General features: G+C 59.1%; 11 protein-coding genes across 23 annotated transcripts in view; 3 read left to right on the top strand and 8 right to left on the bottom strand.

Moving 5' to 3' along the window:
- Positions 1 to 21,976, bottom strand: part of RRM1 (ribonucleotide reductase catalytic subunit M1) — a 516,096-nt gene extending 494,120 nt beyond the window's left edge. The window contains exons 1-19 of one of the 2 annotated variants that reach the window (XR_010743030.1): positions 21,910 to 21,976; positions 21,081 to 21,169; positions 19,407 to 19,584; positions 18,861 to 18,961; positions 18,207 to 18,266; positions 17,291 to 17,330; positions 15,982 to 16,144; positions 15,124 to 15,265; positions 13,620 to 13,703; positions 13,204 to 13,365; positions 12,608 to 12,687; positions 11,421 to 11,622; positions 10,831 to 10,980; positions 8,671 to 8,892; positions 7,742 to 7,818; positions 6,735 to 6,870; positions 5,662 to 5,757; positions 4,521 to 4,709; positions 2,473 to 3,602 (exon numbers count right to left, since the gene is read on the bottom strand). Coding sequence is in view for 1 of the 2 variants with exons in the window: in XM_066314210.1 (XP_066170307.1) it covers positions 3,417 to 3,602; positions 4,521 to 4,709; positions 5,662 to 5,757; positions 6,735 to 6,870; positions 7,742 to 7,818; positions 8,671 to 8,892; positions 10,831 to 10,980; positions 11,421 to 11,622; positions 12,608 to 12,687; positions 13,204 to 13,365; positions 13,620 to 13,703; positions 15,124 to 15,265; positions 15,982 to 16,144; positions 17,291 to 17,330; positions 18,207 to 18,266; positions 18,861 to 18,961; positions 19,407 to 19,584; positions 21,081 to 21,169; positions 21,910 to 21,928 (2,376 nt within the window). In the remaining variant the exon portion in view is untranslated. Of the gene's footprint in view, positions 1 to 2,459; positions 3,603 to 4,520; positions 4,710 to 5,661; positions 5,758 to 6,734; positions 6,871 to 7,741; positions 7,819 to 8,670; positions 8,893 to 10,830; positions 10,981 to 11,420; positions 11,623 to 12,607; positions 12,688 to 13,203; positions 13,366 to 13,619; positions 13,704 to 15,123; positions 15,266 to 15,981; positions 16,145 to 17,290; positions 17,331 to 18,206; positions 18,267 to 18,860; positions 18,962 to 19,406; positions 19,585 to 21,080; positions 21,170 to 21,909 lie in introns of those variants that run through there. The other variant, XM_066314210.1, reaches the window with a different exon arrangement.
- Positions 21,977 to 26,792: 4,816 nt separating this feature from the next.
- On the bottom strand, positions 26,793 to 108,727 carry STIM1 (stromal interaction molecule 1). Of its 9 annotated transcripts, none has more exons than XM_066314202.1 (13): positions 108,685 to 108,727; positions 108,089 to 108,264; positions 77,379 to 77,512; positions 72,111 to 72,225; positions 67,426 to 67,537; positions 66,344 to 66,459; positions 58,614 to 58,791; positions 50,684 to 50,861; positions 46,288 to 46,455; positions 44,730 to 44,830; positions 43,766 to 44,001; positions 37,689 to 38,070; positions 26,793 to 29,906 (listed from the first exon to the last, which is right to left on the bottom strand). In XM_066314202.1, exons 2-13 carry the CDS (start codon positions 108,216 to 108,218, stop codon positions 29,357 to 29,359), a joined length of 2,400 nt encoding a protein of 799 aa, XP_066170299.1. In that variant the 5' UTR covers positions 108,219 to 108,264; positions 108,685 to 108,727; the 3' UTR covers positions 26,793 to 29,356. The 9 variants fall into 9 exon arrangements, with proteins under 9 accessions (XP_066170299.1, XP_066170305.1, XP_066170303.1 ...); XM_066314208.1 differs by lacking the exon at positions 108,685 to 108,727 and adding an exon at positions 41,440 to 41,520 and having other exon boundaries at positions 108,089 to 108,673; XM_066314206.1 differs by lacking the exon at positions 108,089 to 108,264 and having other exon boundaries at positions 77,379 to 77,509; positions 108,685 to 108,703.
- Positions 108,728 to 111,553: 2,826 nt separating this feature from the next.
- Positions 111,554 to 119,061, top strand: RHOG (ras homolog family member G). Its single transcript, XM_066314189.1, has 2 exons — positions 111,554 to 111,628; positions 117,835 to 119,061. Exon 2 carries the CDS (start codon positions 117,864 to 117,866, stop codon positions 118,437 to 118,439), a length of 576 nt encoding a protein of 191 aa, XP_066170286.1. The 5' UTR covers positions 111,554 to 111,628; positions 117,835 to 117,863; the 3' UTR covers positions 118,440 to 119,061.
- A 1,958-nt stretch (positions 119,062 to 121,019) lies between these two features.
- On the bottom strand, positions 121,020 to 138,899 carry PGAP2 (post-GPI attachment to proteins 2). Of its 2 annotated transcripts, none has more exons than XM_066314234.1 (6): positions 138,747 to 138,899; positions 135,337 to 135,510; positions 133,407 to 133,659; positions 130,790 to 130,884; positions 122,575 to 122,683; positions 121,020 to 122,106 (listed from the first exon to the last, which is right to left on the bottom strand). In XM_066314234.1, exons 2-6 carry the CDS (start codon positions 135,499 to 135,501, stop codon positions 121,979 to 121,981), a joined length of 750 nt encoding a protein of 249 aa, XP_066170331.1. In that variant the 5' UTR covers positions 135,502 to 135,510; positions 138,747 to 138,899; the 3' UTR covers positions 121,020 to 121,978. The 2 variants fall into 2 exon arrangements, with proteins under 2 accessions (XP_066170331.1, XP_066170330.1); XM_066314233.1 differs by having other exon boundaries at positions 130,778 to 130,884; positions 138,747 to 138,898.
- Positions 138,900 to 139,172: 273 nt separating this feature from the next.
- On the top strand, positions 139,173 to 178,712 carry NUP98 (nucleoporin 98 and 96 precursor). Of its 3 annotated transcripts, XM_066314192.1 has the most exons (33): positions 139,173 to 139,347; positions 142,706 to 142,803; positions 143,592 to 143,693; positions 144,252 to 144,431; positions 145,136 to 145,275; positions 146,793 to 146,900; positions 147,478 to 147,661; positions 148,495 to 148,658; positions 149,349 to 149,486; positions 150,046 to 150,133; positions 152,326 to 152,418; positions 152,775 to 152,915; positions 153,839 to 153,972; positions 156,130 to 156,317; positions 157,160 to 157,276; positions 158,321 to 158,622; positions 159,914 to 160,027; positions 160,694 to 160,832; positions 161,532 to 161,709; positions 162,631 to 162,795; positions 165,538 to 165,711; positions 166,704 to 166,854; positions 167,751 to 168,174; positions 169,320 to 169,549; positions 170,482 to 170,751; positions 172,538 to 172,695; positions 173,392 to 173,535; positions 174,713 to 174,855; positions 175,340 to 175,561; positions 176,282 to 176,523; positions 176,983 to 177,137; positions 177,510 to 177,621; positions 178,276 to 178,712. In XM_066314192.1, the coding sequence occupies exons 2-33, from the start codon at positions 142,731 to 142,733 to the stop codon at positions 178,485 to 178,487; spliced, it is 5,385 nt and encodes a 1,794-aa protein (XP_066170289.1). In that variant the 5' UTR covers positions 139,173 to 139,347; positions 142,706 to 142,730; the 3' UTR covers positions 178,488 to 178,712. The 3 variants fall into 3 exon arrangements, with proteins under 3 accessions (XP_066170289.1, XP_066170288.1, XP_066170290.1); XM_066314191.1 differs by lacking the exon at positions 178,276 to 178,712 and having other exon boundaries at positions 177,510 to 178,237; XM_066314193.1 differs by lacking the exons at positions 139,173 to 139,347; positions 142,706 to 142,803; positions 143,592 to 143,693; ... (4 more) ...; positions 149,349 to 149,486; positions 178,276 to 178,712 and having other exon boundaries at positions 147,500 to 147,661; positions 177,510 to 178,241.
- Positions 178,713 to 179,785: 1,073 nt separating this feature from the next.
- Positions 179,786 to 182,381, top strand: CHRNA10 (cholinergic receptor nicotinic alpha 10 subunit). The gene is made up of 4 exons (XM_066340242.1): positions 179,786 to 180,103; positions 180,326 to 180,471; positions 180,738 to 181,695; positions 181,808 to 182,381. The coding sequence occupies exons 1-4, from the start codon at positions 180,043 to 180,045 to the stop codon at positions 182,290 to 182,292; spliced, it is 1,650 nt and encodes a 549-aa protein (XP_066196339.1). The 5' UTR covers positions 179,786 to 180,042; the 3' UTR covers positions 182,293 to 182,381.
- A 19,297-nt stretch (positions 182,382 to 201,678) lies between these two features.
- LOC136373380 (olfactory receptor 52I2-like) lies at positions 201,679 to 203,239 on the bottom strand. Its single transcript, XM_066338291.1, has one exon. It carries the CDS (start codon positions 203,237 to 203,239, stop codon positions 202,286 to 202,288), a length of 954 nt encoding a protein of 317 aa, XP_066194388.1. The 3' UTR covers positions 201,679 to 202,285.
- An 11,944-nt stretch (positions 203,240 to 215,183) lies between these two features.
- LOC136374858 (olfactory receptor 52I2-like) lies at positions 215,184 to 216,649 on the bottom strand. The gene has a single exon (XM_066340251.1). It carries the CDS (start codon positions 216,518 to 216,520, stop codon positions 215,582 to 215,584), a length of 939 nt encoding a protein of 312 aa, XP_066196348.1. The 5' UTR covers positions 216,521 to 216,649; the 3' UTR covers positions 215,184 to 215,581.
- Positions 216,650 to 228,684: 12,035 nt separating this feature from the next.
- Positions 228,685 to 231,422, bottom strand: LOC136374868 (olfactory receptor 52I2-like). Its single transcript, XM_066340259.1, has one exon. It carries the CDS (start codon positions 229,858 to 229,860, stop codon positions 228,922 to 228,924), a length of 939 nt encoding a protein of 312 aa, XP_066196356.1. The 5' UTR covers positions 229,861 to 231,422; the 3' UTR covers positions 228,685 to 228,921.
- Positions 231,423 to 242,509: 11,087 nt separating this feature from the next.
- On the bottom strand, positions 242,510 to 244,627 carry LOC136374875 (olfactory receptor 52I2-like). The gene has a single exon (XM_066340262.1). The coding sequence runs from the start codon at positions 243,984 to 243,986 to the stop codon at positions 243,048 to 243,050; it is 939 nt and encodes a 312-aa protein (XP_066196359.1). The 5' UTR covers positions 243,987 to 244,627; the 3' UTR covers positions 242,510 to 243,047.
- Positions 244,628 to 256,686: 12,059 nt separating this feature from the next.
- LOC136374885 (olfactory receptor 52I2-like) lies at positions 256,687 to 258,321 on the bottom strand. Its single transcript, XM_066340273.1, has one exon. The coding sequence runs from the start codon at positions 258,064 to 258,066 to the stop codon at positions 257,128 to 257,130; it is 939 nt and encodes a 312-aa protein (XP_066196370.1). The 5' UTR covers positions 258,067 to 258,321; the 3' UTR covers positions 256,687 to 257,127.
- Between the last annotated feature and the right edge of the window lie 4,606 nt (positions 258,322 to 262,927).

Here is a 262,927-nt window from a genome sequence, read left to right on the forward strand (position 1 = left end):
CGGAGCTCTGAGTGCCACCTCCAGGGGACACCCGCAGGGATGGGCACTCCAAAGCTCCCTGGGCAGTGCCAAGGCCTGAGCACCCTTTCCATGGGGAAATTCCTGCTGCTGGCCGAGCTGAGCCTCCCCTGGGCCAGCCTGAGGCCGTTCCCTCTGCTCCTGTCCCTGTGCCCTGGGAGCAGAGCCCGACCCCCCGGCTGTCCCCTCCTGGCAGGGACTTGTGCAGAGCCACCAGCTCCCCCCTGAGCCTCCTTTTCTCCAGGCTCAGCCCCTTCCCAGCGCCCTCAGCCCCTCCTGGGGCTCCAGCCCCTTCCCCTGCTCCTGCCCCTCAGTGATTCTCCTGAAGACATTGAAGAAATGTCTCCATTAAATCCTTCATTTATTTTATTTTATTTTCCTTCCCTGTTACTTCCAAGCCTACCAACCCAAGCCAGCATCTTCCCCCAGCCAGTAACTCCAAAGGCTCAGCCAGGGGCACAGCTAACAGGATCCTTCACACCTCTCCTGCTGTAAATTCCCTTTGCCTGGGTGGGAGTTCTTCCCAGCGTCCCCAACCCCGGGACAAGGAACGAGCGAGGGCAGATTGGATTCGTGGGCAGCAGTGCAGCCTAATGGCCACCACGAGTCACAGCCCGGGAATCGGGAGCTGCTGGAACTGCCTCTGGCAACCTGGGGAGGGGTCCCAGGGATAAACCTGGGGAGGGGTCCCAGGGATAAACCTGGGGAGGGAAACCGGGGGGAGCCTGCACAAAGCTCCTGCCTCGGGAACTCCTCAGCATTTAGCCCAAGCCAGGTACAGCAAATCCCTGCCTGAGCTGGGACAGCCTCAGTGACTCCAGAGCCTGGGGACAGAGCTCCCAGGAGCGTGCCAGCAAGGACCCAGTGCCCTGTCCTGTCCCCACAGTGCCCTGTCCTGTGCCCTCCTGTCCTCCCTTTCCCATTTCCCAGTGTCCCTGTCCTATCCCGAGCTGTCCCCCAGTGCCCTGTCCTGTCCCCACAGTGCTGTGCTATTTCCCCAGTGCCCCTGTCCCGAGCTGTCCCCTCGTGTCCCTGTCCCATTCCCCCACGGCGCTGTTCCGGTGAGGATGTGCCACGGCAGCCCAGCGGGTGGCCCGGCTCTGTCCCCTGCAGTGGCCCCGGTTGTGGTGACAGCCGTGCCCCGGGGCCGACAGGAGCTGCCGGGGTGGAGAGAAATGCCAAGGCCGAGGAAAAGTGGAGCCAACCCCGTGTCCCCGCCCGGGCAGGGAGCCGAGCTGGAGAGGGGCGGGAGCCCTGGGACATGGGTGACCCCAATGGCAGAGCCACGACAGGAACCCGGGGCTGACCCACAGCGAGCCCCGCTCGGGGCCGCAGCTCAGGGGACAACTGGGGACGTTTGGGGACACTTGGGGAAGTCTGGGGACATTTGTGACACCAGCCCGGGACACACGGCGCTCCCAGCGCTGCGGCCGCGCCACCAGCGCCCCCCGGCGGCCCCGAGCGGAACTGCAGCGACACCGGGGACAGTGCTGGGGACAGAACCGGGACCGGGGCCAGTGCTGGGGACAGAACCGGGACCGGGGCCAGTGCTGGGGACAGAACCGGGACCGGGGACAGAACCGGGACCGGGGCCAGTGCTGGGGACAGAACCGGGACCGGGGCCAGTGCTGGGGACAGAACCGGGACCGGGGACAGTGCTGGGGACAGAACCGGGACCGGGGCCAGTGCTGGGGACAGAACCGGGACCGGGGACAGTGCTGGGGACAGAACCGGGACCGGGGTCAGTGCTGGGGACAGAACCGGGACCGGGGACAGTGCTGGGGACAGAACCGGGACCGGGGTCAGTGCTGGGGACAGAACCGGGACCGGGGACAGTGCTGGGGACAGAACCGGGACCGGGGCCAGTGCTGGGGACAGAACCGGGACCGGGGTCAGGGCTGGGGACAGAACCGGGACCGGGGTCACAGCTGGGGACAGAACCGGCACTGGGACCGGGGACAGTGCTGGGGACAGAACCGGGACCGGGACCAGGGTCAGGGCTGGGGACAGAACAGGGACCGGGGTCACAGCTGGGGACAGAACCGGCACTGGGACCGGGGACAGTGCTGGGGACAAAACCGGGACCGGCACCGGGGTCACAGCTGGGGACAGAACCAGCACCGGGAACAGTGCTGGGGACAGAACCGGGACCGGGGACAGAACCAGGACCGGGGACAGTGCTGGGGACAGAACCAGCACCAGGGTCTGTGGGCTCAGGACAGACCCAGGCCGGGCTGGGGGCCGTTCCCCCTCCTCCTGTCCCTGTTCCCGGGAGCAGAGCCCAGTTCCCTGCCTGTCCCCTCCTGCCAGGAGCTGTGCAGAGGGACAGTGTCCCCGTGTCCCTGTGGGAAGCAGCACAGCAGGAACAGCACCAACCTGTTGCCACAGGCGCTCATTTTTCTTCCCACAAGGTGTTCCCAAGGTAGCAGCAGCCACTCCTCCAACATTCCACACTTTATTGAGTTTGGATTCGGGGTGGGTTGTGGTTCGTGAGTTCAATAAATACTGCAGAACTGCCTGAAGCCCCACGGAGTTCGAGCAGGGAGGGAGTACTGGAGCACTAAACTGAGAAGAGGTTTAAAAGATCTAAGAACTAGCTGGAGTGGGCAAGTGGAGCTCCCTGAAGAGATGGCAGGTGACCTTCACCAGTGGCATGTGGCCTCACGAGATGGCACCTGACCTGTGGCCAAGGACAGTACTGGCACCCCGCCAGGAAACTGCCTGGGCAATTAGACTAAACGGGTGAATTTAATGCAGAATAAAATGGAGGGCAGCAGCTCTGCCTTTCCTGGCCCCACTGGAGGACAGCAGCCAGTGCCAGGCTCTGCCCTGGCCAGCTGAGGGCCAAGAGCCCAGGAAGCAACACTCCTTCCCACCCATCTGTTCTTTCCAAAGGCTTTCTGGAAAGGCCAGAGGAGGGGACAAGGAGAGGGAGCAGCAGTGGGAGGAGGCTCTGGCAGGGTGGGGACACTGCAGGTGTGTCAGCTGGACACAGCTGCCCCTGTGCCCTGGCAGACACTGAACACACCTACCCTGCAGGGGTTCCCAGCCAAGGAAAAGGGACAGCCAGGGTGCTGCTCCCTCTGGGACACCAGGAACAGCCTTTGGTGGCTGCAAGGCACAGTCTGGAGTGCCCAGGACAGACCTGTGAGTGGCACCAGCACCTCCCTGTCCCCAGTCCCACCTGAGTTCCATGGAAGGCCACAGCAGAGCCCTGAAATCCCTGGGAAGCCCAGCTACTAAAGCAATCCTCACTCCATGCAAGTGCCTCATCCCTATGGATGGGGAAGCTACACCACCCCCACTCCCAGCCCCAGCATCCTCACGTTATTCCAGATGCTCCTATCCCAGCAGCTCCAGGCAGGTGGAATGGCTCTGCTGGAGCCCTGGGCCAGCCCTTAGGAGCCACACATCAGGCACTCCTCCCTGTTCTCCAGGGAGCACACCATGGCTGCCTTGTTCCTCTCCTTCTCCTCCTCCTCCCGGGACTTGTCCCGCTCCCTCAGCTTCTCCTTGTTGAGGGTGAACTGGATGGGGTTGGCAGCTGGCTTTGTCCTCAGGTAGTACATGCCAGTCTTCAGGCCCTGGGGACACACACAGAGCCTCAGGGCTGCACAGCAGCTCTGCAGGCAGCCCAGGGGAAAACGGGATCCCGGGAAGGGAACAGCCCCTGCCCTGTCCGGAATCACTGAGACCAACTCGCTGTGCCAGAACATATCAGGGCCTGTGTGCCAAACTCATCAGGCCCCACGTGCTGGGACAGGCCCCCCAGCGCCAGGTACAGCTCCTGTGGTTTGGGAACAAGCCCTCCCTGTCCCAAACACTGCCCCTATCTCTTGGGAACAAGCCCCCAGTCCCAGGTAATGCCCCTGGTTTTGGGAACAAGGCCCCAGCCCCAGGTGATGCACTGTGTGTGGGGAAGAACTCTCAGTCCCAGGTGATGCCCCCTCTGAGGAGAACCCCCAATCCCAGCTGATGGCCCATTTATGGGGAAGAACCCCCAGCCCCAGGTAAAGCCCCCAGCCCCAGGTGAGGCCCCCAGCCCCAGGTAAAGCCCCCAGCCCCAGGTAAAGCCCCCCCCAGCCCCAGGTGAGGCCCCCAGCCCCAGGTGAGGCCCCCCAGCCCCAGGTGAGGCCCCCAGCCCCGGGTGAGGCCCCCAGCCCCAGGTGAGGCCCCCAGCCCCAGGTGAGGCCCCCAGCGCCAGGTAAAGCCCCCCAGCCCCAGGTGAGGCCCCCAACCCCAGGTGAAGCCCCCCAGCCCCAGGTAAAGCCCCCAGCCCCAGGTGAGGCCCCCCAGCCCCAGGTGAGGCCCCTCAGCCCCAGGTAAAGCCCCCCCAGCCCCAGGTAAAGCCCCCCCAGCCCCGGGTGAAGCCCCCCAGCCCCGGGTGAAGCCCCCCAGCCCCGGGTGAGGCCCCTCAGCCCCAGGTGAGGCCCCCCAGCCCCAGGTGAAGCCCCCCAGCCCCAGGTGAGGCCCCCTGTGTGGGGAAGGAGCCCCTGCTGTACCTGTTTCCAGCCATAGAAGTGCATGCTGGTGAGTTTGCCGTAGTTGGGCTCAGCAATGTGGATGTTCAGGGACTGGCTCTGGTCGATGAAGGCCCCTCTGTCTGCAGCCATCTTCAGGACAGTTTTTTGGGAGATCTCCCACACGGTCTTGTAGAGCTGCTTCAGGTCGTCAGGAATCTCAGGGATGTTCTGCAAGGAACAGGAGTTTTTCAGTGTGAGAAGCACTGACTGCCCAGATATCCCCATTTATAACATGGAACTTTTCAGTGACTGCTGGGCTTGCAGCAATCCTGACTGGAACTGAGGCTTGTACAGCTGAGCTCTATCCCTGAATCCAAACAGAATCCCAGAATGGTTTGGGTCAGGAGGAACCTCAAAGTTCAGCTCATCCCACCCGTGCCATGGCAGGGCCACCTCCCACTGTCCCAGGTGCTCCAAGTGTCCAGCCTGGCCTTGGGCACTGCCAGGGATCCAGGGACAGCCACAGCTGCTCTGGGCACCCTGTGCCAGCCCTGCCCACCCTGCCAGGGAACAATTCCTGCCCCAGAGCCCATCCAGCCCTGCCCTGGGCACTGGGAAGCCATTCCCTGGCTCCTGTCCCTGCAGCCCATGTAAAGTCAGTCTCTCTCCATGTTTCGTCTTGGCTCCTTTAGGTCCTGGAAGGCCACAATTAGGTCACCCTGGAGCCTTCTCCAGGCTGAACAATCCCAATTCTCTCAGCCTTTCCCTGCAGGAGAGGTGCTCTATCCCTCTGATAAACTTGGTGGCCTCCTCTGGACATCCTGTGTCTGCAAGCACCAAGCACACAGGCAAAGCAAACAGCAAACAGCACACCAAGCAAACAGCCTCAGCTCCCCTCAGCACTCACATGAGGATAGGCTGGAGAGCAGGGCCAGGCTCTGCCCCCAGAGGGTTCAGGCACTGCCCAGGCTCCCCAGGGAATGGGCACTGCCAGAGCTCCAGGAGCCTTTGGACACCCAGGGATGGGGATTGTTTGGGCTCTGGATCAGTGATCCCTGTGGGGCCCTACAGCTCAGGACACTCCCTGCTGTGAAATCACCCCTTTATGCCCATCCTGAGGAGTGGGAATCCAGAAGGAGCAGGAGGTGCCTGCAGGAACCCCTGCCCTGTCCCCCTGTACCTGGATGGAGCCGTTGTTGGCGATGATGTGGTTCTTCATCTCCTCGTTCCACAGGCCCCTCTCCGTGAGATCCTTCAGCAGGTGGGGATTCACCACCTGGGAGGGGCAGAAGACAAAGGTTTTTAAATGGTTGAACAAGATCCTGCACACTCTGACAGGCTGGACAGGGCTTGGTGCAGCCTGGGACAGTGGAAGGTGTCCATGCCATGGCAGGGGATGGAAATTCGTGATCTTTAAGGTCCCTTCAAACCATTCTGGGATTCTGCTGGACATGGCAAATTAGACAGGGGGCAGTATGGAACTGCCTTGCATGAGGAACTCCAAAAGATGGGAAAATGGGAGATCTTGCTGTTGCAGGGCCACTGGCCACACCCCGAGTTCCTAAGGAACGGTGTGAACAATCAAGACTGATGTCAGGAGGGGAAAGAACAGAACAGGGGCAGGCTGAGCACTGGGAACACAGCCACCTTTTCCTGCTGGGACTGGGCTCCCTGGCCCCCTGCCCCACACGGGGAGGCAGGGCAATGATCCTCCTGTTCCACCTCCCCACTCCTGCAGCCAGGAGGGATGGAGAGCCCTGAGACACCCAAAAGGGATGGACACACCTCCCAAACAGGGACAGCCTCACCTTGTCTCCAGAGGGCTCCTTGCTAACTCCAGCCTCCAGAACTCAACTTGTTGCACTCCCTTTCCTAGCTGACAGACCCCTCTGAGCCTGTGGAGCTTTCCCATGGCCCCTTCAGACCCCTGAGTGCTTCACAGCTCCTTCTCAGGACTGGTCTCAGCTACTCTTCCATCACATCACCAACCCCCCTCAGCAGTTATTCCTGCAGCCCACCCTGAGGCCCCACAGAGGTTTTTCCCAGACAAAAGCAGCAGCTGTTTATAATTCCCCCTGTTCCACGGTGACTGTGGAACACACAGAGCTGCACTCCTGCAGCACCCAGCGCTCCAGGTCCCCTGGGTGCTTGGACACAAACATCCAGCTGAACAGAGCCCCGGGCTTGAGGCCTCCCCGTCCTCCTCAGCCATAAAACAGCAGGGAAGGGCAAAGCTCTTCCCCCAGAGCTCACCTGGAACTCCCCTGAGAGCACCCTGCGGGTGTAGATGTTGCTGGTGTAGGGCTCGATGGACTCGTTGTTGCCCAGGATCTGGGCAGTGGAGGCTGTGGGCATGGGGGAAATGAGGAGGCTGTTCCTGACACCATACCTGGGGACAACAGGCAGAGTTAGGGAGCTGCAGCCAAGGGACACAGCACAGGAGAGAGCAGAGAACAGCAGGGACTGGGAAATCCGGGTAACCTGACAGGGAAAAGGGAAGCACCACTGAACACAAGTGGGTCAAGTGGAAGTGGAATTAGGGGCTTTGCTGTTCTCATCTCTCATCAGAGGCTTTCCCAAATGATTCAGTCACGGGATGGGCTGCAGGGAGGACAATCTGCCAGGCACTGCACAATCCACAGCCCCGAGGAACAACTGAACCAGCAGCCCATGAAGAGGCTGAAACCTGTCCACACACAGGACAGTGATTTACCTCACTTAAAAATGAGAGTCAAACAGACAGAGTTAGTCCAGGGCAGGCACTTCCCACTTCAGTGATTCCTGTCTTCAGGATGCTCAAGGCTCAGGATATTCCTTTGGCAGCAGGGAAGAGCCCCCAGGCCAGCTCATGGCTCACTCCTCACTACGTTTGTGTAATGGGAACACAAATCCTCTGCTGGATGCATCCGAAAGAGAATTAGAGCTCAGCTAAAGCAGAGCAGTGAGGGTAGGCTCCTCAGCCTTGGAAGGACAAAAATGAAAGAAAGCCACCCAAAAAACAGCTCAGAGGAAAGATCTGCTGGGGCGTGGGGAACACATGGGGCTGTTTTCACACTTGAACCCTGCCTTTAGTTCTCAGTAGACAGAACTTATCAAATTCATATCCAAGGCCAGGCTGGATGTGGCTTGGAGCAGCCTGGGACAGTGGGAGGTGTCCCTGCCATGGCAGGGGTGGCACTGGGTGGGTTTTGAGGTTCCTCCCACCCAACCCAGTCCGGGTTTTATCTGACATCTACTCCAAACCATGCAGGGCTACTCACTTGGCAATCTTCTCCTTCAATGCCTTCCAGTCCCAAAGGTCAGAGGGGGTGACATTCCACATGTCATACTGAAGGATCTGAGGAACAGTTTGATCCAAATTAGAGAGGGTACTCTTTTCTTCATGTTTTATAAATCCCATTGGAAATGGACCTGCTATTCCTCTTAATTCTTATCTCCAGTTAGATCTCAGTGAAGCTCTGGTATGACCTAACAAACACTCCACCTTGTGACTGATCCAGGGCACAGCCAGCACAGGCTGAGGCTGCTTGTCTTTTTAAATCAGAGAGTCACAGAATATCCTGAAGCTGGAAAGGACCCACAGGGATCACTGATCCAGACCCCAACAATCCTCCTGGGCACCCCTGGGTGTCCAAAGGCTCCTGGAGCTCTGGCAGTGCCCATTCCCTGGGGAGCCTGGGCAGTGCCTGAACCCTCTGGGGGCAGAGCCTGGCCCTACAATCCTCCCTCAATCCCTGGTGGGCAGCTGCAGGCGCTCCCTGGGTGTGTCCCTGGGGCAGGAGCAGAGCCCGGAGCTGTCCCTGCGCTGCCCCTCGGGAGGAGCTGCAGCCCCGGGAGCTCTGCCCTCAGCTCCTCCAGGCTCCACTGCCCCAGTGACCTCGTGGGGCCCCTGCAGCCCCTGCCCCAGCCCCGGGGCCCTCCTCTGGACACTGTCCAGCAGCTTCTGATCTTTTCCTGAGACCCCCAGAAGTGTCCCCAGCACAGGGGTGAGGCCGCCCCAGCCCAGAGCAGAGCGGGACAATCCCTTCCCTGTGGCCAGTGCTGGTGGCCCCGGTGTCCCCAGGACAGGGGTGTCCCTCCTGGCTCCGGGGCACGGCTCACTCAGCTCCCACTTGCCATGCACCAGGTCCCTGCAGGGAACACAGGAGCAGCCGTGCAGACCCTTCCCCTGCCCAGCCCTGGCACTCACCCCCTTGCTGACCGGAGAGCCCTCGTAGGTGTCGTAGGGGCCCTGCTCCTTGGCCAGCTCACAGCTGGCCTCCAGGGCCCCGTAGTAGATGGTCTCGAAGATGTGCTGGTTGAGGAGCTGGGCCTGGGGGCTCTCAAAGGGGAACCTCATGAGGATGAAGGCGTCGGCCAGGCCCTGCACGCCGATGCCGATGGGGCGGTGCCGCCGGTTGGAGCGCTCGGCCTGCGGGGACAGCACAGCTGGGGACGGGACAGCTGGGGACAGCACAGCTGGGGACAGCACAGCTGGGGACAGCATAGCTGGGGACAGGACAGACAGACCAGCACAGCTGGGGATGGGACAGCTGGGGACAGCACAGCTGGGGACAGGACAGACAGACCACCACAGCTGGGGACAGCACAGCTGGGGACAGCACAGACAGACCAGCACAGCTGGGGACAGGACAGACAGACCAGCACAGCTGGGGATGGGACAGCTGGGGACAGCACAGCTGGGGACGGGACAGACAGACCAGCACGGCTGGGGATGGGACAGCTGGGAACAGCACAGACAGACCAGCACAGCTGGGGACAGGACAGACAGACCAGCACAGCTGAGGACAGCACAGCTGGGGACAGGACAGACAGACCAGCACGGCTGGGGATGGGACAGCTGGAACAGACAGACAGACCAGCACAGCTGGGGATGGGACAGCTGGGGACAGCACAGCTGGGGACAGGACAGACAGACCAGCACGGCTGGGGACAGCACAGCTGGGGACAGGACAGACAGACCAGCACAGCTGGGGACAGGACAGACAGACCAGCACAGCTGAGGACAGCACAGCTGGGGACAGCACAGACAGACCAGCACGGCTGGGGATGGGACAGCTGGGAACAGGACAGACAGACCAGCACGGCTGGGGACAGCACAGCTGGGGACAGCACAGCTGGGGACGGGACAGACAGACCAGCACAGCTGGGGACAGCACAGCTGGGGACAGCACAGACAGACCAGCACAGCTGGGGACAGCCCAGCACAGCTGGGGACAGCACAGCTGGGGACAGCACAGCTGGGGACAGCCCAGCACAGCTGGGGACAGCACAGACAGACCAGCACAGCTGGGGACAGCCCAGCACAGCTGGGGACAGCCCAGCACAGCTGGGGACAGCACAGCTGGGGACAGCCCAGCACAGCTGGGGACAGCACAGCTGGGGACAGCACAGCTGGGGACAGCACAGCTGGGGACAGCCCAGCACAGCTGGGGACAGCCCTGCACAGCTGGGGACAGGACAGCTGGGGACAGACCAGCACAGCTGGGGACAGCCCGGCACAGCTGGGAAAACCAGCCTGTAAGGGCCCCAAACCCTCCTGCTGCAGCGTGCCAGGAGCTCTGCACCAACACCTTCCATCCTGCCACTGTCTGCTGAGGCACAGACTGAGTTTGTGAGACCTCAGCACGGACTGTGACTGTTTAACCCAGCAAAGGGAGCCAGGATGAACATCAGCACATTCTGATAAATGAAGACATTCAACAGCAGAATCACAGAATGACTGAGGCTGGAAAATCCCTCTGAGCACACCAAGTCCAACTGTGCCCCAGCAGTGCCAAGGCCACCACTGACCATGTCCCCAGGCGCCACATCCACATGGATATTAAATCCCCTCCAGGGATGAGGACTTCACCACTGCCCTGGGCAGTCTGTGCCAGGGCTGGACAGCTCTTTCAATAAGAAATTTATCCTAATGTTCAATTTAAACCTCCCCTGGCACATTTCCTCGTGTCCTTTTCCTTGCTCTCTGGGAGCAGAGCCAGACCCCCACCTGGCTGCCCCCTCCTGTCAGGGAGCTATAAAACCAACCAAAACGAGTTACCCTTTCTCAGGATCTTCCCAGGATCCTTCTCTCTGTTCCACTTCCCACTCTGTTCCTAATACTGTGCTTCGTGGAAATCCTCACTCATGAAAAAATCCCAGTGGCAGAACCAGAGTGGGAAGATTTCCTACTCTTCACGACAGAGCTGCTCTGGGTTGGAGCTCAGGCAGGCACTGACAGGTCCCACCTGGGAGCAGGTGGCTCACGGAGCTCCCAGCAGGTCCGTGGAGATCCCCTGGGATTCCCTGTGCCCCAGACTGCTGTGGGATTGCTCTGGGCAGGATTCAGCCCCAGCCCAGCACTCACCTCTGGCACAGGGTAGTAGTTGATATCAATGATTTTGTTGAGGTTTCTGACGATGACCTTGGTGACCTCTGCCAGCTTCTTGAAGTCGTAGGTGTGCTCAGGGGTCACGTACATGTTCAGGGCAATGGAGGCCAGGTTACACACAGCCACCTGTGGGCACAGACAGGGAACCACTGGGCACACAGCTCTGCCCCAAACTGCACGGAAACAACCTGCCAAGTGCACCCCTTGGTCCTCTGGCACGTCACAGGCTGTGCAAAAGGTAACAACAGCTCAAAAAAGTTCAGTAGAAATCGGTGTGACCAGAAAAATCCTGCCCCTGCTCAGTCCTACTGCCTGGAAACCACCCTGACACAGAATCCCAGAAGGGTCTGGGTTGGAAGGAATTTTCAAGTCCCATTTGCTCCTTGTCACTTTCCCTTTGAAGGGTGTCCTTGTCATCCCAAGTCCTCCACAGGAGCGGGAAGGGACCCCAGGGTCAGTGAAGAGCTGTGAGTACTCAGGTCAGGAGTTTCTCAGCTGCCTGTTCCCCGGGCAGCAGTCAGACACATCCCAGAGCTGCCCCAGGAGCACTCCCAGCCCACACCCACCTCCTCCTTGCTGGTGTACTCCACGATCTCAGTGCACAGGTTGCTGCACTTGATGGTGCCCAGGTTCTGCTGGTTGCTCTTCCTGTTGCAGGAGTCCTTGTAGAGCATGTAGGGGGTGCCAGTCTCCGTCTGGGACTCGATGATGGCGTACCAGAGCTGCTGGGCCTTCACCACCCTGCGCACGCGGCCCTGCTGCTCGTAGCTGTGACACACACGGGGCCCTGGGTCAGAGTCTGCCCAAGGATGTGACGTGCCTCACAACCGCCTCCAGTGACTGAGGGCTGAGACCCCAGACTCTGAAAGGAGCCCTGGCCTGGCTGAGGTGGAATGTTTGCCAAGTCTCAGAGGACTGGTCTGCATCTCCATGAGAACGGAGTGCAGGAACAATGGAACTGGTCACAGTGGACTGAGCCAAGGCTGCTTGCCCAAACTGGTCTGTCCATACCAGAGCACGGCACGCACGGTGTGCAGCTTGTCCCTGAGCACCCAACCTCAACGCGGGTGGCTCCAGCTTTGGCTCTGTGACTCTCCTTTGTCCCAACCCTGATGCAGGCAGCTCCTGCTTTGGCTCTGGGCCCCTTGCTTTGCCTCAGCACAGGTGGCTCCTGCTTTGGCTTTGTGCCACTCTCTTTGGTCCCCGCCTTGACCAACCCATAAAACCCTGGAGACCCCTGCTCACCTTCGTGATCACCCCACTGGAGAAGATCGTGTCTATGGGCATCTCGGCCTCGAGGACTCGTCCCTCCACCTTGGTAGCTATAATCCCCTTCCCCTCTTTTCTATCTTTCTTACTATTCTCTATTTTCTCTCCCACTATCGCATTTTGGTGGCATTAATAAAGGTGTATTTTTGTTGTATAAACTGAGTTGTCCCCCGCTGTGTCTTTTGTGCTCTGAGATCCTAAAACAAACCATCAGGTTCCCCACATATGTTTGCGGACCCTGACAGATGTCCCTCCAACAGGGACACTGTCCCTCTAGCAGGCTAAAATGGTCACTCAGCTCCACTCTGACAGGTCACAGTGTGAAGGACACAACCCCATCCTCACATTTTTATCCATCTGACAATGAGCCCAGTGGCCACCTCGGAGCCATCCCACACTCCAGTGCCACAGCCCCGGATCCCAGGGGACACAGGCAGCTGTGGGAGAGCACAGCACCACTGACAGCTCTGCTCACTCCTCTCACCTCTCATAGAGCTTCTCAAACTCCTCTCCCCAGACATCATCCAGGCCAGGACACTCATTTGGGCACATCAAGGACCAGTCCTGTAAAAATATTCAGAGGAAATCTTTAGGCACTCTGTTAATTAAAGCTGTGGCTGCCCCTGGATCCCTGGCAGAGTCCAAGGCCAGGCTGGACACTGGGCTTGGGGCACCCTGGACCAAGTGGAGATGTCCCTGCCCAGAGCAGGGGGTGGCACTGGGTGAGTTTTAAGGTCTCTCCCAAGCCAAACCAGTCTAGGATTCTGTGAAAAGCAAGCAGCCATAGGAAGAACAATTCACTGAGAAAATGTTGATGCTTTAAGGAACCCCAGAGCCAAAACAGCCCAAGAGTCCAATAACAAGTCTGGGCTGTAAGATTAAGGCCTGAGGCAGAACACTGAGCTGGAGTTGCCAAGCCCTGCTCTCCACCTGCACAGCCAAGTTCTCAAATGAGCTGCAGCAGCTCTTCCAGGAAGGAACAAGGAGCAAAGCAGCTCTGCAGCCCCTCCTGAGCTCCTTCCAGGGCTGCTCACCTGCTCCTCCACTAGCAGACCTTTTCTGCACCAGCCCAGTTCTCACCTGGTTGGTTTCCACTCTCTTCATGAAGAGATCAGGGATCCAGAGTGCAAAGAACAGGTCCCTGGCTCGCTGCTCTTCTTTCCCAGTGTTCTTCTTCAAGTCCAGGAACTCAAAGATGTCCAAGTGCCACGGCTCCAGGTAGATGGCAAAAGCCCCAGGTCTCTGGGACAGGGAACACAATCCAGATCAGAACAAACTGTCCTTGGAGAGAAACCTCCTGCCCTCCTCCTGAGTGCCCACAACACCCCAAACCAGCTGGGAACTGGGGGGCAACACGAGGGGAACGCCAGATACCAACAAAGGGAAAATGCCCTTTTATGTGTCACCCACAACCACTCCCTGGTGTTCATGGGCCAACCCTTCCCACGTGGGAGCTCTCCCATTCCCTGAGGTTCCCTCTGGAGCCCTGTGAGTACCTTGTTTCCACCCTGATCCACGTAGCGGGCGGTGTTGTTGTAGACCCTGAGCATGGGAACGAGCCCGTTGGAATTCCCGTTGGTCTGCAGGGGCACAGGAGAACCATCAGTGAAAGCAGCTCCCTGCACTTCACAGAACCATCAGTGAAAGCAGCTCCCTGCACTTCACAGAACCATCAGTGAAAGCAGCTCCCTGCACTTTCCTCAGTCTGCAGAGTTCTTGTATTGATTTGACCACCACCAATTATTTCTAGCCCCTTCCCCACTCTTTTCCTGACAAAAATGTCTGTATCAGCTATGTGTCCCAGAGTTAGTAAAATGTCCCTCCTAACTCCTTTCCCCGACATTCTGTCACCTAAAGGCTTGCAGGGTTTACACACACTGTGACAAGAAACCCCAAACACACATCCACAGACGGTCTGTGATTCAGTTATTTTTTTAAGTTTGTTTATATTTTTTTGCAATTGTTTGAGGTTTTTATGAATTGATTTGGAATGATTTGATAAGTTTATGCAACATATTTTTTTAAACTTTTTATACTCATGTTTATGTGATAGTAAAAGATAATTGACTGTTGTTTTGTTTTGGACAGTTGTTTGTTTTATATTGTTAATGTTTATTAACATATTATTTAGTGTAAGAGAAATGGCTTGGGCATGTTTGCTTAGTTAGCAAGTTATGTGGTTTAATTTTGTTAAGGCTTTTTTTGATGTTGTTTGTGGTGAAAGAATTGCAACTGCAATTTTTTGCGTTTTGGTCTAGGTGTGAATATTGTCATTACATTTTGGATTGTATTGTTGGATGGATTTTTTTTAATGTTTTTGCTTTTTTAATAATGTTATGTTGGGTGTTAATAATGAGAGTTTTTTAATGTTGTATGGACTATTTTTGACATTTGTAGGGATTGTGGGCTAAACTTTGTTTTTATAGATAAAAAAGATTTTTTTTGGCAATTGTATTGGAACATGGTTGGATGGTTTGCTTACTATCTTAGTGTAGTTACATCAAGATGATGCATTTTTATAAATTATATGATTGGGAGTGATGTCTATTGTTTTATTTCTCGCCACTCTAGGATAATTAAACTTTATACAAAACTTCATTTTGATTGATTTAAGAATTTTAATTTTTGTGGTTTAAAAGGAGCTATTGGAAGGAAACTTGTTTTAAACATCTTATTGTCTATTGGATTTGAAATGACTTTTAAGATCGTTGGAGGGATGTTACACCCTGGTCAGTTACAGACACAGAAAGACAAAGGGCTGGTGCACAAGTCTCTGCTAACAGACAAACATTGGAACTGTCTGACCAAACAGTGGAGCAAGATCCTCCTTTGGGAAGGGTTTCTGTTAGGAAGCCAAAACGCCGAGGAAAACCAACCTTGCTGCCTTAGGCCAAGGGAGTAGTGAGGGAGGCTGAGTGCTGTGTGCAGTGAGAGGCAGGCCTGGTTTGGCAGCAGAGTGAAAGCTGGGGGCAGCAGGAGTGTCCCTGTGCTGGCACTCACCCCAGCAATGTAGCTGCCCGTGGCCCGGATGCAGCTCACGGCGAGGCCGATGCCCCCGGCAGACTTGGAGATGAGGGCACACTGCTTCAGGGTGTCGTAGATGCCCTCGATGCTGTCGTCCTTCATGCACAGCAGGAAGCAGCTGAAGGAAACAAACGGTTTCAGCAAAGACTGGAAGGAAAAGTGTTTCACCAGGCTGCAAAAACCAGGGCAAACATGGGACCTTCAGCGTGCTCCACAAAGCAATCCCACAGGTGTGGAATAAAGGATAGAACAGAAAACATCAGCAGCAATACTTGTACTGCTGACACCTCTGCTATCAAATATTTTTAATCATGGAATACCCTGAGCTGGAATGGACTCATAAGGATCAGAGTCAAGTTTCTGGTCCTGCACAATCCCAGCCTGGGCATCCCAACTGCTCCTGGAGCTCTGGAGCCTCGGGGCTGTGCCCATTCCCTGGGGAGCCTGGGCAGTGCCTGAACCCTCTGGGGGAGAGCCTGTTCCCAATACACTGATACAACCTTTACAAAATACAATCCTTCTCCTGATATACATGATACCAAAAACCTATCAGTTGTGCTTGCTGCTTCTAGAAAACAATTCCCAGGATTCATTTGGTAACCTGTGGCAGACTGTGCCCATCAGGAACTTTCCAATAGAATACAGCCACGCCAAGGTTTCCATTATCTCTGGAGCTTACAGAAACCTGGGTGCTTTCCCCCGAAGACAGCTAAAACTAGACAGCAGCCGCTTAAATCTTCATGAGCGCCCAGAGGTGCTCATTTCAGAGGCTGTGCTGGAGCAGCAGTGTCCCCTGAGGCCGTGCCCAGGGGGCAGTGAGCAGAGGGGCAGCACCTGGAGAGCTGGGGGCGGTTGGTGCCGGCGTTGAAGAGCGTGGGCGAGGCGTGTGTGAACCAGCGCTCCGACAGCAGGTTGTAGGTCTCGATGGCGGCGTCGATGTCGCCCTTGTGGATGCCCACAGACACCCTCATCAGCATGTGCTGGGGACGTTCTGCCACTGCAGGGACACACAGGGACACGGGGACTTCCGCAGGCTGCCTTGGGAGGGACCCCACAGCCCACCCAGTGCCACCCGTGCCATGGCAGGGCCACCTCCCACTGTCCCAGGGCCACCTCCCACTGTCCCAGGTGCTCCAAGCCCCAGTGTCCAACCTGGGCACTGCCAGGGCTCCAGGGACAGTGCCACCCTGTGCCAGCCCTGCCCACCCTGCCAGGGAACAATTCCTGCCCCAGAGCCCACCCAGCCCTGCCTTCCTTCAGGATAAATCCATCCCCTGTGTCCTGTCCCTGCAGCCCTTGGGAATTGTCTCTCTCCAGGTTTCCTGGGGCTCCTTCAGGCCCTGCAAGGCCACCCTGAGCTCAGCCCAAAGCTTCTCCTGTCCAGGCTGGACAATCCCAGCTGTGGCAGCCTTTCCTCCCAGCAGAGCTGCTCCAGCCCTCTGCCCATTCTGGAGCCTCCTCTGGGCTCTCTGCAGCAGCTCCACGTCCTCCCTGGGCTGGGAATTCCAGGGCTGGGGTAGGTGGGCTCTCACCTGAGGCGGCACAATCCCCCTTTTCCAGCTGCCCACACGGGGGATCAGCCCAGGGCACGGGGATTTTGGGATGCCAAGGCACATGGCTGGGCCATGCCCAGCCTCTCACCCACCCAGCACACCCAGAAAGCCAGGGACAAAGGAGACTCCATGTGACAGTCACAGAGGTCACAGCAGCAAGCTCCAAATGCTGCAGTGGGACACTTGAGAGCCAAAGTTTCCATGGAATCACAGAGGGATTTGGGTTGGAAGGAACTTGAGCTCTCCAGCCCAGCTCCTGCCCAAAGAGCACCAGGCCTGTTTATTCAGGACTTCATCCCATCAGGCTCTGAAAAACTCAAGGACCAATGTGCTCCAGTGCCCAACTGCTCTCACAGAGGAGGGAGAAAACCCCACCTGTATTAAGTTAAATCCAATCAAATATGCACTCCAGAATCCAATTCTGTTTCAGCTTTATGATATGACAACTAATCTCTGACCCTCCTGGTGTCCCAGGATATCCAAGCCAAAGGCCTGCATCACTGACAGCCCACTACCTAAACTTAGCTTTAATTTCATTTAAATTAACTCATACTTTTTAATAAGTTCTCAGCACTAGGAAGAGCCCTTACCTTTGGAGTTGATTTTCAGCAAGTAGGAGCGTTCCAGAGTCTTTAAAAGGGAGGATGGATTTTAGCAGACAGGCAGATTTGAACTCGTTTAAAAACCCTGTAACTCCAAATTCAATCACCTCCACACCCCTCACCCCAGGCCTCACCACCCTTGCACTCTGCTCCTCCTCTCTTTATTAGCTCAATGAGGTGATTAAAACACACAAGTCCACTGGAAGATTCCAGCACTGCTTTGGATTAGAGTGTGGAGCACTGGCAGGAGGTTCCACACTGCCCTGAACCCACAGGGCCTCTCTGGAGCCCCCAGAGCCATGGAACAGTGGAGCCCTAAACCTGAGGCAGACCCAAAGAAAAGCTGGGCTGGGGCTGAGGGCAGCAGAGCAGCCCCTGGGCTGCTGTGGGGACAGGATAAATAAATCTCAGGGTGACACTCTGAGAGAACTGCTCCACTAAGCAATGGGAAAAGCAAAAATCCCTTCTTTGGCTTATTAAGGATTAGAGTAACTCCTTTAGGAATGGCATCCAGCAACACTCAGTGTGATCTGCTGTGAAACCAGCCCAACAGGTAAAACATTCCAGCAGCAAGAAAACTCCATGACTTATCCCAGTGGGCAGCTGCTTTGTGCAGGTCCCCTTCATCTTCCCAGCCCTGCTGCTGTCCCTCCTCCTCCTCTGTTCATCTTTTCCCAGCCCTGCTGCTGTCCCACTCCTCCTCTGTTCATCTTCCCAGCCCTGCTGCTGTCCCACTCCTCCTCTGTTCATCTTTTCCCAGCCCTGCTGCTGTCCCACTCCTCCTCTGTTCATCTTCCCAGCCCTGCTGCTGTCCCACTCCTCCTGTGCCCCCCTGCCCCACTCCAGAGGATTCCACAAGCATTCCCACCCCTCCCAGCAGAGCCAGGGCCAACGTGCCCTTTACCTTAAAGCCAAAGTAGTTGTAGGAGAAGTCTCTGTCATAGATGATGGCAGAGTTGAGGCGCTGGCAGGAACAAACAAAATTTACACGGGGTCACAATGTTATTATTATTATCCCTGTTGGCATTCCTGGCCCCAAAGCTGTGGTGTGTGAGGGGCACCAGAGCACAGGAATGAAGCAGGAACAGCCCTTTCCTCAAAACATCAAAAGCACAGCTCCAACAACCTTTTTTCCCTCAGTTTTGGGGTGAAGTTACTGAAATCTAAAGGGACAACAAGAAACAAAACACAGAACCAAAGGGCAAAAGGAACTTCCCAGCCAGAACCCAAAACTAAAAAACTAAACCCAAATCTCTTCTCTCCCTCCTGTGCTGCCTCACTTTGGTCCAGCACAAGGTACTTTTTATCAAATTAATTATTTGTGCTGATCATGGCAATGGGAACATCCAAAAACCCAAATTTTACTAGGAAAACATCCATGAAGGAAGAAAATTCCTACACCCCCTCTTACACTCTCCACTCATGCCCTGCACTGGTTTCTGTGTTGGCTTTTTACCCTAAAACAAACATGGCTTGCTTAAAGAATAAGAAAAGCGAATTATTTAAGTTTTAAAAATTCAGTGCAGTAGTTCAGAAGTTAAAAAACCCCACAACTTACATCTTTGTTGGCCAGAACTATGTCCAGAGTCTCTTTGGAGATCATTGGGGAGTGCTTCCCGTTGTGAGGGTTGACGTAGGTGTAGAGATCCTCCATGACATCTGTGAGGAAGAGGGATGTGAGCAGGACATGCCCAGGCCTGGCCCTGCAGCACCTGGCACTGGGATTCCGGGATGGAGCAGGCAGGGAATAACCCCTGCAGCCCCTCAAACACACAACTGCTCTTCTGCTCGGCACTGCCAACCTCAACAATCCAAGTCTCTTACAAACTCTGTCAAAACCCCACTGAACAAACCAACGGGGAGCCAAGTGGGTACAACCCGACCTCAACCCATCACAATTTTCCCCATTGCATTTCTACAGCTGCTTTTCCCAAACCCCAATTCCATCTGCCTGGAACTCGCGGGTTTCATCGTGAGTTTCATCTCTGTGGCATTTTCGGCCAGCCTGCGCCCTCAGGAGCCCCTAAACTGAGAGATTTCTGCATCTCTGTGCTCCAAACCTCTCCCTGTGTCTCTGCCCCCGCAGCTGGGGAGGTTCACCCACCACTGAAGACTTTCTTGGTCTCCTTGTGCAGGTTGGAGACGGCGATGCGGGCGGCCAGGATGGCGTAGTCGGGGTGCTTGGTGGTCAGCGTGGCCGCCGTCTCTGCGGCCAGAGTGTCCAGCTCCACCGTGGTCACCCCGCTGTACAGCCCCTGGATCACCTTCATGGTGATCTGTGCCTGCAGGAGGGAACACCCCGGGTCAGTGTCCACTGCTCCCGGCCCAGAGGGACCCCAGCACCCACCGCTGGGAGCAGGGAACCAAACTGGAGCGGACTGGGAGAGCTGGGAATGCTCCTGCAGAGGGACTGGGGACAAGGGCTGAGGGACAGGAGCCAGGGAATGGCTTCCCAGTGCCCAGGGCAGGGCTGGCTGGGATCTGGGGCAGGAATTGTTCCCTGGCAGGGTGGGCAGGGCTGGCACAGGGTGCCCAGAGCAGCTGTGGCTGCCCCTGGAGCCCTGGCAGTGCCCAAGGCCAGGCTGGACACTGGGGCTTGGAGCAGCCTGGGACAGTGGGAGGTGGCCCTGGGACAGTGGGAGGTGTCCCTGGGACAGTGGGAGGTGGCCCTGCCATGGCACAGGTGGCACTGGGTGGGCTTGAAAGCTCATTCCAACCCAAACCCTTCTGGGATCCTATTCTCAATAGGACTGACCAGTCTGTACTGAGCCTTTGTGAACTGTTGCTACTTTTGGTGAGATTTCCAGGCTCCCTGGGAACATTGGCACAGGGTTTGGGAGGGTTACTGCTGGCCTGGGAAGCTTCTGGCACAAGTAGATCCAAGTCCCAAAGGAGAAACTGAGCTCCAGGAAAAGAGGTCACACAGGACTGCAGAGTAAATAAGAATTCAGGGGCACAAGGAGGCAGAAGGACTCAGAAGTTCACTTCTGTCCTCAGCATCAAGTCCCAGTCACTGGGGGAAGTCAGGACACTTCATGCTGTGGTCACCAAGTCACCAGTGTCCTCCTCCTGCTGTCCATCCCAGAGACTTTTGGGTACAGGACCAGTGGCAACTGTTTGACAGGCGGCATTTCAGACAGCAGAATGGATCATGGCAACTTGGGAGTTGGGAGGAGCCTTAACTGGTGACTCCAAATGGCCAAACTGGGTCTGAGACCTGCACAAAAACCTCACAGACATCAGTGGGTCCAATGGGGAGCCATCCTGGCCACTGTCTTTGGAAGGAGAAGCTTCCAAAGTGGGAAGTGGGATCAAGTGGGATCAATGCCCACCCCAAATCAGCTGAGAAAACCCAAGCAGAGATGTGGCAATGGCAGGGAATTCTGTCCTGGTGTTTGACCAGGAGGGGGATCCAGAGCTACTTCCATGAGGCATTGCTCCAGCTTTGCAGACTGATACTGGGAGCAACCTACCAAATCTAAAACCTGGGGACTGGAGCAACAAAACTTTTTTTTTTTTTTTTTAATAGCACCAGGGGCTCAACAGCTTCCTCAAGGTTTGAGGGAAAGGAATTTATGGCAGGGAAAGGGGATTTTCCTCTCCACAGTCTCTGCACTGGGAAGCAAACAACCAACACATTCTGGATGTGCTTCATGGAATCACAGACCACCCTGAGCGGGAAGGGACCCACAGGAACCCTCCAACCCGACACAGGACACGCCGGGAATCCTGCCCGGGCTGCCCCAGGAGCAGTGGGGCCAGGGCAGAGGGCACTCACGGGGTCCACGAAGTCGGCGTTGAGGCCATAGCAGAGCTTCTGGATGCGCGAGGTGATCTTGTCGAACATGACCCGCTCCTGGCGCCCGTCTGGGGACACACACACCAGTCACACCAGTGCTCCCCAGTAAGGACCAGTCCAGCCCCTCCCGTGGGGGAACTGGGTGTGGGATCAGCAGGGACAGCCTGCTTGGCTGGGGTACAAAGGGGAGGATCCCCCTCCACCCCAAGAATTCCCAGATAAACCTGCACAGACCCAATTCCCAGGGTGACCCCCCGGCAGCCCTGGGACCATGGCCAAAGCTCCTGGCACGGGAGCCCAGACAAACAGAGAGGTCCCATCCCTCACTCCTGGTGTCAGCCCCCTCACTCTGGGCTCCCCCCAAAGCTGAGGGGAGCCCATCCCCTCCTCCATCAGACTGAGGGGATCCATCCTCCCGTGCAGGACTCTCCTAAGAGAGAGCGGGGCGCCCCTCTGCTCTCCGTGGGTGCCATGAGGGGGACCCCAAAGGGCGTCTCATCCCCTCACACCGTGTGCCATAAGGTACCCCCAAAGCTCAGGAGGGATCAGGAGGCGTCCCCCCTTGGAAATGGGGGCACTCCCATTTGCTTACCTTGGGCGCCACGCAAGGGACCCCCACAAAGCAGAGGGCACCCCGGTATGGGGAGGGATTCCCCTTCAGGTGCCACGAGGAGCCCCTACAGCCGAGGGGTCCCACGCCCACACCCGGGGTGCCCAGGGCAGGACGGTGTCCCCCATCCCCGGCACTCGGTACCGTGCGTGACCTCCCACAACAGCGGAGCGCCCCCGGGCCGGGGGGAGCGCTCACCTCGCTTCACGACGTGCATGGCGGCGGCGGGTCCCCCTCAGCCCCCCGAGTCCCCTCAGTCCGTCCCGGCAGCTCCGCGCCCGCCGCTTCCCGCGCCCGCCGCGCGCGCCCCGCCCCGCTGAGGCCGCCGCCGCCATCTTGGCCCCGGGCAGCGCTCCCCGCCTCGTCCCCTCCCGCGCCGCCCCGCTCCCGGCGCCGCCGGCGGCCGCCGGAGAACACCAATCCCGCCCCTCATGCCCGTTTTCTCCTCGCTTTCCCCCCCGGGAATCGCCGCCCCGCCAGGAACACCGCGCATCCTGCCCGCTTCAAAGATGGCGGCGCCAGCGCTCCCCGCCCACGGCCGGGGGCGGCGCCGGAGGGACAGGCCGGGGCCCAGGGCGCCAAAGACGGGGCCCGCCGAGGGACAAAACACCCTCGTGCTAGAGCGCCAAAACAGGAATTACGGTCACTTTAATTATCCTCCGTCACGGCCCCGGCGTGAAATGTGCGATTAAACTCCGGATCCGTGCCCAGGGAGGTGGTGGCGTCCCCGTCCCGGGAAGTGTCCAAGGAGCACGGGACAATCCGGGGCTCCCGCGGTCGGGCCCAGGGAGAGCAGGGAAAGAGCCCGAATCACAGAAAGTTCTGTCCCGAGTTCAAAAGCAGCAAAGCTGCACCTGCGGAGCCTCCCGCCCTGGGACACCGTGAAAAACGAGTTCCACTCTTTTAAAAATAATCTATAAGTTAAATAAAAAATTAAGAAAATAGACAAATCAGGAGACAGAACAAGCAAAGCCTCTCGGCCTTGGCACAAGGTCTGTAGCCCACCTCACCCTTATAGGACTTCTGTCTTTAAAGAGAGCTGTGCTGAATATTCAGTAGATGTTTATCAAACATTCTTCTTTTGATCAGTTTTAAGTATTCCCGATCATCTTAGCTAAGAGATTTATTTTGTGGGTGGCTCCACTCCGTCTGGTTACACGGGTGTAATTTTTTTTCTGAGGTTCTCTGGTTCTTTTCATGGGGGTGAGAAAACAGAAAGGATTGAAGGTCCCTTCCACCCAAAGCGTGCCAGGTGAGTGCCGTGAGGGCTCAGGGGCAGCAGGGCACTGCGGGCTCCTGTGCAGAATCCAGCCCAAACACCATCAGCTCCTCTCCAGCCCCGCTGTGAGTGTCCCGGGAAGCTGTGCCCTGGGGAGCCCAGAGTGGAGCAGAACATCTCCAGGCTGTGGTTTGCAGACTCCGAGGTGTCTCTTCCCTCTGATCCCACCTGCCTGCAGGGCTGGGCTGGGCTGCTCCCGCTGGGGGAACAGGAATCAGCCAAATGTGGCACCACACCTGAAATGAGAGAGCAGTGAGCCACCAACGTGAACCACCAACATGAACCACCAACTGAACCACCAACATGAACCACCAATGTGAACCATCAGCCATGAACCATCAGCCATGAACCACCAACTGAACCACCAACATAAACCACCAATGTGAACCACCAACATAAACCACCAACTGAACCATCAACGTGAACCATCAACGTGAACCACCAACGTGAACCACCAACGTGAACCACCAACGTGAGCCATCAGCCATGAACCACCAATGTGAACTACCAACGTGAACCACCAACATAAACCACCAACTGAACCATCAACATGAGCCACCAACATGAACCACCAACTGAACCACCAACATAAACCACCAACTGAACCACCAACATGAGCCACCAACGTGAATGATCAACGTGAACCACCACCGTGAACCATCAGCCATGAACCATCAGCCATGAACCTTGGGCTGAGGCTGACCCCGAGAGGCTCACAGACACAGCCCAGGGCTCAGAGGGGCTGGACATGGAGGTTTTTGTTGCTTGTGGATGGGCAGTGTCCCTCCCGAGGTGACAGTGGTGGCTCCAAGGCAGGTGTCACTGGAGGTCCTCGCCCCCAGCGGGGTTGGGAAGGTGCCCAATGCACCAGGTGAGGCTGGTGCTGCTCAGAGAGAGCCCGGAGAGCCTCCCCTCAGAGCTGGGGCATGGGGAGCGCTGGGAGCCGGGCAGGAGATGGGGATAAGCTCGGGGTGCTGCCTGTTTTATTGGGAAAGGGGCTACAGGAGGAAAACAATCCCAAATGGCATTTTGGTCTGACTGGAGTCCGAGCTGCACCCACAGATGTTTGCCCCTGAGTCCTTCTCCTCTGAGCTTTACCCATCCTCTTATAAATACATATTATATGATTGGTCCTTTGCGAATATTAAAATTAATACTATATGTGTTATGTCAGAAAGTTATGCTGTAATAATATATATATTAAAATAATAGTGTGATAAATATCTTCTTAGGCTGTAGCACAGTATTAAAATAGAAACTACATGATGTAAGATGCTTTCTAGTAACATCTGAACCAGCTCAAGAAATGGGAAAGACAATTAAGAAATTCTTTACATCATCCTGTCTGAGTAGAGATAGCAGCAAGGACACCAAGGACTCCAAAAGAAAGGATTTATTGCCCCTGTTATCGAGGGATTTGTGACTTTGTGGAGCCATGAAAAATTCCTGTGCAAGAAAAAACGGTGGGGGAGAAAAGTTACAACTAAGCAGAAACACCTAAAGTCAAAAGGAATGTTTAAATCGCTGTATGAAATTTATGAATCTGCAATAACCTCTGGTATTTAAAGGAATATTGTTAGGTATTGTAAAGGTCTTTTGTCAGCAAGCTGTGCCTTGGGTGGAAGCACCAGGCACCCAGACCTCTGTCATTTTGCTTTCTTATGCCTCTTATTGTCTTACTGTTTTATTATTCAGCTTTTAAAATGTTAACAGAAGTGAGCTGTGTTTTTCACAGCCCCGCTGTGAGAGCAGGAGCAGGAGAAGGAGCAGCTGGTGGATTTTTCAGCCAGGGGTGCAGAGGAGAACCAGCTGCTGCCCCAGAGCAGCTTCCTCAGGGCCAGGGCAGCACACGGAGATCTGAGACCCTGCAGGAGGGTGAATCCCCTGGGCCAAAGCCACAGAAAGGTGAGGATGGGACTGGAACCTCCAGAGGAACTAAAGTACATCAATCCACACAGACATGGGGTGGAAATGCATGTTTAGTTATAAATAAATAGAGCAATTAAAGTATTAAGAGAAGTAAGAGAGTATTAAGGTAGTAAGAGAAGCCCTAAAGCCTAGTTTAAAGTTCTAGTAACATTGCCTTTTGCACAGTTGGTTAAGTTCTAGTCACAACACAAATAATTCAGCCTTGCTAGATGGAACAGATGGAAATATATATATAAAGTTTGTGTAAGAATTTGCATTTGCCTTCACACATCAATCTGAACTTAGGATTGGACCAGCAAGGACGTAGAAAATCCGTGTAAGTACCTAACTGGCTAAAAATAGAATAAAAATGCACTTCTTTGAGAACACACACAGAGGACTCACAAAAACACCAGTGCTGCTGTTGTTGCTGCTGTTGTGACTTCTACAGACACTGACTTCTGAGGCCTCAGCTGCTGCTGTGGCTGCTGCTTCTGCTTAAAAACTTCACGATAGAAGGTTTCTGCAAACTGCTGCAGACTCTGATCGTTTGCCTTCATGGCACTGATGTAACTTGGCTTTTACAACTACCCAGCTTTTACCCTTCAGGGAAGATGCCCAAAGCTCTCAGCATCAAGGATTCACCTGTGCCCAGCCCTGCTGAGAGGAGCTCTGGGCCCTGTTCCCCCGGGGAAATGGGAAATTGTCCCTGTTCCCCCGGGGAAATGGGAAATTGTCCCTGTTCCCACAGGGAAATGGAGACTTTATCCCTGTTCCCACAGGGAAATGGAGACTTTATCCCTGTTCCCACAGGGAAATGGAGATGTTATCCGTGTTCCCCCAGGGAATTGGAGATGTTATCCCTGCTCCCCCAGGGAATTGGAGACTTTGTCCCTGGTCCCCCAGGGAATTGGAGACTTTATCCCTGTTCCCGCAGGGAAATGAGAAATTATCCCTGTTCCCCCAGGGAATTGGAGATGTTATCCCTGTTCCCCCAGGGAAATGGAGACTTTCTCCCTGTCCCCCCAGGTCCCAGGCAGGATCGCCGGGGACAGCCATTCCCAGCACCGAGGGCAGAGCAGGGACACCGCAGTGCCACCGCCCGTGTCCGGAGCCCTGCCAGAGCCCGCTGGAGATTCCCTGGATGCACACGCGGAGGCAGCCGGCCCTAATGAGTGTTAATGAGTGCTAATGAGCGCCAGGCTAACAGGAGCCAGCCCCAGGGGCTGTGCAGGAGCTTTACCACCCGGAGAGCCTCGGGCAACGCTGACTTCCCCGGTGGAAAAAGCGGATTTCCAGTGTCAACAGGGGCAGGTGGAGGCTGGGATCTCCTCCAGGAGGGTGTTGGTGAGACAAGGGGTGCGGGGATGGAGATGTCAGTGCTCTGCAGAGGAACCCCGGGACCTGCACATCCCACGGGACGGCCGCTGGCTGCCCTTGGCCATCACCACCCCACATCCCGCAGGTGCCAAGTCCTGATCCCAGCGTGTGTTTCTTTATTTTTCCTGGAAACCTGAAAACCTTTATTTTTCCTGTCCTGCACCTCCGAGGTGTTTCTGGGGACTCTGAGCAGGAGCCGCCTGCTGCCCGGGGAGTTGTCACACCTCTTGAAGCAGTCTGGGGCTGGCTGTCCCTGTCCCTGTCCCCGCTGCCAGCAGTGTCCCCACGGCAGTGGCAATGACAGGATGACACGGGGTGGATCCAGCCCCGTGCCCACTGGAGCTGTGATCCAATTCCCACGGAGAGGACGCTGGCAGGGCCCTGCTGCAGGGGGGAGCCGGGGTCTGTCCCCACTGACCTGGCCAGGAACAGCTCCCAGCAGGGCCCAGAGCCCCAGTCCCACCGTGCTGCAAGCCTGGGGAGGGCTGCAAGAAAGACAGCAGCAGCCAGCAGCTCGTAAAATAGACTACATGCTTTATTGGATTGAAAAGTTTTATGAAATGACAAAAAAAAAAACAAAAACAACAAAAAACAAACAAAAACCCCATCTTAAATCAAGAGTTGGCAGATGCGTCAACAGTTGCCATTTGGTGGATCCCCAACCCCTTCTCCAGAAGCATCCACAGGTCTCTGTCACCACAAGCAGCTCTGACCCCGACCCCGATCCCGGGGGACTGCCCATGACACTGGGGTGCCCATGAACTGGGGTGTCCACAGAACTGGGGTGCCCATGAACCGGTGTACCCACAGAACTGGGGTGCCCATGAACTGGGGTGCCCACGGAATTGGGGTGCCCAGAGAACTGGGGTGCCCATGAACCGGTGTACCCACAGAACTGGGGTGCCCATGAACTGGGATGTCCACAGAATCAGGGTGCCCAGGAACTGGGGTGCCCCTGAACCAGTGTACCCACAGAACTGGGGTGCCCACGAACTGGGGTGCCCACGGAATCGGGGTGCCCACGGAATTGGGGAGCCCACAGATTCAGGGTGCCCACTAACCAGGGTGCCCACAAAGCAGGGTGCCCATGGAATCGGGGTGCACATGAACCGGGGTGCCCGTGAACTGGGGATGCCCATGAACTGGGGTGCCCCTGAACCAGTGTACCCACAGAATTGGGGTGCCCATGGAATCGGGGTGCCCCGGCTGCGGGGCCGAGCACGTCCCCCCGTCCCCAGGGAAATGCAGGCACTTAAAAGTCATTGAGAGGAATTTTTAACTTATCCCAAAGCAACAGTGAAATTGTTTAACTCTCACCTACGGAACAAAAAACACCTTTGTAGCCCTTCCTGAATTGTCAAGACACAAATATATTACTCTGGCATAAAGCAAGGCCCCGGGGCCTCTTGGCATCCAGCCTGGCCTCCTCTTCCTCCCGCCATGGTGCATCCTCCTCTGCCTCGGAGGAGCAGCCCCCAGGACGTGTGGGATGGTGGTCTGGGGACAGAGGGGTGCTCGGGACAGGGACCCTGGGCTCGGGGGGTCGTGTGGTGCCAGGGAGCCGCCTCCCGTGGGGTGGGAGTGGGCTTGGGGCTCCCCTGGCAGCCCCGGGGCTGGGGAATGCTCCTGGGGGAGCTGGGACAGGGGACAAGGGCATGGGGCAAGGCTCTGCCCTGGGGACGGAGAGGGGCTGGGGATGGGGCAGGGCTCATCCCTGGGGATGGGGCAGGATCCAGGGACAGGGCTCATCCCTGGGGATGGAACTGTACTGATCCCTGGGGATGGTGCAGGACCCAGGGCTCATCCCTCGGGATGGGGCTGTGCTCACCTGGGGATGGGGCAGGACCCAGGGCTCATCCCTCGGGATGGGGCAGGACCCAGGGCTCATCCCTCGGGATGGGGCTGTGCTCAGCCCTGGGGATGGGGCAGGATCCACGGCTCATCCCTCGGGACAGCCCCAGCCCTCAGAGGGAGGGGACTCAGCCGCAGTCGGTGCCCTGATGGGGACCCCGCAGTGGCCGGGGCTGTGATGGGGACAGCCCGAGGTGAGCCGGGGGCTGTGAGCAGCAGGGTGTGACCCCCAGAGCTGAGGGAGAGCCCCTGGGGGCGGCTCAGGCCGGGCTGAGGCCGGGTCAGGCACAGCCAGGGGACACCCAGGGCAGGGGACACTGCCAGTGAGAGCCTCCTGCGGCCCTCGGGGGGGCACAGAGCCCCGGCAGCCGGCCTGCTCCAGGCCAGGGACGACTCTGTCACGGCCCTGCCACCCAGGCACAGCCTGTCCCCTGCCCTGGAGAGCCCCGCTGTGCCCTGCTCCCTCCCGCTGGCCCTGCCCGGCCAGCACAGGGGACACGGGGACAGGGGACACGCCTGTCCTCCCTGGCTGGCCCTTGTCCCCAGGGTCCCCAGCGGCTCCCGGCGGGGTCGGAGGAGTCCGGGGCGCTGGGGAGGGTTCCCGGGGAAGGGAAGCCGGGGACAGGCGCTGCTCCTCCCGCGTCCCAACCTTCCCGGGCAGGGCGGCGCGGGGACACGCGAGTACCGGCAAGGGCAGAGTCCTCCCCGCGCTGCGCAGCCAGAGCTGCTCGGGACGGGAGCCCCTTCCCAGGGCTGCCAAAGGGACTCGGAGAAATGCGGGAGAACCGGAGTGACCCCGGGGGGAGCGCCCCGAGTCACCCCGGGGGCAGCGCGGAGCAGCCGGCGCCGCCCCGACCCTCCATCAGCCTGTGCAAAAGTTGGAGGAGGCAGGAAAACAAATTAATAACAACAATTTAAAAAAAAAACAAACAAAATTAAAAAATAAACTAAAACCACGTTGAAACCAAACCCAAAGGCCGCGTGGCTGAGCGGAGCAGGAGTAACTGGAAGCCATGCACAGCAAAGCCGGGAGCGCAGCGGAGGGCAGGGGCGCCTCTTCTCCCGGGGGAGCCGGCGGCGTGGCGCTTTTTCGTCTCGGAGACGAGGAAATAAATAAGTTTAAATAGCTCCTCCCGTGCCGGCGCCGCGGGCGGCTCGGGGCCGCGCTGCGCTCCCGGTGCACGGCCGGCCCCGGGCCCGGCGGGACGCGTCCGGGGGATGCTCCCCCTACTTCTTGGGCTTCTTGAAGATCTTTAGGGGGAACTTTTTCTTGCTCTGGCCGAGGTCAACCTCGTCGCCCGTCAGGCTGCTGTCCTCGTCCCCCGGGCTCTTCTTGGCGGCCAGCTGCGGGATGCGGGTGTTCCTGGCGCCGCCGGGCCGGCAGTCAGAGATGGGGGAGGGGGTGTCGGGCTCGGTGGAGCTGGGGCTGTGCGAGCGGGACGAATCCGAGCGGCTGGGCTTGCCGGCCGTCGGCTGGCTGATCTCCCCCAGGCTGGACGACTTCTCCATGCCGTGGTTCGCCGTCATCGTCTTCTTCGTCGCCGCGGGGCTCTCGGGCAGCCGCTCCTGCAGCGCGGCCAGCGCCGGGGGCTCCCCGTGGCGGCCGCCGCCGTTGTGCGTGGGCGCGCCGGGGCCCGGGGGCCCGGGGACAGCCTCCTCCACGGAGCGGGTCAGCAGCGTGGGCCGGGCGGCCAGCAGCTTGGGCGCCGAGCTGGGGACGCGCTGGTGGTCGCTCAGGTGCGGGATGGAGGAGTCGGAGTCGCAGCGAGTTAAATCTCTGCGGCGAGAGGGCGGGCAGAGAGAAGGGGGCGGTCAGCGCCGGGCCGGCCCCGCACGCACCGACCCCGGTGAGCCCCGGCCCCGGCTCCGGCCCCTCTGTGCCCCCGGGGCTCGGCCAGCACCGCCCCGAGCAGCGGGGACACCGGGGACACCGGGGACACCGGGCCGGCGGCTCAGCCCTCCCCAGGGACCCCAGCGGGACCCGGCAGCGCCCGGCTCGGGCCGTCCCCGACCCCCGGAGGGTCCCCCGGCCCCCCACCGCCCGTGCGTCCCCCCGAATCCCGGCGGAGGGACGGGAGGTGCCCAGAGAACCGTGCCCAGCCCGTGCCTACCGGAGACGGCCAACGGGGCCACGGGAGGCGGCAGCGCGGGGGAAATGACAAGTCACAGCTCGCTCCTCCCGGCGGGATGGCTGCTGGCCCCGGGAGCTCCCCGGGCTGCCCGCGGCCGGAGGGATGCGGCCCGGGCCCGCCCTGCCCAAGCGCAGCGATGGGAGGCCGATGGAGAGGAAAGGAGCGGGGAAAGGAGCGAAAGGGGTGACAGGAGGTGGGAGGTGCTGACCTGGCCCTGGAGCCCCCTGGTCTCTGCTCCTGGCACAGAGCCCTGCACAGGGGTCACCGAACCGGCCCGGCTCTGCAGGAGGAGCCCCACATCATCTCCTGGTACCACCACCAACATCAGCCCGGGGGCGGCTCAAGAGACCAGCAAGACAAGGGAAAAGCTCCTCGACAGAGCTGGCACCTGTGAGAGGTCCAGGCACCACTGGGGAGATGTTCAGGAATCCTGGAATGGTTTGGGCTGGGAGGGACCTTAGATCCCATCTCCTTCCACCCGTGCCATGGCAGGGCCACCTCCCACTGTCCCAGGGCCACCTCCCACTGTCCCAGGTGCTCCAAGTGTCCAGCCTGGCCCTGGGCACTGCCAGGGATCCAGGGGCAGCCAGAGCCCCTCTGGGCACCCTGTGCCAGCCCTGCCCACCCTGCCAGGGAACAATTCCTGCCCCAGAGCCCAGCCAGCCCTGCCCTGGGCACTGGGAAGCCATTCCCTGGCTCCTGTCCCTGCAGCCCTTGTCCCCAGTCCCTCTGCAGCTCTCCTGGAGCCCCTTCAGGCCCTGGCAGGGCTCTGAGCTCTCCCTGGAGCCTCTCCTCTCCATGGAGCACCCCCAGCTCTCCCAGCCTGGCTCCAGCCCTCAGAGCATCCCCACGGCCTCCTCTGGGCTCCCTGCAGCAGCTCCACGTCCTCCCTGTGCTGGGCTGAGCAGCTCTGCAGGTGGGCTCTCACCTGAGCCGGGCAGAGGGGCACAATCCCAGTGCCTCCCCTGCTGCCCACACTGTGGGATCAGCCCAGGACACAGGGATTTAAGGTCCCAATGCTCATGGCCAAGGCCTGTGGAGCTTTTCCCACCAATCTCCAGCTCCTTCTCCCCGGGGCTGCTCCCAGGTCACTTCCCAGGCTGTGTTTGTGCTGGGATTGTCCCCACACAGTGCAGGGCCTTGCCCTTGGTCCTGGCTGAGCTCAGGGGGCTGGCACAGGCCCAGCTCTCCAGGGTGCCCCATCCCTTCCCTGCACCCAGCTCTGTGTCACTGGCAGGGCTGCCCTGGAGCCCAGTGTCCCTGTCACTGACGGCGTTTCCCAGTCCTGGCCTCTGAGGAAGCCACTCCTCACTGCTCTGCACAGAAGCGATGGCACCGCTGGAGTCCCAGCAGGGGACAGGCCCAGAACATTCTCCTCTGACTGAACAAGTGCATTTCTGTAACAAAACCCACGGGATGAAGTCGTTCATTCAGCAGGGGCCGAGGTCCAGCAGCTCCACGGGAAGGCACAGAGGAAAAGGGGACCAGAGCCCCTGGGTGGCCAGGGTCAGCCATGGAGAACACCTCAGCTCTTCTCTTCCCCAGCAGCAAAGAGCCCTCCCTGGGCACTGCTGGCATTGTCCTTGTCCTCGCACACGGAGCCATCCCGGGAGAACGGAACAATCCGGATGGTGAAAATCCCTGGGTATCCTGAGAGCAGCTGGAGCTCCTCCAGGGGACACAACTGCCATGGACACCACGTGTGGAGCTCCTCCAAGGGACACAACTGCCATGGATCCACGTGTGGAGCAGCTGGAGCTCCTCCAGGGGACACAACTGCCATGGACACCACGTGTGGAGCAGCTGGAGCTCCTCCAGGGACACAACTGCCATGGATCCACGTGTGGAGCTCCTCCAAGGGACACAACTGCCATGGATCCACGTGTGGAGCAGCTGGAGCTCCTCCAGGGACACAACTGCCATGGATCCACGTGTGGAGCCACTGAGCTCCTCCAGGGGACACAACTGCCATGGATCCACGTGTGGAGCAGCTGGAGCTCCTCCAGGGACACAACTGCCATGGACACCACGTGTGGAGCCACTGAGCTCCTCCAGGGGACACAACTGCCATGGATCCACGTGTGGAGCTCCTCCAGGGGACACAACTGCCATGGATCCACGTGTGGAGCTCCTCCAGGGACACAACTGCCATGGACACCACGTGTGGAGCCACTGAGCTCCTCCAGGGGACACAACTGCCATGGACCCACGTGTGGAGCCACTGAGCTCCCACCAGTGGGTACTGCAGAAGGTCACGGTCACTGTCACTGCTGGTGGCCCATGGCTATCACTGGGATAACTGGGATAACTGGCCTTGGGAAGAGCAGCAGCCATGGAACAGCAGGGCTGAACACGAGGTGTTGGAGCTGACTCCCAAAACATGACACAGCCACACACCTGGGCTGGGACACCTCGGGATGCTGCCACTGCCTGCACATGGAATGTCACTGCCATCACAACCTCCAGCTCCTACAGGGAACTCAGGAATCTCCTGCTCTTCCCAAATGTTTCCTGTTCATGGCTTGCCACACCTGCAAAGGGGAATTTCTGCTGGGAATTCCTGCCAGGACACTCCTCTCCCAGGGAACGTGGCAGAAGCCCCCACCTGCACATGCTGAGCCCTTGCTGAGGTGCTGCTGTGGTAGAACACCCAATTCCAGAGGTTTATTTCCTCCACAAATCCCTGGAAAGTGCCCTTTTTCCAGGGAAACAAGCAGACTGGCTGCAGGGGGTGGCACCAGCCCAATGCCAGGAGTGGCCGGTGCTGGGTCCCAGCAGAGGCAGGACAAGGAGGGAGGCTGTGGGACAGAACCTTGGCACGGGAATGGTGCTGGTGACCAGGATAAGGAACAGAGAGTGACAGATCCTGGCAGGAATGCAGTGCTTGCTCCAGCCTCAGCTCACGGAGGAGCTGGGAGAGCCCTAAGAGACCCAGGGCGCCCTGGCTGGGGATGGAGGCACAGCAACACCCTCTCCCTTCACAGTGTCCCAACTCCACCAAAGAATCTTCTTGTCCAGGAGATCCAGTGCAGCCCTTCTGGCTGCCACGATCCCACGGGGAACATCTGGGTGAGGGTCAGTGACAGAAATCCTTTAAAACAGCAAGAGAGCAGCAAAAAATGGATCTTTTTCCACTGAGGAGACTTCCAGGATGTGTGAAGACGGTGAGTGTTCCTCGCTGGGCTCCGAGAGCTGCTCCCTCTCCTGCAGGTTTCAATCCAGCAGGGCCCAGAGCACTCCTGGCAGCGTGGGGACCAAGTGACAACAGCAGATGGAGAGCCATGCTCTGCTCCAGGAGGATTTTCCTCCCGGAGAGCAGAGGCTGGGAACCCGAGCCCAGGACAGCTGCTCCTGCATGGGACAGGAGGTGGGACAGCAGCGGCCAGGGCAGGGCCTTGGTGACACCACGGCCACTGTGTCACCTCCTGCACCTCTCCCCGCGGCACAGGGGCTGGGGGTCCCTGTCCCCATTCCTGCTGTGGCTGTCTGTGGGATCCTTGGCCCTGCACTGGATGCAGCACGTGGGTTCCACCTCACTGGAGCCCCAGTTCATCCCTCTGGGCTCATCCAGGGGGACTGAAGGAGCTGCCCAAGAGCACGCAGTTCCCGATATTCCAGTGGTCTAAGGTAACCCTGCTCAGACACCATCTCTCCAGCTGTAACTCAGGAATGTATTCCTCAAGGACACAGGGAAGAGCTGGTGACAGCAGTGCCCACCCTGCTGTGCCAGGCTCCGAGGACATCCTGGCACACAGGACACACCCACCGTGCCAGGAACAATCCAGGGGACACCCAACAGACCAGGACACCTGGCACAGGCACCTCCTGCATTCCTACTGTGGCACCCACGGGCTGGTTTTGGGAGCTGAACACCAACGGCCAGGAACTTGGGGGATTTTCTTCAGCTCCAAATGAGCCTTTTCCTGGTGGTTCCCACAAGGAAAGGCACAACAGCAGGGACAGGATTCCCGGATCACACTGGCTGGGTCAGAGAGGACAGGACACCCTGGAGTCTGTGCCAGGACAAGAGGGAGACAAGAGCATTCCCAGGATACTGCCATCATCCTGGATGAGGCTCAGCCAAGACCTGGCCTATATCCCACTAATTTCCATGAGGATTATGCTCCTGAACTGTTACAACACATTTTCAAGAGAAAAAGCTCTCCCAGGACACGGCTGGCCCTGATGGGATCCCAGGAAGGGATCAGAGGAAGCGTTTCTGCAGAGCAGCAGGAGCCCCTGACAGCTCAGCCCTCCTGCAAACCAGAGCAGCAACTGGACAGGGAAATTCCTGGAGCCTTCCTCCACGCCAGGAGTGCTCCCTGCTCTTTTCCATGGATCCAGGCACTCCTACCACCTCCACAGACAGCCCTGCCAGCCCTCACCTGCCTGAGGCAGGATGGATCTGCTTCCTCCCGTGCCTCCTCCCACCCCAGCAGGACCCACCTGAGCCGGGAGGGAGGGAGGGTGAGGAGATGGGGATGGCAAACGAAAGAAGCAGAGAGCGAAGCATGGAATAAGGAAAGCCTGGAGGACAGGAAGCCTGGGAGCGGAGGAGGAGCAGGAGAGGAGCAGGAGGAGGATGGAGAACAAACACCTATTTTTTCCCCAGCCCTGCAGCCCAGGAGGGGTTTGATTTCTCTGGGTCCAGGGCCCAGGAGCTGCCTGGGTGTGCTCCAGCAGCCACCGAGCCCTGGCTGCCTCTGTTTGGCTCTCGGGGCACCCTTGGCCGCGGGCTCCGTGCCTGTAGCACCAAGGCTTTTCCCAAGGGAAATTCCCCAGTCTGCTGTGGGGCTGAGCTTGGCGCAGCCTCAAGGCAAACCCAACAGCATCTTCCTCCCTTCCACCCTGCGAGAGCTGTGAATTACTCATTTCCCTGGATTCCTGACCCTCTCCCTTCCCTGAGCTCGGGCTGCCGCCTCCCTTCCCGGCCGGAGAAGGGGCTGGGCACGGGGATTTGGCGCTACACTCCCATCTCCGTGGGTTTTCTCCACCCGAGGCAGGCACCGGCAGCAGAAAGCTCTGCGCACACACGGCCCCTCCAGCCCCTCTCCCCCCGATCCCGCAGCCGCCTCCGGCCCGGAACCGCTCTGACCTTATTGGCGCCGGATCCTCTGAAGCCAATTGCAAAAGAGAAGCAAAGAGTGAGCGGTGGAGGGAGCGGCTCCTGCAGGGATAACCCCGGCAGGACAACGGAGACAGCGATGGCCAGCCTTGCTCGGGGTGGGGCAGCTCCCGGGAGGTGTTTCTCCTGTGAGCTGTGCCCAGCCCTGGCACCTGCTGGAGCTGGGGCAGCCTCAGGAGCTCCAGCAGCCCCCACCATCGGGGGGCACGTTCCTTCCACCCGGGGAGCCAGCAATCTGGGGCTCTGCTCTGCTCCTTGGACACTCCCTGGCAGACCCTTCTGAGCCTCCCCAGGAGGGATGGATGGATGCGAAGGCCTCGGGGCTATCAGGGAGGAGCAGCAATCCATCGGCAGCGGTGCTTATAGGGGTGCATCAAAGCAGGATCTGCTAATGATGCAGTTGGATAAAACAATGCCCAGCGCCAAACCCGCATCTTTGGGCACCCAACTCCTCATTTCTGCTGCTGGGCTGAGCAGGGATGGATGAGGTGGGGGAGCTCCCTGCTGTGGTGCAGCTGGAGCAAATCCCAGGTGGTCGGTTCTGACTCCACGGATTCTCCTGCACTGACCAGGCTTTGAGCTGGGACAGGGGGAGGACAGTCCTGCTGGCCCCCAGTGGTGACCAGCTGGGCTCTGACCAGGGGAGGTCACACTTCTGCCCTCCTAACGACCTCTGGCATTGTCCCCTTCCCTCCCTGGGGTCCCCACACTGGATCCCGTTTCTCTCTGCCACTCTCAGGGGGTCTGCAGGGACTCAGGCTTTGTCCTGGGCAGGAATTCCATGTGTCACAGGCCTCAGGGAGAAATAAATCATATTTAAACTGCTGTTTTGGACACAGGAGACAAGCCCCAGGCTGCCAGGGTGAGCTCTCCCTCCTGCAGAGTCAGGGAGGCAATGGAAGCAGGGGCCAGCAGCATTCCCAGCTTTTACCAGTCGAAATGGGACAGCTGCAGTGGAACTCCCACTGATAGGAGTTAATTAATTACACTGCTTCTCATCATCCCCAACCAACCATTACTGAATTAACTGAGATGCTGCTCTTTAGTTCTCCATTGTGGAGCAGGTGCAGGAATTTTCCCCTTGGCATTCCAGACTCCAGAGTGTGCCTGGGGCTGCTCAGCTTTGAGACAATGGGGCAGGGAGGGGGTGGAACATCCAAACCAGAGACTGTGAACAGGCCAGGAGAGATCCCAGCACCTGAGGGCAGAGGGCCCCACAGGTGAGGGGATAATGGGACAGCATGCTGGGATGGGTGACGATGTGGTGACTGGGAATGTTTCCCTGCCTGGAGAAATAACGGTGGAGGGACATTTCCCCCATCCTCTGCCTCACCCAGAGACTTCCAGCCTTCTCCCAGCAGTCTGCTCCACAATACTGAGGATTATGTTTTTAATTTTGCCATGGAGAAAGCATGGAACAGAGGTGGAATGACCTGTCCAGGGCCACAGGCAGCTCCTGGCAGGGACAGGATTCCCTGGTCCATCACAGCCTCCCCACTGCCCCTGATCCCTGGGGGATCCCACACAACCTCAGGACTGGCTGCATCCATGGGATGAGGATGAGGGATCTGACCCTGTGCTTGGGACACACAGATTGTTGTCAGGGCCCCTGGAGACTGGGCAGGATTCCTGCTCCTCCCTGTCACCAGCACAGTGAACTGGGACAGCTCTGGGATTTAGGGATAGAGGATAACCAGTCCCTAGGATGTGCCAGCTCTCCCAAGAGCCAACTGAAAGGGACCGAGCTAAAGCCAACAAAAGAAGCTCCAACTCCCTCCTCAGACATTCCTCAGCCAAAACACCCCCATTCCTCATCCCTGCCACACCAGAGGCAGTCACTCCGGAATACATCCCTGAACTGTCCCTCTAGGACTTCTGAAAACCAGCCCAAATTTCTCCAACTGCTGCCTCGTGGTCCCCACCCATCACGTTCCCTTTGCAATTCCCTTGTGAGGACCCCAAGGAGGCCCGGGCTTCCAATCAGGTCGGGTTTGGTGATTAGTTCTGTTACCTCCTCCCATCCCTTTGTTCAGGGGATACCGAGCACCTGGGAATTCTCGTTTGCTCAGCTACAGTAAAACAGCAGAGCCCCTTGGGAACGCCCCTCTGAGCTCATGGGGATGGCCCACGGAATCCTCCTCAGAGGCTCCAGCAGCTCGGGAGAGGAACAAAAGTGGGAAAATCATGGAATAAAGGCCCGAAAGAAAAGGGCAGGAGGAATGTGAGAGAAAGAGCACCCCAGCAAGCATCAGCCCTGAGGCACAGCAGGCAGGAGGCAGCTAGAAAAGAAACAGCAATATACCCAAAGCTCCCAGTGCGACAGCGAACTCCAGAGGTGACATCAGGAGGGGGCAGGTCGGGGATGGAATCCATCTGGAGGAAATAAGAGGTGGTGTGATGGTAATAGATAGGGTGGACATGGCAAGCAGGAGCAGGCGCGGTGGTGGTGGATGAGGAGCAGGAGGTGGAGGCAGGCGATGGGCTGGAGCCGGGCGGGTCGGAGCCGAAGGACTGTCCGGAGCTGAGGCTGTGCATTCGGCGCAGGGACACTCGGCCCGCCCGCACGGGGGCCGCGGGGCCCGCCTCGGGCTGCCCCGGCACGACACTCTCTACCAACCTCTGCGATCCGTGGCCGTGCTGCGGCTCCACCAGGCGCTGCCGGACTGTGCTGGGCAAGGCCGGAGCTGCAACGACACAGGGGGGGAGTGAGGGCACAGCCCGGCCCGCGGGGCTCCGCCAGCGCCCTGACAGCATCAGCACTGTCCCACGGCATCAGCCCTGTCCCTTGGCATCAGCCCTGTCCCACGGCATCAGCCCTGTCCTGCTGGTACCATCCCTGTCCCATGGCATCATTCCTGTCCCTCGGCATCAGCCCTGTCCCATGGCACCATCACCATCCCTGTCCCATGGCATCATTCCTGTCCCACGGCATCGTCCCTGTCCCACGGCATCATTCCTGTCCCACAGCATCAGCCCTGTCCCTCGGCATCAGCCCTGTCCCACCATCCCCATCCCTGTCCCTCAGCATCAGCCCTGTCCCATGGCACCACCCCTGTCCCACGGCATCAGCCCTGTCCTGCTGGTACCATCACCATCCCTATCCCTGTCCCGTGGCACCATCACCATCCCTGTCCCACGGCATCATTCCTGTCCCGCCATTCCCATCCATGTCCCACGGCATCAGCCCTGTCCCACGGCATCATCCCTGTCCCACCATCACCAACCCCATCCCTGTCCCACTGGCACCATCCCTATCCCTGTCCTGCTGGCACCATCCCTGTTCCACCATCACCATCCCCATCCCTGTCCCACCATCACCATCCCTGTCCCACTATCACCATCCTCATCCCTGTCCCACGGCATCGTCCCTGTCGCTGTCCTGCTGGCACCATCCCACCATCCCTATCCCACTGGCACCATCCCTATCCCTGTCCCACTGGCACCATCCCTATCCCTGTCCCGCTGGCACCATCCCTATCCCTGTCCCGCTGGCATGATCCCACCATCCCCATCCCACCATCACCACCCCGCTGCCCCTGGCCCCATCCCAGCAGCACCACACCAGTGTCACTGTGCCACCAGCATGTCCCAGCAGTTAAGGCCCGTTTAATGCAGAAGCAGCTCGAAGCTGGTGCTGAACATGCTGGATTAATGCCCAGCCCATGGAAAAGTCCAACACCGCTGATGTAGGTGCCTCTGAACACCTTATCTGAGCATCTTGCCTGACGCACAGAGTGACTGTGTGATTCATCCCACCTGGAGCCACCACCTGACTCCTGCAGAGCCAAGAACCGGGCACTTCCAGGGCCACTCCACCCTCACAGACATCTCCTGGCTCCAGTCCTGCTGCCTGGGTGGGACCTTCACAGCCCACAGGCAAGCAGGTTGACACTGGCACCTGAAGTTCCACTCCCAGAGCTCAGCTCTGCTCCATTCTGGCTCTGCTGTGCAGGGGCAGCACCAGGAGCAAAGCAGCATGGAATCGTACAGGGAATTGGGTTGGGAAAAACCCTAAAGATCATCTCTGCCCACCCCTGCCATGGGCAGGGACACCTTCTGCTGGCCCAGGCTGCTCCAGACCCCAGTGTCCAACCTGCCCTCGGACACTCAGAGGGACGGGGCAGTCTCCTGGTTGGTTGAAAATATTTGGGTTGAGGATGTGGGGCAGGAATTGCTCCCTGGCAGGGTGGGCAGGGCTGGCACAGGGTGCCCAGAGCAGCTGTGGCTGCCCCTGGATCCCTGGCAGTGCCCAAGGCCAGGTTGGACACTGGGAGCACCTGGGACAGTGGGAGGTGGCAGGGGTGGCACTGGGTGGGATTTAAGGTCCCTCCCAACCCAGACTTTCTGGGATTCATGCCTGATTCCTCCATGCCTGAGCTGGTGACTCTGGCCCCAGAGTGGTCTCACCTGCTCCCAGCCTGTTCCATGATCACTGTGACTGATCAGAGACTCAACTGGAGAAATATTCTCCTCTGGTTGCCAGTTCCCCTTGTTTTGGGGAACCACAGGGGGATGTCCTTTGGAGCCCCAGCACCAGCTCCTGAAGTGTCCCCAAGGCTCCTCGGGATCTCTGCAGCCCTGTGGTCACACCTGGCTGGAACTGGAGCCCAGCAATCCCTGAGCAGCTGCCTGTGCCCCACAGCTGCCCCCAGGGTCACCCCCAGAGCCAGGGGAGGCGCCTTTGCCTGCCTGGAGCCTTGGGAATGCTCCTCTCCATCATGGAAAATGGCATCCCAGGGCTGCAGCCCCAAGCCAACAGGCTGGCTTTATTCCATCCCCTTTATTCCACACAAGATGTTCCTCCTTTGATAAGGTGTTCAGGATTGCTCAGGATTTCTTATGTGCATAAGAAATTAATGTACAAATGGGTTAAAAAGATGCAGAGACAGGAAAGCTCAGAAATGGAGGAGGAAGAGGAGAGCTCCTTTGGGAATGGAAGAACCAGCAATCCCTGCTCTGGAAACTCCCAGCTGGACACACAGGGCCCCTCTGGCAGAATGACTCAGCACTGAAGGATCCACAGGGATATATTTCCAGTGGAAGAAGGAATAAGAAGAAATAATTCTGGCAACTTGGCTGTTTCCACACCCCCAAGGTGAATCCCAGTCTTTCCCACTGCTCAGGTTTGCTGCTTCTTGTTCTCTCAGTGTCCATCCATGAACCTGGAATTTTACACCACTCACATTCTACTGCAAGATTTTTTTTTTTTTTTTCTGCTCCAGACCTGCAATTCCAGTTTGGGAATCTCACTGTGGAGAGTTCACAGGGAGCTGACTGCAAAGTAACTCACTGGGGTGATGGGTTTCTGATACAGGCTTCCTTTTCCCTTGGGCCACACTTTTTTCCCTAAGGATTCCCTGGTTTTTTCCTGGTGTTCCAGCCCTCATTCCCAACTCAGTACTCCCCACCTTTGTGTGTTCTCCTTCTCCAAGGCCAATGCTGTGATGAGCCCTGGAGCACAGGCTGGGACTTCACTTCCCTCCAGACACACGTTTTACCACCATTCCCCAGATCACCTGCCCAGTATGCCAAGGAAAAGGCCTCCCTGCACCAGGCTGGCACGTCCCCCTCCTCTGTCCCACGACAGCTGGGACAGCCAGGAGCCTGTGTGCCATCCCCGTGGCACTGGGGCTGCAGGGGACAGGGCTCCTAGGAGTTAATAAACTGCTCAGTTTATGTAGGGATTGTGAGGGAACACGGCTGTGGGGAGGGATGGCGCAGCAGGGAAGGAGGTGGAATGGGATAGGGAATGCTGTCACCTCCTCCTGGCCTCACTGGGTCCTTAATCTCCACCTGAGGGGTAAAATGGAGTGAGTCCAACCCTCCAGATGCCCTAACTGCACCCAGGGGCACGTGGGAGCTGCAGCTGAGATTCTTCTTCATCCCACCAGACTCTTCCCGGGGTTAGTACAGGTGGTGATGGCTCAGTGAGGACAGATACAGCCATTAGTTCCCGTGCCAGAAAGATGGAAAACTGGTGGATGTATTTTAGTCCAGAAAAAGGCCAGAGGGCAGAATAAAAAAAATGAAAATATAATTGAAGAGAACCAAACCAGGGTATTTCCAGAGGGACTGATCCTCCAAGGACAGCGAGGAGCGGTCGCTGAACCTGCGCCCGAAAAGCCAGGCTGCATCTGGGGGGCACCAGGTGGGAACAGCAAAGAGAGAGATGGGATTTACTGGGAGAAGCACCACGGGTCCTCAGCAGCACATCTGGGCAGGAGAAACTTGGCTCTGCTCTCCTGAGGCAGGGTTTGTACACAAAGGGAAAAAAACCCTACAAGGAAAGGCTCCTTGGCTTTGGGAACTGGAGTGCCCAGTGCCTGCTACAGGGTGTATCACCTGCAGGGAGGAGGGGGACAGGAGGGGACAGGAGGGGACAGGAGGGGACAGGAGGGGACAGGAGGGTGGGCAGGCTCTCTGCCCAGCTCTGGGATGATGGAACTGCAAGTGCTCCCTGGAAATGTCCCACTTGAGGCGTCTCAAGTGCGAAGCAGCTGAGGCTGAACTCAGGGCTGAAGGCTCCCACCTGGCCTAGCTGAGGTCCTCAGGTGTCACCTGGGACTGTCCCAAAGCTCCCTGCCATCTGTGCCCAGCTGGGGCTGTGCCAGGGCTCTGTCAGAGATGGCCAGCTCCATTCTGATGGTGACTGGTGATGACAAAGAGCAGGAGGTCTCCGCTCCCTGCAGCTTTAATGTCCCCAAGAACACCTGACCCCACAAAGAGTGGGACCCAGCCCCATGTCTGCAGAGCCCTGGGAACACACAGGTACCTCTGTTCCTGCTGCACTACCCAAAACCTCCGAGCTGTGCCTCACCCTGAGCCCTCCCCAGCAGCACAGCCCAGGGGATCTGGCACAGGGCACCTCCTGAGCACAGGGTGCCAGCCCTGAGACCCCTCTGCTCGTCCCTCCTGCTCCCCCAAACAGCCCTGCCCCGGATTAAATCATCCAGAGCGGCCCAGAGCAGCTGTGACTGGCCCTGGATCCCTGCAGGTGTCCAAGGTCAGGGCCATGGAGCAGCCTGGGACAGTGGGAGGTGTCCCTGGCCACGGCAGGAGCGGGATGAGCTTTAAGGTCCTTCCAGCCCAATGCCCTCTGTGACCCCATGACTCCATGGAGGTGCCTGGATCAGGGTGCTGCTCCTGTGCCCCCCAGGCCCCTGTCACTGCTCTTCAGCTCTCTCAGTGCAACACCCAATGGGAAACTACTTGGAAAATGCCCTTTTGGGAGAAGCAAGGCAGGATCTGGGCCAGCTGAAGGCAGGAAGAGCAGCCAGGGCTGACTCCCAGCTGCTGCAGAGAGGTGACAGTGTCACCCAGCCCAGGGGCTCAGCACCTGGGGGGTCACAGGGTGATCCATGCTCAGCCCTCCCTCCGTGGGATCTGGGCTTGGCAGAGCAGGGACAGCCACCCTGGGAGCTGATGCCCTTTGTCACTGACAAGGAGGGACAGGAGGTCCCCTGGGTCACCCCAAGCCCTGCACAGAGCTGGGGATCCAGGCTCTGCTCCAGGGAATGTTTAACAGCTCCCTAGGCTGGCAGACTGCTGCTCCCCCCCAGAATGGTGCAGGATGCAGGTCCAGCTGGGCCTCAGGAAGGAGCAGCTTTGAGTCCTTTAATCCCAAAAAAGCGCTCAGGCCACGGGGGACTCAGGATAATCCCTCTTCCTGTCTTACTGCCGTGTCTACCCATGCCTTTGATTGGGGTTTTTTTGGTAAATGCTGAAATCACTGAGCTGACCAGAACAGCACAGATAGAATGAAATTATAATTAACAGTTTCTAAACTACCAGTTCTGCTGGAATTAACAGGCTCCAAACAACCCCAGCAGTGGGGCCTGGCCTGTTAGGGATGCTCCTGACCCTGCTGGACCAACTGTGGTCTTTGGGCATGGAAACCCCGACTTGGATCAATGAATCCCTCCTGCTGCAGGTGAACTACAGATCCAGGTCTGCTCTGTGTCACAGCCACCAAGCCCAGCAGTCACAGCCCCCATTCCCAGGGAGCTCCCAGAATCTCCATTCCCAGGGAGCCCCCAGTCCCAGGGAGCTGTCAGAGCCCCCATTCCCAGGGAGCCCCCATTCCCAGGGCTCCCCCATTCCCAGGGAGCTTCCAGAGCCCCCATTCCCAGGGAGCTGTCAGAGCCCCCATTCCCAGGGAGCCCCCATTCCCAGGGCTCCCCCATTCCCAGGGAGCTCCCAGAGCCCCCATTCCCAGGGCTCCCCCATTCCCAGGGTTCCCCCATTCCCAGGGCTCCCCCATTCCCAGGGAGCTGTCAGAGCCCCCATTCCCAGGACTCCGCCATTCCCAGGGTGCCCCCAGAGCCCCCATTCCCAGGGCTCCCCCATTCCCAGGGCTCCCCATTCCCGGGGCTGACATACATTGGATGGACATGGGGGACACCAGCTCCTCGTCCAGGTCGTCCACGTCGTCGGTCATGATGAAGTGGGAGGGGTTGGGCCGGGGCGTGCCCATCCAGCCGGGGTCGATGTTGAGGGCCGAGGCCAGCGAGTGGATCCCGGGGTTGTTGACGATCTGGAAGCCGCAGAGCAGCTCGATCTGCTGCCAGCGGTGCAGCCGCTCCCGCAGCGCCGCCGTCACCTCGCTCAGAGCTTGTCTGGGGACAGGGACAGACAGGGACAGTGCAGGCACTGAAGGGAAGGCACCCCCTCAATCCGCTGCAGTGCCTGGGGTCAGCTGTGTATCCCGAAATTTGAGACGCTTTTCGTTCCAATTCCAGGAATACAGAAATTTAAAAATGCAGCTGAAGTATCCGGGGTAAATAACAAGGGGGAATGGCTTCCCAGTGCCCAGGGCAGGGCTGGCTGGGCTCTGGGGCAGGAATTGTTCCCTGGCAGGGTGGGCAGGGCTGGCACAGGGTGCCCAGAGCAGCTGGGGCTGCCCCTGGATCCCTGGCAGTGCCCAAGGCCAGGCTGGACACTGGGGCTTGGAGCAGCCTGAGACAGTGGGAGGTGGCCCTGGGACAGTGGGAGGTGGCCCTGGGACAGTGGGAGGTGTCCCTGCCATGGCACGGGTGGCACTGGGTGGGATTTGAGGTCCTTCCCAACTCAAGCCATTCCATAACAATCCCTTCAGCATCCTGCAGCCTCCTGGAACCTCGTTTTGGCAGGACTTTTAATTGCTCCACTGTGATCCCTTGTTTCTCCCAGGTGAAATCAGAAGGTTATTGATGAAGAGGAGCAAGTCCAAGCCCAGGTCATTGGGGAGAACAGGAGTCCAGTAAAATGAGCCCCAGAGCCCCTTGGAGGTGAGGACACCCCTGCTGGGCCAGGGCAGGGAGGAAGAGGGAGGCAGGGATGAGGAAGGTGTTGAGCAGACACTCACTTTGCAGTTAAGATTTTATGATCGACATCGTCCAGAGAGGAACTATGAGCAACATGGAACGTTCCAAAAAGGGTGTTTCGCTTCTTTTTGATCTTCTCAGCCTGGAATATCAATGGAGAAAAGTCACAGGAGGAAGACAACCTGATGTTTCCTCCAGGCCATGGACATCCTGGATGGGCTGAGACAGGAACAGTCCCTGCGGCTGCCTGCACATGTGGGAACGGTGTTGGTACTGAGGAATGTTGTTCTCCCTGACACTGGGGTGAGGAATTCACCAGCAGCAAGTAGCAGGTTGGGGATTTCATGCTCCCTTCTCCCAGTTTCCCAAATACCAGAGAGAACTGGACTGAAAAGGCTGAGTTTTTAGGGCAGAGTGTGAGTCCCCATCCCTGGAGGGATTTCACAGCCCTGTGGATGTGGCACCAGGGGACATGGGGCAGTGGTGGCCTTGGCACTGCTCAGGGAATAGGTGGACTTGAAAGTCTCCAACCCAGACCATTCCATGATTCCATGAAGCAGGTACCTCACTCAGGGAAGGGCTCCCACACACTGGCTCACCTCCCCCATGAACAACGACCAAACACACCCCAGCAATGCCCAAGGGATGCTGGGCTGGGGAAGAATTTTGGTTTGAGGTTGAATATGTGGTGTTGTATCAAAAATTAAAGTCTCCTCCCACAGCTCTTCCATTCCCAGCTCCAGTGGCATGAAGCTGGGACTTAGGAAAGCCAAGGATGTGGATGCAAGAAGTGACACAGCCAAAGGACAACTGTTGGAACATTAAAATGTTCCCAATCAAAGCAGATGAAGGCAGGCAGGGTTTATCCCTCCTGCCAGCTCTGCTCTGTATGGCCACGGGGACGAGGACGAGTCACAACAGCTCCCTGGGCTCATCCCTCAGGGCTGGCACACAAATCCCAGACTGGGAATGCAGTGATGATTCACATCCCCATCTGGGGATTGCACTGCCTGTGTGTGCTCCTCCCCTGGAGCAGGGATTGTGCTGGGAGGGGCAAAGGCTCCTGCTCACCCAGCACCAGGGCAGCAATCCCTGCTCACATTCCCTGGGCTCCGGGCTCCAACAGCACCCAGCCTGGGATCAGCCCACCCTGAGAGCCCACGGCTCAGGAGCATCATCCTCATCTTCACACTCATCCTCAGCCCCTGCTCACACCTCGCTTGTGCTGCATTTCTACAACATGCAAATTTAAGGCATGGAGAGAGAAACTGCCCTTGAGCTGAGAGAGGGCAGGGCTGGCTGGGATCTGGGGCAGGAATTGTTCCCTGGCAGGGTGGGCAGGGCTGGCACAGGGTGCCCCCCGGATCCCTGGCAGTGCCCAAGGCCAGGCTGGAAACTGGGGCTTGGAGCAGCCTGGGACACTGGGAGGTGTCCCTGCCCATATTATGAGCTGGATGAGCTTTAAGGTCCCTCCCAACCCAGCCCATTCTGGGATTCCACAATCCCACAGGACAAAGAAGATGCAGAGGAACCAGCTCTGCGGGCTCCAGTCCCCAAACCTCCCCCAGGGTCCCGGCCCGAGGCCGCTCCAGCTCTCACCCCTTCCTTGGCCACCAGCAGCTGCTTCTCTGCGTTCTGCTTCTTGATGTTGTAGTACTGCACCTCCACCTCGTGGGTCAGCTGCAGCCACTTCTGCAGGGCCTCGGGGGCTGCCCAGCTGCAGTGGGACTCCAGCTCCTTCTCGGCGTTCTTCAGCGCCATCCGCACCTGGGGACAAGTGCCCGGGACACCGTGGAGCAGCCGTGGGGACACAGCTCAGCCCCCCTCTGCTGCCAGCCCCGCTTCCCAGACTGCCTCATCTCAGTCCTGGCAGCAGGAAACGTCCTCTGGAGGAGCGCTGGCATCCTGGGGACAGCAGCAGAGGAGCCACCCACACGCCAGGTTGCTGCTCCAAGCACCAGAACCTCCCACAGACGATTCCTGCCATCCTACAGCTGAGCTCCTTCCTCAGAAATTCCCAGGCAGCACCATGCCGTGCTCCCTCTCCACCCCTTCACATCAGCTCCTCTGCCAGGAGGCACAGGAAAACCCTCTGGAGCCAACGGCACGGTGCATGAAGTTGTTAAAAGGGAATTAGGCTCGGAGAGAGGATGCTCTGGGGGGTTTCTGCAGCCTCTAGAAACCTGTGCAGAGCTTTCTGCCTGTCTGTAAATCCCCCAGATCCTCCTGCGGAGGCACAAGCCCTGAGAGGCCCGTGCAGGCAATCCCTGTCTCAGCACAGCTCCCAGCCAAGCCCAGGGAGCTTGTCAGGAGACAACTTCCACACTGGGGAAAGTGAGAAAAACATTTAGACACAAAACATGTGCTGCTGGTCAGGAAAAGAAACAGCCTGGCTGGATCAGCCATTGCTGAGGTCTCTCCTTCCACCCCAGCCCAGGCTCCTGCACACCCTGACATCCCACAGAGATCCGGGATTAGAAGGAGTGGGTGAGAAGCCAGCTGGGGACACTCTGGGCTCACAGAAAAGCCGTCAGTGGTGGAGACCATCAAGAATGAACCCGTGTCCTGCAGTGCCCACCCTGAGAGAGGCTCTCAGAGCCCCGGGCCTGACAAACCCTGCAGGAAGGGGAGGTGTCCCACCCTGGAGCAGTGGAGGGACAGCACACACAGGGACAGGGCTGGGGCACTGTGCCACCGCGGCACCCCGAAGCTCAGGGGGTGCTGTGGCTTCACACTGTACAACAGCTCTGCCTCCCACCCAAAGCAGCTGGAGAGCTTTCCCTGCTCCTGCAGATCCCAGCCCACGGAGGCAGCCCTTTCCCACGGCGGTGGGCGGCTGCAGAGGAGCGTTTTTGTGAAGGATTGCTCACACTTGGAGCTTTTCCCTGAGTGTGCTCTTCGGCTCGGTCACGTCTCACTGAGCCCAGCCCAGGGAGGGGTTTGGGGAGCCAAGAGCCCCAGAGGACAGGCAGATACCCTGAAATTCTGTATTTCAGCCATCTATCCAGGAGCAGCCCTGAGGCACTACTACCATTTGTGTGTGATTTAGGGTTGCTCAGTATAAAATTGTCTAAACCAGTCCCAGAGTGCCAAATTCAGTCCCAGAGCCCAGACTTTTCCTGGCTTTTCCCATCAGACAGCAGCAGTGTCAGGTGCTGCTCCCACCTCAGCAGAGCTCTGACCATCACCCACAGGCATCTGGGATTTGGGAATACAGAGAAAACACGGGTAGGAAATCTGTCACTGGTTGTTTGGGGTAGAGGAGTGCTCGTAACACCCACAGGAACAATGTTTTTAGGGAACGGTGGGGAAGGGAAGTGCTGTGGAACAGGCAAGGATCAGTGGATAAAATGAGTGTCCATGACCCAAACCCTCGTGGTTCTGCAGGGAATCCGTGCAAACAGGAGGTATTTTGTGTGTCTCCATTCTCCTGGAAAGATCTCTAAAATCTCATTTGGATCACTAAGAGCTGGGGGTGCTAACTGGAGAGGAGAGGCTCCAGGGAGAGCTCAGAGCCCTGCCAGGGCCTGAAGGGGCTCCAGGAGAGCTGCAGAGGGACTGGGGACAAGGGCTGCAGGGACAGGAGCCAGGGAATGGCTTCCCAGTGCCCAGGGCAGGGCTGGATGGGCTCTGGGGCAGGAATTGTTCCCTGGCAGGGTGGGCAGGGCTGGCACAGGGTGCCCAGAGCAGCTGTGGCTGCCCCTGGATCCCTGGCAGTGCCCAAGGCCAGGCTGGACACTTGGAGCACCTGGGACAGTGGGAGGTGGCCCTGCCATGGCAGGGGTGGGGTGGGATGAGATTTAAGGTCTCTCTAAGCCAAAGCAGTCTGGGATTCTATTCCACAGTTCTCTCAGTGTTCTCTGGGTCCGTGGCCTCACTGGGCTCCTGGTCTGTGGAGGCTGACCCAGTGAGGAGAGAGGGATGGATGAAGAACAGGACACTCCTTCATCCCAGACACCCGACTCCAGCAGGACCATCCAAACTCCATCCAAACCCTCTGGCATGGCTTTGGTGATAAGAACCAACCGGTGCAGAAGGAGGTCTGGGTTAACATTCCCTGGGAGCAGGGAGTATGTTGACCTGGGAGGAGCTGTGGGGTCAGAGGGGGTGACTGGTTAATGTCACGAGTGTCCTCGAGCTGCTGGCACGGTGCTGGGGTTACGGTCACACAGTGCTCAGGTGGGACACTCCAGTACTCACCTGCTGATGGACTGAGGAACACAGAGGTCACGTCAGCGCCGCCTCCCCGGGCTCCTTACAAAGGGGAATGCAGGGGGAAGTGGAAGGGGTGAGAGCTGGGCTTCCCAGAGCCGGGGGCTGGCTGGGTGTGAGCACTGGGGCACCTGAGGCCCCACAGCACACTGCCCCAGTGTCTGTCTGTGCCAGGGAAAGGAGGCTCAGCAGCCCTGTGCAGAGGCTGGATAAACAGGCACCGTGGGGCTGGGGGCTGCAGCTGCCCCAGGCAGGAAGGGAATTTGCTGTTTGCACCCCTGCACTGCCCCGGGGCTCCCAGGACACTTGGACCTGCCTTGCCAGGGGAAGCCCTGGATTCCTGCCTTGTTTTCTTCCCCGTCCTCCATGGCAGCAAAAAAGACTGGACACAGCTGGGAGGATACACACATGGCCTTGGAACACCAAGGAACCTCCCTGGCCTATGCAGGTCTGGCTCCCAGTTTCGGTTCAAACTGATCTGTAACTTAGAGCCAGCTGAGAACTGTCCCTCAGGTGAGACAGGAAGCAGCTACTGGGATTGTGGGTTTGGACTTTCTTGTAGGTTTGGGGCAGTAAAGATTGGATACTGGGAAAAATTCCTTATGGAAAGGGTTGTCCAGCCCTGGCACAGGCTTCCCAGGACAGTGCTGGAGTCACATCCATGGAGGGATTTAACAGGATGTGGCAACTGGGGACACGGTCAGTGGTGGCCTTGGCAGTGCTGGGGAATGGCTGGACTTGATGGTCTCAGAGGCCTTTCCCAACCCTACCCTCACACACCCCTCGGATCATGGGAGAACATGGGAAGCAGAACTGAACTCATCCCAATCTGACCTAAAACCATCAACACACATAAAGAGAGACAGTGCGGACTGGGGAGGGAGTCAGAAATCCCAGAGGGTGCAGCTCCAGGGCAAGTCCAACCCCTCTGCTCCTGCCGGGATGCCACAAGGTGCCAGCACGTGCCCTGTCTGCCACTGCTGCAGTGCCTGGGACGTGTAATGGGCACTCTGGAAAAGAGACTTGGGGCTTTTCCTCCACAAAGGGGAGTGGGAAAGCACAGGCAGAAAAGCAGCAACATCACTGGATTCAGAGGTGGTGGAGAGCAGCGAGGACTGGTGTCCCTCAGTAGTCAGGACTGGCTCTGGGAAATGTCTTTGCTGGTGACAGGGACACTGGGCTCCAGGGCAGCCCTGCCAGTGACACAGAGCTGGGTGCAGGGAAGGGATGGGGCACCCTGGAGAGCTGGGCCTGTGCCAGCCCCCTGAGCTCAGCCAGGACCAAGGGCAAGGCCCTGCACTGTGTGGGGACAATCCCAGCACAAACACAGCCTGGGAAGTGACCTGGGAGCAGCCCCGGGGAGAAGGAGCTGGAGATGGGTGGGAAAAGCTCCACAGGCCTTGGCCATGAGCATTGGGACCTTAAATCCCTGTGTCCTGGGCTGATCCCACAGTGTGGGCAGCAGGGGAGGCACTGGGATTGTGCCCCTCTGCCCTGCCCAGGGTGCCCAGAGCAGCTGTGGCTGCCCCTGGATCCCTGGCAGTGCCCAAGGCCAGGTTGGACACTGAGATTGGAGCACCTGGGACCTTAAAGTCCACCCAGTGCTACCCCTGCCATGGCAGGGACACTGTCACAGTGTCCCTGCCATGGCAGGGGTGGCACTGGGTAGACTTTAAGGTCCCACCCAATGCAGTCCTTGTGTGTTTCCATGACTTCCCAGAGGGATGAAGCAGCCCTCAGTGCCACGTCTCTGTGCAGGTGCCTCCCCCAGGTGAGCCCTTACCTGCTCCAGCTCCTGCTCAGCGTATTTCTGCCGGCTGAGCTCGTTCTCGGTGCCCTCGCGCAGCTCCCGCAGCCGGTGTGCCTCCTGCTTGGCAATGCTGATCTCGTCCTGCAGCTTCTTCTCCAGGTGCACCTTCTCCACCTCCACGGAGCGATGCTCCTCCTGCGCCTTCTGCAGCCTGGAACACAGGAGAGGCAGAGCCCACGCTGGGTCGGCTCTGTGGTTCAGGGCTGCCCACCACACCCAGCCCTGCTCTGCTCTGCCGTGGGCATGGCAGGGACACAGCTCACCGTGGCTGGGAAGAAAGGAAGTTGTCAGCTGCTCAGTCTCAGCTTTATTTGTTTATCAAATACTCAGGATGAATTTTCTTCATTTTCGAAAGCACATCCGGCTTTCCTCTGAGTCTCGAATTAAGCTCAATTTTCAGTATTTTCACCAAAGTGAAGACTTTGATAAAGCATGGAAAGATCTGCCAGAACACACTGGACCACCCAGATGGGATGGCTCCATGCTCCTCCCACAAAATCCTGCAAATTCAGACATGTCTTTATCTTGCCTGGAGGTTCTTATTCTTCCCCATGACAGGATTGAATCTGCCAGAATATATGGCAACAACTGAGAAATGGTGGCAGCAATGAAAGCCTGGGTCTCCGTGGGATCAGTAGGATCTTCCCTGAGGAGCTGGCCTGAGCTGAGGCTGCCAGCAAGGCCGTGAGGTTGGCAGGGCAGTAGCTAGGCAGTGACTCTCAGAGAGGATCTGAGTGTCACTGCCCCAGGGGAGACTGCACCCACATGGAAGTGTCACAAGGGGAAGAGGAGAGAGACCAAGAGCTGTCCCAAGGGGAATTCAACAGAGACCAAGAGCTGTCCCAAAAAGACACCACGGGCCAAGAGAAATACCAAAAGGAATTCAACAGAGACACGGAGCTGTCCCAAAGTGAAGCTGACAGCGACAAAGAGCTGCTGCAGACCTGAAAACACGTGTCTGACACCAGCTGGGACGGGCCCTGCACAGGTTTGTCACAGCCCTGCAGTCAGCAGAACCCCCCACACACCGGGCTGGCACAGCCCTGGGTCCTGTCGTCCCCCACTCCCAATGTCCACTCACACAAGTGACACACTGATCATGTGTCCACCTGGCCATGGGGATGAACATCGAATCTGGGGGCACAGTTGAGGGGTCATTACGGTTGTTTTTAGCTGAGCAGGGCAGGGCCGGCACGCAAGGACGGGGCCATCCACAGGCACCTGCACAAGCAGCAGCACCAGAGGCTCGTGTGCTCTGGGCAGGTGACAAGGTGGGCACCGGGCACAGCTGGGACTGCCTGGGCTGGGAGGGCTTTTCCAGCCTCAGGGATTTCAGGGGCTGTGTGGCAGTGATGCCAGAAGAAAGCAAAGAGAATCCCGGGGAAAGGCCCTGCCCTGGAGCAGCAGAGGAGCAGCCCCGAGGCCGGAGGGGCCAAGGCCGGGCTCCAGGCACGGCTGCTCAGCACTGAGCCCCGCGCCGCTGCCCAGCAGCACCAGTGCAGCCCCAGCGCTGCTGCGCCGCTGCTCCAGCGCCGCGTGTGCGCTGCTCCGGGGGCTCTGGCCGCACGGCCCCGGGCAGCTGCCGGCACAGGGATGTGTCAGGAAGAGCCCAGAGCTGCTGCCGCTGCCTCAGCCGGGGCTGCGGCGGGGGAAGCGCTCCCGCCTCGCACAGCGCTGCTCAGGGCAGGAGGCTGCCGAGGAGCACAGGCAGCCCGGCTCCCGGGCACTGCAGCGGCACAGCGGGGCTGGGCTGCCTTCGCTGTCCCGGCTGCACAGCGCTGCTGCAAAGGCCTTCAGCACAGGGCTCTGTGCGCTGGCCTCCCCCGCCGGCCCGGCCGGGAACTGTCCCGCTGCCGCCGGCGGCTGAGCGCTCCCTGCTCCCAGGGCACTCCCTGGCACGGAGGGGAAAACACTTCAGTGCCCGCGAGAGACAGCAAATGGCATCCGGACACGCTTTCCTTGTGCCTTGCAAACCTTACATGAAAAAATATATCAATTCTTCAGTAACCAATCTTTCCGTTCTTCTTTGGTCATTTCTTGGGAGTAATAACTTGTGATTACCATATATTGTGTATTCATGTTGTTATATTATAGTTTGGAATGTAAATATAGAATAAGTAATAAATACAAATCATTTTGAAATTTCATTTATTCATTAGAGCTCATCTTCATTTATGGATTCTTTACTACTCCTATACTCCTACTTCTTACGACTCTTCTTCTTCTTTTCTTCAATGTACTTTAAAATGCAAATTCCTATCAATCTTCTTCTTCTTCTACGTGTATTTAAATTCAAATTTGTATTCCTATTACTCTTCTACTTCTATATTATAAAATTCCTATCCTTCTTCTTCTTCTTCTTCTTCTTCTTCTACTTCTAGTTACCTTAAAAAATCTTATTACTATTCTTCTAGGCATTTTTAAAGAATTATTCTTCTTCTTCTTCTACTTCTTCATCATCATCTTCTTTTTCTTTGTCCTCGTCTTCTTCATTCTCATCATCCTCATCTTTGTCACCCTCATATTCATCATCATCGTCGTCGTCGTCCTTGACTTCGTCATAGCCTTTGTCATCCTATTCTTCTTCATCCTTGTCTTTGTTGTCCTTGTCTTCATCTTCGTTGTCATCTTCATCGTTGTCGTCCTCGTCATCTTCGTCGTCCTTGTCCTCGTTGTCTTGGTCATCCTCATCATTCTCGTTGTCTTTGTTGTTGTCGTTGTCCTCATCATCCACATCTTGTCTTCTTGGTATTCGCTGTCTTCTTCATCTCCTTTGTTTTCTTCATGGTCTTCTTCCTCTTCTTCGTTGTCTTTGTCTTCATCTTCCTCCTCCTGTGTGTGTCCCAACTCCCAGGAGTTTTGGCAGTGCCGTGCGAGCCGCGGTCCTGCAGGGAGGGAGGCTCTGGGAGCAATCCCTGCTCTCGGTGCCCTGACTGTCACTCCTCGGGCCGTGGCCTCAGGCAGGGACACCGGAACAGCCCCCGCAGCGCCCGCAGCGCCCGCCTGAAGCGGGAGGGACGTTTCCTGGGGGCAGCCGGCTGCCCGCGGAGGGCCTGGGCTCCCAGCTGGGCAGGCCGGGGGCTGGGGGGGCTGTGCGGGGCAGGCGACGGGCTCCCTTCCCGCTGGCCTCCCACTGCTGCTTCCCTTTCTGCAGCAGTCCATTGCCCCAGGGCCCCCCGGGCCTCCTGTCGCTGCCCCTGTGCCTGGATCTCCAGCAGAGACTGTTTCAGGGTCCCGCTGCTCATACTCAAGTTGACGTACAGTTGAGCGTGGCTGCTGGCTGGAGTGTTGAAGAGGACTCGCAGCGAGCTCGATGTTCCTGGTGATGTCCTCTCCTCACTGAGGACAGAAGGAGCTGCTGCCTTTTTGTCCTCCAGAGCGAGACGTTTACGGGGCTCCTTCTCCTCAGCAGCTCTGCTCGGGGCAGCAGCTGCCAGCTCGGTGCCCACGGGACTCCACAGGGCAGGAGAGATGCTGGGCCCCACACTCCTGGAAGAGCTGGGTCCCTCCAGGGGCTCCTCGTCACCCAGCAGGCCCAAGGGGCTCTGCCACACGTTGTTCTGGATGGCAGCTTCCCCTTGGGACACCTCTTGGGCTCCGCTCTGCTTCCTTTTGGAAAGCACCTTGTCATACTCAGTAGAACTAGGAGATGACATGGCGTCCAACATCTCCTGCCACTGGGCCTCCACCTTGTCCTGGTGCCGTTTCATTCGGCGTCCGACAACTTTCTTCTCTTCCTCGTCCTCCTCAGCACCATACGTGTTGGGGAAATTCTCTTCCAGCCATTCCAGCACCTTCTGCCGTCCTGACATCTTCTCCAGACATGGCAGTTCAATGGACGAGCTGGAATCACTGTCCATACCCCCAAGCAGGCCCCTCCTTGTCACCTCCTCATCGTCATCTTCTTCCCAAAAGGAGAGATCTTCATCCTTGTCTTCTTCCCATTGAGAGAGCTCCTCTTCCTCGTCTTCTTCCTGCTGGGAGAGCTCTTCTTCCTCGTCTTCTTCCCGTTGGGAGAGCTCTTCTTCCTCGTCTTCTTCCCCTTGGGATAGCTCTTCATCCTCATCTTTTTCCCAATGGGCGAGCTCTTTGTCCTCGTCTTCTTCCCACGGTGACATCTCTGCAACATCACTGTCTTCCCCAGACAGCAGCTCTCTATCACATCTGATATCTTCTGGGGAAGGCTTCTCGTCTTTGCTGCTATCCCCTTGGGACAGCTCTCTGTCACTTCCTCTCTTGCCTTGGGAGGGCTCTTTTTCCTGCTTCTCTTCCCAGGACACCTCCTTGTGACTCTTGTCCCCTTGGGAGAGCTCGTCGTCATCTTCCATTGGGGACAGCTCCTTATCAGTTGGGCTGGCCCCTGAAATGATCACGGCATTCTCTTCCACTGGGGACACCCCCATGTCACTCGTGCTGCCCCCTGCAACGACCTCATCGGCCTCTTCCACTGGGGACAGCTCCTGGTCACTCGTGCTGTCCCCTTGGAAGAGCTCGTTGTCTTCTTCCACTGGGGACAGCTCCTGGTCACTCGTGCTGTCCCCTTGGAAGAGCTCGTCGTCATCATCCTTTTTTTCTGCTTCCTTATCCTTGAGGTCGCTCTCCACGGCACGAGCCCCCGAGGGGATGGGTGGCACAGGCAGCAGCTGCCAGCTCGGGGACACAGGGGCTGTGCCCTCCTGGGCCACCCTGAGCGGGGGCAGGAGCACCCTGGGCACGGGGCTGTAGGGCTGCCCAGGACAGGGGCTGCAGGGCTGCGGCCCCTTCTCCCCTGCGCTCCCCAGCTCAGTGCCCCGGCTCTCAGTGTCCCTGGGGCTCACCAGGCAGGGCAGAGGTGTCAGCCCTCGCAGTGCTGTCAGCGGTGGCAGCGGTGACAGTGGTGGCAGCCTGTCCCCACAGAGGGACAGGGCCTGGCTCCGGCTGCCCTGCGGCGCTGCCTGCGGCTGCCCGACCTGCACCTCTGGGAGTCTCAGGTGTTGGACCGTTTTAGGTCTCACCTTTGGCTGCCCGAGGTGCAGTGGTGGGAGCCTGAGGGGCACGGAGGAGCAGGATGAGGAGGAGGAGGAGGCGTGGGATGGAGACGGCTCCCTTGGCAGGGCAAAGATCCTGGCCCTCTCCATCCACTGGCCTCTCCTTCCTACCTCATCGCTCCCTCTCGGCCTCCTCCGCAGGCTCAGCAGCGGCTCCTGCGTGGGCTGGGAGTTGGGGTTCTCCTTATCCTTGTTCATTTTGAAAACAACTTATATCGTCCACTCGTGTAGACGGACCCAGGGAGCAGCTTCCTCCTGAGAGCGCAGCTCACCTGGGACTGGGCTCCCCAGGGCTCTGCGTCCCTTAGATACCCCCAGAGCCAGGGCAGGGCTCCCTGATGTCACAAGGGGCTCTGGCCACCACCATGTCCCGCATCACAAAGGGCCTGACACCGGGTGCCCCTGTCACAAAGGGCCACCCCCGGCCCCCATCCCCAGCGGAGCAGGCAGGAGCTGGCACGGAGCAGCGCCCGCACTTGTGGCCTGGTGGCCCCTGCTGTGCCCAGAGCCCTGAGGGGCTTTGGCCACGCTCCCACACGGCAGCCCCAGCCCCACGGGGCACAGCCCTGGGTTTGCAGGCTGCGCTGCCCAGGGCCAGCAGACCACCCTCAACAGCAGGAACCAGCACGCTGTTGGCTCCTGGTGCTGGTCTCTTCCACTGTCCTCGGCTGCTCCAAGCCCTGTCCAAGCTGCCCATAGACACTTCCAGGGATGCCACAGCTGCTCTGGGCAACAGGGAGCCACAGTCCAGGAGCTTCCATACAATCAGCTCTTCCTACAATCCATACATCTCCAAAACAGACGTGCCCACTCCTTTCAAGCTTCACTAGGATGTGCCACGACTTGATGATCTTGATGAGTCACTTAATGGACTGGGAAATGCTACTGTTGCAGGATGTTCTCAAAGAAGATAAATAAAGATGAGGAAGAATAAAGACTGGGGTTTGGTATGAACCTTCCCAACTGCTCAGGAGCGTGTCTGAGCTGCCCAGCAAATCCCAGCAGCAGTGGCACTGGAGAGGCATTCCATGCCTTCCAGAGGTCTGCTCAGCACTGAGCTTCACCCAGGCAGCACAGCAGAGCCCTTCAATCTCTGGGAAAGAAGTCTCTGAGCAGAACTCCGGCACAACTCCTCCACGAGTCCAGGAGCACTGGGACTGTCCAGAGTTTTCACTGTTCCTACGGCAGCTGAAGACCCCAGCTGAACCCTGCTGGGCACGGATGAGGCAGTGAAGGAATATTTCCCCTCAGGAGGCCTCCCAGGGTCCCCCATCCATCTCCCAGTCCCTGAGCTCCTGCTCAGTGCCCTCTGTGGAGGACGAGCCCTCTCGAGCTGCTCCGGCTTAAGGCTGTGCCGGGTAGCAGCGGTTTTGTGTTTCTTCCTGAGGGGCTTTAGGGCATTAGTTGAACTTCCCAGGAACATCCACTTGTTTACATGGCTCTGCCCTCGGCAGCAGGGCCCAAGGTCGTTCCCCACAAGCACATTCCCAGTTTGGAGCTCAGAGGGGACACCCAGCCAAGCCCTCCTGCCTTGGACACTGCTGCTCGAGGGATGGACACGGAGAAGGGACTCCTGCCTCCTTCCAGATGCAGAAAAAATAAATCACGCTTTCTTTGGGAGTGTTTCCAAGCTGTAAGATAAAACTCCACACGGCTGTGTGGAGCCAGCTGTGGGCTGGAGCCACAGAGAGGAGTTTGTGCCGGGGGAACGTGCCCAGTGTGGCTCCATCAGCTGGGAGCTCCCCCGGGGCCTCGCTCCCTTCACAGACAGGAACTGGTCCCATCTCACTGTGGAGCCTTTCCAGCAACACTCACGGGCACGATGGACCCTGAAGGCTCTAATGGGCCCCTAGGCAAGAAACGGGACTGCAGACCTGGGGATACACCGCACAGATTCCCAGAACCTGGCTGGCTGCACGTCTCCAGGGCAGCCTGACATCCCTGGGATCCGGGTGCTGGCACAGGGCACTCACCACACCCCGTGCCTGGCCAGGACAAGCACCTGGGATCAAACTCCATGTTCAGAGGAGTCACTGCAAATGCAGCCACCAGCTCATGGGACAGCCTAGTTAAGGTTTATCCTCCCAAACTCCACTGAAACCTCACAGAAAATCATTCCAGCCCCAGACCATTCTGCTCTGTTATTTGCTAAGTCTGCCCTTAAAATATTCCATTGCCAGAGCACCTCACGGGTTTGTCATCACCAGGGCTGAAGGTTCTTCCCTGTCCCAGAAGATCCCTATGTCCAGAGGGTCTCTTATAGCACATTCTCCCATCAGTAGCTTTGCTGGAACCATTGCAGTGATTCCTGGGAGTAGGGACCCCATTCCTGAGGCTGCGGGATTTGATCCATATGCCAACAGCCCAGGTATTCCTATTTAATACTTCAAAGTGATGTATTTTGTTCACTTTCCAAGCAACACCTTCGATTCAGACATTGCTTCCCCACACAGCTCCAAGAATTCAAGAGGGGATGTGTAAATCCTCTGATTGCTCCCACTGTTCCAAGACCCTTTTTCCCCATCAAAAGCCAAAGGTGAAAGAACCTTGGATGACAAATTCCACATGAGCAGGATTGTGTGGCAGGAGGTGGGACCAGACAAACTCTAAGGTCCCTTTGAACCCAAAGCATTCCCTGGCTCTGTGAGTGTGACAGAACACACAGATCTTTACACACAGCCCGGTCCAGGAGTCCCTGCAGGAGGAGCCAGGACCCCATCCAAGCTCCAGAGGCTGCTGGCAGCTTTGCCAGGCCCCTGAGGAAGGGGCTGACTCCGGCGTGAGGCACAAAAAACGAGCATTTCCTGAAATCTAGAGAAACGAGGACCATGCAGGAAGAACTGAGTGCTCCAGCAGGATGGACAACAGGAACCTACCTCTCCTGTAGGTCATGGAGAGACTGCTCAGCCCTGTGGAGACCCTCCAGGTCCTTCATCATCTTCTTCATGTGCTCCTTGGAGTAGCGGTTCTGGATGTAGGCGAACCAGCAGCCGCCCACGCCGATGACGATGGACACCACCAGCATGAAGTCCTTGAGGTGGTTGTGACGAGTCACTGCAAGAGACCACAGACACTGCTGGAGTCAAAGGATCACGGTGACAGACTCCAAAAGGCTTGGCCTGCACCACAGTGGGACAGGAGAGCTCAGGGGAGTCCTACAAGGAATTGTGCTACAGGATTCACCAAGGGAAAAGTTGAGCTGTGTCAATATTTAAGGGGAAAACCAGAAGCTCGGCAACATTTATTCAATTTGGAGACACAACAACAACAAAAAGATGAAATTCCAAATCTTCCAGCTCCAGATTGCCTGGAAATAAGTGGTACAGGGGAAACTACACATACAAACCACTCCAGAAAGGGTGTGATCTCACAGGGCAGCACAGGTAGCTAAGAACAAAATAATTACTTGAAAAAACACAGCTGAGAGCACAGAGCTGAGGCAGCTCAAGTGTCACACTGTCAAGTTGCCAAATTTTACATTAGAATCACAACTCAGTGTGGAAACTCCCTTTTTCAACAGTTAATAAAAAAAAAAAAAAAAGGGTGTTAATGCAAGTGAGAGAATGAAAGTAATTAAGTGGGGGCTCAAGTGCTAAACAAAGCCCAAAAAAATGAGTCAAGCAGAATCTTTTTCCTGTAACTCAACCAAGTGTGTGCTGGAAAAGACACAAATGAAAGAGCAGCTCAGTCCAGTGAGCTGGGACTTAATGATCAGTATCCACTGGTTTGGAACCAAACAACAGGCAATTCACACCAGATACAGGGAAAAATATCTACACTGAGGGGGCAGGCCCTGGCACAGGGTGCCCAGAGCAGCACTGGCAGTGCCCAAGGCCAGGTTGGACACTGGGCTTGGAGCACCTGGGACAGTGGGAGGTGTTCCTGCCATGGCAGGGGGGGATTAGGCACGAGTTGAAGCCCCTCCTGAGCCGAGCTGTTCTCTGATCACAGCTAAAACACCTCTGTCCCACTGGCAGAGCTGGGGGACACTGAATGGGAAAGGCAGAGCACAGCAGGGACTGACCTGGCTCAAGGGCTGCCCAGCAGGGCTGCTGCTCCCCTGCCCACGACACAGAGGCTTTCCCTGCAGAGGAGGATGGACAAGAGCCCTCCCCAAAGGCCCAGGAGACACCCGAGCACCATTTCCCCCACCACATGTGATCCATCACTCCCTGAAAACAGGCAGTGTAAATTCAGCACTCAGAATTAAACAAGGTGAGCGCTGGCCCCGCTCCCCCTCCGGATGGATTAGCACAACATCCTCTTCCGAGGGAGCAGATCCTGGCAGGGGCCTGCATTTCCCTCAGCCTGGATCCTCTCAGCTCCCATCTGGAGAGCAGTGGGGCTGACCCGTTCAGGTGTTTCACCCTCCCACAGCCACCACAGCCCTGCTCTGCCCTGCTGCCCCCACTGTTCCCTGCCCTGGAGCAATCCCTGCCCGTCCCCTCTCCTGCCCCTGGGCCAGCTGTGCTTGGCTCCAGCACAGCACATCTTACACTCATCCTTCCTCTTCACCAGCACTGGCCAAAGACACGTGGATGAGGAAACTCTCAGACACACTCAGCTTGGATGTAAATGCAGAAGCATGGAATGGTTTGGGTTGGAGGGACCCTAAAGCCCATCCAGTGCCACCCCTGCCGTGGCAGGGACACCTCCCACTGTTCCATTCCCCCTTAGTCTGGGACCCCAGAGCAGAGGGGCTCCAGCCCTGGGAGCATCTCCATTTTCTCACCTTCATCCTAGATGTTTTTTTCTGTTATCTAAGCCAAATCAAACCTCCTGCGGCTCCAGACCTTCCCCCATTGTTGAATTCTTTCACCTTCTTTCAAACACAAAGCCCAGGCAGAGCTGCAAACCCAGCAGGAACATCAAGTCCTGCAGTTAAACAGAACAATCAGTCTGTGATAACACTGTGCCTGTTCTCCCTCCTTTCCCAAAAAAGAAAAGGAAATGAGAAGGGCAGAGAAGCATGTTTTCCGTGGTGTACGTGGCTTTTCCTGCAGCCTTTGCAGGTGTAAGGTGTGCTCGGGTCTGCCTGGTGCTGGGAGCAGCCACGGCCACACGGGTGCAGAAGAGGCTGTGCCTGCCCGGCTGCGGGCCAGGGACAAACCCAGAGGGGTTTAAATCACAATAAACTGAACAATCCGAGGCTCCCGCGGTGCCCTCGGTCGGGCCCAGGGCAGAGGAGCAGCAGGTGAAGAGCTCAAATTACAGAAAGTTCTGTCTCAAGTTCAAAAGCAGCAAAGCTGCACCTGCAGAGCCTCCAGCCCTGGGACAGCAGCAGGAGCTGGAGCTGCTGGAGAGATCCAGAGGAGCCACGGAGCTGATCCAGGGCTGGATTCAGGCTGGGAGAGCTGGGGGTGCTCACCCGGAGAGGAGAGGCTCCAGGGAGAGCTCAGAGCCCTGCCAGGGCCTGAAGGGGCTCCAGGAGAGCTGCAGAGGGACTGGGGACAAGGGCTGCAGGGACAGGAGCCAGGGAATGGCTTCCCAGTGCCCAGGGCAGGGCTGGATGGGATCTGGGGCAGGAATTGTTCCCTGGCAGGGTGGGCAGGGCTGGCACAGGGTGCCCAGAGCAGCTGTGGCTGCCCCTGGATCCCTGGCAGTGCCCAAGGCCAGGCTGGACACTGGGAGCACCTGGGACAGTGGGAGGTGGCCCTGGGACAGTGGGAGGTGGCCCTGCCATGGCAGGGGTGGCACTGGGTGGGCTGTGAGGTCCCTCCACCCCAAATCTGTGTGGAATTCCATGTTTCACCTGAAGTTTTGCTATTTTGTGCCGGATAAATTCCTGAACCACAGGAAGAGGACCCCAAAGGGACAGACACAAAAGAAGGAATCACCTCACCTTGCTTAGATTATAATTGTACCACGCTCCCTTGCACTTGGATTAATTACAGAGCTGAAGTGGTCAGACCTGTTTGCTGCAGGAAATGGCAGGGCTGGAGTCTGGCAGCAGGAACCAGACCTGGAGGGGCAGCTGGAGCCTCAGATTTACATGGAAACTGGCTGAAACCTCTGCCACGAGCCAGACACGCACCCCCGGAGCCCTGGGCTGGGAAAAGCTTCAGCCAGCAGCAGGAACAGCACTGTGTCCACTGCTGTGATCCCCACAGACAGCAGGGTGTCTCTGGATTCAGGAGCCTGCAGGAGGACTCCAATCGAGGCTGCTTTTATTCAGTGCTTCTACACCTGTTGTGAACAGAGCTTCAAGAGAGGGGACAAACCCTTGAAACCCTGCACACATCCCACTGCCAGCAGCTCAGAGACCCCCCGAGCCCAGGTCCCCTCCAGAGCCACCTCCCCTGGCCTTGGGAAGGGAGCTGGAAAGGCTCTGCAGCTTAAAAGGTCACCGAGTACTTCCCAAAGCTGCCAGTGGCTCCTGGTGGCTCCTGAAAGGTGTTTTGCAATCCAATCCTGAAGGAACTGGTGTAGATAAACAATCTCTCCCCATGACTGCAGACAAAGCCATTCAGACGACCCAAAACCAGCAACTTTTCCCTTCTGAAAAGGGATAAATCTCTCCCTCAGCTGCAGATTTAAAGTGTATTTCCTCTTCTCACACACCCTGGATATACAGTCAAAGATCCACGGAATGGTTTGGGTTGGGAGGGACCTTAAAGCTCATCCCATTCCACCTCCTGGTGTGAGCAGGGACAGCTTCCCCCAGCCCGGGCTGAGGCGCTCCCAGGCAGGGAGGAGAGGTGTGTGAGCAGCCCCGGTGCCACGGTTCCCTGCACACTTTGATCTCTGTGACCCGGGCTGGGTCAGGCTGCAGGGCCCAGGGAGCTGCAGGGCAGAACAGCACAGCTCCAGCCCGGGGAGCAGGCATTCATTCAGCCAGTACAAGCCATTCACTTGGCCATTTACACAGCACACAGTGACCCTGGAGTCACTGGGCTGGAGCTGCTGCTGGAGGAGCTCACCCAGGGCTCTCCAGCAGCCCTGGCCAGGCCACCACTCACCAAAATGCTTCACCTTTAACACAGACAATGGATAAAAACCAAACTCTGCTGTACAAAAACAGGCTTTTTGATAACTGTGAGCAAAAATGGCTGCCTGTGCAACCCAGGCTGGTGATTTCCCTGCTATGGCTCTGCCAAGCCTCCCCCTGTGGCTCACACCGTGCAGGCAGCTTTCCCAGGACTGGGTGGGAATGGCTGGACAGCAGCCCTGGGGGTGCTGGAGTGGGAGAGGCCAGGCATGCCCAAACCATGACCACTGGGACCCCAAAATTCCCGTGGTGAACCCCAAATGGGCAGCAGGGAAGGGGCATTCCACCCCTCTGCACCCAAAGCCCAGGAGAAAGCCATGCCAGAGGAGAGAGACAAATAGGGAGCAGACACCAGCCAGAGGGAACAAAGAGATGCAAAGGGAGCACCTGGAGCGTGGAGATACACATCAGAGAGCCTGAGATCCTGATAAGGCATCAAAGGAGCCCAGGGCCTCACACCACCCATCCTGAACTCCTTCCCATCCAGCCTTCCCTCCTCCGGAGCTGGGGAATCCACAGCCTGAGTCACCAGCAGAGCCTCAGGACAGGACAGTGGAGCCTCAGGAAAGGCTATCTCTGTCCAGGACGGGATACCAGAGCTCCAGGACGGGATACCAGAGCTCCAGGACAGGATACCGGAGCTCCAGGACGGGATAACAGAGCTACAGGACGGGATAATGGAGCTCCAGGACGGGATACCGGAGCTCCAGGACGGGATACCAGAGCTCCAGGACGGGATAATGGAGCTCCAGGACGGGATACCGGAGCTCCAGGACGGGATAACAGAGCTCCAGGACGGGATACCAGAGCTCCAGGACGGGATACCAGAGCTCCAGGACGGGATAACGGAGCTCCAGGACGGGATACCAGAGCTCCAGGACGGGATACCAGAGCTCCAGGACGGGATACCAGAGCTCCAGGACGGGATAACGGAGCTCCAGGACGGGATACCAGAGCTCCAGGACGGGATACCAGAGCTCCAGGACGGGATACCAGAGCTCCAGGACGGGATACCGGAGCTCCAGGACGGGATAACGGAGCTCCAGGACGGGATAACGGAGCTCCAGGACGGGATAACGGAGCTCCAGGACGGGATACCGGAGCTCCAGGACGGGATACCGGAGCTCCAGGACGGGATACCAGAGCTCCAGGACGGGATACCAGAGCTCCAGGACGGGATAACGGAGCTCCAGGACGGGATAATAGAGCTCCAGGACGGGATACCGGAGCTCCAGGACGGGATACCAGAGCTCCAGGACGGGATACCAGAGCTCCAGCACGGGATAACGGAGCTCCAGGACGGGATACCAGAGCTCCAGGACGGGATACCAGAGCTCCAGGACGGGATAACGGAGCTCCAGGACGGGATACCAGAGCTCCAGGACGGGATACCAGAGCTCCAGGACGGGATACCAGAGCTCCAGGACGGGATACCGGAGCTCCAGGACGGGATACCAGAGCTCCAGGACGGGATACCGGAGCTCCAGGACGGGATACCGGAGCTCCAGGACGGGATAACGGAGCTCCAGGACGGGATAACAGAGCTCCAGGACGGGATAACGGAGCTCCAGGACGGGACACCAGAGCTCCAGGACGGGATACCAGAGCTCCAGGACGGGATACCGGAGCTCCAGGACGGGATAACAGAGCTCCAGGACGGGATACCAGAGCTCCAGGACGGGATACCAGAGCTCCAGGACGGGATAACGGAGCTCCAGGACGGGATACCAGAGCTCCAGGACGGGATAACGGAGCTCCAGGACGGGATAACAGAGCTCCAGGACGGGATACCAGAGCTCCAGGACGGGATACCAGAGCTCCAGGACGGGATACCGGAGCTCCAGGACGGGATACCAGAGCTCCAGGACGGGATAACGGAGCTCCAGGACGGGATACCAGAGCTCCAGGACGGGATAACGGAGCTCCAGGACGGGATACCAGAGCTCCAGGACGGGATACCAGAGCTCCAGGACGGGACACCAGAGCTCCAGGACGGGACACCAGAGCTCCAGGACGGGACACCGGAGCTCCAGGACGGGATAACGGAGCTCCAGGACGGGATACCGGAGCTCCAGGACGGGATACCAGAGCTCCAGGACGGGATACCAGAGCTCCAGGACACAGCAGCAGCTCCCCTGGCAGCAGGCAGATCACTGCCCTCACCCTCAGCACCACAGCAGGTTTTACCCTGAGCACACAGGAGGTGCCAGCAGGACAGTGGCAGATCCCAGCTGCACAAGGCAGGAATGCCAGCCCAGGATGTCTCCAGGCTGCAGAGCTGCTCCCAGAAATCAAGGAAGAGCCTGTTCCTGCTCCAGGGAACTGCCCTGGGATGAGGTCCCTGGGTGAGGCTGTGCTGGGCAGTCTGGGTCACCCAGGCCTGCCTCTGGGACCACTGTGAGCAGACACAGATCCTCCTGTCCAAGGCCTTGGGGGTCTTTCCAAGCCTGGTGTGGGAGATCAAGGCACAGAGGATTCCCTGAACCTCGTGCATCCAGGCCCAAACACAGCACTGAGTGAAGGGTCTGACCTGAGACACTGCAAAAGGCTCCCAAATTTAGAGACCATGAGCAAAAAAGGGTTTGTAGCTTAGACAAAGGTATTAAGCTAGGTAGTGGCAAGTTTTTAAGGTTTTAAAGTTTGGATATAAACGTAGTTACAGGAATAGGACAGAGTTTTAAGGTGTAGCAAGTGAGTTTGGTGTGTGACTATGGCACTGGATGAGGAAGCCCTGCTGGCAGGACCTGTGACACAGTTTAATTGGCCATCCGTGTGAAAGTTCAATCTGTGGGGCAGCAGTTTATTGGCCAATAAACCTTTACAAACACCTTGTAACCTGTGCTCTTGTGACCACTGACCACGAACTCCTGGCGTATGAGGTGAAGATGTTCTCACCTTTCACAAGACTGAGACAATAAATCCTGTATTAAACATCTCCCAGTGGTCCCATCTCTCAATATCCCGATGAGACAAGAGTTTGAAAATTCTACCTAATCTTTATAGTAAACTTAAGAGCATACACTGTATTTTAGAATGTATTCTAAGTAGTGCTTTAGAACATATTTTAAGCTACACTTTAAAAAGCATTTAGTGAATATCAAGCGCTGTGTCTGTTACCCTTCATATACTTTAAAGCAGTACAAGCATCTGAGACCCCTCAGAAATAAAAAGGACTAACCTAAACACAACGAAATACCAAAACTAAAAAAGCAGATAAAGAAAAAAACCCCAGACTCGTAACCAGCAGAAACTAACTTCTTACCTTAAAAAAGTGCCAAAAAAGCCAAAGCAGACACACAAAAAACAAAAGTAAAAAGTTCGATGAGGAAGACTCCATTTCCTTCATCTTCTGAAGACTCTCAGAGGGCGTGGAGTTAATTACCACAGAAAGCCAAGACCAGCAAGGCCAAAGAATAAATATGCACGAAGCAGATTGTACAATCCCATTCCACCATGCATTTGTCAAACCCCAAAGAATAACAGGGGGGCCAAGCTCATTCAGGCGTATCTTTAGTGAAACTCCCCACACAAGATCAGTGAAACACACGCTGCTCTAACCACTCTGAGAGCCCCACAAGCCTCCCTGCTGTCCCCATGCCCCGGGCTTTGGGTACTCACACAGAGGGGGCCCGAAGAGCACCGTGTCCAGGGCCTTGAGCTGCAGCTTCTGCCGGTGGCTGCGGTCGGTCATTTTGAGCACGGTGCCCATCATGGTGGCATTGTTCACTGCCAGCCTGCACGGGGGGGAAAACGAGCTGTGGGCATCCAACGGGATCACAGACACACCAGGGACACACGGGAGCAGGGCACATGATACCAGGACACACCCAGCACTGCTGCTGTCTCTAGAAAACTTGGCAGCAGCGTTTTTAGGACTGGGAAAGGGTGGGAAAACCCAGGGCCAGGCCTAACTCATTAACCTGGCAGCATGAGGGACTGATTTCCCATCCAAACCTATCTTTTGGTGTCCGACCAATCACTAATAACTGCTTTTTAACCAAATCTCTATTGCCTTTACATCCCGTGTCACAGACCATAAAGCACATTTCTCCCTTGGAAGGGATGTGACACACGTTGTGTTGCCTCAGAAACATCCTCATTTTATCCCCAGGTAAACCCTCATTTTATCCTCCCTCCCAGCCAGCTGAAGAGCTCCTTTCTCAGCAACGGGAACCTTTATCCAAAAAAGCTGCACTGAGGTTTTTCAACCCATTGCAAGTTAAGGTTGACTCCCAGCCAGTGTTTCTCCTTCACAGACTCATGGAATGGGTTGGGAGGGATCTGAAATCCCACCCAGTGCCACCGCTGCCATGGCAGGGCCACCTCCCACTGTCCCAGGGCCACCTCCCAGTGTCCCAGGCTGCTCCAAGCCCCAGTGTCCAGCCTGGCCTGTGACACTGCCAGGGATCCAGGGGCAGCCACAGCTGCTCTGGGCACCCTGTGCCAGCCCTGCCCACCCTGCCAGGGAACAATTCCTGCCCTAAATTTAACCCAAATTTCCCCTCTTTCCACTCACAACTGGAGAAGAACAGGAATCAGGCTGGGCAGGGCACATGCCAAGGAACTTCAGGTGATGAGAGGAGCTGACTCCTGCCAGGCCCTGGCTCTTTCCCTGCACACATCCCGTGGGGACACTGTGGGCACTGACCCAGAACATGGCACTGACCTGGGCATGGCACTGACCTGGGCATGGCACTGACCTGGGCATGGCGTGGCCGCTCAGCTGCAGTTTCCTGAAGGTCTCCTCGTACTGGGGCAGCTCCACGTAGGAAATGAGCCACTGAACCACCTCATCCACCGTCCAGTTGTACACTGAGGAGAGCAAAACAGGCCAACAGCTCAGTGTGGGCTCATGAAATATCAGCCAGTCATAGGTTTGGGTTCAGAGGGACCCCACAGCCCACCCAGTGCCACCTGTGCCATGGCAGGGCCACCTCCCACTGTCCCAGGGCCACCTCCCACTGTCCCAGGTGCTCCAACCTCAGTGTCCAGCCTGGCCTTGGGCACTGCCAGGGATCCAGGGGCAGCCACAGCTGCTCTGGGCACCCTGTGCCAGCCCTGCCCACCCTGCCAGGGAACAATTCCTGCCCCAGAGCCCATCCAGCCCTGCCCTCGGGCAGTGTGACACTCCAGACAGTCCTGCAGGACCTCAGCCTGCCCCTCATGGGTCTGTCTCTGCCCAGACTCCAGGAACTCCTGAGGTTCTGCTGCACCTGAGCCCCCACAGACCACACACGGTGTGGGAAGAGCTGCCAGGAGCTTTCCCTGTGACACCTTTCCCAGGGTTAGTTTTCCTCTGTGCTCCCAGCTCCCAAAATTAAAACATGCAACGAGGCCATCAGATAGAGGAGCAGCAGAGGCTCCACCTCCAGCCACAGCACCAGCTCAGCCCTGGCAGGGCCAACACCCCAGGTGCTGGCAGGGGACAGCTGGGATCACTCGGATTTCCATCAGCCAGGTGACCCTGTGGCCACCAAACTCCCAACAGGGAATGTTCCTGCTTATCACATGCCCAAAGCCCCAGGATTCTGAGGTCAGCTCCAAAAGCCTCACCCCCTGCTCCAGATCCATGCCCAGGGTGCCCAGAGCAGCTGTGGCTGCCCCTGGATCCCTGGCAGTGCCCAAGGCCAGGTTGGACACTTGGAGCACCTGGGACAGTGGGAGGTGGCCCTGCCATGGCAGGGGTGGCACTGGGTGGGATTTAAGGTCCATCCCAACCCAAACCAGTCTGGGATTCTGGGATTCCCTCTGAGCTTTGACCATGAAAAGCACAGATGGAGTGATGCCAGAAAAAAAGGATTGGAAGCAGCTTGAGAAAGGATCTGTGGGAGGAGGTGGAGCAGGTGCTGCAGCCCCAGTGAACCAGGTGAACTTTGCTCCTTCACCTCCTCCCCTGGGCATCTGTGCATTATTTTTGGAGCTGTCACACAGCTCCAGAGCCACAACTGAGGAAACCTCGGGAAACCAAGTTCCTTTGCCACTTTGTTGTGCTGTACTTACAGCAACATTCTGAAGGCAAAGGCCACCCCAGAATGCCACATTATTTGGATTGGGAGGAATCCCACCCAGTGCCACCCCTGCCATGGCAGGGACACCTTCACTGTCCCAGGCTGCTCCAAGCCCCAGTGTCCAGCCTGGCCTGGGACACAGCAGAGGTTTTTATTGGACAGAGGTGGCTTTGTTACACTTTAATTTGTCATCCTCTGTCCCTGTCCATGTCAGGGCTGTACACTCTGCTGCAATATCAACCCTGACTGGCCCACGAGCATGAGAACCATCTTCCCAAGCTCCAGGGAGCCCAAAGCCTCCCACAGGGAGCTGAGGGATGAGGGAGAGGAGGATGAGGCATCTGGGAGAGCTGAGGGACACAGGGGAGCTCAGAGAGGATTGAGCTGATGAAGCTGAGGGAGATGAGGGAGATGAGGGAGCTCACAGAGCTGAGGGAGATGGAGCTCAGGGAAATGAGATGAGGGATCTGGGAGAATTGAGGGAGATGAAGGATCTGGTGGGGAAAAGAGGCTCAGGGATGGAGCCCAGAGAGCTAACTGAGTGGATGGAGCTGAGGGAGCAGAGGCAGAGCCCAGTGCTGAGTGGGGACACCAAGGCTCCAGAGGAAGGTGCCATCCATCCCCAGGGACACCGGCACGGTGCCTCAGCTGCAGGGTGGCACAGACAGGGCCACCAAGCCACCCTGCCCACAGGGAGCTCCCTACAGCCCCTGGTCACTGTCCCACCCCCTGGGGGACACCTGTGGCTGTGGCATGGGCAGGATGGTGACGATGGAAAGAGTGGGAGAAGCCACAGGCCCTGCATGGTGACATGGTGACATCACCAGTGCCCTGCCTGGGGCACCAGGACACATCCCAGCCATCAGCACTGGGCTCCTCCAGAGTCCCTGCCTTCTCTCACTTCCACATCCAGAGGTGCTGATTTTGGGAGAAGTCCCTGAGAACCCAACACCAAGATGAGCAGCACCTTGCCCTGCCTCCTCACCCCCAGGGGCTGACCTGGCATCACCTCATGGCTTTGGTGGAGCCAGGCTCACCCAGGGCACCATCTCAGACCCAGCACCTCGTTAAGGGCATCACCACTTTATATTTTGTGATAATTAAGGAGCAGAAATATCTTTTTACTTTCCACATCTGACCAGGACCAGCAGCAATGGATGGGAGAAAAAGCAGCTGCCTGAACACAAATGCAAGAGGCCCAGGCACCCCATCCCTGTGGATGTCAGTGTCCCTCACACCCTCAGCAAGGAGCAGACCTTTTCTACAAGCCTGAGCCCAGTTTCAGCACTTCAGTTCAAACTCCCAAATTTGGCTTCAAATTCCCCTGGCAGTGTTCCAGGCCAAGCTGGACACTGGTCTGGAGCAGCCTGGGGACAGTGGAGTGTCCCTGCCTGGCAGGGGTGGCACTGGGTGGGCTGTGATCCCAAACTCTCTGTGACTCCATCACATCACACCACCCTGCAGAAGAAACCAGGCACTTACTCCATGAGCCAGCTCTACAAGATGATGAAAGGGGAAACAAGAGCAGGAGCTAAACCCAGCCCTGGGACACCCAGGGTGCCAGGGCAGCTCTGCCAGAGACGTGGCAGGTCCTGTGTGTGCCAGGGCAGGGACAGAGCCAAGGCAGAGCAGTAATAAAGGGCCTGGTGAGTGTCAAGGGATGTTCTGCTCCATCCCTTAATGATTTCCACCCTTCCCCAGCTGACAGCAAAACACACTGCAGGCCAAGCCCTCTGTAAACAGCCCTGCAATGGGATAAATCCTTCTCACACCGGGCACTCCTCCGACACAGGAGATACAGGGACTTGGAGTCATGGAATCACAGCAGCCTTCAGGCTGGAAAATCCCTCTGAGCCCACAGAGTCAAACCACCCCCAGCACTGCCAAGGCCACCACTGACCATGTTCCCAAGTGCCACCTCCACGGGGCTGTGAAATCCCCCAGGATGTGACTCCATCCCTGTCCTGGGCAATTGTGCCACTCCTAAGTGATGTGGACACGAATTTTCAACACGTCCCTGCCCAACACCGTGGGAGAGAGTCTGGTCTGGGATACACAGCTCTGGAAGCATCTCACAGACATCACAGACTGCTTTGGGTTGGGAGGGACCCCAAATCCCACCCAGTGCCACCCCTGCCATGGCAGGGCCACCTCCCACTGTCCCAGGGCCACCTCCCACTGTCCCAGGTGCTCCAAGTGTCCAGCCTGGCCTTGGGCACTGCCAGGGCTCCAGGGGCAGCCACAGCTGCTCTGGGCACCCTGTGCCAGCCCTGCCCACCCTGCCAGGGAACAATTCCTGCCCCAGAGCCCACCCAGCCCTGCCCTGGGCACTGGGAAGCCATTCCCTGGCTCCTGTCCCTGCAGCCCTTGTCCCCAGTCCCTCTGCAGCTCTCCCTGGAGCCTCCCCTCCCATGCACAGCCCCACTGTGTTTCAATCCACGCTGCACCTCGATGTCCCTTCAGTGCTCCTGGGAATGGGAGGGACTCTGCACTGCCCACAGCTGCACCCACAGCCCTGGAAACAGAGTACATCCCACCCAGGGGGATTTATGGGCTAACACAGAAAAGTGAAATACAAACAGGACACAAATGAGAAACTGAAATTTCTGTGGCTGATGGGCTGACTAGAAGACTAATATCCAGTATTGCAAGGAGTGGATGTAAATACAGCTCCTCTTTTAGAGATGAGGAGCACTGAAAAAAATGGGATTAATAATATCTGTGGAATTCTGTGTGACAGCATTGGGGAAGCACTTGCCAATTTTAAAATCTTGTTCCAAGACTCCCAGATTTCAGGAACAGCAGGAAGTTTCTCACCAGAGGCTGAACTCCCACCATCTCCCTGGGTGCTGGGATGAATAACAGCGTTTTGGAACAGCTCAAAGTTATTTCTACATGGACTTATGACACTTCCTAGACTTTATTCTCCCTTCTTTTCACTGTGAAGGAGATTTTCAGGTTGAAAAGGTTTCTCCTAAGGAAAACCTGCAGGAAAACTCCCAAGCAGCTCTACTGAATATTCAGGATGTTATCACCCCATTAAAATTCCATCTGAACCCGGGTGTTTGGAGGAGAACCCGGAATTGGAAGGCATTTGGCTCTATTTAACACGCATTTCTGGGGCAGAGGAACAAAACAGTAACTGATACTTTGGTGGCCAGGCTCAGGAGCAGCATTCACAGTTTGGAAGTACCAAGCCCGAGGAAATCCTGGGAATCCACACCTCAATCAGGAAGCTGGAAGAGTACAAGGCCTGGGAGAGGAGGAAAAGCAGCACATTCCCCCTGAGAGCTGCACACTCTGCCCAGGGCATCTGAAATCCAAACTCTTTGGCACTCTTGGGAAAGGATTTCTTGGCTTTTTGTCCCAGTTTTTACCTTCAGATGTTTTCCAGGCCTTCCAGAGATCTTCCACACTGATGAGCTTGTCTTCTCCATGGAAAGTGCTGTGCTTGACTGCTGGGTCATGGTAATTCAAGTCTTCCCTCAGGAACTGGGAGAGGAATTAACAGCAGGGTTACACTTTGCTTCATCTTTCAGGGAGATGAGGAGCAAAAAAAAAAAAAAATCTTGAACAGTAATTCTGATGGGAAATAAAAATAAATCAGAATAGATAATATAAAAAATGGATATATTAGATATTTAAGATATACACATCTATCTTTTATAAAGATGTAAGTATGTTCCTTGCAGTACCCATGAGTATTTCTGTTCCTGGGAAGACCTGCCAGGAAATATTCAGTAAGTAAATATTTTAAATTCATTTTAACACAGAGAAGGCATAATTAATCAGAACCTTGGGTCTTGGGATTCCAGACTTTTTTTTGAATTACAGTACCACCAAAAATTCACCTAACTGGCACAATGGAACCAGCTTTATGCCAATGGAGTAAGAACCCAAAAATTAGTACTGGATTTGATCTGCACCTTCGAATCCAAGCTGGAACAAATGCCGTGGGCAGGAGGAGAGGCAGCTGCACTGAAAAATCTAGATGAATGTCTGTATCCGAGCTCAGTGGGTGCCCAGAGCAGCTGGGGCTGCCCCTGGAGCCCTGGCAGTGCCCAAGGCCAGGTTGGACACTTGGAGCACCTGGGACAGTGGGAGGTGGCCCTGCCATGGCAGGGGTGGCACTGGGTGGGATTTAATGTCCCTCCCAACCCAGTCTGTGAAATCCCCCAGCAGACAGGGAACCACTCACACTGCAGTGCCCAACAGATGGAACCAAGTTAAAGGGCAATCCATAATCACGACAGGATCCCCACACAGGCAGCTTCATCTCTGGGCTGTGCCACGTGCAGCAGGCTGATATCCACAGCCAGCAAACATGCCCAGATCTGAGATGGTGTCTGAACATCACACAGGGCACAGAAAAGCTCCGGGCAGTTTTACATTCCAGGCTCCCTGCAAATCCCCCATAGGCACTGCCCAGCTCCAGCCCGGGGCCCAGCACACACCCAGGGGACAAGAGCAGGGTTCAGCAGGGGCTGGCCCCGGGGCTCCAGGCACTGCCACCCCGCTGGTGACGCCGTGACCGTGGCAATGTCAGCGGTGTCACCGGCCCCGCTCCAGCGCCCGCCCGCAGCACGGTCAGCTGCTGCTCTGTATATTTAGCTCGGGGAGCACAGAAGGGAAAAGTGATCCCTCAGCTTCCCTCGGGCTCACCACGGCCAGAACAAAGGCCAAGGACTCGGCAGAGGGGACGGGGCTGGGGGATGTCCCCATCAGTGAGCAGGGAGGGATGCAGGAGGGGGCTGGAGGAGCTGGGCTGAGCCCACCAGACCCCAAAGAGCCCTTAAAGCCCATTTTCCACCAGTATCTTCTGGGGAAAGGACAAAATCATGGAATTCCAGACTGGTTTGGGTTGGGAAGGACCTTAAAGTGCCACCCAAGTGCCACCCCTGCCACGGCCAGGGTCATGTTCCACTATCCCAGATATTCCAGACCCCAGGATCAAGAATAACTGTGCAGAGGACTGACCTACTAGAAACCACTCAAAAGCAGCACTTCCAAGTGTTAAAGACCCCACTGATCCCAGGTCTGGAGACACCCAAAGCTCTGAGCCCTGGACAGAGGGTGGACCACACCGTTTCCAAGGTCCCACATGGATCATCTCCGAGATCCCACCCAGACCACCCCAGCCTCAGGCAGGCTGTGAATCCACAAGGACAGGAGGAAACTGAGGCAGTCCTGAGTCTCCCCACCAAGTTCAGGGAAAGACAAACCATGGGCAAACCAGCCAAAAGCAACGGGACCACAACCACTGCCACAAGCCCAGGATGAGTTGGGATCACAGTGGGAGGACTGGGAATGGTGATCTTGGTGCTCTGGAGTTGCAGCAGCAGAACCTGGAGCTGCTGGAGAGATCCAGAGGAGCCACGGAGCTGCTCCAGGGCTGGAGCCAGGCTGGGAGTGCTGGGGGTGCTCCATGGAGAGGAGAGGCTCCAGGGAGAGCTCAGAAGGGGCTGGGGATGAACTTGCTGGCTGAAGGCAAAGTCAGCAATGAGCACATTCACCAAATGGGATTTTCTGGAGGGTTTTTTCCCATAGAATCTCCCGAGTTGGAAGGGACCCAAAAGGATCAATAAGACCAAGTCCTGGCTCTGCACAGCCCCAGCAATCCCATCCTGTGCCTGAGAGCATTGTCCAAACTCTCCTTGAACTCTGTTTTGTGGCTTTTTTAATCTGCAGAAACTCCAGCTACTGAAGTGATTTTTCAAGCCTTCCCATCCCTCCCACACCCCTGGATGTGTGCCACCCTCCCTGCCGAGCACCAGCTCCTGCTGTGCTGCAGCCAAGGGCTCCCCAGCCTCAGCAGCTTTCCTGAGCCACCAATCCCACCAAAACTACACACAGCTCCTGTCTCCAGGGCCTCTTCCCACCCAGGGACCCCAGGCAGCAGGAGCAGGGCTGGGAGGAGCCAGAGAAGGACACAACCCTTGTTTCCTGGGGAAAGCAGGCTGGCAGCACCCACAGCCCAAAGAGCCACAGCTGCCTTGGCTGTGAGCGTGGAGACAGGAATAGAGCCCTAATTAGAAGATTTCCCCACGAGGGACAGTTCTTTCACTTCAATCCAGGCCACTGATGTCATCTGAGACTTCATTGAAAATTCACTTCCCAGCAGGAAAACTGCAAGGATGACCTATGGACAGCATGAAGCTGTGGGACAAAACTCCACCCATCATTTATTTTAAAAATACCATTGTCTGTGTGTCCCCTTCTGCCCGGGCAGGGGGTTCAGTCCAAACAAAATCCTCCCATCATTTACCCCCAAAGTGTAGGGGCCAAAATAATCAATGAAAATATAAAGTTCTCAGCCAAGCACAAAAATGCCTGGAAGTGTTCCAATGCAGGCTGGACAGGGCTTAGAGCAACCTGGGATAATGGAAGGTGTCTCTGCCCATGGCAGGTGGTGGAACTGGATGAGATTTGAAGTCCCTCCCAACCCAGACCATCCTGGAAGCCCATGAACCCCGTAAAAGGTTTCAATTTGAGCCTCCTGCATTCTTCCCAATAATCCCCCTGCAGCTGTCCCACCACAGCCCCGAGTCAAAGCTGACTGCAGGGTCCATGTGGGGGAGAGCCATAACCTTGACAGGGAGAGCCCAGCAGGAGCTGGCTCAGAGAGGGAAATTCCTGCAATACCTCACCCAGGGGCTCCAGAGCTTATTGACAGGTGAACTTAATGCAACTTCAACAAAATCTCAGCAGAGGTAAAGCTGCAACTGCATGTATGGAATCCCAGGGACAGGGACTCACTGAGGGGGGAACAGACCTCCAAAATCATTGAGTCCAACTATAAATGCAACAAGCCAAGCACAGGTGCCTTGGGTGGGGACAGCCCCAGCACAGACACAGCCTGGGGGAGAAGGGGCTGGGAGCTGCCGTGGGGAGAAGCTCCACAAGTGCTGGGACCTGAAATCCTTGTGCCCTGGGCTGATCCCTCACTGTGGGCAGCAGGAAAGGGCTGGACAGCCCTTTCCAGGAGGAATGTCCCCAATATCCAACCTGAACTTCCCCTGGATTAATTAAGGCTGTTCCCTGGTCTCCTCCTGTCCCTGTGCCCTGGGAGCAGAGCCCGACCCCCCCGGCTGTCCCCTCCTGGCAGGGACTTGTGCAGAGCCACCAGGTCCCCCCTGAGCCTCCTTTTCTCCCCTTTCCCAGCTCCCTCAGCCCCTCCTGGGCTCCAGCCCCTTTTCCAGTGCTGTTGCCCTCCTAAAGGCAGAGCAGAGGAGCTGGAGCAGGAGCAGCCCTGCCAGGGCTCAGCACGGCTCACATCCAGCCCAGAGGGGTTTGAGGAGTGGCTCTAAGAGCACCAAGGCAGTGATTCTGGAGCCTCCTAGAAAACCCCACTGAATTCCTCCCGGCCTGGCAGTGTCTCAGGGCTCTGGGCACACATTCCCAGTGCTCTCTACCAGGAGCTCCCAATGGCTCCAGTGGGAGTGGGAGCAAGATTTGCTCAGACACAAAACTGCCAGTTCTGCCCAGCCCTAAGGATATGAGGCTTATTCCTACTTCAGTGCCAAGGAGCAGCACACATGGGCTGGAACGGGCTGCCAGAGGCTGCCCCAGCCCCTGGCAGAGGCTGAGCTGCAGCTCCAGACACTCACTGCAGGGAAGTGCCTCCAGGGAAACACCTCATGGGTGGAGGAAATGCAACTGGAACCTTTTCAATTGTTTTCATGACTCAGTCAAGTGGGACTGAGGCAGAGGGAGCAGCCCTGAAAACTGGGAACAGCCACCCCAAACCAGCAGCTCCTGGCACAAGGGATCTGTGCGTGTCCCTGGGGACTGTCCCTGCTCCAGAGGGACACTGTGATGGCTGCAAGAGCAGCTGTGGCTGCCCCTGGATCCCTGGCAGTGCCCAGGTTGGACACTTGGAGCAGCTGGGACAGTGGGAGGTGGCCCTGCCATGGCAGCGGTGGCACTGGGTGGATTTAGGGTCTCTTCCAGCCCAAACCAGTCTGGGATTCTGTGACCTGGGACTGCAGAGCAACCTGTGAGTGGCAACAGCTCCCTGCACCCACGTGCTCCCTCTCAGCTTCCAACACTCTGACTTTGCTGTTTAGCTGCCAGTTCTCCCTAGAAGACAGAATTCCTCACCTCCAACGAGCACCCACCACAACTGAGGCAACACTACAAAGAGCTCTCCCTTCTCCAGCAGACTCATTTCCAATAGTGCTCGTGTAAACAAAGAACAACAACTTCCTTTGTCTTCAATCCTTTATCAGCTGAAATGTCCAAGGCTGACACAACAAAAAGCTGCTCCTTTTTTTGCAGTGAGCACACACGGACTGAAACTGTTTGAGTTGGCTGCTGGAAGAATGCAGTTAACATAAAATCCTGGAATGGTTTGGCTTGGGAAGGACATTAAAGATCACTTAATACCACCCCCTGCCATGAGCAGGGACACCTTCCACCACCCCAGGTTGCTCCAAGCCTCATCCAGCCTGGCCTCGGACACTTCCAGGGATCCAGGGGCAGCTTCCCTGGACAGCAATGGAGTGGCTACAGTGAGGAAAGCCCCAACGTGCACTGACGAAGGGCTGGGACACCACTGGGATCACTCAAGGTGTTCCCCCGGGAGGAAGAGGAGGCTCCAGGCGCTGTCCAGAGCAGCCCCCAGCCCAGCCCTGCCCCACACTGACCTCGTCACTCTCCTCCACGTCCACGTTGCCGTTGGCGTCGTCGTCCATCTGCTTGTGGATGTTGCGCACGGCCTCGAAGCTGAGCTGCTCGTCCTCGTCGTGGCACAGCGCCTTGTCGATGCGGCAGAACTCTGCTGGGGCACACACAGCACGTCACAGAGCAGCACCACCGCCCTCTGCCTGCCCCTGGCACCTGGGACAGGCCTCAGGGGGCCCCTGGGGCACAGCACCCGGCCCCTGGGCAGGGCAGGGCAGGGCAGGGCTGCCCCTGTCACCCTGTCCCCCCACATCCCCCCAGGGCAGGGCAGGACAGGACAGGGCTGGCCCTGTCACCTTGTCCCTCCACATCCCCCCAGGGCAGGGCTGCCCCTGTCACCCTGTCCCCCCACATCCCCCCAGGACAGGGCAGCCCCTGTCACCCTGTCCCTCCACATCCCACCAGGGCAGGACAGGGCTGCCCCTGTCACCCTGTCCCTCCACATCCCCACCAGGAACATCCCACCAGGACAGGACAGGGCTGCCCCTGTCACCCTGTCCCTCCACATCCCCCAGGGCAGGGCAGGACAGGACAGGGCTGGCCCTGTCACCCCATCCCTCCACATCCCCCCAGGACAGGGCAGGGCTGCCCCTGTCACCCCTGTCCCCCCACATCCCCCCAGGACAGGACAGAGCTGGCCCTGTCACCCTGTCCCTCCACATCCCCCCAAGGCAGGGCAGCCCCTGTCACCCCTGTCCCTCCACATCCCACCAGGACAGGGCAGGGCTGCCCCTGTCACCTTGTCCCTCCACATCCCCCCAGGACAGGGCAGCCCCTGTCACCCTGTCCCTCCACATCCCCCCAGGGCAGGGCAGCCCCTGTCACCCTGTCCCCCCACATCCCCCCAGGACAGGGCTGCCCCTGTCACCCTGTCCCCCCACATCCCCCCAGGACAGGGCTGCCCCTGTCACCTCCATCCCTCCACATCCCCCCAGGATAGGACAGGGCTGCCCCTGTCACCCTGTCCCTCCACATCCCACCAGGACAGGACAGGACTGCCCCTGTCACCCTGTCCCCCCACATCCCCCCAGGACAGGGCAGCCCCTGTCACCCTGTCCCCCCACATCCCCCCAGGACAGGGCAGCCCCTGTCACCCTGTCCCCCCACATCCCCCCAGGACAGCTCCCCCAGCAGGGGCTGGCTCCTGCCCACGGAGGCTGTTGGTGTTGGCAGCACCTGCAGCGGGGCGTTTGGGGACAAAGAGCTGGGTGTTTATACAACACGTCAGCTGAAGCCCTTCCCTCCTTCCTGATTATGGAACGGGCTCTTCTGGCTGCTGCTCACGGCATTTGCTACTTCCCAAGCACAACACTTGACGTTTTGCTGGGTGCCCAGGTCCACGCAAGCACCAAACAGGTCTGATGCAGCCCTTCCCTGCCGGGGCAGACCCAGGGATGGGGAATCCTGAGGGAGCTGGGCAGGATGGAGAGCTGGGACCATGCCAAGGGCTGGGGGTGCAGCAGGGCCGAGTGCAAGGTGCTGGGAGAGCTGGGGGTGTGCACCTGGAGAAGAGCCACCTGAGAGCCCCTTCCAGTGCCTACAGGGGCTCCAGGAGAGGCACTGGGGACAAGGAATGGCTTCCCACTGACAAGACGACTGGACAGCGATGACGCCTCCTGCAGAGGCAGGGCTGGTGTCCTGCTGCTTCCCACACCTCGGGAAGTTCATTCCACACTAACTCACGTCTGTCCATGCGGCAGGGGAGGCCAGCAGGGCTGTGGACTGGTGCCCAAACCAGTGAGTGAACCGGGAGCCCTCCCCAGGGCTGTGCTGGCCAGCTGCTGGAGGGCTCTGGCAGTGGCAATGGGCACTCAATCACAAGGGAAGAACACTGGGTGCCTGAGGCCGATTTGGAGAGGTCTGGGGCTCCTCTCCTGCCCTGCAGGAGTTCTCTGGTGGCTCAGAACGCTGGGCTGGGCGTTTCTGGGCCGGCTGCTCCCGTTATCTCCGAGGCAGGCAGCAGGGACACGAGATGGGCTCTGTGTTTATGCTGTCCTTGGACCCGACCCCAGAAGGAGAAACGAAGCCAGGCTAAAAGATATCTCCCAAAATATTCCATGGTTGTCTTGTTCCCAGCCTGTGCTTGTTGTTGCAGGGGAGAACGTGGCAACGCTGTAGCAAAGTTTGGATTATAGGAAGGGAAGGTCGTGTTTTTGTAAAAAATTCACATTAACCCCCTCCTGACCACGGAGCTCCTGAGCCCTGCCTCGCGTCTGTCCAAGGCTTCAAGCAGGGGAAGAGACCTGAAGGGATGAAGAGTGGAAGGGACAAAGGACTGGGGGAGTCAAGGACCGAGGGGATCCTGCCCAGGTTTCCTGTTACCTCAAGGACAGCCCCTGGGGATTTCCAGCTCAAATGCCAGGAATGGAGATTGACTGAGAGCAGCAGCAAGAGCAATAAAACACGGATTTCAAGAGCTGCTGGGTGCTGATAACCAGCTACACCATCAACAGCAATCAAACCAAACCCAGGGAGGAATTTGGTGCTTTCATCAGGACAAAGGAGCCTGACTATGAGGCAGCACACACCCCTGAACCATAACAGAATGGTCCCAGACATTCAGCAGCCAGGGTGGAATATTCATTCCCTGTTATCTCCACGGGCTGCAGCTGCAGGAAAACCCAAATGAAGGAACAAAGACCTGCACCAGCCACTTTGCCTAAGACTGATAGAAGATTAGACCTGAAGATCATAGCAGAGACTCGTCCTTCGGGTGGGAAGGGACCATAAAGCTCATCCACACCTCCCACTGTCCCGGGCTGCTCCAAGCCCTGTCCAAGCAGCCCTGGGATACTGCAATGGGGCTGCTCTAACACACCTTCAGCAAACAGGAGCCTCAAAATGAGTGCGAAATTGGCTTTGTTTAAGTCAATCTCCACAATGTCCAGCCCTGATTTTTGCTCCAGCAGTTTCCCCAAGAGACGCTGGCTGCCCGTTCCTCACAGGGCTGTGACTCTGGAGCCCCGAGGAACAACACGAGCACCTCCACTCCCACCCCACCTCTCTGAGTCATCGGGAACCTTCTGTCTCCATCCCGCTGTTTGGTGGCTCCGCCTGCTCCTTATCTCCCCACTATCAACTCCAGGGGACCTGCCCGTGCAGAACAGAGCGTCCCCTGTCCCTCCCTAGGGGTGTCCTGACGGGCCCTTACCCTGGGCACATCAACATGGGCGTCCTCACGTCCCTCCTGCTTCTCTCCCAGCCCTCCTGCTTCTCTCCCAGCCCTCCTGCCTCCCCTCCATCCCTCCTGCTTCTCTCCCAGCCCTCCTGCTTCTCTCCCAGCCCTCCTGCCTCTCCCTTCCATTCCTCCTGCTTCTCTCCCATCCCTCCTGCCTCTCCCTTCCATTCCTCCTGCTTCTCTCCCAGCCCTCCTGCTTCTCTCCCAGCCCTCCTGCTTCTCTCCCAGCCCTCCTGCTTCTCTCCCAGCCCTCCTGCTTCTCTCCCAGCCCTCCTGCTTCTCTCCCAGCCCTCCTGCCTCCCCTCCCATCCCTCCTGCTTTCCTCCATCCCTCCTGCCTCCCCCCTTCCATCCCTCCTGCTTCTCTCCCATCCCTCCTGCTGCTCCTCCATCCCTCCTGCTGCTCCTCCATCCCTCCTGCTTCCCCTCCATCCCTCCTGCAGCTCCTCCAGCCCTCCTGCTTCTCTCCCATCCCTCCTGCCATCCCCTCCATCCCTCCTGCTTCTCTCCCATCCCTCCTGCTGCCCTCTTCCATCCCTCCTGCCTCCCCTCCATCCCTCCTGTTTCCCCTCCATCCCTTCTGCTGCTCCTCCATTCCTCCTGCTTCTCTCCCATCCCTCCTGCTTCTCTCCCATCCCTCCTGCTTCTCTCCCATCCCTCCTGCCTCCCCTCCATCCCTCCGACCTCCCCTCCATCCCTCCTGCTTCCCCTCCATCCCTCCTGCAGCTCCTCCATCCCTCCTGCAGCTCCTCCAGCCCTCCTGCTTCCCTTCATCCCTCCTGCTTCCCTTCATCCCTCCTGCCTCCCCCCTTCCATCCCTCCTGCCTCCCCCCTTCCATCCCTCCTTCCAGCCTCACATCCCTCCTGCCTCCCCTCCATCCCTCCTGTCACCCTCGGGGCTCGCTGTCCCCACCAAAGGCACTTTGCAGCCCCTGCTCAGGCTCCTGCTGTCCCCTCAAGGTGCCACACCCGGATCATCACAGGACACTGAGGCCTAAGTGCTGAAGGAGAGCTGGAATTCCACTGAGACATCGAGGCTGGAAAAGCCCCTGGACACCAGCGAGTCCAGCTGCTCCCCAGCACTGCTAAGGCCACCCCTGACCATGTCCCCAAGTGCCACATCTGCAGGGATGTGACTCCACCCGTGCCAGGGCTGGACAGCATTTTCCATTAAGGACTTCTTCCCAATATCCAAGCTGAACCTCCCCGGTGCAAGTTGGAGCCATTTCCACCTACCCTGGAAGGCAGTTTGGGGTGGCCCCATAACCCATGACAGAGCTGTGTCCCGTGGTGGCAGTTTGGGGTGGCCCCATAGGCCATGACAGAGCTGTGTCCCGTGGTGGCAGTTTGGGGTGGCCCCATAACCCATGACAGAGCTGTGTCCCGTGGTGGCAGTTTGGGGTGGCCCCATAGCCCATGACAGAGCTGTGTCCCGTGGTGGCAGTTTGGGGTGGCCCCATAGCCCATGACAGAGCTGTGTCCTGTGGTGGCAGTTTGGGGTGGCCCCATAGCCCATGACAGAGCTGTGTCCCGTGGTGGCAGTTTGGGGTGGCCCCATAGCCCATGACAGAGCTGTGTCCCGTGGTGGCAGTTTGGGGTGGCCCCATAACCCATGACAGAGCTGTGTCCCGTGGTGGCAGTTTGGGGTGGCCCCATAACCCATGACAGAGCTGTGTCCCGTGGTGGCAGTTTGGGGTGGCCCCATAGCCCATGACAGAGCTGTGTCCTGTGGTGGCAGTTTGGGGTGGCCCCATAGCCCATGACAGAGCTGTGTCCCGTGGTGGCAGTTTGGGGTGGCCCCATAACCCATGACAGAGCTGTGTCCCGTGGTGGCAGTTTGGGGTGGCCCCATAACCCATGACAGAGCTGTGTCCCGTGGTGGCAGTTTGGGGTGGCCCCATAACCCATGACAGAGCTGTGTCCCGTGGTGGCAGTTTGGGGTGGCCCCATAACCCATGACAGAGCTGTGTCCCGTGGTGGCAGTTTGGGGTGGCCCCATAGGCCCCATAACCCATGACAGAGCTGTGTCCCGTGGTGGCAGTTTGGGGTGGCTTTATAGCCCATGACAGAGCTGTGTCCCATGGTGGCAGTTTGGGGTGGCCCCATAACCCATGACAGAGCTGTGTCCCGTGGTGGCAGTTTGGGGTGGCCCCATAACCCATGACAGAGCTGTGTCCCGTGGTGGCAGTTTGGGGTGGCTTTATAACCCATGACAGAGCTGTGTCCTGTGGTGGCAGTTTGGGGTGGCCCCATAACCCATGACAGAGCTGTGTCCCGTGGTGGCAGTTTGGGGTGGCCCCATAGCCCATGACAGAGCTGTGTCCCATGGTGGCAGTTTGGGGTGGCCCCATAACCCATGACAGAGCTGTGTCCCGTGGTGGCAGTTTGGGGTGGCCCCATAGCCCATGACAGAGCTGTGTCCCGTGGTGGCAGTTTGGGGTGGCCCCATAGCCCATGACAGAGCTGTGTCCCGTGGTGGCAGTTTGGGGTGGCCCCATAACCCATGACAGAGCTGTGTCCCGTGGTGGCAGTTTGGGGTGGCCCCATAACCCATGACAGAGCTGTGTCCCGTGGCGGCAGTTTGGGGTGGCCCCACAACCCATGACAGAGCTGTGTCCCGTGGTGGCAGTTTGGGGTGGCTTTATAGCCCATGACAGAGCTGTGTCCCGTGGTGGCAGTTTGGGGTGGCCCCATAACCCATGACAGAGCTGTGTCCCGTGGTGGCAGTTTGGGGTGGCCCCATAACCCATGACAGAGCTGTGTCCCGTGGTGGTCCTGGCTGGCACCAGCTGCCCAGAGAAGCCGTGGAGGCTCCAGCCATGGAGACATCCCAAACTCACCAGGACGTGGCCACGGAGCAGCAGCTCTGGGCAGCTCTGCCTGAGCAGGGCTGGAGGGGACAATCCCCAGAGCTCCCCTGTAATATCACTTCACTCCAGACCTCTCCTTTTTCATGACACATTCTCTCGAAGGAGGAATTTGTTTAATTTCCCCTGATTTCCTTCTGCGAGGTGCCATTACCTTCAATAATGCCCCCAGCTCGTTAAGAGCCCCTGCAGCACCAGCAGCCGTGGGGACAGCACTAAACAGCAGCTTAATTATTACAACTGTCATTTACATAAGTGCCTTTTATAAACACCGGGAGGGCAGCCAAGGGAAAAAAGCCCTGTATTTGGGGAAAAAGAACTGTTTACATATTTCACCCGTGTCAACAAGGGCTCAGCTGAACTTCCGTGCTCAGGGTTCCTCCCCTGGAACTCGGGGTTTCAATTAAAAAATGCCAAGGACAGCTCCAGGAATTTTAACGAAGCCATTAAACTGCGAGGGATGTATCCAGAGATTTCCATCCCCTGTGGAGGGGTAAGGAACAGCAAGGGGAAGCCTGGGAACCCTGACATCCTGCAGAGCAGCAGCACAGAGAGCAAGGGGAAAAGGGCACAGAACAAATTTCCAGCTCTGATTTCCAAACATCGGAGCCTGATGGAGCTACGAGAGCATCCAGCCATTCCCTCTGTCAGGGAAGTTCTCAGAGGGGTTTTACACTTCAAGCTGACACTGTACAGCCTGTTTACTGCAGAGAGAACTGTCAGCCTCCAGGTCTGACACTCGGCCACAAGCACATGTGAAAGACACATATAAACCCTGTTTTGTCAAGAAATTGTATTGATTTCTCAGTCAGAATTGAGATTTTAGCACATGCTCGTTTTTCTGGTCCTTTTGACCTATTTTCCCTGGCAAACTCCTTCCCTGGGAGGTGCAGAGCCAGGGCACGAAGCCTTGCCCTGGGCAGGCAGGATCCCAGAGGGCAGGGCTGGATGGGCTCTGGGGCAGGAATTGTTCCCTGGCAGGGTGGGCAGGGCTGGCACAGGGTGCCCAGAGCAGCTGTGGCTGCCCCTGGATCCCTGGCAGTGCCCAAGGCCAGGCTGGACACTTGGAGCACCTGGGACAGTGGGAGGTGGCCCTGCCGTGGCACGGGTGGCACTGGGTGGGATTTAAGGTCCCTCCAACCCAAACCAGTCTGGGATTCCACGACCAACACAGACCTCAGCCGTGTTCCCACCTCCCTCACAGTGTGGATGCTCCAACAGTGACTCTCCCAGCAGGTTTGGGATGTAGAACCTGGCAGCTGGAGGGAGTTTGCTCAGAGCAGACCAAGGAGAGCATTCAAGTATCCGCTCAACAGGGAATTATTCCCCGCTCTTGCTCCCGTGTTCCCATCACCCTTGGGACAGCAGGGGCTGGAGCAGCTCAAGAGGGATTCACTGCACTCAGCCTGTGTTCCCCTCCATGGAATCCCACACTGGTTTGGGAAGAACCTTAAAGTCCATCCAGTCCCAGGTGGCTCCAACCCCAAATGACTACAGAAGTTTCAGCAGGAGTTCAAAGAGACTTTACTCCTCTAATGGAGCACCTTGCACGATGCAAAAACCCAAATCCTTGTACCCAACTCTTTAAGCAGTCTAGAAAAAATGTAAATCCAAGCAGAGGTTGGACTGTTTGATCTCTGAGAGACTTTTAAAGAACTACCAATGCCCTCGGGTGCCTCTGCTGGAAGATCCAACCTGAAACGTTCACAAAGCATTTAACAACAGCACCCAGGGAAACAGGCTGTACCCAGCTCCTGGGGCCAAACCCGTCTCCTCTGCCCTGGAAGTCCCCTGGTGCCTCAGGATCAGCGTGACAAAGCCACAGAGGGTCACACAGATGCTGGAGGAAGCCCTGTGTGACCCACGGAGCCTCCCAGCACCACCACAGCTGAACACAGCCAAGTGAGGTTATTGCACAGTCATGAACCTGCACTCAATTAAAACCTTACAATTCCTTCCCCAAATGGGCTCCTCTGCTTGGCACACGCTCAGCATTTATTTACTACCATCAACGCTCTCATCACCGAGGGCAATCAGCCTTTCTCATCCTCTCCATGCACCAATTTACTGATTTAATGTCAGCTCACTGCTTCCAAACATCCTCCCCCTTGCCCAGAGCAGCCCTTTCATCCCTGGCTTCCACCCAGTCTCCCCACCAGAACTTTGTCTCTCCACTTTTCTTCAAGTGCTTCACTCTCTCCACCCCATTAAAACAACACACACCCCCAAATCACACACAACCCCCAAAAAACAAAGCTGCTTTCTGCTGGAGTGGGAACATATGGCACCATCCCATCCCACCCTACGGATCCCATCCCATCCTACGGATCCCATCCCATCCTACGGATCCCATCCCACCCTACGGATCCCATCCCACCCCTGCTCTGCCCATGCTGTCCCAACACACGACCCCCTCTCTCTGTGAACAAGCACCCCACGTCCAGCAGAGTTTTTGGGAATGACTCCACCCTCCCTGTGGCTCCCAGAGCTCCCCAGAGCAGACGTGGGCACCCAGCCTCGGCTGCTCCGGCCTCCGAGTGCCAACTTCCCCCATTTCCTTCCGGAGAGACCTGTCTGCTCCCCTCAGCCCCAAGGCTCGGGGGACATTTCTCCCAGGCTGAACAAATAAGATAACAGGTTGTGTTGGTAGCACCCTGTCGGGCACGGCGGCTCTGCCCACGGGCAGCTCCAAACACCACGTCAGGGCCTTCCCTGGAGGAGCAGCAGGAGCCCAAATATCCCGTGGGCAGGGAAGTTCTAAGGAGCCGAAATAACTGGAGATTGGGTTGCTTCATAACCATGAACCAAGCAATCTGACCGCTGACACATTCCTGCCCCACTGCGTGGAACAAAACTGAACCATTAAAGCTGCAGCCACAGCCAGGGCCATCCAAAACCGATGGGAGAGGAGCAGACAAGGTAAAGGATATGGGGAAATGTAAAAGGATATGGGGGAATGGCTTTAAGAGAGGAGAGTTACGTTGGAGACTGGGGGAACTTCTTCCCTGTGAGGGTGGTGAGGCTTGGCTCAGAGCAGCTGTGCCTGCCCCTGGATCCCTGGAAGTGTCCAAGGATGAGATCTGGAGCAACGTGGGACAGTGGAAGGTGTCCCTGGCACGGCAGGGGTGGCACCAGATGAGCTCTGTGGCTGCTGCCTGCTCAAACCACTGGAGGATTCTGTGATTCCATGCGATGGGAATGCCCTGCAGAGCACCAGAGGAATCCATGGGACTGAGCAATCCTGTGGCACCTGATCCAGGCACTCAGGATCAACATCCCTGCCCTGCACACACACCATTATCCCATGGCCCACACCAGCTTCCCAGTGATTTCACAGGATCCCAGAATGGTCTGGGCTGGGAAGAAGCTCAAAGATCATCGAGTCCCACCCCTGCCATGGCAGGGCCACCTCCCACTGTCCCAGGTGATCCAAACCCCAGTGTCCAACCTGGCCTTGGGCACTGCCAGGGATCCAGGGCAGCCACAGCTGCTCTGGGCCCTCTGGAAGGCTCCCAGTGAGGGGTGGGAAGGACTCCAAGCCCCTCTGAGCCCCGTCCCAGGCGTGAGTCAGCCTCCAGCAGCCCCAGCCCACGGCGCTGAGTGCCGCACACCGGCTCCACACTCATCACCACCGAGGGAGAGGGAAGCTGCTCCAAGTCAGGAAACCACAGAATGGAGGAGTGAGTCATCCCTGCCTCCCAAGCTGAAGACGCCAAGGAAAGCTTAGAAGTCAAAGAAAAACCCACAACGTTCCTGCTGTTCCAGCCCTGAGCCAGGAGACCCACTCCTGCAGCACTGCCCAAAGCCAGGGATTCCCAGTGCCAGCTCTGGGCACCAGCTGTGTGATGCCCAGGGCAGAGAACACCTGGAGCAGGAGGAGCTCCACATACAGAAGTGAAAATTTTGGTAGCTCTGAGAAGCTAAAAGAAGTACAGAATTCCTCGTTTGCATCAGAAATTATGAGAAATCACAGAATGGCAGAAAGGCTCATGTTGGGAGGGTCCTCAAAGCCCACCCAGTGCCACCCCTGCCACGGCAGGGACACCTCCCACTGTCCCAGGCTGCTCCAAGCCCCATCCAAGCTGGTCCTCTGGCACTGGGAAGCCATTCCCTGGCTCCTGTCCCTGCAGCCCTTGTCCCCAGTCCCTCTGCAGCTCTCCTGGAGCCCCTTCAGGCCCTGGCAGGGCTCTGAGCTCTCCCTGGAGCCTTTTCTTCTCTGGATGAGCACCCCCAGCTCTCCCAGCCTGGCTCCAGCTCTTGGAGCATCCCCGTGGCCTCCTCTGGACTCGTTCCCACAGCTCCATGTCCATTCCAAGCTGGAGGCCCAGGGTGCAGAGCTCAGAGCTGACCCAAAATCCAGGCTCACAGTCGGGTTCCATCTCCCCTTCACAGCCTCACAGGACAGCTGAGGGAGCCCAGTGCCCCAGGAGCAACACAGACCTTCCAAAGGGCATTCCCTGGCCTCTTCCCCCTGCTCCCCAACAGCCCAGGCTCCAGGACTCCCCTGGTCCCTTCCCAGAAAAGCTGCTGCATAATTAATCCAAGGGAAGCGGCACCATTCCCACGCTGCCGTACAAGGACAGCTTCTCCCAGTTCCAGCCTTATTTATCCCTCGTGTGCCTCACCAAGAGCTGATGGTTTCCATGTTCACAGGAGCCCTGGAGAGCAGGAAACAGGGTGACAACAGCCTCTGCCTTGGCCAAGGCACACGCTGCACAGTCTGCCTTTCCTACAGCCAGCAGGAACGCGCTGCTCCCAAACCACCCACGCCGTGGGACGCGGCCCTGCTGCAGCCAGCTCCTGGCTTTGCCAGCATCCTCACCTGCCACTGAAGGACAGGGCTCCACGAGGGCATGGCCCTGCCTGTCCCCACATTCCTACAGCTGATCCCGCAGGAAAAGCCTCACCTCGATTATCCAACCTCGGCAACAGCCTGCAACCATCACCTGGGCTTCTCTGGGAATAAAAACCCTTCCCCAAACTCAAGCAGAGCCACTCTCCTGTGTAATTCCCTTCCCACAAGGATCAGGGGCCCAAGGGTCAGCAAAGGGGCACCCAAGGGTCAGCAATGGGGAGACCCAAGGGTCAGCAAAGGGGCACCCAAGGGTCAGCAATGGGGAGACCCAAGGGTCAGCAAAGGGGCACCCAAGGGTCAGCAATGGGGACACCCAAGGGTCAGCAATGGGGGGCCCAAGGGTCAGCAATGGGGAGACCCAAGGGTCAGCAAAGGGGCACCCAAGGGTCAGCAATGGGGCGCCCAAGGGTCAGCAATGGGGCGCCCAAGGGTCAGCAATGGGGCGCCCAAGGGTCAGCAATGGGGAGACCCAAGGGTCAGCAATGGGGAGACCCAAGGGTCAGCAATGGGGGGCCCAAGGGTCAGCAATGGGGAGACCCAAGGGTCAGCAATGGGGGGCCCAAGGGTCAGCAAAGGGGAGACCCAAGGGTCAGCAATGGGGACACCCAAGGGTCAGCAATGGGGACACCCAAGGGTCAGCAATGGGGAGACCCAAGGGTCAGCAATGGGGAGACCCAAGGGTCAGCAATGGGGAGACCCAAGGGTCAGCAATGGGGGGCCCAAGGGTCAGCAATGGGGAGACCCAAGGGTCAGCAATGGGGAGACCCAAGGGTCAGCAAAGGGGAGACCCAAGGGTCAGCAATGGGGACACCCAAGGGTCAGCAATGGGGACACCCAAGGGTCAGCAATGGGGACACCCAAGGGTCAGCAATGGGGAGACCCAAGGGTCAGCAATGGGGGGCCCAAGGGTCAGCAATGGGGAGACCCAAGGGTCAGCAAAGGGAGACCCAAGGGTCAGCAAAGGGAGACCCAAGGGTCAGCAATGGGGAGACCCAAGGGTCAGCAAAGGGAGACCCAAGGGTCAGCAAAGGGAGACCCAAGGGTCAGCAATGGGGAGACCCAAGGGTCAGCAATGGGGAGACCCAAGGGTCAGCAAAGGGGAGACCCAAGGGTCAGCAAAGGGGGGCCCAAGGGTCAGCAATGGGGGGCCCAAGGGTCAGCAATGGGGGGCCCAAGGGTCAGCAATGGGGGGCCCAAGGGTCAGCAATGGGGAGACCCAAGGGTCAGCAAAGGGACACCCAAGGGTCAGCAAAGGGGGGCCCAAGGGTCAGCAATGGGGAGACCCAAGGGTCAGCAAAGGGGAGACCCAAGGGTCAGCAATGGGGAGACCCAAGGGTCAGCAATGGGGAGACCCAAGGGTCAGCAATGGGGAGACCCAAGGGTCAGCAATGGGGAGACCCAAGGGTCAGCAATGGGGAGACCCAAGGGTCAGCAATAGGGGGCCCAAGGGTCAGCAATGGGGAGACCCAAGGGTCAGCAAAGGGGGGCCCAAGGGTCAGCAATGGGGCGCCCAAGGGTCAGCAAAGGGGAGACCCAAGGGTCAGCAATGGGACACCCAAGGGTCAGCAATGGGGAGACCCAAGGGTCAGCAATGGGGAGACCCAAGGGTCAGCAATGGGGAGACCCAAGGGGAGACCCAAGGCAGATGTGGATCCTGGCACACAGAGGAGAAAGCCAAAGGCATGGGAAGAAGGTGTAGGAAAGGAGCAGGAGGAGGAAGGATCTTGTGAATAACACCAGCCCACAAAAAATCCAAGGTTTGTTCTTCTTGGTGCTCCCAGAGCTGTTTGGTTCCAGGCACCAAAGGGCCACAGTTGGGAATCCTGGAAGAAGAACAGGATCCTGGATGTGCCCCAGGGTTGGAATGCCACCAGATCCCACAGGGGACAAGTCCAATGAGATGGCAGGACAAGGGGTTCGAGGTCCATGAGGAAGAAAGACACACCTCTCTGCAGGACAGTGGTCACACCACTCCTGAGGGGGAATCCCCACCTCCACTCATATAGGGGGAGGAAAAAGACTCTGCCCAGAAGACCCCACACATCTTTCCACTGAGTGTCCCCATGAAGGAGCACCCCAAGGCCCAGGTACCTCCTTTCCCCACGGCCAGTCACTGCCAGGGGACAGCACACAGCAGTGGGGCAGCAGAGTGTGAGGAGCAGCAATTTAGGGGCAGCACCAGTGGCACAAAAGAAAATAAATCCCTCTTCTGGCAGGCAAAGATCATTCACACTGGGAAAACAGCAGTTGTAAAATGTTCTCCCTTCCCTGCCAACCACAAATGAGCACTTTGGGTTACACCAGGGCCAGGAGAACGAGAGACTCACGGAATGTCCTGAGCTGCAGGGAGCCACAGGGATCACTGATCCAGAGCCCCAACAATCCCCCTGGGCATCCCTGGGTGTCCAAAGGCTCCTGGAGCTCTGGCAGTGCCCATTCCCTGGGGAGCCTGGGCAGTGCCTGAACCCTCTGGGGGCAGAGCCTGGCCCTAAAATCCACCCTCAATCCCTCCTGGCACAGCTCCAGCCACTCCCTCAGGTAGAAAAAAATCACCCACGGATGGGATGGGCAACCAGCAACGATCCCAAACGTGCTGGTACAAGGCAGGTGTTCCTGAATTCCAAACCTTCTGCCCCAAAGTGAGAGCTGCTGTTTCTTAATCCAGTGGGAAATGAGGAGCCCCCAGCTCTGAGCAGAGCTGTGCCAGCAGTGCAGGAGCCCTGCCTGCCTGGAGCTGCCTCACTGGAAAGGTTGTTACTAAAAAAACAATTGAAAAAGAAAGTCTGGAAATGAGTCACTGGGGAAGCAGGAATAAATTGGGAATTTTACGCTTTGCTACACTGGAAGATGGAAACGCTGCCTTTGGAGGAGTGGGGAGATTCACCCATCAGATAAAAAACACCTCTCCTAAAGTGGCTGTTTTCTGGGGGTGATCAGGGGAAGAGGAACTTTCTAGAACAGACACAGACCAAGAGCAGCACAGGAGCCTTGGGGCTCCTCATCCCAGCAGGGTCCTGGCAGTGCTGGGGCAGCAAAAGGCGACACAAAACACAGAGTGTCACCTCTAGGCCATGAAACCTGGGGGTGAGAGCAGGAGCTGACAAAACCAGGACGGAATCCCAGGATCCCTGGGGCTGGAAAAGCCCTCCCAGCCCAGGCAGTCCCCTCTGTGCCCACCTTGTCCCCAGCGCAGAGCTCTGAGTGCCACCTCCAGGGGACACCTGCAGGGATGGGCACTCCAAAGCTCCCTGGGCAGTGCCAAGGCCTGAGCACCCTTTCCATGGGGAAATTCCTGCTGCTGGCCAAGCTGAGCCTCCCCTGGGCCAGTTCCCTCTCCTCCTGTCAAGGGGGAAGGAGGGAAGGGAGTAGGAGAGGAGGGATGGTGGGAAGCAGGGAACGCCTTCCAGTGACAACAAGGGGTGATTCCATCAGCTCAGCAGCTCCTGAAACCTCCCCCTTGGCCTGCAAACTCCCCATGGAGAGGCAGCTCCACACCTGGCTCCCCTGGGCACCAGGAGACACACGGCCACTTGTCTTTAGGACAGCAGGGATTTCAGTGATCCCAAACTGGAGACGCTCCTTCCCTGAACAAGGACTTTCCAAAATCCTCCAGGCTCTTTGCAGTAATAAAGAGGCTTCAAGAGACAAGCTGGGAACTTCTTGGACAACATACCCTTCATCCTCAGCACACAGGGAAGAGCTCTGGTGTGATGCAACCCCTGTTGCAGTTCAGCACTTTAAAGTGACGTTGTGTAAGCAAAAACCCAAGAAGGAAACCCCCAAACCTTTCCTGAGCCCAGTGCCACCCCACAGCTGCTGCTCCAGGGCCTGTGCTAAACCCAGCTGAACCCTCCCTGAGACTGCCCAGAGTCACCTGGGACACAGTGCAGAGTGTCCAGAAAATCGTCAAACTTGAGCACATCTGGGGTTCTCCCTCAGAAGGGCAGCTCACCCTTTCCCCATCATTCCTGAACCATGATTTAGCTGTGGCTTCCCCCAGGCAGCTGGAGGGGCACTGCAGGGTTTGGAATGGGCCCTTTTTCTGAGCCCTGAGCAGACAGGAGTCACTTTTAGGGGAAGCTGAGGCAGGAAAGGGGCAGTTTTCCAAACCCCAGTCACTGGGAGTCAAACTATGACAGCCCAGCCATGGAATCCCAGACTGCTTTGGGTTGGGAGGGACCCTAAATCTCCCCCAGTGCCACCCCTGCCATGGCAGGGCCACCTCCCACTGTCCCAGGTGCTCCAAGTGTCCAGCCTGGCCTTGGGCACTGCCAGGGATCCAGGGCCAGTGCCACCCTGTGCCAGCCCTGCCCACCCTGCCAGGGAACAATTCCTAATCTCTCCCTGCCCTCTGTCCCTTGTACCATGTCCCTGCACGTGCACCTTTTACTGCCCCAGTGCCCTCTCAGGCCCCAGGGCTGTGGGATGGCTGTTCCAGGTGCTGCTCCCACCTGTCCCACAGCTCACTGTGTGCCCAGATCCCACCCTGCTGCTCCTTTCCCCACAGATCACGGGGCTGGGAGAGACCTCCAAGTCTCCATCCCATCCAGTCCAGCCCAGCCCCAACACCTCAGTTAGAGCATGGCCCCAGTGCCACATCCAGTCTTTGTTTAAACCCTCCCAGGGATGGTGACTCCACCACCTCCTCGGGCAGACCATTCCAGGACTTTATCACTCTTTCTGTAAAAAACTCTTCCCTGATATCCAGCCTGTATCTCCCTTGGCACAGCTGAGGCTGTGTGCTCTGGTTGTGTCAGTGCTGCCTGGAGAAAGCCCAGCCCCACCTGGGCACAGCCACCTGCCAGGGAGCTGTAGGGTGCTAAGGTCACCCCTGAGCCTCCTTCTCTCCAGGACAAACAGCCCCAGCTCCCTGAGTCCCCGCTGGCAGGGCTGGTGCTCCACGAGGAGCCCTGCAGCCCGTGTCCTGTTATCCCCAAGGCCACCCTGGGCACAGAGCACAGGGCTGGCTCTGCCCCCATCCTCACCGGGGCTGAACAAACTGATCCTTCCCAGAGCCCGGCACTGGGTGGGAAAAGCCCCACGGGGCTTCACCCTGGGGTAAATCACCGGGGAAGGGAATTGCTGACAGGAGGCTGAGCTGTGGCCCCGGCAGGAATCCACGGCAGGAATCCACGGCACAGGCAGTGCCTGGAGCAGCACTGCCAGGGCAAAGAAATAAATTCCTCAGGCACCTTGCTGAGCGCTCCATAAATCCTCCAGGCCCAGGGGGGAGAAGGTGGGAGCTCTGTGCACGGCTGAGCCCTGAGAACAGCTCCAGGGCTGAGCCCTGAGAACAGCCCCAGGGCAGAGCCCTGAGCACAGCTCCAGGGCTGAGCCCTGAGCACAGCTCCAGGGCTGAGCCCTGAGCACAGCTCCACGGCTGAGCCCCGAGCACAGCTCCAGGGCTGAGCCCTGAGCACAGCTCCAGGACTGAGCCCCGAGAACAGCTCCAGGGCTGAGCCCCGAGAACAGCTCCAGGGCTGAGCCCTGAGCACAGCTCCAGGGCTGAGCCCTGAGCACAGCTCCACGGCTGAGCCCCGAGCACAGCTCCAGGGCTGAGCCCTGAGCACAGCTCCAGGACTGAGCCCTGAGCACAGCTCCAGGGCTGAGCCCTGAGCACAGCTCCAGGGCTGAGCCCCGAGAACAGCTCCAGGGCTGAGCCCTGAGCACAGCTCCAGGGCTGAGCCCTGAGCACAGCTCCACGGCTGAGCCCCGAGCACAGCTCCAGGGCTGAGCCCTGAGCACAGCTCCAGGACTGAGCCCTGAGCACAGCCCCAGGGCAGAGCCCTGAGCACAGCTCCAGGGCTGAGCCCCGAGAACAGCTCCAGGGCTGAGCCCTGAGCACAGCTCCAGGGCTGAGCCCCGAGAACAGCTCCAGGGCTGAGCCCCGAGAACAGCTCCAGGGCTGAGCCCTGAGAACAGCTCCAGGGCTGAGCCCCGAGAACAGCTCCAGGGCTGAGCCCCGAGAACAGCTCCAGGGCTGAGCCCTGAGAACAGCTCCAGGGCTGAGCCCTGAGAACAGCTCCAGGGCTGAGCCCTGAGCACAGCTCCAGGGCTGAGCCCTGAGAACAGCTCCAGGGCTGAGCCCTGAGAACAGCTCCAGGGCTGAGCCCCGAGAACAGCTCCAGGGCTGAGCCCCGAGAACAGCTCCAGGGCTGAGCCCTGAGAACAGCTCCAGGGCTGAGCCCCGAGAACAGCTCCAGGGCTGAGCCCCGAGAACAGCCCCAGGGCTGAGCCCTGAGCACAGCTCCAGGGCTGAGCCCCGAGAACAGCTCCAGGGCTGAGCCCTGAGAACAGCCCCAGGGCTGAGCCCTGAGCACAGCTCCAGGGCTGAGCCCCGAGAACAGCTCCAGGGCTGCTCCTGAGAACAGCTCCAGGGCTGAGCCCTGAGCACAGCTCCAGGGCTGAGCCCTGAGAACAGCTCCAGGGCTGAGCCCCGAGAACAGCTCCAGGGCTGAGCCCCGAGAACAGCCCCAGGGCTGAGCCCCGAGAACAGCTCCAGGGCTGAGCCCTGAGAACAGCTCCAGGGCTGAGCCCTGAGAACAGCTCCAGGGCTGAGCCCCGAGAACAGCTCCAGGGCTGAGCCCCGAGAACAGCTCCAGGGCTGAGCCCTGAGAACAGCTCCAGGGCTGAGCCCCGAGAACAGCTCCAGGGCTGAGCCCCGAGAACAGCCCCAGGGCTGAGCCCTGAGCACAGCTCCAGGGCTGAGCCCCGAGAACAGCTCCAGGGCTGAGCCCTGAGAACAGCCCCAGGGCTGAGCCCTGAGCACAGCTCCAGGGCTGAGCCCCGAGAACAGCTCCAGGGCTGCTCCTGAGAACAGCCCCAGGGCTGAGCCCTGAGAACAGCTCCAGGGCTGAGCCCCGAGCACAGCTCCAGGGCTGAGCCCTGAGAACAGCTCCAGGGCTGCTCCTGAGAACAGCTCCAGGGCTGAGCCCTGAGCACAGCTCCAGGGCTGAGCCCTGAGAACAGCTCCAGGGCTGAGCCCCGAGAACAGCTCCAGGGCTGAGCCCCGAGAACAGCTCCAGGGCTGAGCCCTGAGCACAGCTCCAGGGCTGAGCCCCGAGAACAGCTCCAGGGCTGAGCCCTGAGAACAGCTCCAGGGCTGAGCCCTGAGAACAGCTCCAGGGCTGAGCCCTGAGAACAGCTCCAGGGCTGAGCCCCGAGAACAGCCCCAGGGCTGAGCCCGAGAACAGCTCCAGGGCTGAGCCCTGAGAACAGCTCCAGGGCTGAGCCCTGAGAACAGCTCCAGGGCTGAGCCCCGAGAACAGCCCCAGGGCTGAGCCCCGAGAACAGCTCCAGGGCTGAGCCCTGAGCACAGCTCCAGGGCTGAGCCCCGAGAACAGCTCCAGGGCTGAGCCCTGAGAACAGCTCCAGGGCTGAGCCCCGAGAACAGCTCCAGGGCTGAGCCCTGAGAACAGCTCCAGGGCTGAGCCCCGAGAACAGCTCCAGGGCTGAGCCCTGAGAACAGCCCCAGGGCTGAGCCCTGAGAACAGCTCCAGGGCTGCTCCCGGAGCCGGTCCCAGCACAGGAATCCCAGCCCTGCTCTGGGATTACAATGCTCTCCCTCCCCTGATGGCCCTGGCAGAGCTCTGGACCACAAAGCACCGAGGGGAGAGCTGTGTGAGCTCAGAGGGGGCTCAGTGCCATGGAGAGGGGCTGGGGGAGCACAATCTCCCTCCTTGCTCCCATCCTGAGGGCTGGCCACGCTGCACTGGGAATATTCCCCACGGGAGCAGTGCCCTTGGAACAACAGCTCTGTCACCAGGAGCTGCCTTGGAACTTGCAACCCCCTGAGCAAAACACCCTGAGTGTGGAACACACAGAGCACAGAACAAAGCTCAGGCTGGATCAAACAGCAGCTGGGAAGAGTTTGGGACCAAGCCGGGGTCCAGCGCAGTGTCCGTGGCTTCATTGACCAGAGGTTAATTACAGACCAGCACAGCTTCCAGAGAGCTGAGGCTGCCTCAGAGATGTGCTTCAAACCAGAGCAAAGTGGCCTTGACTTATTTAAAAAGATTCTTATTCCCAAACACGTGTGGGAGGGACCAAGACTTTCTGCATGACATCAGCCACTGAACTAGAGAACAGCAGCTTCCGTGTGTGAATTAATAATAAAATATTTTCACTACTGGAAAAAAAAAAGTACTTCACAGGACATTATTATTGTCATGAACAGTTTAAAAAAGGTTAAATTCTCAAAAAACCTGCACCTGTTCTTCTTTTGAAAGAGACACCAAAATCCATCCAGTGTCACCTGTGCCATGGCAGGGCCACCTCCCACTGTCCCAGGGCCACCTCCCACTGTCCCAGGCTGCTCCATCCCCATCCAAGCTGCTCCTCTGGCACTGGGAAGCCATTCCCTGGCTCCTGTCCCTGCAGCCCTTGTCCCCAGTCCCTCTGCAGCTCTCCTGGAGCCCCTTCAGGCCCTGGCAGGGCTCTGAGCTCTCCCTGGAGCCTCTCCTCTCCATGGAGCACCCCCAGCTCTCCCAGCCTGAATCCAGAGGGTTCCAGCCCTGGAGCAGCTCCGTGGCTCCTCTGGATCTCTCCAGCAGCTCCAGCTCCTTGCTGTGCAGGGACTCCCAAGCTGGGGCAGCCCAGGGAAGGGGCTTTGGGGCTGGAGCAGAGCAGAGCAGAGCCAATCCCACCCCCCACATCACCTGGCTGGAGCCTTCACCTGCCCAGAGCTTTGGCAACTTCATTTGGAGACAAAAATGAATGTTACTTTTTCAGTCTTGTACTTGCAGGCTACACCAGCTGACATGAAGAAAACCTCCCCAGAAGCCAAAAAAGGAAGTTGAGTTTCTCTCTATCAACCCTCCTGCCCAGCCCCAGCACAGGACACGGCCACTGGCTGTACTGGTGGCATTTCTTCCCCAAGAGCAGAAGTGTCACCTCTGCAGCACGTCCCCCCAGCCAGGACACACAGGACTAAGTTTAGCCACTGTTAGGCCCCAGATAAATCCCTCCTAACCCCTGTCCACTCCCAGAGCCAAGGAGGGACCAGCAAACCAAAGCATCCCCAAAGAGCTCTGCATTCACCCCAACCTGACTCCTTAAACTCATTGTTCAGGGCTGATTCCTTGCAGCTCATCCAGGACCCGAGGAGCAGCAACCCTTGGGTACAGGGGGCTGCAAAAGCCCTGTGAGAGTGTGAAATCCTGGGTTATTTCTGTGGGGCTGGGCTGACTGGGCACTCAGCAGCAGCCACGGCCACGCCAAAGGACTGTGTTTACCGAAGGGATAACTCTGGCTACCAGGGAAGCTCCCTGCCAAATCCGAACAAAAACACACAGGTGACTCAGGAGGACGAGCCCAGACTCCGCGGGATCTTTTTAATACCTCATTAATCAGGAAAAAAACATCCTATAATACCCTCCAGGCAGAAAGTATTTCCCTCCAGCAGCAGCATTAAGGCAAAAAGGAGCCACGAGTCCTCCCTCCTCTGCTGCAAACAGAGAACTGCCCTGCAGCTTCCCTGAAAATTCGTGTCCAAACCAATGACAAGTGGCCCAGGGCAGGGATGGAATCACATCCCTGGAGGGCTTTAACAGCCCTGGGCATGTGGCACTTGGGGACATGGCTTAGCTGAACTCTGCAAGGGCTTTTCCACCTTAAATAATTCCACAATCCTTTCCAGTAAACCCAGCCCCTTCTCACCTTGGGCACCAAAACCTTCCCGAGTATTTCTACCAGTGCTCACACAAAGACTCTACCGAACCATCGACCTTTTCCCTCCTTCTTTCCAACACAAATCCCCTCGTTTCTTTAGGGCAGAAGGTGTCAGTGATTCCCTCCCAGGAATGCTGGATGTGCCCCAGGCTGGGCCACCACGCTGGGTCTCAGCCTCTGCTCTGCCAGGTGACTTCCTGCACAGCACTGGGATCTCTGCCTTCACTCCTGCCTTGGGAACAGGACTGTGGTGCCCCACATCCCACAGCAGCACGAGGTTCAACGTGCAGAGCCTGTGAGGAGCTGGAATCGACATTCCCAGCACAGGGGTTTGGCACATGCTGAAGGAGCCACCTGAGTGAGAGGCACAAGAGCAAGACTTGGGTTTGGTTTAACAGCTCCTGTTCCCTGAGTGAACACCAACCCCAAAGGAATCACAAGAATGAATCCATTACACCTTTTCAGTGGGAGTAAGGATGAGGTGGGGTGAGATGTCCCCTTTCCCTACATCTCAGGGAACCTCCAGCCCAGTTCCACTGCTCCTGGCAGATCCACGAGCAGCACATCCCACATCCCTGGGGGCACCTGAGCTGATCCCTGGCTTTGCTGCTGCTTCTCCCTCCTAGAGCTGGCCTTTGTCCTGGATCCTGCCCGTGTTCCCAACCTCAGCAGGGCACCAGGGCCACCACAGTGCTGGGATTTGGGCTCCCTGTGCTCAGGGTGCCCGTGCAGAGCCCAAACAGCTCCTCCAAAACCCTGAGTGCTGCCAACACAGTAAAGGGCCACAGGTCCTGCAGAGCCCCTGGCTGGGACAGGCTGGGACAGAGGGATACCTCCTCCCAGCAGAGTCCCAGGGAGCAGGAAAGCATCCCAGCCATTTCACCTTGTTAGGCTGAGCAGCTGAAAATAGCTCTGGGATGAAAAACAAACCAGCTGGACAAGCTCTCCAAAGCAGGAGGCTGCGGCCAGCAGCGAGAGGAGCTTTGTGCTGTCCACAGCTCTGTCCTGTGTCCCCAGCTCTGTCCTGTCCCCTGCCCACAGCTCTGTCCTGTGCACAGCTCTGCCCTGTCCCCTGTCCCCTGCCCACAGCTCCGTCCTGTGCACAGCTCTGTCCTGTCCCCTGCCCACAGCTCTGTCCTGTCCCCTGCCCACAGCTCTGTGCTGTGTCCTGTCCTCAGCTCTGTCCTGTCCCCTGTCCACAGCTCTGTCCTGTCCCCAGCTCTGTCCTGTCCCCTGTTCCCAGCTCTGTCCCCTGTCCCCAGCTCTGTCCCCTGTCCCCTGTCCCCAGCTCTGTCCTGTCCCCTCTCCACAGCTCTCTCCTGTCCCCTCTCCACAGCTCTCTCCTGTCCCCTCTCCACAGCTCTCTCCTGTCCCCTGCTCTCTCCTGTCCCCAGTCCCCAGCTCTGTCCCCTGTCCCCAGCTCTGTCCTGTCCCTGTCCCCTGAGCTCTCCCCTGTCCCCTGAGCTCTCCCCTGTCCCCAGCTCTCCCCTGTCCCCAGCTCTCCCCTGTCCCCAGCTCTCCCCTGTCCCCAGCTCTCCCCTGTCCCCTGTCCCCAGCCCAGGGAGCCCAGAGGGCTCAGTGCCACAGCAGCACCCCAGGCCAGCCCGGGGGAAGGGAGGGGTGGCAGGGAGGGCACTGCCCCATCCAGCCAACCTTTGCAGATACCCATCTCGCAGGATGGCACAGGAATGCCAGACATTCCCATTAAGGCTCCTGCTAGGACATGACAAACTCCACGGGTTGAGCCTCACCCTTTGAAGCACGAAACATTTTTTTCTCCTTTCCCAAGAGGAAAAAATAAAACACGGGAGAAAAAATAACCAGCAGCCCCACTCCTCACAACAACTGCTGTCAGGAAAACTTCTGTGAGGATCATCCTGCAGTGTGGGAGAGCAGCACTGAATGCCCCAAAGCATCCCTTTCCTTTTTTTGTTAACCACACAGCCAAGGAAATGAACAGGGAAACTTGTGTACCTCCCAAACCCAGAGTGCCAATCTGCAGGAAACAGCGTGGTCCACGAGAAACCTCTGAGAGCAGCAGGAGCAGAGCCTTGGGATGAGGACAGCCCCCACCAAGAGATCCCTGTGCCAGGTGTGCTGCCACCACCATCCCCACAAACCATCAGCATCTCCAACCCAGTTCCACACCTCTGGAGCATGTCCCCCTGCACGCAGAGGCCCTGCAGGACACTTACGAACTGACTCTCCCCCCAGCAGGCCAGGCTGCAGGAGGACACTCCCTGTTGAAGCTGAGGAACTCTTCATCTGCAGCAGAGGGCCCTCACACCTCCTGGGACACCCAGGGAGCTGGGAACTCTGAGCCCCTGGGTGTCAGGACAGAGATGGAAGGGGCTGCTCTGCACAGCCTGGCACAGTCCAACCCCCCAGAGGCCCTGGGACCATCAGCAGTGTGCTGTGTTTGTGTTTGGGGACAAACCCACCTGAGCCCCAGGCAGAGCCACCGGGATCCACGCAGCCCACAGATAAAAGCATGGCATGGACAAGGACCTCCCTCCTGATCCTTTCCACGGGTTGGGAAAGACAACAAGAGCTCCTCAGTTTGGCAGTTTACGGGCCAGACCCACTGTGAAATCCCAGGACACCAAACTGCTGTCGCCTTCCCAAAACACTCCAAGATGCTCAGACCTTTCATCAGCCATTTCCCCATCAACACTTCACCCCTGGACTCAGATCCAGCTGCAGAAATGCCAACCCCAGGAGGAAGCTCCAGGGGGATCTGCCCTGCCTGAGATGGGATCACTTCTCTCAGCTCAGCCCCAGCAGGTGGGAAAAGCCATCACACATGGAAGTAAGAGGGAATAATCCCTCCACAGCCTGCCTGGCTGGAGGTCTCACCTCACCTGCAGTCCTGGAGCTGCTCTGGGACCAGCACCAGCCCTCCAGGCCAGCACAGGGTGCCAAACCTGGATTTCTCCTCCATCTGCCAAGCACCGGGACAAACCTACCCAGGCATCCTCAACAACAGCAGCTGCTTACTTCCAGGATTACTTCTGTCCCCCACAAAAATTAGTTTCTATCCTCTATCCATCTCTATCCAGTTAGAAAAAAATTTTCCCTTTGGCTTACTCACCCATTAATTATGTCCTGGCACTCTCACAGAGCTAAACACATGCATTGCTTAGCAGCTTTAATCCTGAATTATTCCTCCCTTTCCTGCAATCCAAAGCCTCCCTTGCCTAGGAAGGGGCAGGCTGTTCCAACCAGCAAGCTGTTCCTTTGCAACTCAGAGAGGAACATTCCTCAAGTTCTCCTGTTTATTGTGTTTTTATCCTCCCAGAACAGCAGAATTTACGGCACCAGAGCTCTAAACCTGTAGAGAAGAATTAAACTGACCTTAAAACTCTGTCCTTCAGGGAAAAACAAACACTGGGCTACAAAAATAGTGTCTTTTCCTGCAAGACTTGTGTGTGTTACCAAACATCCCCGTTTCCAGCTGCATTGCTGCTGCTTCCACTTTCTGAGAGCTGCCGGGATCAGCGCTTTCCAAACCCCAGAGGAGGTGAAGGGATGGTGGAGCAGAGGACACACAGAGCTCCTGCTGGGATAAAGTGCACTTCCAGGGAAGTGCCTCTGGATCCTGCAAACGTCTCTTACAGTAAATCTGTGCGAGGTGTAAATAAACACACATAGACAAAAACTATCTCTGCGGGCCAGAGGCACCCGCTGAGGCTGGGGAGAGACTTGCAAGGAGCACTTGGTGGTTCCCAAAGCCAGACTCCACAGATGTCCGTGACACACAGTGAGTTAATGCATTTTCCAAAGTGGAAAAAATAGGTTACTTAAAAATAGGCCCCTAATCCAAACAAACAAGCATCCCGGTACTATTTCATGGAGGGCAAACAAGCAGGCAGGGACAATCCGGGGACAGAACCATGCGCGGCTCCCTAATGACTTCCTCATGCTCCCCTCAAGGTTTTCCATCAACTGCAGGGGACTTCGGCCAGGAAAAGCTCCTGGGCACGGTCCTCCAGCACTCCTGATCAGGAATTCTATTCTTGGGATTACTGCAGGGACCTCAGAGCCCCTCCAGGGCCTGAAGGGCTCCAGGAGAGCTGCAGAGGGACTGGGGACACGGGATGGAGGGACAGGAGCCAGGGAATGGCTTCCCACTGCCACAGGGCACAGTGACAGGGACTTTGGGAAGAAATTGCTCCTTGTGAGTGGTGAGGCCGTGGCACGGTGTGAGGCAGGAGCTCCTCAAGGCTCCCATGTGCTGCAGAGTGACAGAGCAATGGCTTTAATTAACGAGTCCTTCGTCCCTGCCACCACCAGCTCCTAAAACTGAACCACAGCTCTGGAGGTGCCAGAAAATTAATCAGGCACGGCTGCAGGGGCTGGGGAAACGAGGGGGAGGGCAAATTAAAATGTTCCAGAGCCCAGCTTGGATCAGCCACGGGAGCAGAGCAGACGACTCAGCAGGACAGCGCTGCTCCACAGGGAACATCCCAAAATTCCACAGCAAAGAGTCTGGAGGGCAGGAGGGGGAAGCAGCAGGTCCCAGGGCTGCACCTGGGAACAGGGAGAAGGCAGGAAAGAGGCCAGAACCCCCATTATTCACAGCATCCCACACTGGTCTGGGCTTGGAGGCACCTTACAGTCCATCCCACCCGTGGCATCCCACCTCCCACTGTCCCAGGTGCTCCAGTGTCCAGCCTGGCCTTGGGCACTGCCAGGGATCCAGGGGCAGCCCCAGCTGCTCTGGGCACCCTGTGCCAGGGAAGGATTTCTCCCCAGCAGATCCTGACTGACACAAGGAGGGGGGTGGAATCTCCAGCTGGGGCACAGGGGAGCCCCAGACCCGCACCCAACAGCACTAAAGGTCCCATCTCCTGTTTCCAGCACGTTCCTGCCCCTCCAGTGATCCACAGCAGGGCTCCACACAGGAACAGGAGCCAGTGGGAATGCCAGAGCTGCCTGAGGAGACCCACAACTCCTCTGCTTGCTCTGCCTGCTCAGGAGTTCATTTCTCCCTCTCTGGATTTAAAGCAAAGCTAATTAATGAGGGGAAACAGCTTTGTTAGCACTAATCAGCCTGTGCAGCTCGGGCAGCGGGGAGCAGAGTGCCAGGCTGGGCACAGTCCAGCACTGAAGGGTGTCCAGGCCTGGCACCGACCCTGGCCTTGGAACCACCAGGGACACGAGCCACTGCCAGAGCCCTTTCCACCAGCACAGCCTCCAAGTGGGACAGGCTGCAGCACAGGGATAACCTCAGGGAAAAGTGCTGCTTTTCAGCCACCTGCTTGCAGAAAGGGTTTTTTTACTAACAAATCACAGAATCCCCAGATCCCTGGGGCTGGAAAAGCCCTCCCAGCCCAGGCAGTCCCCCCTGTGCCCACCTTGTCCCCAGCCCAGGGCTCTGAGTGCCACCTCCAGGGGACACCCGCAGGGATGGGCACTCCAAAGCTCCCTGGGCAGCCCCAAAATACCTTTTAGTTCCCTTCCCTCCCCAAATCCCAGGCAGACCACGAACTACACCTCACTGGAGGGTACCCCAGCCCCCAGGGCTGTCCTGGACACTCAGCTGTCCCTCCAGGCCCTGCCCAGAGGAGGAGAAATTCCCAGGGAGTTGTGAGGTACCAACATTCCCAGGCAGCCCACGAGCCAAACGCCAACCGAGCAGCCAGAGGAACACAAAGCGCTTTTCCTTCTCACTCCTGTTGGGCTAAGGCTCCACTCCAGACCCACCAAAGCATCCCAGACCCTGCAGCTGCACCACGAGGGCTGTCAGGAGGCTCCTTCCTCACCCATTCACTGCTCCATCCCCTCCTGAGAGCCAAGGATGGAAAGGACAGCAGCACTGCTGCCTCGGACTCCCCAGGTGACGTGTGTATGCCACTGTGGGAAAGGCTGACCCTTAGCAGTGAGATCCAGCTCCCTGCAGCTCCCCCTGCACTGCTCCTGCGGGAAGGGACCACCCGAGGGCCACAGGAGATGTGGACACAGCTGCTCTCCAAGGCAGCGAATACATAAATCTAACAAGAAATTAAATTAAGGTCCTCTCTGTGATCCAGCTGAGCATTACTCCAAGTTTCTGGGCCAAGGAGGGAAGGGAATGAGCTGGAGGCAGCCAGGAGCTCCCCAGCAGCCCCAGTGCTGCCCAGTCAGCCCTGCTCCTCCTCCTCCTCCACATGAGGCCAGTTTGCTGCCAAAAGACAATTTTTCCACCTCTCAGAATGGCAATTCCTCGAGATGAGTTCCATTCCCGAAGGAAGCCAAGGCTGTGCAATCCACCGGGCTTCCAGCTGAGCTGGGGAAGAGCAGGGACTGTTTCCTGGCAGAGTTCTCCAAGGATTGTCACAACTGCTTCACCTCCCTTGCCCAGCCCAAAGCTGCACTCACAGCTGCAACTTCTTCTCATGAAGGTGCACCCCTCAAAGGCATTGATTTAACAGCCAACTCTCCTTTAAAGGCATTTCATCCAAGCAAGGAGGGCACAGCAGGTGGCTGTGCCATGTACTCCCTGTCTGTGGAAGGATGGAGCCCCAGCCTGCAGGATGAGCCACCACTGGGCTCCCAAAGGCTCCACAGAGGCCACCTGCTCAGATGACAAAAGCTCTCACTGCAAGTTTCAAGCCCAAACCCTTCCCCTCCCAAGGCAGAGGTTTTGCAGCAAAGGATTCACTTCCAATGAACCTCTGGGCCTTGGGATGGCAAGGACAGACAGGGCTTGGCACAGCCTCCTCCCCCAGGAATTCAGGTTTTCCCCTCTGGAATCAGGGACAGCAGCCTGTGGCTGCAGCCCCCATTCTCCACTGGCTTTGGCCCACAGGATGTTCCCTGGGTTTAGGAGCTCCAAGTGCCCCAGGCAAACCCAGAAATAGCCCTGGGCACAGCCCTTCAGCTTGGGACACTGTCGGGGTGGGTTTTAAACCACTTAGCTAAGAGCAAAGGTGACTCAAGGAATGTTGTGACCAAGGAATGAAGACAGGGAAGCAGGAGACAGGGCAGGAGCAGGGGAAAGGAAGGAAGAGAAAGAGGAGCTGCTGTGGGGAGAGGAAAAGCTGCCCAACCTGTGCCAACCCTGCAGCAGAGCCCAGCCCTCAGCACCCAAAAACGCCTCAGCCCCAGCACACAGCTCAGAGCGCAGCCCTGAACTGCTGCAGCAAAGGGAAAACCAGCCACGATCCCTGCCTTGCCTCAAGGACGTCAGAACGGGGACCCAACAATTGTTATTGTTATTATTCTTTAGTTAGGATGGCAGGATTTGAATGATCCTGTGGGTCCCCAGGACCCACATCCCTGGGGATGCCAGACCACGGGAAGGAATTCCATGTACCATTAAATAACTCAGGGCAATGAGACTTGCAGCACTTCACATCACTGCAGGGAGATGGGGCAGGGCTGGATCTGCAGGTGGAAGTTGTCAGCACTAAGGGAACCAGGGATGAGCCCCAGGCTCCAAACCCCACCTCTGCACAGTCACTTTTCCTTGGATCTCCTACAAACACACCTGGAAGTGCCCACCCGTGCTGGGCTGCAGAGAGGACAAACCATTAAAATAAAAACAACCCTAAATCCCACAGACCGGCTCCAGGTGCTGTGATTTAAGGAGGAAGAGCCAACTGAGCAGGATTAGTATTCTAAATGAGATGAAATTGAATACTTATGACCCAAACAATGGGTCACAGTTTCGATGGCCCACATAAAACTTGTGAAACACATTGGCCACAATCCCGAGGGTGCTCCAATAAGGACCAGAAAAAGGACCAAACCCCGGCTGATTTGGGCAACAGCCAGATTACAGCAAACGAGCAGAAAGAGGGGGGAAAATAACCCCTGAAAGTGCAGTTTGCCCCCTTTTCGAGGGGTGTGAAAAGGTCCCGGGCCAGGCTGCAGCCTGACAAATTCGGGCTAAAAATAACCAGGGCGGGTCAGACAATGCCGTGGGGCCGCTCACACATCCTGTGACAGCGAGGATCCCAAAGCAGGGGCTGTCCCCGTTCCCTCCTGCCCAGAGCCACACACCTGCTGAACCGGCTCCTGTGCTGCCACTGCAACCAACCTGCAACCTGAGCCCGGCACGAAAAGATTACAGATCAAAGATTGGGGCCTCGATTGCCTCTGAGTGACTCCAAGGCAGGAGAACAGCTGGTTTTCCCTGCGGTTCCGTCACCAACTCGAATTTTCCTGCGTGGATAAACCCACCCGTTTCAAACTCTGGCTTGAAAATACATCCCAGGAATTGGGATCGCCCCCTAACCCTCTATAAAAGCCGCTGATGCAGCCCCTGGGTGAGCAGGGGAACCTCAGCAGCCCAAGGAGTGCTGCAGCTCAGGCTGCTGCTCTCTGCAAACAGCTCCTCGCCTCGCCTGAAAAACTTCCCCGGGGCTGACATTGGACCATTCAAATCCTGCCATCCTAACTAAAGAATAATAACAATAATAATTACAATAAAGCACCTTTGCACGACGGAAAACGTGTCAAATCCGAGCACTTTCACTTTCAAAACGGCGTCCAGCACTCACCTCTGCCTCACAGCGAGCAGCCAACACCTCCTGCTTCCAGGGAAAACGCCAGGACAAGTGTCTCGGTGCCGGCCGAGGACATTCCCCGCCGTGAACCGGGGCAACAAGAGACCCCAGGGGAAGGCGAGGAGCCCTCCGAGCTGTCCCGGGAGGGGACACGGAGAGGGGACACCGGGGACCGCCACCCCGCAGGTCGGGGCTGCAGCCGCAGGCAGCCCTCAGCCCGCCGCGGGTCTGGGAGCCGGCGGTGAGCGGAGCGACCCGAGGCTCTCTCCCGGCGGCACCGGGAATCTCCGGGAGCCCGGGCCCCGGGGCTCTCCGCCCGCCGCCGAGCGCCGAGCCAGCGGCTCAGTCACCCAGGCTGCCACACTCCTGCAGGGCCTCCAAAAATAACCGCAATGCAAATTCCTCGGAGGCACCAACCTTGCTTCACAAGGACTGCGGAGATCCAGTTTCCTCAGCGGAGCAGAGTGGATGCGGAGCGGCCCAGGGCTCGGGGCTCAGGAGCCCCCGGTCCCGGGAGGCACCGAGCACAGGGGACAGGGCACAAGGGACAGGGTACAGGGGACAGGGCACCGAGCACAGGGGACAGGGCACCGGGCACAGGGGACAGGGCACAGGGGACAGGGCACAGGGGACCGAGCACCGGGCACAGGGGACAGGGCACAGGGGACAGGGCACAGGGCACCGAGCACCGGGCACCGGGCACTGGGCACAGAGCACAGGGCACACAGCACAGAGCACCGGGCACAGAGCACCGGGCACAGAGCACAGGGCACCGAGCCCACACGGACAAACAGCGGCCCTGACACGGTGACAGCTCTGCCGGGCCACAGCCCCCGGGCCCGCTCCTGGCCCGGCGACACAGAGCCCAGAGCCCTTCCCGGACAGCGCTGCAGCGCCGACCCCAGCCCCACACCTTCCCCGGCCCCAGAGCCCCGAGTGCAGCCCCGGGAATCCCGGATACCGCCCCCGGGCACGGCCCGGCTGCCGGGAGCGGGGCTCGGCTCTCCCGCTGCCCGCAGCGGAGGGTCCCGGCGGCTCCCGGCCCCACGCGGCTGACCTCGGGCCCCGCCACAAGGACACGGAGCCCACGGGGGGCCGGCTCCCGGCTCCCGGGCCTTTGCGGGCACAGGGGATGCAGAGGCCGGGTCCGGGCTGTGCCGCCGGGGCTCCTCAGCCGGGACTCGCCGGTCCCTGGGGCGCCGGGGAAACAGGTCTGGGGCTGCCACGGCCGGGAATGTCCTCATAAAACAACTCAACAGCGGAACGCTGGGCACCATCCCCGCTCCCTGCCGCCTCTCGTTACCACAGCGCAAACAAGGCGAACAACACGAATAATCTCAAATCCCGCGAAGCGGCGCCAGCCGATGCCATTTAACGAAGAGCAGCGCAACATTCTAAACGAGCTGAAATTTAAAACTTTTGACCCGAAGAGCCGGAGCCCGCTGCAATAACCAGCACGGACCGTTCCGGTCCCCGCGAGGTGCCGAACGGGGGCTCACCGCCGCTCCTGCCCGGAGCGCGGAGGAGCGGCCCCGAAGCGGGGCTGCCGCCAGGGCCTCCCCCGGGCAGCGGCCGAGCCCGCGGGGCGGCCAGGGCACCCGGCCGGCGCTCACCTGCGATGGCCGAGTCGTCCAGGTGGGAGCCGGGGGCCCGCTCGGCGCGGCCGGGATGCTGCAGGAGGAGGAGGAGGAGGAGGAAGAGGCCGCACAGCGCCCGCACGGCCCGGCCCGGCCGCAGCTCCATTTCCGCGTCCCCGCCGCCGTCAGCTGCTCCTCGGCATCGGCACCGGCTGAGGGGCCGCGCGGTGTCCCGGTTATCCCGGCTATCCCGACTCTCCCGGCTCCACCGGCACCGCCGCGAGCCGCGGCCGCGCACCGGCTACCGGAACCCTCCGCCCCCCCCGGGCCGCAGTGGTCGCTCCCAGGACAGCCTCCCCCCCCCGCAGTGGTCCGGCCCGGGACGGCCCCAGTCCCCCCGCGCTCAGCGGGCTCTTCCCGGGGTAACCCCGGCGGCCTCTCGCCTCTCGGCCGGGATCGCTCTTCTTCCCCCCGCCTCCGCTAGCGTCTCCCCGGCCCTCTCCGGCCCTCAGCCGCCTTCTGGCAGCGGTGTCCCCCGGGAAACCCCGCTCTGTCTGTGCCGGGATTGCCCCGTTCCCCCCCCGCGCGGCCGCGGTGGTCTCGCCCGCCCCCCCGCGCGCCGCGCTACGCACCGGGCCCTGGCGCCGCCGCGCGCGCAATGACAGGGGGCGGGGCCAACCGCCACCGGGCCACGCCCACCGGGGCGGGGTCACAGGGCGGGCACGTGGCCGCGCCCCCGCGTCCGCACGGAGCTGGACCGCAGCGACCTCTGGTGGCCACAGCGGGAATGGCCGGGCCGGGGGGCGTCACCCCGACATGTCACACACCCCGTCACACCGCGACATGTCACACACCGCGACATCTCACACACCCCATGTCACACACCGCGACATGTCACACACCGCGACATGTCACACACCGCGACGTGTCACACACCGCGACGTGTCACACACCGCGACATGTCACACACCGCGACGTGTCACACACCCCATGTCACACACCGCGACATCTCACACACCCCATGTCACACACCGCGACATGTCACACACCCCATGTCACACACCACGACATCTCACACACCCCATGTCACACACCACGACATGTCACACACCGCGACATGTCACACACCGCGACATGTCACACACCCCATGTCACACACCGCGACATGTCACACACCGCGACATGTCACACACCCCATGTCACACACCCCATGTCACACACACACACCGCGACATGTCACACACCGCGACGTGTCACACACCTGAACATGTCACACACCCCATGTCACACACCGCAACATGTCACACACCGCGACATGTCCCACACCGAGACATGTCACACCCCCCACGCCACACCCCGATATGTCACACCCCGATATGTCACACACCCCATGCCACACACCAACATATCAAACACCCCAAGTAACACACCCTGATATGTCACACATCCCAATGTGTCACCCACCCCGAAGTGTCACCCACCCCGAAGTGTCACCCACCCCGACATGTCACAGCGCCCTGCTCTCCGGGCAGAGGCATTTTGAGGTCCCAGCACGTGGTTCCCTGTTCGCAGTGTGGTTGAGGAAATTTCATCAACTCCTCGAGCTGCGACACCTCCAGGGCCACGCACCCCCGGTGGCATCGCTGGACTGGTGCCACCAGCGCCCGGAGGCCAGTAGGCTGCGGAGGGACGGGAAGGTCACGTCCTGTCCCACTCCTCACATCCTGTCCCCCTCTGGCCGTGGTGCTCCGAGGAGTGACACCCCTGTCCCCGGAGCAGGTCTCCCAGCGCGGTGCCCCACGCCCCCACTCTGGGCGAGGTGTCCCAGGCTGTCCCCTGTGGGGACCCCCGGGGCTGGGACACGGGGCTGGCTGATGTCCGGTCTCGGTGGGTGCCAGCTCCGGTCCCCGCGCTGGCTCTGGGGAAGGAGCCGGCGGTGGGTGGGGGTCCCACAGCTGCAGACCCCGAGGTGAGGATGGGACAGGCCACTGGCTCCCGGGAAGTGCCTCCCCTCCATCCCGGCTGAGCCACAAGCCCCTCCTGCCCCAGGGACCCCCGTGGGCTGCAGGTGCTGCTGGGGACACCCGGCCCTTGGGGGACCCTCCCAGCACCGGGCTCGTGTGGCCGTGACCCGGCACAGCGCGGGGGGACACTCCCGCAGCAGCCCCGGGACCCCTGCTCCCTTTGGGGTGCGGCAGGGGACCCCCAGTTCCCCGAGGGGCGGCCGGTGCCCCCACGGTGCTGTCCCCACAGCCCCACCTCGAGGCGCTCGGAGGGCAGCGGGTGTCACCCGCAGTCCCCAGGCTCCCCGAGTGGGGGGCTCCCCTCCCTGGGCACCCTCTGCCCCCAGAGCTCTGGTCCCCTGGGCTGCCAGCGCCGGGCCGGGGTGTCGCTGTCCCCAGCCCTGTCCCAGCGGCGGGGTCGGGCCGAGCGCCGGGGGGCACGGGGGGTGTCAGGGATGAGTGCCGGGGGGCACAGGGGGTGTCAGGGATGAGCGCCGGGGGGCACAGGGGGTGTCAGGGATGAGCGCCGGGGGGCACAGGGGGTGTCAGGGATGAGTGCCGGGGGGCACGGGGGGTGTCAGGGATGAGTGCCGGGGGGCACGGGGGGTGTCAGGGATGAGTGCCGGGGGGCACGGGGGGTGTCAGGGATGAGCGCCGGGGGACCCAGGGCTGGGGGGTGTCAGGGATGAGTGCCGGGGGGCACGGGGGGTGTCAGGGATGAGCGCCGGGGGGCACGGGGGGTGTCAGGGATGAGCGCCGGGGGGCACAGGGGGTGTCAGGGATGAGTGCCGGGGGGCACAGGGGGTGTCAGGGATGAGTGCCGGGGGGCACAGGGGGTGTCAGGGATGAGTGCTGGGGGGCACGGGGGGTGTCAGGGATGAGTGCTGGGGGGCACGGGGGGTGTCAGGGATGAGTGCTGGGGGGCACGGGGGGTGTCAGGGATGAGCGCCGGGGGGCACAGGGGGTGTCAGGGATGAGCGCCGGGGGGCACGGGGGGTGTCAGGGATGAGTGCCGGGGGGCACGGGGGGTGTCAGGGATGAGCGCCGGGGGGCACGGGGGGTGTCAGGGATGAGCGCCGGGGGGCACGGGGGGTGTCAGGGATGAGCGCCGGGGGGCACAGGGGGTGTCAGGGATGAGTGCCGGGGGGCACGGGGGGTGTCAGGGATGAGTGCCGGGGGGCACAGGGCTGGGGGGTCCGGGGGGCGCCGGCAGCCGGCGAAGGAGGAGGGTCCCTGCTCCGGCCCCGGGGGCCGCAGGTCCGTGCCCGGGGCGGTCCCGGGGGTCCCGGGGCTCCCGCCGCAGGCTGATCCCGCCGCAGGCTGATCCCGCAGCCCGTGCCGAGGGCGGGGGCGCGGCGGCTGCGCTGCCCCGGCCCGGCACCGAGGAAGGAAGCGGCGGGCGCGGGGGGCCGGGCGCGGCGGGGGAAGTTTCTCCGCGGGACCGCCCGGGGCGGCGGAGGAGGCGGCCGCAGACTTCCTCCTCCTCCTCCTCCTCCTCCTCTCCGTCCTGTTCTTCGTCCTGCTCCTCGTCCTGCTGCCGCCCCGGCCCCGCGCCGCCGCGCCATGCCCCGGGGTGAGTGCGGGGCCGGGGGCTCGGGGCCGGGAGGAGCCGCCTGTCGGGGCCAGGGCGGCGGCGGCGGCTGCGGGAGCCGCCCGGAGCGGGACAGCGGGGGATAGCGGGGCTGCCCGGGATAACGGAGCGCCGGGGAGAACGGGCTTGGGATAACGGAGCTCCCGGGGGGAAGGGGACCGCCGGAATAACGGGGATGCGGAGATAACGGGACCGTCGGGGATAACGGGACCGCCGGGGATAACGGGACAGCCGGGGATAACGGGGGTGCGGGGATAACGGGGCGCCGAAGCGGAGTTTTGCGCGGGAGCGGGGCGGCAGCAGCCGGGACAGAGCGGGGACAGAGCGGGGACAGAAACTGGCCCGGCCCGACCCCCTCGGCGGGACCCCCGGCCCCGGCCCCGCCGAATGTGCAGCCGCACCCCCGGCCCGCCGCTGCGGGGGCTGCGCTGACACCGGGGAGCGGGACCCGGACTGACCCACCGAGCGCCCTGCACTGATCCCCCTGCACCCCCCTGCACCCACCCACCGAGCCCTCGACCCCCGTGCAGTGACCCACTGAGCCCCCCACACTGACCAGCACTGCGCTGACCCCACTGATCCCTGCCCTGACCCCACACATCCCTGCACTGACCCCACACATCCCTGCACTGACCCCACACATCCCTGCACTGACCCCACTGATCCCTGCACTGACCCCACACATCCCTGCACTGACCCCACTGATCCCTGCACTGACCCCACTGATCCCTGCACTGACCCCACACATCCCTGCACTGACCCCACTGATCCCTGCACTGACCCCACACATCCCTGCACTGACCTCACACATCCCTGCACTGACCCCACTGATCCCTGCACTGACCCCATACATCCCCTGCACTGACCCCACTGATCCCTGCACTGACCCCACATGTCCCTTGCAGGCGCTGTCACACGTGTGCAGCAGCCAGGCCTGTCCCTGTGCCGGGGGTGCCTGCGGTGGGTGCTGCTCATGGGGTCCCCCCGAGGTCTCCCCCGGGGTCACTGGGTCACTCAGACAGTGTGGGGACACCCGTGGGTCCCCTGGAGCCCGTGGGGGTGTGGATGGGTGCTGGGGCTGTGGGAAGGACAAGCCGCAGAGGTACTGAGGCACCATTTGTGGCCTATGGGGACAAGCTGTGGTGGCAGTGTGGGGGACGGGAGCACCTGTGGTGGTGCTGGGCAGTGCCGGCTGCGGGTGCAGGTGTGGGCTGTGCCTTGTGCGTGGGAGTGGGCTGGGTTTGGTTTGGCCGTGGCCCAGAGAGGGGCTGGGGCAGCAGTGGGACTGCTGGAGGCCATGGAGCCTGGCCTGGCCTGCCCCATCCATCCACTTACCCATCCCTCCACTCATCCATCCATCCATCCACTCATCCATCCATCCCTCCATCCATCCCTCCACTCATCCATCCATCCATCCACTCATCCATCCATCCATCCACTCATCCATCCATCCCTCCACTCATCCATCCATCCCTCCATCCATCATCCCTCCATCCATCCATCCATCCATCCCTCCATTTTTCCCTCCATCCATCCATCCATCCATCCATCCATCCATCCATCCATCCATCCATCCATCCATCCATCCCTCCATTCATCCACCCATCCATCCCTCCATCCATCCCTCCATCCATCCATCCATCCCTCCATCCATCCATCCATCCCTCCATCCATCCCTCCATCCCTCCATCCATCCCTCCATCCATCCATCCATCCATCCATCCATCCATCCATCCATCCCTCCACTCATCCATCCCTCCATCCCTCCATCAATCCCTCCATCCATCCATTCATCCCTCCATCCATCTATCCATCCATCCATCATCCATCCCTCCATCCCTCCCTCCCTCCATCCATCCCTCCCTCCCTCCATCCCTCCATCCCTCCCTCCATCCGAGGATCCCCTGATGTGTTTGCTGGGAGCAGTGGCCAGGCCAAGCAGGGGGTCAGCACATCCCCTCCAGGGGCCAGGATCCAGCTCCGGCCCTGGAGCTGCAGAGCTTTGGCAGCACCTGGAGTAGAGGCCAAGGGCCGGGAGTGGTGAGAGCAGAGCAGGACCCGGCCTGGGAGGGAAATAAAATGAGGAAATTAGTCACGACAGCTGGAAAATGAGGGAAATCAAATTCTTCCGACTCAGCATGGGAGTTATTTTAGCAGTCACAGCAAAGCCTGGGGCAGAGCTGAGGGGCCCCTGGGGGTCCCTGGGTCGCCACCACGGCCAGGGACCCCCGCGGGGACCCTGCTTGGGATTGAGAGATGTTAGCGGGTTTATTAATTTCCTCTTTGTCCCGCTGTGCTGGCGGCAGGGCGGGGAGGGACATCGCTGTGCCAGCTCTCCCCGAGCAGGAGGGACCCCGGTGACCGGGGCTGGTGCCCCCCGCCTCGGGCGGAGCTGGGGAGGGGTCCCGGGGCGGGGTGCCCGGCGCAGGGCGGGGCGCACGGGGTGGGGTGGGGGTCCCGCAGTGGGGTGTGCCGGCGGCTGCGGTGCCGGGAGGGGGGTGCCTGGGGGGCGCAGGGTCGGTTCGGGGAGGCCGGCTCAGGTTTGGGGCCGTGGGACAGGGAGCTCACGGGGGCGGCTGCTCCACTTCCCCGGCGGAAAACCCCCGGGGGCTGCCCCGGCCGGGAGCGCTGGCAGAGGGTTTTGCTTCCCTTTTCTGCTGAAGAGATGAGTCGCTTTTCCCGTGCCGGGGGGTGGCGGTGGGAGGGGGGCACCTCGGTGTGTCACCCACAGCCCCCTCGCCGCCCCGTCCTCTCCCCAGGACCCCAAACCCATCCGAGCGCCAGCGCGGCGAGGAGCTGCCGGCCCCGGGGCTGGGCACGGTGCGGCCCCTCTGCTGCCGCCCTTCCTTCCCCTCCGTGCGGCTGGGGAGGGCAGGTGTCCCCACGGGCTGTGTCCCCTCGGCCCCACGAGGCCACTTTGACCCCGGCATCCCGGCGGCCAGAAGGGGTTAAATGCGCTGCCGGCCTCGGATTTCCTGGGAGAACAGAGCTGGCCTTGTGCCGCCGGCGGAGCTGGCAGCGGGGCCGAGGCACCCACCCGGTGTGCCCAGCCCGGCCCGTCCTGGCCCCCAGGCAGCGGGACCCCCGGGACCCCCGGCCTGGCACCACCATCAGGGGCACGGGCGATGTGCAGCCCCCGCCTGGCACCACGAGGATGCCCCTGGCCCTGCCCTGGAACGGGGTTCCTTTGGCAGGGAGCCCTCCTGTCCCGTGCTGGGGGACACGGGGGCCCAGCGGCTCAGGGGGAGGGGCACAGGTCCCTCCTCACCCCCCGTGGGAAGAGCAGTGTGGGTCGGGGGCTTGGCTGGGGCTGTGGGGAGCGGTCAGGGCCGTGGTGTGGTGGCTGTGGCTGCAAACCTTGGCTGAGATGGAGCCGGAGCCCCCTGGCCCCCACACCCCTCCTTGGCCCCAGACACCCTTGGGGCTGCTCTGCCCTGCACAGAGCCCCCTCCTCAGTGAGACCTCTGCCCCGTGAGCGTGGGGACGCAGGTCCCCTCGCTGTGCACGGACACCTCGTACCTGGTGCTGGCAGTGCCAGGCCTGGCGGGAGCCAAACCACCCGTGTGAGCCCCCGGGTCCTGCCGCGGCCCCTCATGGGCACCGTGCCCACGTTTGCTGAGTGCTGGTGACAAACCTGGGGCCACTCTGGGGCTCCACACCCCCAGAGGTGCTGCAGAAGCAGCCCCTGGCCTGCAGCCCCTCCTTCTCCTCCTCCTCTCTGTGTCCCGGTGGTGATGCTCTCATGGGCACGAGTGTTTCCTCTGGGATGGGTACAGGGATGGGCATGGTTCCTGCCAGGTGCAGCTGATCCCGAGGTGCCCACAGTCAGTTTGGGGTGCAGGGTTTGGGCTCAGCATGAGCAGTGTGTGCCATGTCCCACTGTGGGATGGGCACAGGGCCAGGCTTGGGGTCCAGGCTGAGTCAGATGGGCCAAATGGGGCCTTGGGGTGACGGGGGCAGCTGTGTCCCACTCCAGGGGCCCTGGGTGAAGGCTGCAGGACAGAAGGGGCACAGGGGACGTGGGTGGCAGTTACAGCCCCTGGGGAAGGTGCACGTGCCCGAGGGTGGCCCTATGCAGCCATGGACGGACCTCAGTCTCCCATAGTCCTGACCCTGGTCCCCTGACCCTGGTCCCATGACCTGATCCTGTTCTTCCCACTGCCCTCCTCCTTCTCCCTCTGCTCCTGCTCCCATTGCTCTGATCCTCTTCCTTCCCCCCCTGTCCTGCTCCAGCTCCTCCTGATCCAGTTCCTTCTCCCACTCTCCTGGTCTTGATCCTGATCCCATTGTCTTGATTCTGGTCCCATCCCCATCACTCTGCTCCTGTTCCCCTGCTGCTGCTGCCACCCTCTGTCCCCTGTCCCTGCCCCTCTGAGCCCTGCAGCCCAGGGTCCCACTGCCCGCTCTGGCCCGGCCTGGGCAGAGGGCTGTGAGGAAACCTCCGGGCTGTGTTTGCTCCCAAACTGGAGGCCAAAGGCCGGGACTGCGTCCGTGGCCCCCTGGGACCCTGCGAGCGGTTTCCTGCAGGGTGGGGATGGGGTCTGCGGGCCCCGCTGCTCCCCGCTCACAGCCCGCGCTCCGGGGATGCCGTGCCCGGGGACACTGAGGCACTGCCCGGGGACACTGAGGCACTGCCCGGGGACACTGAGGCACTGCCCGGGGACACTGAGGCTCTGCCCGGGGACACTGAGGCACTGCCCGGGGACACTGAGGCACTGCCCGGGGACACTGAGGCACTGCCCCGGGACACTGAGGCACTGCCCGGGGACACTGAGGCACTGCTCGGGGACACTGAGGCACAGCCCGGGGACACTGAGGCACTGCCCGGGGAAACTGAGGCACTGCCCGGGGACACTGAGGCACTGCCCGGGGACACTGAGGCACTGTCCGGGGACGCTGAGGCACTGCCCCGGGACACTGAGGCACTGCCCGGGGACACTGAGGCACAGCCCGGGGACACTGAGGCACTGCCCCGGGACACTGAGGCACTGCCCGGGGACACTGAGGCACAGCCCGGGGACACTGAGGCTCTGCCCGGGGAAACTGAGGCACTGCCCGGGGACACTGAGGCACAGCCCGGGGACACTGAGGCGCTGCCCGGGGACACTGAGGCACAGCCCGGGGACACTGAGGCACTGCCCGGGGACACTGAGGCACTGCCCGGGGACACTGAGGCGCGGCGCTGCGGGGCGCTGCCGGCAGCCCCCGGCCCGTCCCGGGGCTCAGGGCGGGGGGCACGGCACAGCCCCGGCCGCAGGAAGCCGCGTGTCGGGGCGGGAAGAGGAAGAGCGACTTCCCCATCCGAGGGGGCAGGGACGGGCCGGGGCTCGGGCCGGGGGCTCGGCCCCTTCCCCGGCCTCGGGGGGCTCTGGGGAACGGGGAGCCCCGGCCCGGGACTCCGGGACACTGCGGCTCCCGTGCCCCGCCGCCTCTGCTGTCCTGGCACCGGCACACGAGAGGGGCTCCCGTCCTCCCGGCCCGATCCCGCGGGTGGGCACCAGGACCCCGGCGGGACAGGGGCTGGCGGCCGCAGGGTGGGCACCTCCCCAGCGCAGCACCGCCTGGGCAGAGCCCGGCTCCGGCCGGCAGCAGGAAGGGGAGCAGGATGCGGCCCTTAATGGGAATTGCAGAGGGAACCTGAGGAAGGAAAACGCGCGCCGGGGCTGGGGATAAACACAGCTGCAGGGGCGGACGTTGGCTCCAGGGGCCGCAGCGCCGGCCTCTGCCCGCCGGGACCGGCTCTGGCCCTGCCAGGAGCGGGCAGGATCGGGGCCGGGACAAATGGTGACGGCCCACGGGCTGCCACAGCCCAGATGTGTCCCTGCTGCCTGCCCTGCTGCCCCGTCCCGCTCCGGGCTGGAGGCACAGCACGGCACAGCACGGGATGGCACACGACGGCACGGGATGCTGCCACAGCCTGGCTGCCATGGATGCAGCACCCTGGGGACGATGCGGTCCCCATGCGCGCTGCCCGTGGTGGCACTCGTGTGTCCCTGTGTCACGGTGGGCAGATCCCCACTGGGGCTCTGTGTCGGGGGATGTGCCTGCCGGGGGAGCTCATCCAGGCGCTGGGTTGGTGGGTGAAGCAGGGGCTGTGACCCCTGAGCAGCCTCGGGCTGTCAGAGCGGGGGGACCACGCTGACCCCGCCCTGGAGCGTCCCCTCCCTGAGCCCCTTCTCTCCCCACAGGCTGCTGAGGGGACAGCGGGAGCGCCGGGATGCAGAGCATCAAGTGCGTGGTGGTGGGCGACGGGGCGGTGGGCAAGACCTGCCTGCTCATCTGCTACACCACCAACGCCTTCCCCAAGGAGTACATCCCCACCGTGTTCGACAACTACAGCGCCCAGAACACGGTGGACGGCAGGACTATTAACCTAAACCTGTGGGACACGGCCGGCCAGGAGGAGTACGACCGCCTGCGGACGCTTTCCTACCCCCAGACCAACGTCTTCATCATCTGCTTCTCCATCGCCAGCCCGCCCTCCTACGAGAACGTCAAGCACAAGTGGTACCCCGAGGTGTGCCACCACTGCCCCAGCGTGCCCATCCTCCTGGTGGGCACCAAGAAGGATCTGAGGAACAACCCCGAGACCATGAAGCGGCTCAAGGAGCAGAACCAGGCGCCCATCACCACCCAGCAGGGCATCAGCCTCTCCAAGCAGATCCGCGCCGTCAAGTACCTGGAGTGCTCGGCGCTCAACCAGGAGGGCATCAAGGATGTGTTCACCGAGGCCGTGAGGGCCGTGCTCAACCCTGTCCCGGCCAAGCCCAAGAAGCCCTGCGTGCTCTTGTGACGGGGCTGCCCAGAGACGATCCTGCCCCTGCCCCGGCGCCCCCCACACACCTCCTGCCCCCCGCCCCCCACCCCAGTGTCCCCCCGAGCCTCGGTGGGACCGGGGCCGCCAGCCCCAAACCTCCAGCTTTAATAACACAGACCTTGTTTGCACTAACTGTGCGCCCGCCCCGGGGCTCCCCGGCTGTCAGCGTTCTCCGTCGGGGACGCCTCTGCGCTCCCGGCACAGCAACGCTTCCTGAGAAGGGGATGCCCGGGGTGGGCCAACCCCACCGCAGCCCTGAGCACCCCACGGGGACCTGCCACCTCCACCCTCTCCACCAGCTGGGGCACAGGGGGTCCCCAGCCCCTTGTGTCAGCCCTGGCGCTCTCCCAGCCCGGAGCATCTCGCTGGCACTGCCCCATCCTGCCCTGGGACCCCGGTGGTGGCACCACGGGTTCCTGGCGGGTGTCTGGGGTGAGCCCCACACCAGGGACCTCCAGCCCTGCTGAGAGCAGAGCCAATGTGGCCAGAGTAGAGAGTTCCTGACCTGGTTGGTGCTGGAGCTCCACAGGGCAGCAGGACTCACCTGTAACCAGCTGCCCCCAGAGTTGCTTCTCCTCAAATAAAAACCTGCCCAGGCCCCCCGTGTCCTGTGCTCTCCCACGTGCACCCACCTTTCCTGGGCATGGGGACACTCCCTGGAGGGACACGGGTGTCACCAGCCTGAGCTGGGCTGGGACCCCTCACCAGGCCAGGGCCAAGCTGAGGGTGCCCATGGTGCCTGCCAGGGTTCTCTTCCAGGGGGTACTGCCAGAGGAAGCTTGGGATCCTGACCCCACCACCTCTGTGCCCAGCTGAGCTCCCGCATGGGGGCTGGGGACATTGTAAGGGACAGGAATGGGGACAGTGCAGGAGGTGGCCATGGGGCCATTCCCCATGGGAATGGGGCTATTGCAGGAATTGGCACAGGAGTGGGGTCCCCAGCTGGGCAGCCCCCAGCCCCAGTACTGCCTCTGGAGTGGCGGCTGGAGGGCAGAGCCCTGTGTTCCCACGCCCAGGGGTGTCCTGGGGTCCCCGTGTCCTGTGGCTAGCGATGGCAGCAGTGAGGGACGGGTGGCATCCCCAGCCGCTCTCGCCACCCCCTCGGCACCCCCCTGGCACGTGTTGGCGGGCGGCCAGAGCCGGACACGGGCCCCTTGTCCGGCCCCGGGGCCTTCCTGCAGGAAGGGCAGAGCACAGAGCCGGTGCCCGCCACAAGCCGCCTTTGTTCCCTGCTGCCGCTCCCAGCCACAGCCGGGGGCAGGCGTGGGCAGCGCGCCCGGGGGGCTCCGGCCACGGCCACGCCTCGTGGAGCCTCCCGGGGCACAGCCTGGCCCCGCCAGACCCCACCCGGGGAGCCACGGCCAGGGGACACGGCCCCAGGGGGCTGCACGGCCAGGGGCTCGTGGGGTCCGGCTGCACCAAACCCTGCTCCCACCCTGGGCATCCAGCAGCCCTGTCCTGGTCTGTCCGGGGGGATCCCCACAGCCAGGTCCTGCTCCCACCATGGGCACCCAGCAGCCCTGTCCTGGTCTGCCCGGGGGGATCCCCACAGCCAGGTCCTATTCCCACTGTGGGAATCCCCACGGCCATATCCTGCTCCTACTGTGGGGATCTCCATGGCCAGATCCTACTCCCATTGTGGGGATCCCCACAGCCAGGTCCTATTCCCACTGTGGGAATCCCCACGGCCATATCCTGCTCCTGCTGTGGGGATCCCCACAGCCAGGTCCAGCACTGTGGGGATCTCTATGGCTGTGTCCTGCTCCCACCGTGGGGCTGGTGAGGAGCTACCCCGAAGGGTTTGGTGTAGAAGCGGGTGCTGGGATGGGGAGGGAACCCCAGGAGGCAGGGCAGGACACAGCCCTGCCCTGGCCCAGCACAGCAGGATGAGCTCATGGCTCTTCCCCTCCCAGCTGCTCCCGGGACGGCTGCAGCAAAGGGCAAGGCTCCACCATGGCCTGGGACGGGGGAACCAAGCCCCCGGCAGCTCCCCTGCCCCTGCCCAGTCCCTGCAGTGCCCTCCCGGCCCGAGGCTCTGCCCCCGGGGCTGTGCTGGCCCCTGGCCTCGCAGTGTCCATCCCTAAGATCTGCAGGAGCTGCAGCCAAGTCAGCGGCCCCCGGGGCTGGGCGGGGAGCGGGGCCGGCAGCTGCGGGGTGGGCTCAGTGCCACGCCTCCAGCCCGGCTCCTGGCCACTTCCCAGCCTCGCTGAACCTTCCCGGGCTTCCTCCGGCACCCAGGGGCCACGTCCCACATCACAGCCCCAACAGCCAGCATCCAAAGCCCACACCCCAGCGATCCACACCCTGCACCCCAGTGATCCACACCCTGCAGGGATCTGCATCCTGAGCTCCAGAGGTCACATCTTGCACCCCAGATCCAACATCCAGGATCCACACCCTACATTCCAGCCCCGGTGCGTGGGGTCCATGTCCTGCACCCAATTCCAGCCCCCAGCCTGCCCACGGTGCTGGGCTGGAGCTGCTGGCTGTGCCAGGGCCGTGCCAGGGCCATGCCAGGCTGGGCCAGGTGGAAACGCCGTGGAGTTTGTCGAGAGCTCACAAAAATACTGAGTGCTTTATTTCCACCTCAAAGGCAAGGCGCTGCGGGCAGCGCGTCACGCATGCAGGGACACGATGGAGCCCATGGATGGGGACAGTGACGATGGACACGTGTGGCAGGACCCGCCCGAAGCCAGCCCGGCCCCAGCTCTGCCGGGGCCCCCCAGCTCCCTGCAGGAGGCTGTGCCCAGCCCTGGGATCAGCACTTGGGGACACTGCAGCCTCCATCTGCCATCCAGCCGTGTCCCCTGGCAGCCAGGGCCACACGCTGGAGGCACTGCTGAACCCAGCTCCAGCCCCATGGCACAGGGGAACCCATGGGGACATCTTTGCTGGGGCAAAGTCCTCCAGTGTCAGCACACTCACCCTTCCTCCTCAAACTGGGTTGGAATGGGCACAGCACCCCTGGTGCAGCCTGTGCTGCTGGGGGGCTTCTGGGAAAGGCAGGAGTGAGACGTGGATGCTCCCAGCACCTGCTGTGCCCTGTGTGCTCCCACCCTGCTCCAGGCAGTCCCTGCACAGCCCAGCACCTCCCTGCTCCCCTCCCCAGAACTCAGGCACAGATGGGCCAGGACCCTGCCCAGCCCAGCGGGACACCAGCGCCTGAAGCCACCCCAAAAGGCCACCAGCCCTTCTTGAGGACTTGCCCCAAGACCCCCCGGCCAAGAAAGGACAGGGCAGGGGTGGACCCCCGTGCCCCAATACCAGGAGCAGCATCCTGCTCTCCCTAAAGCCTTCTCCAAAGCAGCAGGTCCCTGCTCCTCCTCTGCCCTGCCCTCCTGGTGCTGGCAGGGAGCCAGGCCAGGGAAGAGGCCGCAGCTCCCCTGGACCAGAGCTGCAGCTGCAGTAGGGACAGACACTCTCGGGCTCTGGGGATGATCCTGGCAGCAGCAGCTCCACAGCAAACAGCCCGGCCCTGGCAGGACAGGGAAGGGGAGCCCCAGCAGAGGGGCTGGCTAGAAGTGCTTGTCCTCCAGCAGCGAGCTCACCACCAGCTCCTTGTTGCCAAAGTCCAGAAGGCAGTCATTGGGAAGGCCATGTGGAGAGGACAACCAGGTACTCAGGAAGGCAAAGACAGTGTACACTGGGGGAGGAAACACAGCAGGTGAGGGGCACCCACAGCCGCATCTGCCCTGGGAGCTGGGGGGGTTCTCTGGGCAACCTGTTTGGGGCAGCAGAGCAGGGGCTGGGGGCTTGACCCTCACCAGGGAAGAAGCGTGGCTGGGCACCTGGAGCTTCCCTGGGTGGGATTTGGAAGGCAAGGTGTCACATCAGGAGGATGTCAGACATCAGGAAGAATTTTTGGACATCAGAAGGAATTCTTTCACAGAAGGGTGGCCAGGGATTGGCAGGGGCTGCCCAGGGAGGTTTGGAGTGCCCATCCCTGGAGGTGTCCAAGGAAGGGCTAGAGGTGGCACTCAGTGTTCTGGGCTGGGTGACTTTGGGCACAGCAGGGATTTGCTGATCCCAGGGATCTCTTCCAACCTTAATGATCCTGTGATTCAGTGACCACCCAGCCCCCTCCCCACAGGCCCCCAGGCAGCCCCCTCACCTCCAGGGCCGCAGTACCAGTTGTGGTGGAAGTAAACACACACGGCGAACGCAAACGTGATGAAGGTGAAGAAGAAGAGCAGCTGCTTCCACTTGTATGACTTGCGCTCCTGGAAGAGGCCAAGGGCTGTGTGATGCCAGAGCAGCCTCCCCGTCCCATCCCGTCCCATCCCATCCCATCCCATCCCATCCCATCCCATCCCATCCCATCCCATCCCATCCCAGGGAAGCTCTGTCCTGGCCCCACACAGCCCTGGGGGTCTCCACACCCTGGTTCCTCATGCTGAGCCCCCCAGGCCAGGCCCAGGGGTGGCCCAGGGGCACACAGGGGTGGCCCAGGGGCACACGGGGCTCACACCTACATGGAGATAAAAGGAGTGAGGGAACCACAGGGTCCCAGCAAATACAGGCCTCTGGCACTGGGGTGCTCAGGGGACTCCTCGAGGACGGGCCAAGGCTCTACCAGAGGCAGATTCCCCTGCCCACGTGGCTGCAGGTGGCCCCAGGGCACGGGGAATTCACCAGGTGCTGCACCCCCTCACCCACAACAGCAGCAGGGAGGAGGAAACCACATGAAGGGGTGGCAGCCGGGGCGGTGCTGAGCTGGAGAACTCACGCAGCACGTCCTGGCCCTGGAGGGGCCCCATCCTGCCCCTGCACCACCTCTGATGGGGCAGAACAGAGCATGGGCATGCTGCCAGCAGCCCCACACCCCCAGCTCACTGCCTCTGTGACACCCCAGGGGCCAGGCCTGTCCCCTGTGATAGGCTCCCCCGACCCACTGCCCAGCACCCCAAAGCTGGGGGCTGTGGGTGCAGTGACCCCCGGCAGCCACAGCAGGTTCCAGGTCCCTTCCTCTATTTCTGCCATCACGCTGATGGGAGAGTCATGGATAAAAATCCTACAGCCCAGGGGGCAGAGGAAGCCCAAGCCATGTCTGGAGCCCAAGGAAGGTGCAGGGGGGCTGCAAGGGGGGTCAGCCCCACAGAACGGGCTGGGGATGCCACAGACAGCCCAGGCTGTTACAGGTGGGAGGGGAATTTCCCCCCGGCCTGACGCTTCACGTGAGACAAAGATTCCATTGAGGGAGTGCTGATAACAAGGAAAATGTAAATTGCCCCATCACACTTTCCATTACCCCCGGAACGCGTGCCAGGGGCTCGGCCAGGGAGGAAAACCCAGAGAGGAGGACAAGGACAGAGTCACGGGCGCTTCGCCATGTGGGGACACGCGGGTGACACCACCTCCAGCCCACGGGGCCTGGGCCGGCCCTTCCTGCTGGCACTGACAGTCCCCGTCACCGGCAGCAGCTCAGCCCAGCCAGGGCTGTGAGGAGCAGCCCGGGAGTGGCAGAGCCCCGAGTTTCACACCGGAAAAGCGGCTCGGAACAGGCGCTGCCACGGCGCTGCCACCGCGCTCCCACGGCAAACGGCTGTGCTGAGCCCCGGCACGGCCCCGCCGCACCCACACAGCCCTGCCGGGGCCCCCGGGGACCTGCCGGGGCCACCAGGGCCCTGCCGGGGCCACCGGGGCCCCGCCACGGCCACCAGGGCCCTGCCACAGCCACCAGGGCCCTGCCACAGCCACCAGGGCCCCGCCACGGCCACCAGGGCCCCGCCACGGCCACCGAGGACCTGCCGGGGCCACCAGGGCCACCAAGGCCCTGCCACGGCCACCAGGGATCTGCCAGGGCCATCAGGGCCACCAGGGCCCCATCACGGCCACCAGGGACCTGCCGGGGCCATCAGGGCCACCAAGGCCCTGCCATGGCCACCGAGGACCTGCTGGGGCCACCAGGGCCACCAGGGCCCTGCCATGGCCACCAGGGACCTGCCGGGGCCACCAGGGCCCTGCCACGGCCACCAGGGACCTGCCGGGGCCACCAGGGCCACCAGGGCCCTGCCACGGCCACCAGGGACCTGCCGGGGCCATCAGGCAGCGGCTCCTCCCAGGAGCACTGGGGCAGAGAACAGCTCGGGTCATCCAGTCCCAAGGCCCTTGTCCTGCTGCAGGACCCTGAGATGGCCCTGGAGGAGCCAGCCCGGGCTCACCACAGTGACCCTGCACCTCTGCGTGCCCCCTGAGCTCCCAGTCTGGGCCAGGGATTATCACACCGGTAATTAGGTGTTAATCCCGAATGCCAGGGCACGGCTGGCTCAGCCCAGTGCCAGGAAATCACAGGGCAGGGTTCCCCGGGGGTGGCAGGTGGTGACATGCCAGGATGCAGAGCGGAGCCCCCTGGAAGGTGGGAAGGGCCCTGCAGGAGCAGGGGCAGGACGCCCGGGCACAGTGGGACGTGGGTGCTGCAGTGGTGCCATGCCCTGCTGCAGGAGGAAGGGACAGGGCCAGCCCACACCTGGGCAGCACGGTGGGAGCTCCAGGAGCTGCTGGATGCAGAGGAGCTGCCCACCCCCTCACTGGTGTGGGCTGGACCCACTGCCCTGCTCAGGGCTCAGGCAGTGCCAGGCACTGCCCCTGCTTCCCATGGCCCCAGCTTGGTGGGGATCCCCCACCCAGGGACATCCCAGGGAGCCAGAGGGTAGCCAGAGGAGAGCACCAAGATTAGAGGGATTGTGAGGGAAAGATTGGGAGAATTGGGATAGCTTGGCCTGGACAGGATGAGGAACCCCCAGGTCAGAGCCCTGGAGGACGAGCTGGCAGCTCCAAGCAGCCTGGCAGGAAGCCACCAAACTGTCTGTCTGCGAGGAAAAAGGGGGGTCAGAAAACCCCAAGGACAAGCTGAGCTGGTGCCAGGCTCCCCTGTGGCCCGGCTGGGGCTGGCCACAGCTGTGGCTGCCAACTTCCTCCTGGCAAGACAGAGCGGGGCACCCACAGCCCCTGCCAGCCCCCCGTGTCACACAGCCCTGGGCGGCTGCACGTGAGTCTGGCCCAGAAAACCACAGGGAATTATATTTGGTGCCCAGCTGGTGGCTGGAGCTGAGCACATTCCCGGGCACACCAAGGTGAGTCAGGAGCAGGAGGCAGGACAATGGGTGCAGGAGAGAGGCCTGCAGCACCCAGCCCGGGGGCACGCTCTGGGGGCTGCTCCCAGCCCACCCCATGGCACTGGAGGGCTCCTTCCCCACCCTGGGGGAGCCCCAAGCCCTGCAAATGCAGCTCTGAGGGCTCAGGGGTGGCTGCTGTGAGCAACCAGCACAGGAGCCTCCTGCTTCTTCCACTGCCTCCAGGGAGGAAGAGGACGGTGCTCACCCCGCAGTTCCTGATGGGGACAGGGATGGCAGTCACCTTAACTCAAATAGCAACAGCAGGGACCACCCAAGCACTGCTTCTGCTCATCGTTCCTTTCTGGGGGACAAGTGGCACCTGCAGAGCTCTGTGTCACACATCAGTCCCAGCTCCCCTCAAGGGTTTCCGGGTCCGAGCTGAGAGCCCGGAGCCAAAGGGCCCCGCAGAGAGCTCAGCTATTTATAGAGGGCTTGTGTGAGCCCCAGCAGCGCTCCCCGGGGCCGCGGGGAGCTGGGGGGAAAACCACGCGTGGTCACCAAGGCGCTCGTGGTCCCTGCTGCTCACACGGCACTGCCACAGCAGGGGACAGCTCAGCCACCCCCAGATCAGCTGGGCCCAGGGGACAGAGGGGGCTGTGCCCCAGAGCCTCCTGTGCCTTTGCAGTGGCTGCTGCAGCCTGGGCTGGGCTCAGCCCGTGTGCCCTGCGGGTGCTGGGGCAGTGGGACATTGTGGGACAGAGCCCAGGGGCTGGTGACAGAGCAGGACCCAGCTCCACTGGCCACAGCATGAACTGGAAGTGACCTCACAGCCCATCCAGTGCCACCCGTGCCATGGCAGGGCCACCTCCCACTGTCCCAGGGGCCTCCAAGCCCCAGTGTCCAGCCTGGCCTTGGGCACTGCCAGGGATCCAGGGGCAGCCACAGCTGCTCTGGGCACCCTGTGCCAGCCCTGCCCACCCTGCCAGGGAACAATCCTGCCCCAGATCCCATCCAGCCCTGCCCTGGGCACTGGGAAGCCATTCCCTGGCTCCTGTCCCTGCAGCCCTTGTTCCCCAGTCCCTCTGCAGCTCTCCTGGAGCCCCTTCAGGCCCTGCAGGGCTCTGAGCTCTCCCTGGAGCTTCTCCTCTCCGGGTGAGCACCCCCAGCTCTCCCAGCCGGCTCCAGGGGTTCCAGCACTGGAGCAGCTCACCCTGGCCTCCTCTGATGGGCTGAGCCAGCAGCCTGGTGGCCACACATGCACACAACTGGTGTCTGCTGGTGCCACCAACCTGAGCTGGCAGGAGGGAACTGTGCTTGCAAACAAGAAGTGAAACGGCTCTGCCCCACTGCCCAGCTCTGTGCCTCAGGGCTGGGGGGAAGGAGGGTTTTAAGGGCGAGCAGCCAGCCAGGAAGAACAGAGCTGCCAGTCCAGGTGGGCACTGCCATGCACCAAGCACAGGGTGCAGGGATCAGCCACAGCTGAAAGCTCCCAGGCTCCATTCCCTTTTCCACAGAATCTCTCTCCTCTGCTTTGCCCCTTCCCCTCCTTTCTCTCTCTGCTTTCTCTTTTCTCCCCTGCTGCAGAGCTTTATTTTCCTATCTCTCAGCATTTGCCACCTCGTAACTGGAAACCGCCCTGTACTTCCCCATTACAAACCAGTTCCTGCGCACCCTTCCTGCCTCGCAGTAAGCAGTTGCAACAGGAGCCCCGCCGGACGAGCAGCTTTTGCAAAACCAATTCCTGTCCCTCCTACTCGCCGACCCTGGGGAGCCTCAGCAGTGCTAAAAGGGGTGCAAGCCACGGGTTGGGAAGGCACAGCCCCCTGTTCCCTCCTCCAGACAGACCAGCTCTTCCAGCCACCCACACCGTGGAGATGGTCTCAGGTTCAGCTGAGGAGGGAAGGATGGAACACCGAGGGACCAGAGCCATCCTCACCTGTCCCCTCCTGCCATCGCAGCCCCAGGGTGGGGGCAGCGCATGTGAACAAAGCCACCACAAGGGACACAAACGGAGCCAGGTCTGTCCCCAGGGTGCCGTGATGCACACAGAGGATCAGCTGTGCCCTGGCCCTAAACCAGCCCCAGGAGCGTGGCGACCAGCTCACTGGCACTGCCCAAGCCCTTGGATGTGACAGTGGCACCGCCCATGTCCTGCTGTCCCACCCTGCCGAGCCAAGCAAAGCCGCGGGTGTCGCAGGAACTCTGCCAAGCCTGCCAGGGGCCACCCTCCGTGAGCAGAGGGCTTGGAGCCCGAGGGATCCAGGCAGAGAGTGGGACAGGTCCCAGGAGACCGCGTTGGGCCCGGGGATCCGTGGGAACCATCGGCGGCAGGAGCCCAGCGCGCATCACCGGGCAGGGGACACTGCAGAGTGAGCAGTGTCCCTTAGCCAAAGGCGACGCCTGGTGGTGTGACAACACTGTGCCCTCTTCACACCCGGCACAGCCCGCCCGGGGAGCTGCGTCACCCCGCCAGCGCCTTCCTCCTCCTCCTCCTCCTCAGCCTCGTGCCCTGGGTGACAGCTCCGTCCTGCGGCCCGCACGAACTGGCGGGGACACCGGAGCGGGCCCAGGGACACCGCACTCCCGGTGGCTCAGGTCAGGGTTGGCCATGGAGGGCTCCTGTCCCCTTGGGGGAAAGCCCCAGCGCTGGGGGGACCACGCCGCCCCGAGGGCAGCTCCCCTCCATCAGCAGGGCTGTTCCAGGGCGGGAGCGGGAAGCAGGGGGTGGCACTGTGCCAGGCGGTGACATGCTCAGCCAAGGTTGTCACCATGCTCCTTTCCCCCCAGGGATGTGCAGATTCCTCCAGTCCTCGGGTAGAGTCACAGAACCAATGAGGCTGAAAAATCCCCTCGAGAGCACTGCGTCCAAGCTGGCTCCCCCAGCAGTGCCGAGGCGACCACGACCCATGATCCCAAGTGTCACATCCACACAGCTGTGAAATCCCTCCAGGGATGTGACTCCAGCCCTGCCCTGGGCAGTTGTGCCAGGGCCTGCACAGCCCTACCTAAGAAGGAATTTTCCCAATATCCAATGTAAAGCTCCCCTGGGCCAGCCTGAGGCATTTCCTCTCCTCCTGTCCCTGTGCCATGGGAGCAGATCCCGACTCTGCCGGCTGTCCCCTCCTGGCAGGGACTTGTGCAGAGCCACCAGGTCCCCCCTGAGCCTCCTTTTCTCCAGGCTGAACCTCTTCAGCCCCTTCCCCAGCTCCATTCCCCTCTCTGGACATGCTCCAGCCCCTCAAACCCTCTCTTTCCCCTCAGGGGCTCAGCCCAAAGCTGAGCCCAGGATTTGGGATGCCTCACCCCTGCCCGTTCAGGGGAGATGAACCAGCCCCAGTGGGTGACGTGGAAAGGGAGGAGATCCAGGGCCTTGGAGGGCTCACCCAGAAAAAAGACAAGCCAAAACAATATGGACAGAAAATAAGGAAGCCGTGGGAAAGCTGCCAGGAATGACTGCGAGCTATTCCCATATCACCAGAGAGAAACAATCACTTCCCAGTGAGCGAGGGGAATCTCAGCATCTCCACGAGCCCCTTTCCTAAGGGAGTCTTACAGCCAAACAACTGCTGGAAGCTTCTTTTGCAGGTCTCTGGAGTAAGGCAGCAGGGACAGGCGCGGTGAATTGGCGGAAGGGGAGGATAAACAGCGGTGATGGAGCAGGAGCTGCTCTGGGACTGCAGAGCTGGGCCCCCAGCACTCATCCTGCTGGGACACGCGGCCAGGCACAGCACCCCGCCCTGCAGCCCTGCTCCACTGTCCCCTGGGAGAGGCTTGAACAGCCCCCGGCAGCCTCCCAGCCCTGGGACAACAGGCACACACCCTCCCAAGGGCTCTGCCTCTGCAAAACGGCCCCTTCCTGGGCCGCACAGCCCCGGGACCCCTCCCATTACAACGGGACCACACGATGGGCTGGCCTGGGATCAGCTGGGAGAAACAGCCCAAAGGGGAAAGGACAGAGACATCCAGGGAGCCCAGATCCACAGGTGACACCCCAGGTGCAGGAGCCACATGGGAACAGAGGCAGGTCCCACACAGCCTCAAACCTGGATGTCCTGTCCTGCCTGTGGCTGTCATTGCCCACAATCCAGGACAAACCTGGATGTCCTGCCCACCTTCCCCATAACCCAGGACAAACCTGGATGTCCTGTCCTGCCTATGGCTGTCAGTGCCAACAACTCAGGACAAACCTGGGTATCCTGCCCACCTGCCCCATAACCCAGGACAAACCTGGATGATCTGTCCTGCCTGTGGCTGTCAGTCCCAACAGCTCAGGACAAACCTGGATGTCCTGCCCACCTGCCCCATAACCCAGGACAAACCTGGATGTCCTGCCCTGCCTGTGGCTGTCAGTCCCAACAGCTCAGGACAAACCTGGATGTCCTGCCCACCTGCCCCATAACCCAGGACAAACCTGGATGTCCTGCCCACAGCCCAGGACTCAGAGCACAGACCAGCACAGCACAGAAGCTGCATCCAGGCAGTGGGGCCAGGAGCCCCTGGCTGGATCCTCCACCAAACCTGCTGCCTGCCCAGCCAGTCCCTGCACCCCCGACCCCTCCCCAGAAAAAAAAGCCAGAGCCAGCCTGCTCCACAGAGTCATTCTGGAGCAAAGGGAGAGCAATTCCTGCTGCCTGCTGCTCCCAGCTTGCAGGATCAGCAATTCCCAGCACAGGGAAGCCAACTTCAGCTTAGAAACAGGCATGGAGAAGGATGAGCAATCCCAGTCCACAGGGATGCCAACAGTGGTTTCCAGTATGATCTCTCCATGAAAACTTAATCAGACACTAGGAGGAAATCCTTCCCTGGCACAGGGTACCCAGAGCAGCTGTGGCTGCCCCTGGATCCCTGGCAGTGCCCAAGGCCAGGCTGGACACTGGGGCTTGGAGCAGCCTGGGACAGTGGAAGGTGTCCCTGCCCATGGAAGGGGGTGGAACTGGACAGGTTTAAGGTCCCTTCTCAACCAAAACCATTCTGTGATTCAATGATAAAACCAGAAAACAGGAAATGAAATGCTTCCTTCCCACTTCACTTTGGTAAATAATGGATTTTGGTGACTTCTGTTTCACTTGCTGCTGTTGGCTCCTTAGCACCTTCTCAGGATTATTTCACAAGCAAGGACAAGCCAACAGCCCTTCAGTGCCAACCCAGAGCCCCCTGCCAACTCCCAGCATGGCCCCAGAGCCCTGTCCCAGTCCTGGCACAGCCCCAGAGCCCCCTCCCAGCTCCCAGCACAGAGAGAAGAAAGGAAAGTGTCTGTACCTCGGGACTTACTGTGTGTTTCTTAGTCATTCTCCAGAGGATGCAGGTGAGCAGCATGTGGCCCAGGGCCGACGTGATGAACACGATGAAGGCATTTTCGTGGATTGCTGGATTTACAAACAACAGGTTTCCTGCTCAATCCAAGCCAGGAGCACAAGGGGAACATGGGACAGGGTTTGAGAGGGGTTTGTGCTCTGCTGGGAGCAGAGCAGACTCAGTGGGGTCTTTGCAGAAGACAGGCACAGCATAACTCCATAACCTGTTCTTGCTGCCTCAGGGCCCCTTGGAAAGGGATAAAAGTGCCAGGAAGGTGTTTATGTACCCTGGGACCATCACTTCACAGAGCTGTAAACCCAGGGATCCTTGGGAGCAGCTCAGCATTGCCACACTGGGAAGGGGGTGCGCAGAATGAGCCAGTCCAAAACCCAGGAAAGTCATCTTCTGGCCCCCTGTGTTACCTACCTGCCCATCAGAGCCTCATCTGCAGCACTGAGGTTGCCCCACGCATACGTGGACCAGCCCAGTACAGGATCAGGCTGGGGAAACAGCTGGAGCAAGGCTGAGCCAGAGGTGCTCCCGAGGCCCCTAACTCCACACAACACCTCAGGTGAGACATTTTCACAAGAGCTGCTCTGAAAAGAATTGCTCAGCCCCTTCTCCAGAAAACTGAACTCGGGCTGAATTCCTAACCACCTGAACACCAGGAATGACCACCCTGACTGCCTGTCATGCCAGGGGCAGGGAGCACACAAGGAGTGAGGCACCAGCAGGTGGAGAGGTCAGAGCAGGGTGTCCTGCAGGGATGATTAACGTGAGCACGGCAGCTCAGGGCTGGAACTTTCCCCAGAGCTGGGATTAGTCTGGGATGAGGATCCCAGCAAGTGGGTCAGCTCCGGCTGCTGGGGCAGCTCTGCTCAGTCACACCTCGGGCTCCTCTCCCAGGGCTCCCCTCGGGGTCAGCCCAGAGCCTGCAGTGAGGGGACACTGCCACGAGAGGGGCAGGGACACCTTGCCATGGGGACAGGGAATGCTGGCAGGAGACAGGGAGGGTGAGCTGGGCAGGGACAGGTCCCACACCACTGACCTCCAGCAGCAGGAGGTTCCTGTCCTGCCATCCCAGTACTGGGCTCCACCACAGACCATCCTCACCCCAAAGGCTGGGGAAGATCCTGGGACACAGATCACAGCACCACAGCCCTGAATCCCAGAACAGTGTGGGTTGGGAGGGACCTTAAAAACCTTTTCATCCCACCCCTGCACGGCAGGGCCACCTCCCACTGTCCCAGGGGCTCCAAGCCCCAGTGTCCAGCCTGGCCTTGGGCACTGCCAGGGATCCAGGGGCAGCCACAGCTGCTCTGGGCACCCTGTGCCAGCCCTGCCCACCCTGCCAGGGAACAATTCCTGCCCCAGAGCCCATCCAGCCCTGCCCTGGGCACTGGGAAGCCATTCCCCTTGTGCTGGCTTCATTCTTTGAACAAGTTTCTCTCCAGATCACAGCTGGACACAATATCCATCATCATCATCCTGCTGTGCAGGGAAAGCCAACACGTCTGCCCTGCTGATATATCCCAGCACGGGGTTTGTTCCCTCTGCAGCAGCACCACCTTGCTGCCTCCTGCACTTCTGCAGTTAATCCCTGGTGCCTCCAGATCTTAGGATGAAACAGCAGCTGCACATCAGCACTGGCACTTCTGCTCTTCTGAGATGAGACCACGTGGGGGAAGAGAATTTCCCAGCCTGTCGTGGCCAGGTTTTGGACATGTGGATTTAACCTGAAAAGTTCTGCTTCTGTTTCCAGGAGCTGTTAGAGGGCTGGAGCCCCACTGCTCTGGAGCCAGGCTGGGAGAGCTGGGGGTGCTCCATGGAGAGGAGAGGCTCCAGGGAGAGCTCAGAGCCCTGCCAGGGCCTGAAGGGGCTCCAGGAGAGCTGCAGAGGGACTGGGGACAAGGGCTGCAGGGACAGGAGCCAGGGAATGGCTTCCCAGTGCCCAGGGCAGGGCTGGCTGGGCTCTGGGGCAGGAATTGTTCCCTGGCAGGGTGGGCAGGGCTGGCACAGGGTGCCCAGAGCAGCTGTGGCTGCCCCTGGATCCCTGGCAGTGCCCAAGGCCAGGCTGGACACTTGGAGCACCTGGGACAGTGGGAGGTGTCCCTGCCATGGCAGGGGTGGCGCTGGGTGGGCTGTGGTCCCTTCCCAATCCAAACCAGTCTGGCATTCTGTGATGCCATAAAATTTTCTCTAGAAATTCATGAGGAGGGTACGGGAAGGCAGCTGGAGCAGATCCAGCCCAGAGCCCAGCCCAGCTGCAGGATGGAGGGGAAGCAGGATGAGCTCAGACCCACCTGGCTCCCCTGTCCTCACCCCTGGAGCAGGGCCTCAGCGCACAGGAGCACCAAGTGCAAGGCCTGGTCCAGGCTCCATCCCCAGCCTGAACCCACGGCCTCACCCAAGTATCTGCAACCAAGAACGGTGGGAAGAGCACGGCCATTTGTATGTTATGCACATCATCCCTGTACACCACTAACTTCAATGGAACCTCAGGGGCAACCCCAGAGGTGCCTCACTGCACAGCAGTGTCCCAAGGAGAGGCTCAGCAGGGCAGGGCCCAGGCGGGGCGGGAGGCGACACCTACCATAGTTTTCGGTGGAGGACACGTAGGTGAGGATGAGGAGGGCGAAGTTCTCGAGCAGGTTGAGCAGCAGGGTGAGGTGGCAGAGGCGCAGGTAGCGGGGGTGTGGGCAGTGGCAGCTCTGGTAGTGGTTCCAGTAGGCCAGGGCCACCAGCAGGCGCGGGGCCGAGTGCAGGCCGATGCACAGGCGCCACACGTAGCGCTGCGGGGTCTCGCCGCCGATGGCCGCGCTGATGGACGGCAGGTAGTTGGGCACCTGTGGGGACATGTGCTGCTGGGGACAGGCACGGGGCACGGCCCCACTGCCAGCCCCTGAAACTGCCCTTGGCTTTGCCCAGCCTGTCGCAGCCAGGCTTTGGACACATGGATTTAACCTGAAGAACTCTGATGCTGTTTCCGGGAGCTGTTAGAGGGCTGGAGCCCCTCTGGAGCCAGGCTGGGAGAGCTGGGGGTGCTCCCCTGGACAGGAGAGGCTCCAGGGAGAGCTCAGAGCCCTGCCAGGGCCTGAAGGGGCTCCAGGAGAGCTGCAGAGGGACTGGGGACAAGGGCTGCAGGGACAGGAGCCAGGGAATGGCTTCCCAGTGCCCAGGGCAGGGCTGGCTGGGATGTGGGGCAGGAATTGTTCCCTGGCAGGGTGGGCAGGGCTGGCACAGGGTGCCCAGAGCAGCTGTGGCTGCCCCTGGATCCCTGGCAGTGCCCAAGGCCAGGTTGGACACTGGGGCTTGGAGCACCTGGGACAGTGGGAGGTGGCCCTGCCACGGCAGGGGTGGCACTGGGTGGACTCCGAGGTCCCTCCCAGCCCAAATCAGTCTGGGATTCTGCAATAAGGAAATAAGGCTGGAGCAGCACTGTGAACCAGAAGGACCCAGTAAAGCTGAGCCTGGCTGAGCAGGATTGTTTAATAACCTGGAGAGTTTTTTAATTCCAAATGACTTTGTTCCTGTTCCCAAAGCCAGGGGATGTATGGCTGCAGTGCCGCTGCTGCATCCCACAGGGTCATGGATCCCAGAGCCCTGCTGGGGCAGTTCTAGGCTGCTGGGGGCCCTGCCCAGTTACCTGCTCACGTTTTTTGCCTTTACACTCTTAACTGTCCACAGAATCCCAGAATGGTTTCAGTTGGAAAGACCTGAAGGCCCGGGGTCACCTCCCACTGTCCCAGGCTGCTCCAAGCCCCAGTGACCAACCTGGCCTTGGGCACTGCCAGGGATCCAGGGGCAGCCACAGCTGCTCTGGGCACCCTGTGCCAGCCCTGCCCACCCTGCCAGGGAACAATTCCTGCCCCAGATCCCATCCAGCCCTGCCCTCGGGCACTGGGAAGCCATTCCCCCTTTCCTGGCACTCCAGGAGTTCTCCTGCTGGTTCGAGGTGACTCCTGCCCTCCATTCCCAGCTGCTCCTCCAGCAGCCTGAAAGCCCTGGGGAGGAGCCCAGCCTCCCTCATGGAGCTCCAGCCCTCCCTGCCCAGACCCCTGTGGCTCCTCTGGACTCCAGGAGACCTTGGGGCAGCAGCTCTGGACCAACCCCTCCCTAAAATACCTAAAGGTATTTTCCCTTCAGCTTCCCCACCTTTATTCCTCACTGCAGTAACCCCCAGCATGCCCAGCCCAGACACCAGACTCCTGCCTTCAGTCCCAGCACAGAGCCAAACCTGCTGCTGCCAGTCCTGAGGCAGCACAAGGACAGTGAAACAATGCAGCTTGCTCTGGATTCTGTAACACTTCTGGTGAGAAAGCCCAAGAGAGGAGCCCAGAAGGAGACAGGAGAGAGGAATCCAGAAGGTGACTAGGAGCCCAAGAGGAGAAGGGAGCCCAGAAGGAGGCAGAGGAGGCCAGGAGAGGAGGGAGAAGAGCCCAGGAGGAGGGAGAGGAGCCCACAAGGACCCAGAGCTCTGTCACCCCTCAGGAACACGGGTTTTCCCCACGGGAGTCTCTCACCCCACAGTGCGTCGCAGTCGTCTCTCGGAAGTTGAAGAGCAGAGACCAGATCACACAGAAGAGGAAGCCAAAGAGGGGGCAGAACACAGTCCCCAGGGCCAGCGTGGTGAAACGCAGCCGGAACAGGATCCCGTCCCGATCCAGCGGCAGCGGGACCTGCAGCATCTTGGAAACCTGGGAACAAACAAACACACCTCTGGCTGGGGGGCTGTGTCCTGCTCTGGGCAGGATGACAATCTGGGGACCAGCCACAGGCTGGGCTCCATGACCCTGGGGGCCTTTTTTGAGACTCAGGGATTCCGGCATTCTGTGCAGCACCACACAGCCCTGGGCAGGGATGGACACACAGCTCAGCCCCAAAGACACACGGCTCAGCCCCACAGACACACGGCTCAGCCCCACAGCGTGCGTGACCCCACAGACACACAGCTCAGCCCCACACAGACACATGGCTCAGCCCCAGAGACACACAGCTCAGCCCCACAGACACACAGCTCAGCCCCACAGCCTGTGTGACCCCACAGACACACAGCCCAGCCCCACACAGACACACAGCTCAGCCCCACAGCCTGTGTGACCCCACAGACACACAGCTCAGCCCCACAGCCACATGGCTCAGCCCCACAGCCTGTGTGACCCCACAGACACACAGCTCAGCCCCACAGACACACAGCTCAGCCCCACAGCCTGTGTGACCCCACAGACACACAGCTCAGCTCCACACAGACACACAGCTCAGCCCCACAGCCTGTGTGACCCCACAGACACACAGCTCAGCTCCACACAGACACACAGCTCAGCCCCACAGCCTGTGTGACCCCACAGACACACAGCTCAGCCCCACAGCCTGTGTGACCCCACAGACACACAGCTCAGCTCCACACAGACACACAGCTCAGCCCCACAGCCTGTGTGACCCCACAGACACACAGCTCAGCTCCACACAGACACACAGCTCAGCCCCACAGCCTGTGTGACCCCACAGACACACAGCCCAGCCCCACACAGACACACAGCTCAGCCCCACAGCCTGTGTGACCCCACAGACACACAGCTCAGCCCCACACAGACACACAGCTCAGCCCCACAGCCTGTGTGACCCCACAGACACACAGCTCAGCCCCACAGCGTGTGTGACCCCACAGACACACAGCTCAGCTCCACACAGACACACAGCTCAGCCCCACAGCCTGTGTGACCCCACAGACACACAGCTCAGCCCCACAGACACACAGCTCAGCCCCACAGCCTGTGTCACCCCACAGACACACAGCTCAGCCCCACAGCGTGTGTGACCCCACAGACACACAGCTCAGCCCCACAGCGTGTGTGACCCCACAGACACACAGCTCAGCCCCACAGCGTGTGTGACCCCACAGACACACAGCTCAGCCCCATACAGACACAGGGCTCAGCCCCACACCCCGTGTGCCCCCACACCCCCAGGATGGGCAGCACGGACAGACAGCTAAAAAACCCCATTGAACCTTGAGACTCACGGACAAGAGGGAGCAGAGGCAGAGCAGGGCCGCTCCCTGCAGCCCTCCAGAGGGATCTGGCAGGAAGGGCACGTGAACCCTGTCCCGTGGGATCCATCCAGACCATTCCCTGTGCTCGGGACAGCGCTGACACAGCCGGCCCACCACGGCTGTCGGTCCTGCCGGGAGCCACGGCTGCCCCGGCACAGCCCGGCCCGGCACTGCCCGGCTCCTCAGCCCGGCTCCTCAGCCCGGCCCGGCACAGCCCGGCACAGCCCGGCCCGGCACAGCCCGGCACAGCCCGGCTCCTCAGCCCGGCTCCTCAGCCCGGCACAGCCCGGCTCCTCAGCCCGGCCCGGCACAGCCCGGCTCCTCAGCCCGGCTCCTCAGCCCGGCTCCTCAGCCCGGCACAGCCCGGCTCCTCAGCCCGGCACAGCCCGGCTCCTCAGCCCGGCACAGCCCGGCTCCTCAGCCCGGCCCGGCACAGCCCGGCTCCTCAGCCCGGCCCGGCACAGCCCGGCTCCTCAGCCCGGCCCGGCACAGCCCGGCTCCTCAGCCCGGCTCCTCAGCCCGGCACAGCCCGGCTCCTCAGCCCGGCCCGGCACAGCCCGGCTCCTCAGCCCGGCCCGGCACAGCCCGGCCTCCCAGCCCGGCTCCTCAGCCCGGCCCGGCACAGCCCGGCTCCTCAGCCCGGCCCGGCACAGCCCGGCTCCTCAGCCCGGCCCGGCACAGCCCGGCTCCTCAGCCCGGCCCGGCACAGCCCGGCTCCTCAGCCCGGCTCCTCAGCCCGGCACAGCCCGGCTCCTCAGCCCGGCTCCTCAGCCCGGCCCGGCACAGCCCGGCCTCCCAGCCCCCGGCCCCGCACGGGCAGCACTGCCTGCAGCTGCCCACCAGGGATTGAGGGGGGATTGTAGGGCCAGGCTCTGCCCCCAGAGGGTTCAGGCACTGCCCAGGCTCCCCAGGGAATGGGCACTGCCAGAGCTCCAGGAGCCTTTGGACACCCAGGGATGGGGATTGTTGGGGCTCTGGATCAGTGATCCCTGTGGGTCCCGGCAGCTCAGGATAAGACTCCATGCAGGCTGCAGGATCAGGGCAGCACAAGCCGCAGAAAACAACGCCGCCGGCTCTGGTCAGGCCGGGACGGACACCTCTGGAGCCGGGCAGACACCCAGCACAGGGCTCCCCTCCGCCCCAAGGGACCAGGCTGGGATGGACCCCACCTCAGCACCGTCCGGCTGCGGGACAAATCCGATTTATGGACAATCCCTGAGCCATCTGGGCAGTGCCCCCAGGGCAGCACGGCCACTTTGTGCCAGCACCAAACGCCCCCCACAATGGGGGCCCTAGCCCCGGTGAAGGGACAGACCCCAACCACCGAGCGGCCACAGAAAGCAGAGCTCATCCAGGCTGAGGGGAGAGAGGGAATCGTTGGAGGATAGAAGCAAAGAGGAAGGGAAGCTCCAAAGGGCCGGCACTGGCTGTGCACGGGGGTCCCCGACCGGCCCAGGCTCCTCTCCCCGGGACATGGAGCCCCCAAACCCCGACCCTCCCTCGGGGGGCTCGGCCACAGCTCCCTGTGCCGAGGGTCCCACAGCAGGAGCGCCGCAGCCTCTGCCCTCCCTCCCGGCAAAGAGAGCAAATAAAAGGCAAATATTTTCTATCACGTGTTGAATGGCCCCGACCTGTCTCCTGCAGGAGAGGGGCTGCAGCACCCCGAGACCTGCCCCGGGTACCCCACACCCCCCTGGAGACCCCTCCTGGGGCACCCCCCGTTCTCCTGAGCTCCCCGCAGGTGCCCCCTGTCCCAGGGCGCCCAGGCTCTGGCGGTGAGTGACCCCTGGGGACACCTCACATCCTCCAGGGATCCTCCCTGGGAACCCCTCCCCAAAACCCGCGTGTCCCACGGTGCCGGACCCCCGACACCCCGCTCACCGCTCAGCCCCCGTCGCGCCGCTCCATGTCCCGGCCTGGCAGCCCCACCACGCCTCCTCCGCCTTTTCCGCCTCCTCCTCTTCCTCCCTTTCTTCCACCTCTTCCTCTTCTTCCCCCGCCTCCCAACCCCGCTGCGGCCCCTTTAAGAGGCGGGGCCAGCTCCAGCGCGCCGCCACACACGATTGGTCGTCGCGGTAGAAGCCGCGCCCCCTCAAACGCCCCGGATGTAGGGGCGGCGCCGCGACACGGGCCGTTCTGGACCCTTCCGCGGCGCCAAGCCCCGCCCCCTTCTCGGCCCGTCCGGCCAATGGGCGCTTGGTGTGCGGCGCCCCTTCGCCCAATCGGAGTTGAGCTCAGGGCGAGGGCGAGGGGGCGCAGCCAATGGGCGGCGGAAGCGCAACGGGCTGGGCGGGGCCAAGGCGGGGCCGAGGCGACGCGCGGGGGAGGCCGGGAGTGCGCGCGCGGGCTGTGACGCAGCTGCGGCCCCGTGAGGCGGCGGCGGCACCGCGGGCCCGACCCGGCCCGGCCGCTCCGAGCGGCGCTTCCCGGCACCCGCGCTGAGCACCGCGGCCTGCTGAGGCTGCCCTGCCCGGCACCTGCGGTGAGCACCGGGGCCTGCCCGCCCTACCCTGCCCGGCGTGGTTGTGGCGCTGCCGGAGTCAGGCCTTTTGTGCCGGGAGACCGGGTGGTCCCGGGGTGGGGGGAGCGCGGGGAGGCCCCGGGGCGGAGGAAAGGCCGGAGGGAGGCGGGAAGGCCGTGAGCGGGTGGGATTTCTCGGCAGCCCTGCCCCGGCTGTCTCCGGAGTACCTGCCCGGTTCTGGGGGGATTTTAGGCCTTTTTGGTTGTCCCGGTGCCGGTTCGGTTGGAGATTCCGGGTGTTTTCCACGGGGGATACGCGGCTCTGGATGCGGGTAACGGCCCGGCTGTCCCCGGGACCGGGAGTTATTTACTGTCGTGTAAATTAGTTGTAGTTTAAAGTTAGGTTGGGTACATGTGACTTAAAGTTGTGTTGGTGACGTGGGTTTCTTTAGGTGGTTTTAGGGGGATTTTGTGCTACTGCTAAACTTTAATTAGGGCCCTTTGGCGCGAGGGGCCCCTCAGCTGGGGGTGCAGGGAGTGGGAGAGGGGTGTTGTATAAAACCCTCGAGTTTTACTAATTCTGGTCCAGTTCTTGAGTTCACAGAATCCTAGAAGCAGTAAGGCTGGAAAAACCCTCCCAGCCCAGGCAGTGCCCCCTGTGCCCACCTTGTCCCCAGCCCAGAGCTCTGAGTGCCACCTCCAGGGGACACCCGCAGGGATGGGCACTCCAAAGCTCCCTGGGCAGTGCCAAGGCCTGAGCACCCTTTCCATGGGGAAATTCCTGCTGCTGGCCTAGCTGAGCCTCCCCTGGGCCAGCCTGAGGCCGTTCCCTCTGCTCCTGTCCCTGTGCCCTGGGAGCAGAGCCCGACCCCCCCGGCTGTCCCCTCCTGGCAGGGACTTGTGCAGAGCCACCAGGTCCCCCCTGAGCCTCCTTTTCTCCAGGCTCAGCCCCTTCCCAGCTCCCTCAGCCCCTCCTGGGGCTCCAGCCCCTTCCCCAGCTCCTGCCCTGGACACGCTCCAGCCCCTCCAGGGCTCTCCTGCAGGAGCCACAACTGGGCACAGCCCTGGAGGTGTCACACAGGGAAGGAGGGATGATAGGATGTTGTGAACTACAGCAAAATGCACACTGTGGGAGGGTGAAATATTTCCATAACTCCTTTTTTCTTAGAAAATGATTTTTCAGGTTTCTTCTTAGGTAGAGTTTTGTGTTTAGTGATCTCAGGACAATGCGAGAACAGTGACTTAGAAAAGAGGAACGACAGAACATGAGGAACTTGTGAATTTGCAGATAAGGCTGGGAGTCACAACATCGGACAGCTGGAAAGTGCAGGTGATTTTTATCTGGCCTGAAAGGGAGAGTTGCTCTGGGACAAGGGGAGATGGCTGAAAATATTCCACAGGAATGGAGAGGTGTGTTTAGGAGCAGGTCTTGGTGGAGAGGGAGCTGGGAAAGGGCCTGGAGAAAAGGATGCTCAGGATGGATCTTTCCACTATTGTAAATCCCTGGCAGGGATTGGCTAGCAGCATGAATTTCCCCATGGAAAGGGTGCTCAGGCCTTGGCACTGCCCAGGGAGCTTTGGAGAGCCCATCCCTGCAGGTGTCCCCTGGAGGTGGCACTCAGAGCTCTGCGCTGGGGACAAGGTGGGCACAGGGGGGACTGCCTGGGCTGGGAGGGCTTTTCCAGCCCCAGGGATTCCATGGGAGAAGGTGGGGAGGGCTCAGGGTACAATGTTACTCTCTGATAGAGGAGCTCTTCCAGGAGCCCCTGTCAGCTTGGGGGGCTCTGAGAGTTTGTCAGAGCAGCTTTTCCTGGGTTGTACCAGGATTGTGTCACTGAAATCCCTCTTCCTGTGACAAGTGAAGCCCCTTAGGATTTACCTGTGGAAGTGTGGAGACCCTTAACACTCCAGAACTGTGATGTGTGTCTGTTGGAATAGTTGGATAAACAAATCATCTTTTAGTGTTTCTGTCAGGGAAATACAGGGTTGGGTGTTCTGGGCTGATTTAGTCTCCAGCTGTTCAGGATGCTGGAAGGCTGAGGCTGCTCCCAGTCTGCAGTTGGCCATTCCCAGAGAGTGCTGTTGGTGTTGGGAAAACAACACTTGAGTTTCAAGGATGGGCAGGTGGCTGTAGAGGTTTCCCAGGTGGAGGCTGTGCTGGGCAGTGCCCAGTCCCTCTGTGCCTGCCTTGGTGGGAGAGGGGAAGGGAGCTGGGATGGAAGGGCAGCCTTGGCTTTAGCTGGGATTGTTGGCTTTGGGAATGTTCTTGGTGTGGGCCATTCTTGGGCTGCTGATGTTCTTAGTTCTGCAGTGCCGTGTGTGGTTACTGCTGCCAGGGAGCTCCTGGGAATGTGGGGGAATTCCTGCATTTCCTGCTGCATATGGAGGGGACTGGGGTAATACTAGTGGGGTTTGTTGTTAATAGGGCATTGTTTTAGTAATGGGTATTTTTTCTGGTTAGCATTGTCATTTTCATCTGGATAACATGGCTTTTCTTGGATCATTGCACCCACTATTTTTGGTTAACATGGTGTTTTTGGGGATAATACTGGGGTTTTTTTTTAACCTCAGCATTTTTTGGCTAATATGGCTTTTTTGGGTTAGTACAGCATTTTATTTTCTAGTTCTAATTTGTTGTTGTTGTTCCTAGTACTGCTGTTTTGGGGATAATGTGAACTTTTTTTGGGGTAGTACTGGCTTTTCTTGTGAATCTGAGATGTTTTAGGCTAATGTGGAATTTTCAATGGTGGAGCTGCAGGAAAACACCCCCCAGTTCCTGCCAGTGTGCCCACAGTGTGGGGACTGTGCTGGATTTGTTGACAAACTCAGAGAGCTGGAGCAGAGTTTGTACCTGGTTGTGCTCAGGGAGGAGGTTGAGGGGCAGCAGGGAATGTGCTGTAAATAAACTGTGGGGGTTGGAAAGGGCCCAGCAAAACTCCCCTGGAACACCGACTGCTGGGAGATGCAGAATGGGGAGCAGAGGGAAGGTGGACTCCTGTGCTCACTGTGCAGGGCATTCCCTCTGTCCTGCTTGAAGGAGTTGGCAGAGGGTGGAGCAGGAAAATCAGTCCTGGGAATGCCCAGGATCACCACAGCCCGGGACACAGGCTGAGATGGGCTGGAATTCCAGCCATAATTAAGGGTGACACCCTAATTTTGGGGACACTGATGTTTGGTGACACCTCCTTAGCTGTGGTGTCACTGCACTGTTGGTGCTCTTGACCCCGTTGGGCTTTTGGCAGGGTTTGGCACTGCACAGTGCCGTGAGGTTGGTGCTGAGGATTCTGGTGGGATTGTTGCCCTTGGCCATGAGGGAGATGGAAATTGAGTTTGCCAGGATGGGCTTTCAATAAAACCTGAATTCTGCTTTCCAGGTCTAGGAAGAAATCCGAATATATCCCAAAAATGTTTAACAAATCCTTCGGAACTCCATTCGGAGGCAGCACCGGCTTTGGGACAACTTCAACTTTCGGGCAAAGTGAGTAAAATATCTGAGGTGGTTTTTAATGGGATGTCCTTTCCTGGAGTGCAGCTCAGAGAATCCTGTGGAGGTGATGATGCCTTGTGGGATGGAATTAGGGAGCTCCAGCTGGCTGGGATGACATTCAGGAGCCTGAGGCTTCACCCTCACCAAGCTTTTAGTGTGGACAGACAACCAGGGTTCCACACCTGCTGTGGAAACTTCCTTCTGCAGGAAGAGTGAAAAACACGGTGCTTGGGGAAGGTGGCCTGGCCTGGGTGTTGTGGGGCTGGGAGAGACGAGTGGTGTGTGTGTTGGGAAGGCTGGGAAGAGGAGCTGGGTGTTGTGGGGGCTGTGGGAGAGATGAGTGGAGTGTGTTGGGAAGGCTCCGCTCTTCGGAGCTGGGGGCTGTGGGCTGTGAGAGAAATGAGTGGTGTGTGTTGGGAAGGCTGGGAAGAGGAGCTGGGGGCTGGGGGCTGTGGGAGGGATGAGTGGTGTGTGTTGGGAAGGCTGGGAAGAGGAGCTGGGGGCTGTGGGGCTGTGGGCTGTGGGAGGGATGAGTGGAGTGTGTTGGGAAGGCTGGGAAGAGGAGCTGGGGGCTGTGGGCTGTGGGAGGGATGAGTGGTGTGTGTTGGGAAGGCTGGGAAGAGGAGCTGGGTGTTGAGTGGAGTGTGTGTTGGGAAGGCTGGGAAGAGGAGCTGGGGGCTGTGGGAGAGATGAGTGGTGTGTGTTGGGAAGGCTGGGAGGAGGAGCTGGGGGCTGTGGGGCTGTGTGGAGCCCAGGGCTGAGCCGGGCTGTGCCCGCAGATGCCGGCTTCGGTACGAGCAGCGGCGGGGCCTTCGGGACGTCGGCCTTCGGCTCCAACAACAACAGCGGCAGCCTCTTCGGGAGCACACAGACCAAGCCAGGTACTGCCCAGGGAGTGGGCTGGGAGGGAAACCAGCCAGTGTGATCCCAGCAGAGACCAGTTATTGCTCACAGACAGCCAGTTACGGCTTCTGGCACTACTGTTCACTCATACGGGAGTCACAGTTGGCTAAGTCATTTGTCCGTCAGACAGGCACACATCCTTCAGGACACCTAACTGGTCCATCACCACGCTGTGTGTCTTCTATCTGAGTTTGGCATTTCTTGTAGACACTTTTTCAGGCTCTTGCTCATCATTTTTAGACCTGTTGTTGTTCCCATAGCCTTCATGAATCTTCGAGAACTCTGAAAAACAAGACTGCAAGTGTTGTTTTATCTACAAACAGTTTTGCTGGTACAAGGAATAGCCTAAGTTATTGAGATTCGTTGCTACAGGTACTCCCCTGTACCTGGAGGGAAAGGGAAACCCAGGCCCGGGAATGGGAAAAAAACCTGCCCAAAAAACCCGAGCAAACGCCCTCGCAAGCCCCAGCAGGAACGTGTCAAAGCCCCCAAGCAGAGGAGGCTGTGGAGGACTAACAGCCTGTTTCTGTCTGCAGGAGGGTTGTTTGGGTCAACCACGTTCAACCAACCAGCCACCTCCTCCACCAGCACTGGCTTTGGGTTTGGAACATCCACTGGGACATCAAACAGCCTCTTCGGAACCACCAGCACTGGTGGAAGCCTCTTCTCATCCCAGAATAATGCCTTTGCACAGAACAAACCGGCTGGCTTTGGAAGTGAGTGAAAGTGGTGCCCCTGTGCTGTTGGGTGGGAGAGCACTGGGGGCTGGGACAGGGGTCAGGGTGGGCTTTCTCCTGGAGGGTACAGTGACATCCCTGTGCCTACAGCCGCCAGGGGAGAGCCCACATGCTCCTGATTCTGTGATTCCAGCCCTGAATTTTACAATAAATTGCCAAAGGTCGTTGGCTGGAACTTTTTATCCTGAAACCTGATTTGGTGCTGTTTGATTTTAGGTTTTTATCCTGTGGTAGAGCAGTTACAGTTGGGTTTGTCTGTGGCAGGAGAAGACAGGGGACTGCTGTTAAACTCTTCTGTAATTTCATGAGGCAAAAGCAACTGCTTGCAGCCCCTTCTGAAAAAGAAAAGGAGCCTCACTGAATTTCTTTATTATAGAATTATTGTATTATTTTCTTCCTGCTTGTTGGGAGTAGAAAGGAAACTGGCTGATGTGGTTTGTCTGGTGTTTCTGGGGCACTGAGTTTGGGACACTTCTGCAGCAGAGAGCTGCATTAGCAGCACCATCAGCTTCCAGCTTTGCTGTCAATTTATTTTTCCCAGCTTTTTTTTTTTTTTTTTTTTTTTTTTTTTTTTTCCATTTCCAAACCAAATTATTCTAATTTGAACAAAGTACTCAGGCTTAAGTTTTAAACTTTCAGTTTGTTTTAATGCTGATGTTGTTATTTCTTTATGCTTTATTCAGACTTTGGTACGAGCACCAGCAGTGGAGGGCTCTTTGGGACCACCAACACCACTTCCAACCCCTTTGGGAGCACATCTGGCTCTCTCTTTGGTCCAACCAGCTTCACTGCTGCTCCAACTGGCACGACTATTAAATTTAATGTAAGTTCTGCTTTTCCTTAACCCAGGCTGTTTACTGTGGGAACATTCAGTTTTGAAGTTGTTTGTGTGATGTCTTGGTCACCGAGGTGAAAAGATGAGTTGGTGTGCAAGTGTTGTGAAATGATTTGAAAACATCCCTTCTCAACACTGTGGGGTTTCAGACTTGCTGGGTTTAGAGCTGTGCTGATGCTGAAGGCGTAAAGGAGCTCTTGAAGCTGAGCCTTCCCGGGAAGTGCTGAGGAGTTCAGGGTGATCCACGGCAAATGCTGGCAGCAGTAAGGCTCAGAGGCACCTTGGGGAGGGTCAGAATGAGCAGAGCTCTCCTGAGGCAGCCTGGCTGTGGGAATGGGGCTGGAAGGAGAGGAGTGCTGTCCTGCCTCCTCTGGACGAGTCCCCTTTAAGACAGGATTCAGTAACTGCTGCGAAGTTCCGTGGCAGTTGGGCCTGGAGGGTGGCCCAGCAGAGGCCTGGAGGAGCTGGGCTCACTGGGGCCTGCTGGAAGAGGGACTCTTCCCCAAAAACCTGTTCATGCAGATCTCATCCCTCTTCTTTCTGGACTGAGCTGATGTAAGGACTGAGGCTGTGGGGGTAGAGCTGTGGTGCTGCCTGGGCTCCTGCAGTGTTGCCGAGTTGTACTTTGATAGCACTGCTAAAAAAGGGGGATAGTGAAATTCATGCAAAGCTCCAGGGTTTGAATTCATGCAAGGCTCCAGGATTACCTCAACAGAAGTTGAGGTAAACTGCGTTTAAAGTGAAACTGAAAGCAGAATTGCTGGGAGTTGTTTTGAGTGTTCCTGGTGCAAATTCCACTGCTGATTATCATTGAACACAGCTGGGTGAGGCCTCAGCTGTACAAATAATGATGGAATCATAAAATCATGACATCACACAAGGTTTAGGCTGGGAGGGACCTCAGAGTCCACCCAGTGCCACCCGTGCCATGGCAGGGCCACCTCCTACTGTCCCAGGTGCTCCAAGCCCCAGTGTCCAGCCTGGCCTTGGGCACTGCCAGGGCTCCAGGGGCAGCCACAGCTGCTCTGGGCACCCTGTGCCAGCCCTGCCCACCCTGCCAAGGAACAATTCCTGCCCCAGAGCCCAGCCAGCCCTGCCCTGGGCACTGGGAAGCCATTCCCTGTGTCCTGTCCCTGCAGCCCTTGTCCCCAGTCCCTCTGCAGCTCTCCTGGAGCCCCTTCAGGCCCTGGCAGGGCTCTGAGCTCTCCCTGGAGCCTCTCCTCTCCATGGAGCACCCCCAGCTCTCCCAGCCTGGCTCCAGAGGGTCTCCAGCCCTCGAGCAGCTCCATGGCTCCTCTGGACTCGTTCCTAGAGCTCCACATCCTGCTGCTGTTGGCCCCAGGGCTGGAGCAGCTCTGCAGGTGGGGTCTTGCCTGAGCAGAGCAGTCACACAGAGCCTCAGGTGTGTGCTGGGTGTAGGATTTCCCGGGATCTGCAGGGATTTCTGGCTGTGTTCCCCCAAATGTGTCTGGGTTTTACCCTGACCCTCCCTCTCTTCCCGGCAGCCCCCAACCGGCACGGACACCATGGTGAAATCTGGCGTCAGCACCAACATCAACACCAAGCACCAGTGCATCACTGCCATGAAGGAGTACGAGAGCAAGTCCCTCGAGGTCAGTCACAGCCTCACCCTGGGCTTTTCTGGGCCACACTTGCTGTCTGTGCTCGTTAATGGAAAAATACCAATGAGCCCTCAATATCTGCGTCGCACACGAGGGGTGTTTGTCAAGTAAAACAATTAATGCAACCCCACGTTAATTGCAGTTGGGTTTAAATGCTTAATGCAGGTCTGGAAGAGCTGAAATTCCATCTTGTCAGAAGGACATGAGATCCTGTTGGGAGCAGCCCTGCTCTGTGGAGATAACAGCAGCATCCCAGGCAGAGCTCAGTTGTTTATGATAAAGTAGTGCTCCCAAGGATTTGACCTGAGGCCTTCCCATTTGGGCTGCTTTGTTTGACACCTCAAAACAGATCATTTATAGAAGGATCTGAAGAAGGTCTGGGAAGTCAATATGAAGCCCAAATGTGGATCTAAGTTCAGGTCTCCTTTTTGATGTCCTTATTTTTAAAAATGTGGGTGTTGCAGCTTTTCTTGAGCCTTCACCTTGGTGAGGATGGGGTGCTGTGTGAGTGTGGGAAGGACGCTGGCCTGCCCTTGTCCTGTGTAAAAAGAGCTGGATTTTCCCCTAGGAACTCCGCTTGGAAGACTACCAGGCAAACAGGAAAGGGCCCACGAATCCTGTAGGAGCAGGAGCAACTGCTGGCTTGTTTGGCTCTTCCACTGCCACATCCAGCACAGCCACAGGACTTTTTGGCTCTTCCACAACCAATACAGGCTTTTCCTATGGACAGAATAAAACTGCTTTTGGAACCAGTAAGTACTGCCTGGCCCTGGTGTTCCTGTGAGTGCACATGCAAATACTCTGTTAAACCATTTAAAATTCTGTAATGCACAATGCTGTGAGATCAGAGTTGTGCTGGTTGTATTGGCAACATTCACTGGTGGAACTCCGTGCCATAGGAATCTGTTTTCCTACTTTCCCTTGGAATAATTCAAACAGCAATTGGATTTTTATTAGGTTTTGCAAACTAAAAAGTAAATAGAGCTTAGGATCCCAGAACAGTTTGGGTTGGGAGGGACCTTGAAATCCCACCCAGTGCCACCCCTGCCATGGCAGGGACACCTCCCACTGTCCCAGGTGCTCCAAGCCCCAGTGTCCAGCCTGGCCTTGGGCACTGCCAGGGATCCAGGGGCAGCCACAGCTGCTCTGGGCACCCTGTGCCAGCCCTGCCCACCCTGCCAGGGAAGGACTTTTTCCCAGTAATGGATATTTGTGTTTGTGGAATTTGACTGTAAACAGATCCAAATCCTCCAGGCTGTAGGAATGGAAGTAGTTGTTGGATGAGCAGAGATGGGACCCAGGGAGCAGCTGGAGCTGTGCCAGGAGGGATTGAGGGGGGATTGTAGGGCCAAGCTCTGCCCCCAGAGGGTTTAGGCACTGCCCAGGCTCCCCAGGGAATGGGCACTGCCAGAGCTCCAGGAGCCTTGGGACACCCAGGGGTGCCCAGGGGGATTGTTGGGGCTCTGGGCAGGGACAGAGGGGGACTGGATGGTCCCTGTGGGTCCTTTCACTCAGGACATTCTGTGGGCTTTGTGTCTGTGTGGGATGTGCTGGGTCTGGCCTCTCACTGCCCGTGGTGTCACAGGTACGACCGGCTTCGGCACGGGCACCACCGGGGGCCTCTTTGGGCAGCAGTCACAGACCACGAGCCTCTTCAACAAACCCTTTGGCCAGGCCACCACCACGCAGAACACCGGCTTCTCCTTCGGGGGCACCAGCACCCTGGGCCAGCCCAACACCAACACCATGGTAATGGGGCTGGGAGTGGGCTGCAGGCCCGGGGTGTTCCTCACAGCCCACCACAGTGGGGTAAAAACAGGACGCCGAGCTCCGGGGGCTGCGGTGGAGTGAGGAACCTCCTGGCAGTCAGCTTTGTTCCTGGCACTTGGAGAACAGTCAGCTGTTCACAAATGGTGTGCCCACTCACCTCCTCAAGCAGCCTCTCTCTAGCAGCTCCAGTGCTCCCCGTCGTTTTCACACAGATAGTGTCATTCCATGGGAGTTCAAACCCTGGGCTTTCTGGTGACAAATGAGCAATATTTGTGGGCTTTTGTGACAGAAGGGTTCTATGTAGTTGTATAACTAGAGGCTTTGGCTCCAGATGTCCTGTGTTCTTTGTGAATTTGTTGTGAGTTCTTACAGAAAATTCTGTAAAATGTTTCTTTTCCATCTCTCTTGCTTAAAGCGATGAGGAAGTTCCAATATCCTTTCAATCTTGGAGCATAAGTTTTTGTTGTTTTTTTTTTTAATTTCCTTTTTGTAGCTAATTTCTTGGGGAAGGACTAAAGCTTCTGGAATGCTCTTCACTGTCCTCTTCCCCCAGCACAAGGGCCAATGTAGCATTGTTTTATTGCCTGATTTTGTGTGTTGGATCTGTTGTTGTCAGTGTGGGACTCGGAAAAGCCTGGCAGCATTGCCTTAACCTGGTTCTGTTTGTAGGGTCTCTTTGGGGTCACCCAGCCCTCGCAGCCTGGAGGCCTTTTTGGGACAGCTGCCAATACAAATGCTGGGACTGGATTTGGAACGGGAACTGGCCTTTTTGGACAAGCCAATACAGGATTTGGTGTTGGTGGTTCGGTATGTCTGTGCCTTTGTGGTAAAGAAAGAAATCCAAGCAGAGCCCTGTTCTGGGTGCTGACCTTCACAGAGCTTGTGTTAGCTTAGGAGTCTAGATGTCTGAGATACAAAGGTGCTTTGCTGTAAGCTGGAGGATAAACAGGTGTAGTAGAGTCATTTTTTTAATAAGTGCTGTGTGGAGTGAGGAAAGCAGCAGGAGATAAACTGAGGTTCTCAGTGCCTGGGGGTGCCTCAGCACAGGGTTGGAAATACAGGTTGTAAGTTGTGATGGACCAAAACCAACCTTAATTTTTGATATTTAGTAATTTTGGTTCTGGTGGAGCAAAAATCACAGGATCACTGAGGTTGGAACATTCCCATAAGCCCCTTGAGTTTGACCCTAACAGCTGCTTTTTGGGTGTTGCAGATGGTTTGGGACAGCCCCACTCATGGGAGGGTGGGCTGGGGGGCTCTGCTGTGCTTGGCTTTAGTTCTGTTTCCTTGCCTGCAGCCAGACACCGATACAATCCCTGTGGTGTCAGAGTGCCAGCTTTGCCAAGTGCTGTTGTTTTCCTTGCAGACCCTGTTTGGGAACAAGCCTGCTGGATTTGGAGCCACCACGACCAGCGCTCCCTCCTTCGGTACCACCACGGGCGGGGGCCTCTTCGGTAACAGCCTGCCCTGAGCTCAGGGCCTCCTGCACACCCTTCCAGTGTGGGGACGGGGAAAAATGGGTGCTTTCCATCGTTAAAATCTGTGCTGTGTGTGCCACACACTGCAGACAGCGCTTGCTAAGTATTGTAGTGTTGGAATTGTCAGGTGGCCAATGGCCCTGCCACAGGTAATGTGCTGGGTTGTGCCTTTGCTCTTGGTGGCACTCCCTGACTTGGGAAGCAGATGGTCAAGTGCCATTGTTCTGGTGAGTCCTTAAGAGAATTTTCAGCCTGGGATGGGCAGGAGAGCCCCTGGGATCCTGGGGAGCTTTGGGAAGGGCATTCCCAGCAGGTCAGGGAGGGGATCCTGCCCCTCTGCTCAGCTCCAGGGAGGCTCATCTGGGGTGTCCTCTTCAGTTCTGGGCTCTACACTTCAAGGAAGGCCAGGAGCTGCTGGAGGGGGTCCAGGGAAGGCCTCAGAGATGATCTGGGCTCTGGAGCTTCTCTGGCGAGGAGAGACTGTGGGAGCTGGGCCTGGTCAGTCTGGGGAAGGCTGAGAGGGGATCCATCAGTCCATCCAGATACACCATCAATCCATACCAATATCCCATCCCATCTCTCCAAGGGTGTCAGGGTGGTGCCAGCCTCTCTCAGTGACAGCACGAGGAGCAGTGGCCAGGAACTAAACCACGACAATTCCAGCCCAGCCTGAGGAAGAACTTCCTCCCATGGAGGGGCAGAGCCCTGGAGCACTGCCCAGGGAGGGGCTGGAGTCTCCCTGTGTGGAGACACCCCAAAGCCCCTGGACACGTTCCTGTGTCACTGCTGCAGGGGCTGGGTGACATCCAGAGGTCCCTTCCAGCTCCAGCCATTCTGTAGTGCTGTGGTTGAAAACTCCTGAAATCAGAGATGTGGGGAGCAGAAGGGTTTGTTAGGAGGCTGTGAGCACCCTGTGTTGGCACAGCAGCACTGGGAGAATTGGGGTAACACCAGGGATCCCTGGGCTTGGGCTGGTGTCAGCAGATCCTGCCCTGCAGTGAAGGTGAAATGAGTCAGCTCCAGCTGAGCTGGTGGCTATTGTTGTCCTTAGTGTGAAGGACCAAAGTCCTGAGGAGCTGCTGGTGTGTTCCTGCTGGCCTCTGATGTGAGAGCTGATGCTGGGTCAGTGTGTGACCGAGCAGGAGGAATGTGTAGGGATGGCTGAAGGGAGTGGGACTCTGAAATCTCTTGTGCCTTTTTAATTCTGCACTGCCGAGGAACAGAACTGTGTATCAGAGTGAGTAGGAGTGGGTTGGATGCTGCCATCCCTTTCTTGCAGTGCTGTTTGATGTTGGTTGTTTAAGGGCAGTGGGGCCTGCTGTTCCAGGATAGACAGGGAAGAACTCAAGGGAACCTGGGTGATCTTTTAGGTCCTTCCCAAATGAAGCTCTGTGCAGTTCTCAGTGCTCTGAACCAGGGCAGCACCTTGGCTAGCAGGGTTTGACTGTGGTGAGCAGTCCTGGGCAAACTTGGCACAAAGATGCTTTCAAGTTCTTGTTCTGCTGGTCAGGATCTCCATGGCCCCACCAGAGTGTTGTTGGTGGAGACCAGCCTCTGCAGTGTGTGCTTTTGGTTTCCCTGTGTAGCTGTTCATAGGAGGAAGGGAGCTGGATTCCATGGGGTTGGTGCACACCTGCAGTTCAGTTTTGGCTTTGTGCACTAACCAAGCATGGGATGGGGGCAGCATCTGCAGTAGAACTGAGCTGATGGTAGGTTTGGGGTGGCCCTGTTGCAGCTACAGCCGTGCCCTTGAGCTGTGCAGGTCTGAGTTCCCACCTGCTTTGTGGTGAGGGTCAGAGAAAGGAGTATGTGGTACAAACAGGATGAGATAAGGTTTGTCCCCTCCAGGCACTCAAAAAAACCCAGCACATTTTACTCTGTTGCAGCAGCATCGTGTGAGCACTGCCTCCCAGGGAAACTTTGAAGTTTGTAACAAACTGAAAAGCGTAAGAAGGCAGACCAGCATTTTTCTGTGCTGCTTTGATGCTGTATTTATAACTGTGTTCCTTACCAGTAAAATCCCTTCTTGCTGGTTGTCAGTTTAACCTGCACTGCTGGAAACAGTGAGAAATATGACTTTGGCAGGGCTCTTCCACCCTGTGATGCTTATTTATTTAAATACATGGTTTTAATTCATCTCTAATGAGCTGCTTCTTCTGTTGTTGAAGGTTTTGGTGCCAACACTGCTGGAAACAGCTTGTTTGGAAACAAGCCTGCAACTGGGACTCTGGGCACTGGACTGGGAACAGGCTTTGGAACAGGTAAGCAGTTTCCCACTCATTTCTGGGCAGCCTCAGCCCTCAGGCTGCAGTGCTGCTCCAGCCTGGGCATTGCCTGGAACTGAGTTAGGAAAGGTGGGCATGTTCTAGCTGCAGCCAGGATGGCTCAGGGCAGCTCCCTAGCACAGTGCCAAGGGGCCTGCAGCAGTGGGGCAGCACTGGTGGGACTGGTGAGGTCCTCTGTGCCCAGGGCCTCTGCTCTGGTCACAGGCCTGAGCGCCTGCAGCATCCATGGGCATGGAGAGTGTTTCCTGCAGTTTGAAAAGGAATTGATTCTTTGTTGTGTTGTAAACTTGTCACAGTCCTGTGGTAAATGACAGTCACCTCTCCTGTCACAGCTCTGGGGGCAGGACAGACGTCCTTGTTTGGAAACACCCAGCCAAAGCTGGGGGGAACCCTGGGAACAGGAGCGTTTGGAGCCCCAGGATTCAACACATCCACAGCCACCCTGGGCTTCGGGGCCCCCCAGCCTGCTGTAGGTGAGTCCATGAGCCTGCTGCCTGGTTCCCAAGTGCCTGAACACAGCAGCACACCCCTCCCTGAGGGTTTGGGAGGACAGAACACCTCCTTCAGGCCACTTCTGTTCTCAGTTGCAGTGCAGACCATGTTTATCATCCATTTTTTGCTAGTTACATGTATATATTTAAAAGAATTCCAAGTTGCTTTACATGTCCAGTAATTGCAATTATTTTAGAGCTTTGTCTTCAAGATTAGTAATATTTCCCATAATTGGATTTGGGACACCAAGAATAGATGTGCACCAAAAAAAAAAAAAAAAAAAAAGGAATTGTAGCATTGGCTTTTTCAGTAGTTCCAGATAGGATAGGCCTAGAGGGTCTTTGTTAACTGGAGTGTTGTGCCATTGGGACAAAAATGAGGCCCAGCTGTCTCCAGCTCTCCTCCTGACTTCCTGCAGACCCTGACATTAAGCTGTTGTTCTGAGAGTGGTTTTGTTGTTCTTTGGGAATGCCCACGTTCCCCCCGGTTTTGTTGGAATTAGAATAAACTGCCTTTGGTGGCTTGAATGTTTCATGGGGTGAAGTCTTGGAGCATTTTAATAGGAATTAAAGTGAAATGCATTAAGACAGACAAGATTTAAAATCCGTTGTAGAGGGGACTCCAGACCTGTATAGTTGTGGTAGCAGTAATGTCAGAATTCTGCATGAGATGTTTTCCCTGCACACCCTTTCAGGAGCTGGCTGGATTAGTTGGATATTCTGGCAGGCCAGGCTCTTTCCCCTGCTCTGTAGCTCTCTGTTGCCCTCAGCTTTTCACCCCTGAGCACTCAGTGAATATGGTTGCACATTCTGATGGAGAAGGAGATTCTGTGAGAGCTGCTGTGTTTCTGCCTGCCCTGGTTCTGTTCCCAGATGTCTAACACTGAAATGCTGCTCCTTTGTAGCTCTGACAGACCCCAATGCCTCTGCAGCCCAGCAGGCTGTCCTCCAGCAGCACCTCAACAGCCTGGCCTACTCCCCCTTCGGGGACTCCCCACTCTTCAGAAACCCCATGTCAGACCCCAAGAAGAAGGAAGAGGTAAGTGCACATCAGCACTGAGCTCATTCTGTGTGTGGCAGTGGAAATTGGTCTGGTCTGTGAGCAGTCTTCCCTTCAGTGCACAGTGAGCAGCCAAGTGTCACCCTCTGTGCTCTCCCAGTGCTGTATTGGCTTTTTACCCCCCAGGACACAAAGTGCTTGATTTTATTCCAGTGGAAAGTTCCCTGCCCACAGCAGGGGGGTTGGAAGGGCATGATTTTTAATGTACTTTCCAGCCCAAACCACTCCATGATTTCCTACTTTTGCCTGCATCACAGCCTTGGCTGTGGAGTTCCTGTGCTTGCTGCTGCTGATTGGGAGTAAAGATGGATCATTGTTAATGATTGGAATAACTGCAGTGCTTTGCTGAGGACATCTCTGAGAGTCTCTGAGAAACCTTTCCCTGCTACTTTATTCAAAAGGGGATAAATCAAACACTTCCCAGGCTTTTGAGGTGTTAGGGGAGCTTCTAAGTGGCTGCTGCCCCAGGCCAGATTCCAGAGGCTGGGGCTGAGTCCTGCTTGGCCCTGGCTGTTGGATCCAGGCTGATGGCTCGTGGCTGAGTCCTGCCCATGGATCCAGGCTCGTGGCTGAGTCCTGCCCATGGATCCAGGCTCGTGGCTGAGTCCTGCCCATGGATCCAGGCTCGTGGCTGAGTCCTGCCCATGGATCCAGGCTCGTGGCTGAGTCCTGCCCATGGATCCAGGCTCGTGGCTGAGTCCTGCCCCATGGATCCAGGCTCACGGCTGAGTCCTGCCCATGGATCCAGGCTCGTGGCTGAGTCCTGCCCATGGATCCAGGCTCGTGGCTGAGTCCTGCCCCATGGATCCAGGCTCGTGGCTGAGTCCTGCCCATGGATCCAGGCTCGTGGCTGAGTCCTGCCCATGGATCCAGGCTCGTGGCTGAGTCTGCCCATGGATCCAGGCTCGTGGCTGAGTCCTGCCCATGGATCCAGGCTCGTGGCTGAGTCCTGCCCATGGATCCAGGCTCGTGGCTGAGTCCTGCCCATGGATCCAGGCTCGTGGCTGAGTCCTGCCCCATGGATCCAGGCTCGTGGCTGAGTCCTGCCCCATGGATCCAGGCTCGTGGCTGAGTCCTGCCCCATGGATCCAGGCTCGTGGCTGAGTCCTGCCCCATGGATCCAGGCTCGTGGCTGAGTCCTGCCCCATGGATCCAGGCTCGTGGCTGAGTCCTGCCCCATGGATCCAGGCTCGTGGCTGAGTCCTGCCCCATGGATCCAGGCTCGTGGCTGAGTCCTGCCCCATGGATCCAGGCTCGTGGCTGAGTCCTGCCCCATGGATCCAGGCTCGTGGCTGAGTCCTGCCCCATGGATCCAGGCTCGTGGCTGAGTCCTGCCCCATGGATCCAGGCTCGTGGCTGAGTCCTGCCCCATGGATCCAGGCTCGTGGCTGAGTCCTGCCCCATGGATCCAGGCTCGTGGCTGAGTCCTGCCCCATGGATCCAGGCTCGTGGCTGAGTCCTGCCCCATGGATCCAGGCTCGTGGCTGAGTCCTGCCCCATGGATCCAGGCTCGTGGCTGAGTCCTGCCCCATGGATCCAGGCTCGTGGCTGAGTCCTGCCCCATGGATCCAGGCTCGTGGCTGAGTCCTGCCCATGGATCCAGGCTCGTGGCTGAGTCCTGCCCCATGGATCCAGGCTCGTGGCTGAGTCCTGCCCCATGGATCCAGGCTCGTGGCTGAGTCCTGCCCCATGGATCCAGGCTCGTGGCTGAGTCCTGCCCCATGGATCCAGGCTCGTGGCTGAGTCCTGCCCCATGGATCCAGGCTGGGGCTGGAGCTGAATCCTGCCCATGGATCCAGGCTGGGGCTGGAGCTGAATCCTGCCCATGGATCCAGGCTGGGGCTGGAGCTGAATCCTGCCCATGGATCCAGGCTCGTGGCTGGAGCTGAATCCTGCCCATGGATCCAGGCTGTGGCTGGAGCTGAGTCCTGCCTGGGAGCTGGAGCCCCAGCTGGTGGATCCAGGCTGGAGTTGAGTCCTGTACGTGGATCCAGGCTGGGGCTGTGCACGGAGCCCTCCCACTCGGGTGCAGTTATCCCTTCCCCGTTACGTGTCACCCCGTTTGCCTTGCAGGGCCCTGGGCTGGAGCTCCCTGAGGCTCTGTCCCCGTGGCTGAGGTCCATGTCTGTGTTGCAGAGGCTGAAGCCCACCAACCCAGCAGCCCAGAAGGCACTGACAACGCCCACCCACTACAAGCTGACCCCGCGCCCGGCCACCAGAGTGCGGCCCAAGGCCCTGCAGTCGGCGGGCTCGGCCAAGTCACAGCTCTTTGATGGGCTGGATGATGATGAGCCCTCCTTGTCCAACGGAGCCTTCATGCCAAAGTGAGCTTCTCTTTGTCTCTGTGTGAGAGTCTTCTGTAAACTCCTGTGTTATACCCTGAATCTCATGGGTTTGTGCCCTGATTCAGATTGGAACAATAACGAGTTGTCAGTAAGACTTCACTAGGGCTTTTTTCTGTAGGGGAGGTGAAAAGGTTCAGCTTAAACTCTTAAGGCCAAATAAGCTGTAAAATGAGGTCAGCCCATGATGGGAGCAAAGCTCCTATGAAGTCATTTAGGAATTCTCACAAAGCTTGCACAGGGTAACACTTCCTGCTCCTGAACTGAGTGTGTCATCAGGTTTGCTCATGCCCTTGGTATGGAGTCAGATTTCTGGTGGTTTTATCCCAGCCCTGGTTCTATTCCAGATGCACAGATGTTTCTGTGAGAAATCATAGATCTGCCTGAGTGAGGCCTTGGGTTCAGTTGTTAGGTACATCAGTGGTTGTCATATAGAAAAGAGGTTTGGAAAGGTTTGGAGTTGAGTGAAAACAGAGAGTAAAAGACTGAAGTGACCCTGCTGTAAAATCAACCTGCACCTGTGGGCCAGATCTTCTGTGCTTCTGGAAAAGCTGATTTGGGAAACAGAGAACGCTGTAGTTTGCTGAACTTGGGTTTTGAGCCTTTCACTGGCATGTGCTTTTTACACCTCTACATAAACTGGAGCCTTGAATGGAATTCCCCCAAAAATTTTATGATCTCTTATGGGAGACTTGATATATCCTGGGTGTGGGAGCAGGTCTTAGAGCTGGTTTGGTCCCGGGAGCATCTGAATGAAGTATAAAATATATATTTACGCAGTGGATAGATCCAAATTTCCCTTCCTTGGTGTGCTGTGTTTTCAGGAAGAGCATCAAGAAGCTGGTTCTGAAGAACCTGAGCAGCAGCAACCTGTTCTCTCCTGTGAGCCGAGAGAACGAGGACCTGGCGTCGCCCTCGGAGTACCCGGAGAATGGGGACAGGTGAGAGCCACCCTGCTGGCTTTGTCCTCAGAAAGGCAAACTGGTTCTGCCTGTCCCTCAATTACTGCTCTACAGCAGCCGCATCTTTTCAGGGATGCCACTTCCCTGTTCATTGAAAGCAGTTCATCTGCTGGGAGATGCATTTCCTCCTGGACTAGCCACGTGTTCTTCCCGTGTGGGCGCTGCCAGGTCACCCCACCCAAAATCCGAGTCAGAGGGAAGGGATGTGTGTTCTGGATGAGTCTCTCCTCCTTCTCTGTAGCAAGAAACTAGGATATTCCTTGGGGGAGGTGCTAAACCTGACTCTGAGGGAAGAAGAACCTCTCCTGATCAGTCCTCAGTGATGTGGGAATTGCAGGGGGGATCCACTGATCATCATGTCCCATATTTCTATTTTCTATGTATGTATTTCATACCAATTACAATGAGGGACCTCTAAGGCTTCCCCCCCAAGCCAGAAGTCCACACTCCTCTAAAACACTTGTAGCCATATTTCAGTTGAACTCTGATTTTTGCCTTGGTTTTCTTTTAATCAGAGTCAGGAAAACACTTCATGCCCAGCTCACCATGTTGGTTTTATTGAAACCTACTAAAACAAGAGCTGCCGTGGGAGTGAGGTCACCCTGGCCCTGTGGGCAGAGGCTTTGGAGCTGTGGGGTTGCTGTTACATCCCTTCTTGAGGCTTCTCTCCAGCCTGAGCTCCCTGTTCCACCCAGCTCTGCCCAGGGCACGTGCCTAAGTCCCCAGGATTGTGGGGACTGTGCCAGTGTCACCGGTGTCCTTGCTGTAGTGGGAGCCTCAGTGGCAGAGGTGGTCCAGCAGGAGCAGAGGGAAGGGGAACAATCACTGACACTGTTGTTTGTGTAGTCCTGTTTGCCCTTTGTGTGGAAAGAGCAGAATTTATTAATGGAATCCCAGAGTCTTCTGAGCGGGGAGGGACCCCCAGGGGTCATCCAAGCCCCGCTCCTGACCCTGCACAGGAACATCAGCATGAGTCCCTGGGAGCTAAACACCTAAACTTCATGTTATCCTTGCTGTGCCCAGGTTCTTCCTGTCGGTGCCTCCCGAGGAGAACCACAGGCAGGACGGCGAGCGGGAGGAGGAGGAGGAGGCCCACGAGGTGACGAGGTTTTACACCAACCCCATCGCCAAGCCCATCCCACAGACGCTGGAGGGCAGCGGGCACAAGGCGGCGGCCGTGGACGACACCATCGTGGCGCTCAACATGCGCGCGGCGCTGCGCAACGGCCTGGAGGGCAGCAGCGAGGACGCCTCCTTCCAGGAGGACTCCCTGCAGGAGGAGTGGGACAAGGAGGCCGAGCCCGGGCACCAGCTGCACCCTGCAGGTGAGGCTGCTGGGCCGTGGAGTGCCTTGTGCCCTTAGGGGAGTTTGCAACTGCCTTGCCCTGGAAAAGTGAAGATATATATCTTTTATGTCTTTCCCGGGTGTAACAAAGGCCTCTCCCCATGGCTCCTTGCAAACATTGCACAATCTTCTCTCTGGGTTTCACAAGTCATCAGTGTCCCATGGTATCCCCTTTCCCTGTTTCCCCATTGGCTATGGGGCCTGGTGTCCTGTTCTTCTCTTCCCTATGGAAACTTGCCCCCTGCCCTGTCTCCTGTACCACCCACTAACACAGACACTATATAACTGAGAGAAACCACATGGTCCCTCTCTGTGGCTCCGGATTTCACCTTCAGCATGTGGAATAAACGCTGGAAATTGATTTGGGGCTGGGAGCCTTCTGCCTCTCTGCTGAGCCAGCCTGTAACATGTGTGGATGTGTGAGCTTGATTTGCTGCCTGAATTCTTCTGAAGCAGTTTCTCCACTGGAGAGGCTGACTGGGATCTAGAAAGGCAGCAGCTGCACTCCCCAAAAGACACCCTGTTACACTGGGGCAGCATTTCCTGCACAGTTTTCTGCTGCTTGACGCCCTCAGCTTTTGGTTTCTTCCCTCCTCCTTCCACCAGAATACAGATCTTGCTTTTCCTTACCTAGTGCAGAAGTTTTACCTGCCAAGTCAATGAGCATTTAAATTTTATTCCCCAGTTTTGTATCACGTGTGTTGGAGTTTTTTAAACTTGCAAAGGTAAAGGGAAAAGGTTTGTTAATCCTTCCAGGTAATACTTCCGTGGCATGTAATGAAACTGGCAGGTGATGTGTGCAAAAGAAATGTCCTTAGACATTGTCTAAATGCAAAATGCTTATGGGAAATAGGAAGATGATTACAGAAGTTAATAGATGAAGAAGGATTGGAGCCTGTTAAATGTGGAAGAAGCTGCAGCTTGGTCAGCAGTGGCTGAGGCCCCAGGGTGCTAAAGCTGGGAGAGTGTTTCCTTCAAGTGTTGATGCATTTGCAATTTTTCTTTTCCCTGCACACCTTCCCTGCCTGTTTGGACACCTGCTGCTCTCTGGGAGGTGCCTGGGCTGGCAGAGCCTGCCAGAGCAGTTGGTTTAATGTGCTCTGGAGGCACATGTGGATAGAAGGTGTTCGGGTGTCTGTTGGCTTTGGCTGCTCCAGTTCTCAGTTCCTCTGAGCTTCCAGCTGTTGAGGCTGGCAGAAAAAATGGGATATTCCTGTGGGAATGCTGATGTGGTGCTGGCAGCCGTGTTCTCAGGGAATGCTGTGTTGCAGGGATTGTCCTGACTCGAGCTGGCTATTACACCATTCCGTCCCTGGAGGAGCTGGCCCGGCTGACCAACGACAGGAAGGAATGTATCGTCACAGACTTCACCATCGGCCGCAGGGGTGAGCCCCCTGGCCTCCCCTCACCCGGGAGCCTGAGCTCCAAACCCCGCTCTGGCTGTGCCCACTGCCCCTGCTGTGGGTGCAGTTTGCATCAAACTTGGGTCAGATTTTGGCATACAGTAAATCCCAGTGTCACAGGCTGGTTTGCTTTGGGAGGAGCGTTAAAGCTCATCTCGTTCTAGGGCAGGGACACCCTTTCATCCATCCCAGGGTGCTCCAAACCCTATCCAACCTGGCACTGACATATCCAGGGGCAGCCACAGCTTCTCTGGGGCCTGCCCAGCCTGCCAGGGAACAATTCCATCCTGATATCCTCTCTGACCCTGCCCTGGGCACTGGGAAGCCATTCCCTGGCTCCTGTCCCTGCAGCCCTTGTCCCCAGTCCCTCTGCAGCTCTCCTGGAGCCCCTTCAGGCCCTGGCAGGGCTCTGAGCTCTCCCTGGAGCTTCTCCTCTCCAGCTGAGCACCTCCAGCTCTCCCAGCCTTTTGCTATTGGTGTCAAAGTTGGTAATGCTCCTCCAGAGTTTCCTCAGGGAGAAGGAGGTGTCACTCTGCTCAGGAGACAGGATGGGGCTGGGTGGGGACAGGAGGAGCACAGCAGGAACATGGGCTCTCTGGCACATGACTTTCTACAGACAGTTTAGTTGTGACCTTTTGTTTTTGCCAGGTTATGGATCAATTTACTTTGAAGGAGAAGTAAATCTAACAAACTTAAACCTGGATGAGATCGTACATATCCGGAGGAAAGAAGTTATTGTTTACCCTGACGACGAAAAAAAACCTCCCATTGGGGAAGGGTTAAATAGGTAAGTGTTAGATAAGGATGATTCTTAAAATCCTGACAGTCTGTGGCTGCAACCAGGAGACAAATCCAAATGCTGCATTCAGTTTACAGTGTTAATGAGTTACTCCCACGTTTCTGAAGCACAAACTGGGTTTAAAAGCCCACAGCAGTTTCCCTGGCCCGGGCTGTACCCTGCTGCCACGGCCAGTGTCCTGCTTTGGAATAAATTAGGGGAGAACCTCTTAAGAGGAGTCCCCTAAAAACGAACCTCTACCAGCCCTGGGTTCAGGAAGGAAAGTGCCTTGGGGGAAAAGTGGAAAAAAACGGTTTATTGACAAATGAAAAAAAAAAAAACCACTCCCTAACACCAAGGAAAAGGGCAAGTTACTGTGGGGGAGGGCGCAGAGCTTCTTCTGCAGGCCCTGGAGATTCTCCGACTTGTCAGGTCAGGTCTGGAGCCGGTCCAAAATCTTCGGGGGGTGGGAAGCGAAAAGCAAAGGAAGGAAAGAAAAAAAACAAACAGAAGTGGTGAAAACCAGCAGGCAGGAGCAGGAGCAGACAGAGAGAGAGAAGCAGCAGCAGCAGCAGCAAAAGCGGCAGGCCCCGCCAAAGAGGGAGGGGGGCAGCTGTTAGACATAACAGTGTAGTCCAAGATTTGGGACAGGGGACAGCGTCAGCCCAGGGCAGCCAGGTTGTCCCTGAGCCCCGTGTGGCCTTGCAGGCGGGCCGAGGTCACTCTGGACGGGGTGTGGCCCACGGACAAGACGTCGCGGTGCCTGATCAAGAGCCCCGAGCGCCTGGCGGAGATGAACTACGAGGGCCGGCTGGAGGCCGTGTCCCGCAAGCAGGGCGCCCGCTTCAAGGAGTACCGCCCCGAGACCGGCTCCTGGGTCTTCAAGGTGAGCCCCCTGCCCTGGGCTGGGGTTATCCTCTGCCCCTCTTCCTCTGGGAGCCGGGATTGACACGCGGGAGTCGTGGTTTCCCCTTCGGCCTCGGTGTTTATTGGTTATCTGTGGTACAGCCTCACGAGTGCTGAGCTCTAACTAGCAATTAGAAAACAGAGATAGAATGGACTACCTCTCCATCTCTGCAAGGGCTTTTCAAGGACAGTCTGTGCAATTGGGAAATGCCACCCAAATTATTTTTATTTTAAACCAAATAGCTAATTCTAATAACTTTAAAACTAAGAACTAAGTCCACAATGCGGACTTTATTAACCAGTTACAGAAAACCACCCAAACCCATTGTCTTGGGTTACAAACAACACCCATGGAGAAGAAAGAAGAAGGTGGTGAAGAAGAAGGGCTTAGAAAATGCCCCAAATCCTTCATTTTGCTCTGTATATTACTATATACTAAAATCCCAAATCTAAGTTTCCAGAGTTCCAACACCCTGGGGCTGCAAGCCCTGAGAATTTGTTATTCAGGTATTTGCAAACTCGGGACAGCTGTTTCAAGCCCTTTGACTCTGGTGAGAACTGTCCTCACCTATGCAATTCATCATTCCTGGGAGTGTTCAAGGTTGGGTTGGATGGGGCTCGGAGCAACTTGGACTAATAGAACGTGCCCTTGCCCATGGAATCAATGAGCTTTAAAGTCCCTCCCAGTCCAAACCAGTCTGAAGCTCTGTGATGAAACCTGTGGCCCCAGACCTGCCTAGAGCAGGTGGTTTGGGTCTGTGGAAAGGCTGAATTTGTTGCAGATGTCCCAAGAGTTGTGTGTTAGGATACCTGTATAGGGCAGTTACACCTGCCTAGTGTTCAGGCCTTCCAGAAATTTCACTTCCAAGCTGTGACATGTTTGTCCTTCTCCTTAACACAGGTAGCACACTTCTCCAAGTATGGCTTGCAAGATTCAGACGAGGAAGAGGAAGATCATCCTTCAAAAGCAGACACCAAGAAGTTAAAGACCACACCTGTGCCACCCCCAGGGCACCTGCTGCCCCAGCAGATGGCCCTGAACGGCAAACCAGCGCCCCCGGCTCAGGTAGAAGGAGAACAGTGACTAAAGGGGGTTCATGACGTGGAGTTTGGAGAATAGCTGGTGCCTGGGAAGGGGGAGGTTGGAGTAAGTGCAATCTGGAGAGTGGAGCCTTACAGAAACTCTTCTGAACTCTGCCTGAGTGGCTGCGTGTTGTTTTCCTGTGAGACACTTGACATTTCGGCCTAAGGACGGGGCGGGGAGGCTTTCAACCCTTCTTTCTTGTTTGAATTCTAGTCTGAGTTTGGCAGATTTGCACCTCTTCTGGAAGAACCCTTGTTTTTGTGACTATTAAATGCACGCCCGTAATGCCACCGCCGTGTGCTGCCTGCCTGGACAGTGATGCTGTGCACTCAGTTGCCTTTACCACCATTAGTGTGCAAGACTGTCTGCTTCCTATTTTAAGAATGTGCTCTATTTTTATTAAAACAATACTTTTTGTAAGGCTGGCTATATGCTAGCTTTGTAAACGTATTTGTGTTGGATGTGACTGCTTTAAACCTTTGCAAAACATCCTCAGGGCTCGACCCACCTTACACAGGAATCTTTGATCCACAGGCAGTGTTTGAGCCAATTCACTGGGAATACCAGGAGTCCAGGTGGGCAAGAGGCCAGTGGCCCCTGGGCAGTGCCAGCCCCAGTGTGGGCACAGCCCCAGGGCAGGGATTGTCCCCTGGGCTGGCACCGTGTGACACCTCCAGGGCTGTGTCCAGTTGTGGCTCCTGGAGGGGCTGGAGCGTGTCCAGGGCAGGGAACAGAGCTGGGGAAGGGGCTGGAGCCCCAGAAGGGGCTGAGGGAGCTGGGAAGGGGCTGAGCCTGGGGAAAAGGAGGCTCAGGGGGGACCTGGTGGCTCTGCACAGCTCCCTGACTGGAGGGTCAAGCAGGAAATGGCCTCAAGTTGTGCCGCGGGAGGTTAAGGTTGGATATTGGGGAAATTTCTTCCTGAAAAGGGCTGTCCAGCCCTGGTACAGGTGGCCAAGGCAGTGGTGAAGTCCCTGGAGGGACTGCACAGCCCTGTGGGTGTGGCACTTGGGACAGGGCCAGTGGTGGCCCTGGCAGTGCTGGGGAGCAGTTGGGCTTGGTGGGCTCAGAGCCTTTTCCAGCCACAGCAGTTCTGTTTCTAGCACAGAACTTTTCCCTGGTGTCCAGTGGGAGTCTCTGCTGACCATTTGTGTGGCAGCACAGCAGAGCTCTCCAGGCAGGTGAGGGGGGCCCCAGAAGCACCATCTGCTCCCTGGACACAGCATGCTGCTGCTGGGGCAGGCTGGGGGCTGCCAGCTCCAGCTCTCCCAGCTCCTCAGCTAATCAAAACCCACTCATTCATGCCTCTGCTGGAGTAGATCCTTAATTATATGCATTTTGAGCTGCACATATGGCTGCCCAACAGCATCACTTCAGCTCCCTTCCCTGCTTCATGTTCAGTCTGGGGGGACCAGAGCTGAGGCTTTAAGCATTCAGGAATACTGGAAATATTTCTGATATTTTCAAACATTCTTGCACAGTACAGTGTACTTAGCAAAAACTCCTCCAGGTTCATTAACCTCTCTGACTTGCATAACATTAAATTAGGTTTTAATTTCAGAAATTAGGAAAAACATCAGTTAGTTTCATAAAACCCTAAGAAACATCATAGCATTGCTTAAACCTTTCCAGACTCTTGGTGTAGAACACATCTGGTGATACTATTATTTGGGCTGTAAGAAGCATTTTATATCTAGACTTGGTTTTTGTTTTGTCTTCCCTAAGTTAAATATTGATGAATTTATTAATGTTGCAAGGGAGCCCGCTGCATTAAAGCCCAATGAAGGGAGCAGTGAAAGTTGTGTGTTTGTAACCATATTTTGACTTGTAAATCTGTTCCACATGTGGGACAGGGCTCAGATTCTGTGTCTGCTACTCAGTTCTGTCCTTACAGAGCCCCTGGGTGATTTTACCTCAGCTGGGAACCTTCTCCCATCCTGCCTGCTTCAGAGCTAAGCACAGCCTTGTGAATGTGCTCCTTAGTTCCTGAGCAGGATTCCCAGGACCCTCCCTGCCTGGGTTTCCTCACTCCTGTTTTTGCATCATTCTGTGGTCTGTACTGTTTTTTCTGGGAAGCTGGAAGCATGAGGCTTTCACAGGACACAAAGCTGAGTCATGGGATGGGTAAACTGGAACCAAACCAGTACAAGGGAGCTCAGGTTCCACAGAGTGAGCTGGGCAAAAGTACAGCCTGTGAGCAGCTAGCCATGGAAGGGTTGGGAAGGACCTTAATTCTCACCAGTGCCACCTGTGCCATGGCAGGGCCACCTCCCACTGTCCCAGGGCCACCTCCCACTGTCCCAGGTGCTCCAAGCCCCAGTGTCCAGCCTGGCCTTGGGCACTGCCAGGGATCCAGGGGCAGCCACAGCCCTCAGAGTGACCAGGTAAAATGCAGATCTCTGTGGAATGTAGACCCTGTGACTGGAGGTTGTACCACATGGGCTGGATCTGGGAGGAGGGGAGGGAGACAGGACACAGAGCTCTCCCTTCGCTGGGCACGTGAGAACTGGCAAGCTGAAGAACAATTTCCTAACCTGAATGGCAGAAGTGGGAAAACTCCAGGAGGGCACCGCTGCTCTGGGCCTGCTCCTTCCCTGGCATGGCACACCCTGTAGGTTCTGTGTGTCCATCCCCGCCCCGGGTGTGGGCCCTTGGCAGAGCCAGGAGGGCTGTGGCTGTCCTGGCTGAGCTGTGCTCTGTGGGGTGACCTGGCCTCTGTCTCCGCAGCCCCTGGAGCTGGAGCAGCTGGGCAGGGTGGTGGAGCTGGACAGCGACATGGCAGACATCACCCAGGAGGCAGCCCAGGAGCCCCTGGCCGAGGAGCTGGCCGAGGAGCAGGAGGCAGTGCCAGCGTCCACACACATCGCATCCAGCCAGGGCATCAACCCCTACGTGCTGCAGGTCAGTGTCCCACCCTTCCCCTCTCCTGCAGGGGGCTTGGGAAGTGAAGGGAGCCCTTCTCGAGGATGCGTTTCCCTCCCCAGGGGTGTTCACACAGCAGCTGGTAGTGATCAGTGCAGCCCATGGAGTGCCATTGGGCTCACACACCACATCTCTGTTCTGGGGAAAGCCTCTCACATGGAAGGCTCAATGCCAACGTGAAACACCTGAAAGGCAGAGCTCAGAACTGTGGGGTGTGGGCACTGGGTGAGCTGAACTGATACCAGAGCAGCTGCCTTGGTAGAGAAAAGTGTTTTGGGGTAACTAGTCTCGGTTAGGGCTTGGTGTTGATGCTTTTATTTCATGGTAGCACAGAAGATTTGGGTTGGGTAAAAGCATAAAGGACATCCAGTGCCACCCCTGCCATGGCAGGGCCACCTCCCACTGTCCCAGGCTGCTCCAAGTGTCCAGCCTGGCCTTGGGCACTGCCAGGGATCCAGGGGCAGCCACAGCTGCTCTGGGCACCCTGTGCCAGCCCTGCCCACCCTGCCAGGGAACAATTCCTGCCCCAGAGCCCATCCAGCCCTGCCCTGGGCACTGGGAAGCCATTCCCTGGCTCCTGTCCCTGCAGCTCTTGGAAATTCTTGTGGAAAGACAGAACCTTGAACACTTCAGGCTTCTACCTGTAATAAAAAATAGACCAGAAGTTATTCCTTAAGCTGACAAACAGCAGACAGAGCTAAGATCTGAGAAACCAGAACTATTGTGGGATGTCACCCCAACAAATCCTGTGCACTGATGGAACAAGTAGTTGTAAAACCTCATCCATCAGGCAACAAGCCTGAGCTGTGCCTTGCCCTGTTCCTTGGAGTGTTTGCAGCATGGCTGTGGTGTTTGGTCATGTGCTGCATGTAGGAGGTGTTTTGGGTGGGAAGAGCTATTTTGATGAGCTTAGTGAGCTGCTGCTGTGGGTGGGATTGCTGATGTTCTGCCTTGGCTTCCCACATCCTCAGATCATGAAAGCTTCCTTGCTTGCTGATGATGATGACCTGGATTTGATCCTGGATTATCCTGGGAAGCCACTTGTCAAGATGGACACTTCCCAAGAGATCTGCTCCCCAAGGCTCCCCATTTCAAGATCACAAGGACAGAAAAGACACTCAGGTACGGTGAAAAACTACAGACTGTACAAAAGAAGGTGAATTTTAACACGAGCAGGCAAAATCCTGGTGTCTGCAGCAGTTCCTTTGTGGCACTCCTTCCTCCTGTGTTCATTCCCTGCTCCGGCAGAAGCCCTGCCCTGAGGGCTGTGAGTGCTCCCGTGCCTGCAGCTCCTCCACACCTGCTCATCTGATGCTTGCACTGCTCTTTTCACTCTTTTATTTTTGTTCTTCTTTTTTTTTCATGCTTGTGTGGGGTTTTTTTCTGCTTTTAAAATCTCCCAGAGGCACCAACTTTGCAGCTTGCTTTGGAGGTGGCCTGTGGTGTGAGTGCTGAGGGCACCAGCTGTGCCCTGCACAGGACAGCCCCTACCAGATTCCTCACTGCCCAAACCCTGCCCCTTACAGCCAGTGCAGCCACGAAGTGGTGCTTTCCATGGGGATATTGAGGAACACCTCTGGGAACAGCCAGGAAGGTGCTCCCTGATTGAGGAAACCCATTAATTCAGATCTGTTAATCAATTCAGAGCCCATGATTGACAGGGACAGACCTGAGGTGTGTGTGGGGCCAGCATGAGCCCTGCTGATCCGTGTGACACCCTGCTGCTGTTCTGATGTCCTGATTCTGACATTGAATTAGGGACTCCTTTGGGAATGGCCCAGTTTGGGCTGGGGCTGTGCCTTTCCCCTTCCTGGGAACAGCCCTCGTGTTCCTTTGGGCAGTGCCGGGGGATCAGTGGGACTGAGCACTGCTCACAGTCACACCGAGCTCCGTGTTCCACCCAGACACCTGCCACTGGCTATTCTGGGAATTCCCCAAATCCCTCTGAACGGCCGGCACTATCCCCTGAAACACAGCCGCCCTTCCACTGAACCACTCTTCCCGCTTCTCCCTGTCAGCTGCCGGCCTGCTGCAGTCCAAGTTCTCCAGCGTCCTGCTGCAGGGCGCGGGTGGCGGCGGCGCTGTGGCGGACACCAAGGTCCCCAGGGCCACGGGCAGTCCCCCCGGTGCGGCCCCGTGGGCGCTGTCCCCGCTGGCCCCCGCGTTCTCGGTGCCCGCCGCCCTGCCCGAGGCGCCCGTGCGCACCGTGGGCGCCCGCCGCCAGCGCCGCCTCGTCCCCCTCGAGAGGTCCATCACCTACGGCAAGGGGAAGCTGCTCATGGACATGGGGCTCTTCATGGGACGCTCCTTCCGCGTCGGCTGGGGGCCCGACTGGACGCTGGTCAACTGTGGGGATCAGCTCAGTGGCTCCAGGGAAGTGGAGGATGCTCCGGTTGAGCCCGTGGAATACGGCTTCCTGCCCACTCCCGTCGCTCCCAAATCGTGAGTACTGCTTTGGTGTTGCGGGACACAAAGGGGAGATATTTCAGAGGGCAAAGAGCATAGAAAAAAGGCTCTATTGTCTAATTCTTACTACCTTTTATAAGGTGGTCCCATACAGACTTACCGTGGTTGGTGAATAGGACCAACACCTCTCTGATCCCATTGGTTAAACCAGAGAAACAGCACAACACGACCTGCAGAATTGGTTTTTTGAGAAAGGAGAGTTGTTTGCCAAGATTGTTTTGAGAAGAAGCTTTCTTGAGATATTTTTCCTTGGGAAAAAGTTAGCAGCTGCCAGCAGGCTGAAATCTCTCAGAGCCGGAAATGTCAGGCCCACAGTGCTTTCCTTGAGGGTGGGTGTGCCGTGCTCACCCTTCATGGCTGACAGAATCCTGGTGGCAGGTCACTGTTCCTTTTGACACGCAGGAGTGGTGCAAGATGGTGTTTGTCATGGAGATCTCCTTCATAGCCCTTCTCCACAAAAATATCTCGGTCAAATCCTGGAACTGCATAGTAAGAGGAATTTGGGGTTTTTTACCAAACAAATGGCACTGTCACCCAGCACGAGGTTAAAGAGAAAGTTCAAAGTTGTTGTCCAGAAAGCTTCCAATCTCTTGATTCTCCCTGAGGACATCTGCCCTACCTGAGGAAATTCTTGTTCAGCTTCTCAATTCCCAGACATCTTCATATTGCATCCAGCAGCACAGGGGCCTTTAGGGTCTCCATACCTGAGCTAGACTGGAATATAGCCCTGTCCCACCATTGAAGTGCTCCAGAAAGCTTGTCTGGATGTTCTCCAGCATATGTGGAGTGCTGAGGAATGAGTTGTGGTGAAGGTGTGCTTGCTGCCTCTGGAGAGCTCAGTGAATCATGGTTTATTCACCAAATCATAGAAGGTTTGGGTTTGGAGACTTCAAGACCATCTTGTTCCAGCCCACTGCTGTGGCCAGGGATACCTTCCACTACCCCAGGTTGTTTGGGGTCCCAAAGCCTGGCTCCAAAGCCCAGACTCTGCCCAGGATCTTCATGCCTTGGGTCATGTTTTACTGTTGGGTTAATTAGGACAAGCTGCAGGATGATCTGCTGCATTTCATGGAGAACCTGCAGAACGTCTGCTACCTGGTCTGTCTCCTCTTTTCCTCCAGACTCACAGAATCCCCTTTTAAAGTTCATGTGGAAAAGTTGAGTTTGGAACAATGGAAGATGGATAGAGACAAAGAGCTGTACCTCACCCCTCTGGAGATAAAGCTGAAGCACAGCACTGTCCATATGGATGAGGCCTGTCCTCTCCTGGCCCCCAACCCCGGAGTCTCTGCTATCCATGACTATGCTGACTGGGCCAGGAAAGCATCTGAGGATCCCACTGTGGCAGAGAGTGAGTACAGAACGATCCTTTCCCAGAATGGTTTGGGTTGGAAAAGCCCTCCCAGCCCAGGCAGTCCCCCCTGTGCCCACCTTGTCCCCAGCCCAGAGCTCTGAGTGCCACCTCCAGGGGACACCTGCAGGGATGGGCACTCCAAAGCTCCCTGGGCAGCCCCTGCCATACACAGTGGGCACAGGGAGCCCCTCCAGGGTGGGGACACAGGGAGCCCCTCCAGGGTGGGGGCACAGGGAGCCCCTCCAGGGTGGGGGGCACAGGGAGCCCCTCCAGGGTGGGGACACAGGGAGCCCCTCCAGGGTGGGGACACAGGGAGCCCCTCCAGGGTGGGGGGCACAGGGAGCCCCTCCAGGGTGGGGGGCACAGGGAGCCCCTCCAGGGTGGGGACACAGGGAGCCCCTCCAGGGTGAGGGGGGCACAGGGAGCCCCTCCAGGGTGAGGGGGGCACAGGGAGCCCCTCCAGGGTGAGGGGGGAACAGGGAGCACTCCAGGGTGGGGGGCACAGGGAGCCCCTCCAGGGTGGGGGGCACAGGGAGCCCCTCCAGGGTGGGGGACACAGGGAGCCCCTCCAGAGTGGGGGGCACAGGGAGCCCTACAGGGTGGGGGCACAGGGAGCCCCTCCAGGGTTATTCTCATGTGAGCCCCTCCAGGGTGGGGGACACAGGGAGCCCCTCCAGGGTGGGGGACACAGGGAGCCCCTCCAGGGTTATCCTCACGTGAGCCCCTCCAGGGTGGGGACACAGGGAGCCCCTCCAGGGTGGGGGATACAGGGAGCCCCTCCAGGGTGGGGACACAGGGAGCCCCTCCAGGGTGGGGACACAGGGAGCCCCTCCAGGGTGGGGACACAGGGAGCCCTACAGGGTCATCCTCACGTGAGCCCCTCCGAGTTCAGTGTTTCCACTCGTGGTGCTGGGTGCGTGTCCCCACAGGCGTTGTGAAGCACTGGTGCTTGGCGTGGACGCTGTGTGAGGCCATCTGGGGCCAGCTGAAGGAGCTGGAGGCCAGCCTGGAGGAGCCCAGCGAGTACGTGCTGGCGCTGGAGCGGCGCCGCGCCTTCTCGCGCTGGCTGTCGGAGACGGCGGCCGCGCGCATCGAGGACGAGGTGTCCCTGTGCCGCCACGGCAGCCACGTCGAGGCCGTCTTCAGCTGCCTCACGGGGAAGAGGATTGGTGAGGCCTGCAGGCTGGCACAGCAGGCAGGTGAGCACCCCCGGGAATGGGCACAGCCCCGAGGCTGCCAGAGCTCCGGCAGCCTTTAGACAGCGCTGCCGGGGATGCCCAGGGGATTGTTGGGGATCTGGGCAGGGACAGGGTGGGACTGGATGGATCCTGTGGGTCCCCTCCCACTCAGGATAGTCTGTGATTCTGTAAGGTTCATAAATCAGAGCTTTTGTGTAAAGGAGAAAGGACATGCACAAAGAGAGTTTAAACTTCACTGGCTGCTCTGCATGTGGAATGTTCCCTTGTCAGCGACCACAGAATCATGGAATGGGCTGGGATGGGAAGTACTTCAAAGCCCATCCAGTCCCAGCCCTTGACATGGGCAGAGTCTCTTTCCAGTATCCCAGGTTTCTCCAACCCCCATGTCCAACCTGGCCTTGAAGATTGGGTAGGGGCTGCTGCTGGACTCCCTGGTCCCCTTCACTCTGTCAGCCAGCCCCAGTTAGGAAGTGCTGCTGGAATCCATTTGGAACTGAAAGTTTCATAGTCACTCGTTTGGATTTTTAATGAATGATCTTTTAAATTGAGCTTCTGTTCAGACAATTTATATTTGGGTTAAACACATGTATTTCCAGAGCCTTATGGCAGGTTTTATCCCTGTCTGTTATGCCAGGTGTTTGTGGAATGGTTTATTTCATAAGAAATATTAAGGTTGTGGCCTCCACATTCCTGGAAGTGTTTCATCCCCCAGTGGATGGGGCTTGGAGCAACTGCTCTAGTGGAAGGTGTCCCTGCCTGATGCCCCACCTTGTCCCCAGGCCAGAGCACTGAGTGTCACCCCCAACCCTTCCTTGGGCACTTCCAGGGCTGGACACTCCAAACCTCCCTGGGCAGCTCCTGCAAAACATGGGGGGGACAGGGAGCCCTGCAGGGCGAGGGGACAGGGAGCCCTGCAGGGCGAGGGGACAGGGAGCCCTGCAGGGCGAGGGGACAGGGAGCCCTGCAGGGCGAGGGGACAGGGAGCCCTGCAGGGCGAGGGGACAGGGAGCCCTGCAGGGCGAGGGGACAGAGGGAGCCCTGCAGGGCGGGGGGACAGGGAGCCCTGCAGGGTGGGGACAGAGGGAGCCCTGCAGGGCGAGGGGACAGGGAGCCCTGCAGGGTGGGGACAGAGGGAGCCCTGCAGGGCGAGGGGACAGAGGGAGCCCTGCAGGGCGGGGGGACAGAGGGAGCCCTGCAGGGCGGGGGGACAGAGGGAGCCCTGCAGGGCCGGGGGACAGAGGGAGCCCTGCAGGGCGAGGGGACAGAGGGAGCCCTGCAGGGCGAGGGGACAGAGGGAGCCCTGCAGGGCGAGGGGACAGAGGGAGCCCTGCAGGGCGAGGGGACAGAGGGAGCCCTGCAGGGCGAGGGGACAGAGGGAGCCCTGCAGGGCGAGGGGACAGAGGGAGCCCTGCAGGGCGAGGGGACAGAGGGAGCCCTGCAGGGCGAGGGGACAGAGGGAGCCCTGCAGGGCGAGGGGACAGAGGGAGCCCTGCAGGGCGGGGGACAGAGGGAGCCCTGCAGGGTGGGGACAGAGGGAGCCCTGCAGGGCGGGGGGACAGGGAACCCTCCAGGGCAAGGGGACAGGGAGCCCTGCAGGGTGGGGACAGAGGGAGCCCTGCAGGGCGGGGGGACAGAGGGAGCCCTGCAGGGCGGGGGGACAGGGAGCCCTCCAGGGCGAGGGGACAGGGAGCCCTCCAGGGTGGGGATAAGGGAGTGGCAGGAACGGGATGAGTTGTAGGATCCCTCCCAGCCCAAAGCCGTGCCCCAAGGCCAGGTGTCCCTGCAGGTGACCACCGTCTGGCCCTGCTGCTGTCACAGCTGGCCGGGAGCCAGCCCGTGAGGGACCTGCTGACCCTGCAGCTGGTGGACTGGCACCGCCTGCACAGCGACCGCTTCATCCAGGAGGAGCGGCTGCGCCTCTTCGCCCTGCTCGCGGGGAAGCCGGTAAGGACGGGCCTGCAGGGGGCTTTCATCATCTTCCTCTCCTCTGTCACAGCCGGGGGTAATGCTCTGGAGACACGGTGTTCGTGTCCAGACCCAGGTGTTGATTAATTCTTACCTATAGTACAAGCTGTGAGCTCTGGCTAACAAGGTGAAAAATGGCTCTGTCTCTATCTCTGTACAAGGTGTTCAAGCACAAATTGTCCAGTTGTGAGATGACACATAAATTATTTTTACTTTTAACTCAATAACCAATAACCCATGGTCCACAATGCGGATTTTTTCACCCAATTTTAAGATACCACCCAAACCCATGAAGAAGGTGAAAAAGAAGGACTTAGCCAACGCCCTAAATCCTCCATATTTCCCCGTATATATTACTATATACTAAACCCTTAAACTCTAAGTTTTCCACCCTGTGATATCACACACTTCCATTCAAACTCCACACCCATAATCCCAGTGCTGTCACTCAATTTTGGAAGGCTTTTCCATGGCCTCAGGTCAAATGTAATGTCCTCTTGAGGGTCAATGCCAGTTTAGCACAGAAACCCTGAAATTCTCAACGCCCAGGGTTCCAATGCCCACCCAACCCCTCAGAGCCACCCCACACAGTGCAGGGAGGTGGCTTCTGTCCCAGTGGCCCCTCTTGCTGCTGCCCACCGGGCACGTGTGGCTGAGCAGGGTTTGTGGCAGCAGGTGTGGCAGCTCTCCGAGAGGATCAGCGTCAACGTGTGCTCGCTGCTGGACTGGAAGCGCTGCGTGGCCGTGCACCTCTGGTACCTGCTGCCCCCCACGGCCTCCATCTCCAAGGCTCTGGCCATGTACGAGTCAGCCTTTCAGGTGGGTGCCTCCCTCCTGCCCAAACAGAGCCCTTCAGGCTGCTCCTGCCTGTCTGGTGCTGCTCCTGTGAGCAGCCAGGAATTGCTGAATGTGGGATTCAGGACAGGATGCAGGGAATGGCTTCCCACTGCCAGAGGGCAGGGTTAGGTGGGATATTGGGAAGCAATTCCTCCCTGGCAGGGTGGGTACAAGGTGCCCAGAGAAGCTGTGGCTGCCCCTGGATCCCCTGGCAGTGTCCCAAGCCAGGATGGACAGGGCTTGGAGCAGCCTGGGACAGTGGAAGACATCCCTGTGGTAGGGTGTGGAACTGGGTGGGCTTTAAGGTCCTTTCCAACCCACACCATTCTGTGATTCTATAGAATCATCAGTTCTGTGGAGAAAACATATTTATGGAGTGTTTCCAGGTTTTGTCTAGCTGTTTGAGAGGTGGACAAAATTAGGAAGAGGGGCAGTGGCCAACAGCAGCGAAGCCCTTTTGAGGCAGGCAGCCTGTTTTCCCCCTGGGATCATTGATCCTCAGCTGCCTTGTCCAGCAGCCCATGGTGCCCCCAGACACTGTCCCACACCCCCGTGGCTCCATGCATTATGCAGAGCCCTGTGTGCTTCAGAGCTCTCAGCTCTGTGTGCACCAGCACAAAGGGTTCTGCTGAGAAACGTGTTTAATCATTTAACTAAAGCCAGCTCAGCCCTCCATCCTCAAGGCAGCCTAAGCACAGCAGCAAGTCTGGAAACATTGTCACTGATGTTTGCTTCAATATTTAAATACCCAGGCTGTAGTAAAAGCTCTTAGTTAATTGTTCTGACTGACTCAGTGGTTCAGTGCTGCTCATTGTATACCCTGCTTAGCTACAGAGAGAAGGCTCACTGGGGTGCACCTGCTTCATTCCATCCAGGCCTACAGATTTTCCAGCTATAAAAGCCTTTAGGAGTAGAAGGGGTGTGAGAGCTGGCTGTACCTCCAGGCAGTGGCTTTTAAGAGTGTGAGACATGAATCTGCCCAAGCATTTTGGGTTCAGGTTTTTCGTGTTGGTCCATAGTTCTGGGGAGGTTCCAACTGCAGGTGCAGTTGGTTGCACGTTCTTTGGAGCAGAAATATTACCCTGAGCCTGCTGAGCTGTGAAATTCAGTTCTGTCCAGAATATTATCTTTAAACTTACTGTTAAAACTATGTCCCTAGAACACCTCAGAGTGTGAAAAATACGCTTGCTGTCCTCTGCCTCCTTACCTGGAAGATTCTGGGTGTGTCATTGAAGAAGATGACAATGGAGGAAGGCCCCTGAGAGACGTCTGCTTCCATTTGTTGAAGCTCTACAGTGACAGGTAAAGTGGGCAGAGTTCAATAAGTATTTAGAAAAATGATGATCAGTCAGTGACTTCTGAGTTCACCAACCAGGGGTATGAAATCAGCCTGAACTGCTTAGAGCAGTCCAAAGTCACCCCTGACACAAGGTGCTGTCACACCTGTGGATGGTAGAGATGGGGAACCTGAAGTTTTGGGGCACATTTGTGGGGTTTTAGGTGCTTTCTGTGCCTGAAGAGTGCAGGAAGCCTTCTCTGTAGCTGCCTTTTTTGAAGGCAGTGAGAAATCTGCACATACAGAGCAGCTACAGAAGAAAAGGGGTGACAGTCTGGGCGTGGACTCGTAAGACTTTTAGCAGTAAATACTGTTATTTTTCTTCTTGAAAAAGAGAACCAACCCCCCACACTAATGTAAATCACACCTGTGGAGGTGGGTGAAGGGAGGGATTGGATTTGATTTTGTGGGCACAATCAGCTCTTCAGTTAGCAGAGTTTTCCTCTCCAGGTCCTATGAGCTTGACCAGCTGCTGGATCCCAGGAGCATCACCTCTGACCCGCTGGATTTCCGCCTCAGCTGGCACCTGTGGGAGGTGCTCCGGGCCCTGAACTATTCCCACCTGTCCCAGCAGAGCTGGGGGGTGCTCAACACCAGCTATGCTGCCCAGCTGGAGAGCGAGGGGCTGTGGGAGTGGGCTGTGTTCGTGATGCTGCACGAGCCGGACACGCTGTGAGTGACCCTGTGGGGCTGGACACATCCTGAGTGACCCTGTGGGGCTGGACACACCCTGAGGGACCCTGTGGGGCTCCTGTGGGGCTGCACACACCCTGAGTGACCCTGTGGGGCTGTTCTGGGGCTGGACACACCCTGAGTGACCCTGTGGGGCTGTTCTGGGGCTGGACACACCCTGAGTGACCCTGTGGGGCTGTTCTGGGGCTGGACACACCCTGAGTGACCCTGTGGGGCTGTTCTGGGGCTGGACACACCCTGAGTGACCCTGTGGGGCTGCACACACCCTGAGTGACCCTGAGGGACCCTGTGGGGCTGCACACACCCTGAGTGACCCTGTGGGGCTGCTGTGGGGCTGGACACACCCTGAGGGACCCTGTGGGGCTGCACACACCCTGAGTGACCCTGTGGGGCTGTTGTGGGGCTGCACACACCCTGAGTGACCCTGTGGGGCTGCTGTGGGGCTGCACACACCCTGAGTGACCCTGTGGGGCTGTTCTGGGCCTTTGAAAGCACATGGGGTCAGTTGCAAAGACCTGTGGTTGTAGTGGCTTCTCCCACGTGGAGCTGCGCACCTGGAGTCTTTGTGGCACCTGGGAAAAGGCCAGCATCCCGGACTGGTTTGGGGTGGGGAGGCCCATGCAGTTGCAGTGGCCCTGTGGGGAGGGCCAGGAGGGGACGCTGGCTGCAGGTGGCAGTGACAGTGGCCCGTGTCCCCAGGCGGCGGGAGAAGGCCGTGCGGGAGCTGCTGAGCCGGCACTGCGCCCTGGCCGAGAGCCCCGAGTCCTGGGCCAAGGAGAGCTTCCTGACACAGCGCCTCTGCCTGCCCCCACGCTGGATCCACGAGGCCAAGGCCGTGCGGGCCAGGATGGAGGGCGACAAGCACAAAGAGGCCCTCTTCCTCTTCAAGGCTGGCCACTGGAACCAGTGCCACAAGCTGGTTGTCAGGCACTTGGCCTCAGGTGGGTCTTGCTGCTCCTCTTGCAGCCTGTCCTTTCAGCAGCACGTAAAGGCATGGCAGTAGGAGCGGGATCCCGGGGCTGGAGCCAGGCTGGGGGAGCTGGGGGTGCTCCATGGAGAGGGGAAGCTCCAGGGAGAGCTCAGAGCCCTGCCAGGGCCTGAAGGGGCTCCAGGAGAGCTGCAGAGGGACTGGGGACAAGTGGAAGAGGGTGGGACTGGGTGATATTGAAGGTCCCTCCCAACCCAAACCAGTGGGTGACTCTGTGATTCCAAGCCATGGGGTGGCCAGTGAAGGGATCAGGCTGGGTTTGGAGCAGCAGTCAGCACAGAGGGCCTGGCAGTTCCAAACGAGCTCCCCCTGGATACCAGGTGCTTTTCCTGGGCAAACAGAGAAGCAGGATGCTGCTTCTCCTGCTGTGGGTGACGGGCTGGCCTCTGTTCCTCACTGCTGCTCTCTCCAGATGCAATTATCAACGAGAACTACAAGTACCTGAAGGGATTCCTGGAGGACCTGGCGCCCCCCGAGCGCAGCGCACTGATCCAGGACTGGGAGCTGGCGGGGCTGGTCTACCTCGACTACATCCGTGTCAATGAGATGCTGGACAGGATTCAGCAGGTACCTTCCCTGAGCTTTGGGAGCTCCCACCGGGTCTGGAGGGAGCCTCTCACTGACTGTGGAGGGGGAGATGGTGCTTCTCTTTGGCAGACACTTCAAACAGGACATGGGGCATCTCTAAAACTGGGCTGTCTGCTGTCACAGCAAGGGCTGGGCTGTGCCCTGCACATGTGCTCTGTGGGTGTGTGACAGTGACAAGTGAAAGGGATGGGACAAACACGGCAGTCTCTCTGTCCATTCCCCCAAATTCCTGTCCAGGCTTCTCCTCTCCCTGCCATGGTGTTAACTGAGGCAGGTTTGGGTGTAGTGTCACCTGGTGGGTGAGTTTGGCTCTGCTGTGCTGCCTTGGAGCTGACTGCTGTTTGCTTCCAGCTGGATGTTTCCACCTACGAGCTGGAGCGGTTACACACCAAAGTGACATCCCTGTGCAACAGGATAGAGCAGCTGCAGTGCCACAACGCCAAGGACCGCCTGGCTCAGTCAGGTATGGTGACACCCCTGTCCAGCAGCTCCCTGGGACAGCCACTTCCACGCCTGGGCTGCACCTGTATCCCAGATTCAGATTCATTTGGGTTGGAAAAGGCCTTTCAGATTGAGTCCAGCCATTCCCCAGCAGTGCCAAGGCCAGTGCTGATCCATGTCCCCAAGTGTCACATCCACACAGCTGTGAAATCCCTCCAGGGATGGGAATCCACCATCTCCCTGGGCAGCTCTGCCAGGGTTGCAGAGCCCTGTCTGGGAAGGAATTCTCTCAGTATCCACCCTGAGCCTCCCCTGGGCCAGCCTGAGGCTGTTCCCTCTGCTCCTGTCCCTGTCCCTGAGAGCAGAGCCTGACCCCCCGGCTGTCCCCTCCTGCCAAGGAGTGGAGGAGAGTGGGAAGGTCTGGGCCTCCTTTTCTCCAGGCTGAGCCGCCTCAACCCTTTGGGGGAAGAAATTTTCCCCAGTATCCAACATAAACGTCCCTGGGCCAGGCTGAGGCTGTTTCCTGTGCCCCTGTGGCCGCAGTGCCCGTGCTGAGGGAGGGGACAGGGAGGGGACAGCGTGGTCCCGGTGCCCTCACTCCCCAATGGGGCTCCTGGCGGGTTTGCCGTGCCACACTCCGAGTGCAGTCAGAGCCACCTCTGTCCCTCCCTTGCAGACATGGCCAAGCGCGTGGCCAACGTGCTGCGGGCGGTGCTGAGCCTGCAGCAGGGCCCCGAGGCCGGCCCCGAGGCGGCCGAGCCGCGCGTGCCCCTGCGCCTGCTGGCGCCGCACATCGGCCGCCTGCCCATGCCCGAGGACTACGCCCTGGAGGAGCTGCGCGGCCTGACGCAGGCCTACCTGCGGGAGCTGGCCCTGGCCGCGCACTGACCGCTGCCCGGAGTGACCAGGACTGAGCGGGGTGGGGCTGTGGCAGCGGCAGCCCGCGGGAGCTGCTCCTCGGGAAGCGCGCTCGGCCCGCGGCGCCTGGCCCCGTGCGCACGGAAGGTCTTCATGCATGAGGAGTATCGAAAGGTTTTTATCGAAAAAATATAAATAAATGCTCTAGATTATTTTCCTGTCTTTTTGAAAACGATAAATAAAATGTTTATAGTACTCCTATGGCTTCCTTTGCTTTTTAAGGCAGGGTTTGGGTTTGTAGGTGTGTGTCCTTTGCCGTGTCACCCCGGGGAGGTTGGGCTGGTTGGGTGGGGGGAAAGGACAGCCCAGGAGCGGCTGATAGAATCCCACCCTACCTTCGCTGGCCGTCAGGGTAGATCCCTTCAGAATCTTGTGAGGAAAAGTCACTTGTCTCCAGGACAGAGTGTGGGGAATCCAGGTAAAAGGGATTGTGGCCTTTCGGTAGTGGAGGGGCTCCAGGAGAGGGGACAAGGCTGCAGGGACAGGAGCCAGGGAATGGCTTCCCAGTGCCCAGGGCAGGGCTGGATGGGATCTGGGGCAGGAATTGTTCCCTGGCAGGGTGGGCAGGGCTGGCACAGGGTGCCCAGAGCAGCTGTGGCTGCCCCTGGATCCCTGGCAGTGCCCAAGGCCAGGCTGGACACTTGGAGCACCTGGGACAGTGGGAGGTGTCCCTGTCCCCGGCCGGTGGCACGTTCAGGTGACACTGGCTGTGCAGGGGCCGGGTCACCGCGGCTTTGCCTCCTTCCATTACTGTAATTGGGCCTGAGCGGCCCCGGCGGCTCCGGCCCGGACGGGCTGGGATGAATAATTCACCGCCTGGAAACAAAACCTCCGGCCTCAAAACCGCTCGGCATCTGCCGCCGGGGCTCGGCGTGGGAAAGGTGCCAGGAGGCGCCGGGGAGAGGAGGCGGCGGATTCCCCGGGGCTGGAGCCGGGAGATGCTCCGGCAGCCCCGTGCCGGGCGCCGCTGCCCCGAGCTCCTTTGTCCCACGTCTTGTGCCCCTCAACCTCTCGGGATTGTCTCACCGAACGGGAATGATCTGCCTCTTCCCTTCCCTTGCTGTCCTAAGCCCGGAGAGCGGGACGTCCCTTGCTGTGCACGGGGGTCACCCCACTCCAGGGCTGCACCGGCCGCCCTCCTGCCCCGCCGCGGTGTCCCTGGGGCTGGGGCGGTGTCCCCGGGGCTGGGGCGGTGTCCCGGTGCCGCGGGCGCGGTGTCCCCGGTGCCGCGGTGTCCCCGGGGCTGAGGCAGTGTCCCCGGGGCTGGGGCAGTGTCCCCGGGGCTGGGGCAGTGTCCCCGGGGCCGGGGCAGGTGCTGGGCAGCCGCCACCAGCGCCTCCCAAACCGGTCCCCAAAGGCGTTCGGCTGCCCCGGAGCCCATCCCGGCCCCTGCCACCTCCCAGCCGGGACCCGCGGGGGTCACCCACCGTAAGCCCTCGCCGTGGGCGCCCGGGGGCCGCGCCCCCCCGCCCTGTCCCCGGCCTGACGTCACCCGGCCCCCCCGTGTCCCCGGAGCTGCGGCGGGATGGAGCCCGGAGCTCGCCTGTGCCTCGCCCTCTGCCTCGCCGGCGTCCTCCCGGCCCCGGGTGAGCAGCGGGCTCGAGGGGCGCGGACCCCGCTCCGGGTGCGGCTCCGATCCCTGGAGCGGCCTCCCCCGCACACGGCGGATCCCGGGATGGCGCTGGCGGGGAGGAGGGACGGGGTCCCGCCGTGCTGCCCTGTCCCTCCCGCGGCCGGTCCTGGGGATCCCTCGGGAGGGCTCCGGCGGCGCCCCGGCCCCTGCAAGCGCCCGCTCCGCGTCTCCGCAGGCTGCCGGGGGGCGCAGGGCAGGTTAGCCTACAAACTGCTCCACGACCTCTTCGCCAACTACTCCAGCGCCCTGCGCCCCGTGGAGGACACGGACCGGGCGCTGAACGTCACGCTGCAGGTCACCTTGTCCCAGATCATCGACATGGTGAGCCCGGGCACCGCTCCGCTCCCCGCACGGGCCCCGCGCTGACAGCCCTCGAAACCAGCCCGGATCCCCCCAAAGCGGCCTGCTGCCCTCGAGGCAGCTCAGGCCGCTTTGCAGACAGCTCGGTTCCCCCCAAAAAGCAGCGCGACCCCCTCGGATCCAGCCCAGCTCCGCGGGGCGTTCCGAGAGGCCACTGGGCTGGGGGCCGAGGGCAGGGGGGCGGCACCGCGGTCCTTCCCTCCACACCCACCCTCTGCCCTCGGCAGGACGAGAGGAACCAGGTCCTCACCACCTACCTGTGGGTCCGCCAGACCTGGCTGGACGCCCACCTCACCTGGGACAAGGACGAGTACGGCGGCATCGACAGCATCCGCATCCCCAGCAGCTACGTCTGGCGGCCCGACATCATCCTCTACAACAAGTGGGTTGTGCTCGGCCCCGCGGCTGCTCCCGGAGCCGGGGGGCACCGGCCGGGGCTGGGGGCGCCGCACGGGGCATCGCCAGCCTCGGGGTGGGAGCAGGAGGGTCCCGGAGCGGGGACCCGCAGGGGACGGGGGGCGGGGGAGGCTGGCAGCAGCCCGGTGTGCCTGGGCCTGACCCCCCGGCACCGAGGGGACAGCCAGGGGACAGCCAGGGGCTGCGGGTGGCGCGGGGAGGGGACGCGGCCCCACGGCCGCCCCTCCCTGCCCAGCGCCGACGAGCACTTCGGCGGCTCCATGGAGACCAACGTGGTGCTGCGCTCCGACGGGCACATCATGTGGGACTCGCCCGCCATCACCAAGAGCTCCTGCAAGGTGGACGTGTCCTACTTCCCCTTCGACGGGCAGCGCTGCCGCCTCACCTTCGGCTCCTGGACCCACAACGGGAACCAGATCGACCTCCGCAACCAGCTGGACACCGGGGACCTGACGGACTTCGTGGAGAACGTGGAGTGGGAGATGCTGGGCATGCCGGCCACCAGGAACGTCATCACCTACGGCTGCTGCTCCGAGCCCTACCCCGACGTCACCTACACGCTGCTCCTGCGCCGCCGCGCCTCCTTCTACGTCTTCAACCTGCTCCTGCCCTGCATCATGGTCTCCTTCCTGGCGCCCCTGGGCTTCTACCTGCCCGCCGACTCGGGGGAGAAGGTGTCGCTGGGGGTGACGGTGCTGCTGGCCCTCACCGTGTTCCAGCTGCTGGTGGCCGAGAGCATGCCCCCCTCGGAGAGCGTCCCGCTCATCGGTGAGCCCCGGCCGGGGTCCGTGCGGGGCAGGGCCGGTGCTGGGGCAGGGCTGCGCTGGCGGGGAGGGGAGCAGGACCCCCGTGCCCCCGCCAGTGCCCGCTGTCCCCACAGGGAAGTACTACATCGCCACCATGACCATGATCACGGCCTCCACGGCGCTCACCATCTTCATCATGAACGTGCACCACTGCGGGCCGGGGGCGCGGGCCGTGCCGCCCTGGGCGCGCCGCCTCATCCTGCACCACATGGCGCGGCTCTGCTGCGTCTCCGAGGTGGGCGAGGGCTGCCGGAGCCCGCGGAGCGCCCCGGGCGGGCGGGCAGAGCGGGGCCACGCCGGGGCACCGGGGGACAGCCCCGGGGAAGGGCGGGCGGGCACGGAGGAGCGGGGCTGCCCCTGGGACCACTGCCTGTGCCACCACCGCGCCCTGCTCAGCGACGTCGGCTACATCGCCGCCTGCTTCCGCCGCCACCGCGCCAACCAGCGCCGCACCGGCGAGTGGAAGAAGGTGGCCAAGGTCATGGACCGCTTCTTCATGTGGGTCTTCTTCCTCATGGTGTTCCTCATGAGCGTGCTGGTCCTGGGCAACGCTGCCTGAGGCCCTGCGGACCCGGGGACGGCGCTGGCCGCGGGTGCCCGATGGGGGTGACACCAACGCCCCCGGTCCCCCCAGAGCTGCGGGGCAGGAGCTGCGCCATCGCTGGGGACAAGGTGCCCGGCAGTGAGACCCCCCCAGCTGCAGGGCCGAGGGGTCCCAGCCCCTGTCCGACCGTGCCAGCGTGGGCACCCACATCCCCCTGTGGCATCCCGCACCCGAGAAATCCATCCGGCTGGAAATAAAGCCTGGAACGCGTGTCCTGCCCCTGCTGCCTGGGACAAGGGCGCTGGCGGGGACCAGGGTGGCCCTGGGAGGGATGGAGGGATCAGGCCCCTGAGGGGGGCTGCCCATGGGGAGGGGTGTGGGGCTTCCCACGGGACCGGGGGCAGGGCACAGCAGAGCCCCGCAGCTGCTGCCCACCCTGCCCAGGGCAGTGCCCGGGTCCATTCCGTGCCCACCCAGCCCAGGCGGTGACAGCCACTGTCCCGTGACAGCCACTGTCCCGTGACAGCCACTGTCCCATGGCAGCCACTGTCACAGGGCAACCTGGCCCCTCAGAGAGCCCTGCCCAGCCCCGGGAAGGGAAGGGAAGGGAAGGGAAGGGAAGGGAAGGGAAGGGAAGGGAAGGGAAGGGAAGGGAAGGGAAGGGAAGGGAAGGGAAGGGAAGGGAAGGGAAGGGAAGGGAAGGAAGGGAAGGGAAGGGAAGGGAAGGGAAGGGAAGGGAAGGGAAGGGAAGGGAAGGGAAGGGAAGGGAAGGGAAGGGAAGGGAAGGGAAGGGAAGGGAAGGGAAGGGAAGGGAAGGGAAGGGAAGGGAAGGGAAGGGAAGGGAAGGGAAGGGAAGGGACTCCCCGGGACTGATGGGGAGAGACTGTCCAGGGCACAGCGACCACCAAACGAGGAGTTCTGGTTTCCCAGGAGGAAGGCAGCAGGAATGGAGAGGGATGGCCTCGGGAAGAAGGGACACCCAAGCAGGAGGGGACAAGGATGTCCTCAAGTCCTGCAGGGGAAAAAAAAGAAGGGCCAAAGCCCCACCAGAACTTCATGTGGCTACTGCTGCCAAAGACAGTAAAACTTACTTTTACAAATAATACCCGTGGGTTGGGTCGGGGTACTTTTTTTGTTTGGTTTTGTTTTCATTGCTGAGAGGAAAAGTTGAGACAAACAACGCGGAAAAGTGTGAGGTGCCGAGAGCTGAGCCCTGGCAGGGCCGGCTCCCGGCCGGCCGAGGCTCCCGGTGCGGGCAGGAGGCGGCTGCGCTGTGGCCTGTGGCCGCACGGCCCCGCGGGGTCCCGGTCCTTCGGCTGCTGCGGCTCCCGCGGCCGGCGGCGGCTCAGCGGCGGCGGCGGCGGCCCGGAGGGAGGCGGCGGCTGCACCAGGCCGCCAGGCAGCCCCCGAGGCGGGCACGGAGCCTGCCCAGGGCCGGGCACCTCCGCCCGGGCCGCCCGGCAGCCCCCGGCCACCCTCGGCCGCTGCCGCAGCTGCGCCTCCAGCTCCTTGCGGTGCTCCTCGAAGAGCGTCCGCGAGTCCCGGCGGCTCCGGATGAACCTGGGGAAATGCCTCCCGGAGCTCACGGAACCGCGGGGGGAGCTGCCGTGGGGGGCTGCAGCGGCCCGGCCCCCACCCGTGTGCTCCTGGGGCGCCCCATGGCTCCACTTGGACACCGGGCACCTGGGCGCGTCCCCTTTGGCAAGGGGCACCCCGATGTCACACTGGGGTCTCGGCCTGCCCTGTGATGTCACACAGGGGCCCTCACTGCTGTCACAAAGGGGTCTCTGCCCACCTGCTGGGGTATAAAAGGGACCATTGGCACAGACTGGCACCACCAGGGCCTCTGCCACCCCAGCAGGGTTGAGGCCCCTTCCCTGGGGCCCCACGGGTCACTGGGGAACCCCTTCACTGGCCTGCGCTGGTGACAAGGACAGTGCCATGGGGTTCCTCAACATCTTCACCATGGGTGAGCTGGTGGCAATCACAATGCTGGTGCTGCAGCTCATCTTGATCACTGTCATGCTACGGGACAAGTGTCTTTGGGTAGGTGGCCTCTGATCTGCCGTGTGAGCTGGGCCGTGTTGGGCTTGAGGTGTGTTGGTGTGACATGCACGGCAGGACAGTGCAGCCTTCTGGGGAGCTGCTCTTGTCTCACCCTTTTGTGGTTCCTGCAGAGGATCCGTCAGAACTCAAAGCATCCGAGTGCAGGGAGAGGCCAGCTGGAGGGGCAGAGCGACGTGGACAGGACACGGAGATCAACAGGCAGGGAACTGCCCCACGGCAGGTCCCCCCGCGGTTCCATGAGCTCCGGGAGGCGTTTCCCCAGGTTCATCCGGAGCTGCCGGGACTCGCAGACGCTCTTCGAGGAGCACCGCAAGGAGCTGGAGGCGCAGCTGCGGCAGCGGCCGAGGGTGGCCGGGGGCTGCCGGGCGGCCCGGGCGGAGGTGCCCGCGGAGCCGGGGCTGCTGGGGGGCCGAGAGGCGCCCGGGGGCTCCGGGGAGCAGCGGCCGGGCCCGGGCGAGGCGCGGCGGGACGAGGGCGCGGCGGCGGCTCCGCGGGGCGGCGGCGGCTCCCCGGGGCCGGAGCGCGGCGGCGGCGGCACGGCCGCGGCCTGGTTCGTCCCCGGGGCCGTGCTGATCGCCCGGGGCTCGGAGGGCAGCGGCAGCAGCAGCAGCGGCAGCTCGCTGGGGCCGGCCTTCGGCATCCCGAGCGCCGACCCGTGGTGGGGCCCGGTGCCGCCGCCGGCCGCGCCCGCGGGCCGGGAGCCGTGCCGGGAGCCGTGCCGGGAGCCGTGCCGGGCCCTGGGCAGGCTCCGTGCCCGCCTCGGGGGCTGCCTGGCGGCCTGGTGCAGCCGCCGCCTCCCTCCGGGCCGCCGCCGCCGCCGCTGAGCCGCCGCCGGCCGCGGGAGCCGCAGCAGCCGAAGGACCGGGACCCCGCGGGGCCGTGCGGCCACAGGCCACAGCGCAGCCGCCTCCTGCCCGCACCGGGAGCCTCGGCCGGCCGGGAGCCGGCCCTGCCAGGGCTCAGCTCTCGGCACCTCACACTTTTCCGCATTGTTTGTCTCAACTTCTCCTCTCAGCAATGAAAACAAAACCAAACAAAAAAAGTACCCCGACCCAACCCACGGGTATTATTTGTAAAAGTAAGTTTTACTGTCTTTCGGCAGCAGTAGCCACATGAAGTTCTGGTGGGGCTTTTCCCCTTCTTTTTTTTTCCCCTGCAGGACTTGAGGACATCCTTGTCCCCTCCTGCTTTGCTGTCCCTTCTTCCCGAGGCCATCCCTCTCCATTCCTGCTGCCTTCCTCCTGGGAATCCGGAACTCCTCCTTTGGTGGTCGCTGTGCCCTGGACAGCCTCTCCCCATCACATCACTTCTTTTTGTTTTCTCTTTTCTTATTTGTGTTTTGCCCTCCAAATTTTGTGATTTTTTCTATTTCACAAGTTTCTTTCTGAGAGTCCTGTGCCCAAGGCAGCGAGGGCTCTCCCGTGGGCTCCTGAGTGTCACAAAGGGCTTTCTGAGTGCCCCACGCTGTCACAAAGAGGCTTCTGGCTGTCCCATGATGTCACTCCAGGCTATAAAAGGGCCCCCCAGGAGCAGACGGTGCCGGCACAACAACCTGTCCTGGCAGACAACAGCCTCAGCCTCTGCCGCCCCACCAGGCTTCGATTCCCCCCACCGGGACCCCAAATTCCCCGGGGAATCTGTTCACCGGCCTGGGCCGGTGACCTGGAGCTCCAGGGATGGTACCATGGGGCGCCCCGAGACCTTCACCCGAGGTTCACCCAAAGCTCCCCGGCGCTCCCCGAGGAGCACCACGGGAAGACGGAGGCACGGCCGCCGCAGTGGCCGAGGATGCCCCGGGGCTGCCGGGCGGCCCAGACTGAGGTGCCCACGGAGCCGGGGCTGCTGGGGGGCAAAGAGTCCCCGCGGGGCTCCGGGGAGGCGCGGCCCAGGGCGGGCACGGCCAGAAGGGACACGGCCAAGGCCAAGAGGCGAGGCACCAGAAGCTTCCTGGAGCTGCAACAAGAAAGCAGCTCCACGGCCATCGCCTGGTTCCTCCCCGGAGAGGCGCGGAGCTCCGGCCCCACGGCACGGAGCAGCCGCAGCAGCTCTCCCGGCGCTGCTCGGGGCAGGGCGGCGGGGTCAGCGCCCCGGCGCCGGCAGCAGGCGGCCCAGGCCAGGGAGCACGGCAGGGATGCGGGATGCGGCCTCCTGGAGCTCTGCTCCTCCGTGAGGCAGGTCGTGGTGGGCTGGTGGACGGGACACCGGCAGCGCCGCCAGAGCCGCCACGTGCACTTCGCCAGCCCGCTGGTGTCGGTGAGGTACATCGACTAGAGGGGCGTCAGCGCCCCACCAAGGGCCTTGGAATTCATTCCTAATCAATAAACTATCAAACCCCGGGAGTTTCTTACTCCTACCCTTTCAGCTCTCCCGGCCCGTCTCTACAGGGATGTGGGCAGGTGTTCCTGTCCACGGCAGGGGGACTGGACTGAGATGGCTTTTAATCAAAACAGTCAAACCACTCTGTGATTACACTGAGCAGCGCCATGCTGCTTTTTCTGGAAGCTCTAAGTCATGACTTTCTTGTCGGGTGGGAGTTGGTCACATGTGACACTCCCCAGCCGAGCTGTGCCATCATTTTTGGCTGCAGCTCTTGGTGTGGGGAGTCCTGTGCTGAGAGCTGCACCAAAACCTGCAGCTGGTTCCTGCACCAAAACCTGCAGCTGGTTCCCGCACCAAAACCTGCAGCAGCTGGTTCCTGCACCATGCAGGAGCTCAGGGCTGTGCCTGACACCAGCCCCGTGTCTCTGCTGGCCGTGGCTCTCTGGATGTCACCACAGCTGACACTGAGCAGGGACAGATTCCCACCAGAGCCCAGATCTCCCCACCTCCCACCGAATGCAGAGCTGAAAGGTAACGAAGAGAACAGACTGATGTCCTGTGCTGTGCCAGCAGGAGGACCTGGGCTTCTGCCTGGGCTTCTACCTGGGCTTCTACCTCGGGTTCTCCCCGGGGTTCTGCCGGGGGTTCTACCTGTAGTTCTGTCCATGCCAGGCCGGGGGCAGTTCCTCAGTGTTCTCAGCTGCCAGCTGGAGCTGCTGATCCCCCAGACAGGAGGGGGACTGGGCCAGACTGGTATGGAATCACAGAACCCTTGGACTTGAAAAGGATCTTTTAAATGCCATCCCATCCCACCCCTGCCATGGCAGGGCCACCTCCCACTGTCCCAGGTGCTCCAAGCCCCAGTGTCCAACCTGGGCACTGCCAGGGATCCAGGGGCAGCCACAGCTGCTCTGGGCACCCTGTGCCAGCCCTGCCCACCCTGCCAGGGAACAATTCCTGTCCCAGAGCCCATCCAGCCCCGCCCTGGGCACTGGGAGCCGTTCCTTGTCCCATCTCTCCATGCCTTGTCCAAAGCCTCCACCTCTCTTCAAAATGCCACCTGTAACGGGTCCATGAAGCTGAGCCAGGGCACAGCTGAGGCAGAGGCTGAATTTCCCATCCCATTGACTTCTCCTCTTTATTCCTTTTCCAACACACCGACCACCCCCTCGGGCAGCCTCTGCGGCAAGCCCCCAACAATAAACAGCTGACAACTGACCACATGCTCCGATGGGGAAGCCGAGTGCCAATTATCTGGTCAATCCCAAAGCCCTGGAAGGGCAGGAGCAGCTCAGGTGTTGCATCTCTGTGTCCCCTCCCGAGCTGGCCCTGTGCTCCTGGGGGCTGTGCAGGGCCGCGGGGTGGCCGGGGCAGGACAGAGGTGGCCGGGGAAGGACAGAGGTGGCCGGGGAAGGACAGAGGTGGCAGGGGAAGGACAGAGGGCACGGAGTGTCCAGGCACAGCTGGGTTTTGTTCGGGGGCCTCGGGGTGCCCGGTGGGAGCTGGACCTGCCCAGCTGGGCACCCCGGGCTCTGAAAAGCCGAGAAAGGGAAAACGCTGTGGGCACAGCAAGGAATTGGCACCAGCAGAGGGTTCCCAGTGCTGCGGGATTTATCTTTTATCTAAACAAAACACATGCGAGGGCGGAGCTGGGGGTGGGGGAGCCCTCGCAGGTTGTGCTTTGCCAAAACCTCCGTCCCCGCGTACTGGGGACAACAGGCAATGACACCCGAACGTGCCTGGCCCCAAAGTCACCTGCCCGGGGGGGCACAGGAACCCCGGCCCTTGTCCCGGTCCCCGTTCTGTCCCTAGCACTGTCCCCGGTCCCGGTTCTGTCCCCGGTCCCGGTTCTGTCCCCAGTTCTGTCCCCGGTCCCGGTTCTGTCCCCAGCACTGTCCCCGGTGCCGGTTCTGTCCCCGGTCCCGGTTCTGTCCCCAGTTCTGTCCCCGGTCCCGGTTCTGTCCCCAGCACTGTCCCCGGTGCCGGTGCCGGTTCTGTCCCCAGCACTGTCCCCGGTGCCGGTTCTGTCCCCGGTGCCGGTCCTGTCCCCGGTGCCGGTTCTGTCCCCAGCACTGTCCCCGGTCCCGGTCCCGGTTCTGTCCCCAGCACTGTCCCCGGTCCCGGTTCTGTCCCCGGTCCCGGTTCTGTCCCCAGTTCTGTCCCCGGTCCCGGTTCTGTCCCCAGCACTGTCCCCGGTCCCGGTTCTGTCCCCGGTCCCGGTTCTGTCCCCAGCACTGTCCCCGGTCCCGGTTCTGTCCCCAGCACTGTCCCCGGTGCCGGTTCTGTCCCCGGTGCCGGTTCTGTCCCCAGCACTGTCCCCGGTGCCGGTCTCGGCCATTCCCGGCTCCCGCAGTTCCGCGCCGGGTCTCCGGGCGGCGCTGTGCCCCTTTTCCCCAGCTCAGCCCGGTTCCAGCTCCGCCGGGAATTGTGCGGCCCTTCCCCAGCTCCTGCCCTGCCCAGGACACGCTCCAGCGCCGCCGGGGCTCCTGCAGCAGCCGGAACCGGACACTTGTGGAAGGCGGGAGTTATCCCATCTCCAGCGCTGGGGGACGTGTCCATGAACTTCATCACAGCCGGAGGAGTGGGAACACCGGGACCGGCCACCTCCGGGGTGATTCCTGTCCCTGTCCCACCGTCCATCCGCAGTGTGACACATATGTGCCACAGCCTTTCCCGGGATTTTCCCTCCGAGGCCTGTGGCGTTGGGCATCTTCGTGCGCTTCTGCTGCTCCCGAGGCTGGATCTCTCCTGTCTGGCAGCTTCAGTTCCCGGGGAAATTACCCCAGAGTGGAAAGGTGAAGCTGTCTGGTTGTCAGGACGGACCTACAGCATCCCTCCTGCTCAGCCCCACGGCGCAGCTGCCCTGGGATCCTCTGCTGGTGTCTGTCCCGGGCGGTCAGCAGCAGAGGGCTGGAGCCTTGGGGTGGGGGAATCCAGGCACGGGAAAGCTGGAGGGGTGTCCGGGCAGATGGGACCCCGTCCCTGCGGTCCCAGGGCCACCCGGCCCGGGCAGGAGCCTCTCAGCTCAGCCTGGCCTCGGGAACAAAGCCCGCAGCCAGGATCCAGGGGATCCTCCAGCCCGTGGAACCTGCTCCTGGTTTCCTCTGGAGAGGGACGATGCTCTGTGGGTCTTCTCCCTTTGGGATCTGTCTGTTCCCCGTGAAGTTTGGAACTCCCCCAGCTGTTGGCCGGGTTTCACGCGGTGGATTTGGGGCTCTGCCCCATTGTCAAGGTCACCTGAAGTCGCTCCTGCTCCAGGGTGAGAGCAGCCCTTGGCTGGCCCTTGGCCCCAGGAATCCCCCCCTCTGGTGATACTGGAGCTGTGGGCGCTGCCCGGGAATTCTCTCAGAGCCCTGACTGGGAACTGTGAGATCTCCGACTTTTTTCCTTGCCTTTTTATCTCCGTGTATTTGATGCTTCTTAATTTATGGCAGCAAAGCCTAATGGAGATCCTTAACTCTGCAGCCGCAATGCAGCAGGAAAACAAGGAGCTCTCCCCCACTCCCAGGCCCTTTCCCATCTATTTTCCTATTAAAAAAATTACAATTTTTTATGCATTGCTTCACGGTCCTCCCAACTTTCTGTGGACACTTAGAAATATCAGCTGGCAAATAGAGCAAGGTGCTCCCAGCCCTCCCTGTCTGCACAGAACTCATTTGTGCTCCATAAAAAATGAGGCTTTTATGCCAGGGGAAGATGCTCATTCCCTGGAGTCCTTGCACTGCCCAGGATTTTTTTTTTTTTTTTCCCCACAAGCATTGAAATCAAACTCAGTAAAAGCATAAAATACTGCTGAGCAGCTCTTTGGGTTTAATATTCATCTGGTGGCTCCCGCTCTCTCCTGCTCCCCTCCAAACCTCGTCCCACGCACAGCAGCACCTCGGAGGTGTGGAGACGTGGAACTGCTCATTAGTTTGGGCCCGGGCTCAGCAGCCTGGCAGGAATTGAGTGCTGGAAGGCTTGGGATGCTTTTGCTGAGGGAATTAGCTGGGGGCAGGGTCCTCTCCAGGCTCTGGGGATTCCCCTGCAAACCTGGCTGCCGTGGAAAGCAGGATCAGCCAGGAAAGGTGTGAATGCTTCAGCACCCGAGAGACATCCAAGGTCTGCCCCAGGCTCCAGGAACCCGAAGTTTGATCCAGTGGTGTGAGGAGCCGGAGGAGAGCCCCTGTGTCCCTGCTCAGCCAAAGCTGGGCTGCACTGAGGGGATGGGGGAAGAGCCAGCTTTGAACCAACCCAGGACCTGTGGAAAACAGGAGAGGATGGAAGCTGGAGACACCACCCAGCCCATCCCCTCCCAGCCCAAGGAGAGGATGGAAGCTGGAGACACCACCCAGCCCATCCCCTCCCAGCCCAAGGAGAGGATGGAAGCTGGAGACACCACCCAGCCCATCCCCTCCCAGCCCAAGGAGAGGATGGAAGCTGGAGACACCACCCAGCCCATCCCCTCCCAGCCCAAGGAGAGGATGGAACCTGGAGACACCACCCAGCCCATCCCCTCCCAGCCCAAGGAGAGGATGGAAGCCGGGGACACCACCCAGCCCATCCCCTCCCAGCCCAAACCCTCTGCCGTTCCGTGATTTACGGGGTGAGTCACTGAGGAGCACGGCTTGGGCAAGATCCAGCCCTGATTTGGCAGGGGGTTTATAAGCACAGACACACATCACACATAGAGGGTGCTTAGGGTTAGTCAGGCTGACAGCTAATTATGACATTAATATAATTAGAACAAAAGAGCCAAAGTCCCTGGGGAAAATTCCTGACTGCAGGGGGAGGGCTCAAGTAAGATAACCCAACCAAAGATACTGTGGAAATGATTAAATACTTAAAAACTGGCATAAACCAAAACAAATACTCTGATTAGGGGATGGAAGAGGTGAAAGTGCTGCAGAGGGAGGGAGGGGTCTGGGTGAGTGTCGTGGGTGAGGTGGGACATTCCCAGCACGTGCAGAAGCACCTTTAGACCCTTTGGGGACACTGTGACCAGCAGCTGTGGGCCTTGGCTTTGGACCAGTCCCATTTCCCTGAGTACGTGAACTGGATGAGGAGGAGCTGACACAAAATCTGCAGACTGGGATGTGCCAGGGTTGCACCAGCCCTGGGTAAGTGGGGCTCCCTCCCTGGGCAAGAGAGTGCCACCACGGCCACCCTGCTGGGGACACAGGGACAGAGGGACAGCGGGGCCGGCCCATGTGGCCTCACAGCGAGGATGTGGTGTCAAACAAGGCCCAAGGCAGGGATTTGGGAAGGGCTGGATGTGCCCCTGGCAGCACAGGGCGGGTCTCAGCCCCGAGGCACAGCCCCCAGTTCGGGGCGTTTGTCCCTTTGCTCTGTGCTCCAGCTCCCAGTGCTGCAGCCTCAGCCCCTGAGAGGAAACACCGAAATGGAAACCCACCAGCGGCTGGGCTCTGGCTGGATCCTCCTGGAGAGCTCTGGCAGCACCAGGGATGCTGAGGGGGGAGGCTTTCCCGAAGGTCTGTCCTCTGCTCTTGGCTCTGACAGCGTCTCCCCGTTCGGGTGCCGGGCTCGGGGGCGTCTGGACACCGTGTCACCTCCACCAAACTGTGATTTTCTCCACGGTGGTGGTCCCTGGGCGCCTCTGAGCGGGCTGGGCCCCTCTGCACCCCCAGCTCCCACCGTGCGAGGCCGGCAGAGAGCGGCTGCTGCTGACACTCGGGAGCTCAGCTCACTGAGCTCACTGCGGGTTTCCATGGAAGCTGAGCTCTCCACAGCCTCCTCTGCTGTGTGCACGGCTCACAGGATCCCTGAGAGCCTCAGCAGCGGGCAGGGGGGAGAGCACAGCATGAAACATTTACCCAGGTTTGGCTTGGGCTGCCCTGTGATTGTCACCAGAGGGTGGGAGACTCCAAAGGTCCTGTCACACAGTGAGAGCAGAGTGACTCCAACGGCACCAGAAGCCTCCTGGACACTGGTCCTGGCTCCTGGACACTGGCTCTGGCTGTTCCCATGCCCTGAGTGTCCCTAAGCCAGTCCCAGCTGGGCACAGGGACCTGCCACAGGTGAGGCACAGCCCAGAGCCCACCTGACTGAAGGGCAGGAGAGCTCAGGGGATCAGCGGAGGCTGGGAGAGCTGGGGGTGCTCATCCGGAGAGGAGAGGCTCCAGGGAGAGCTCAGAGCCCTGCCAGGGCCTGAAGGGGCTCCAGGAGAGCTGCAGAGGGACTGGGGACAAGGGCTGCAGGGACAGGAGCCAGGGAATGGCTTCCCAGTGCCCAGGGCAGGGCTGGCTGGGCTCTGGGGCAGGAATTGTTCCCTGGCAGGGTGGGCAGGGCTGGCACAGGGTGCCCAGAGCAGCTGTGCCTGCCCCTGGATCCCTGGCAGTGCCCAAGGCCAGGTTGGACACTGGGGCTTGGAGCAGCCTGGGACAGTGGGAGGTGGCCCTGCCATGGCAGGGGTGGCACAGGGTGGGATTTGGGTCAGAGAAGGTTGGTCCCAGAGCAGTGTCAGAGCTGTCCTCAGGCAAACCCCTGGTTGTAAAGCTCAGCCTGTGCCGGTGCCCTCTGGGTGCTGCTGGCACTCCCCATGTCCCCAGAGTGGGGACACTGCCGGGTGGGGACAGGGGCGGCAAGGGAGTGGCACAGCGAGACAGGGGATGGCAATGCGGGGAGGTGGCAGGGGGTCGCAACGATGTGGTGACAGTGCAGAGAGGTGGCAGGAGGTGGCAAGGACGCGGCAGAGAGCGGCAGGGGGTGACAGCGAGGTGGTGGCACCGCAGCGATGGTGGCAGTGCTGCCTCCCGGCCAGGAGGGGCCTCCTGCGGTCCACACTTGGTGCCGTGGCCGGTGTCACCGCCGTGTCCCCAGGCCGGCCCGGCCCGGCGGCTGCTCGCCCTCGGCACAGGAACAGGCTGGGAGAGCCTGATCCTTCCATTTATTGTGTTCCTTCAGACAGCCTGGCAGTGCCAGCGCCACCATCATCATCATCACCGGCAGCAGCAGCGGGGCAGGGTGACCTGCTGGGCTCTGTGGTCACTCCTCAGCAGTGACAGCCACCCCCGAAGTCCCCCTGGCAGAGGCCCCGGAGCTCCCATGTGCTGCTGGAGAGGATCCACGGAATCACGGAATGCTTTGGGCGGACCTCGGAGCTCCCCGGTGTCCCCCCGGCCGTGGGGCACGGCAGCCTCGGGGCCGGCCACTGCTGGGCCAGCGTGGCCCTGCTGCCGCCACGGAGCCACTGTCCGCACGGGGACACTGTCCCTGTCCCTGTCCCGCCGGCACGGAGCTCCCCCGGCCGGGGGCACTGTCCCTGTCCCTGTCCTGCCGGCACGGAGCCACTGTCCCTACGGGGACACTGTCCCTGTCCCTGTCCCTGTCCCTGTCCAGCCGCACGGAGCTCCCCCGACCCGGGGACACTGTCCCTGTCCCTGTCCCTGTCCCGCCGCACGGAGCTCCCCCGGCCCGGAGACACTGTCCCTGTCCTTGTCCCTGTCCCTGTCCTGTCGGCACGGAGCTCCCCCGGCCGGGGACACTGTCCCTGTTCCTGTCCCTGTCCCTGTCCCGCCGCACGGAGCTCCCCCGGCCGGGGACACTGTCCCTGTCCCTGTCCCTGTCCCGCCGCACGGAGCTCCCCCGGCCCGGAGACACTGTCCCTGTCCTTGTCCCTGTCCCTGTCCTGTCGGCACGGAGCTCCCCCGGCCGGGGACACTGTCCCTGTTCCTGTCCCTGTCCCTGTCCCGCCGCACGGAGCTCCCCCGGCCGGGGACACTGTCCCTGTCCCTGTCCCTGTCCCGCCGCACGGAGCTCCCCCGGCCCGGAGACACTGTCCCTGTCCTTGTCCCTGTCCCTGTCCTGTCGGCACGGAGTTTCCCCGGCCGGGGACACTGTCCCTGTCCCTGTCCTTGTCCCTGTCCGCCACACAGAGCTCCCCCGGCCAGGGACACTGTCCCTGTCCCTGTCCTTGTCCCTGTCCCGCCGCACGGAGCTCCCCCGGCCGGGGACACTGTCCCTGTCCCCTCGCTGCCCGGGCACTGTGCCGGTGGCAGCAGTGTCCCCAGCCCGGCGCCGCCGTCCCTCCGAGTCGCTCCTTTCCCTGCCCTTCCCAAGGCCAAGCGAAGCGCGGTTGAACCTCGCTCATTGCGGTTTTTCCATCAGGTTCCCCTCCGGGGAGAGTCCAATTAGCGCTAACGAGCGGGCGCTAATTGCGCTCCGGCCGCAGGAGCATTGAGCGCCGCGCTGCCCGGGGGCCAATTCACGCCTTTGTCACCGCCGATGCCCCCCGGGGACCCGCCACCAGCGCCCGGCCGCTGGCGCTGCGGGACTGTCGCCGGGGACACGGGGCACCGCGGGGAGACGCAGCTCCCTGCCCAACCTGTGCCGGTAATTATCGCCTTTGCGGCCCCGCTCGGCGCCGGGACAGCGCTGTTCCCTCGGTGCCCTCTCCGGAGGGAGCCGTGTTTGTGCCCGTGTTTGTGCCCGTGTTTGTGCCCGTGTTTGTGCCCGCGTTTGTGCCCGTGTTTGTGCCCGTGTTTGTTCCCGCGTGGCCCCGCAGGGACAGTCCCGGGCTGTCCCGGGACAGTGACAGCCCCTCCCGCTGCCGGAGGCGGCTCCAGCCCGCGGGAGCGGGTCCTGCCCACAGCACGAGGCAAGGAGAAATTCTCCTCTCAAAGGCCAAATCCCAGCCCGTGGCTGAGGCAGATTTTAGGGCTAAGAAATGCCATTTTAGGGGTAAAATGGGAAAAGCTGCGCCGGTGGCAGCTGCAGCCCCCACCAGAGCTGGAGTTTGGCTGGTACCAAACAGGACTGTTGGAACTGACGCCTTGGGAGGGCTGAGCTGGAACAGACTGGACAGAGCTGGAGAACAAAGTAGGTATTTATTGAACAGCCTTTAAAGATCCACCTTGGGTAGGACAAGAGCCTGGCCAGGGCTACAGCCAAGGTGGACCCAAAATGGTCACAAAATGCACAAATGGTCAGGAGGTCTCACACTTTGCTAAGTTTTGGTCCATTTGCACATTGGGATTGAATTGTCCAATTCCAGCCCCAGGTGATGCAGTCCCATCCTTCTTGTTCTCTCTCCTCAGCCCACCCTTGTTTGTGCTTTGGGGCCTGAAAACTTGTCCCAGGTGTCCTTGGTGTGCAGCAGGAGAAGGATTTGTTTTGTGTCCCTGCTGTGTGCAGAGCTGAGTGACACTGACTGTGAGCTCAGAGCTGCAGCCCTGGGCACCACAGAACCTGGGATACAGCAAAGGGAAAACTGAAGGCAGCAGTCCTGCAGGTCCCAAGAAGGTTGTACACTACAGGCATGGAAGGGAATGCTGCTGGACAGCGATAATTTAGCTGGAATTAACTAAGCATTAATTGTGAGTGGCCTGAGGCCGGGGTGTGGGCTGTGGTGGAGGGAAGGTGCAGGTTTGGGGTTGATCCAGGCAGGAGGATGGGGGGAGCTGGGGTCTGTGCCCAGCCTGGCCCCAGGCAGCCAGTGCTGGACCTGCTGAAGCCCTGGAGTTTGTCCCTGCTCCCCCAGCTCTTTCCTGCCGTCCCACAGCTAGCTCTGTGTGCTCCCTGTGCCTGAGGGGTTTGTCCAGCACTGCCCAGGGAGCTGCAGCCAAACCGGTGTCCCCAGCCAAGGGACAGTGGAAGGTGGCCCTGCCCATGCAGGAGATGGGGCTGGATGGGCTTTAAGGTCCCTTCCAAGCCAGGCCTTCTGCGATTCCACGATCCTGAGGTGCCGTGGAGGTTCAGGGATGCTGCCATTGCTCTCCCCCAGCTGTGGAGGGAGCAGAGACCTGCCCAAAGCCACCACTGCTCCAGCCCTGCCCTGGCAGGGACCCCATGTCCCACTGGGGTGAGCTGTTGTTTGCTTTGAACGCTTCACCCGAAGGAGATTCAAACCCAGAGCTGGAATTGTCCCGAGGCTCCGCTGGAATTGTCCCGAGGCTCGTTACTCTGCTGTCCCTGTTGGGCTCTGCAGGTAAACACGGGAAAGGGCCTCTTTCCTCAGGGCTCCTTCATGGGGGAACCTGGGGCTGGATGAACCCACACCCAGGAGCTGCCCCGTGTCACCACTGTCCTATTTCATCATTGCCCCGTGTCACCGCTGCCCCGTGTCACCGCTGCCCAGTGTCACCACTCCCCCCTGTCACCACTGCCCCCTGTCACCACTGCCCCACTGTCCCATGTCACCACTGTCCCATGTCACCCCTGTCTCATGTCACCACTGTCCCAAGCACCTGCACAATGAGGCTCCTGTCCAGCCTCCCATGGTGCTGGGGAAAATGCTGTTCCCCAAAGTCCCCAAAAGCCAGCACTGCCCAGGACTCGCTCCAGGGCTGGTTTGTCACTGGTCTGCAGGGAGCAGAGGCGTCCCTTGGCAGAGCTCAGCCCTGCCCTGGGCAGTGGCAGCTCTCCCAGGGAGATCACAGGTACCAGGGGACACATCCTGAGCAGCCCAGAGCAGCCCTGGATCCCTGGCAGTGCCCAAGGCCAGGCTGGACACTGGAGCAGCCTGGGACAGTGGGAGGTGGCCCTGCCATGGCAGGGGTGGCACTGGATGAGCCTTCAACTCTGTGCCAACAAAACCATGCTGGAATTCCCTGATTTCCAAGGGGTATCTTGGAAGGGAGGAGTGCCCTGGCCAAAGGAACAGTTGCCCAAACCCGTCTGTGCTGGCCCATTGACAGGCCAACAGCTGGATCACGGGGAGCCAGAGGCAGGCTCCTGGTCTGGGTGCCCTTTCTGGGGACAGCTGGAGCTGTCTGGGGGACAATTCACTGCACTCACCTTCACACCTCTTCTGGGGTGGGAGAAATCTTTTTCTGTCCCTCTCAATCTGAGCCAGCTTTAGCAGCTGCTGAGCTCCTGGCTCCTCCAGCTGCCCCAGCAGTTTGCAGATTCCTTCCTGCTTCCCCTTGATGCCATAAACCAGGGGGTTGAGCACGGGAGGGGCCATCAGACAGGAATGAGCCACCAGCAGCTGGACACGAGGAGCCAGGCTGGGAGTGGACGTCTGCAGGTGCACAGAGAGGAGCCCAGCTGGGGAAAGGATCAGGAGGATGGAATTGTGGGACCCCTGGAGCTGAGCCCTGTGGGACAGCACAGCCCTGAGGGCTGCACTAGCACAGGGTGATGAGGTGATGGGGGCAGAGCCTGTCCCCAGGCAGTGTGGCCATGCTGAGGCTGCAGCAGTGGCTGTGGCCACAGTGGCACAGGCCAGCCCCAGCACGGCCACAGGAGCAGTGAGGGACCATGTGGGAGGCTGAAAATTTCAGGCTTTCTGAGCTGAGGAGTGCTGAGCCTCGGGCAGGTGCTGCGTTTCACTTGGAACCTTGGAACAGGCTCCCAAAATTGTGTAATCTCCCAGGGTGAAAACTAAAGTTTAAGGTTTTAGTATATAGCAGTGTGTGTAAGCCAAAATGGAAGATTCAAAGCGTTGTCTAAGTTCTTCTTCTTCACCTTCTTCTTCCTTCCTCTTCACAGATTTAAGTAGTTTTCTGTAATTAAGTGAAAGATGTCTGCATTGTAGACCTCAAATAATCGTTATTAAGGGTCTGGGAGAAATTGGGCAGTGCAGGCTTGTGGGCACGCAGAGGTGGAGGAGAACATTCATGTGCTGACAGGAATACGAGTGCTGATCCCCCTCAGGGTTATAACCCGCTGCTTGTCCTCCTCTTTGTCTGTCTGTCTGTCTGTCTGCTCCTGGCCGTGCCATCCTTCTCCTTCTCCTGCCTCCTCTTGGCCACAGAGCCTCTATGGCAGAGCCCTGGGGAAACTGAAATATATAAAATTAACACAAACTAAAGGCCCAGAGCACTGCAGTTTCCCGTCTCCACTCACCAGTTCCAGCATCTCTCTCACTGAGGCTTGTTTTGGACATTGTCAGGACTCTGTGACCTGCTCAGAGCCGGCAGCTGTAAAGTGGAGGAGTCAGATAAAAGCAGACAAAGGCATCTGTCCTCTGCCTGGAGGAGGAAGGTCCCGGCCTCCCCGAGAGAAGGACGCTCAGAGAACTTTATTTCTGAATGTCAGGTTTATTTGACTGGCGGGTTTGAACGACGTTAAACACCCCGTGCTGAAATACAAAACCAACAGAGCAGCCGCCTTGGGTCATTTCCACGAAGGGAAAAGCATCTGCAGAGGTCGTGGGTGGGCTCTGCCCCTCTCCCAGGAGCCCTGGGACACCGGGGACACTTCCCGGGCTGTTCCCTGGGGAGCAGGGATGCGATGGGCTGCGGCTGCCGCCCTGACTCAGAGCCCAGCAGAAAGCCCAGGAGCCTAACAGCTGCTTTGGTCAGTGGAGAATGAAAGGGCTGGAATCAAATTAAATTACGGCATCAACGCGGGCTGCGGGAAACAGCTGCTGCCAAACAAACCCGAGCCCATTTTCTGCCCGGGGAGAGGTTTCATCAGCCGGGCTGGGAGCCACAGAGGAGCCCGAGAGAGCTCTGCCCCCTGCTCTCAGGGACACCCCTGGGGAACAGCACAACCAGATGGGTCAGAGCCCTCCGAAGGAAACTGTCAGAACCAGAATCACAGAACTACTGGTTTGGGTTGGAAGGGATCTTAAAACTCCCCCAGTGCCACCGCTGCCATGGCAGGGCCACCTCCCACTGTCCCAGGCTGCTCCAAGTGTCCATCCCGGCCTTGGGCACTGCCAGGGCTCCAGGGGCAGCCACAGCTGCTCTGGGCACTCTGTTCTTCCCAACATTCCCGAATCAGGATGGCAGTGCCCTGCCTGCCCCCTCCTCTGCCCCAGTCCCCACTGGTGCCCCCGTGACATAACCCACATTAATCCATAACCCACATTAATCCATAACCCACATTAATCCATGATCCACGTCCCCGTGACATGATCCAGCCCATTCCAGCAAACTCTGCCCTGCTGGTGAGCCCCCAGCTCTGCACCTTTCCATCCCAACACCTGCTCTGGTATCAAGGCATTAAGAACATTATCCATGGTTGAAAATGTAGTTTGTATTACAGAAGATGTGTATTCAGCTACCTATGGATTGATTGGACAATCAGAAACAAGTCAACTCTTTGGCAGCAATTTCTGGGTTTAGTTAAAGGGTTTGATGTTTAGTAGTTTGCTTTGTAAAGCTCTAGTCCCATTTTTCCCTAAAAAATTACTTAGAGAATCAGAATTTTGCAGTGTTACAATGGCAGTTTGGTTTGATGAGAACGCACAAAAAACGACTTTCAGAAGGAATTTCCAGCCACTGCCGTTTTTCCTGGCTGTCTCACACTGTGCAGGCTCCAGGCTGGATGCTGAAATCCCCCCAGCCCCTGGCCTGGGCACCTGCACCCACCTGCACCCCCCTGGCTCTCTCCACGTCAGCTCCACCTTGGGAATGGCCAGAAAGAAACAACTGCTGTGCCCCAGGGCTGCATAAATCACCCCGGGAATCATCAGTGGGAGTATCCAGGATGGGGAGTCCCAAAGGCACAGTCCCCTCCAGGCTCCTCTGTGACAACCTCAGCAGGGCCAGAGGGGAGCAGCCTGAATCCCACCTCAGCCTTAATCCCACCTCATCTTTAAACCCACCTCAACCTTAATCCCAACTCAGCTTTAATCCCACCTCAGCTTGAATCCCACCTCAAATTTAATCCCTCCTCAATTTTAATCCCACCTCGACCTTAATCCCACCTCAGATCTCCCTCAGCTCCTCTCCTCTCTAATGTGCTAGGAGATTGTGGAATCATGGAAGGATTGGGCTGGGTTTGAAAAGACCCTACAGCTCATGCCATGGGCAGGGACACCTTCCTTGGGCCAGGCTGCTCCCAGCCCTGCCAGCCCTGGCCTTGATGGCCGAGCCAGACAGGAATGTGCTGCACAAGTTGCCTCCAGCAGAGCTAAAAGCCCTTTCTGGTGTTTGCCAGGTGTGCTGGTTTTGCAAGGAAGTGATTTTTTCCACGGAAGTTATAGCAAAACCAATCCGTGACTAGGTTTGAATGTTGACATCTGCTGTAGCCACTAGAAAGGTGACGTGTCTTTGTACCCATTAAAGTTCTGAGCATGCTTTGCTTTTCTCCTAATCCCACCTCTCAGCAGAAAGAGAGGAAATGATTCCAGTAGGCACTGGAGGATGCCAGAGCAGCTCCATTCACGGCTCTGCTGCTCTCTGGGCTGGAAGCCTCTGCTGGCTTTCAGCACCAAGATCATGCCGTGGAATGGGCTGTCTGTGCCCCCAGCAGAACCTCCCATGCCCCAGGCAGTGTAAACCCAAAATGGGCAAATCCAGCAGAGGAACAAAGTGCACACTCAGGGCAGCAGAACCATTCTGTCAGTGGTTTCTGAGATGTCAGGGAAGGTGCAGCAGAAAGTCAGATAAATGCCACAGACAGCAAAACTCTGTCTGAGGTGAAAAATGACAGATTCAAACCAGTTTGACCATTGAGCTTTAGTTTTATTGCAGAAGTGAAGACTTAAAGAAGATGTTTTGGGTGGGATTTGTGGCAGTTTGGACACGGCGTTGGGCTGTGACTGGAACCAGTCCTTCAGATCCACTTCATGGCCGCGGACTCAAACAGGGATTTCAGGGCAGAATTCATGGAATGATGGGATGGTTTGGGCTGGGAAGGACCCCACAGCCCACCCAGTGCCACCCCTGCCATGGCAGGGCCACCGCCCACTGTCCCAGGTGCTCCAAGCCCCAGTGTCCAGCCTGGACACTGCCAGGGCTCCAGGGGCAGCCAGAGCCCCTCTGGGCAGGGCTGTTGTGTCGTGGTGGCTCTCAGACGTCACCAGGTCGCTCCAGGACACCCAGAGGAGGTCAGAGGAATGAATTGTGTTGTACCCAGCTCTTCCATTGCCAGGACTTTGGGGGTGACCCTGTGGAGCTCTGCCCCAGCTGGACCTGGGCAGGGTGGGACTTGTCCCTCTGCTTTGCTTCAGAGCAAACACCTGGAGTGTGACGATCTCCTTTGGAATCCTTGCATTAATCACCGAGTCACGAGGTTTGGAAAACCCCTCTCAGAGCATCAAACCCAGCCATTCCCCCAGCGCTGCCAGGCCCACCACTAACACGTGTCCCCACGTGCACACACAGTTTGAAGCCCCAGGAATGGTAATTCCACCCCTTCCCTGGGCGGCCCGTGCCAGAGCACCCAGCGGATACAGCCCCCAGCCTCATCCCCCTGCTCCTCTTCCACCCCACACCCTTGGGGATTCTGTGACTCTGCAGGGACAGGGGGCTTTGAGGAGCTCAGTTTTGAGTGAGCTCAGCTTCCATCCACCCAGAAACCTGGAAAAGCTGCTCAGGGCTCAGCCACGATCCTCCCAGCCTCTAATGAAAGAGGGGCCCAGAGGGGAGAACCCCTGGGATAGTCCAGGGACTGAAGGGGACAACACAGAGCAGCTCTCTCCATTTGGATCAGGATCTGTGCATTGGCACAAATGCACCTGGAGTCCTGAAATCATCACAGGGCTGTTCCTGGCACTGGGAACGTCTTTAGACTCAAAGGTGGGTTCTTGCTGCTCCGTGTCACCTGCAGGGGAGGGAGGGAAAGAGGAGGACCTGGTGTGTGCTCTTGCTGCCAGTCCCAAATACCTCTGGCCACGGAGCAGGGGCTCATTAAAGGCACGGAGTCCTCCCTGCTGCCGCTCACCTCCTGCACAGCTGGGGCTGCCCCTGCGGAGACAAACACACCTGGAAAAGCAGGGGCACACGCCTCAGGCACAGCCGCTGCTGGGCCAGAGCGCCCTGAGCAGAGCCGTGCGGATCTGCCGGCTCCTCAGGCTGTACACCAGCGGGTTGAGCACGGCGGGCACGGCCAGGTACAGGTCCGCCAGCAGCACCTGTGTGCCCGCGGACACGGTGCCAGAGAAGTGCTGGCAGAAAATGGAGACGATGCCGGGGACGTAGTAGAGCAGCACCACGCTGAGGTGGCACCCGCAGGTGCTCAGGGCCCTGCGGCAGGACTCCTTGGCCAGCGCTGCCCTCAGGATCATCCCGTAGGACACGGCGATGAGAGCCAGGTCCGTGCCCACGGTCAGGGAAGAGCCTGCCAGGCTGTAGAGGCGGCTGGGCCGGGCGCTGGCGCAGGCCAGGCCGGCCACGGCCATGTGCTCGCAGTAGGAGTGCGGCACCACGCGGGGCCCGCAGTAGGGCAGCGCCGTCACCAGCCCCGACAGCGGCGCCATGGCCAGCACGGCCCTCAGCACGACGGCCAGCCCCAGCCGTGTCACCGCGGGGCCGCCCAGGACGCCCTGGTACCTCAGCGGGTGGCACACGGCCACGTAGCGGTCGGCGGCCATGGCCAGCAGCACGCCCGACTCCACGGCCGTCAGGGTGTGCACCAGGAACATCTGCACGAAGCAGGCCGCGGCGCCGATCTCGGCGGAGCCCAGCCACAGCACGCCCAGCATCTTGGGCACCACGGAGCTCACCATCAGCACGTCGGTGAGCGCCAGCATGGCCAGCAGGCGATGGCTGGGCGCCTGCAGCGCCCGGTCCAGCCCCAGCACCAGCAGAACTGCCCCGTTCCCCACCACGGCCAGCACGTAGGCCGAGCAGAAAAGGATGCCCAGGCAGGTGGGGAAAGCTTCCAGGCCAGGGACACCCACCAGGATGAAGGAGAAGGAGCTCCTGTTGAAGGGATCGGAAGAATCTGGGAGAATCTTCATTTGCGTTTAAAAATATAAACCAAATTTTGAGTCCTGAGGTAGCCGGGGGATAAGAAGTGGACTCTGCATCACTGCAGGAGCCAGGAATTCACATCGTTATTCCGGTGGGTGAAACAGCATATCATCCTTTCCCCATGGAAAGGGTGTTGAGGCCTTGGCACTGCCCAGGGAGCTTTGGAGTGCCCATCCCTGCAGGTGTCCCCTGGAGGTGGCACTCAGAGCTCTGGGCTGGGGACAAGGTGGGCACAGGGGGCACTGCCTGGCCTGGGAGGGCTTTTCCAGCCCCAGGGATTCTGTGACCACCAAGTAGGGGGAATGGGTCAGAAATGCAGAATAAACGGGGTTGTTGTGGCTTGGAAGTTCCTATGAGGGGCAGAAATTGATGTTTCAGGTTGTGCCACCAGGGATAACCAAAGGGCTTTTAGTCTGTTGCTTGTGAAGGGCTTACTCCTTTGTTGGTTGTTTGCCAGGGCTCAGCTGACATCCTGAAACGAGCTGCAAGAGGAGAGAACAAGGAGAGCAGCGTCAGCTTCCAGCCCTGGCTTTCCTCAATGGGCCCAACACAGGAAATTCCTTCAAATTTGTGGAGCAAAACAGTGCCCTGGGACATTAAACGTGATCTTGAAATTCCCTTTTGCTGCTCTGTCTTCCTTCTGTCATCCGCCCATGACAGAAGCCTGCGAAGGCAGGCAGAGGAAAATAACAATTCCTGAGGGTTTATTCAGGTGGGAGAAGCTTGAAGGTAACACAGAAAACTCCAGAGGATTGTCCTGGAGGGACAAGGAGAGCCTGAGTGCTGTGGGCAGGATCTGCACCTTCATTCGTGCTGAAAATATTCCTGCTGCTTCTCCCCAGAAAGCAGCAAGGAGCAGGCGGTGCTGACACACCGGATTCAGCTGGAGAAATCGCCTGGAGGATCGTGCACCAGGAGCTGTCCAAACCCACAGGGTCCCAGCCTGAACACGGCGGTTCTCTCAGCTCCCTCCCATCCCGGGCTGGCGCCTCCATCCCTCCCCTCCCATCCCGGGCAGCCGCGACCTCGAGGCTGAGCACATCTATTCCCCTCAGGATAAAAACCCAAGGTGGGAGAAGGAGACGCAGAGCAGTGGGAGGATGAGCTCAGCAGGGCTCTGCTCACCCCCACACCTGTGCAGGTGGGGATGGTCTCATCTCCCAGCGTGTTCTGGGCTGCTGTGTCCCTTCTGAGCCCCCTGGGACAATGGACGTGCCCCTGCAGCCTCAGCAGGTGCTGCCCACGGGATGTTTGCTGCGGGAGCTGATGCTCCTGCACACGGGCTGAGGCTTTCCCTGCCCTGGAGCCCCGAGTGCACCAGCTGTGGGGCTGCTCCTGCTGGAGCCCAAACCCAAATCACCCTGCCGGGGCCCCTCTCTGGACGGGCACCCCACCCACGGGGTCCCTGCCCCAGCTGTGTCCCCCCAGCCCTCGGCAAAAGGAGCAGTGCTGTGACTTGTCCTGTTTAACGGGGACACAGACACGGAGGGCTTAAACCGGGCTCTGCCAGTTTGGGAATGGGATGGAATTTTCTCAGGCACTTGTGCCCTCTGCTTTAGCCAAGACACCAAAGGGCCAGACCTCATCCCCTCGGCTTTCCAGGCATTTGACTTCCCTGACCCCAACACAGCTTAATCTCTCCTCTAAGTCTCCTGGAGTCCTCCCCACAACACAAACCAAGAGCTTTCTCAGCCCCGCTCAGTCAGGGACACAAACCAAGAGCTTTCTCAGCCTGGCTCATTCAGGGACACAAACCAAAAGGTTTCTCAGCCAGGATCATTCATGGAATAAAAACCAAGAGCTTTCTCAGCCTGGCTCATTCAGGGACACAAAACAAGAGCTTTTTCAGCCCGGCTCAGTCAGGGACACAAACCAAGAGGTTTCTCCGCCCAGCTTCATTCGGGGTTACAAACCAAGAGCTTTTTCAGCCCGGCTCAGTCATTGCTGTTGGCCACATGAGGCAAAGCCAATATTGTGACAACGCTGCCCAGACGATGGTGTTGATGATGCTTTATTGCTCAGAGGACTCTGTTTCCAGCCTGGCAGCTTTGACCCTGCAGCTGGCACAAGCCACTGCAGCAGGAAACGTGTCTCGTGCCAGAATGGTTTGTTTGAAAAGAGCAAACATGTCTGAGATCCTGTAATCCTGAGCTCGGGAAAAACACAGCTCCTCCCTCCCTCCCACCTCTCTGAGGTACTTGATCCTCTGGGCAGCAGTTTCTGCACTTTATCCTGGGTGACAAAGCCCTCCAGCTTATCTAATAATGCTGCTGGGATGGAAACTGGATCTGAAACCCCACCCAGTGCCACCCCTGCCACGGCAGGGCCACCTCCCACTGTCCCAGGCTGCTCCAAGTGTCCAACCTGGCCTTGGGCACTGCCAGGGATCCAGGGGCAGCCACAGCTGCTCTGGGCACCCTGTGCCAGCCCTGCCCACCCTGCCAGGGAACAATTCCTGCCCCAGATCCCAGCCAGCCCTGGCTCTCCTTTAGGGAGGGTCCCACACACACACACAGAGGTGTCCAGGACCAGGTCCCAGCCCTGTGTGAGGGATCCCAGCTGGAGCAGCTGCTCCTCCAGGCTCACGGGGACCTTCTGGCTCTCCACAACTCCCTGAGGGTGCAGCCAGCTGGGTTCAGGCTCTCCCACTGCTGTAGCTCACCCCAACACACCCATCCCAGCGTTTTTCCCTCGCTCCCAGCCTGGATCTCAGCAGAGTCAGGACATTCCCCAACCATCCACCCTCTCCCCAGTCCCGTTTGCCATTCCGGGCTGTGTGCAAGCACCAGGGATGGAGCAGAGCTGGGAGCAGGGAACTGCGGCTCAGCCCGGGTGACAGGACTGGCAGATGTCACACCTGCAGCTTGTCTGAGGTGCCTCTAACCAGGGAACAGCCAGGTAATTAGCGCTGTTGTAATTAACCTAACCGAGGCAGCCAGGGGCGGTTGCAGGTGTGTGACTGGCAGACCTTGACCCCGCGATTCACTAAACCTGGGATGTCCGGAGGTGATGCAGCAGCTCATTAGCTCCATCCGAGCCGAAGCCCACTCGGACCCGTTGGCACTGCCCCCGGCAGCTTTTCTGGGTGGATTCTCTCACAGCCCACCTGGAGCTGGCTGAAGTCGGAGCCCGGCTCAGAGCGTGGCACTGCACTTCCCAACGCTGCCCCGAGCCCGGGTGAGAGGTAAAGCCGTACATACCCGGGCTGAAGTGTGCCTGGTCCTGCTGCACACACAGCACCTGCAGCTGCTGCTTCTCTCCCCCGGGCAGCGCCTCCGCCTGCAAAAGGAGCTGCACGGAAAGACTTCAGGCTCTTAAGGAAGCTGCTCTCCCTAATCACTGCTGGGACTGGAGGGACGGAATCATCCCGGGGGAGAAGCTGCAGCCTGGGAATAGCCGGGAAGAGAAGTGATAAACAAATGCTCTACTCCCACTGTGTGTGGGTGATGTCTGTGCCAGCACCGAGATGCCAAACAGCTGCTGGCTCCACACAGGGGGAATGTTTGAACCCTGGGTGGGAATGGAAACGCTGGAGCCAGTCCAGAGGAGCCACGGAGCTGCTCCAAGAGCTGGATTCAGGCTGGGAGAGCTGGGGGTGCTCACCTGGAGAGGAGAAGCTCCAGGGAGAGCTCAGAGCCCTGCCAGGGCCTGAAGGGGCTCCAGGAGAGCTGCAGAGGGACTGGGGACAAGGGCTGCAGGGACAGGAGCCAGGGAATGGCTTCCCAGTGCCCAGGGCAGGGCTGGCTGGGCTCTGGGGCAGGAATTGTTCCCTGGCAGGGTGGGCAGGGCTGGCACAGGGTGCCCAGAGCAGCTGTGGCTGCCCCTGGATCCCTGGCAGTGCCCAAGGCCAGGCTGGACACTGGGGCTTGGAGCAGCCTGGGGCAGTGCTGGCCTGTCCTGGTGCTGACCCTCCCCACGGGGACAGGGTGGGGACAGCGCCATCCACTGGCACTGGCACAGAGCCCTGGGCCCATGGCACCCCTTCCTGCAGGAGGGGCTCCCCTTGCCCGGGGGCAGCTCTGGGGACAGCCCCACTGGGGGCACATGAACCCCGGGGCCACCCCTGATCCCCCAGGCAGGGCAGGGCACTGTCCCCTTGGTGCAGCCCGGAGTGCAGAGGACAGGGCCACCTCCTGTCCCGGGCTCAGCACAGCTCCCTGCAGGACTCCGGGGGACACAGGGGCTGGGGGGCTGGGAATGGCCTGGAGATGGTGACAGTGGCTGATGTGAGCCCAGGTGTGCCCAGGTGTGCCCAGGTGAGCCCAGGTGGACAAGAGGCCGATGGTCCCTGGGCATTGCCAGCCCCAGTGTGGGCACAGCCCCAGGGCAGGGATTGTCCCCTGTGTGACACCTCCAGGGCTGTGTCCAGCTGTGGCTCCTGCAGGAGAGCCCTGGAGGGGCTGGAGCGTGTCCAGGGCAGGAGCTGGGGAAGGGGCTGGAGCCCCAGGAGGGGCTGAGGGAGCTGGGAAGGGGCTGAGCCTGGAGAAAAGGAGGCTCAGGGGGGACCTGGTGGCTCTGCACAAGTCCTTGCCAGGAGGGGACAGCCGGGGGGGTCGGGCTCTGCTCCCAGGGCACAGGGACAGGAGCAGAGGGAACGGCCTCAGGCTGGCCCAGGGGAGGTTGTCACAGTCTGCAAACATGTGCGGGGAACCTGATGGTTCATTTTAGGATCTCAGAGCACAAAAGACACAGCGGGGGACAACTCAGTTAATACAACAAAAATGCACATTTATTTAGTGCCACCAAAATGCTATAGAGGGAGAGGAAATAGAGAATAGTAAGAAAGATAGAAAAGAGGGGAAAGGGGATTATAGCTACCAACGTGGAGGGACGAGTCCTCGAGGCCGAGATGCCCATAGACACGAACTTCTCCAGTGGGGTGATGACGAAGGTGAGCAGGGGTCTCCAGGGTTTTATGGGTTGGTCAAGGCGGGGACCAAAGCGAGTGGCACAAAGCCAAAGCAGGAGCCACCTGTGCTGAGGCAAAGCGAGGGACCCAGAGCCAAAGCAGGAGCTGCCTGCATCAGGGTTGGGACAAAGGAGAGTCACAGGGCCAAAACCGGAGCCACCGTATGTGCTGTGCTCTGGTATGGACAGACCAGTTTGGGCAAGTAGCCTTGGCTCAGTCCACTGTGACCAGTTCCATTGTCCTTGGCTCAGTCCACTGTGACCAGTTCCATTGTTCCTGCACTCCGTTCTCATGGAGATGCAGACCAGTCCTCCGAGACTTGGCAAACATTCCACCTCAGCCCGGCCAGGGCTCCTTTCAGAGTCTGGGGTCTCAGTCCTCAGTCACTGGAGGCGGTTGTGAGGCACATCACATCCTTGGGCAGACTCTGACAACAGCCAAGGTGGATCCAAAATGGACACAAAATGGACACAAAATGGACACAGAATGGACAAAAATGGACACAAAATGGACAAATGGTCACGAAGTCTCACACTTTGATAAGTTTTGGTCCATTTGCACATTGGGGTTGAATTGTCCAGTTCCAGCCCCAGGTGATGCAGTCCCATCCTTCTTGTTCTCTCTCCTCAGCCCACCCTTGTTTGTGCTTTGGGGCCTGAAAACTTGTCCCAGGTGTCCTTGGTGTGCAGCAGGAGAAGGATTTGTTTTGTGTCCCTGCTGTGTGCAGAGCTGAGTGACACTGACTGTGAGCTCAGAGCTGCAGCCCTGGGCACCACAGAACCTGGGATACAGCAAAGGGAAAACTGAAGGCAGCAGTCCTGCAGGTCCCAAGAAGGTTGTACACTACAGGCATGGAAGGGAATGCTGCTGGACAGCGATAATTTAGCTGGAATTAACTAAGCATTAATTGTGAGTGGCCCGAGGCCGGGGTGTGGGCTGTGGTGGAGGGAAGGTGCAGGTTTGGGGTTGATCCAGGCAGGAGGATGGGGGGAGCTGGGGTCTGTGCCCAGCCTGGCCCCAGGCAGCCAGTGCTGGACCTGCTGAAGCCCTGGAGTTTGTCCCTGCTTGCCCAGCTCTTTCCTGCCGTCCCACAGCTGGCTCTGTGTGCTCCCTGTGCCTGAGGGGTTTGTCCAGCACTGCCCAGGGAGCTGCAGCCAAACCGGTGTCCCCAGCCAAGGGACAGTGGAAGGTGGCCCTGCCCATGCAGGAGATGGGGCTGGATGGGCTTTAAGGTCCCTTCCAAGCCAGGCCTTCTGCGATTCCACGATCCTGAGGTGCCGTGGAGGTTCAGGGATGCTGCCATTGCTCTCCCCCAGCTGTGGAGGGAGCAGAGACCTGCCCAAAGCCACCACTGCTCCAGCCCTGCCCTGGCAGGGACCCCATGTCCCACTGGGGTGAGCTGTTGTTTGCTTTGAACGCTTCACCCGAAGGAGATTCAAAGCCAGAGCTGGAATTGTCCCGAGGCTCAGCTGGAATTGTCCCGAGGCTCGTTACTCTGCTGTCCCTGTTGGGCTCTGCAGGGAAACACGGGAAAGGGCCTCTTTCCTCAGGGCTCCTTCATGGGGGAACCTGGGGCTGGATGAACCCACACCCAGGAGCTGCCCCGTGTCACCACTGTCCTATTTCATCATTGCCCCGTGTCACCACTGCCCCGTGTCACCGCTGTCCCATGTCACCACTGCCCCGTGTCACCCCTGTCTCATGTCACCACTGTCCCGTGTCACCCCTGTCTCATGTCACCACTGTCCCAAGCACCTGCACAAAGGGGCTCCTGTCCAGCCTCCCATGGTGCTGGGGAAAATGCTGTTCCCCAAAGTCCCCAAAAGCCAGCACTGCCCAGGACTCGCTCCAGGGCTGGTTTGTCACTGGTCTGCAGGGAGCAGAGTCGTCCCTTGGCAGAGCTCAGCCCTGCCCTGGGCAGTGGCAGCTCTCCCAGGGAGATCACAGGTACCAGGGGACACATCCTGAGCAGCCCAGAGCAGCCCTGGATCCCTGGCAGTGCCCAAGGCCAGGCTGGACACTGGAGCAGCCTGGGACAGTGGGAGGTGGCCCTGCCATGGCACGGGTGGCACTGGATGCGCCTTCAACTCTGTGCCAACAAAACCATGCTGGAATTCCATGATTTCCAGGGGTATCATGGAAGGGAGGAGTGCCCTGGCCAAAGGAACTGTTGCCCAAACGCGTCTGTGCTGGCCCATTGACAGGCCAACAGCTGGATCACGGGGAGCCAGAGGCAGGCTCCTGGTCTGGGTGCCCTTTCTGGGGACAGCTGGAGCTGTCTGGGGGACAATTCACTGCACTCACCTTCACACCTCTTCTGGGGTGGGAGAAATCTTTTTCTGTCCCTCTCAATCTGAGCCAGCTTTAGCAGCTGCTGAGCTCCTGGCTCCTCCAGCTGCCCCAGCAGTTTGCAGATTCCTTCCTGCTTCCCCTTGATGCCATAAACCAGGGGGTTGAGCACGGGAGGGGCCATCAGACAGGAATGAGCCACCAGCAGCTGGACACGAGGAGCCAGGCTGGGAGTGGACGTCTGCAGGTGCACAGAGAGGAGCCCAGCTGGGGAAAGGATCAGGAGGATGGAATTGTGGGACCCCTGGAGCTGAGCCCTGTGGGACAGCACAGCCCTGAGGGCTGCACTAGCACAGGGTGATGAGGTGATGGGGGCAGAGCCTGTCCCCAGGCAGTGTGGCCATGCTGAGGCTGCAGCAGTGGCTGTGGCCACAGTGGCACAGGCCAGCCCCAGCACGGCCACAGGAGCAGTGAGGGACCATGTGGGAGGCTGAAAATTTCAGGCTTTCTGAGCTGAGGAGTGCTGAGCCTCGGGCAGGTGCTGCCTTTGACTTGGAACCTTGGAACAGGCTCCCAAAATTGTGTAACCTCCCAGGGTGAAAACTAAAGTTTAAGGTTTTAGTATATAGCAATGTGTGTAAGCCAAAATGGAAGATTCAAAGCGTTGTCTAAGTTCTTCTTCTTCACCTTCTTCTTCCTTTCTCTTCACAGATTTAAGTAGTTTTCTGTAATTAAGTGAAAGATGTCTGCATTGTAGACCTCAAATAATCATTATGAAGGGTCTGGGAGAAATTGGGCAGTGCAGGCTTGTGGGCACGCAGAGGTGGAGGAGAACGTTCATGTGCTGACAGGAATACGAGTGCTGATCCCCCTCAGGGTTATAACCCGCTGCTTGTCCTCCTCTTTGTCTGTCTGTCTGTCTGTCTGCTCCTGGCCGTGCCATCCTTCTCCTTCTCCTGCCTCCTCTTGGCCACAGAGCCTCTATGGCAGAGCCCTGGAGAAACTGAAATATATAAAATTAACACAAACTAAAGGCCCAGAGCACTGCAGTTTCCCGTCTCCACTCACCAGTTCCAGCATCTCTCTCACTGAGGCTTGTTTTGGACATTGTCAGGACTCTGTGACCTGCTCAGAGCCGGCAGCTGTAAAGTGGAGGAGTCAGATACAAGCAAAGGCATCTGTCCTCTGCCTGGAGGAGGAAGGTCCCGGCCTCCCCGAGAGAAGGACGCTCAGAGAACTTTATTTCTGAATGTCAGGTTTATTTGACTGGCGGGTTTGAACGACGTTAAACACCCCGTGCTGAAATACAAAACCAACAGAGCAGCTGCCTTGGGTCATTTCCACGAAGGGAAAGGCATCTGCAGAGGTCGTGGGTGGGCTCTGCCCCTCTCCCAGGAGCCCTGGGACACCGGGGACACTTCCCGGGCTGTTCCCTGGGGAGCAGGGATGCGATGGGCTGCGGCTGCCGCCCTGACTCAGAGCCCAGCAGAAAGCCCAGGAGCTTAACAGCTGCTTTGGTCAGTGGAGAATGAAAGGGCTGGAATCAAATTAAATCACGGCATCAACGCGGGCTGCAGGAAACAGCTGCTGCCAAACAAACCCGAGTCCATTTTCTGCCCGGGGAGAGGTTTCATCAGCCGGGCTGGGAGCCACAGAGGAGCCCGAGAGAGCTCTGCCCCCTGCTCTCAGGGACACCCCTGGGGAACGGCACAACCAGATGGGTCAGAGCCCTCCGAACGAAACTGTCAGAACCAGAATCACAGAACTACTGGTTTGGGTTGGAAGGGATCTTAAAACGCCCCCAGTGCCACCGCTGCCATGGCAGGGCCACCTCCCACTGTCCCAGGCTGCTCCAGTGTCCATCCCAGCCTTGGGCACTGCCAGGGCTCCAGGGGCAGCCACAGCTGCTCTGGGCACTCTGTTCTTCCCAACATTCCCGAATCAGGATGGCAGTGCCCTGCCTGCCCCCTCCTCTGCCCCAGTCCCCACTGGTGCCCCCGTGACATAACCCACGTTAATCCATAACCCACATTAATCCATGACCCACATTAATCCATGATCCACGTCCCCACGACATGATCCAGCCCATTCCAGCAAACTCTGCCCTGCTGGTGAGCCCCCAGCTCTGCACCTTTCCATCCCAACACCTGCTCTGGTATCAAGGCATTTAGAACATTATCCATGGTTGAAAATGTAGTTTGTATTACAGGAAATGTGTGTTCAGCTAGCTATGGATTAATTGGACAATCAGAAACAAGTCAACTCTTTGGCAGCAATTTCTGGGTTTAGTTAAAGGGTTTGATGTTTAGTAGTTTGCTTTGTAAAGCTCTAGTCCCATTTTTCCCTAAAAAATTACTTAGAGAATCAGAATTTCGCAGTGTTACAATGGCAGTTTGGTTTGATGAGAACGCACAAAAAACGACTTTCAGAAGGAATTTCCAGCCACTGCCGTTTTTCCTGGCTCTCTCACACTGTGCAGGCTCCAGGCTGGATGCTGAAATCCCCCCAGCCCCTGGGCTGGGCACCTGCACCCTCCTGCACCCCCCTGGCTCTCTCCACGTCAGCTCCACCTTGGGAATGGCCAGAAAGAAACAACTGCTGTGCCCCAGGGCTGCATAAATCACCCCGGGAATCATCAGTGGGAGTATCCAGGATGGGGAGTCCCAAAGGCACAGTCCCCTCCAGGCTCCTCTGTAACAACCTCAGCAGGGCCAGAGGGGAGCAGCCTGAATCCCACCTCAGCCTGAATCCCACCTCAGCCTGAATCCCAGCTCAGCCTTAATCCCACCTCATCTTTAATCCCACCTCAGCCTTAATCCCACCTCAGCTTTAATCCCACCTCACCTTTAATCCCACCTCAGCCTTAATCCAACCTCAAATTTAATCGCACCAGAACTTTAATCCTACCTCAGCTATAATCTCACCTCAACCTTAATCCCTCCTCAGCTTTAATCCTACCTCAACTTTAATCCCACCTCAACCTTAATCCCAACTCAGCCTTAATCCCACCTCAGTTTTAATCCTAGCTCACCTTTAATCCCACCTCAGCCTGAATCCCACCTCAAATTTAATCCCTCCTCAATTTTAATCCCACCTCGACCTTAATCCCACCTCAGCTCTCCCTCAGCTCCTCTCCTCTGTAATGTGCTAGGAGATCGTGGAATCATGGAATGATTGGGCTGAGTTTGACCAGACCCTACAGCTCATGCCATGGGCAGGGACACCTTCCTTGGGCCAGGCTGCTCCCAGCCCTGCCAGCCCTGGCCTTGCTGGCTGAGCCAGACAGGAATGTGCTGCACAAGTTGCCTCCAGCAGAACTAAAAGCTCTTTCTGGTGTTTGCCAGGTGTGCTGGTTTTGCAAGGAAGTGATTTTTGCCACGGAAGTTATAGCAAAACCAATCCGTGACTAGGTTTGAATGTTGACATCTGCTGTAGCCACTAGAAAGGTGACGTGTCTTTGTACCCATTAAAGTTCTGAGCCTGCTTTGCTTTTCTCTTAATCCCACCTCTCAGCAGAAAGAGAGGAAATGATTCCAGTAGGCACTGGAGGAGGCCAGAGCAGCTCCATTCACGGCTCTGCTGCTCTCTGGGCTGGAAGCCTCTGCTGGCTTTCAGCACCAAGATCATGCCGTGGAATGGGCTGTCCGTGCCCCCAGCAGAACCTCCCATGCCCCAGGCAGTGTAAACCCAAAATGGGCAAATCCAGCAGAGGAACAAAGTGCACACTCAGGGCAGCAGAACCATTCTGTCAGTGGTTTCTGAGATGTCAGGGAAGGTGCAGCAGAAAGTCAGATAAATGCCACAGACAGCAAAAATCTGTCTGAGGTGAAAAATGACAGATTCAAACCAGTTTGACCATTGAGCTTTAGTTTTATTGCAGAAGTGAAGACTTAAAGAAGACGTTTTGGGTGGGATTTGTGGCGGTGTGGACACGGCGCTGGGCTGTGACTGGAACCAGTCCTTCAGATCCCCTTCATGGCCGCGGATTCAAACAGTGATTTCAGGGCAGAATTCATAGAATGATGGGATGGTTTGGGCTGGGAAGGACCCCACAGCCCACCCAGTGCCACCCCTGCCATGGCAGGGCCACCTCCCACTGTCCCAGGTGCTCCAAGCCCCAGTGTCCAGCCTGGACACTGCCAGGGCTCCAGGGGCAGCCAGAGCCCCTCTGGGCAGGGCTGTTGTGTCGTGGTGGCTCTCAGACGTCACCAGGTCGCTCCAGGACACCCAGAGGAGGTCAGAGGAATGAATTATGTTGTACCCAGCTCTTCCATTGCCAGGACTTTGGGGGTGACCCTGTGGAGCTCTGCCCCAGCTGGACCTGGGCAGGGTGGGACTTGTCCCTCTGCTTTGCTTCAGAGCTAACACCTGGAGTGTGACGATCTCCTTTGGAATCCTTGCATTAATCACCGAGTCACGAGGTTTGGAAAACCCCTCTCAGAGCATCAAACCCAGCCATTCCCCCAGCGCTGCCAGGCCCACCACTAACACGTGTCCCCACGCGCACACACAGTTTGAAGCCCCAGGAATGGTAATTCCACCCCTTCCCTGGGCGGCCTGTGCCAGAGCACCCAGCGGATACAGCCCCCAGCCTCATCCCCCTGCTCCTCTTCCACCCCACACCCTTGGGGATTCTGTGACTCTGCAGGGACAGGGGGCTTTGAGGAGCTCAGTTTTGAGTCAGCTTCCATCCACCCAGAAACCTGGAACAGCTGCTCAGGGCTCAGCCACGATCCTCCCAGCCTCTAATGAAAGAGGGGCCCAGAGGGGAGAACCCCTGGGATAGTCCAGGGACTGAAGGGGACAACACAGAGCAACTCTCTCCGTTTGGATCAGGATCTGTGCATTGGCACAAATGCACCTGGAGTCCTGAAATCATCACAGGGCTGTTCCTGGCACTGGGAACATCTTTAGACTCAAAGGTGGGTTCTTGCTGCTCCGTGTCACCTGCAGGGGAGGGAGGGAAAGAGGAGGACCTGGTGTGTGCTCTTGCTGCCAGTCCCAAATACCTCTGGCCACGGAGCAGGGGCTCATTAAAGGCACGGAGTCCTCCCTGCTGCCGCTCACCTCCTGCACAGCTGGGGCTGCCCCTGCGGAGACAAACACAGCTGGAAAAGCAGGGGCACACGCCTCAGGCACAGCCGCTGCTGGGCCGGAGCGCCCTGAGCAGAGCCGTGCGGATCTGCCGGCTCCTCAGGCTGTACACCAGCGGGTTGAGCACGGCGGGCACGGCCAGGTACAGGTCCGCCAGCAGCACCTGTGTGCCCACGGACACGGTGCCAGAGAAGTGCTGGCAGAAAATGGAGACGATGCCGGGGACGTAGAAGAGCAGCACCACGCTGAGGTGGCACCCGCAGGTGCTCAGGGCCCTGCGGCAGGACTCCTTGGCCAGCGCTGCCCTCAGGATCATCCCGTAGGACACGGCGATGAGAGCCAGGTCCATGCCCACGATCAGGGAGGACCAGGCCAGGCTGTAGAGGCGGCTGGGCCGGGCGCTGGCGCAGGCCAGGCCGGCCACGGCCATGTGCTCGCAGTAGGAGTGCGGCACCACGCGTGGCCCGCAGTAGGGCAGCGCCGTCACCAGCCCCGACAGCGGCGCCACGGCCAGCACGGCCCTCAGCACGATGGCCAGCCCCAGCCGTGTCACCGCGGGGCCGCCCAGGACGCCCTGGTACCTCAGCGGGTGGCACACGGCCACGTAGCGGTCGGCGGCCATGGCCAGCAGCACGCCCGACTCCACGGCCGTCAGGGTGTGCACCAGGAACATCTGCACGAAGCAGGCCGCGGCGCCGATCTCGGCGGAGCCCAGCCACAGCACGCCCAGCATCTTGGGCACCACGGAGCTCACCATCAGCACGTCGGTGAGCGCCAGCATGGCCAGCAGGCGATGGCTGGGCGCCTGCAGCGCCCGGTCCAGCCCCAGCACCAGCAGAACTGCCCCGTTCCCCACCACGGCCAGGACGTAGGCCGAGCAGAAAAGGATGCCCAGGCAGGTGGGGAAAGCTTCCAGGCCAGGGACACCCACCAGGATGAAGGAGAAGGAGCTCCTGTTGAAGGGATCGGAAGCCATCTGGGAGAATCTTCATTTGCGTTTAAAAATATAAACCAAATTTTGAGTCCCGAGGTAGCCGGGGGATAGGAAGGGGACTCTGCATCACTGCAGGAGCCAGGAATTCACATCGTTATTCGGGTGGGTCAAACAGCATATCATCCTTTCCCCATGGAAAGGGTATTGAGGCCTTGGCACTGCCCAGGGAGCTTTAGAGTGCCCATCCCTGCGGGTGTCCCCTGGAGGTGGCACTCAGAGCTCTGCGCTGGGGACAAGGTGGGCACAGGGGGCACTGCCTGGGCTGGGAGGGCTTTTCCAGCCCCAGGGATTCTGTGACCACCAAGTAGGGGGAATGGGTCAGAAATGCAGAATAAACGGGGTTGTTGTGGCTTGGAAGTTCCTATGAGGGGCAGAAATCGATGTTTCAGGTTGTGCCACCAGGGATAACCAAAGGGCTTTTAGTCTGTTGCTTGTGAAGGGCTTATTCCTTTGTTGGTTGTTTGCCAGGGCTCAGCTGACATCCTGAAACGAGCTGCAAGAGGAGAGAACAAGGAGAGCAGCGTCAGCTTCCAGCCCTGGCTTTCCTCACTGGGCCCAACACAGGAAATTCCTTCAAATTTGTGGAGCAAAACAGTGCCCTGGGACATTAAACGTGATCTTGAAATTCCCTTTTGCTGCTCTGTCTTCCTTCTGTCATCCGCCCATGACAGAAGCCTGCGAAGGCAGGCAGAGGAAAATAACGATTCCTGAGGGTTTATTCAGGTGGGAGAAGCTTGAAGGTAACACAGAAACCTCCAGAGGATTGTCCTGGAGGGACAAGGAGAGCCTGAGTGCTGTGGGCAGGATCTACACCTTCATTCGTGCTGAAAATATTCCTGCTGCTTCTCCCCAGAAAGCAGCAAGGAGCAGGCGGTGCTGACACACCGGATTCACCTGGAGAAATCGCCTGGAGGATCGTGCACCAGGAGCTGTCCAAACCCACAGGGTCCCAGCCTGAACACGGCGGTTCTCTCAGCTCCCTCCCATCCCGGGCTGGCCCCTCCATCCCTCCCCTCCCATCCCGGGCAGCCACAACCTCGAGGCTGAGCACATCTATTCCCCTCAGGATAAAAACCCAAGGCGGGAGAAGGAGACGCAGAGCAGTGGGAGGATGAGCTCAGCAGGGCTCTGCTCACCCCCACACCTGTGCAGGTGGAGATGGTCTCATCTCCCAGCGTGTTCTGGGCTGCTGTGTCCCTTCTGAGCCCCCTGGGACACAGGACGTGCCCCTGCAGCCTCAGCAGGTGCTGCCCACGGGATGTTTGCTGCGGGAGCTGATGCTCCTGCACACGGGCTGAGGCTTTCCCTGCCCTGGAGCCCCGAGTGCACCAGCTGTGGGGCTGCTCCTGCTGGAGCCCAAACCCAAATCACCCTGCCGGGGCCCCTCTCTGGACGGGCACCCCACCCACGGGGTCCCTGCCCCAGCTGTGTCCCCCCAGCCCTCGGCAAAAGGAGCAGTGCTGTGACTTGTCCTGTTTAACGGGGACACAGACACGGAGGGCTTAAACCAGGCTCTGCCACTTTGGGAATGGGATGGAATTTTCTCAGGCACTTGTGCCCTCTGCTTTAGCCAAGACACCAAAGGGCCAGACCTCATCCCCTCGGCTTTCCAGGCATTTGACTTCCCTGACCCCAAAACAGCTTAATCTCTCCTCTAAGTCTCCCGGAGTCCTCCCCACAACACAAACCAAGAGCTTTTTCAGCCCGGCTCAGTCAGGGACACAAACCAAGAGGTTTTTCAGCCTGGCTTCATTCAGGGAATAAAAACCAAGATCTTTTTCAGCCTGGCTCAGTCAGGGAATAAAAACCAAGAGGTTTCTCAGCCCGGCTCAGTCAGGGAATAAAAACCAAGAGCTTTGTCAGCCTGGCTCAGTCAGGGAATAAAAACCAAGAGGTTTTTCAGCCGGGCTCAGTCATTGCTGTTGGCCACATGAGGCAAAGCCAATATTGTGACATCGCTGCCCAGACGATGGTGTTGATGATGCTTTATTGCTCAGAGGACTCTGTTTCCAGCCTGGCAGCTTTGACCCTGCAGCTGGCACAAGCCACTGCAGCAGGAAACGTGTCTCGTGCCAGAATGGTTTGTTTGAAAAGAGCAAACATGTCTGAGATCCTGTAATCCTGAGCTCGGGAAAAACACAGCTCCTCCCTCCCTCCCACCTCTCTGAGGTACTTGATCCTCTGGGCAGCAGTTTCTGCACTTTATCCTGGGTGACAAAGCCCTCCAGGTTATCCAATAATGCTGCTGGGATGGAAACTGGATCTGAAACCCCACCCAGTGCCACCCCTGCCATGGCAGTGCCACCTCCCACTGTCCCAGGTGCTCCAAGTGTCCAGCCTGGCCTCGGGCACTGCCAGGGATCCAGGGGCAGCCACAGCTGCTCTGGGCACCCTGTGCCAGCCCTGCCCACCCTGCCAGGGAACAATTCCTGCCCCAGAGCCCAGCCAGCCCTGGCTCTCCTTTAGGGAGGGTCCCACACACACACACAGAGGTGTCCAGGACCACGTCCCAGCCCTGTGTGAGGGATCCCACCTGGAGCAGCTGCTCCTCCAGGCTCACGGGGACCTTCTGGCTCTCCACAACTCCCTGAGGGTGCAGCCAGCCGGGTTCAGGCTCTCCCACTGCTGTAGCTCACCCCAACACACCCATCCCAGCGTTTTTCCCTCGCTCCCAGCCTGGATCTCAGCAGAGTCAGGACATTCCCCAACCATCCACCCTCTCCCCAGTCCCGTTTGCCATTCCGGGGTGTGTGCAAGCACCAGGGATGGAGCAGAGCTGGGAGCAGGGAACTGCGGCTCAGCCCGGGTGACAGGACTGGCAGATGTCACACCTGCAGCTTGTCTGAGGTGCCTCTAACCAGGGCACAGCCAGGTAATTAGCGCTGTTGTAATTAACCTAACCGAGGCAGCCAGTGGAGGTTGCAGGTGTGTGACTGGCAGACCTTGACCCCGCGATTCACTAAACCTGGGATGTCCGGAGGTGATGCAGCAGCTCATTAGCTCCATCCGAGCCGAAGCCCACTCGGACCGTTGGCGCTGCCCCCGGCAGCTTTTCTGGGTGGATTCTCTCACAGCCCACCTGGAGCTGGCTGAAGTCGGAGCCCGGCTCAGAGCGTGGCACTGCACTTCCCAACGCTGCCCCGAGCCCGGCTGAGAGGTAAAGCCGTACATACCCGGGCTGAAGTGTGCCTGGTCCTGCTGCACACACAGCACCTGCAGCTGCTGCTTCTCTCCCCCGGGCAGCGCCTCCGCCTGCAAAAGGACCTGCACGGAAAGACTTCAGGCTCTTAAGGAAGCTGCTCTCCCTAATCACTGCTGGGACTGGAGGGACGGAATCATCCCGGGGGAGAAGCTGCGGCCTGGGAATAGCCGGGAAGAGAAGTGACAAACAAATGCTCTACTCCCACTGTGTGTGGGTGATGTCTGTGCCAGCACCGAGATGCCAAACAGCTGCCGGCTCCACACAGGGGGAATGTTTTAACCCTGGGTGGGAATGGAAACGCTGGAGCCAGTCCAGAGGAGGCACGGAGCTGCTCCAAGAGCTGGATTCAGGCTGGGAGAGCTGGGGGTGCTCACCTGGAGAGGAGAAGCTCCAGGGAGAGCTCAGAGCCCTGCCAGGGCCTGAAGGGGCTCCAGGAGAGCTGCAGAGGGACTGGGGACAAGGGCTGCAGGGACAGGAGCCAGGAAATGGCTTCCCAGTGCCCAGGGCAGGGCTGGATGGGCTCTGGGGCAGGAATTGTTCCCTGGCAGGGTGGGCAGGGCTGGCACAGGGTGCCCAGAGCAGCTGTGGCTGCCCCTGGATCCCTGGCAGTGCCCAAGGCCAGGCTGGACACTGGGGCTTGGAGCCCCTGGGACAGTGGGAGGTGGCCCTGCCACGGCAGGGGTGGCACTGGGTGGGATTTGAAGGTCCCTCCCAACCCAAACCATTTTGGAATTCTGTGCTCTGAACATGCAAATTTGCAGCACGTGATGGACCACAGAAATGCACCCCCGACACGTCAGTGCTGCAGCGGCTCCCTTTAAACGTCTCCCATCTGTGTCCAGGTTCACAAATGGAGACATTTCAGGACGTTTGAGGTGAAAGCAGTGACATTCCAGCCGCTCACAGCTGCAGTGAGCAGGAGCTGCTCGGCAGCCTGGGGGTGCTCATTCCCAGGGCCAGCCCATGCAGAATTGGGACACACCAGGGTGTTCAGCTGCCGCTGAGCTGCAGGTAACAACACCCGTGTCTGAGCTCCGGGGGCTGCATCTCTGCTCCTTGGGAGTGCTGAGGAGCTGCTGCTCCCTGCGGGTCCCCCAGAGCCGTGCTGAGGGGCATTGGGACATTCGGTGAAGGTGAGGGGCAGCGCTGGCCTGTCCTGGTGCTGACCCTCCCCACGGGGACAGGGTGGGGACAGCGCCATCCACTGGCACTGGCACAGAGCCCTGGGCCCATGGCACCCCTTCCTGCAGGAGGGGCTCCCCTTGCCCGGGGGCAGCTCTGGGGACAGCCCCACTGGGGGCACATGAACCCCGGGGCCACCCCTGATCCCCCAGGCAGGGCAGGGCACTGTCCCCTTGGTGCAGCCCGGAGTGCAGAGGACAGGGCCACCTCCTGCCCCGGGCTCACCACAGCTCCCTGCAGGACTCCAGGGGACACAGGGGCTGGGGGGCTGGGAATGGCCTGGAGATGGTGACAGTGGCTGATGTGAGCCCAGGTGTGCCCAGGTGTGCCCAGGTGAGCCCAGGGGCAAGAGGCCGATGGTCCCTGGGCATTGCCAGCCCCAGTGTGGGCACAGCCCAGGGCAGGGATTGTCCCCTGTGTGACAGCTCCAGGGCTGTGTCCAGCTGTGGCTCCTGCAGCAGAGCCCTGGAGGGGCTGGAGCGTGTCCAGGGCAGGAGCTGGGAAGGGGCTGGAGCCCCAGGAGGAGCTGAGGGAGCTGGGAAGGGGCTGAGCCTGGAGAAAAGGAGGCTCAGGGGGGACCTGGTGGCTCTGCACAAGTCCCTGCCAGGAGGGGACAGCCGGGGGGGTCGGGCTCTGCTCCCAGGGCACAGGGACAGGAGCAGAGGGAACGGCCTCAGGCTGGCCCAGGGGAGGCTGTCACCGTCTGCAAACATGTGCGGGGAACCTGATGGTTCGTTTTAGGATCTCAGAGCACAAAAGACACAGCGTGGGACAACTCAGTTAATACAACAAAAATGCACATTTATTTAGTGCCAGCGAAATGCTATAGAGGACAGGAAATAGAGAATAGTAAGAAAGATAGAAAAGAGGGAAAGGATTCTAGCTACCAACGTGGAGGGCCGAGTCCTCGAGGCCGAGATGCCCGTAGACACGAACTTCTCCAGTGGGGTGATGACGAAGGTGAGCAGGGGTCTCCAGGGTTTTATGGGTTGGTCAAGGTGGGGACCAAAGCGAGTGGCACAAAGCCAAAGCAGGAGCCACCTGTGCTGAGGCAAAGCAAGGGGCACAGAGCCAAAGCAGGAGGCCACCTGTGCTGAGGCAAAGCAAGGGGCCCAGAGCCAAAGCAGGAGCCACCTGGGTCAAGGTTGGGACAAAGGAGAGTCACAGAGCCAAAGCTGGAGCCACCGTACGTGCCGTGCTCTGGTATGGACAGACCAGTTTGGGCAAGCAGCCTTGGCTCAGTCCACTGTGACCAGTTCCATTGTTCCTGCACTCCTTTCTCATGGAGATGCAGACCAGTCCTCCGAGACTTGGCAACATTCCACCTCCGCCAGGCCAGGGCTCCTTTCAGAGTCTGGGGTCTCAGTCCTCAGTCACTGGAGGCGGTTGTGAGGCACATCACATCCTTGGACAGACTCTGACAACAGCCAAGGTGGATCCAAAATGGACACAAAATGGACACAAAATGGACAAATGATCAGGAGCTCTCACACTTTGCTAAGTTTTGGTCCATTTGCACACTGGGGTTGAATTGTCCAGTTGCAGCCCCAGGTGATGCAGTCCCATCCTTCTTGTTCTCTCTCCTCAGCCCACCCTTGTTTGTGCTTTGGGGCCTGAAAACTTGTCCCAGGTGTCCTTGGTGTGCAGCAGGAGAAGGATTTGTTTTGTGTCCCTGCTGTGTGCAGAGCTGAGTGACACTGACTGTGAGCTCAGAGCTGCAGCCCTGGGCACCACAGAACCTGGGATACAGCAAAGAGAGAACTGAAGGCAGCAGTCCTGCAGGTCCCAAGAAGGTTGTACACTACAGGCATGGAAGGGAATGCTGCCTGGACAGCGATAATTTAGCTGGAATTAACTAAGCATTAATTGTGAGTGGCCTGAGGCCGGGGTGTGGGCTGTGGTGGAGGGAAGGTGCAGGTTTGGGGTTGATCCAGGCAGGAGGATGGGGGGAGCTGGGGTCTGTGCCCAGCCTGGCCCCAGGCAGCCAGTGCTGGACCTGCTGAAGCCCTGGAGTTTGTCCCTGCTTGCCCAGCTCTTTCCTGCCGTCCCACAGCTGGCTCTGTGTGCTCACTGTGCCTGAGGGGTTTGTCCAGCACTGCCCAGGGAGCTGCAGCCAAACCGGTGTCCCCAGCCAAGGGACAGTGGAAGGTGGCCCTGCCCATGCAGGGGATGGGGCTGGATGGGCTTTAAGGTCCCTTCCAAGCCAGGCCTTCTGTGATTCCAGGATCCTGAGGTGCCGTGGAGGTTCAGGGATGCTGCCATTGCTCTCCCCCAGCTGTGGAGGGAGCAGAGACCTGCCCAAAGCCACCACTGCTCCAGCCCTGCCCTGGCAGGGACCCCATGTCCCACTGGGGTGAGCTGTTGTTTGCTTTGAGCGCTTCACCCGAAGGAGATTCAAACCCAGAGCTGGAATTGTCCCCGAGGCTCAGCTGGAATTGTCCTGAGGCTCGTTACTCTGCTGTCCCTGTTGGGCTCTGCAGGTAAACACGGGAAAGGGCCTCTTTCCTCAGGGCTCCTTCATGGGGGAACCTGGGGCTGGATGAACCCACACCCAGGAGCTGCCCCGTGTCACCACTGCCCCGTGTCACCACTGCCCCGTGTCACCACTGCCCGTGTCACCGCTGTCTCATGTCACCACTGTCCCGTGTCACCCCTGTCTCATGTCACCACTGTCCAAGCACCTGCACAATGGGGCTCCTGTCCAGCCTCCCATGGTGCTGGGGAAAATGCTGTTCCCAAAGTCCCCAAAAGCCAGCACTGCCCAGGACTCGCTCCAGGGCTGGTTTGTCACTGGTCTGCAGGGAGCAGAGTCGTCCCTTCGCAGAGCTCAGCCCTGCCCTGGGCAGTGGCAGCTCTCCCAGGGAGATCACAGGTACCAGGGGACACATCCTGAGCAGCCCAGAGCAGCCCTGGATCCCTGGCAGTGCCCAAGGCCAGGCTGGACACTGGAGCAGCCTGGGACAGTGGGAGGTGGCCCTGCCATGGCACGGGTGGCACTGGATGCGCCTTCAACTCTGTGCCAACAAAACCATGCTGGAATTCCCTGATGTCCAAGGGGTATCTTGGAAGGGAGGAGTGCCCTGGCCAAAGGAACAGTTGCCCAAACCCGTCTGTGCTGGCCCATTGACAGGCCAACAGCTGGATCACGGGGAGCCAGAGGCAGGCTCCTGGTCTGGGTGCCCTTTCTGGGGACAGCTGGAGCTGTCTGGGGGACAATTTCACTGCACTCACCTTCACACCTCTTCTGGGGTGGGAGAAATCTTTTTCTGTCCCTCTCAATCTGAGCCAGCTTTAGCAGCTGCTGAGCTCCTGGCTCCTCCAGCTGCCCCAGCAGTTTGCAGATTCCTTCCTGCTTCCCCTTGATGCCATAAACCAGGGGGTTGAGCATGGGAGGGGCCATCAGACAGGAATGAGCCACCAGCAGCTGACACGAGGAGCCAGGCTGGGAGTGGACGTCTGCAGGTGCACAGAGAGGAGCCCAGCTGGGGAAAGGATCAGGAGGATGGAATTGTGGGACCCCTGGAGCTGAGCCCTGTGGGACAGCACAGCCCTGAGGGCTGCACTAGCACAGGGTGATGAGGTGATGGGGGCAGAGCCTGTCCCCAGGCAGTGTGGCCATGCTGAGGCTGCAGCAGTGGCTGTGGCCACAGTGGCACAGGCCAGCCCCAGCACGGCCACAGGAGCAGTGAGGGACCATGTGGGAGGCTGAAAATTTCAGGCTTTCTGAGCTGAGGAGTGCTGAGCCTCGGGCAGGTGCTGCGTTTCACTTGGAACCTTGGAACAGGCTCCCAAAATTGTGTAATCTCCCAGGGTGAAAACTAAAGTTTAAGGTTTTAGTATATAGCAGTGTGTGTAAGCCAAAATGGAAGATTCAAAGCATTGTCTAAGTTCTTCTTCTTCACCTTCTTCTTCCTTCCTCTTCACAGATTTAAGTAGTTTTCTGTAATTAAGTGAAAGATGTCTGCATTGTAGACCTCAAATAATCGTTATTAAGGGTCTGGGAGAAATTGGGCAGTGCAGGCTTGTGGGCACGCAGAGGTGGAGGAGAACATTCATGTGCTGACAGGAATACGAGTGCTGATCCCCCTCAGGGTTATAACCCGCTGCTTGTCCTCCTCTTTGTCTGTCTGTCTGTCTGTCTGCTCCTGGCCGTGCCATCCTTCTCCTTCTCCTGCCTCCTCTTGGCCACAGAGCCTCTATGGCAGAGCCCTGGAGAAACTGAAATATATAAAATTAACACAAACTAAAGGCCCAGAGCACTGCAGTTTCCCGTCTCCACTCACCAGTTCCAGCATCTCTCTGACTGAGGCTTGTTTTGGACATTGTCAGGACTCTGTGACCTGCTCAGAGCCGGCAGCTGTAAAGTGGAGGAGTCAGATAAAAGCAAAGGCATCTGTCCTCTGCCTGGAGGAGGAAGGTCCCGGCCTCCCCGAGAGAAGGACGCTCAGAGAACTTTATTTCTGAATGTCAGGTTTATTTGACTGGCGGGTTTGAACGACGTTAAACACCCCGTGCTGAAATACAAAACCAACAGAGCAGCCGCCTTGGGTCATTTCCCACGAACGGAAAAGCATCTGCAGGGGTCGTGGGTGGGCTCTGCCCCTCTCCCAGGAGCCCTGGGACACCGGGGACACTTCCCGGGCTGTTCCCTGGGGAGCAGGGATGCGATGGGCTGCGGCTGCCGCCCTGACTCAGAGCCCAGCAGAAAGCCCAGGAGGCCTAACAGCTGCTTTGGTCAGTGGAGAATGAAAGGGCTGGAATCAAATTAAATTCACGGCATCAACGCGGGCTGCAGGAAACAGCTGCTGCCAAACAAACCCGAGCCCATTTTCTGCCCGGGGAGAGGTTTCATCAGCCGGGCTGGGAGCCACAGAGGAGCCCGAGAGAGCTCTGCCCCCTGCTCTCAGGGACACCCCCGGGGAACAGCACAACCAGATGGGTCAGAGCCCTCCGAACGAAACTGTCAGAACCAGAATCACAGAACTACTGGTTTGGGTTGGAAGGGATCTTAAAACTCCCCCAGTGCCACCGCTGCCATGGCAGGGCCACCTCCCACTGTCCCAGGCTGCTCCAAGTGTCCATCCCAGCCTTGGGCACTGCCAGGGCTCCAGGGGCAGCCACAGCTGCCCTGGGCACTCTGTTCTTCCCAACATTCCCGAATCAGGATGGCAGTGCCCTGCCTGCCCCCTCCTGTGCCCCAGTCCCCACTGGTGCCCCCGTGACATAACCCACATTAATCCATAACCCACATTAATCCATAACCCACATTAATCCATGATCCACGTCCCCGTGGCATGATCCAGCCCATTCCAGCAAACTCTGCCCTGCTGGTGAGCCCCCAGCTCTGCACCTTTCCATCCCAACACCTGCTCTGGTATCAAGGCATTAAGAACATTATCCATGGTTGAAAATGTAGTTTGTATTACAGGAAATGTGTATTCAGCTAGCTATGGATTAATTGGACAATCAGAAACAAGTCAACACTTTGGCAGCAATTTCTGGGTTTAGATAAAGGGTTTGATGTTTAGTAGTTTGCTTTTTAAAGCTCTAGTCCCATTTTTCCCTAAAAAATTACTTAGAGAATCAGAATTTCGCAGTGTTACAATGGCAGTTTGGTTTGATGAGAACGCACAAAAAACGACTTTCAGAAGGAATTTCCAGCCACTGCCGTTTTTCCTGGCTCTCTCACACTGTGCAGGCTCCAGGCTGGATGCTGAAATCCCCCCAGCCCCTGGGCCCTGGGCACCTGCACCCACCTGCACCCCCCTGGCTCTCTCCACGTCAGCTCCACCTTTGGAATGGCCAGAAAGAAACAACTGCTGTGCCCCAGGGCTGCATAAATCACCCCGGGAATCATCAGTGGGAGTATCCAGGATGGGGAGTCCCAAAGGCACAGTCCCCTCCAGGCTCCTTTGTAACAACCTCAGCAGGGCCAGAGGGGAGCAGCCTGAATCCCACCACAGCCTTAAGCCCACCTCAGCTCAGCCCCTCTCTAATGACTGACACGGGCTGGGAGATCGTGGAATCATGGAAGGATTGGGCTGGGTTGAAAGGACCCTACAGCTCATGCCATGGGCAGGGACACCTTCCTTGGGCCAGGCTGCTCCCAGCCCTGCCAGCCTTGGCCTTGTTGGCCGAGACAGACAGGAATGTGCTGCACAAGTTGCCTCCAGCAGAAATAAAAGCCCTTTCTGGTGTTTGCCAGGTGTGCTGGTTTTGCAAGGAAGTGATTTTTTCCAAGGAAGTTATGGCAAAACCAGTCTGTGACTAGGTTTGAATGCTGACATCTGCTGTAGCCACTAGAAAGGTGACGTGTCTTTGTACCCATTAAAGTTCTGAGCCTGCTTTGCTTTTCTCTTAATCCCACCTCTCAGCAGAAAGAGAGGAAATGATTCCAGTAGGCACTGGAGGAGGCCAGAGCAGCTCCATTCACGGCTCTGCTGCTCTCTGCGCTGGAAGCCTCTGCTGGCTTTCAGCACCAAGATCATGCCGTGGAATGGGCTGTCTGTGCCCCCAGCAGAACCTCCCATGCCCCAGGCAGTGTAAACCCAAAATGGGCAAATCCAGCAGAGGAACAAAGCGCACACTCAGGGCAGCAGAAGCATTCTGTCAGTGGTTCTGAGATGTCAGGGAAGGTGCAGCAGAAAGTCAGATAAATGCCACAGACAGCAAAAATCTGTCTGAGGTGAAAATGACAGATTCAAACCAGTTTGACCATTGAGCTTTAGTTTTAATGCAGAAGTGAAGACTTAAAGAAGACGTTTTGGGTGGGATTTGTGGCAGTGTGGACACGGCGCTGGGCTGTGACTGGAACCAGTCCTTCAGATCCCCTTCATGGCCGCGGACTCAAACAGGGATTTCAGGGCAGAATTCATAGAATGATGGGATGGTTTGGGCTGGGAAGGACCCCACAGCCCACCCAGTGCCACCCCTGCCATGGCAGGGCCACCTCCCACTGTCCCAGGTGCTCCAAGCCCCAATGTCCAGCCTGGCCTTGGGCACTGCCAGGGCTCCAGGGGCAGCCAGAGCCCCTCTGGGCAGGGCTGTTGTGTCGTGGTGGCTCTCAGACGTCACCAGGTCGCTCCAGGACACCCAGAGGAGGTCAGAGGAATGAATTGTGTTGTACCCCGCTCTTCCATATCCAGGACTTTGGGGGTGACCCTGTGGAGCTCTGCCCCAGCTGGACCTGGGCAGGGTGGGACTTGTCCCTCTGCTTTGCTTCAGAGCAAACACCTGGAGTGTGACGATCTCCTTTGGAATCCTTGCATTAATCACCGAGTCATGAGGTTTGGAAAAACCCTCTCAGAGCATCAAACCCAGCCATTCCCCCAGCACTGCCAGGCCCACCACTAACACGTGTCCCCACGTGCACACACAGTTTGAAGCCCCAGGAATGGTAATTCCACCACTTCCCTGGGCGGCCTGTGCCAGAGCACCCAGCGGATACAGCCCCCAGCCTCATCCCCCTGCTCCTCTTCCACCCCACACCCTTGGGGATTCTGTGACTCTGCAGGGACAGGGGGCTTTGAGGAGCTCAGTTTTGAGTGAGCTCAGCTTCCATCCACCCAGAAACCTGGAACAGCTGCTCAGGGCTCAGCCACGATCCTCCCAGCCTCTAATGAAAGAGGGGCCCAGAGGGGAGAACCCCTGGGATAGTCCAGGGACTGAAGGGGACAACACAGAGCAACTCTCTCCATTTGGATCAGGATCTGTGCATTGGCACAAATGCACCTGGAGTCCTGAAAATCACAGGGCTGTTCCTGGCACTGGGAACGTCTTTAGACTCAAAGGTGGGTTCTTGCTGCTCCGTGTCACCTGGAGGGGAGGGAGGGAAAGAGGAGGACCTGGTGTGTGCTCTTGCTGCCAGTCCCAAATACCTCTGGCCACGGAGCAGGGGCTCATTAAAGGCACGGAGTCCTCCCTGCTGCTGCTCACCTCCTGCACAGCTGGGGCTGCCCCTGCGGAGACAAACACACCTGGAAGAGCAGGGGCACACGCCTCAGGCACAGGCGCTGCTGGGCCGGAGCGCCCTGAGCAGAGCCGTGCGGATCTGCCGGCTCCTCAGGCTGTACACCAGCGGGTTGAGCACGGCGGGCACGGCCAGGTACAGGTCCGCCAGCAGCACCTGTGTGCCCACGGACACGGTGCCAGAGAAGTGCTGGCAGTAAACGGAGACGATGCCGGGGACGTAGTAGAGCAGCACCACGCTGAGGTGGCACCCGCAGGTGCTCAGGGCCCTGCGGCAGGACTCCTTGGCCAGCGCTGCCCTCAGGATCATCCCGTAGGACACGGCGATGAGAGCCAGGTCCGTGCCCACGGTCAGGGAGGACCAGGCCAGGCTGTAGAGGCGGCTGGGCCGGGCGCTGGCGCAGGCCAGGCCGGCCACGGCCATGTGCTCGCAGTAGGAGTGCGGCACCACGCGGGGCCCGCAGTAGGGCAGCGCCGTCACCAGCCCCGACAGCGGCGCCATGGCCAGCACGGCCCTCAGCACGACGGCCAGCCCCAGCCGTGTCACCGCGGGGCCGCCCAGGACGCCCTGGTACCTCAGCGGGTGGCACACGGCCACGTAGCGGTCGGCGGCCATGGCCAGCAGCACGCCCGACTCCACGGCCGTCAGGGTGTGCACCAGGAACATCTGCACGAAGCAGGCCGCGGCGCCGATCTCGGCGGAGCCCAGCCACAGCACGCCCAGCATCTTGGGCACCACGGAGCTCACCATCAGCACGTCGGTGAGCGCCAGCATGGCCAGCAGGCGATGGCTGGGCGCCTGCAGCGCCCGGTCCAGCCCCAGCACCAGCAGAACTGCCCCGTTCCCCACCACGGCCAGCACGTAGGCCGAGCAGAAAAGGATGCCCAGGCAGGTGGGGAAAGCTTCCAGGCCAGGGACACCCACCAGGATGAAGGAGAAGGAGCTCCTGTTGAAGGGATTGGAAGCCATGCGGGAGAATCTTCATTTGCGTTTAAAAATATAAACCAAATTTTGAGTCCCGAGGTAGCCGGGGGATAAGAAGTGGACTCTGCATCACAGCAGGAGCCAGGAATTCACATCGTTATTCGGGTGGGTCAAACAGCATATCATCCTTTCCCCAAGGAAAGGGTGCTCAGGCCTTGGCACTGCCCAGGGAGCTTTGGAGTGCCCATCCCTGCAGGTGTCCCCTGGAGGTGGCACACAGAGCCCTGGGCTGGGGACAAGGTGGGCACAGGGGGGACTGCCTGGGCTGGGAGGGCTTTTCCAGCCCCAGGGATTCTGTGACCACCAAGTAGGGGGAATGGGTCAGAAATGCAGAATAAACGGGGTTGTTGTGGCTTGGAAGTTCCTATGAGGGGCAGAAATTGATGTTTCAGGTTGTGCCACCAGGGATAACCAAAGGGCTTTTAGTCTGTTGCTTGTGAAGGGCTTATTCCTTTGTTGGTTGTTTGCCAGGGCTCAGCTGACATCCTGAAACGAGCTGCAAGAGGAGAGAACAAGGAGAGCAGGGTCAGCTTCCAGCCCTGGCTTCCCTCACTGGGCCCAACACAGGAAATTCCTTCAAATTTGTGGAGCAAAACAGTGCCCTGGGACATTAAACGTGATCTTGAAATTCCCTTTTGCTGCTCTGTCTTCCTTCTGTCATCCGCCCATGACAGAAGCCTGCGAAGGCAGGCAGAGGAAAATAACAATTCCTGAGGGTTTATTCAGGTGGGAGAAGCTTGAAGGTAACATAGAAAACTCCAGAGGATTGTCCTGGAGGGACAAGGAGAGCCTGAGTGCTGTGGGCAGGATCTACACCTTCATTCGTGCTGAAAATATTCCTGCTGCTTCTCCCCAGAAAGCAGCAAGGAGCAGGCGGTGCTGACACACCGGATTCAGCTGGAGAAATCGCCTGGAGGATCGTGCACCAGGAGCTGTCCAAACCCACAGGGTCCCAGCCTGAACACGGCGGTTCTCTCAGCTCCCTCCCGTCCCGGGCTGGCCCCTCCATCCCTCCCCTCCCATCCCGGGCAGCCACAACCTCGAGGCTGAACACATCTATTCCCCTCAGGATAAAAACCCAAGGTGGGAGAAGGAGACGCAGAGCAGTGGGAGGATGAGCTCAGCAGGGCTCTGCTCACCCCCACACCTGTGCAGGTGGGGATGGTCTCATCTCCCAGCGTGTTCTGGGCTGCTGTGTCCCTTCTGAGCCCCCTGGGACACAGGACGTGCCCCTGCAGCCTCAGCAGGTGCTGCCCACGGGATGTTTGCTGCGGGAGCTGATGCTCCTGCACACGGGCTGAGGCTTTCCCTGCCCTGGAGCCCCGAGTGCACCAGCTGTGGGGCTGCTCCTGCTGGAGCCCAAACCCAAATCACCCTGCCGGGGCCCCTCTCTGGACGGGCACCCCACCCACGGGGTCCCTGCCCCAGCTGTGTCCCCCCAGCCCTCGGCAAAAGGAGCAGTGCTGTGACTTGTCCTGTTTAACGGGGACACAGACACGGAGGGCTTAAACCAGGCTCTGCCAGTTTGGGAATGGGATGGAATTTTCTCAAGCACTTGTGCCCTCTGCTTTAGCCAAGACACCAAAGGGCCAGACCTCATCCCCTCGGCTTTCCAGGCATTTGACTTGGACCCCAACACAGCTTAATCTCTCCTCTAAGTCTCCCGGAGTCCTCCCCACAACACAAACCAAGAGCTTTTTCAGCCTGGCTCAGTCAGGGACACAAACCAAGAGGTTTCTCCGCCCAGCTTCATTCGGGGTTACAAACCAAGAGCTTTTTCAGCCCGGCTCAGTCATTGCTGTTGGCCACATGAGGCAAAGCCAATATTGTGACATCGCTGCCCAGACGATGGTGTTGATGATGCTTTATTGCTCAGAGGACTCTGTTTCCAGCCTGGCAGCTTTGACCCTGCAGCTGGCACAAGCCACTGCAGCAGGAAACGTGTCTCGTGCCAGAATGGTTTGTTTGAAAAGAGCAAACATGTCTGAGATCCTGTAATCCTGAGCTCGGGAAAAACACAGCTCCTCCCTCCCTCCCACCTCTCTGAGGTACTTGATCCTCTGGGCAGCAGTTTCTGCACTTTATCCTGGGTGACAAAGCCCTCCAGGTTATCTAATAATGCTGCTGGGATGGAAACTGGATCTGAAATCCCACCCAGTGCCACCCGTGCCATGGCAGGGCCACCTCCCACTGTCCCAGGTGCTCCAAGTGTCCAACCTGGCCTTGGGCACTGCCAGGGATCCAGGGGCAGCCACAGCTGCTCTGGGCACCCTGTGCCAGCCCTGCCCACCCTGCCAGGGAACAATTCCTGCCCCAGAGCCCAGCCAGCCCTGGCTCTCCTTTAGGGAGGGTCCCACACACACACACAGAGGTGTCCAGGACCAGGTCCCAGCCCTGTGTGAGGGATCCCACCTGGAGCAGCTGCTCCTCCAGGCTCACGGGGACCTTCTGGCTCTCCACAACTCCCTGAGGGTGCAGCCAGCTGGGTTCAGGCTCTCCCACTGCTGTAGCTCACCCCAACACACCCATCCCAGCGTTTTTCCCTCGCTCCCAGCCTGGATCTCAGCAGAGTCAGGACATTCCCCAACCATCCACCCTCTCCCCAGTCCCGTTTGCCATTCCGGGGTGTGTGCAAGCACCAGGGATGGAGCAGAGCTGGGAGCAGGGAACTGCGGCTCAGCCCGGGTGACAGGACTGGCAGATGTCACACCTGCAGCTTGTCTGAGGTGCCTCTAACCAGGGAACAGCCAGGTAATTAGCGCTGTTGTAATTAACCTAACCGAGGCAGCCAGGGGTGGTTGCAGGTGTGTGACTGGCAGACCTTGACCCCGCGATTCACTAAACCTGGGATGTCCGGAGGTGATGCAGCAGCTCATTAGCTCCATCCGAGCCGAAGCCCACTCGGACCCGTTGGCGCTGCCCCCGGCAGCTTTTCTGGGTGGATTCTCTCACAGCCCACCTGCAGCTGGCTGAAGTCGGAGCCCGGCTCAGAGCGTGGCACTGCACTTCCCAACGCTGCCCCGAGCCCGGGTGAGAGGTAAAGCCGTACATACCCGGGCCGAAGTGTGCCTGGTCCTGCTGCACACACAGCACCTGCAGCTGCTGCTTCTCTCCCCCGGGCAGCGCCTCCGCCTGCAAAAGGACCTGCACGGAAAGACTTCAGGCTCTTAAGGAAGCTGCTCTCCCTAATCACTGCTGGGACTGGAGGGACGGAATCATCCCGGGGGAGAAGCTGCAGCCTGGGAATAGCCGGGAAGAGAAGTGATAAACAAATGCTCTACTCCCACTGTGTGTGGGTGATGTCTGTGCCAGCACCGAGATGCCAAACAGCTGCCGGCTCCACACAGGGGGAATGTTTTAACCCTGGGTGGGAATGGAAACGCTGGAGCCAGTCCAGAGGAGGCACGGAGCTGCTCCAAGAGCTGGATTCAGGCTGGGAGAGCTGGGGGTGCTCACCTGGAGAGGAGAGGCTCCAGGGAGAGCTCAGAGCCCTGCCAGGGCCTGAAGGGGCTCCAGGAGAGCTGCAGAGGGACTGGGGACAAGGGCTGCAGGGACAGGAGCCAGGGAATGGCTTCCCAGTGCCCAGGGCAGGGCTGGCTGGGCTCTGGGGCAGGAATTGTTCCCTGGCAGGGTGGGCAGGGCTGGCACAGGGTGCCCAGAGCAGCTGTGGCTGCCCCTGGATCCCTGGCAGTGCCCAAGGCCAGGCTGGACACTGGGGCTTGGAGCCCCTGGGACAGTGGGAGGTGGCACTGCCATGGCACGGGTGGCACTGGGTGGGATTTAAGGTCCCTCCCAACCCAAACCATTTTGGAATTCTGTGATCTGAACATGCAAATTTGCAGCACGTGATGGGCCACACAAATGCACCCCCGACACGTCAGTGCTGCAGCGGCTCCCTTTAAACGTCTCCCATCTGTGTCCAGGTTCACAAATGGAGACGTTTCAGGACGTTTGAGTTGAAAGCAGTGACATTCCAGCCGCTCACAGCTGCAGTGAGCAGGAGCTGCTCGGCAGCCTGGGGGTGCTCATTCCCAGGGCCAGCCCATGCAGAATTGGGACACACCAGGGTGTTCAGCTGCCGGTGAGCTGCAGGTAACAACACCCGTGTCTGAGCTCCGGGGGCTGCATCTCTGCTCCTTGGGAGTGCTGAGGAGCTGCTGCTCCCTGCGGGTCCCCCAGAGCCGTGCTGAGGGGCATTGGGACATTCGGTGAAGGTGAGGGGCAGCGCTGGCCTGTCCTGGTGCTGACCCTCCCCACGGGGACAGGGTGGGGACAGCGCCATCCACTGGCACTGGCACAGAGCCCTGGGCCCATGGCACCCCTTCCTGCAGGAGGGGCTCCCCTTGCCCGGGGGCAGCTCTGGGGACAGCCCCACTGGGGGCACATGAACCCCGGGGCCACCCCTGATCCCCCAGGCAGGGCAGGGCACTGTCCCCTTGGTGCAGCCCGGAGTGCAGAGGACAGGGCCACCTCCTGCCCCGGGCTCAGCACAGCTCCCTGCAGGACTCCAGGGGACACAGGGGCTGGGAATGGCCTGGAGATGGTGACAGTGGCTGATGTGAGCCCAGGTGAGCCCAGGTGTGCTCAGGTGTGCCCAGGGGACAAGAGGCTGATGGTTCCTGGGCATTGCCAGCCCCAGTGTGGGCACAGCCCAGGGCAGGGATTGTCCCCTGTGTGACACCTCCAGGGCTGTGTCCAGCTGTGGCTCCTGCAGCAGAGCCCTGGAGGGGCTGGAGCGTGTCCAGGGCAGGAGCTGGGGAAGGGGCTGGAGCCCCAGGAGGGGCTGAGGGAGCTGGGAAGGGGCTGAGCCTGGAGAAAAGGAGGCTTAGGGGGGACCTGGTGGCTCTGCACAAGTCCCTGCCAGGAGGGGACAGCCGGGGGGGTCGGGCTCTGCTCCCAGGGCACAGGGACAGGAGCAGAGGGAACGGCCTCAGGCTGGCCCAGGGGAGGTTGTCACAGTCTGCAAACATGTGCGGGGAACCTGATGGTTCGTTTTAGGATCTCAGAGCACAAAAGACACAGCGGGGGACAACTCAGTTAATACAACAAAAATGCACATTTATTTTGTGCCACCAAAATGCGATAGAGGTAGAGGAAATAGGGAACAGTAAGAAAGATAGAAAAGAGGGGAAAGGGGATTATAGCTACCAACGTGGAGGGCCGAGTCCTCGAGGCCGAGATGCCCATAGACACGAACTTCTCCAGTGGGGTGATCACGAAGTTGAGCAGGGGTCTCCAGGGTTTTATGGGTTGGTCAAGGCGGGGACCAAAGAGGGGCACAGAGCCAAAGCAGGAGCCACCTGTGCTGAGGCAAAGCGAGGGACCCAGAGCCAAAGCAGGAGCTGCCTGCATCAGGGTTGGGACAAAGGAGAGTCACAGGGCCAAAGCTGGAGCCACCGTACGTGCCGTGCTCTGGTATGGACAGACCAGTTTGGGGAAGCAGCCTTGGCTCAGTCCACTGTGACCAGCTCCATTGTTCCTGCACTCCGTTCTCGTGGAGATGCCGACCAGTCCTCTGGGACTTGGCAAACATTCCACCTCAGCCAGGCCAGGGCTCCTTTCAGAGTCTGGGGTCTCAGTCCTCAGTCACTGGAGGCAGTCGTGAGGCACATCACATCCTTGGGCAGACTCTGACAACTGCCAAGGTGGATCCAAAATGGACACAAAATGGACACAAAATGGACACAAAATGGACAAATGGTCAGGAGGTCTCACACTTCGATAAGTTTTGGTCCATTTGCACATTGGGGTTGAATTGTCCAGTTCCAGCCCCAGGTGATGCAGTCCCATCCTTCTTGTTCTCTCTCCTCAGCCCACCCTTGTTTGTGCTTTGGGGCCTGAAAACTTGTCCCAGGTGTCCTTGGTGTGCAGCAGGAGAAGGATTTGTTTTGTGTCCCTGCTGTGTGCAGAGCTGAGTGACACTGACTGTGAGCTCAGAGCTGCAGCCCTGGGCACCACAGAACCTGGGATACAGCAAAGGGAAAACTGAAGGCAGCAGTCCTGCAGGTCCCAAGAAGGTTGTACACTACAGGCATGGAAGGGAATGCTGCTGGACAGCGATAATTTAGCTGGAATTAACTAAGCATTAATTGTGAGTGGCCTGAGGATGGGGTGTGGGCTGTGGTGGAGGGAAGGTGCAGGTTTGGGGTTGATCCAGGCAGGAGGATGGGGGGAGCTGGGGTCTGTGCCCAGCCTGGCCCCAGGCAGCCAGTGCTGGACCTGCTGAAGCCCTGGAGTTTGTCCCTGCTTGCCCAGCTCTTTCCTGCCGTCCCACAGCTGGCTCTGTGTGCTCCCTGTGCCTGAGGGGTTTGTCCAGCACTGCCCAGGGAGCTGCAGCCAAACCGGTGTCCCCAGCCAAGGGACAGTGGAAGGTGGCCCTGCCCATGCAGGGGATGGGGCTGGATGGGCTTTAAGGTCCCTTCCAAGACAGGCCTTCTGCGATTCCACGATCCTGAGGTGCCGTGGAGGTTCAGGGATGCTGCCATTGCTCTCCCCCAGCTGTGGAGGGAGCAGAGACCTGCCCAAAGCCACCACTGCTCCAGCCCTGCCCTGGCAGGGACCCCATGTCCCACTGGGGTGAGCTGTTGTTTGCTTTGAACGCTTCACCCGAAGGAGATTCAAACCCAGAGCTGGAATTGTCCCGAGGCTCAGCTGGAATTGTCCCGAGGCTCGTTACTCTGCTGTCCCTGTTGGGCTCTGCAGGTAAACACGGGAAAGGGCCTCTTTCCTCAGGGCTCCTTCATGGGGGAACCTGGGGCTGGATGAACCCACACCCAGGAGCTGCCCCGTGTCACCACTGTCCTATTTCATCATTGCCCCGTGTCACCACTGCCCCACTGCCCCGTGCCACCACTGTCCCGTGTCACCACTGCCCCCTGTCACCATTGCCCCACTGCCCTGTGGCACCCCTGTCCCGTGTCACCCCTGTCTCATGTCACCACTGTCCCATGTCACCCCTGTCTCATGTCACCACTGTCCCAAGCACCTGCACAATGGGGCTCCTGTCCAGCCTCCCATGGTGCTAGGGAAAATGCTGTTCCCCAAAGTCCCCAAAAGCCAGCACTGCCCAGGACTCGCTCCAGGGCTGGTTTGTCACTGGTCTGCAGGGAGCAGAGTCGTCCCTTGGCAGAGCTCAGCCCTGCCCTGGGCAGTGGGAGCTCTCCCAGGGAGATCACAGGTACCAGGGGACACATCCTGAGCAGCCCAGAGCAGCCCTGGATCCCTGGCAGTGCCCAAGGCCAGGCTGGACACTGGAGCAGCCTGGGACAGTGGGAGGTGGCCCTGCCATGGCACGGGTTGCACTGGATGAGCCTTCAACTCTGTGCCAACAAAACCATGCTGGAATTCCCTGATTTCCAAGGGGTATCTTGGAAGGGAGGAGTGCCCTGGCCACAGGAACAGTTGCCCAAACCCGTCTGTGCTGGCCCATTGACAGGCCAACAGCTGGATCACGGGGAGCCAGAGGCAGGCTCCTGGTCTGGGTGCCCTTTCTGGGGACAGCTGGAGCTGTCTGGGGGACAATTCACTGCACTCACCTCCACACCTCTTCTGGGGTGGGAGAAATCTTTTTCTGTCCCTCTCAATCTGAGCCAGCTTTAGCAGCTGCTGAGCTCCTGGCTCCTCCAGCTGCCCCAGCAGTTTGCAGATTCCTTCCTGCTTCCCCTTGATGCCATAAACCAGGGGGTTGAGCACGGGAGGGGCCATCAGACAGGAATGAGCCACCAGCAGCTGGACACGAGGAGCCAGGCTGGGAGTGGACGCCTGCAGGTGCACAGAGAGGAGCCCAGCTGGGGAAAGGATCAGGAGGATGGAATTGTGGGGCCCCTGGAGCTGAGCCCTGTGGGACAGCACAGCCCTGAGGGCTGCACTAGCACAGGGTGATGAGGTGATGGGGGCAGAGCCTGTCCCCAGGCAGTGTGGCCATGCTGAGGCTGCAGCAGTGGCTGTGGCCACAGCGGCACAGGCCAGCCCCAGCACGGCCACAGGAGCAGTGAGGGACCATGTGGGAGGCTGAAAATTTCAGGCTTTCTGAGCTGAGGAGTGCTGAGCCTCGGGCAGGTGCTGCCTTTGACTTGGAACCTTGGAACAGGGTCCCAAAATTGTGTAATCTCCCAGGGTGAAAACTAAAGTTTAAGATTTTAGTATATAGCAATGTGTGTAAGCCAAAATGGAAGATTCAAAGCATTGTCTAAGTTCTTCTTCTTCACCTTCTTCTTCCCTCTTCTTCACAGATTTAAGTAGTTTTCTGTAATTTTGTGAAAGATGTCTGCATTGTAGACCTCAAATAATCATTATTAAGGGTCTGGGAGAAATTGGGCAGTGCAGGCTTGTGGGCACGCAGAGGTGGAGGAGAACGTTCATGTGCTGACAGGAATACGAGTGCTGATCCCCCTCAGGGTTATAACCCGCTGCTTGTCCTCCTCTTTGTCTGTCTGTCTGTCTGTCTGCTCCTGGCCGTGCCATCCTTCTCCTTCTCCTGCCTCCTCTGGGCCACAGAGCCTCTATGGCAGAGCCCTGGAGAAACTGAAATATATAAAATTAACACAAACTAAAGGCCCAGAGCACTGCAGTTTCCCGTCTCCACTCACCAGTTCCAGCATCTCTCTCACTGAGGCTTGTTTTGGACATTGTCAGGACTCTGTGACCTGCTCAGAGCCGGCAGCTGTAAAGTGGAGGAGTCAGACACAAGCAAAGGCATCTGTCCTCTGCCTGGAGGAGGAAGGTCCCGGCCTCCCCGAGAGAAGGACGCTCAGAGAACTTTATTTCTGAATGTCAGGTTTATTTGACTGGCGGGTTTGAACGACGTTAAACACCCCGTGCTGAAATACAAAACCAACAGAGCAGCTGCCTTGGGTCATCTCCACGAAGGGAAAAGCATCTGCAGAGGTCGTGGGTGGGCTCTGCCCCTCTCCCAGGAGCCCTGGGACACCGGGGACACTTCCCGGGCTGTTCCCTGGGGAGCAGGGATGCGATGGGCTGCGGCTGCCGCCCTGACTCAGAGCCCAGCAGAAAGCCCAGGAGCCTAACAGCTGCTTTGGTCAGTGGAGAATGAAAGGGCTGGAATCAAATTAAATCACGGCATCAACGCGGGCTGCAGGAAACAGCTGCTGCCAAACAAACCCGAGTCCATTTTCTGCCCGGGGAGAGGTTTCATCAGCCGGGCTGGGAGCCACAGAGGAGCCCGAGAGAGCTCTGCCCCCTGCTCTCAGGGACACCCCTGGGGAACAGCACAACCAGATGGGTCAGAGCCCTCCGAAGGAAACTGTCAGAACCAGAATCACAGAACTACTGGTTTGGGTTGGAAGGGATCTTAAAACTCCCCCAGTGCCACCGCTGCCATGGCAGGGCCACCTCCCACTGTCCCAGGCTGCTCCAGTGTCCATCCCGGCCTTGGGCACTGCCAGGGCTCCAGGGGCAGCCACAGCTGCTCTGGGCACTCTGTTCTTCCCAACATTCCCGAATCAGGATGGCAGTGCCCTGCCTGCCCCCTCCTCTGCCCCAGTCCCCACTGGTGCCCCCGTGACATAACCCACATTAATCCATAATCCACATTAATCCATAACCCACTTCAATCCATAATCCACGGCCCCGTGACATGATCCAGCCTGTTCCAGCAAACTCTGCCCTGCTGGTGAGCCCCCAGCTCTGCACCTTTCCATCCCAACACCTGCTCTGGTATCAAGGCATTAAGAACATTATCCATGGTTGAAAATGTAGTTTGTATTACAGGAAATGTGTGTTCAGCTACCTATGGATTAATTGGACAATCAGAAACAAGTCAACTCTTTGGCAGCAATTTCTGGGTTTAGTTAAAGGGTTTGATGTTTAGTAGTTTGCTTTATAAAGCTCTAGTCCCATTTTTCCCTAAAAACTTACTTAGAGAATCAGAATTTCGCAGTGTTACAATGGCAGTTTGGTTTGATGAGAATGCACAAAAAACGACTTTCAGAAGGAATTTCCAGCCACTGCCGTTTTTCCTGGCTCTCTCACACTGTGCAGGCTCCAGGCTGGATGCTGAAATCCCCCCAGCCCCTGGCCTGGGCACCTGCACCCACCTGCACCCACCTGGCTCTCTCCACGTCAGCTCCACCTTGGGAATGGCCAGAAAGAAACAACTGCTGTGCCCCAGGGCTGCATAAATCACCCCGGGAATCATCAGTGGGAGTATCCAGGATGGGGAGTCCCAAAGGCACAGTCCCCTCCAGGCTCCTCTGTAACAACCTCAGCAGGGCCAGATGGGAGCAGCCTGAATCCCACCTCAGCCTGAATCCCACCTCAGCCTGAATCCCACCTCAGCTTTAATCCCACCTCAGCTTTAATCCCACCTCAACCTTAATCCCACCTCAGCCTTAATCCCACCTCGGCCTTAATCCCACCTCAACTTCAATCCCACCTCAGCTTTAATCCCACCTCAACCTTAATCCCACCTCACCTTTAATTTCACCTCAACTTTAATCCCACCTCAGCTTTAATCCCACCTCAACCTTAATCCCACCTCACCTTTAATTTCACCTCAACCTTAATCCCACGTCAACCTTAATCCCACCTCAAACTTAATCCCACCTCAGCCTGAATCCCACCTCAGCCTGAATCCCACCTCAGCCTTAATCCCACCTCAACCTTAATCCCACCTCAAACTTAATCCCACCTCAGCCTGAATCCCACCTCAACCTTAATCCCACCTCAGCCTTAATCCCACCTCAACCTTAATCCCACCTCAGCCTTAATCGCACCTCAGCCTGAATCCCACCTCAGCCTTAATCCCACCTCAACCTTAATCCCACCTCAGCCTTAATCCCACCTCAGCTTTAATCCCACCTCATCTTTAATCCCACCTCATCTTTAATCCCACCTCAGCCTGAATCCCACCTCAGCCTTAATCCCACCTCAACCTTAATCCCACCTCAAACTTAATCCCACCTCAGCCTGAATCCCACCTCAACCTTAATCCCACCTCAACCTTAATCCCACCTCAACCTTAATCCCACCTCAGCCTTAATCGCACCTCAGCCTGAATCCCACCTCAGCCTTAATCCCACCTCAGCTTTAATCCCACCTCATCTTTAATCCCACCTCATCTTTAATCCCACCTCAGCAATAATCCCACCTCAGCTTTAATCCCACCTCATCCTTAATCCCGCCTCAGCTCTCCCTCAGCTCCTCTCCTCTCTAATGTGCTAGGAGATCGTGGAATCATGGAAGGATTGGGCTGGGGTTGACAGGACCCTACAGCTCATGCCATGGGCAGGGACACCTTCCTTGGGCCAGGCTGCTCCCAGCCCTGCCAGCCCTGGCCTTGTTGGCCGAGCCAGACAGGAATGTGCTGCACAAGTTGCCTCCAGCAGAACTAAAAGCCCTTTCTGGTGTTTGCCAGGTGTGCTGGTTTTGCAAGGAAGTGATTTTTTCCAAGGAAGTTATAGCAAAACCAGTCTGTGACTAGGTTTGAATGTTGACATCTGCTGTAGCCACTAGAAAGGTGACGTGTCTTTGTACCCATTAAAGTTCTGAGCCTGCTTTGCTTTTCTCTTAATCCCACCTCTCAGCAGAAAGAGAGGAAATGATTCCAGTAGGCACTGGATGAGGCCAGAGCAGCTCCATTCACGGCTCTGCTGCTCTCTGGGCTGGAAGCCTCTGCTGGCTTTCAGCACCAAGATCATGCCGTGGAATGGGCTGTCCGTGCCCCCAGCAGAACCTCCCATGCCCCAGGCAGTGTAAACCCAAAATGGGCAAATCCAGCAGAGGAACAAAGTGCACACTCAGGGCAGCAGAACCATTCTGTCAGTGGTTTCTGAGATGTCAGGGAAGGTGCAGCAGAAAGTCAGATAAATACCACAGACAGCAAAAATCTGTCTGTGGTGAAAAATGACAGATTCAAACCAGTTTTACCATCGAGCTTTAGTTTTAATGTAGAAGTGAAGACTTAAAGAAGACGTTTTGGGTGGGATTTGTGGCAGTGTGGACACGGCGTTGGGCTGTGACTGGAACCAGCCCTTCAGATCCCCTTCATGGCCGCGGACTCAAACAGTGATTTCAGGGCAGAATTCATGGAATGATGGGATGGTTTGGGCTGGGATGGACCCCACAGCCCACCCAGTGCCACCCCTGCCATGGCAGGGCCACCTCCCACTGTCCCAGGTGCTCCAAGCCCCAGTGTCCAGCCTGGCCTTGGGCACTGCCAGGGCTCCAGGGGCAGCCAGAGCCCCTCTGGGCAGGGCTGTTGTGTCGTGGTGGCTCTCAGATGTCACCAGGTCGCTCCAGGACACCCAGAGGAGGTCAGAGGAATGAATTGTGTTGTACCCCGCTCTTCCATTGCCAGGACTTTGGGGGTGACCCTGTGGAGCTCTGCCCCAGCTGGACCTGGGCAGGGTGGGACTTGTCCCTCTGCTTTGCTTCAGAGCAAACACCTGGAGTGTGACGATCTCCTTTGGAATCCTTGCATTAATCACCGAGTCACGAGGTTTGGAAAACCCCTCTCAGAGTATCAAACCCAGCCATTCCCCCAGCGCTGCCAGGCCCACCACTAACACGTGTCCCCACGTGCACACACAGTTTGAACCCCTAGGAATGGTAATTCCACCCCTTCCCTGGGCGGCCTGTGCCAGAACACCCAGCGGATACAGCCCCCAGCCTCATCCCCCTGCTCCTCTTCCACCCCACACCCTTGGGGATTCTGTGACTCTGCAGGGACAGGGGGCTTTGAGGAGCTCAGTTTTGAGTGAGCTCAGCTTCCATCCCCCCAGAAACCTGGAACAGCTGCTCAGGGCTCAGCCACGATCCTCCCAGCCTCTAATGAAAGAGGGGCCCAGAGGGGAGAACCCCTGGGATAGTCCAGGGACTGAAGGGGACAACACAGAGCAACTCTCTCCGTTTGGATCAGGATCTGTGCATTGGCACAAATGCACCTGGAGTCCTGAAATCATCACAGGGCTGTTCCTGGCATGGGGAACATCTTTAGACTCAAAGGTGGGTTCTTGCTGCTCCGTGTCACCTGGAGGGGAGGGAGGGAAAGAGGAGGACCTGGTGTGTGCTCTTGCTGCCAGTCCCAAATACCTCTGGCCACGGAGCAGGGGCTCATTAAAGGCACGGAGTCCTCCCTGCTGCTGCTCACCTCCTGCACAGCTGGGGCTGCCCCTGCGGAGACAAACACACCTGGAAAAGCAGGGGCACACGCCTCAGGCACAGCCGCTGCTGGGCCGGAGCGCCCTGAGCAGAGCCGTGCGGATCTGCCGGCTCCTCAGGCTGTACACCAGCGGGTTGAGCACGGCGGGCACGGCCAGGTACAGGTCCGCCAGCAGCACCTGTGTGCCCGCGGACACGGTGCCAGAGAAGTGCTGGCAGAAAATGGAGATGATGCCGGGGACATAGTAGAGCAGCACCACGCTGAGGTGGCACCCGCAGGTGCTCAGGGCCCTGCGGCAGGACTCCTTGGCCAGCGCTGCCCTCAGGATCATCCCGTAGGACACGGCGATGAGAGCCAGGTCCGTGCCCACGATCAGGGAAGAGCCTGCCAGGCTGTAGAGGCGGCTGGGCCGGGCGCTGGCGCAGGCCAGGCCGGCCACGGCCATGTGCTCGCAGTAGGAGTGCGGCACCACGCGGGGCCCGCAGTAGGGCAGCGCCGTCACCAGCCCCGACAGCGGCGCCACGGCCAGCACGGCCCTCAGCACGACGGCCAGCCCCAGCCGTGTCACCGCGGGGCCGCCCAGGACGCCCTGGTACCTCAGCGGGTGGCACACGGCCACGTAGCGGTCGGCGGCCATGGCCAGCAGCACGCCCGACTCCACGGCCGTCAGGGTGTGCACCAGGAACATCTGCACGAAGCAGGCCGCGGCGCCGATCTCGGCGGAGCCCAGCCACAGCACGCCCAGCATCTTGGGCACCACGGAGCTCACCATCAGCACGTCGGTGAGCGCCAGCATGGCCAGCAGGCGATGGCTGGGCGCCTGCAGCGCCCGGTCCAGCCCCAGCACCAGCAGAACTGCCCCGTTCCCCACCACGGCCAGGACGTAGGCCGAGCAGAAAAGGATGCCCAGGCAGGTGGGGAAAGCTTCCAGGCCAGGGACACCCACCAGGATGAAGGAGAAGGAGCTCCTGTTGAAGGGATCGGAAGCCATTCGGGAGAATCTTCGTTTGCGTTTAAAAATATAAACCAAATTTTGAGTCCCGAGGTAGCAGGGGGATAAGAAGGGGACTCTGCATCACAGCAGGAGCCAGGAATTCACATCGTTATTCCGGTGGGTCAAACAGCATATCATCCTTTCCCCATGGAAAGGGTGCTTAGGCCTTGGCACTGCCCAGGGAGCTCTGGAGTTCCCATCCCTGCAGGTGTCCCCTGGAGGTGGCACTCACAGCTCTGGGGGTGGGACAAGGTGGGCACAGGGGGGACTGCCTGGGCTGGGAGGGCTTTTCCAGCCCCAGGGATTCTGTGACCACCAAGTAGGGGGAATGGGTCAGAAATGCAGAATAAACGGGGTTGTTGTGGCTTGGAAGTTCCTATGAGGGGCAGAAATTGATGTTTCAGGTTGTGCCACCAGGGATAACCAAAGGGCTTTTAGTCTGTTGCTTGTGAAGGGCTTATTCCTTTGTTGGTTGTTTGCCAGGGCTCAGCTGACATCCTGAAACGAGCTGCAAGAGGAGAGAACAAGGAGAGCAGGGTCAGCTTCCAGCCCTGGCTTCCCTCACTGGGCCCAACACAGGAAATTCCTTCAAATTTGTGGAGCAAAACAGTGCCCTGGGACATTAAACGTGATCTTGAAATTCCCTTTTGCTGCTCTGTCTTCCTTCTGTCATCCGCCCATGACAGAAGCCTGCGAAGGCAGGCAGAGGAAAATAACGATTCCTGAGGGTTTATTCAGGTGGGAGAAGCTTGAAGGTAACACAGAAAACTCCAGAGGATTGTCCTGGAGGGACAAGGAGAGCCTGAGTGCTGTGGGCAGGATCTACACCTTCATTCGTGCTGAAAATATTCCTGCTGCTTCTCCCCAAAAGCAGCAAGGAGCAGGCGGTGCTGACACACCGGATTCAGCTGGAGAAATCGCCTGGAGGATCGTGCACCAGGAGCTGTCCAAACCCACAGGGTCCCAGCCTGAACACGGCGGTTCTCTCAGCTCCCTCCCGTCCCGGGCTGGCCCCTCCATCCCTCCCCTCCCATCCCGGGCAGCCACAACCTCGAGGCTGAGCACATCTATTCCCCTCAGGATAAAAACCCAAGGCGGGAGAAGGAGACGCAGAGCAGTGGGAGGATGAGCTCAGCAGGGCTCTGCTCACCCCCACACCTGTGCGGGTGGAGATGGTCTCATCTCCCAGCGTGTTCTGGGCTGCTGTGTCCCTTCTGAGGCCCCTGGGACACAGGACGTGCCCCTGCAGCCTCAGCAGGTGCTGCCCACTGGATGTTTGCTGCGGGAGCTGATGCTCCTGCACACGGGCTGAGGCTTTCCCTGCCCTGGAGCCCCGAGTGCACCAGCTGTGGGGCTGCTCCTGCTGGAGCCCAAACCCAAATCACCCTGCCGGGGCCCCTCTCTGGACGGGCACCCCACCCACGGGGTCCCTGCCCCAGCTGTGTCCCCCCAGCCCTCGGCAAAAGGAGCAGTGCTGTGACTTGTCCTGTTTAACGGGGACACAGACACGGAGGGCTTAAACCAGGCTCTGCCACTTTGGGAATGGGATGGAGTTTTCTCAGGCACTTGTACCCTCTGCTTTTGCCAAGACACCAAAGGGCCAGACCTCATCCCCTCGGCTTTCCAGGCATTTGACTTCCCTGACCCCAAAACAGCTTAATCTCTCCTCTAAGTCTCCCGGAGTCCTCCCCACAACACAAACCAAGAGGTTTCTCAGCCCGGCTTCATTCAGGGACACAAACCAAGAGCTTTTTCAGCCTGGCTCAGTCAGGGAATTAAAACCAAGTGGTTTTTCAGCCTGGCTCAGTCAGGGACACAAACCAAGAGCTTTTTCAGCCCGGCTCAGTCATTGCTGTTGGCCACATGAGGCAAAGCCAATATTGTGACATCGCTGCCCAGACAATGGTGTTGATGATGCTTTATTGCTCAGAGGACTCTGTTTCCAGCCTGGCAGCTTTGACCCTGCAGCTGGCACAAGCCACTGCAGCAGGAAACGTGTCTCGTGCCAGAATGGTTTGTTTGAAAAGAGCAAACATGTCTGAGATCCTGTAATCCTGAGCTTGGGAAAAACACAGCTCCTCCCTCCCTCCCACCTCTCTGAGGTACTTGATCCTCTGGGAAGGAGTTTCTGCACTTTATCCTGGGTGACAAAGCCCTCCAGCTTATCTAATAATGCTGCTGGGATGGAAACTGGATCTGAAACCCCACCCAGTGCCACCCCTGCCATGGCAGGGCCACCTCCCACTGTCCCAGGTGCTCCAAGTGTCCAACCTGGCCTTGGGCACTGCCAGGGATCCAGGGGCAGCCCCAGCTGCTCTGGGCACCCTGTGCCAGCCCTGCCCACCCTGCCAGGGAACAATTCCTGCCCCAGAGCCCAGCCAGCCCTGGCTCTCCTTTAGGGAGGGTCCCACACACACACACAGAGGTGTCCAGGATCCGGTCCCAGCCCTGCGTGAGGGATCCCACCTGGAGCAGCTGCTCCTCCAGGCTCACGGGGACCTTCTGGCTCTCCACAACTCCCTGAGGGTGCAGCCAGCTGGGTTCAGGCTCTCCCACTGCTGTAGCTCACCCCAACACACCCATCCCAGCGTTTTTCCCTCGCTCCCAGCCTGGATCTCAGCAGAGTCAGGACATTCCCCAACCATCCACCCTCTCCCCAGTCCCGTTTGCCATTCCGGGGTGTGTGCAAGCACCAGGGATGGAGCAGAGCTGGGAGCAGGGAACTGCGGCTCAGCCCGGGTGACAGGACTGGCAGATGTCACACCTGCAGCTTGTCTGAGGTGCCTCTAACCAGGGCACAGCCAGGTAATTAGCGCTGTTGTAATTAACCTAACCGAGGCAGCCAGGGGCGGTTGCAGGTGTGTGACTGGCAGACCTTGACCCCGCGATTCACTAAACCTGGGATGTCCGGAGGTGATGCAGCAGCTCATTAGCTCCATCCGAGCCGAAGCCCACTCGGACCCGTTGGCGCTGCCCCCGGCAGCTTTTCTGGGTGGATTCTCTCACAGCCCACCTGCAGCTGGCTGAAGTCGGAGCCCGGCTCAGAGCGTGGCGCTGCACTTCCCAACGCTGCCCCGAGCCCGGGTGAGAGGTAAAGCCGTACATACCCGGGCTGAAGTGTGCCTGGTCCTGCTGCACACACAGCACCTGCAGCTGCTGCTTCTCTCCCCCGGGCAGCGCCTCCGCCTGCAAAAGGACCTGCACGGAAAGACTTCAGGCTCTTAAGGAAGCTGCTCTCCCTAATCACTGCTGGGACTGGAGGGACGGAATCATCCCGGGGGAGAAGCTGCAGCCTGGGAATAGCCGGGAAGAGAAGTGACAAACAAATGCTCGACTCCCACTGTGTGTGGGTGATGTCTGTGCCAGCACCGAGATGCCAAACAGCTGCCGGCTCCACACAGGGGGAATGTTTTAACCCTGGGTGGGAATGGAAACGCTGGAGCCAGTCCAGAGGAGGCACGGAGCTGCTCCAAGAGCTGGATTCAGGCTGGGAGAGCTGGGGGTGCTCACCTGGAGAGGAGAGGCTCCACGGAGAGCTCAGAGCCCTGCCAGGGCCTGAAGGGGCTCCAGGAGAGCTGCAGAGGGACTGGGGACAAGGGCTGCAGGGACAGGAGCCAGGGAATGGCTTCCCAGTGCCCAGGGCAGTGCTGGATGGGCTCTGGGGCAGGAATTGTTCCCTGGCAGGGTGGGCAGGGCTGGCACAGGGTGCCCAGAGCAGCTGTGGCTGCCCCTGGATCCCTGGCAGTGCCCAAGGCCAGGCTGGACACTGGGGCTTGGAGCAGCCTGGGACAGTGGGAGGTGGCACTGCCATGGCAGCGGTGGGATGGGATGGGATTTAAGGTCCCTCCCAGCCCAAACCATTTTGGAATTCTGTGATCTGAACATGCAAATTTGCAGCACGTGATGGGCCACACAAATGCACCCCCGACACGTCAGTGCTGCAGCGGCTCCCTTTAAACGTCTCCCATCTGTGTCCAGGTTCACAAATGGAGACATTTCAGGACGTTTGAGGTGAAAGCAGTGACATTCCAGCCGCTCACAGCTGCAGTGAGCAGGAGCTGCTCGGCAGCCTGGGGGTGCTCATTCCCAGGGCCAGCCCATGCAGAATTGGGACACACCAGGGTGTTCAGCTGCCGCTGAGCTGCAGGTAACAACACCCGTGTCTGAGCTCCGGGGGCTGCATCTCTGCTCCTTGGGAGTGCTGAGGAGCTGCTGGTCCCTGCGGGTCCCCCAGAGCCGTGCTGAGGGGCATTGGGACATTCGGTGAAGGTGAGGGGCAGCGCTGGCCTGTCCTGGTGCTGACCCTCCCCACGGGGACAGGGTGGGGACAGCGCCATCCACTGGCACTGGCACAGAGCCCTGGGCCCATGGCACCCCTTCCTGCAGGAGGGGCTCCCCTTGCCCGGGGGCAGCTCTGGGGACAGCCCCACTGGGGGCACATGAACCCGGGGCCACCCCTGATCCCCCAGGCAGGGCAGGGCACTGTCCCCTTGGTGCAGCCCGGAGTGCAGAGGACAGGGCCACCTCCTGCGCCGGGCTCAGCACAGCTCCCTGCAGGACTCCAGGGGACACAGGGGCTGGGGGCTGGGAATGGCCTGGAGATGGTGACAGTGGCTGATGTGAGCCCAGGTGTGCCCAGGTGTGCCCAGGTGTGCCCAGGGGGGCAAGAGGCCAATGGTCCCTGGGCATTGCCAGCCCCAGTGTGGGCACAGCCCCAGGGCAGGGATTGTCCCCTGTGTGACACCTCCAGGGCTGTGTCCAGCTGTGGCTCCTGCAGGAGAGCCCTGGAGGGGCTGGAGCGTGTCCAGGGCAGGAGCTGGGGAAGGGGCTGGAGCCCCAGGAGGGGCTGAGGGAGCTGGGAAGGGGCTGAGCCTGGAGAAAAGGAGGCTCAGGGGGGACCTGGTGGCTCTGCACAAGTCCCTGCCAGGAGGGGACAGCCGGGGGGTCGGGCTCTGCTCCCAGGGCACAGGGACAGGAGCAGAGGGAACGGCCTCAGGCTGGCCCAGGGGAGGCTGTCACAGTCTGCAAACATGTGCGGGGAACCTGATGGTTCCTTTTAGGATCTCAGAGCACAAAAGACACAGCGGGGGACAACTCAGTTTATACAACAAAAATACACCTTTATTTAGTGCCACCAGAATGCAATTGTGGGGAGAGGAAATAGAGAATAGTAAGAAAGATAGAAAAGAGGGGACAGGGGATTATAGCTACCAACGTGGAGGGCCGAGTCCTCGAGGCCGAGATGCCCATAGACACCATCTTCTCCAGTGGGGTGTTCACGAAGGTGAGCAGGGGTCTCCAGGGTTTTATGGGTTGGTCAAGGCGGGGACCAAAGCGAGTGGCACAGAGCCAAAGCAGGAGCCACCTGTGCTGAGGCAAAGCAAGGGGCCCAGAGCCAAAGCAGGAGCTGCCTGCATCAGGATTGGGACAAAGGAGAGTCACAGGGCCAAAGCTGGAGCCACCGTACGTGCCGTGCTCTGGTATGGACAGACCAGTTTGGGCAAGCAGCCTTGGCTCAGTCCACTGTGACAAGTTCCATTGCTCCTGCACTCCTTTCTCATGGAGATGCAGACCAGTCCTCTGAGACTTGGCAAACATTCCACCTCCGCCAGGCCAGGGCTCCTTTCAGAGTCTGGGGTCTCAGTCCTCAGTCACTGGAGGCGGTTGTGAGGCACGTCACATCCTTGGACAGACTCTGACAACAGCCAAGGTGGATCCAAAATGGACACAAAATGGTCGCAAAATGGACAAATAGTCAGGAGGTCTCACACCTTTATAAGTTTTGGTCCATTTGCACATTGGGGTTGAATTGTCCAGTTCCAGCCCCAGGTGATGCAGTCCCATCCTTCTTGTTCTCTCTCCTCAGCCCACCCTTGTTTGTGCTTTGGGGCCTGAAAACTTGTCCCAGGTGTCCTTGGTGTGCAGCAGGAGAAGGATTTGTTTTGTGTCCCTGCTGTGTGCAGAGCTGAGTGACACTGACTGTGAGCTCAGAGCTGCAGCCCTGGGCACCACAGAACCTGGGACACAGCAAAGAGAGAACTGAAGGCAGCAGTCCTGCAGGTCCCAAGAAGGTTGTACACTACAGGCATGGAAGGAAATGCTGCTGGACAGCGATAATTTAGCTGGAATTAACTAAGCATTAATTGTGAGTAGCCTGAGGCCTGGGTGTGGGCTGTGGTGGAGGGAAGGTGCAGGTTTGGGGTTGATCCAGGCAGGAGGATGGGGGGAGCTGGGGTCTGTGCCCAGCCTGGCCCCAGGCAGCCAGTGCTGGACCTGCTGAAGCCCTGGAGTTTGTCCCTGCTTGCCCAGCTCTTTCCTGCCGTCCCACAGCTGGCTCTGTGTGCTCACTGTGCCTGAGGGGTTTGTCCAGCACTGCCCAGGGAGCTGCAGCCAAACCGGTGTCCCCAGCCAAGGGACAGTGGAAGGTGGCCCTGCCCATGCAGGGGATGGGGCTGGATGGGCTTTAAGGTTCCTTCCAAGCCAGGCCTTCTGTGATTCCACGATCCTGAGGTGCCGTGGAGGTTCAGGGATGCTGCCATTGCTCTCCCCCAGCTGTGGAGGGAGCAGAGACCTGCCCAAAGCCACCACTGCTCCAGCCCTGCCCTGGCAAGGACCCCATGTCCCACTGGGGTGAGCTGTTGTTTGCTTTGAGCGCTTCACCCAAAGGAGATTCAAACCCAGAGCTGGAATTGTCCCGAGGCTCAGCTGGAATTGTCCCGAGGCTCGTTACTCTGCTGTCCCTGTTGGGCTCTGCAGGGAAACACGGGAAAGGGCCTCTTTCCTCAGGGCTCCTTCATGGGGGAACCTGGGGCTGGATGAACCCACACCCAGGAGCTGCCCCGTGTCACCACTGTCCTATTTCATCATTGCCCCCTGTCACCACTGCCCCCTGTCACCACTGCCCCCTGTCACCACTGCCCCGTGTCACCACTGTCTCATGTCACCACTGCCCCATGGCAGCACTGCCCAGTGTCACCACTGCACCAATGTCCTGTGTCACCACTGCCCCCTGTCACCACTGCCCCGTGTCCCCCCTGTCTCATGTCACCACTGTCTCATGTCACCCCTGTCTCATGTCACCACTGTCCCAAGCACCTGCACAATGGGGCTCCTGTCCAGCCTCCCATGGTGCTGGGGAAAATGCTGTTCCCCAAAGTCCCCAAAAGCCAGCACTCCCCAGGACTCGCTCCAGGGCTGGTTTGTCACTGGTCTGCAGGGAGCAGAGCTGTCCCTTGGCAGAGCTCAGCCCTGCCCTGGGCAGTGGCAGCTCTCCCAGGGAGATCACAGGTACCAGGGGACACATCCTGAGCAGCCCAGAGCAGCCCTGGATCCCTGGCAGTGCCCAAGGCCAGGCTGGACACTGGAGCAGCCTGGGACAGTGGGAGGTGGCCCTGCCATGGCACGGGTGGCACTGGATGCGCCTTCAACTCTGTGCCAACAAAACCATGCTGGAATTCCCTGATTTCCAGGGGTATCTTGGAAGGGAGGAGTGCCCTGGCCAAAGGAACAGTTGCCCAAACCCGTCTGTGCTGGCCCATTGACAGGCCAACAGCTGGATCACGGGGAGCCAGAGGCAGGCTCCTGGTCTGGGTGCCCTTTCTGGGGACAGCTGGAGCTGTCTGGGGGACAATTCACTGCACTCACCTCCACACCTCTTCTGGGGTGGGAGAAATCTTTTTCTGTCCCTCTCAATCTGAGCCAGCTTTAGCAGCTGCTGAGCTCCTGGCTCCTCCAGCTGCCCCAGCAGTTTGCGGATTCCTTCCTGCTTCCCCTTGATGCCATAAACCAGGGGGTTGAGCACGGGAGGGGCCATCAGACAGGAATGAGCCACCAGCAGCTGGACACGAGGAGCCAGGCTGGGAGTGGACGTCTGCAGGTGCACAGAGAGGAGCCCAGCTGGGGAAAGGATCAGGAGGATGGAATTGTGGGACCCCTGGAGCTGAGCCCTGTGGGACAGCACAGCCCTGAGGGCTGCACTAGCACAGGGTGATGAGGTGATGGGGGCAGAGCCTGTCCCCAGGCAGTGTGGCCATGCTGAGGCTGCAGCAGTGGCTGTGGCCACAGTGGCACAGGCCAGCCCCAGCACGGCCACAGGAGCAGTGAGGGACCATGTGGGAGGCTGAAAATTTCAGGCTTTCTGAGCTGAGGAGTGCTGAGCCTCGGGCAGGTGCTGCCTTTGACTTGGAACCTTGGAACAGGCTCCCAAAATTGTGTAACCTCCCAGGGTGAAAACTAAAGTTTAAGGTATATAGCAATGTGTGTAAGCCAAAATGGAAGATTCAAAGCGTTGTCTAAATTCTTCTTCTTCACCTTCTTCTTCCTTCTTCTTCACAGATTTAAGTAGTTTTCTGTAATTGAGTGAAAGATGTCTGCATTGTAGACCTCAAATAATCATTATTAAGGGTCTGGGAGAAATTGGGCAGTGCAGGCTTGTGGGCACGCAGAGGTGGAGGAGAACGTTCATGTGCTGACAGGAATACGAGTGCTGATCCCCCTCAGGGTTATAACCCACTGCTTGTCCTCCTCTTTGTCTGTCTGTCTGTCTGTCTGTCTGTCTGCTCCTGGGCGTGCCATCCTTCTCCTTCTCCTGCCTCCTCTTGGCCACAGAGCCTCTATGGCAGAGCCCTGGAGAAACTGAAATATATAAAATTAACACAAACTAAAGGCCCAGAGCACTGCAGTTTCCCGTCTCCACTCACCAGCTCCAGCATCTCTCTCACTGAGGCTTGTTTTGGACATTGTCAGGACTCTGTGACCTGCTCAGAGCCGGCAGCTGTAAAGTGGAGGAGTCAGATAAAAGCAGACAAAGGCATCTGTCCTCTGCCTGGAGGAGGAAGGTCCCGGCCTCCCTGAGAGAAGGACGCTCAGAGGTCTTTATTTCTGAATGTCAGGTTTATTTGAGTGTCAGGTTTGAACGATGTTAAACACCCCGTGCTGAAATAGAAAACCAGCAGAGCATCTGCCTTGGGTCATTTCCACGAAGGGAAAAGCATCTGCAGAGGTCGTGGGTGGGCTCTGCCCCTCTCCCAGGAGCCCTGGGACACCGGGGACACTTCCCGGGCTGTTCCCTGGGGAGCAGGGATGCGATGGGCTGCGGCTGCCGCCCTGACTCAGAGCCCAGCAGAAAGCCCAGGAGCTTAACAGCTGCTTTGGTCAGTGGAGAATGAAAGGGCTGGAATCAAATTAAATTACGGCATCAACGCGGGCTGCAGGAAACAGCTGCTGCCAAACAAACCCGAGCCCATTTTCTGCCCGGGGAGAGGTTTCATCAGCCGGGCTGGGAGCCACAGAGGAGCCCGAGAGAGCTCTGCCCCCTGCTCTCAGGGACACCCCTGGGGAACAGCACAACCAGATGGGTCAGAGCCCTCCGAACGAAACTGTCAGAACCAGAATCACAGAACTACTGGTTTGGGTTGGAAGGGATCTTAAAACTCCCCCAGTGCCACCGCTGCCATGGCAGGGCCACCTCCCACTATCCCAGGCTGCTCCAAGTGTCCATCCCGGCCTTGGGCACTGCCAGGGCTCCAGGGGCAGCCACAGCTGCTCTGGGCACTCTGTTCTTCCCAACATTCCCGAATCAGGATGGCAGTGCCCTGCCTGCCCCCTCCTCTGCCCCAGTCCCCACTGGTGCCCCCGTGACATAACCCACATTGATCCATAACCCACATTAATCCATAATCCACGTCCCCGTGACATGATCCAGCCCATTCCAGCAAACTCTGCCCTGCTGGTGAGCCCCCAGCTCTGCACCTTTCCATCCCAACACCTGCTCTGGTATCAAGGCATTAAGAACATTATCCATGGTTGAAAATGTAGTTTGTATTACAGGAAATGTGTGTTCAGCTAACTATGGATTAATTGGACAATCAGAAACAAGTCAACTCTTTGGCAGCAATTTCTGGGTTTAGTTAAAGGGTTTGATGTTTAGTAGTTTCCTTTATAAAGCTGTAGTCCCATTTTTCCCTAAAAAATTACTTAGAGAATCAGAATTTCGCAGTGTTACAATGGCAGTTTGGTTTGATGAGAACGCACAAAAAACGACTTTCAGAAGGAATTTCCAGCCACTGCCGTTTTTCCTGGCTCTCTCACACTGTGCAGGCTCCAGGCTGGATGCTGAAATCCCCCCAGCCCCTGGCCTGGGCACCTGCACCCACCTGCACCCCCCTGGCTCTCTCCACGTCAGCTCCACCTTGGGAATGGCCAGAAAGAAACAACTGCTGTGCCCCAGGGCTGCATAAATCACCCCGGGAATCATCAGTGGGAGTATCCAGGATGGGGAGTCCCAAAGGCACAGTCCTCTCCAGGCTCCTCTGTAACAACCTCAGCAGGGCCAGAGGGGAGCAGCCTGAATCCCACCTCAGCCTGAATCCCACCTCAGCCTGAATCCCACCTCAGCCTGAATCCCACCTCAGCTTTAATCCCACCTCAGCCTGAATCCCACCTCAGCCTGAATCCCACCTTAACCTTAATCCCACCTCAGCTTTAATCCCACCTCATCTTTAATCCCACCTCATCTTTAATCCCACCTCAGCCTTAATCCCACCTCAGCTTTAATCCCACCTCAGCCTGAATCCCACCTCAGCCTGAATCCCACCTCAGCCTTAATCCCACCTCAGCTTTAATCCCACCTCAGCCGGAATCCCACCTCAGCCTTAATCCCACCTCGGCCTTAATCCCACCTCAACCTTAATCCCACCTCAATTTTAATCCCACCTCAGCTTTAATCCCACCTCAACCTTAATCCCACCTCACCTTTAATTTCACCTCAGATTTAATCCCTCCTCACCTTTAATCCCACCTCGGCCTTAATCCCACCTCACCTTTAATTTCACCTCAATTTTAATCCCACCTCAGCTTTAATCCCACCTCAACCTTAATCCCACCTCAACTTTAATTTCACCTCAACTTTAATCCCACCTCAGCTTTAATCCCACCTCAACCTTAATCCCACCTCACCTTTAATTTCACCTCAGCTTTAATCCCTCCTCACCTTTAATCCCACCTCAGCCTTAATCCCACCTTTGCCTGAATCCCACCTCAGCCTTAATCTCACCTCAGCTTTAATCCCACCTCAGCCTTAATCCCACCTCAGCCTTAATCCCACCTCAACCTTAATCCCACCTCAGCTCAGCTCCTCTCTAATGACTGGCACGTGCTAGGAGATCGTGGAATCATGGAATGATTGGGCTGGGTTGACAGGACCCTACAGCTCATGCCATAGGCAGGGACACCTTCCTTGGGCCAGGCTGCTCCCAGCCCTGCCAGCCCTGGCCTTGTTGGCCGAGCCAGACAGGAATGTGCTGCACAAGTTGCCTCCAGGAGAGCTAAAAGCCCTTTCTGGTGTTTGCCAGGTGTGCTGGTTTTGCAAGGAAGTGATTTTTTCCAAGGAAGTTATAGCAAAACCAATCCGTGACTAGGTTAGAATGTTGACATCTGCCGTAGCCACTAGAAAGGTGACGTGTCTTTGTATCCATTAAAGTTCTGAGCCTGCTTTGCTTTTCTCCTAATCCCACCTCTCAGCAGAAAGAGAGGAAATGATTCCAGTAGGCACTGGAGGATGCCAGAGCAGCTCCATTCACGGCTCTGCTGCTCTCTGGGCTGGAAGCCTCTGCTGGCTTTCAGCACCAAGATCATGCCGTGGAATGGGCTGTCCGTGCCCCCAGCAGAACCTCCCATGCCCCAGGCAGTGTAAACCCAAAATGGGCAAATCCAGCAGAGGAACAAAGTGCACACTCAGGGCAGCAGAAGCATTCTGTCAGTGGTTTCTGAGATGTCAGGGAAGGCGAAGCAGAAAGTCAGATAAATGCCACAGACAGCAAAAATCTGTCAGAGGTGAAAAATGACAGATTCAAACCAGTTTTACCATCGAGCTTTAGTTTTAATGTAGAAGTGAAGACTTAAAGAAGACGTTTTGGGTGGGATTTGTGGCAGTGTGGACACGGCGTTGGGCTGTGACTGGAACCAGCCCTTCCGATCCCCTTCATGGCCGCGGACTCAAACAGTGATTTCAGGGCAGAATTCATGGAATGATGGGATGGTTTGGGCTGGGAAGGACCCCACAGCCCACCCAGTGCCACCCCTGCCATGGCAGGGCCACCTCCCACTGTCCCAGGTGCTCCAAGCCCCAGTGTCCAGCCTGGACACTGCCAGGGCTCCAGGGGCAGCCAGAGCCCCTCTGGGCAGGGCTGTTGTGTCGTGGTGGCTCTCAGACGTCACCAGGTCGCTCCAGGACACCCAGAGGAGGTCAGAGGAATGAATTATGTTGTACCCAGCTCTTCCATTGCCAGGACTTTGGGGGTGACCCTGTGGAGCTCTGCCCCAGCTGGACCTGGGCAGGGTGGGACTTGTCCCTCCGCTTTGCTTCAGCGCAAACACCTGGAGTGTGATGATCTCCTTTGGAATCCTTGCATTAATCACCGAGTCACGAGGTTTGGAAAAACCCTCTCAGAGCATCAAACCCAGCCATTCCCCCAGCGCTGCCAGGCCCACCACTAACACGTGTCCCCACGTGCACACACAGTTTGAAGCCCCAGGAATGGTAATTCCACCACTTCCCTGGGCGGCCTGTGCCAGAGCACCCAGCGGATACAGCCCCCAGCCTCATCCCCCTGCTCCTCTTCCACCCCACACCCTTGGGGATTCTGTGACTCTGCAGGGACAGGGGGCTTTGAGGAGCTCAGTTTTGAGTCAGCTTCCATCCACCCAGAAACCTGGAAAAGCTGCTCAGGGCTCAGCCACGATCCTCCCAGCCTCTAATGAAAGAGGGGCCCAGAGGGGAGAACCCCTGGGATAGTCCAGGGACTGAAGGGGACAACACAGAGCAACTCTCTCCGTTTGGATCAGGATCTGTGCATTGACACAAATGCAACTGGAGTCCTGAAATCATCACAGGGCTGTTCCTGGCACTGGGAACATCTTTAGACTCAAAGGTGGGTTCTTGCTGCTCCGTGTCACCTGCAGGGGAGGGAGGGAAAGAGGAGGACCTGGTGTGTGCTCTTGCTGCCGGTCCCAAATACCTCTGGCCACGGAGCAGGGGCTCATTAAAGGCACGGAGTCCTCCCTGCTGCTGCTCACCTCCTGCACAGCTGGGGCTGCCCCTGCGGAGACAAACACACCTGGAAAAGCAGGGGCACACGCCTCAGGCACAGCCGCTGCTGGGCCGGAGCGCCCTGAGCAGAGCCGTGCGGATCTGCCGGCTCCTCAGGCTGTACACCAGCGGGTTGAGCACGGCGGGCACGGCCAGGTACAGGTCCGCCAGCAGCACCTGTGTGCCCGCGGACACGGTGCCAGAGAAGTGCTGGCAGAAAATGGAGATGATGCCGGGGACGTAGAAGAGCAGCACCACGCTGAGGTGGCACCCACAGGTGCTCAGGGCCCTGCGGCAGTGCTCCTTGGCCAGCGCTGCCCTCAGGATCATCCCGTAGGACACGGCGATGAGAGCCAGGTCCGTGCCCACGATCAGGGAAGAGCCTGCCAGGCTGTAGAGGCGGCTGGGCCGGGCGCTGGCGCAGGCCAGGCCGGCCACGGCCATGTGCTCGCAGTAGGAGTGCGGCACCACGCGGGGCCCGCAGTAGGGCAGCGCCGTCACCAGCCCCGACAGCGGCGCCATGGCCAGCACGGCCCTCAGCACGACGGCCAGCCCCAGCCGTGTCACCGCGGGGCCGCCCAGGACGCCCTGGTACCTCAGCGGGTGGCACACGGCCACGTAGCGGTCGGCGGCCATGGCCAGCAGCACGCCCGACTCCACGGCCGTCAGGGTGTGCACCAGGAACATCTGCACGAAGCAGGCCGCGGCGCCGATCTCGGCGGAGCCCAGCCACAGCACGCCCAGCATCTTGGGCACCACGGAGCTCACCATCAGCACGTCGGTGAGCGCCAGCATGGCCAGCAGGCGATGGCTGGGCGCCTGCAGCGCCCGGTCCAGCCCCAGCACCAGCAGAACTGCCCCGTTCCCCACCACGGCCAGGACGTAGGCCGAGCAGAAAAGGATGCCCAGGCAGGTGGGGAAAGCTTCCAGGCCAGGGACACCCACCAGGATGAAGGAGAAGGAGCTCCTGTTGAAGGGATCGGAAGCCATCTGGGAGAATCTTCGCTTGCATTTAAAAATATAAACCAAATTTTGAGTCCCGAGGTAGCAGGGGGATAAGAAGGGGACTCTGCATCACTGCAAGAGACAGGAATTCATATCGTTATTCGGGTGGGTCAAACAGCATATCATCCTTTCCCCATGGAAAGGGTGCTGAGGCCTTGGCACTGCCCAGGGAGCTCTGGAGTGCCCATCCCTGCAGGTGTCCCCTGGAGGTGGCACTCAGAGCTCTGGGCTGGGGACAAGGTGGGCATAGGGGGCACTGCCAGAGCTGGGAGGGCTTTTCCAGCCCCAGGGATTCTGTGACCACCAAGTAGGGGAAATGGATCAGAAATGCAGAATAAACGAGGTTGTTGTGGCTTGGAAGTTCCTATGAAGGGCAGAAATCGATGTTTCAGGTTGTGCCACCAGGGATAACCAAAGGGCTTTTAGTCTGTTGCTTGTGAAGGGCTTATTCCTTTGTTGGTTGTTTGCCAGGGCTCAGCTGACATCCTGAAACGAGCTGCAAGAGGAGAGAACAAGGAGAGCAGGGTCAGCTTCCAGCCCTGGCTTCCCTCAATGGGCCCAACACAGGAAATTCCTTCAAATTTGTGGAGCAAAACAGTGCCCTGGGACATTAAACGTGATCTTGAAATTCCCTTTTGCTGCTCTGTCTTCCTTCTGTCATCCGCCCATGACAGAAGCCTGCGAAGGCAGGCAGAGGAAAATAACGATTCCTGAGGGTTTATTCAGGTGGGAGACGCTTGAAGGTAACACAGAAAACTCCAGAGGATTGTCCTGGAGGGACAAGGAGAGCCTGAGTGCTGTGGGCAGGATCTACACCTTCATTCGTGCTGAAAATATTCCTGCTGCTTCTCCCCAGAAAGCAGCAAGGAGCAGGCGGTGCTGACACACCGGATTCAGCTGGAGAAATCGCCTGGAGGATGGTGCACCAGGAGCTGTCCAAACCCACAGGGTCCCAGCCTGAGCACGGCGGTTCTCTCAGCTCCCTCCCATCCCGGGCTGGCCCCTCCATCCCTCCCCTCCCATCCCGGGCAGCCGCAACCTCGAGGCTGAGCACATCTATTCCCCTCAGGATAAAAACCCAAGGCGGGAGAAGGAGACGCAGAGCAGTGGGAGGATGAGCTCAGCAGGGCTCTGCTCACCCCCACACCTGTGCGGGTGGAGATGGTCTCATCTCCCAGCGTGTTCTGGGCTGCTGTGTCCCTTCTGAGCCCCCCTGGGACACAGGACGTGCCCCTGCAGCCTCAGCAGGTGCTGCCCACGGGATGTTTGCTGCGGGAGCTGATGCTCCTGCACACGGGCTGAGGCTTTCCCTGCCCTGGAGCCCCGAGTGCACCAGCTGTGGGGCTGCTCCTGCTGGAGCCCAAACCCAAATCACCCTGCCGGGGCCCCTCTCGGGACGGGCACCCCACCCACGGGGTCCCTGCCCCAGCTGTGTCCCCCCAGCCCTCGGCAAAAGGAGCAGTGCTGTGACTTGTCCTGTTTAACGGGGACACAGACACGGAGGGCTTAAACCAGGCTCTGCCACTTTGGGAATGGGATGGAATTTTCTCAGGCACTTGTGCCCTCTGCTTTAGCCAAGACACCAAAGGGCCAGACCTCATCCCCTCGGCTTTCCAGGCATTTGACTTCCCTGACCCCAACACAGCTTAATCTCTCCTCTAAGTCTCCCGGAGTCCTCCCCACAACACAAACCAAGAGCTTTTTCAGCCTGGCTTAGTCAGGGACACAAACCAAGAGGTTTCTCAGCCCGGCTCAGTCAGGGACACAAACCAAGAGGTTTTTCAGCCTGGCTTCATTCAGGGAATAAAAACCAAGATCTTTTTCAGCCTGGCTCAGTCAGGGAATAAAAACCAAGAGGTTTCTCAGCCCAGCTCAGTCAGGGAATAAAAACCAAGAGCTTTGTCAGCCTGGCTCAGTCAGGGAATAAAAACCAAGAGGTTTTTCAGCCCGGCTCAGTCATTGCTGTTGGCCACATGAGGCAAAGCCAATATTGTGACATCGCTGCCCAGACGATGGTGTTGATGATGCTTTATTGCTCAGAGGACTCTGTTTCCAGCCTGGCAGCTTTGACCCTGCAGCTGGCACAAGCCACTGCAGCAGGAAACGTGTCTCGTGCCAGAATGGTTTGTTTGAAAAGAGCAAACATGTCTGAGATCCTGTAATCCTGAGCTCGGGAAAAACACAGCTCCTCCCTCCCTCCCACCTCTCTGAGGTACTTGATCCTCTGGGCAGCCGTTTCTGCACTTTATCCTGGGTGACAAAGCCCTCCAGGTTATCTAATAATGCTGCTGGGATGGAAACTGGATCTGAAATCCCACCCAGTGCCACCCGTGCCATGGCAGGGCCACCTCCCACTGTCCCAGGCTGCTCCAAGTGTCCAGTCTGGCCTCGGGCACTGCCAGGGATCCAGGGGCAGCCACAGCTGCTCTGGGCACCCTGTGCCAGCCCTGCCCACCCTGCCAGGGAACAATTCCTGCCCCAGAGCCCAGCCAGCCCTGGCTCTCCTTTAGGGAGGGTCCCACACACACACACAGAGGTGTCCAGGACCAGGTCCCAGCCCTGTGTGAGGGATCCCACCTGGAGCAGCTGCTCCTCCAGGCTCACGGGGACCTTCTGGCTCTCCACAACTCCCTGAGGGTGCAGCCAGCTGGGTTCAGGCTCTCCCACTGCTGTAGCTCGCCCCAACACACCCATCCCAGCGTTTTTCCGTCGCTCCCAGCCTGGATCTCAGCAGAGTCAGGACATTCCCCAACCATCCACCCTCTCCCCAGTCCCGTTTGCCATTCCGGGGTGTGTGCAAGCACCAGGGATGGAGCAGAGCTGGGAGCAGGGGACTGCGGCTCAGCCCGGGTGACAGGACTGGCAGATGTCACACCTGCAGCTTGTCTGAGGTGCCTCTAACCAGGGAACAGCCAGGTAATTAGCGCTGTTGTAATTAACCTAACCGAGGCAGCCAGGGGTGGTTGCAGGTGTGTGACTGGCAGACCTTGACCCCGCGATTCACTAAACCTGGGATGTCCGGAGGTGATGCAGCAGCTCATTAGCTCCATCCGAGCCGAAGCCCACTCGGACCCGTTGGCGCTGCCCCCGGCAGCTTTTCTGGGTGGATTCTCTCACAGCCCACCTGGAGCTGGCTGAAGTCGGAGCCCGGCTCAGAGCGTGGCACTGCACTTCCCAACGCTGCCCCGAGCCCGGGTGAGAGGTAAAGCCGTACATACCCGGGCTGAAGTGTGCCTGGTCCTGCTGCACACACAGCACCTGCAGCTGCTGCTTCTCTCCCCCAGGCAGCGCCTCCGCCTGCAAAAGGACCTGCACGGAAAGACTTCAGGCTCTTAAGGAAGCTGCTCTCCCTAATCACTGCTGGGACTGGAGGGACGGAATCATCCCGGGGGAGAAGCTGCAGCCTGGGAATAGCCGGGAAGAGAAGTGACAAACAAATGCTCTACTCCCACTGTGTGTGGGTGATGTCTGTGCCAGCACCGAGATGCCAAACAGCTGCCGGCTCCACACAGGGGGAATGTTTTAACCCTGGGTGGGAATGGAAACGCTGGAGCCAGTCCAGAGGAGGCACGGAGCTGCTCCAAGAGCTGGATTCAGGCTGGGAGAGCTGGGGGTGCTCCCCCGGAGAGGAGAGGCTCCAGGGAGAGCTCAGAGCCCTGCCAGGGCCTGAAGGGGCTCCAGGAGAGCTGCAGAGGGACTGGGGACAAGGGCTGCAGGGACAGGAGCCAGGGAATGGCTTCCCAGTGCCCAGGGCAGGGCTGGGTGGGCTCTGGGGCAGGAATTGTTCCCTGGCAGGGTGGGCAGGGCTGGCACAGGGTGCCCAGAGCAGCTGGGGCTGCCCCTGGATCCCTGGCAGTGCCCAAGGCCAGGCTGGACACTTGGAGCACCTGGGACAGTGGGAGGTGTCCCTGCCATGGCAGCGGTGGCACTGGGTGGGATTTAAGGTCCCTCCCAACCCAAACCATTTTGGAATTCTGTGATCTGAACATGCAAATTTGCAGCACCTGATGGACCACAAAAATGCACCCCCGACACGTCAGTGCTGCAGCAGCCCCCTTTAAACGTCTCCCATCTGTGTCCAGGTTCACAAATGGAGACATTTCAGGACGTTTGAGGTGAAAGCAGTGACATTCCAGCCGCTCACAGCTGCAGTGAGCAGGAGCTGCTCGGCAGCCTGGGGGTGCTCATTCCCAGGGCCAGCCCATGCAGAATTGGGACACACCAGGGTGTTCAGCTGCCGGTGAGCTGCAGGTAACAACACCCGTGTCTGAGCTCCGGGGGCTGCATCTCTGCTCCTTGGGAGTGCTGAGGAGCTGCTGCTCCCTGCGGGTCCCCCCGAGCCGTGCTGAGGGGCATTGGGACATTCGGTGAAGGTGAGGGGCAGCGCTGGCCTGTCCTGGTGCTGACCCTCCCCACGGGGACAGGGTGGGGACAGCGCCATCCACTGGCACTGGCACGGACCCCTGGGCCCATGGCACCCCTTCCTGCAGGAGGGGCTCCCCTTGCCCGGGGGCAGCTCTGGGGACAGCCCCACTGGGGGCACATGAACCCCGGGGCCACCCCTGATCCCCCAGGCAGGGCAGGGCACTGTCCCCTTGGTGCAGCCCGGAGTGCAGAGGACAGGGCCACCTCCTGCCCCGGGCTCAGCACAGCTCCCTGCAGGACTCCGGGGGACACAGGGGCTGGGGGGCTGGGAATGGCCTGGAGATGGTGACAGTGGCTGATGTGAGCCCAGGTGTGCCCAGGGGACAAGAGGCCGATGGTTCCTGGGCATTGCCAGCCCCAGTGTGGGCACAGCCCAGGGCAGGGATTGTCCCCTGTGTGACACCTCCAGGGCTGTGTCCAG

This window comes from Sylvia atricapilla, chromosome 2 (genome assembly GCF_009819655.1).
Source record: "Sylvia atricapilla isolate bSylAtr1 chromosome 2, bSylAtr1.pri, whole genome shotgun sequence".
NCBI classification, from domain to species: domain Eukaryota; kingdom Metazoa; phylum Chordata; class Aves; order Passeriformes; family Sylviidae; genus Sylvia; species Sylvia atricapilla.

What these genes read in the sequence shown, in the direction of transcription:
- STIM1 (XM_066314208.1), bottom strand. Translation starts at nt 108,218, where the DNA reads ATGGAGCTGCGGCCGGGCCGGGCCGTGCGGGCGCTGTGCGGCCTCTTC. An exon ending in GGCCTGGAAAACATCTGAAG is followed by an intron (nt 67,538 to 72,110) that starts GTAAAAACTGGG and finishes TGCTCTCCTCAG; the next exon opens with TGTACAACTGGACGGTGGAT. An exon ending in AGCGGCCACGCCATGCCCAG is followed by an intron (nt 66,460 to 67,425) that starts GTCAGTGCCATG and finishes CCCCCCGTGCAG; the next exon opens with GCTGGCAGTGAACAATGCCA.
- RHOG (XM_066314189.1), top strand. Translation starts at nt 117,864, where the DNA reads ATGCAGAGCATCAAGTGCGTGGTGGTGGGCGACGGGGCGGTGGGCAAG.
- PGAP2 (XM_066314233.1), bottom strand. Translation starts at nt 135,501, where the DNA reads ATGCTGCAGGTCCCGCTGCCGCTGGATCGGGACGGGATCCTGTTCCGG. An exon ending in CGACTGCGACGCACTGTGGG is followed by an intron (nt 133,660 to 135,336) that starts GTGAGAGACTCC and finishes ATGTCCCCACAG; the next exon opens with GTGCCCAACTACCTGCCGTC. An exon ending in GTCCTCCACCGAAAACTATG is followed by an intron (nt 130,885 to 133,406) that starts GTAGGTGTCGCC and finishes TTGTAAATCCAG; the next exon opens with CAATCCACGAAAATGCCTTC.
- NUP98 (XM_066314191.1), top strand. Translation starts at nt 142,731, where the DNA reads ATGTTTAACAAATCCTTCGGAACTCCATTCGGAGGCAGCACCGGCTTT. An exon ending in CAAACCGGCTGGCTTTGGAA is followed by an intron (nt 144,432 to 145,135) that starts GTGAGTGAAAGT and finishes TGCTTTATTCAG; the next exon opens with ACTTTGGTACGAGCACCAGC. An exon ending in GGATCCCACTGTGGCAGAGA is followed by an intron (nt 169,550 to 170,481) that starts GTGAGTACAGAA and finishes GTGTCCCCACAG; the next exon opens with GCGTTGTGAAGCACTGGTGC.
- CHRNA10 (XM_066340242.1), top strand. Translation starts at nt 180,043, where the DNA reads ATGGAGCCCGGAGCTCGCCTGTGCCTCGCCCTCTGCCTCGCCGGCGTC. An exon ending in TGTCCCAGATCATCGACATG is followed by an intron (nt 180,472 to 180,737) that starts GTGAGCCCGGGC and finishes TGCCCTCGGCAG; the next exon opens with GACGAGAGGAACCAGGTCCT. An exon ending in GGAGAGCGTCCCGCTCATCG is followed by an intron (nt 181,696 to 181,807) that starts GTGAGCCCCGGC and finishes CTGTCCCCACAG; the next exon opens with GGAAGTACTACATCGCCACC.
- LOC136373380 (XM_066338291.1), bottom strand. Translation starts at nt 203,239, where the DNA reads ATGAAGATTCTCCCAGATTCTTCCGATCCCTTCAACAGGAGCTCCTTC.
- LOC136374858 (XM_066340251.1), bottom strand. Translation starts at nt 216,520, where the DNA reads ATGGCTTCCGATCCCTTCAACAGGAGCTCCTTCTCCTTCATCCTGGTG.
- LOC136374868 (XM_066340259.1), bottom strand. Translation starts at nt 229,860, where the DNA reads ATGGCTTCCAATCCCTTCAACAGGAGCTCCTTCTCCTTCATCCTGGTG.
- LOC136374875 (XM_066340262.1), bottom strand. Translation starts at nt 243,986, where the DNA reads ATGGCTTCCGATCCCTTCAACAGGAGCTCCTTCTCCTTCATCCTGGTG.
- LOC136374885 (XM_066340273.1), bottom strand. Translation starts at nt 258,066, where the DNA reads ATGGCTTCCGATCCCTTCAACAGGAGCTCCTTCTCCTTCATCCTGGTG.